A 255,753-nucleotide genomic window follows, 5' to 3' on the forward strand; every position below is an offset into this window, starting at 1 on the left:
AGTATCTTCCCTATCAGTGGATACTTGATATATGGGCACCTCAAGTTAATTAAGTCTACCAGTGTGGATATTATGACCCCAGTATTTTGGCATACTGGTTACCTTCAATATTATGATGAGGATCTGAATATCCACTCTAACACTCTTTTCTGTTGTTAGTCTGTCAACCATCATACACCCCATTAACCTTAGAGGAGCAGTGGGGTAGCTTAGTGGTTAAAGTGTCTGCTCATTGCGCTGAAGACCCAGGTTCAATTCCCCACATGGGTACAGGGTATGAAGCCTATTTCTGGTGTCCCCTGCTGGAATGTTGCTAAATGTGGTGTAAGACCATACTCGTTCGTTCACTCACTCACTCACTCACTCACTCACTCACTCACTCATTAACCTTGGTTTATCATCACTGAGGTCAGTGTATCAAATCAGGAGGTAAGAGGTGCATCTAAGACATGTTTGATCACATATACATCACATATTTGTAGAAGCATATTAAAATGAATAAGGCAAAGGTAAGAGATGAGTCTAAAGACTGTACCAGATGGAACACATCAAAAAATGGTGCAGTAATTCAATATTGAAGAAAAAGTGAAAATAGATGGATTGCTGTTACTTGTAGTAAACCCTTGTATTCTTATCTTTAGCATACTGTAATACTGGGTGTGCGAACAACTGGATAGCTGACAAGTACTGTGATACTGTGAGTATTGATACGTTTTATTCTTTGCCATTGACAACAAATATATCATAACTCAGTCAGCACTGAATGACCTTGAAGCTATGCTCAGCTATTATTATTGGATTGGTGACCTGTTGGTGTGTCTTGCTGTGACCATTCAGAACTTAGTCATTATTGAATGACCTTGAAGCTTTGCTTAGGAATATCTCAACTATTATTCAACTACATATATTTTTGGGTGTGTCTTGTACAATTTGCCTGTGTTGTTGATTGTAGGCCTGCAACATCAAGAAGTGCGGGTTTGATGCTGGGGACTGCGGAACCAAAAGTTACGATGAGCTGTACCAGATCCATATGTCGTTTGATAAGATCAGCTATCGATTTCCACCAGGTACAAGGATGATTTTGACATGCGTAATATAATTCCCCAAAAATTCCTTGGACCTTTTCTTCAGGGAATAGGTTTTGGAGAGAGGACAATAATGTACAGGACAATGTAAAAGACAAGCCTCTCTGTGAGTACATACCTTGAAGATCAAAATATGTTGTTAGTCTGTCAAACAGACCCGAATTAAATACATCCAATAGAAGTCTAGATTAGGCCAGATCAGTTTTATCTCTTGTTTTACAGATTTTCGTCCTGGGAAACCTAAAGACAGGAGGGGAAAAAAATAAAAACAAAATCACCAATCATGTAATATTCCTTCTAAATACTCAAAGTATTTTACTTTGGGCAATTTATGAAGTGTACATGGGGCCCAAAACAAGCAAAATAATAATTTTCTTGTAAGTTTACATTTTTGGCCAAAACACACATAAGGATTTTATTTTTTAATTAGGAAAAATTAAGTTATTTTTTTTCTTATTCTCGAAATAATATGGCAGGTGGATCTGTAAAACAAGAAATAATATTAATCTGAGAAGAGAGTCTCAGCCCCATCTTATTGTATTTTGTAATGAGAATGTAAGAAGTGAGTGTACTTTAATGCCACACTCCGCAGTATTCCAGCTAAATGGTGGTGGTCTGTAAATAATTGAATCTGGACCTGACGATCCAGCGATCAACAGCATGAGCACTGCTCTACTCAGCTTGGATGCGATGACATGTGTCAACCAAGGAAATGAGCCCAATCCTGTTAGTCACCTCTTTCAACAAGCATTGGTTACTGAAGACCAGTTATAACCCGCATCTTCAATGGGTGAGATCATGAAAGAACTTTTCATCTGTATGTTATGTATGTTTTAGTCTAAGCTTGTTGACCTACAGTACATACTCCAGCGTTGATCCCATGGGTCTTCTGAGTTTGAATTGGCCCCCAGCAACCTATGGATTGGGTGGCCAAAATGGTTGACAGCATGTCACTGTGCCCAGACAGGATGGATGGTTGTTCACAGTATCAGTGTCTAGATTGTCTGGTCCATAGTTAATGGTTGTTGTCATACAAGCGTGATTTTATTTTGGGGTTAAATTAGGTATTTCTGCTTATGTAAATCAGTAAGGAATTTTAATAGATTTTCTATTTGACTTTGACAGGTGAGTTTGTGGGCTTCTTCAACCTTACGGATGTTGTCCTGGCAGATGGGATGATAACAGAGGCGTCTTACAATGACAGCAGCGTCATCAGACAGGTTGCAGTGGGCAACAAGTACAAGGTCATGACCATTGTTCTGCAACATAACCACAATGAAACCACCTTGCAGTTCCAACTGAAGGGTCACCAAGGGTCGAATAAAGCTTTCAGAGTAAGCATGATTTCATTGTTACAGAGATAGTGACATGTATTTGACAGACATTACCGGTGGGTTTCAGGTCAAGATGCTCCCTAACAACATATGTGTACAACAGCATTGGTGGGATGGGTTGTCCGGCTCTGTGTCATTGTGTTTTCAGTCATAAGTTTGCCAGGTGTAGATTTGAATATTTAAAAGCAGATACAGTCATCCCTCACCATAACGCATAACACGGGTCTTGGAGTCTACTGATGACCCCCTGCGTTATAGTACATGATGTGGACCAAAGGCCAAGTAAAATTGTATTTTCCAAGGACATAACAAAACTGCTTTTTCATGTATTGTGCCTAGTCAAAACTGCATTGTGTCGTTGAAGGTGAAAATAAACAAACTTTGAAAATAAAAACTTAAATTTGTACAGGAAATTTGCAATAAAAAATCACTAGAATAATAATTTAATTGTTGTTCCTGTAATGCTACCTGTTATTCAACTAAACCGGAAATAGTGTTCAGCTGTGTTCAGAAGTTTTGGTCCAATGTACCAGTGATTCAGTTAAAAACAATCCATTAATATTACATCAAATAATTTCTATTCCATTGTCAGAATATTTTGTGTTTTAACAAGTTATTCTAACAGATATATATTGCTATTGGATTGGTATATAATGCATATTTCCTGCAAACATATTTAGCATTCAAATGAACGCTGGCCGTTACCTGTCCTATACATTTTACATAGGAGACAGTTTGACAAGTCACCGCTGACTTCTCACAGTACTTGCAACTTTGCTTATGAAAAACAAAATGTTGGCCATTTAATTGTTAAACTGACTTCAATGAGTCAATAACATGGGTCTTGGAGTCCATGGATTATGAGGCTGTAATCTGTTTGTGATTTGCTAAGAATGATGTGAAATTGGTGCTATCGCGGTAGGCGCAAAATCAGGACTCGTCTAAAATGAGGTAGTGCCATGGTGTCGCCGTTGTTTCTTCCAACAGTTTTAATGAATAAAAATGGGATTGAATTTAATGAAAAATATGTGTTTTCTGACACCATTCATTTTCGGATGACTGTTTACACTCGCTATAGCGCGGTGTGTTGCTTCACAGCAAACATTGTAAGTACTCGACTGATGGTATGTCTTGTCATTTGTAAGTTAGATATATACGATATTTCGCCGTTGGTATAATTATTATTGAGAAAAGCCTGCATGTTTTAAGCATCTGAGAAAAATGGATATGTACGATAAACACTGTCAGTTGCCATCTGCATTGAATTTCACTAGTTTATATTGTTTTCCTTTCCTAACAGCAGATTTGTTGATGAGCTATTTTTGATTTCATGGAGGGGTGTGATCGCAGTTCAGCTTTTCTATGGGAACCACAGATTACCCAAGGTTTAACCGCATCCGTGGTGTCGAGAAGCGTGTTATTGCGAGGGATGACTGCAATACATATACTCATGGAAATATGGAATATATAAGGGAACATGTGGAATTGCAAGCGTTCCTTATTTATTCCCAGTTTTCACCCACAGTACCTTTAGAAGAAACCAGGGTCTAGATTTTCGAAGCTGTCTTAGCACTAAGATTGTTGTAAATGCCATATGTTAACATTAACTTACGACAATCTTAGCACTAAGAGAGCTTCGTAAATATAGGACCAGGAAAGTAATGAACACTCATTCACTTATGTGTATCAATAAAAGCTGTCATAAAATTGCTATGTTAACGTATGTAAATTTCGACAGTCACCATGTGAATAGTCGTAAGTTTATGTGAGTTAGTGCTGAAATCATTCAGTAGAACACTGTCCGAACTGTGGCATGACATATCTGGATGCTCCTTTTCATGTAAGAATGTCCAGTGTTCAAATCGAATGCCAGTATAAAGAAACTTGACCTGTGAAGTTCCTGGTTGGATTCATGTTTAGCAACTTTTTTAAGGTGACTTACTGAATCAGATGATTAGACTCGCTGATTTAGCTGATGTATGTCAATCTAGCCTATTCTGGTTACACACTTATATCCAGAATATTGCTAAGAGTGGCTTTAGACAAGTGTGACAAGCTGAGTCTGTCTGATCACACACTTATATAGCTAGAATATTATAAGTTGTTCACTGGTCCTTCGGGGCCCATGGGTTGAGGTACCCTCAATGTTCGTTTATGTTCCCTGACCCCGAAACAAACATCAAGGGTACCTCAATCCATGGTCCCCGAGGGACCAGTGAACGACGTATTTTTCTTACCGAACACCTCAATGTTAATTTTGAACTGTTTTAAGCATGAGTATTGGATTGTACACTTCAGCAAACCTATGTGAATCAAAAGATTCGAATCCTAGTCGTGGCTAGATATGGCAGATGACACAAGAAATACAGATTTAGAGTTATCTCCCTTCCATCTATTTGCATTCGTTAAACATCTGGCAATGTTATTCGAGATAGCTACCACAAAGTAGCAAATGAGTTGTTGTCGGAAGCGGGGTGTATTGCAATACACCTCACTTGTACAGGGGTTACATGTAAAATAATAGAAGAGTGCTCAGCCAATGAGACAGTGACATTTATGTGTGAGGTAAGATAATGCTATGTGTGGCTTTAAACAAATGTGACAAGCTGATGTGACAAGTCTGTGTCTGGCTACAGTTCAACTTCACACTGACTGTGAACACCAACAAGACCCTGATGGAGGAGTATGAGAAGCAGGCAAGGAATAAGGTCATGAACCTCACTCACGCTGTTGATGGGGATGGAGGCGAGGAAGACGATGTTGTGCTCATACAAGACATTCCAGAGGAAGAGCAGTGAGTTGCATTTTGTCATTTTATAGGGATGATTGAATGTCCAAGGAACTTAAATATTTGAAAAAATTGAAACCCACAGAGATGATTAATAGGTGCTGATTTCAAGGTGGGGGCAGATGTCAGGTGGTCAGAGGCCAGTAAAATTTGTTTGAACTTAGCTCACATGGTCGAAAAACACGAAAAGAGCTACATAACGTGAGATAAGATAAGTATATGAATATACAATTCATGGTTAAAATTTCTAAGTTTGTCATTTCAAGAGGACGATTTAATTCCTAAGGAACTTTAATATTAGAAAAAATTGAAACCCACATTTGTATGTAAATTAAAATGTTATAATTCTTTGAACAGTTCACCTTATTTGATGAAGTGATTACCTGATGTCCTTGGAAATGGACTTTGATTGAGTAGTGAGTGAGGGGGGTGGCTTTTATGCTGCTTTCAGTTTCTGGCAATATTACAGTGGGAGACACCAGAAGTGGAATTCAGACATTTAACCCATTTGGGGAATTGAACCTGAATCTTTAGCATGATGAAAAGCGTGGACACAATGTATGAAGCCCATTTCCGGTGTCCCTCGCTGTGATATTACTGGATGATTTTGGGTTTATCCCACTTTTACAAGTATTCCAGCAATATCATGGTGGGGGACACCTGACATGAACTTTAGACTTGTACCCATGTGGGTAACCAAACCCGGGTCCTTGGTGTGATGAGCGAACCACAAGGCTACCCCACCATCCCAGTTATTGTTAATGATGCTGTACACAGATGATGTAAAACATGCCATCCATAACTTTAGACCATATTTCTATCTGGCTGTCAGTTATTGTCCTGACTGATCTCCTTCATCATTCTTTTCCTCCAGACACCCCAGACCCATGCAGGGTGAGTTTCCTGCTGGCGGGGCAGATAGACCTGCTGTCCCTGTTGGTATTGATCGGAACCTGACCAATGTGATTGTGCCTGCCATTATCAGGGAGGAGTTGGTGGCGTTGAACAAGGCCTTGCAAGAAGGTAGATGCAACCAAAAATCTCATCGGTTTGCAGATTTGTTAAACCTAAAATTCATGACTGTAGGTTGAAAACTACTTTTGATTTTCCAAGTCATAAATCTGACATTTTAGAAGTTGATGAATATATAAGAAAGGTACACTACTTTATTGATAGCAACGCCTTTAATACATTATAACATTTCAGTGTAGTCTCGCTTGACAATGGTATAGGAATCTATACCGATAGGTTCCGTCATAATATGACTAACCTTTAGCCTGCTGAATTAATTTCAGCATAAGATGTTGTTAAGAGGGTGGGTTATTTCAAATAGTCGGTGTTGTTAACCATAGAGTATCATGTCTTTCTCAAGGCATTAAGTCAAGAAAAAGTAAGATGCTAGTTATAGACAATCACAGACACATAGATGCACAGATGCAGTGTCTTTTTTGTAGTGGATTGTTGCTAATGATATCAATCATTGGTTGTAAATAATGCTGGATGCATAATGTATTAATGACTTGTGTGCTGATTCATTGATGTTTGAATACCAAATGATTTGTACTTTTTGAATGATTTTGAACAGATATTAGTACTGTTTCAAACTGTGTTGAAGCAAAAGATGTTGAATTATCTGTCTCCAGTATTTTATTCTGTTGAAAAATAATCTCTGTATTGTTTCAGGTGACCTCACACAAAAAGGATATGAAATTCATTGGAAGCTTCTGTATGCCAAGTACATGAAAATAAAGGACGATCCGAACTATCCTCTGGAAACAAAATCAACAAAGTCACTCAACGACACACAGGACATTGCAAATAATAGTCAGAGGTTAAATAACACAGGACAAGGTTCAGATGTGAAAGGTCAAGGGTTAAATAACACAGGACAAAGTTCAAATGTGAAAGGTCAAGGGTTGGATGGAGGGGCACACCACGCATCAAGGAAGCTTCTAGGGATTCCATCAGACTGGCGCCAGGAAGACTTGAGCATGACACAACCAGGGAAGATGGGCGTGAAGGTGGTAGCATATTCCCAGGATAAGGCTGCCATATTGGATGGGAGATATGGTGGAGATGACAGTGAGGTTAATGAGTTTCTGGACAAGGTCAAGGTCGGCAAGGAGACAGGTGCATTCCCATGGGAGAGAAAGAATCTATTCACTGACCTGCAAAAGGTAAATATGGTGGACCCACACTGATATATCCTTTAATCATTGCTATAACACTAGCCTGCTTTGTCCAGGTTGAGTTGGACCATTGTTGTACAAAATTGCATCATTGTGTTGGTAATCTGAAACCTGTTTAGCTTGTACGTGATCACCTTTCAGTGTTTCAGTGTATTTCATGTTTTAGAACACACAGGTGACAGATAACTCTAAACACTTTTTTGCTAATATGATGTACTATTATTTGCAGTCATGGATTCAGATGAGGATGATGAATTATTAAATAACTCGAAACAGGGATAAGTTCACATGGTCCTGAAACACCTGTACCCTACAGGATCTGAAATTGACACTTTATGATCAATCACAGAGAAAGTTGTTTAAGAAATGTCATGTAACATTGTTCTATTTTCATCCTTCTCATAAAGGGGCGACAAGGAAGGGGCCGCGCTGATTTGCAGCTGAAGTGTAGGGATGTGAGGGCAGACTAGTCCCTAGTACTGTATTGATATTGTATGAAGAACGTGTGATTATTGTGTATGTCATCACAACCTGGCAGCATGGATCATTCCTGATGCTGTCGGACACTGGGTTGTACTCAGATTCAGACTGTGTTCCTTTCATGTACTGACTGAGCATTAAACATCAAGGGTAATATGTTGTTGTTTCAGATGAAAGAGAATGTATTGAGAGCCAAAGCATTTGAGTCACCTCCTTATAATGGTCGACATCTTCTGGATACCTTTGGAGACTCTCTTCGACACGTTAACAAGATCTACAACAAGGCCTTTGGATTTGTGGCAAGGAAGGTGCCCGCTCACATGCCACACATGATTGACAAACACATCATGGCGGATCTACAGGCCCAGTAAGTACAAGGTCGCAGAACAATATGGCCAATTTACACGCACTTGATCAACAGGCACATAATTGCCTGTCCAGATATCACAGACAAACATACATGTAGTTTGAGTTTCATGTAGGAGACCATATTACAAAGTTCCAGTGGGTTCTTGTGTAAGACACGTAGTCATTATAGGTTTCCGAACGAGTGGGATGTGACATCCTCCCACAAGGTGCGACACTCCAAGGACATGCAGTACGCCTTCTCCTATTTCTACTACATGATGGGCGTCACTGAGGAAGTCTCAGCAGAGTCAGTTTTTGATGAGATGGACACAGACCATTCAAAGTAAGTGTTCTCACTCATATTGTTACTGACTTTTCGTTATTTGTGTCCTTGGACATCAGTTTCAAGTCATTGTCATCATCATTGTTGTTGTTGTTGTTGTTGTTGTTGTTGTTGTTGTTGTTGTCATTGTTGTCACCATTGTCATCATCGTCGTCATCATCATCGTCGTCATCATCATCATCATCATCGTCATCATCATCATCATCATCATCTTTTGGGTTCCGACCCATGAAGGTCAGGGGTCTTCAGCATGTAATAGTTACTATATTCCAGTAGTAGATATGTTTCAGTTTTATTTCAGGGTTTTATCTGATCGGGAGTTGAGGACATTTGCTGCCCGACTGTATGACTTGCCCCTGTATCTGGAGGTAGGAATTCTTATTGTTCATCTGGTGTACTGATACATGATACTAATATACTTGCTTATTTTCCAGTTACTTTAATTTAGGCAATTCTTGAGGTTATGCAACATTTTTTGAGCATTGTGTGAGATGATTCCAAATTAAAATAAGAGTCAGTCTGACTACCTCAAATTTCAAAACAGTAGGTTTATTCCCAAAATGGGTAGCCTTCATCATGCTAAAGGAATGGGTTCAAATTCCCACATGCTCACAAATTTCACACAGCTTATAGCAATATTCCAGCAATAACACAGTGAGGGACACCACACTTTGTACACATGAGGGGAATCGAACCTGGGTCTTCGATGTGACATGCGAACGCTTAACCACTTGGCCACCCCACCTCCTCCTTACAAGTTGTGATGTTTCTTTGCCATCCTTGTATTAATATTGTTATGAAAATTCTATTAATGCTAAAAGTGTCAAACTAACTCATTATCAATGTCACCATGTATCTTTGACAGACTCTGCAGGGCCTGGAGCAGATCTTCATCAACTGTTCCAACCACCTCCATGAAGAACAGAAATCTGCTTATGCACCCCCCACACAGGAAGTGTACTACGATAAAAGCATGGTAGGTCTGCACAAAGGTTTACTACAATGAAAATAGTAGCAGGTGAAACACTTTGTTGTTTATCGAAAAATGTTTCAAGTTAAACAGAAGTTTCCACAGTTGCCAGTATTTTTCAGTTGTGGGTGCACTATTTCTCTGTTGTCATGGTAACATTTCAATGTTTCTTGTTTAGCCACAAGTGTCAAGACGTCTGTTTCTGAACTGTAACGGTATTCTGAAGCTGATAAAGGACAAGTTCAAGCCGAAGCCAAAGCATAAGTAAGGATATCTGGGTTCACCCTGAGTGATGAAAATCTTGGTTTGTTTATGCCACACAGCATTATTCCACCAATATGGTAGTGGACTGTAAATAATCCAGTCTGGACAAGACAACCCAGTGATCAACAGCATGAGCAACAATCTATGTAATTGAGATACAATTACATGTGTCAACCAAGTCAGTGAGCCTGACCACCCAATCCTGTTGTCGCCTCATACTACAATCATGGATTACTGAAGACCAGTTCTAACAGGCCTTGAACCTAAGTCATAATACCATTAAGCTACAAAGGGGCATGTGGTCTAATTATGCAGGTGAAGAATAAGTGAGACAGAACTTTGAGATGTGTAGATATGTGAGAAGAATGTGTAAATAATCATTAATATCCTAAAAGAAATAAGTAGTAAATCTATTGTTCATTGTGTGCAGATATTTTTCTAAAAGATTGAAATATCAGATTGATCATGTGTTCCATCGGTTTCCAAAGAAATTTGTTAACAACAAATGTACCTCTAATTGGCAAATAATGCTACCTCTCCAGGTATACAACTGTTGATGATTCAGATGTCACATTCTACATGATCCGGACCAACGTCTCTAGCGTGGTCGGGCAACTTGACAATGTCCGTAAACACTCGAAGTAAGAAAAAATCTCAGGAATCGATGCATATGTACAGCTTGTCCAGCTTGACCTGACCTACTCTACATATGCATGACCCGGTTGGTCAGCTGGCACAAATGGCAGGTCGAGTTAAGTCAATTAAAAAGGGGAGCAAAGAATGTTAAAAGATGATCTTGTCTCAGCTGTTCGGACATTTTGATTGTCAACTGACAAAGATGCACCCCTTCACAATAATAGACCCAGTGCATTAGTATGGACACATGACCAGGTCACGCTGAACAAGCTGTAATTTCATATATCTTTTCTTACAAGAGAACGTTTTAGTTTAAAGTTGTTGTTTCAAGACATTTTGTAAGCAGAATAGGTACTAGTATAGTTTTATTTAGTGACAGACTAGTTTGAATGACTCACTGCAAGTTGATTTCCTTGCAAAATAGAAATCTGTGTTAGCGTATGTGTGCACTTTATTCTACTCTTGTGACTGTGGTCCTGGTGACTTTGCCCTCTCACAATTATGTTAAGTGGAAACCCATTGACTGATTTGTTACAGGAAGTTCATCTGCCTCAATGACAACATCGAGCACGGTTCTGAAGAAGCCAGAACTGTAAGTCTAGCGTGCCTGTTTCTGTTATGCAAAAGTATGGTACTATATCTAGTGTATTAAGCACTCTGTTCTAATAACCAGTTAGAGCATGTATTTGCAGCTAATATAAACTACTGTAAAAAGAATCCCACAGTGATGCTGGCTTCAGATGTTTTGTACCTAGTGGTTAAAGTGCTTACTCATCATGCCCAATACCAGGTTTGAATCCCCACATGGTTGCATGACTGTATACCCTGCCCAGATCTGAGTTTGACAATTTGAAACAGCTGAATTTATATCTCAACTGCATTTTGTAGACTAAAAAAGTCCAAACAACTGAAGAATTCCGTCCACTAAATTCATACTACATTTGAGCTGGATACCAATTTCCTTTCATTCTGGAAAATGCATGTTCCTGCATCTTCTCAAATTTGAGCAGAAACTTGAACTTAAATCAAAGCTCAGATTTAAGTTTGTTTCGAGAAATCTGGGCCTGATTTAGTGTAGTATAACTGGAGAGGGTTGTAAAACCATACTCTTTCATGCACTATCTGGCCAAAGTCTACAGTGCATATCTTAAGGTGTACTTTACAAAAAATCCCATATAGTCATATAGAAGGGGTATATGCAATGGAATGGTGGGTGTATGCAATATCACAATGTTCATTGTCAGTGTCTCTCATGAATCCATTGTATGTTATAGGTGAAAGCAGTGCTTCAGGACTTCTATGAATCACTCTTCCCAATACCATCACAGTTCGAGTTGCCACGTGAATACAGAAACCGATTCCTTCACACAAATGAACTGCGAGAGTGGTAAGCAGTGTTGAAAACATTTCAATATATAGGGCCATCTCCTATTCTCACAGTAAACATGTTTTCCGCAGAGATCACTAATGCTTGATACTTAGGGGTTGTTTACCATCACTGACCGGTAACTAAGAAGTGGCCCAAGTCTGCGAATGATCAAATTTTGCTATGTTGGCGAGTTTTTGCCGACTTGGACAAACTCTTTCCCACCCTCTCCGACAAGATTCTTCTTCCTTACATTTCATACGTTACTTCCTCGTCATGCAGTGACAGTGGGAGACGCCTCGATAAGTCAGTGGCAGACGACCTTGCTTGTGTTTCATTGAGGTCTAGAGTGCTTATTAATACACCTGATGCATCAAGCAGTTAAGCAGTTAATAGATGTAGATGTTAGAGGAGGAATCTCTTCATTTAAAAGCAACAAGCATTCAATCGATAAAAGAACTGTTTGTATTATTTTTTCAGCTGATATATGCAAGTACTGCGAGAACAGGAAATGCCAATATAATAATTGATTTCAACTGGATTATTTGGAACTGGAGGCTCAAATGTGCCACAGTGCAATTAATTCTGAACACAGCCTCACTTGGACACAGTCTGAGTGTCTGAGTGGGACTTTTAGTACTGATTCGACAATTGGAACACTCAGAATGGTAGAATCTGCTTGTGGACATCATATGATATCCCAGAGGTATAGGGGTGGTGTTGTAGCCTAGTAGTTAAAGCTTTCATTTGTTGCACCAAAGCCCTGGGTTTGATTCTTCACATGGGTACAAGCCCATTTCTTGTTTCTCCTGCCATGGTATTGCTGGAATATTGCTAAAAGCAGTGTAAAATCATACTCACCCACTTGTAGAGGTATATCAACAAACAGTCTAGCAAGTGACAAGTGATTGTGTTTTGTAGGCGGCGATATCGAGACTGGCTGAAGTTCTGGACCCATCTGGCACTCATTGTCCTGGTCATCTTCACCATTGTGTCCTTCTTTGGGGACAAGGTAGGACTTCTTCATCAGGTTGTCTACCCATGAAGAACCGGGTTAAAATGGGTTAACAATATCAGCTATTTTCATAGTATACGATACCGTTCGAGAAATTTGTGGAATCATAAGTGAAAAACAAGCAGTAGTATGTAAATAAACTGAAACTTATGGCAATTGTCACATCTGAAAATATTTATGCATGATATAATTGGCATGTGTTATATCCTGTTTGATATAAGCAGGATGAGTATGACAATGGTACAAGAATCTGTATATGCCGCGAAGTTAAAGAAGTTTTTTTTCATATCTGTAATGAAAGAAAAGATTAAGTGTGTTAACAAAAAAAACAAAGTGTAAGAATTCGGCTTTGATTTCATAATGACTTAAATTCTTTGTTTTGAAAGATCGAAGCTGCTCATCGCAGACTGGTCAGAGTAACATCCAACAAAGGGGAAGATGGAAGCCAATCAGAAAAGGGAGAGGGGTCACTTTCAACCAGTGGAAGTGGATCATCCAGTAGCCAATCAAAACAAAGCCCTGTCCTGCCTGTTTGACGGTTCCTGCTCTGGCTTATCTCCCCTGATGTTGTCTTGGTTCTGCTTATTATAATTCTTGTTATTGTCATTGCTTTGCTTGTGATCGAGGTTAGGAAGTTCTAGGTGGACTTCATACTCCGTAAAGTGAAGCATGGCAGAGAGTTGTGATAGGTGAAAACATACAACTACTTTTATATCTGGTGCCCTCTTATTGATGATCTCAACACAAACATATCACTAACATATTTTTTTACTTTCTGACTGATGTATATAATTAATAGCATATCTTGAGTCTGTCCATATTGGCAGGTTGAAAGATATGCAAATCATGATGGGCTTACATATAGAATATAGCAAGTCATACAGAGAATCTGCAGACGATAATAGTTTACATTTTACAGAAGGAATGTATTTTATTAGTCAAACATGCAACCGTTTTAAGTTTGTTACTTTCTGTGGGAAAATTACATATGTATCAAAATGCCAAACCAGGCTAATGTATTGTTTTACAAATTTCATGGTAAATAAGACAATAGGGTGGATTTTTTTCATGAATGCTTAAGTAAATGTACACAAAATGCATGAAAAGGAAGGGTTGACTTTACATCAGAATAATTTTATGACTATCCATAAGTATTATGATCTTGCTGGAGCATCTAGATTTAGACTGTGGAGTCTTTTCACTCATTTTTTATATGTACAGGAACTGCTCCATAAAGTCATTATACTTCTATGAATGACTGATACTGAAGAACACCAGAGTATTTTGCATTTACTGAGCACCAGATATATAAGCAGGCTGACATAGAATGCAAACTAACAAACTAATTTTCAAGCAAATTTTCACTTTCACTGACCTGTGAAGAATAATTTTTTATCAAATTCTGTGGTTTTGTTTCATTGTTATTCATTCATACAACTAGACTGTCAATCTAAAGGTCAGACGTAGTCACCGTTTAGGCCATAGCACCTTGATGCATAGGAAAATCTTGAAAATTAGTCTGTTTGAATTTGTGTGAATCCAAGATATCAGGGTAGATTTGACAGAGCGAGGAAGTTCTTTTCTCATATCATTTTTCATACCATAAATCTATCATCATATTTTTTTCATTTTCATTATTGGGAGACCAGAATGCTTGGTCTTCAAACATGGCATAATGTAAACTAAGTTGTGTGAAGTACTGTGCTGTTTTACCTTGGGTAGGTAGGCAACTCTAATAAGTTTATATTTACCCCCTGGGTGGGCAGTTTGTCTTGTATATAGCATTGCTTCTAATGAAGTTATATAGCCAGGGAGCAAGTGAACTAGTGGTCGATATAGTGATTAAAACTGATTATTACCCAGTGAAGACAGTCTCTCGGGGAATATCTGTCATCATTCATGACACCTGTGAAAGTAGCTTCAAGATGTTGAACCAGTTGTCAATAGACTGAGCAACCTACACAGAAAACCAAACTATTCACCAAGATACAATTACTTGATTTCCTAACATACCTGATATGTGACCATTATATTTTTCCACAAATATCTATGTTATTGTATAATGTAGCTATATTTTATATATTTTGTGAAGTTGTTGAAAAAACAAGGCAACAAGTGACTAGTGGGTAACCTAGTGGGTAAACATTTGCTCATCATACTGAAGACCAGGTTCAATTCCTAACATGGGTACAATGTGTGGAGCTCATTTCCTGAGTCATGATATTGCTAGAATATTGCTGAAAGGATTAAAAAAATCCCAGTATGCTTAATCTGTCCATATACATGAAGAAACACAAATACCTCTCAGCTTTGTTGGTTCTCCATAATGGCTGCACGCTGAGGTCTTTTCATGATGAGAAGCCAGTTGATCTTAATCACTCTCATGCCAAACATTTAATATTTTGTCTTAGCACAGTTTAAGCCAAAATCCATCTATATTTCATTTCTCTTTATTGCCTGAAAAGTGTCTGAATTGTAAAGCGAGTTATCTCCCTAGACATTAGACTGCTCTCAAGCTTGAATACTGGTGTAGCCTACAAACCACTAGAATTAATGGTTCATTTGCAGTTCCTTCATAGTTTTGATGATTTAGGTACCATTTTCACTTTTTTTTAAAAAAAAAAACAAACCCCGTCAATTTGTGATGTCTGTTAAGCCTAGTCTGTTTTTGTAAGTATTAAGGCATGTAGACTGAGGTATGTTTTGTGACAGTTATTTATTACTGAAATTGAATAATGGTAGTTCCTTGTATACTTAGTGCTGCTGTGTATATAAGGAATCAACCATTTGATATTCCGGCAAAGACCTTCCAATTATATTGAAAGGGATCAGTAGTTTAAGTAAATGTTTGAAAAACATTTTGGGCTCCAAACTCTAAGTTAAAAAGAAATTCTGATATAATTCAAATTGTTGCCAGATATGCTTTTGAAAAATAAATAGCCTTCAGTTGAAAGAATATCTTATTCGGCACCGTTAATGCAAAAATATCACTTTCAACGAGACCTTTTCCAGATATTAAATGGTTGTCCCCCAAGGTTGTATATATATCAAGACTTCTATTACTGTTTTTGTATATACACAGTTATTTAACACCGATCATCATGTCATAATATTGTACAAGTGTTGCAAACACATCTTAAATACTCAGGAGTATGTTTGGATTACACCATGAAGACAATTCCACATGTTATGTGATATAGGAATGCTGAAAGTCTCAGTAGGTGAGGCCATTGTATATTGATACATTTTCATCAGCCAAAATACCCATCTGACGTAATTCTGTCGTTTCCAGATAATATTCACTGTGGTTCCTCCCCCATGTTTGGCCGTAAAGAGTCGACATAATGAACTGGATGGTCAGTTTCTGTGACATTGTTGACTGCATGTCAATCTCTTGTCCCCGACTTATTTACAGTCAACTATGATATACAGTAGTTGGCCATAAGTGAATCTTCATTTGTGAAATTCCTGTAAGACTTTCATGTTAATTAACTCTTGCAAGGATAATTTTCATATATTGAGTTTGAATTGCTTTGAAAACTTATCTACCAGCTAGGATATCATCTGAGCTACTTACACATAATTTCTATTTAATTTTCCAATAATTTTTAAGAAAACTGAAACTGCTTAAAGTTTAAACAATGTATATTACACATACTAATCAGGTTTAACATGGCTGTCTATGGGCTGGATTCAAAGTTGTACATATATATAGTGCTTAATCAGGTGTCATTCAATAACTAATCGATAGAAAGATGAAAGACAATTATGTACATATAGCTGAAAATGATTTCCAAGATGTTTGCAAAAAAGGACTTCTACTTTGTTTATGGAAGTTATTTGAACAACAGTTAATAAACATGTAAGTCTATGGAAATTTGACTGTTGATGACTCACTTATGGTCAACTGTTGTAGCTTCAAATATTGTTGAGTGCATTATTAACAAACACAAACAGTATCCCCTTCTTATGACAGTGATGAAATTCCTCATGTCTATTCCAACTAAACATTTGTGCTTCCACACGAATCCCATCCATCTTTTTAAGCAAATATTGATTCAGTAACAGACGCCTGTCTTACATCCTTCAAACAAATTCATGAAAATCTAAGTCTTCTTTGTATAGCTTATATTTGATCTAACCAAGCCTCTGGGTGAGGTCATAAAGTATTTAATTTTTCACAATGTGAAAAAGTATCTTAGCTTTTGTTGTTTAAGCATCAGCACAAAATATCACTCTAGGGTATTTTAAGCATGCATCAGACACCCACAAGATCAAATCTGAAAAAGAAGAAATAGCAGTGTTTGTTTCTTCAGCTTATGAACCAGAAATCAGTAAAATGTCATAAAGACAGTAGTATACCGTCACTGTCATTATATATATATATTATTGTGTCTGTAATGTGTCCCAGTTTGAATGTGGGAATGTATCAGACAAGGCCTAGATTTTTGAAGCTCTCTTAGCGCTAAGATAGTCGTAAGTGCCATGCATTAACATTAACTTACGACTATCTTAGTGCTAAGAGAGCTTCGAAAATCTAGGCCCAGTATCATTATTCACTGTACCATTAGCAGCAATCATGCATGTGTGTTGTTCAAGTGATTGATTTATGTATATCCTTGGTTTTGAACCACTATTCTTTTGACCACTATTGCACAACCAAGTTCATTGCTTAATGGAGTAACTGAAGCATTCATGAAATAAATATGTGATATACTCCTTATCAAGCCCCAATTCACTATAACAACATACTTGATACCGTTTTTCAGTATTACAGAAATGTACATTATGTTGACAGTGGCTTCACAACGAAGCCAAGACAGCAATATATAACATGTAATAATAACATGACATATTTTTACTCCATTGATTTTAACCCAATCAGCATCGACAAAGTGCTACAAATCCCTACTTCCTTTAGGTTTTCAGAGGACAAAAATCTGTAAAACAAGAGATAAAATTGGTCTGGCGTTGTAGAACTGTGTTGTCACAACTTTCATCCCATGTGGCTCTCTGTGACAGCTTATGTCTGAAGCAAGGTAGCAATAACAATAGGCCGATGTATAACCAGTCTTAGGTTGTTGCTATGGTTACAGAACAGGTAATGTCTTGGCACCTTATTGCAGTTGCACATTATGCATATTTGTGGAACCATGAGTGTTTGTGTTAGCTACTGTTGTTCTATTTGTTTGAGAGAGTACCTTTAAACCATAGATGTTCTCACTCTATGATATAGACGTAGTTAAGGCAAGGCAGAACATTTGACCAGTTGTACATGGAAATGTATATGCTGGTATGTGGTTACCATGAAATTTTTCATTATTTCTTTTTATTTTGACAAGAATGTGAGAATAATATTTACATCATTATTCATAATTCCACATTCATAAGAATAAATATTGCAGATGAAAGTGCCTTCACCCACCCAACCCCACTTCCTATTCTGCATTTATGAAATATATATTGTACACTACTCAATGTTTCATAGGGAATATCATATGTCAGATATAGTTACATATACATTTGACTTAAAATGGTCAAACATGGAGTAGTAAAAATCATATACTTATTGCATGACTTGTGGAAATTAGAAATTAAATTGTAATGAGTGATCGCAAGCTTATCATCAAAATCATCAGAGGCTATGTGTGCTGCATGAAATCACGATTGCAGGTAACATATAGTTTAGTGTTCTAAATGCTTATTTTTACATATAAGCTGTACTTTAAACAATGTAATTAACTTGATATAGATTAGCTGATATTTGCAAATTTTTTCAAAAGAGATTTTCAGATTTACAGGATTCAGGCAAATACGTGTTAATTACATTTCTCCATTTTTGTTCTTGTTGATTTTGCTGAGAGGGCAAAATTAAAGTTTCTGCCAGTCCTCTCAGAATTGTATACAGAGTGAAAATCTTATGAAACATTCCAAACACCTCAAAACACAAAAGAGGTGAAAACTGAAGTCCCAGACCTTTGTTTATTTGTGTTGTCAAGTTTATCATTTTGTGTTTAGTCATAGCATTTTATACATATACCATTAAAAAAAGTAGGGTATATTGGATTTCCACAACTGATAAAATGCAAATGAAGAAAAATTAAGGGGAAATGTGACATTTTATTCCATTCCTTTGGAGATGTTTCAACCGTTTGGATATAAGTTACTTTTTCTCATATGCATTGGCACTGGCAAGTTGGATGCTCTCAAAATGGAATATCCCTTACTTTTTTTAAATGGTATTTACCTTGTTTGTGTGTGCCATTGCTAGAGAGTGGGTTATGTTATGTATGGTATGTCTGTCTGCAATGTTACTGCTAAACATCCTAAGAAACACTAGTTGACAAGTGAACCTGCTTATTTGCATAATCCACACAGTTTATATTACCAGCAGGGGGTGGGGAAGGTTTGCTCTTGGGCTAGCTAGTCATGATCCATTGCTGCTTAGTTTTGTTTTGGAGATTCGTATTGCATTTACTTCCAGAGAAATATTTCTGTGTGACTACCATATCTGAAAACGTTGTGATCCTATACGATCCTCTGATGACTTTTAGCAGCTGTGATATGTGTGATGAAGGTCAAAGGGCACAAAGGTCAAAGCTGTCCCCTGCAGTATGGACATGGATTCTTCCATTGTACATAGAATGACTACTATCCAATAAAAGTGCTCAAAGGTTCTTGGTTTGTTTAGCATTACATTTGGAATACACTTTTTTATGGGACTAAACGTGGCTTATTTTCACGGTTTTGTTCTCAAGGGACCATATATTACTGGCAAACAAAGATAAGTTGAGCAGCAAGCTGACAATTCACCTGTATTAGCGTGTATGAGTGCCACTTCCATTGAGAGTGAAGGTGACCCAGGTTGTCTACAAGAGTCTCATGACAGCGTTGCAAACTCCTGCAAGACTGTGCGGGACAGTCTATTTTGCAACCAGATGGGCAGTTTTAAAACATTGCATGCCAGATGGTCTTGAATGAATCTGATTTTGAGTATAAGGACTAAAGCCTTGATTTGAAAATATTAACCTCTGTTTCTGTCCTCCTATTTACCTTCTTATTATTTTTCTTAATATAGAAGGGGTGGTGGGGTAGCCTAGTGGTTAAAATGTTTGCTCGTCACGCGGAAGACTTGAGTTTGATTCCCCTCATGGGAACAATGTGTGAAGCCCATTTTTCCGGTGTCCCCACTGTGATACTGCTGGAATATTGCTAAAAGCAATGTAAAACTTCACTCACTCACTCACTCACTCACTCACTCACTCACTCACTCACAATATAGAAAATTCTGAACTGGCAACACTCCAACCGTTAACATACCAGTTGTCTGGCTGAAATTTTTGGTAGTTTATGCGTACACTGCTTATGAGCAAAACATGTGCAGCTACTTGCAGAATCAATTTCATTGCCACACACTGCAATTAGCACTAGCCTACACCTGCTGTATGTCACAAACCAAATGGGTTTGCTCATTGCCATGCACCCTGTACCTCTTGTCAACGCATTCTGTGCGATGATCCAACTTATCCTTGCTTGCCAGTAGTGGGATGTAATTAGTTGTGACAGTTCAGCATTCATGTATTATTGCAGTGAATTACAGAAAGTCAAGTCAAGTTGCATATTAGTTTTGCAAATAAAGGGAACATCCAGGTTACATTTTGTTATATTTACCACTTTTTGTCTGGTAGTCACGGGTTTGAACACTTCACAGATTGTGATAACAAAAACTTGTCCTTTATAGAACTTCAACTGGGGAGAAAAATAACCACATATTTTTTAATTTATACATTAAGGTGACATTTGTAAAACAGTTCTATGAACATGCATGAAATAACAGTTTGTCGTTTTTCAGCATTTCAATAAATATGCAACTTTCCTTACAACATGTGGGTTTTGTGGATGGGTTCCTTGTATACATATTGTATGTGTACCAAATGCTCTGCTGTTTCACTGTTGATGTGTACTGTGGGTTGAGAATGAAAGAAAGAATAAACTATTTAATATTTTCACAGTTTATATTGTCAGTTCATTTGTCAACTGAGGTTGAGCTGAAAATCTAGGACCCATGAGGATCTGGGTTAGAAATGATCTTCTGTAAGTGTAACCCATGCTTGTCATACGAGGCAACAAACAGGATCGGGTGCGCAGGCTCGTGGACTTGGCTGAAACATCATCGTATCTCAGTTGAGTAGATTTATTCTCATGCCATTGATCAATTGACTGTCTGGTCCAGTTTCAATTATTACAGACTGTTGCCCTATGCAGTGGACTCTGTACAATCTGATACTTACTGGGACCTGGAAAAACTGTTGGCTTCTACAAAATGTCAGATATTTCAATGTCTCCTTGCTTGAATACTTTTCGAACAGTACAAGACATTGTAACTGGCTTCAGGCTCTGTATGACAGACTACCCATTCATCCTATGCTTGACAATACATACCTAGGTTCTAACATTAGTGTAAATACAGGTGTAAAGGTACAGGCGTTCTCACGCTGCAAATTACCACCCAATTAGCAAGAGAATCCAAGGGATTATAAGTAACAGGATGTCCACCTGCAATTGACAGGTTGACTGGCTATTCTAGTCTAATGTGGGGAGAGGATGTTGAATTGCACAGGCTGATAGTGTCGTTGGGATGAGAAAATATCAGAATTTTGAATGTACAAACATTGGATAAATCAATGTTTTATTGGTGATAATATATATATATATATATAAGAACACTGGACCCCCAAAATATGTCAGAATTCACAGATTGTATAATTTGACATCTGATATATCTGACAGAGTCCACTGTAGCTGGAATATTCTGAGTGCGGCGGAAACTAAACTCATTAAAAATGAAGACTGAGGTATTTGACCAGGGATTACTGCCTTGTATGGACATTCATCTCCTGATAATAGTCATAAGATTCCATGACGATCAAGGTCAGAAATAAACATCACAACCCATGCTGAGCTTATTTCAGCAAGTTGATAATTGGAGTTATCAGACAGGACTATTTGGCTGATATGTGCCATCATACCTGAATCACCCGATAACTTACAGACTATCATAAAACTAAACTCCCTCACTCACTCCACACTATGTTCACGCACGACTCTCAACTAACTGAAGAAATGCACTTGAACTTTATCAAGGTTAATACTTATAATTAGGAAATTGCCACGGGACAACTTAATCAGTCATATTGAATCTTGAACAGAGGATCTCTGTACATGTCATTGAAGTTTGGGGAGGTCCTATAATTTGCTGAATCGCTGAAATGAGATGTGTATATTCCATGTTTCTTGAAAAGGTAACACCTTCTTTTCAAGATGGCAAACCATCCCACTTGTTATCTGACACAAACAACCATCAAGTCACTGCCGTGGAGACGTAGTATCATCTTGCATCTGGACGGACATGTTGCAGCAGGCTCCAGGACATGGCGTTGATAAGTCCAGGGTACCTCGTGTGGAGGTCCTGACCTCCACTCTCAAATCTCAGAGTCTTAGGGAAGCCCTGAACAGTAGCTGAAACAGAAACCACTTCATCATTGTTTAGAGAAATAAGTCAAAATAGCAATCAGACTTGATTATTTAACATTATATTTAATGAGAATTGTTTTTAGACTTTAATACAGGGGAAGGTTTAGTTGTACTGTTTTCAGACCAAATAGCACTGTGTCAAGCTGAGGCTAAATTGTAAGTACAGTGTCTAGATGACAAGAAATTTCCTGTGTCCCCCCATCATTATATTGCTGGAATATTGCTAAGAGTGGTGCAAAACCATACTCAGTCACTCAAAGTGAGACTAAATACTACTGTATCTCATTAAGGCTGCAGTGGACTGTGTCCATGTGAGTCTGTTTTTAGACTTCATTGCATCATATATTCAAGAAAGCAGTGCACTTCAACTTTAATCACATGGGCATGGAAGCCCAATCAGTACTGCTTAGTCTTATTACTTTATTTTGTTGAACTAGAAGCTGGCAGGGGTAATGGAGGTGAAGAACGATTTGACATGCTATGAGTGGCGCTTAAAATATTGATATAAATGTATTGTACGTGAGTAATTATTAAATATGACGTTAGAAATCTGAGAGCACAACCCTATGATGATATGGGTGTCTAACTTTGAAGGTGGCGATATCTTAGTTTGATATTACAAATATTTTTCAAACCCGGGAAGTAAGCGCTTTGCCAACCTTCTCTTGCTTTGCTCGATTATAGAAGGACTGGTAATTTTTCTCTCTGTTGCAGAGCCCTATTGCGCTACAGTTAGCCTGTGGTTTGTTCAAATCACAGATCTGCCCTAATCAAATTGGTGGGCTGCATATCCCTGCTTGTTAATATTGATCTTCAGTCCTTGTATAACTCAAACATATAATGCGTATCATTTTGACTTAAATATCACACCTCCAGCACAGATCTTGCCATCCTCCCCAACCAACAACTCTCGATCTTCACCGATTCCCATCAGTTGGATGAATTCTCGGTAAATGTGTTCTTCTATAAACTTGTCATGAGCCGAGTAGAACACAGCACATGGGAGCATCAACATGTCCGCAGCAATCAGCAGCCCAGCAATCTGATAGGGTGAATACAAGACACTGTTAGGAGCTACATCATCACTTATTCTGGAACAAATGTGACGTACATAAAAACACAAATAATAAATTTGGTTGTTAATGAACTATTAAATTTAACACACACAGAGAAATTCCCTCACAAATGATGTTTCCCTTTAAAATGTGTTGATGAAATAATAGGAATGCAGCAGTGATTTTTCTGTCAAGTTATCTCCCTTGTGTCCATGGCAACGTATGGCTACTGATCATAACTTTGACATTATGATATTAACATAATAGGAATCACATTTACAATCAGTGTAAATCACCATCAAACAAGTACACTCCTAAATATATCACAATACATATCACAGTACACCTACCAGTATTGCAAAACAAAACAAAGTCAGATAAATCTTAGTTGAACACAAGTCATTCAAATGCATAATGCAGTTGTCTGAATATTGAACAGATGTCATCAGTTCCAGTAGTTATATACAGTTCATCCTCATAATTATCAAGAAAAGTTCACCTGCCAAAAGTTTGTCTTGCAGTGGATATGACTGTTGGTAGTTGTGGTTCACTGCAATTCAGTTGATTTGCTAAACTCTGCACTAGTTGCTCGTCTTAGTGAAACCATTTACAGTGCACATGTCCAAACAACACACCACAATAATTCCTCACTGGCATTCCTTGCACCCATACATGCCCAACTTCATGCAAGATTCTCAGCACTGTCTCCATACCTCATTGAAGCCAATGTTTGCGACAGTCTGTGACGTTCTTATTACATCATTCAAGCTGTGTCCCTGAAGACCTAGTAGCTTAGCAGCTCGTCGGGCCAGTAGTCGACACATGAAGCGTAGAGCTGGCCTATCCCAAAGTGATGCTATTCGTTGGTGTAAGCTGTATGGATTTATTCCCCTGTACATGAGTAAATGTCAACCATGATGTCACAAATCCAAGTGAGAACTTGTCCAGAATATACCAAAATCATATCTATGGTAACAATCATGTTATTCTCATATCCTATTTATTCGCAGATCCTTGTTCTTTCACTTCTGGGCATTTAAGTTCTCATTTTATTGAAATTGTTATACTGATTTGCCTTAATGTAAATCTTTCAAAGCAAAGAGTGAAAGTTCTAGCTATGAGAAAACTACAAGGAAAAACAGGGAGTTACAGTGAGTCCTGTATTTGAAGGTCCTTGGGACTGGGGTCCAGGAATACAAAATGGGGGTCCCAAACACTTAGATATTATTATTGATACTATGTTGTAATATTGTTGTAATCCAGTCATGATCTTGACATTGTTACAGTAATTAAATTCCAAATGATACCATTACCCAGTTAGTAGCAGACTCAGTGATAACTTGTTCCTTGATAAAAGTTTTCGCAAAAAGTATCTGGATTTTTTCTGTGTTCCTATGGACACGTTAATAAATTTTGTAGTAAATTTTTGAGTATAGGCTACAGGAATTTGACCTACCATCACACCACTTTTGTTATACCAAAGAAAATTGTTTGATATTATTTATAGACACAATCTTTCAACTGCTGACATGAAGTAATAATTCAGCAAATCTCTGACTGATATACAGGGCTGGTTTCATGGAAAAGCATGATTCCTAAATGCTCTTCCTACACCTTGAGGTTATCATGGTGATAAACGCAAAAGACATTGTGTCTGACTTAACCGCACCAGTGGCATTGAATCGTCAATATGCTCCAATCAAATCAAATCATTTGACACTAGTGCATGTGTCTTCCCAAAAGCAACAATTATTTCATAAGAGGTAAAGTTTATCACAAGAAAGAACAATGTTGCACTCCAGTACCATGTCTATGTTTGCACTATTTCTCCAACCACTGCACCATTCTCAGTTAAGATGTCAACTTTTCCACATAACAACCTGATAGTTTCCTTACAACATTTTCCTCTACATGCATCACTTTGAGAGAGAGGGGGAAATGCATTTTGAAGCTCACAGAATCTAAGAAAACACTGCAGAAGAACCCACCGAAAACGGCGATGAGGCCAGGGGGAGATAAGCACTGCTGCCTTAAACAAGTGGGCTGTCTCTTTTGTAGTGGCAAGTCGTAAGAGTGGGTTGCATGCTGACCCTTGTCCAATCACCAGGTCCACGCTGAAGAATACCAACCATCATCATCATCATCATCATCATCATCATCATCATCATCATCATCATCATCATCATCGCAGTGAATTAAATGCATTTCATCCAAATGTAAAATATCAACATGACAAACATACAAGCATACAAACATACAATTTAACCAGACAGCTACCCTAACATCCTTTGCTTTCAATGAATAGCATGGGACATAGAAGTAGTGAAAGTCCTGTAACTCAACAAACAAATGCATGTATTAAAAAATGCGAATGCAAACCTCAAAATGAAAATGCTTTTGATATCTCAGTTCATGCTCGCTTGATGCAGAGTGCAAATGAAAAGGCAAGCAGAAATCGTGATGCAGTCCTACGTGGATGGCAGTTGGCAGGTCTGCTGGACATGTTCAAACAATGTAAACTAGTACTTCTGTTCAGTAATTCAAATTATCGTGATCCAAATACTAGTAATGACCCTATGAAGTGCAAAAGACAATATAATAATGTGTGGTTTACTAATGCGCTTCAGGCATAGCTGCATTTTTCACACTAAGAAGTACCTTATATTATTATTTTGTTTTACAGTAGATACCAACTACTCAAGATACAACTCACCTTTCAACACCCAGGTTGTCAAGAAAATCTCTCACGAATTCAGCCTTTTCATCAGTAGAGTGAGTGAAGACATCATTGTAAGGAGCAATTATACCTTCTGTGTAATCAAAACCTGGGAGATCATGAAGAAAATGAATTATACAAACATATGTAAGTCAAGTGCTCAATTACAGGGTCAAAACCATCTGTGAAACTGTCATGGTACCATCTTAAAGTTACAAAATGCCACTCAAAGAAGTTAAAGTTACAAGTCATCTTTGAATTCAACAGAAAACACACCAAAGGATTCGAGGATTTCAATAGGTTTTGTCTCATGTGACAGAGCCAAAGGTGGTGGGTTTGATGCCTGACCGTGTCCTATAAAAAATGTGTTAAAATATGGTACTTGTCCTTCCTTTCTAGCCCTTGACAATACTGGGTACAACAAGGACTGGTCAGCTAGGTCTCAATATATTGTGTTTGAGTGGAATATTCATTCATAACTCTAGCATGGGATCTCCTCAAGCTAACACTATAAAACCAGCTCACGTTTGGGTTGAGTACAACCAGCCACTATTCAAAACTACATTTCACCCTCACCAGTGTGATGAAGGAATTATCATCTCATCATATAAATCTTCACAACAGAAGATATGATGAAAGAAATTAGTAAATAAACAAGAAGTAATTGAGTAAAACAAATTTTAACCTTGAAATTTTACATTCAGGTTATAGTAAAATATCAAGCTAATGAGGCTGGCTATAAGTTTCTCTGTTAAGTTATTGCTTCAAATCACCAAATTACTGCACATTTGCAACGGTGAAAACATAAATAACAAGGCAAAAAGTAAGAAAAATATGCAACATAAAATGAGAGTGGTGAACGAATTCTTATCATGGATTTAGCAGTCCCATACCTGGAAAGTTTGGGGCAATGACTCTACATCCAAGTTTGACGAACGGTTCCAGTAATGGAGTCAGATCTTCATGTGAGCCCGGTGACGAGTGGAGCCCCAGGACAGTGGGCGTGGCACGGCTCCACTGCTTGTCCGGCATGGAGTCACCGTACCCGACATCAAACACCAGTCCATCTGGGATATCAGCCCATCGGCCTATTGACGTATGAACGTACAAATACCTGATCGGTAACTGTGACTCGGGCGTGTTAGAATGTCGACTGAATCCTGAATGTGAAGTTCTTACGAAGTGTCTAAACTGTAACCTTGACGAAAGATTCGCTGGTGTCGATGCAAACGTCTTGAATACACCACTAATCGACCCAGAAACCAGTCTTTTCAAGCATGACGTGCATATGATTTTCGTGATCATGGTTCTTAATACATCAACGAGTCAGAATCCTGTCATCAGTTGTCACACAACACATGCTGCATGGGCGCAGACATGTTGGATCTCGCATATTCTCGTGAGATGTTTTGGTCTTCATTAGTTATAGAGCGGGAAATTTGCATGTACTCAACGACTGACTTGATTTTCAGGGGAAAAAATAGAGACTTTCCTGGTTGTTTCTACATTTTTAAATGTCAGAATATACTAGTATATTAATGTCTAAGACTCACTGCACTGAATTTTCCAATGTCACTTGACCCAATGAATACCCAGGGTAGAATAGGTCGTCAGCAACCCATGCTTGCCACAAAAAGTAACTGTGTGTGGCATAAATCTAAACTCGCTCACCAAATGTCATTTCAGTGTAGTTAATTATCAGCTTCCTTAGTTTCAGCCCAATTCATCACAAAAATATAACTGATTCATCAAATTCAATATTCAGTTGTATTTTGTCACAATTAAATGTTATTAAGTAAAGAGAAACATTAAAATATATAAAATGGTAAATTTTGTATAACATCATGTTTTAACAATTGCACTTTTTAAGAACTGACCCTGTTCTGTAGTTCACTTATTTGGGTTCTCAAAATTCATACAAATTATATTTGTTGGCAAATAATAACAAAATGGCAGATGGAAGCACATTTTCTTCCCATAGAGTTACTCCTGTCATATCTTTCTACGTAACATATGTAGGAAGATATGACAGGAGTAACCTCTGTGGGAACAGAATGATGGAGGCATGGCCCTCTCTTAAACTCTCTGTAGTTAGCATCTTTGTTCTATCTATTCATGAAGTCAGTTTAATGTGGGGTGAGTGAGTTCAGTTTTACGCCACACTCAGCAATATTCCATCTATATGGCAACAGTCTGTATCTAATTAAGTCTGGACTGACAATCCAGCGATCGACAGCATGAGCATCGATCTGCCCAATTGGGAAATGATGACATGTCAACCAAATCTGCCAGCTTGACCACCCGATGTGGTTAGTTGCTAGTTGATGATATGGGGTGCAAGTCCATAGCAACTGGATGATGATATGTGCTATTCATATGAAACTAATGCAAGCAGGAAAATATGTTTGTAGTTTATCATGTATTATGGGCCTATGACCTATTTACAGAATAAATTTGTCTGCCTGTCATATGAAATCTATGAGCACTAATATGATCCTCACAGGTCATGGATCAAAATCAAGGCAGGTGCATTATTTCAACTCATGATGAACAGATCCTGTTCTGAACAAGGGATGTTTCAGGTCACAGAACATCAATGTCCATTTCATAGAAGAGACATAGTGGACCTCATTTACAGGTGACTGCCTTACAGCCAGTGTGCAAAATAGTTTTCAAATTTTGCCAGCCAGTCAGGCTGGCCATGCCTGAAAATTGCTAGACAACTAAATAATTCACTGATGTAAAATTTAAATGTGGACACAGGTTACATTCAGGTGCTAAACTGATGAACACTTATCAAGCCATAATTGTGCTGATATGAAAAGATATTATAGCTAAACAAGTTGGAGAGAGTTATATGTTTACAGAATGACCCCCATTTTTACTAGCCATGGGCTAGGAGGCCTGTGACTATTTTGCACCCTGCATACAGCTGGAATATTGCAAACAAAGAACAAACAAAACAGAAACGTTCAAGAGATGGTTTAATTGACCAAGCAGTTCTTTCATACAGTATGGACAACTGTGAACATGGAAATTCTCAAAAACAAGATTGCACTGTTCCGAGCAGTTTTACCACTCCCTACTCAAGCGTTAAACACTTACTAGAATGTCTACACTGAACACCTATATCTCATGTGATCATGAAATAAAGTCAGTGTAAGGAGCATAGGGAAATTTTCCAGTCATTGCCGAAGCTTTGAAATTTCTTTAGTGCTTTCAGTCAGCTTGATATGGTAAGCAAGTTTAAGTGACATACGTACATATGCACTCTCTAAAGCTGACCAGGACAGGTGGAGGCCAAGGTTCATAACCAGGGAAAACCTTGGATTCAAACCCAAGACCCTCAGATATTTGTTAGCAAGCCTTTGGCAGGAGATACAACTATTGCATAACAAACACAGCTGATAGTGTTTCACATAGTACACAAGGAATGAAAATAGTATTAAGCATGCCGTTGGTGAGCATAATACATATTTCATATTCCTAATACTAGTACATGATGTTTCTGACATGAAAGCATATGACAGTAATAAGCTTAGTCATGCAGAATGACAAAAACCATGGCTGTTTACATAGCCCCACACATCAGGAATCTTCTGTAATTGTAAAGGGGATGAAATGCAATCTTCAGGAAGTAAGGAAGTAAATATTATATCAATGTAAAGAGTTAACTGGCAAATAAAGATAAGTTGGACCAGCGCAGAGAACATGTTTACGAGCAGTAGTAAGTGCACAGCTATGAGCAAACACATTTGGTTTTGAAAAGTAGAGCAGACGTAGTCTAATGCACGTGCAGTGGATGATATTGAAACGGATTCTGTGCATTGCCTGATTGCGGACAACCTGGGGCACCCTTACTCAGAATGACAAGCGTCAGTGGGAAGCACTCATACATGTTAATACAGGTAATGGTCAGTTCAGTGCTCAAGTTATCCTTGTTTGCCAGTAATCAATCACATTTCTAACACTATTCATTATATGATAAACTTTCTTCACTTTGGATTCCCAAGGTGAGTATGGGCCAGTGGGTCCCCACTAAAGGAACTTGTCACATACTTGTTAATGACTCTCACCTAATGACAACATATTGCATCATTATTCTTTCCCCGAGTCTAAGACATTCCAATTTTCTCTTCAAGCAATAAAACACCAAAATAAGGATGGGTTTGGATAACATTTAACATTGTCCACTCTGAAAGTGTGATTCAGTATCAAAAACATCAAATCACCAAACAAAACAAATCTATCAGCTACTGGAATGGTATACATGTAACTACCTTTTTCGTAAAGACCTGCTGAATACCTTTTTGGACCATATACTAGCAAGGAATGCATTTTATTCTCTTTATTAATTCTGCACCACATGATTAGCCATAAAGATAAGTAATCATTTTCAGCCATGTTAATTAGCCAATAACAACATGTATTGTAACATCAATGAATGTGTCAAGTCATGGAAAGAAGATAGAGAGGTAGAGCCATTAGATACCACTTTCAAAGTGTTACATAACTTGTATAGGTTTCTCTGAATATTTACACTATAATAAGAATATACAAATTTAGAGTGAGTACCTTTGGTGTGAAAACTGGCTATACAATAACATACATGTCAGTAAGTTGTTGGTGAAAGTATAAATATGTGTATAAATACAATGTCTATGCACAGCAAGGAAAGCATGGAATGGGGTAGGAATGATTACCTTACTGAGAATGTCTGACTGTTCTTTCCATTACAATCAAAGATCACAGGGTACACATCTTCTATATACAACAGTCTGCTGGCAAAGCAACAAGGCCAGGTGTGGTTCTATCCTTATTCATAGCCTTTTGAAATCATGTCTCTTGTAATGCCACACAGATTTACACATAAAAATATTTATAGAAAGCAAGACCACTATTCGTTGTCAAGAGCTACAGCTGATTATGAGAAACATCTCTAATGATAGTAATACTGACTCTAACGATGAAAAAAGCTTCAAGGTGATCAACATTGGAAAGATATTTTAATGTTTAAAATATCTTTTTCATCTTATAAGACTTTGTCCAAAATTACAAGTTGGCTGCACTTAATCAAATGTTATTGTCAGTATCATCATTATCAATACACTTTAAAACTACAAAAAAAGTAACAGAAGACTGACAAAACCACAAGTCAAACCTTAACGCTCAGGTTACAGATCACCTTAAAATATACCATTTAAAAAAAGTTGGGGACATTCCATTTTGTGAGCTTACAACAAGCCAATGCCAGTGCCAATGCATATGAGAAAATAGTAATATACATACAGATGAAAAAATTCCGAAGGAATGGAATAAATAGTCACATTTTCCCTCAATTTCTCTTCATCATCTATTTCCTTCTTGGCTTTATCATTTGCATTGTATCAGTCTTGTAAACCCAATATACATGTACCCTACTTTATTTAAATGGTATACAAAAACGCTATCATTACCAGTTCATGGTAAAACACAAATATATCACAAGGTGTAGAAGAACAAGAAGCAAGATGAAGAAGCAACTCTTTTCGTAAGGTTACTTAAACCCTGGTGCCAGTCCGACAGCACGACCCCTAACAATGCCTGACTAACGACAGTTTGGGTTACTGCTTTGTGGGCGGGACACCATGGAACAGCTACTTGAGCTAGAACATCATTAACATTCATTAAACTATAAAATCTCTGTACAATATGTACCCATGAACATCCATGAATTGATCTTCAGTAGCCCATGCTTGTTGATAAAGGTGGCTAACGGCATCAGTTGGTCAGAATCACATGTCATCATATCCCCATGGTGTAGATAGATGCTCATGCTGTTGATCACTGGAGTGTCTGGTCCAGACTTCATTATTTACAAATCGCCATATAGCAAAAATATGCTGAGTGCAGTGTGTAGCTCACTCACTGTGTACAATATGAATCAAATACTAAAGTATTGAGCAAAAGAGTTGGTTATAGACAACAATATGCTGAGGTGAAGGAAGATAATCACTGTAGGTGACGTAATTGTGTAATATATACTTTGTGTATATAATGCATATGTATACTCAACACTGTTTTATACTCAGCAGAATCCAGTATATCCCAAGATTTAATACTCTTGCTAATGCACTCTTGAATAAAAAATGGGACTCTCACTTCTGTTCTTGTTTTTAAAATCTGAATTCACAAATGTGAAGTCTATATTTTTACCACATGAGCAAATTTCTTGTGTTATAACACACAATATACTGACAGTCTATCCTGACCAAAATCAACAATGTATAAATGGTCAGTTCATTTAGAGTACAGTCGACTGCTGCAGCCTGTAGAGGGAGCTGACGAGGTCCTGAAGGGACTGCAGGCTCCTCGTAAATTGTGTCGTACTCGCAGAAGTCTGTAAACAAATGGTCAGAAAAAACCCATTGAAATCAGTCATATGAATCTAGCAAATTCTATATTCATATTTAATACACAGGTTCATGAGTAATGTTAATAACTTTTGTCGCCTCACTCAGGCTTACAAATTTGAGGCCACTTTTGGTGAATCTGTCACATGAAGTGAAGAACAAGCACACAAAAACTTTGTCTTTTCACAATGTACCAAAAATCAATCCATCTTCAATATGATGAGATGACACATCCCTAACTGTTGTCAATGTCATGAATACCATTACATATTGTCACCTTCATCAGCAACATCTTCAACATTTAATGCAGTTTATCAAAGATGTTGATTCCTTTATGAATTCAGATGAAAGATGATCATATTAATGCATTTCAATGTCTGTCCACATCTCTGTTGTTGCCTGTGAAGATTCAGGTTAGAACTAATTTTAAGCAACACATTCTTGTAGAAAGAAGTGACTAATGAGAACGAGTGGTCAGGCTCGATGACTTGCTTGACACATGTCATCATATCCCAGTTGAAGAGTTCGACTCTCATGCCGTTGGTCACTGGATTGTCTGGTTCAGACTCATTTATTTACAGAGTACTGTGTACAGCATAAAAACTCACTAACCTCTGTAGCGGCTTCTGAATGTACGATCTCAGGCGACTGTTTAATCCCCTCCGTGGGGAGGATTGGTGAAGGGAGGGTTGCGACCCAGCATATCTGTCGAAGACTGTGGGTAATGTCACCCCAGGATCCGACATTGGTCGACATCTTTCGGTATCAGAGAGCTGTGAATCGGACCTGACACTTGGAACTGGGTCCTCGTAGTTAGACAGGGAGTCTTCTGGGAAACATGGCATGCTGAAAGCCTGTTCAACAAAGAAGGACTTACTGAGTTAGTTTGGCTTAACCCTGAGTTCATTTACATCAAATATTGACAGTATTAAATGTAATTTGTAGATGATAACCTCCAGGGAAAAAAAGTCTAAACTAACCAGACAAAAGGGTGTCCAGGGACACAGATGCACCCACTGCCCTACACTGGGTGTGCTCTGGTGATGGATTTCTACTAAACAAGTTCTATGCAGCTATGAGATGCACACCTTTTGAGTCCCAGTGAAACACATGTGTAAGCTTAATCAATTCTGTCGAGCAGAAGTGGATAGACTTAATCCCCTATTTAACAATCATTAGAGAGAAATTCCAATAAAGTTCAAATTCCCCTCTGCTCTAATGTCTCTAGCCATACAAAAAATACAAAAACAAAACATGAAATGCACACCTTTAGAGTCTCTATAAAAGACATATGTGAGCTAAATGAGTTTTGTGCAGTTGTTTGGATAATGTACAGCCCCTGTTGTATGGAACAAACAGGATGAACATGATGAATCGAACCAAATTCAACTAAGTTTAAACATCTGTAGAAGTGACAAAATCAAGAAACTGGATGAACAAAGTAGTAGATGCACACCTTTAGGGTCCAAATGAAACACATGTAGAAGCTCAATCAATTCTGTTGAGCAGCTTTTGGGGAGAAGTGGATAGACTTCATCCACTATATTGAGAGAGAACACTATAACACTATATTCAGAGAGAAATTCAACAAAATTTATGCAGTTCAAACGGCAATAAAATTGGGAAAAAAAGTGAAATACAAAACAAAAAAAATGAGATGCACACTTTCAGAGTCCCTCTAAAGTTGTTTTTGAGGAGAAGTGGATAACATACTCCTCCCCTATAATACTATATTCAGTGTGAAATTCAACACAATTTATACAAATTAAAATGACATTAAAATTGTAAAAATAAATAAAATGCAAAATCAAAATATGAGATGCATACCTTTAGAGTCCTTATAAAGCACATTTGTAATCTAAATGAATTCCATACAGTAGTTTTTGAGAAGAGGATAACATACACACCTTCATCCCCTATTAAACTATCATCATAGAGAAATTCAGCAAAATGTACCAAAGTTGAAATATCTCTAAACATACAAAAAAAACCCAATAAAATACAAGAACATAATATGAGATGCACACCATCAGAGTCCCAAGGAAGCACATGTATACGTTCACTTTACACTGCTTTTAGCAAAATTCAAGCAATATCACAGCGGGGAACACCCATGCATGTCGTACAATTTACTACTAAGTCAATGACTACCCTCCCCAGTGCATGTGTACAAAGTTGATGACCCCCCAGCGGGTCCAACCTCCACAGAACAAAATGGGTGGACACTCCCCACCCTTTCTCAAAATCAGACACCCAGACAGACACACACTGGTATTTAAGTAATTACCACTTACTCCATTGGAGAAGACATCATCCGAAATGTTCTGAATATCCTCCACGTTCTCTTGGTTTTTTCTTGGTGACCATGGTGATAGACAGGTGCCAACATCGTCATCATACCACGACTGAATACGGTCCTTCACTGGTGCCAGTTTCTCTCTCAGAGGTGAACAGTCCGTTTCCTCAACCAGTGCTTCGAATTTCTTTGCAGCTTTCTATATTTGATATATTTTAGGTGATTAAACAAACAAAAACTGGCTTCAAATAATGCTACAGAGTCAACACCATGCCAAACATTCCCTGTTATTATGACATCGTAATACATACACCTTTACAAATGAGTAAGCTTTTGTGCCACTATTAGTATTATTTCAGCAATATCACGGTGGGGGACACCAACGACAGGCTTCACATGTTGCATCCACAAATCTTTATGACAAATTCATCATCAGTGATGCATATTCAAGTTTCAGATTTATATTATATTTGCAGACTATAATGAATAATAATGAACACTTTTAATAAAAGCAGTTTGTTTATTCTACCATTAACCAAAATATTCTAGAATTAACAATGAAAGGAAAAATGTTATCTTTCGTCAAATTATACAGTCTCCATAATATGCAAAAACTACCAGAATGTGCAGTGCAGAGGTTTGAGTATGGAAAAGCATGCAGCTATAGAAAGAGTTGAAAGAATGTAATATTCAAAGACAAATAAAATGAAAAAAATAACGTGTCTTTAAGAATCAACAGCCAAATAAACATATCCAAAAACCCCATACATATACATTGGATAAATTATACTCTTGAATATAACTCGGGCCATAAGGCACAGTAAATATTCAATCCTGACTGTCACAAACATGGTGAATGATGGGTGAGTGAGTATGATGTTATGCCACTGTTAGCAATATTCCAGCAATATCAAGGTGGGGGACACCAGATGGGTTTCATGCATTGTACCCATAGGGATTCGAACCCGGACCTTCTGCCCCTATTGCTGACTGAAATACTCTAGTATACTAAGTACAAAGTCATCTATCAAATTGTGAACAGAAAAAAACACTAGTCTGGGATTCATCCAGGATTTTCCTGCAGTGTTTGTATATTTATTTTTGTTCAAAGGATTCCTCAAATCAAAAAGACTTTGCATTGACTACGTTCCAGTAGCCTAGTCACATCTAAAAGCTGTTAACTTGACAAAGCATGGGGTCATTTCCTTCACCAACAGTCACAGAAAGCATACATGGCTGCCAGAGGGGATAACACCCAATGACCCTGACCCCCAAACACATTTCCCAACACATCACTAAACACACCAACTCACCTACCCCTTCACACAAACACAATCCTACACATCAGACTTCTGCCTCAGACAGTCTGCACGTCATACTCTCATAGAGAAAACTATCCCAGCCAATCAGCTCATAACATACCTGAAGCCACTGAACATTCAGCCAGAGACAACATATATATGTGCAGCCAGTGAGCATTCAGCCAGTGACAAAATACATATTTACAGCCATTCAGCACACAGACAATGAGAAAATACATATCTGCAGCCAATCAGCTTCAGCTCAAGGCAATACACGTAACTGCAGCCAATCAGCTGTTAGCTGAAGACACAAATAAAGAACAAAGCTTTGTTAGTGCCATTCAAAGCTGTGAAAGGTTGTAAAGATCCCATACTTTTATCCCAGAATCTTGATGAATGAAAAGCTTTTTCACCAGTGGATCAGATTTCTTTTCTTTCTGTAGATGTTTTCTGATAGACCGTCCCCTCAGTGGCATCTTGTGGCTGCTGGGTTTCCGTAGAGTCTGCCGGTCAGTACACAGCTTCCTGGTTCAGAAACACAAACACCACAATACATAAAACAAAAGTGGTCCATGTCGCCTCAAGGCCTACTTCCCAAAAAAGCCAACGGGAGTTAGAAGGAGGCCTACTGAGTAGGTGTAATGATTCATCAATATGCATCGATTCATGGGCCACTGATACAGTGAATCAATACCAAGTTTTACATTATCGTATATCTTGATATGACACTTCACATGGTCTGTGATACTGTTTAGTTATTATATTTCACTTTTGAGGTAATGTCACTGCTCTGTAACATTTTAATTGAAGTTGACATTTATAGCTTTGATATTACAAGTCCTGTGGACTGATGTGTATGTGCAATACAAATATTAGAGGTGGGTATTGCAGAGATTTTTCACATTGCAAAGCAAAATCATATGCTGCAATATGTATTGCAAATGAGTGAGTTCAGTTTAACGCCACACTCAGTAATATTCCAAGTATATGACAGCGGTCTGTAAATAATCGTGCCTGGATCACACAATCCAGAGATCAACAGCATGAGCATCGATCTCTGCAATTGGGAACCGATGACATGTGTCAACCAAGCCAGCAAGTCTGACCACCCAATCCAGCAGAGTCAACCTGTGTGGCAATCATGAGTTACTGAGGGCCTATTCTACCCCGAACCTTCACAGTTCTACTCATAACAGAGTTAATGCTGGATTTATAAAGCAAAATCACAACAAAATCAATATGCCCTGAAATTTTACACAGCAACTTGACCTAGTCAGGACATATCACCTGTCATTAATGAATAAATATTTAAAACATTTAGAAAAAAAATATTGCATAACATATTTAATAAATTAATATTTTAATAACACAACTTCAACGAAACTTAAACTGACTTTCGGTGAGAAGAATGGAAATATCTGAAGATTTACAAGTGTTATGACGCTTTCTGAATGTATGTCAAAATACCGGTTTTCAATCCACGTATCGCAATACGTATCATTTTCAAGTTTGAACCGGTATATACTGGAAACCGGTTATATTGCACAGCCCTAATACATACGTTACCTAAAAATATAGCCATGCACTCATGGACCTTCAGTCTCTAGCTCCACAAATCTAATTACCATGTATATACGAGACGTTAATGACATGCATCTTAAAATCGAGAAATTAATCCATGAATCCAAATCATATTCCATTGTGTTCAGTCTAAGTAAACTTAGTCTCAGTACTTTTCGTTATACTCCACTACTGAGTCTAACAAAACCAAGGTTGCATCAGGTAACCTTTGAGTGACCGTCCATCCAATCAAACACGAGAAGGCCGAACAGATTTAACCAATCAGACAAAGGCTACTGGCTACTGCTACTGCATTGTGTTTAACTTCTTTTCAAAACTTACATCTGCATGAGATATACCACATGATATAGTCAAAATGTACTGGTACGTTCCATTACCATGTCTATTTCAAAGTTTGCAATATAATGAATGAGGCCCCAAAAAGTCAATCAAAATCGTAAAATGGCAGACAACAATCAAAAATTTTTGTGGTATTATCAAGATCAGCCATTTTATATGAATGAACCACTCCAATGTTTACCATAATGTGATTCTTCGGCTTTATTTCAATTTTTAGCAATCAAACTTAACAACTCACATGACTGCCTTCTCGAGAGCATCACTCCATGCTTTTGCATTGTGCTGGTCTTCAGAGTAGAGCAGTAGACTCTCGTCCTTACATGTTACCTGGGAAACATGGGACATGATATACATACCACAGACGACACAGGTTGAGTGACTGACTTGGGTTCAGTGTCAGTCTCCACAGTATAGTTATATCATGGCGTATCAGCTTAAAGTGAGAGCCCAAAGTGACCAAGGTAGTAGGCATTTCCTGAACACAGGATAGGTACTAAAAAACCAAGAAACAGTTTGGGCAGACAGGGATTTTAAACTATTGATCACAGGTTTCCAGAGTATTAAAAGGAACATGACTTGGAGACACAGTAACAACATTTTCGCTTGTTGTTTAATGCTACTCGCAGTAATATTCCAATTACGTGGAGGTAGTCTGTAAATAATCTACTCTAACAGATGATCCAGTGATTGACATTAAGAGCATCAATACAAGCAAGGTGGATTAAATGACATGCATAACCAACTTAATCCTGTTATTTGCCTCTTACCACAAGCACTGGTAGATACTCACTGTCTCTTGAGTACAGTCCAGGACTACTGCCTTGGTTGACATGTCATTGTATCCCAAATACATAGATTGATGCTCATGATGTTGATCACTAAAATATTCTTGTGCTGACTCGGTTATTTACAGACCTCTGGCATATAGCTGGAATACTGTGGCATTAAACAACCAGCCAGTAAGGGCTGCAACAGTGTTCAAAATACCTGCTTGCCCGACTGGTCATTTTCAAAACAGATTCTCAAATTCACCTGCCCGACATTCAGGTTAAAATTGAGACATGAATATGAAGATATTTTGTGGGCAGATAAGTTCTGGTCAGGGCTGGCAAATTTTACATCTAACCAGTCCTGTGGTTTGGCTGAATATTTGGTAGTTTCATATTCTTATATCCGGGGCAGAAGTTTTAAGTCAACATCATATGATATCATAAATACACCCCATTTGGTCTTGATCTCATGAGACACTGATCACTTATCCCGCCCTGTTACATGTGTTGTCTTGACTGACACACCTACTCTAGAATTCATTTCTTGTGCCAAAAGTCTCACCTGAAACATGCCCCCTCCATCTTTGTGAGCGGTGTTAGGGATGAAAACTGGGTGGACCTGACAATGTTTGAGTGGCAGGACACAGCAGCAGTTGTAGGTGCGACTACCACCGTCCAGAAGCTTGGGCTTGCCATATAGCAGGATGTCCGAGAACAGGAAGAACATACGCTCATGGGATCTGCCTCCTTTTCTCGCTACCTAATAAGACAAGTGTTTAAAGCAAAATGAAGCTTGATTTAAGTGCAATGAAAAGAACACTTTTGTCTGTTTGTTTATTGTTTAATGCTGCACTCAGAAATATTCCACTTTCATGGCAGCAGTCGAAGTTGCTACCATGGCAATGCAAAAACTATTTTATTCAGATATCCAAAACCTACCAAAAGGCACCACTATACCACCAGACATGAAAGTTGAAAAAATAGTGAACAATTTTAAACTTCTGCACTTAAAAAGAGCACATCTGCCAATTTCAGTCTGTCAAACTTGTAGTCAGGGAAACTACAAAAAATAAAATTCATCCCTGGTGTAACCCACAAAAGGCACATCTAAGGATCATGATGAACGTGTGTACCAAGTTTGATATAGCTAAAGTTTAGGAGATCTGCTCTGGACAAGATAACATCCTCAAAGCCACACCCTAAGTTTTTATGGAAACAGTGAAAATTATTATTCATATCTGGGTCTAATTCGCAAAAGGCACATCTATGGATCGAGTTTGATGAAGCTAGCATGTTTTGTTTGGAAGATCTGCTCCGGACAAGATGGTATCCTCATCATCAACCATAGTCACAACTTAAGTCAAGTTTCCATGGAAACTGCAAAAAATGAATTTCATATCTCGGTCAAATCCCCAAAAGGCACATCTTGGGATCATGCTTGGCCTGTGTTCCAATTTTGGTGAAGTTATCACAAATAGTTTAGGAGATATGCTCCAGACAAAGTATTGTGGACGAATGGATGGAACTTGGTTCTGTATGGAAATACGATACCTTGTTGAGAGGCCCCTCTTTGATGAAGATCCTGCCCGGAGCCAGTATCTTGGGAGCCGAGCTGTCAAAGCTGTTCTGTATAGTTAGCATCTTCTGGAAGTTCTCATGCTGCCGAATGTGTTCATTGATGTGAGACGCAATTTCAGCAATCTGTCTCGTGGCCTCTGAAAAACAATGCACATCATGATACATTACTCAGTTGTTTCAACTGTGTTCACAGCAATCATACATGTACTCTTTAATTGAAAATTTCATTCTTATGGCCTTAATTAACGTTCAAGCGCATGATCACAAACACCACTATGTTTAAACTTCTCTAAATGTAGTCAAAATATATCAGGAAAACCAGTCAAATCAACTGGTGTCTGTATTCCCCCAATATAAGCTTTCACCATATCTGAAGACATAGGGTACAAAAGTCCATGAGATATCGTGTTGTACTAACAAGAGTTTGAAAAGTGGTCAAAGCATTGTGGTGACCTTGAAAATAAGGTTAAGGACACCAAAACTGACTGGCGTCTGCGTAATCTCACCAAATTTGAACACACTGGGCACAACAGTTCATGTGATATTGCGTTAACATTTCATAAAAACAAGATTCAAGACATACATACAGATGCTGCTGAATACATGGCCCACAGTTGCAGTGTGGGACAATAACCAATTCTGGATCAGACGATCCAGTGATCAACTGCATGAGCATGGATCTGCACAATTTGGGAACCGATGAAGTGTCAATGAAGTCAGTGAGTCTGACCACCCGATACCATTATTCGCCTCTTATGACAAGCATAGTTGTCTTTTGTGGCAAGCATGGATTGCTGAAAACCTCTTAAATACACAAAGCCTTCATCTTACAACCAAACCAGGTCAGTGGATACCCATTCTAACTTGAAAATCCCCATGAGGCTAAAATTAGTTGAAAATCCAGCTACAGCAACAGTCATCCATCTGTACCTGCCAAGTGATGGTGATCATGGTGATCTTCTGGTGTATGCTGTAGCAGGTCCTCTAGGAGCATCTTGTACCTGTAACCATAGCAACTGTCAATACAGCAGGACACTGTACGAGACATCTACAAACATACTTCCAGCAGTCCTACTATGCCATGCCACATTGCTATTTGAAACTGGTAGACATTTGGAAAAGTATTTTCTAGGAAAATCAGGGGTGAAGCTATATTGCATGTATATATAATGTGCCTTTGCTACATTTATCATTGTAATAATTATGTGTATGTTTGTACATGGGTTAAAAGGCCTTCATACAAAATAAAAGACTCAACCTCCATGTATTATTTTCAACACTACTGCTATAAGTAAGGGTGTAACACAAACACTTCAACTTCAAGTTCAAATCAATGAAATGCAAGAGCTCGTTTTCTAGACAGAGTCCATGACTTATCACTTTGTATTGCCACTCACCTAGGTATTCTCTGGACAGGGGTTATCAACAAAGCATTCAACTTGAGACCTTTCAGCTCTGGCCTAAACTCTTGTCGCTGAATGTAATCGGCAAATTCTGGTTTCTTCTGAGTCCATTCCTTACAGGTTAAACCTCGTGGGTTAGTATAAGCATGATTGCATGGTTTTAAAAATAACTTTTAACATGTTAAATAGATCAAAATAATGAAGGCTTGCATTAATCAGTTCATTAATCATGATTTTACTGACTTCATTTTGACATGGATGGTGAGTTTGGTTTAAAACTGCCAATCAGTGGGTATCCATCTACACAAATGAGAATGAATGACACACGTGTCAGCTAGCCTAACCACCCAGTCTCGCCAGTCACCAGTGAACGACAAACACGGGTTGCTGAAGACCAGTTCTCACCCAGATCTTCAGATCAGTTATTAAGGTCAAGGTCACCTTTATCATGCTTGGTCCGCACACACCAGACACACCTTGGTAGCAAGTATAATTTTACTATAAAGGCAATCCATGTGCGGTTGTTGATATAATTTGATAACAACCACCATGGAATATATGAGCAAACATGCATACCAAACCCTCAAGTGTAGAACACACTGCCTGTTACATAAAGTTGGTCTAGAAAGTTCAGCTAGACAGTGTAAGAATAATTACATTAGATCTAATGCAAAGGATGAAAAATATGAATAAGTCGTTTTTTTAAGCTACTCTTAGCAATATTCCACCAATATCATGACGGGGGATGCCAGAAAAGGGCCCCACACATTGTACACATGTGGGGAATCAAACCCTGGTCTTTGGCATGACGAGTGAACACATTAATCATTATTCTAACCTACTGCCCCCCAAATGTTTAGTAGTAACCATGGGTACAAAACCCACTCACATACCTGCAGTGTGCTTATTGCCTGTTCGTGGTTGTTGGCATACGTGGAGTACAGTTTGAGGAAGGGGCCCAGGTGATGAAAGGCCTGACCGACAGTAGTCTGCTCCATCAGCTCAAACAGTCGCTGGTTGACGCCATAGATCTGTTCACTGTTGCTGAAGATGCGAGCATGAGCATCATCTGGGATGATACAGGCGAACTTGAGAGGAAAGTCAAAATACTGAAAGGAAAATGTAATTTTCTGAATAAAATTGAAATTTTAAACTTATCCTGACTTGTTCATAATATCACTCACCCAGGAGTAGCCTTCCCTTTCCCACCAAATCAGTCTCATATGACTTGAGCCTTGCTCTCATCACTCTCCTTCATCGCCCAAGCAGATAGTTGGGAGGTCATATGGGTCCCTTTTGTGGCATATATCTTCCCTATTTCGGTCCACTTTGCCGGAGTCTACTTGTTCTAGGAGTGTGTCAACATAGTTCGCGAAAGGGTTGGCAAACCAGTCTACCAGTAGTCATACTACTTTGTCTCTACCGACAGACAGAATTAGCATCCAGACAGTTTTATTATGAATGTATCAATAAATGGACAATAATCATTACTCCTGTTCATGTCACATCACTGGCTTGTATACGTATTGTTCCCACATCAATCGTGATCATAAAGGGCTGTAATGTGGAGTAGTAATGACATCTGTTTCAGTCAGATTTGAAAATGAGACTGGAAACCAGGGCCCGTTTCACACTGTACCCCTGACATGACAAGCCAATAGACAATGCTACGGTCTGAATCTGGTAATGAGTATAAGTAATGTAGAAAAGACAATGATGCATTCACCAGGTCTCTAATATATTCGGGGGCCGACAGTAAAACATACTAGACAACCTTACATGTTTACATGAATAGTAATCGTCACCTTCTGTATAAGTTCCAAATGTCCAAGATATGTCTTCTCTGTTTCAAACAGTTCCCTCTCTATCTTCCGTCTGCGCTTGTCCCTCCGAGCCTTCTCTTGGGTCATCTTCTCTTCGGGACTTGTTGAGAACAGAATCCCATGTTCTGTATCACTTTCAGATGGATTTTCTACAACAAGGACATTATTCCAGGAGTTACACGCTAGGCATGCATGGAAGTGATGGAAGAAATGCTTACATTTAAGTACTGAAACAAAACACTATGCAGAAGCAGAGATGCCAACCCTTAATCAATTGAAAGCGGAGTCATGCCTTGCCCAAAACAATTCTCGCACCCTGAAGGTGCGAGTTGGGGGATGAGCTATTTACTAAAATTCTTTCAAACATTCTAAATTTCTAAACATATTTGTATTTTCTAAATATTGGAGTTTTTAACAGACAAATCGGAGAGTAGATTTTGTGTTTGAAAATCAGAATAACTCCTCCAAAATCGGAGAGGTTGGCATATCTGCAGAAGCAAAGATACAGATTAGAAGTCAGCAGTGCTCCAGCTCACAGTGGCCTGTTAATAATCTTGCCTCAACCTAAACAAGTGATAAATAGTTTGAACAAAAAGCCACTGTACTGGATAGAATTATACTCAATGAATAAACAAGTGACTAAGGTCAGCATGGCCATTGACGCTATGTGCTACAGCAAATCCTGAGGGCATAAGCAAGAGCAAATAAACCTATGAGCACAGCATATGATTTGGACACATGTTTCGCAGATCTTGCCACAAAAAAACTAAAAATACAGCTCTGACCCAGGCAAATGAATCACAAAACAACCACAATATTGAACTTAAGTAATGTCACCTTCGGCTTCAACATGTTTCATCCACTTGTTTCTCTGCATTTCTATAGTTCTCCCCCAGCTCCACCTGTTTGTGTCCTGTTCCTGCATCAATATGGAAATAATGGTCGTTACATTTCACTCATTGTAAAACAGTTTTCTCATGTTGATGAAACACCGAAAATTCATGTCAAATACCATGTACCTTGAAAACAGAAAACAAGCATGATAACAAATACAAATTCCTTGATAATGTTCTTATTCTTACTTGTACTTCTCTAAATATGCTTAAACATTAGGAACCTGAAAAGCCACCTTCTACCATGTCTACTGTGGTGGACAGTAATCACAAAGTAGCTATTTTGTCAGATGCATATATTATTTAATGTTAATTTGTGCCTTGTAAACATTTCTTATGTAATGAGTGAGTGATTGAGTTTAGTTTTACGTCGCACTTAGCAATATTCCAGCTATATGGCGACGGTCTGTAAATAATCGAGTCTGGACCAGACAATCCAGTGATCAACAACATGAGCATCGATCTGCGCAATGGGGAACCGATGACATGTGTCAACCAAGTCAGCTAGTCTGACCACCCAATCCCGTTAGTCGCCTCTTACGACAAGCATAGTCACCTTTTATGGCAAGCATGGGTTGCTGAAGGCCTATTCTACCCTGGGACCTTCACGGGTCATTTCTTATGTAAATGAGATGGGTTAATCATTACATAGAAAATATGACTGAGTCTTGTTAAAATTTAAATACACAAGACAGCCTACCTTTATAATACAGCACAACAAACATTCAAGACGTCACAATACTATTAAACGTAACTGCAGGTGATTTTGTTCGCCGGCATAGCAACAAGGTCGTCAAGCTCAGCGAGGGCGTATAAGCTCCACTAACTGATGTTTCATCTCTACCAGCCATGTCAATACAGAAACCCAACGATGTTGCGAGTTTCCAGTAGAAGTTCACTGAGAGGTATTTTTCGCGAGCACCAGTTTTAAATATATTTTCTTTTTGGACTAATATGGTTCATTTCCGTGACATCACAAGAATGACTAGCTAAATTTGCACATTGTGCAACAATGTGGACGTAGCTCAGTTGGTTACCTGTCAGGCTAACAATCCGAAGGTCGCGGGTTCGCATCCAATGGGTTCTCACAAACTGGTTGCCCGTCTCACGGACATGTGACCTACGGCTGAGAATGTCCTCATGAGAAATTGTAGCACTGAATTCTAAAGGTACTCCAACAAGACACTTGCAAAGTTGCATAAGAAGATATAGAGGGGCCTCACCTACTTCACTTCATATAAAATATCTCCCTTTCATCCTGAAAATATGGTAAGCTATTTAACTATTTTTCAAACATGCAGAACCATAAGATATTGCAGTTTTTGCCCTGATGCAGAAAACCTGCGTATTTGATGCACAAATGATCTCAAATTTGCAGTGAATTAAGATCCTTACATCATTGGGCCCTAAGTTCAGATAATCTAAGCTTGTAACTGGCTGCTGCTTGAAACTAATTAGTTTAATGTTTTCCAGTTAACTGCTCAGTGATAATCAAATGCCTGACCTGCCCTACCTTGTTTTTTTGTTCTAATAAAACAATCACTGATGATGTCTTGTTGAAAGTTCCAAACTGAAGCTGACTCCCAAAAAACATGTCCATGTCTCCCTCTCATGATACCAGGGAATCATGATGACGCCTACATTTTTATGCCACAGGAAAACACTGATTCCACAGGAATTTTGTTTTAGTTGGTTTACCTTTCCTACACTGTTGTGATTCTGCTAGCAGATACAAACTGATAACAACTTTGTTATTCTTCACCAGAGCTGAAACAGGTGTGATAAGAACAACTAAATAGTGATGCTTTGATCATACCTGGCCCATGCAGTTTTGAGAATAATCATGATCCACTAAACACAAGATTACACTGACACAGGACCACAAGACACAAAATTAACTTGGCGGAGTAAACCAATCTAGATGAAACAACACTGGCAAGGATTGGTTGGTTGTTAGAACAGTGCCATCCAGTGTTGAAAAGACAGTGTCACTGTCAGAAATAAATATTCTTGCTCTAGAGCCTTCAGTAGATGTACCCAAACTATTTTGCAAAATACTTCAACATGATTTACACAAACTGTAACATTTCTTCTTGTCAAATAATCCGGTCATCATGCAAAACATTGGACGTGTCATCCACTTGATCAGCTGGTTGTCAACATTGGACAATGTGGAAATCAAACCACACGGGAAACCAATATGATGGAAGTTGCCAGTTTCCATCGACTTTCAAATGCATACAGATGAATACTTCTGATCACTCGTTGTAACAGATAATTCTAATCATGCTATATCGATTCGTGAAAATATAGTTCTAGCATTTTTAATGGTTTGACAGAAAACTTGTCACCTACCTTTTCAAATTTTGTGAACCATGGAACGCCCTCTATCGGATGACCTATTTGTTGTACCCTCTAAACATTCGAAAAGTGGCACTGATATAATTACATCACGGCCCATCTGACTAATATATGTAGTCTTTAATTTGTATGCATTTACTATGTATTTTGTATGAGTGGTATCATTATAAATTCATGTGGATCATTTGTTTCATTTTGTGTAGGCCTTCGCCTTTAGCAACTGTTTTGAGAGTAAAGCATGTTCGAACGGCAGGTGCTTGTTCACGTGCATGTCAGAGAAAGTGATATGTCAGAAAAATGCAAAGTGAATATTTCCAATGACAAGTATGTATACGTCGGTACATCCTGTGCCACAAATCACATTTGTACCACGAAAGCCCCCAAACTGCCGAAACATGAATATTTTTTAAAATTGGACAAGGGAGGCAACTCTTGAGCGCTGTGCTACAAGTGGTTCTCTTTCCAAATTCAGTTGGGATTATTTTGTGGTTCGACTCTAGCCCAGCATGTGAATGTGCGTGTTTGCGTGTTTCAGTCTCCCGTGTGTGTTGTCTTGTTAGTTGTTTCTTACTGAGCGCCACTCAGCACCTATTAGTTCTTGCTGCAGACTGATTATAAGTTCACAGTTGCATGTTCCTCTTCTATCCTTTGGGTGAAACATATTTTTGTAAGGATAGTTTTGTGCACAATCATTTTTTAACAGTTGTCTGTAAACAATCGAATCGATTGTGGGACACAGCCCACGTAGTATAGTTTTCGACACTGTGAGCAACAACTAATGTCATTGCATGATCGGGTACCAAGACTGCCATCAACCTTGCAAGACATACTCCTATTCAACATATGTCATATTTGGGATTTCACTTTCTTAGTAAAGTACAAATTCTAGTACTTTTTTCGGTTGAGTCCCATCCGGGATTCGAACCCGCACCCTCAGAGTCAGGCACCTAATCGCCAGCACACAAAGTCAGCCGCCTAGCCCGCTCAGCCACCGCGACTTCCACAAAAATGAAAGTCGGACAACTGGTAGTCTAGACTGCGTACTTTGTGTACCCCTCTGATGAGTGTAAATTGGCACGGCTCCCACGGCCGAAAGCTATGATTACACGATGCCATTTAGAAAGTGGTCAAATGCAACATATGTCATATTTGGGATTTCACTTTCTTAGTAGCTGAGCTGAGCGGGCTAGGCGGCTGACTTTGTGTGCTGGCGATTAGGTGCCTGACTCTGAGGGTGCGGGTTCGAATCCCGGATGGGACTCAACCGAAAAAAGTACTAGAATTTGTACTTTACTAAGAAAGTGAAATCCCAAATATGACATATGTTGCATTTGACCACTTTCTAAATGGCATCGTGTAATCATACTCCTATTCATTCAACATTGTAAACCACAAAACAAAATGGATTGGAGAACTTGCTTAAGACCTATTATACCCCGGACCTTCACGGGTATATTTTCATTTGAATTTTGTTTTGTCTGCCTTCCCAAATATAAGGAAGTAAAAGAGTTCAGTGTTAATAAAGAAGAGTTCGCCTGGGCTGGGTAGTGTTACGGAATGGTGAGTGAAAAGGTGGATAATGTGGGGTTTGTTAATTATAATTCTACATCTTCATGTAAGAGATCTATTGACCAGGAAAAAAATGTGTTTTGTTATTTGGTAAAGGTTATCTCAATGCTTAAAACTGTTGTTTCCTTTGATCATATTGGCAACATTATTTTCATAACTCTTTCAAATGATATTTACTAATTCTAAGAGTCCTCTTCAAAACCATACGAAGAGAAGTTTTTCTCATCTGTATAATAAATTATAATAATGTGGTCTTTTTCCTTTTTCCATTTATATGTTTATTAACTGATCTTACAGCAACTGTATCACTAGCAATTCTATATGTATAACAAACAGATATGGTACTATTTGCTCTCTTTGACAGCATCCACACTGTCAAAAATATATTGAAAAAATTAAAACATTTTAGTGGTTTTGGTGACACTATTCTCACAAATATTATATAGTTTCTTCACATCAATTATTATCCAGCTGGCATGTAATGTGGAGGGAATACAGTCATCGACTCATCTGTCTGTCTGTACGTCCCTCCATCTGTCTGTAATCATTTTATTTCCGGAGCATAACTCAGAAACCATTCAATATTTTTAGACCCAAATTAGCAGACATAACAAACTGAGTCTAAGGTTGTGTCTTTTGCATTTTACAGATTTTTCTCTTTTAATATTTTTCCTGTTTCCATGGAAATGATTCAGACCTTGTCTCAAAAGGGAGGGATGGGTTTCCGGAGCTTAACTCAAAAACTGTACAGTATTTTTCTGACAAAACTTGGTAGATATATCAATCAGATCCTAAACTGGTGCCTTTTGCTTTTTATACTTTTTATTGTGATTTATTATTTTCTCACTTTCCATGGAAATGGTTCAGACTTTATCTCAAAAGGGAGGGGTGTTTTTCGTTTTCAGAGCACAACTCGAAAATTTCTTGACATCCTTCAGCAAAACTTATCAACTATACTTGTCAGATGTGTGATGATATGGAAGAGTAGTAGGGCCATGGTGAAAAAGTTTTTGGGTGGCACTATCTCCTACATAGAACATACTATCTCCTATGTAGAACTTAGTATCTCCTACGTTGGACTTACGATCTCCTACAAAGTACATACTATCTGCCATGTAGTATTTAATATATCCTTTCAAAGGTTCGGATTATGAAGTGTAGTTATTAAATTGAGAAATGTTTGGTGACGCAGGATGTTAGATAGTAGAAATGTGCATCAATGCATATTTATGACACACAGTGTGTGGGGGTGACACGGACCATGATCTAACTGCAGTTATGGGTATTCTTTCTCTCACTCTCTCTCACACACAGATACACACATGCACTCACATACACACACACAGACAGAGAAGGGGTAAATGTTTCTGATATGAAATTCTAGTTATGACACGTCCTCCGAAAGTTTTGATTGTCTTCATATGAGGCTAGGTTGGATCAGATGTACTGCTCGTTTGATGTTTGTTTTTTCGTAATTGTTTACAAGTTGACTTGACTCAGGTGGAAAAGTGTTGAATGCAGTATAAAGCAATACAGAATTGAAAAAGCATAAAGATTGTCATTATAGTTGTTTGTATAAGTATAAGGATGTAAGTACGCATAGATTGACACTGATAGACACGTCTGTGCACTCAGATTATGACTAATGTGCTACGACCACTGAAATATCCAGCGCATAATAGAAAAATCTAACAAAGTGCAACAATAGTGAACTAACTGCAATGCATAACAGTGCGGCAAACTGAACACAAGGCAGTAAAGTACAACAGTCGGTCCAAGTCATGAAAGTAATATGCAACAATTACACTACTCAGAAAAGTCTAGACTCACTTCGTCTCAAAAACTCAAAAAGTATTTGATAGCTTTCAACAGAACTTGGCAGATATACGAGGCAGACTCCAAAGTGGTGCCTTTTGCTGTTTACAGATGTTTGCCCTTTATATTTTTCATTATTTCCATGGAAATGATCAGGTGTTTAAAATGGATTTAGGTTCCATCTAAAACTTACTTGCACGTAAGAGATTGCTTAGGCGAGTATATATTGCAGCAATGAAAATGTGCTCACGTGCTTAGCAAACCTCTGACAACATGGACCTATGACGATCCAGGGTAGAATAGGTCTTCATCAACCCATGCTTGCCATAAAAAGTGACTATGCTTGTCGTAAGAGGCGACTAATGGGTTTGGGTGATCAATCTCACTGACATGGTTGACTTGATTCCCAGTTGCCCAGATTGATGCTCACGCTGTTGATCACCAGACTGTCTGGTCCAGACTCAATTATTTACGGACCACGACCATATAGCTGGAATATTGATGAGTGTAGTGTAAAATTAAACTCATTCACTCACTCACTCTGACAATGTGGGACATTGGGGTAGTGTTTGTAAACTTATAGCATTTGATCAGTCTGCATGAAAAAAATTGAATGTTTCTTGGGCATATCTTTTTCAAATGTGATGAGGGTGTTAGGACTTTTTTTTTAATTTTGATAGAAATAAAATCATGAGGCAGGAACAAATATACATTATTTTGTCAAAGAAATACAGCTTGGAAAGTTCAGCATGTGTTAACGAGTTGTAGATTCAGTCACACTCGTTCTTACAGACACTCATTCGTATAGTGGACAAATGGATTATCAGAACATGGCCAAGTAAACCTTTTTTTCTTTAATGGCCATAAAAAATGTTATGCGCCCAAATAGAAGTGATGCACTGATGCCCAAGAAACATTTCACTTTTTAATTTAGCCTTACAAGATGAGGACAAGATTCTCTCTGTAGCATTTGATCTCACTGAATACTCATCAATGTATTTCTTTACTATTTCAGGTACAAAGATGAAAAAGTCCTCTTTCACTGCTGAATGTAGAGTATCCTCCATCAATGGCCTCTTGAGTAAGTGTTTCATTATTTACCTCCACTAACAGTCTGTATCTGCCAAATGTTATGGAATACTGTCAAGGGTGGCACAGCTGTCAGAAGTGCCGCAGTTCACTATGAAGAGTTGTGTCCCCTAGAAAACTTTTGATGGTCAGTTTGAGTGAGTGACTTTTGTTTTACGCCACACTCGTGAACATTACATCACCTGGATGTAAGTGACTCTGGGCCCGACAATCCAGTGATCAACTGCTTGAGCATCAATCTGCGCAATTGAGATACAATGGCATGTGTCAACCAAGTCAGCGAGCCAGACCACCTGGTGCTGTTGGTTGTCTCTTATTAATGACTCTTCGCAATGTGAGGCCCATTCCTGGTGTCCGTCTGCCGTGATATTGCCGGAATATTGCTAAAAGTGATTTCAGCCCAAACTCACTCATTCTCTCACTTTATATCATAAAATGAATCTGTTAATGAAAGAAGATTACAAAATCAGGGATATATTACAGATTCATTTTCTTGAAAGAATTAAAATATAGATTTTATTGTAATTATTCATTGAGAATGTACAGGTTCCTTAAAACGCTATAAATTTCAATGGAATTTGAAGGTGAGAAATCTTTTGACATTTTCAAGCATTTACAACTTTTTAATTATTCACACTTTGACGTGACAAAAACAAAAATATATCATATTCATTAAACACTGGCAACTGGAAACTGTTGCCATGGAAGCACTTTATTTATCAGTTCATGTTACATATCTGTCACAAAGATGTGACAAAATATAGCATGGAAATTTCCAAATACCAGCATTTCCAAACTGAAACCTTTAGACTGGCAATATGTGCAAATGTAGAAGGTCGGGCCCAAAAAGTGATTTCTTGAAGCACTTGTAAAATCCCTTTGACATGTGGCCTAAGATATAAAATTAAAACACAATGCCTTTTAGAAGGTGGTCGAATGTAAAGCATGGTATATTTGGGATTACACATTCTCAGTAACGTACAGATTCTAGTACTTTTATTGGCTTGAGTCCCATCCAGGACTCGAACCAAGTCGAACTCGCACTTACATTTTTATCAAATAGAAAACTCAGAATATACCGCATTGTACCTTTTTGGCCCAGGCATGTCTTCAATTTGTTGTTTGACTTACTGCAGAGAGCTGTTATTTATCTTTTAGTTTTTATTCACATGCTTTGCTGTACATAGTTACATCCCCTTCGAATATGAGGATCTTCTGATTGTGGACTCATATTCAACATTCAGTAGTTATGTATCTTGGTTTGAAAGGCAATACATGTACTAGTAGGAGAATGTCTGTGACTTGTACCACTTCGGGCATTCTTCATTAGGCAGATGTGATGATGTTGACAGAACATCTGCAAAGGGAAGGAAAAGGTTGATGAAGCAAAAGAAGTTAAAAGATGCACTAAATTTTATCCTGTCCCATTCGTCTCCAATCACTATAACCTCCAAGAAAGTTTGTCCCCCATCAATGGTTGTTACGTGCGAAAATACGACAAACCAATCAGAACGTGTGTAATAGCTGCCGTGCTTTGATGAAAAATCCTGACTACCTAAATCATTTATGTCGTTTAAAAAATCCTGAAAAATGGATATCATCATATTGAATGTACTAAGAACATAGCTTACAGAATTGTGCTGTGTAATCTGAAGTTTTGGATAAGAATCATGCGATTGAGGGAATGTGAGGGATTCAAATACAGGAACAACGATTCTAACTGGTCCACTGTGTGTATTTCCGATAATCTTGCAGTCTTGTTGTGGTGATTGTATGAGCACTTCAAACAGTTTTATGAGATGTAATTATAAATCACTAAGAGTTTTAAAACAATTTCATATCTGTATGCAACTAACCAACTTTAATCTTAAGGATTTGGCGTGTATTTCACATCTCTGGGAATGTTTTAGTGTGACCTTTAAGGGGCCATCCATATATTTTACAGTGAATTCATTCTCATTGGGGTATGACAGCAAGGTGACACGAATGTTCAGTTTGAGAAATATTTTAAAGTCATTTGAGATTCTGATTTGGGATTACACGTAGCTTGCTTTTGTTATACATTGCATATTCAGTAAAACTAACAGAACTGTGCTGTCTAATGTGAAGTTTTTTTATCTGTTTTTTTCCTTATAGTTGTATCAAATAAGCAAAAACAGCAATACAATGTATGAGTCAATGGTAAATATCATTAGAAAGACACAGGGATAGAGTTATTGTTCATGTTTGTATAGCTCTGATGTTCATATACCAATATGAAATCCTTCCAGAGGGGCATGAGTCACTATTTGGCTTGTTCTGGAATAACACAAGTTGGTCACGAATGATCCTGTCCGATTCTTGCACCATGGGGATATAACAAGGATTGTTTGGCATGAAGTTTATACACTATGTCCGTCTTGAGTATGCTTGTTAAACTGCAGTTAGTCTTCTGAAAGTGGCACACAGACATTCATGCACTTTATGTATGTGTGCAGTAATTGTGAATGCAGAGATAAGCCCCATTTCTCCTCACTCTGTCTCATGTTAAGTTGATATGCCATGATAAAAGTGAAACTCTGTTCAACATACTCTGAAGTTATGTTAATTCCAACTTTTTGTGATGTGTGATTACTTGTATCAGATTATAGATTATTCTTTATGTAGAAGGAGGCCACTGGTGGGCCTGGTAGACCAATGATTAGTCCCTGAATGTATATAATTTTTATAGCAACAAATAACTCCATGTAAACTGAAAAGGAAACCGAGGGAAACTCGGGGAAATTTAGACTTGCTTCAATTAGGGCTTTAGCATGGCAGAGAGGGCAAGGTAATAGGGAAAATGATGTGGTTTAGGGACTGTGAGACAGACTAGTGGGCAGTAGACTATAGTTTGACAATGTTTGGTGCAGAGTGGTGTCCCTTGTATACACTGGAAACCTTCTTGCAAACAAGGACAAGTTGGACCATGCAGTGCAGAGAACGCATTTGCAAGAAATATGTGATGCACAGGAATGAGCAAAGCCATTTGGTTTGTGAAAGGTAGAACAGATGTAGGCTAATGCATAAATAGTTAAGCATATCGGCAAATGAACCAATAGCCAGTGACAAGGCATCGTTACACATGAGTGCACATCCACCTGACTGGCCTCGGTATCACTACTGCTTCATTTCGAGGGAGGTCAACCCAAGTACAAAATGTTGCACTTTTTATTTGCGATTATTGGCTTATAATTTGGCATATTTGTTTTTTCACAATCACCAATGCATTTTATATATCCATTCTCTTCCCACAGAGCTTACTCGTGTCATATCTTCCTATGTAATCTCTGTTCTAATATGGTGATATTTCCCGGTCATCGAGAAATCCACTTGCGGCAAAAAATCGCAATAGGAATTATCTCCCTTGTTACTATCCAATCAGAACACATGTTAAATAGATTGAGCTCCAATATGGCGGCCCCCATGGAGTTGGTTCATCAACGTGAGAAGGAAAGATTCGGTATTTCATGTTTAACTGAAAATCAGAAACTGGCAATAGAGAGTGCAGGGATCAATCACCATGATGCGTTTGTAGAAACAAAAACTGGTAGTGGCAAGTTTTCCCAATGCATTCAGAAATTGCTGAGATCTTGCGAAGGATCACCCTTGAAACAACGTCTCTGATTGCACAACTAAATCTGAACGCCTCCAATCGTGAGTCTTGAACACTCGCATCATGAAATGGCCGTATTAGAACAGGTTATGTAGGAAGGAATGACAGGAGTAACCTCTGTGGGAAGAGAATGTTATATATCATGAACAAGTGACAACTGTGTTTTAATTATATTTGATTTTTGGGTTGCATGTGACCTTTAAATGAATATTGAAACTTGGGTGAAACTGAAGTGTGCACACCACGTTTCTCAATACTGTACACTTCCCTTTCTGAAAAAGCTGTATCCACCCCTGCTAACTTCACCTTTTCAAGAAGCACAGCCAGCAAAAAGTGTGTAGCCCAAACCTTCTTACAATCTAAGTAAACTTAGCCTCAGTACTTTTCGTTACACTCCACTGCTGAGCCTAACAAAACCTTATGGGAAGTTGCGTCTTGTAACCTTTGAAACTGACCAATCAGAACACAGCTTACCAAATTGCGAAAGTGCACACAGATATGCATTCACTTTAAATATTCGCACATACCTTTTGAACTTTTTATCTCGAAAATACTTTGGCAATATTCAAGGATATCATCTTGTGGAAATATTAGCTAATGGTGACCATGTCAACAGAAACCCCAAAGCGTATATACTATAAGTCAAGTAAATGTCTTATATCCGTTTTTTGCTTGTGGAGAGATCTGTGCCAGTGACCTGAATATTAGTAGTAGCCGTTGTCTGATTGGTTAAGTCTGTTTAACCGTCTCATGTTTGATTGGATGGTCACAAGTCACTCAAATGTTACCTGACGCGACCTTCTACTAGGGTTTGTTAGATTCAGTGGTGGAGTGTAACGAATAACACAGAGACTAAGTTTACTTAGACTGAACCTTCTTAAGGAGGCAAACCATCTAGACAGCCATGGACAGATCAGATGAACTGTTGATCATAGGAGATTCTACAGTCCCCATTTCCAAACCATTGCTGGTCATTGCGGAGAACCAGGGTCCTCTGCATGCAAATGCATGGACAGAAAGGTGTCTCAAAGCTTTGCTTTCAGTTGATGTATGAAGATTCTCTATTCTCTCTGCTCTAATCACCTTTACCATCTTCAACGACTCCAAGTCCAGTGAGAGGATCTATGAAGCAAATCACATCTGATCATGACCATTGCATGTTCAGCATCATGACAAGAATCATAAGCCATACTTCCACCACACTCCTAAACTATTGGGAATCCACTGAAAAGGTTGAAAGGATCGTCAAGAGCCAGACATCACCAAAAGATTTAACTCCCTAGTATGCTTTATTTTTAAAAATCACATCAGATGAAGATGATGATAGTACATCCCTACATCTGCAACAAGTCTAGCACCTGAAGCTACTGACTATCAATAGAGAGATTGTGTTCTTGCCCCAAAATGGCATTATGGCTCCTCATTTTTGTCTGTGGGAGTTTTATTTTGTCATTACCACACAGCACAAATTCCTTTCTTTTGAGGATATCAATAGCACCTTGGCCATGTCACTCATTCAATTATTAATTTGACCAGCAACTAGTCCATATGAACAACAGCCTGGACCATGTTCGGCATCTGGATGAAGCAAATTCCAGAACCTTCTTATGTCCTAAGTATATGTGCAGCCTCATGGTTCAAGGTCTTATGACCTCTTCTATGTCCCAGCAGACAACACCATTATGATAGAAGATTGAAATAAATCTAGCTCCTTATTGACGGAGTCTTCATGATTCTTCTACTTGGCAGACTTCATCAACTGCCTGATGGATTTGATTTTTGTTCCCAGGAGACAGATTAGAAAAAAGTTGTTCCTTTTTCTTGCCATGATCATGACAGCCAGACCGTCCGAAATCCACTCCCTACATTTTTACCGGTCATGCTTGCATTATCTTCAAGAACTATGAAGTCTTGGACTTGATGATTCCTGTATTAGCAATATCAATGGATAACCAAGACTGGTGAGATGTATGTAGAACATGTTTATCTCAAAAATGTTATTTTCATATAATCCCATCACTAAGGCATGGATATCGGGATGGAAACAGCTAAGAGCCATTGACAAGCCTGAAAGACACCACTGATGTTCCAGTATTCGTAGAACAACTTGTATCCGTCTGTAAAAGGAGCCTACTAATCAACTTTTCCAACTTGGCCAAAGGTACATTTGGACCTAGGTGCCAAAGTGGCAACACAGTCTCTCATGGTCCAGACTCGATTATTTACAGACTGTCACCATATAGCCGGAATATTGCTAAGTGCGGCGTAAAACCAAACTCGCTCACTTACTCATTCTTAGAGATAAAGGAAAACCTATTTGAGAGCACGATCCAGAATCCTCTGTTTGAAAGGAAACAGGCTACTTTGAAGGAGATTGATTGGAGCTGATGTCTCTTTAGACCAAGAGTTACGTCTGAATTGGAATGCCATGTCTCTAATTGACTGGAGACGGCATCATAGGGTGAAAAAACCCTGAACTGTTGTCACAAAATCATAAATGTCATTTGTCACATAGAAAGTTTTAAGGACATTATGATGTCACAAAACTGTAAATGATGACAAGAGTGATGGATTTATACATCTACAATGTCTTTTAATGCATTAATGTCTCTAAAGGTATTTTTAAAGATGGGTCTCTTGGGTTGACTACACTTGTGTCTTCACTTTCAAGGATGTTAACAACTTCTTATGAATTAAATCACCAGAATGTTCGACTACTGTCAACAACACTGGAAGTACACCAAAGCAATTGAACAATTATTCCTCCTGCATATATGATGTTAAGGTTTGGAAACTAAGAATCACCAGTACTAACTCTGAGAATACTACATTTGTAGCTCTTTTACAGTCAGATGTATTCCTACCCTTCACCACATTTTTCTCTCACCTTATGATAGATGTTTAGTAGGAAGTGAGGATTTTTTTGTGTCTTAGCTAGGAGGAAAGCTGGATGCTAAGTGTGGCACTATAGTCTTGACAACTGGTTGTGTATATTTGACAGCGAAGAGTAATTATGTTAAAAATTCAGAACATTCCTGTGTCACTTTAAGCTTTTCTCCCACCATAAGCTACAGTCTCCCACAATAGGCTACCTAGGCTGTGACATAGCTGGAATGCACTTCAAATCATCATAAAACAGAACTTTTTTAACATCCCACAATGAAATGGATCACTGTTATTCTGACATGTCTTAAAGATGTATCTATTTTCAGAAATGTAAAAGTGTAGGATATAATTTGTCATGTTTCTCTCCACTGGCTTGTCTGGTAGCAGGCCAGTGTGTAGTGGCTGACATGATGGTTATTATGTAACTGGGCATTATGTGCTCCATTTCTAATTTGTTCCCTGTGGTGCGACTATGCTTGTCGTAAGAGGCAACTAACGGGTCAGCCTCGCTGACTTGGTTGACACGTCATCAGTTCCCAATTGTGCAGTTCGATGCTCATGTTTTTGATCACTAGAGTGCCTGGTCCAGACTCCATTATTTATAGACCGCCGCCATATGGCTGGAATATCACTCACTCACTCACTCACTCACTCGCGCACGCACGCACTCACTCACTCACTCACTCACTCACTCACTCACTCACTCACTCACTCACTCACTCACTGGAGGAAGTCAGTGGTTAGTCCGGTCAAACTCACACAAACAGATGTTTATTCATTGAGAGTGGCACAGTGAATCTGACATGCTTTTTTTAAAACTGAAATATTGACAAGAGGTTTGACATCTACCATGCCTCAATTACCTTCTGGATATGCAGTGGAGCAGTTCATAACCTATCAGTTAAGGAATCTGCTTGTCATGCTGAAGACCCGTGTTCGATTCCCCACATGGGGACAATGTATGAAGCCCATTTCTGGTGTCCCCAGTTGTGATATTACCAGAATATTGCTAAAAGCAGTGTAAAACCATGCTTGCTCACTCGCTCACGCAGTGTTAGATCTGCATGCCTCCAATTTCTAACCTCAGCAGCAGCAATCCCATCTCACTTACAAAGTCAAGGTAGGAAATCCTTCCCTGTTGCACACCTGACTCCACTAGTAACCTCTTATGACATACAACTTTAAGACCAATATTAAACCAAATCTTCTCAGGTAGCAATATTGAGTAACATGAAAATATGTCCTTACTTGATTCAGCCAGGTAGCCATAAGGTTTCGATGTGTGCTTACAACCAGGACATATGAAGGATGAATGCGCAAGTGAAACCGTTTTTCATGATAGTTTCTACCTGACAGTTAACTTCTTACTCTCATTTCCTCATATAACTATCTGAATCTGACCAAAGCATGTCTATTTTGCTGTATAAGGTTTCTTATTTGTGACAGATCATCACATCTCCTTTGCATGTAGTATATTAGACTAATACTTTGTTTCTGAATGTATATTATTTTGATAGTAACAAACTAACCCATATAAATTGAAAAGGAGCCCCAGGGAGACCAGAGATTCAGAGCCCCATTCACATGGGACATCCTGAACCTGAGGATATCTGGACTTGCTTCATTTAAGGCTTCAGTATTGCAGGGAGGGTGAGTCAGTAAGGAAAATAATGTGGCAGATGAAAGGCTGAACATAAGGAACTCTTGAGAGGTAATCGACAAAGCCACATTTTCTAACTTCATTTTTGAAGATCACTTTGGGTGGGTTGAAATAAGAATTGAAAGAGGTGCTTGAATTTAAAATTTTTGTCTGAAAAAAACCCAATAATTCTTAGTCTAGTTTTAATCATAGTTTAAAGTGCAGGATGTTTGTTATTGATAAGGTAGCAAGTTTGTTCATTGTTTAACGCCAGCCTCAGTATCATTCCTGCTATTTAGTAGTCTGCAGATAGTCCAGAAAATGACTTCATGATCATTGATCTACACAACTGGGAAAGGATGACATGACACGTAGACTAAGGCTTAGTCTGTGAATATATATAATTTTGATAGTAACAAACAAACCCATTTTAATTCAAGAGGAGCCCACTGCAGACGCAGCTTGGAAGATGGGAGACAGACCACAACAAGCGATCCTGACCATCCAACCTAAGTGTCTTCTACAACAAACATTGCTTGTTGAAGATCAATTATAAGATGGATCTTCACTGGTAGTTAACAAATTAGTTATTCACAAAACCATGGTAACTATTTGGAGGAAGCACTTACTGGTTATAGTCTTCGCTCACTGATTGGATTCCCTCAAAAGTATGAAGCCAATTTCTGGTGTTCTTAACTCTTATGTTGGTGGAATATTGATGAAAGTGCCTAAATCTCAGCTGAAATATTCCTTAAAGGCACCAGTAGGGGGCGCTGAGGGCGAGCTGTTTATGGTCATGGGGTAGTAATCCGGCAAGATTTAAGTGTCAGGATCGGGTCCACCTGTGACCAGATATCAAAATTTTGTATGCAGACTCTTTCAGTGTTGACAAAATGCCTAGTGTACTTTACACATCGCTGTTCACTTGAAAGGACCCTTGAATCCTTTGGTATATGACCTGATGGTGGCTGTATGAATATGTGCAAACACCAAGTTGTGGGTACAGCAACGTGCAGTAAACTTAAAGTACTGTGGCTATGTGTCCCAGTCCACCCAGCTGTGAAAGGTACCCTCTAAGGATGGGAAAGCCACATTAACTCAGTATTGACTGCAAAAGTTATATGATCCCCGGGAATTGAGATTGAAAATTATATTGAAAATTGACATCCAGTGATAAAGGGAAAAAGTACCAAGAATTTTTTTTTTATCCTGACTCATGCTTAATTGCTTATATCCTCTTCCCTGGTGAAGGTAGTGGAATACCTGAAATCCATATAAGTTCTCGTTTGAAAAGCAGTGGACGTAAAATACACTCACCCACAATTAGTCCCAGCTGACCGACCATGCTTATCACTCTCTCCCTATCACCCAACGAGGGCGGCTGGATGCACCTGGGGTCCCGGATATGGCGATAAGTTCTTCAGTAATTTTGGTACTTTAACTGAATTTACATTGTATGCAGTATTTGGCTTAGTATATGCATCATGTTTTGTCAATTTTGTGATTATTGTGTCTTTTTTTGTAGCATGTATTTCATCAACTGAGACTTCGTCTTGAAGTTAGTTAGTCAACATCGGCTTGCATTAGCCATTGTCTAAATCGGGTGAATTAAATTCAGGTAACGTTTATCTGTTTCTGCAGAGATTCAACATAGTCAACGTGCGTCATCATCTAGATCAACCCTGATGGCTTCAATGCCTCAGAACCCTTACGAGGATCATCAGACAACACAGACTTCATCAGCAACCTCGGTCATCGCGGCAGACAACTTTACAACTCAGCCGTCACTACGCTCAACACAGCCATTCAACGCAGGTGCCTTCATGCAGCAGTTTACGACGCAGATGTTGAGCTTAATGGAGCAGCAGTTTGAGGAAGAAAGAAGACTGCAATCTTCAACAACGTCGCCTCTGGCTCAGCATGAGCACTCATCTAGATCTGAACTCACACCTGAAGATGAAGAGGAGGAACATGCACTCACCCGCTCAAGAAGATCGTCACTATCATGCCTGTCATCTCACCATACTCCAGATAGAGATCCACCCTTGCCGAGTGAGTGCACCTGCACGAGTGGTTACACACGCGTGAGGGAGGATGCTCGCTCGCATGAGTCCACTCTTTCCTCTTTTCAGACTCTGAAGTCACATCGGGGGTCAGGAATGGCTTGGACATAGTCTCCCCATCCAAGGATTCCAATGAAGTTAACACTTACAAGATGAATGACAATATCGATGCGCTAACATTCCCACCGATAGCTCTGATATCCACGATTCCTGAGACATTATCTATGGCATTCAAGTCAGCAACCAAGTTTCAACAAAAACATGTGCCGCCGTTCAATACTCGTTGTTTTCCTCTTCATCAAATGGAGCCCTTCATCAGAGCACCAGTTGTAGACGAAGCAAGGTCATCAGTACAGCCTGCAACAGATCCTACGAGGTAGATGAGAAGAGGCTTGCTCAACTCGACACCACCACGAGACACACCTTCTTCGGACTAGCTCGATCTAGAACCATGAACGAGACTCTCATCACAAAGTTCAGCAATCCTGCCGAGGAAGAGAGAATGATCCTGTTAGCAATTGTCACTCAGAAGAAGGATCCGCAGTTTATGTCCGAACACCTAGCCTCTACTACTGCGGGTCTGAATCTACTCATTATGGAGTGAGAACTTGACGAAGCCTTTATATCAAGCCCCGTGGTCAGCACATACTGTGTTTGATGGGATTGATTGAAGAGATAGCATGGACGGTTGCCCAAGAGTCCAGAGAAGTCATGATGATTAAATCCGTTGACATCTTGACATCACTGCTCAAGCAGACAAGTCAACTCTACACCAACAAGTCCAAGTTCTCCAGGGTGCAAAGATCAACTCAGACTACAGTTAGACTTCACCAACAGGCTACTAACACAACTGTGTTTGGTTAGTAAATCATCTGAAGTCGGAATTGGAACCTCAACAAGATCTCAAGTTCCTTTGGACTTTTCAATTTTATTCAAGCTCTTCACACCAACCATTTGGAGATGAAAGCGGTCATTCATGCCATCCATCACTGGTTGACAACTCTGAGAGACAAGCTACTGTTGATCCACACAGACACCACTACAGTGGCTTTCTACATAAACAAACAAGGGTCTAAGAGATCGCCATCTCTTCTACGCCTGATGCTTCAGCTCTTCAACATAGTTGACAGTCTGAATCTCCAAATAAAAGCATGTCACATACCAGGAGCCTGCAACATCATGGCAGATGCCCAACCTCATCCTCTTCACCCATCACCAACATTCAGATCGCCGCAAATAGACTTATTTGCAACAAGGTTCAACAAACAGACAACAACCCTCGTGTCACCGGTACCAGATCCCTTAGCCTGGGCAACAGACGCTCTCAGCATCCCGTGGTAAGGACTAAACGCGTTTGCTTTTCCCCCTACAGTGCTGCTATCACAGGTCATCAAGAAAATCAAACAGTCGAAGTGGTTACAACTGACTTTGGTCGCTCCTTACTGGCCAATGAGACATTGGTTCCCAACACTTATAGTAGAGTTAGGACAACCAGCGCTACAATTACCAGATTGGAAGAATCTTCTCATCCATCACCACTCAAAACACGCTCATGGCAAACCATCTGCATTCTGACTTCATGTATGGACCGTATCAGGGCCTGTTTAAAATGTAGAGGATACTCTGCGAGAGTAGCGAAAGCAGTTACTTTAGCCTTACAGAAATCCACTCTCACCCTTTCATGATGATGAAAGGACACAATTAGAGACACACGCCAGAAAGAAAGGATTAACGGTGATGAAGGCAATACATCCTGAGATAGCAGATTATCTATGTCATCTACGACATTCTAGAGGTCTGAAAGACTCTACATCATCTACACACAAGGCAGGTCTCAGTTCAGTCATCACAACATCACTAAAGAACCTGAGCTACTCGCCTTACTACACTCCTTCAAGTTGGAAGATCAACAACATAGGTTTAGAGCTCCAGCATTGGATCGAAACATCCTACTCCAACATCTCACAAGGGATGCGTACGAGCCGTTTGATTGGACCTTATTTGAACTGCTGACTCGGAAGACACTGTATTTACTCACCTTGGCTACACCTGCACGAATGTCAGAAATTCCTGCTCTAGACTTCAACCGCACGAGGTTTGATGCAAATCATCAAGAGACAGCTCATGTGGGTCTACGATGGAATTTTATTGGGAAAAATCAACTGCCAGGTTAACCGGATAGACAATTCCACATACTGGCGGTATCTTCAATCCTTGGATACTCAAGACGTATTATTATGTCCAGTCAGAACATTGAAAATATACCTCGCATGTACCAACCCTAGATGACAATGTTTCAAGCACCTGTTTATCCCTGTATCTACTGAGACACTTATGGAAGTATCCTGCAGCACTATCTCAGTGTGGATCAGAGCTGTTATATTGAGAGCCTACAAAGCAGCAGGATTGGAACCTCCACAAGTCTCCAACCCACATGAAGTCTGAGCTTTGGCCTCTACACTAGCGCTACATGGAAATTTTGGTCGTAATTCTGACTGCAATCAAAAACCAGCTTGGCCTGACCCACCACCATTTCCGTCGGATTCAGTAAGCAATTAAGTATGAGTCAGGATAAGGAAAAATGTGTAATTTTCTGAATCAAATTGATATTTTATACTTATCCTGACTCATGACGAAAGCCCTCCCAGCCGCCCCTCACAGGGCGATTTAAAAGGAGAGAGAGTGATAAGCATGGTCAGTCAGCTGACCATTTACGCAGGAAAAGGGAGGCTACTCGTGGATGAGTGTATTTTACGTCCACTTCTTTTTAGGAGGGAACTTCACAGGATTTCAGGTATTCCACTACCTTCGACGAGGAAGAGGAGATAAGCAATTAAGCATGAGTCAGGATAAGTATAAAATATCAATTTTATTCAGAAAATTACATTTTTTTTAAAAACTAAATAATATGACGGCACTGCATTATAACCTTTCTGCAATATACTTTGCAAATGCATATTGCAAAATCTTTGTCCCATGTTGCTGAATATTTGGTGGAAGTAATATGATAATTTGCAGGATTACTTGTATTGGTTAACCTGCATTGAAATTCATTCTCAAATGACATTTCCCATTGAAATTGATTGGCAAAACACTGGTAACACAATCATGATGTCTCTCCCACGTTGTTGAACCCCCCACCCCCTACAGTCACCTCTACCCCATCCAGTAATAGTTGTTTATTTCAAATTTCCAGTTCAGTTTGTGCATTTACCTGTTTGAGGTCAGTTTAGTCTCCTGTTTGATTTTTGTATAAACATAACAAAACAACCTTGACAGTCACAGATACAGGTGACAAAAATCGGAAGAGTGTAAGTGTTTTTTTGTTTGTTTGTTAACTCCCCCCTCACACACACACACAGCAGTATTCAAGCCATATGAATACCATTGATATCGAGAATTGTCAGGTAGAAACGTTTACTCGTTAAGCCAAGACTTGATTACAATGCCCCATGTGGGTGCAATGTGAAGCCCATTTCAGGTGTGTCATGCCATTATATTTCTGGAATATTGTTGAAAATGTTGTACAGCTAAATTCACTCACTCTATAGATAGTGATGACATCATCTTTAAGCCATCTGAGAGAGGGTTTTACTATAACTAAGCAAGGCTACTGACACTGATTGAAATAAACATGCAGGTGATATAACACTTGATGAATCGGAAGTAATTTTTGTAATAATGACTAGCCTGGTGAGTGGTTGTAGCAACATAAACGAAAATTACAATGACACGCCATGACAGTGTTGATCTTCCTCTGATTAGTGCCAGCGTTGATTCTGCTGATTGTATTTGACGCTGATTGAAGTTCATGATCTGTCCTTGTAAGTGTCTTCTTGTGAATGTGGGATTATTTTACATTGACTGTTTCTTTCACTGCTAATGGTAAATGACATGGAGTAATTTCACTATTTTGTGTCTCGTGTAAGAATAGATCGCATCTTTATGTGTTCTTTGGATGGAACATCAGTTCATGTTAGTTATTTCTTTCCAGACTTTGTTGCCGGCATGATGTGTAGTATAACATAATATACTACCAATCAAAAGTTTAAACTCACTAGTGTAAATGTTGCCACTTATTCAAGTCAACTGTCCTAAATGAGATTTTGCAAAATATTCCATACTGTTTGAAGGGACTGTTTACACATGAACTGATGTATTGTAAAACAAATACACAACTTTGAAAAGGCTATTGTCATGAATTCAACAAATGATGAAACAGTCAAAATTGGTGAATTCTTAACAAAACTTAACGCCCAAACGGAGTTGTTCACATGCACGATATTTGCACATGCTTATCAGCAATTTTATGCATGATCCTCCTGCAGTTCATTTGCATAAGGTTTGCAGTTGGTTCCCCCAAGTTAGAGGGGAAATTCATCTTCGATGTAGCCATATGTATGTACATAACATATTGTGAGTGCTTTAAGTGAATTTAAGCTTTGGATACTATCCCAATAAAGAAACCTGATTCTTTCATATTGCTATAATAAATATATCATGGGTATTTTAATTTTATTGTGGTTCCTCTGCCTTGCTGTAGTAAACCGTAGGAAAGAATCAGGGCTCTTTGATTTATTTAGTAGAATATAATAATATATTATTATGTTATATTATTATTCTTGTTATCACTTATTAACAGTATTCTACAATACACATTCAACAGTTGCCTTTTTATGACAGACAGGTTTTCTTGGCTTGTTCTGAAACTGTCACCTTGAATAGTAATGGCAGAGTAGGACTCTTGTTTGTTCAACCACTCAACCCATTAAGCTACTCTACGCCTCTCTCTCATTCACTTGTTCTCACTGCCTCTCTCACCCTTACTCAACCACACAACCCATTGAGCAATTCTACGTCTCTCTCTCATTCACTTGCTCTCACTGTGCCTATTTCAGTTTTAGTCAACCACACAACCATTAAGTCTTTCTACCTCTCTCTCTCTCTCTCATTCACTTGTTCTCACTGTGTGTCTCAGTTTTAGTCAACCATGCAACCCATTAAGTCTTTCTACCTCTCTCTCATTCACTTGTTCTCACTGTGTGTCTCAGTTATAGTCAACCATGCAACCCATTAAGTCTTTCTACCTCTCTCTCATTCACTTGTTCTCACTGTGCATCTCTCAGTTTTAGTCAACCATGCAACCCATTAAGTCTTTCTACCTCTCTCTCATTCACTTGTTCTCACTGTGCATCTCTCAGTTTTAGTCAACCATGCAACCCATTAAGTCTTTCTACCTCTCTCTCATTCACTTGTTCTCACTGTGCATCTCTCAGTTTTAGTCAACCATGCAACCCATTAAGTCTTTCTACCTCTCTCTCATTCACTTGTTCTCACTGTGTGTCTCAGTTTTAGTCAACCATGCAACCCATTAAGTCTTTCTACCTCTCTCTCATTCACTTGTTCTCACTGTGTGTCTCAGTTTTAGTCAACCATGCAACCCATTAAGTCTTTCTACCCCTCTCTCTCTCTCTCATTCACTTGTTCTCACTGTGTGTCTCAGTTTTAGTCAACCATGCAACCCATTAAGTCTTTCTACCTCTCTCTCATTCACTTGTTCTCACTGTGCATCTCTCAGTTTTAGTCAACCATGCAACCCATTAAGTCTTTCTACCTCTCTCTCATTCACTTGTTCTCACTGTGCATCTCTCAGTTTTAGTCAACCATGCAACCCATTAAGTCTTTCACTCTCTCTCTCATTCACTTGTTCTCACTGTGCATCTCTCAGTTTTAGTCAACCATGCAACCCATTAAGTCTTTCTACCTCTCTCATTCACTTGTTCTCACTGTGCCTCTCTCACTCATACTCAACCATTAAGACACTCTCTCTCATTTACTTGTTCTCACTGTCCCTCTTTCAGATTTAATCAACCATGCAGCCCATTAAGCCACTCTACCTCTCTGTCTCATTTACTTGTTCTCACTGTGCGTCTCTCAGTTTTAGTCAACCATGCAGCCCATTAAGCACATTCAACCTATTAAGCTACTCTCTCACTGTCTCTCTCTCTTTTTTCTCTCTCTCATTCACCTGCTATCACTGTGCCCCTCACACTTTTACTCAGTCACTCACCCATGAAGCTACTCCTTCTTCTTTCATTAAACTACTCTCTCTATCTCTCACCAGCCCTCACTGACTCTCTCACTCTCTCAACCCAGCAAAAGTACTTGAAATCTGCACTTTACTGAGAAAGTACTATCCCCAAAAATAACATTACGATTGACCACTTTCTAAATGTCATTGTGTATTCATATTCATTGTCAGCAGCGTACTGTGTTGTATGCCATTCTGATTGGACCTGGTTTTTGCTCATTAAACACAGACTCACATGGAAAATCAGACAAATTATACATTTTAACAAGAGCAATTAAAAGAAACAGGATTCAATTTATTTGCTTGATTATTTCATTTGCTGTCTTTTCATAAATGAATGAAATCATGACTGGTACAGAAACACGCAACAAAGTATTTATTCTTGGAAGTTAGCTACCAAGGTCACGTGGTGAAATGGCTTTTAGAGTCGTGCTCATCCATAGCTTCAATCCCATGTGCGAAACGAGTTAATTTTTTTCTTTCGTACATGGATTATTAAGAAAACATTCCCAGTTTAATGGTGATAACTATCAGTAATCAGTTTCATCAATTCTACTGATGTCGCTTTGATCCATGTCTCTCAAGCCTATAATGATACCGTCAAAGACAATGAGGCCTTTTGAGTACAAATTAACATGTTCCTAATTACGATAATTGGTGTGAATTTTCATATCCTCGTAGTGGAGATTGGCATGTAAGTACCCGTGTCAGCTTCACTAACAAGCTTGTTCTCATTTCAATCCCATTCACAGAGGCGCATCGTTTCTCAACATACGCAAAGATTTGTATAAAAACTAAGCGGATAACAAGGAAACTTCTCGTGCATTAACAGGCTACTAAATAGCCATTTTTGCCTGCGATTCCGCCACTCGGGTGATTTACTTGACGAGAGCAGCGCACCATATGTTGAGCTAACTAGAAGCATGAGAAAATTGGCTGTAATTAAAGAGGAGGCTATACATGGACGCCTTGTTAGCCGCACTATTGGGAAATTGATAGAAAGCCTTTTATTTAGACAGGGGTCTAATTAGTGTGAAAAGTTTCGAGGAATTCCTGCAAAGCTTCTGGCCAAAGTGGCAAATTAGCCATGGTTGTCAGCCGATCTGTAAAATTTTTAAGATTAGAATCAGAGGTTTGAGAGGTAAACTGGGAGAGGCGAGAGATATTTCGGATGAAATCTTGACTTCAAAAGATTCTTATTCCCCTTGGCAAGGATAGGCTGAACGGCAATTATGACGTGACTTTTTGGCCAAGCTAGAAAATAATTGGTGCTTATACTATTATATTCAGTGAAGACATCATTAAGAAAAGGCAGTTTAGGAGCTAGTTGGCTCTATGCGTCTTTAACAAGTGGCTTGTCATGTTAAGAAGGCTTGTGTGGCACTTGCCATTGATTCTGGTGACTGTGAACATAATGGGGGAAGTCTTGTGGTTAGAAATATGTCACTTCTGTCATTGTTAACATAATAAATTTTAGAACTTGTTGAAACCAATGACTCCAGCGGAAAGAGTATATGGGAGGTCTGGAGGTATCAGAGTATGCAGGTCACCTCAGCAGGATATGTTTTGTAACTGAACCTAAGAAACTTTGGGAAGTCTTCAAAATATAACTTGAAAACTTGTGTAACTGTATGATCCTTCTTCCCTTCTACTCTTTCTCACTCCCTCCTGCCCCTTTTCTCTCTCTCTCTTTCTCTCTCTCTCTCTCTCTCTCTCTAGTTCTACTCCTTGTTACCCTACCTTCCCCACTCTTACTTCCCTCAACACCACCCCATCTTCTTCATCATCATCTTCCCGTTGTCTATTCTGCCTCTTTACCTCATTCCTTCTCTCTCTCTCTCTCTCTCTCTCTCTCTCTCTCTCTTTATCCATCCTTCTCCTTCATCCTGTTCCTTCCATGTCAGTTCTGCCTCTTTACTTCTTCCCTTCTTTCTCATGGACTACTTGGTTTTTATTTTGTACAGAAGACAAGGGTAAGCTGGACTTCCAAACACATCATATTGTTGTGGAGAGTTGTGTTCCCTTACATGTATCCAGGGACAGTGGGGTAGCCTCATGGTTAAAGTGTTTGCTCATAATGCCAAGGATCCAGGTTCAATTGCTCACATAGGTACAATGTATGAAGCCCATTTTTGATGTCCCCTGCTATCATATTATTGGAATATTGCTAACATTGGTGTAAAATCATACACACTCATTCACTTTCTAAATGGCATTGTATATTCAGTGCTTTCAGTCTTCAGAGTTTCACCTCCACAGCATACCCTGATGAAGCAGTAAGAATGTACTCAAACATCCACAAGTAAAGAAGTTGATATCCACAAATTCTTGCCTTTAGGGACCATTCATAATTTATGGCTGGGGGATAATGATGATTTTTATGGAGTTGCATGTACAATGTAAATGACACCCAACAACCAACAGCATTAAAAAAAAAGAACAGTTAATGTACAAAGTAAGTGAACCCCCTGGTTATCATACGTGTACAAAATCAGTGACCCATCCTCCAGAGCATGTGTACAAAATCAGTGACCCATCCTCCAGAGCATGTGTACAAAACTGATGACACCCCTACCTCCACAGAAGAAAATGGGTGACTGCTCCTAAAAATCATCACCCCCACTAGCCATAAATTATGAACAGTCCCTTATATTTATCAGGTGTACACAGATCTATGGGATGCGAATTTCTATGCCCTTTGCATGTAAAAATTAACAATGGACGCAAAGAAATTTATTGGTGCATCTACAAGGACGCAGAAACAGTCCAAGTACTTTTCATACAAATTCCAATCAAGTAATGATAAGTTTGCCAATAGGTGAGTTATGGTATCATTTTAAATTGATTAGTAACAATTTAAGGGATGATCATTATACACAAAACAAAAACAGTGTTAATATGTGAGTGTCTGGGACATCATATTGTCATACGGAGCTGCTGAAAATTAAGAGCATGAGTCCAAGGGACTCTCTAACACAGGTCTCAAGGTATATGCCTGGGTATATCTGTATGTGTGAAAGAGACAATGGAAGGCATGGACATTTGGAATGACAGTTTGTTGCTCCTGCAGATTAGTGACTTGATTGTTGAGGGCCCTGTCTCTTCTCTCTGGTGGCCCAGTGGGGCTAGGCGGACAGTAATTGGCAGGGGGTGCTCTCCAATACTGACCTACAGTGGTCATAGACTGCCTGGAGACTTAATTAGCTAATTAAAGCCATTAATGGTATGTTTAATCAACTGTGGAGCTGGACAATCTAATTATGTCCACTGGTGTGCTTTCACCAAGGACATCACGCTGACTTGTAATTGTTGTCGTGTCAACCTATTGTCTTCCACCCACCCACATTGATGCACGGTGTATGATACATGACTGAACTTTCCCTGTTCCATCTTAGCTTCCTTTTATGATGCCGTTATTTTCAACAGTGGACAAAATGATAGCTGAATTTCCTTGAAAAATGCAAGATCCAATAACTAATTTGGAATGGAACATAGTCTTATGTAGTGGTTAAAATATTTGCTTGCCATTCCAAAGACCAGGGTTCAAGTTCCCACAGTATGTGAAGCCCATTTCTGGTGTCCAAGAATGTGATATTGCAGAACATTCTTAAAAGGGGTGAAAAACCACACTCACTCAGTACCCATTCCACATTGGATAATTTGGATAGCGTGTTAGTCCGGTTGTTGAAGTGTTTGCTCACTGAGAAGACCCAGGTGCCGACATGGGAGCAGTGTGTGAAGCCCATATCTGGTGTTCCAGCGTGATAGTACTGGAATATTGCTAAAAACGGTGTATAACTAAACTCGCTCACTCAATTCTAGTGTCTGCTTAAATGTTGCTGTTAAGGGCATTAAAAAACAATCTCTTGTCCACCTGATCACTAATACTATAGTTAATATGATAACGCAAGAGGTAGAGAAAGTATCTGAAATGTCAGCCAGAAGAAAAATTACAGATCAGTCAATAATCAGTATTTGTATTTCAGTATTTGTTTTGACATAAACAGCTATGGAAAATAGTTGTTCTACTGATAACATTAAATGCCCAATAACTATGCTTGCTCGTCCTTGTGTAGAAAACAATGAATAATGTTACAATTTGTTTTCTATTTAAATTTTAGCTTAAATCCTCTGTGCAAGATGTGACTTTTTTGCTTTTAAATTTCAATATTATGTTTTTCTTTCTGTATGTTTTAAAAAATCCATAACAAATCTGAAATGCAGCATGAATGGTTACACACACACACAAGAGCCACACATAAACACTCCTGTCTTGACCCTGTCACAACTCCACGACCTCTAGATGTATTCTCATAACACAATTAATACATTACTGAAAATGTGCAAATAATAACCACTAATATTAACCTTCCATATCAGTTTTACATCCCAAGAAACAGCAAGTTTGATAAATCACACAACTACTTTCACTGATGATAATTAATGACATAAATCTCCTCCAAAGCGAGCAGTGTTGAACATCCTGGGCCAATATTAATGTTGTTGCTCCACCAAAGCATTCCAATCCGTGCTGCCATTTTTCACCAGGGTAATGGTCCTTTACGCATGTAAATAGCCCCAGTTTAACTCACCAATCAAGCGAAAGTTAAATGTTGTTTCAGCAGAGAATATCTTCCACATGACTGCTTCCAGTTTATCTGTGTCATCAGGTGGTAAATGGAGCTTGCGATGTTAATCCAGCATGCCATACTTGTGTCACTTTGATGCAATTTACTGCTCAATATTGCCAAGAATTATTTCACAAGCAGATTTACACCCACCAGCCATTTCCTTTTGGTCGAAAAATATTTTTGTTTGAATAAGTTCACTAACTTTGTAACTTTAGTATACTATGGATTTTTGCAAATTGGGATATGATTTATGGTTTCATGCCTTCTGTATTTTGATGCTTAAAAAGTTCCTCTGATTTTGTGTTTTGATAAAACCCTACAAGAATTGTTTAATCGGTAAATACAGCATGGGTTTCCAATTACCGGACATACCCTATTTTAAGATGCCAAAGTTAACAGGTTTGTTTGTGTTTTATGAAATAAATGACAAGCAGTCCTCATAATACTTCTAAATCTTTTATCTTTTCACATGCAAATTCACAGTACAGCTACAGGGTCCTTAGCTCAAAGACCTGACTGGAAGTCAGTGAAATGGACCTATTTTTTTCATTGCTCAATTTTCCTGAAATAGGGTTTGAAGATCTTGTGCTGTAAAATGGCTGTCATAACAGTTTAGTTAAGTAGTATTTCGTGTTGTGTTTGGTTTTGTCTCGAGATTGGACAGGTTTACTGGGACTGTCAGCAAACACTTTAGCATTCTCAGCTCTTCCAGGATAACTTGATGTAACAGACTGGTTCCTGACTATTATGTTTGGTGAGAGCTGATATTTGTCATGACTGTTTTCAAATTGAAAAATATTGTTTGAAGAAAATGTCCAGACAAACATCTCACTTTCTGAAAAGAAAATAGTTTACAGAAAGCAGACAGATGCTAAATTATCCTCATAAAATATAATAAATGGAGGGTCGCATCTTTTTCAGAAAATGAACCCAAATTGCAGAAATGTCGATCCACCAGCTGTTACAGACATACTGTGTCTGTAATGCTGATAAATAAATCTCCAAATTAAATAATCAAAATGGTTACAACACTTCATCCATTATGAAATATTAGATATAAATATAAATTTTCTTTGTTAATTTCAGACCCTATTACTGATCTTTTCTTTCAGATATGGACTGGAACTTGACTGTATCTTAATAGTTCAGTGAGTTAATTGATTTGTGAGTCACAATGAAGACCCAAGTTTATTTCCACATATGGTGTGTAATTAGACTAAAATCTGGTCTGAGAAATTAACATACTTTATAGAAAAAATTATGATCATAAAATATATTAAAAAGGAGGCCACAGACTGTGGTAGTCAGGACTAACTTTATATTGTAGACCTTTCTGTCATACAGACCCTGATGCAAATATATCAAGAAACCCCACTCAAGTCTAGAAAATGTGGCAAGTCTAGAATTCCACAGCTTCAGGAATGGAGAAAGTCTCTTGGCTCCTTTAAATTGCATTTATAATTTTGATTTACAAACTTTCATTTCCTGTAAATTATGTTCATTTCAGAGATTAGCTGTTACTCTATTTCTAGACTTGTTTCCCCTGTTTGGATATATTTTTTCAGGGTTTGCATGACAGACAAAGTATACAATGTATGGAGGCTACCATTATTCCAGGTTTCTCATATTGTGATATTACTGGAATATTGTTTGAAGAGATGGAACACCATAATCACTCACTCAAAACTCTTAAACCAGAGTGGAAATTCTTGTTTTGCATGTGATGATGTCACTTCAGCATTTCTCAACAGAAGTGGAGAATTATTTCACTCTTAAACTATGACACTGCCACGAATAACAACTGGTTAGTCTTGAAGTCAAAGACATTATCGGAAGTAGAAGTCTTCAGCAAATGTCTGTATAAATCTGGAAGTAAATATGCCCCACTAGAATCATGAGTAGCCACATAGGCGGGTCCAGAAGGGTCTGGGTGGTGTGTGTGTGTGTGCATGCATGCTCGGGTACACATTCCCACTTTTCGTCCTGAAACTTTCTTAACTGACCATTGAAACTTGGATGAAAATGAAGTGTGCAACACTTCTTTTCTCAGTAATGTGCACCCCCTTTCTCAAAACGCTGTATCTGCCCCTGACTTTCAGAAACAATTCTTTTGCAAAATGTGACGCTTGGGCATTATAAAAAGATAAAATGCTTTATTTATATGCAAATATATAATTGATGTTTCACTCCAGTGACATAACCGTTTCTGCAGGAAATGCTTTCAGTGGGTCTGATTTGGCCAACATGTGAGGTAAAGGAGAAAATATGTAATGCATCAAACACTTTCAGATCTTCCCGAGCATAGGCTTAACAGCACTTTCTGCTCAAAAACATTTTGGGGGATCGTCAGAAAGAGGAACAACTTCAGTTACTTCTTTACATTTATAGTTATTGTTACTCTCTCAATCTAGGCCACTTTGTCTTACTGTCAGTTATGTTTGTGTTGAAGGGACATACAGAAATGGTTCATGCCATCCAAGGTTCAACATTGCTGGTAAGATATTTTGATGAAAAGAAGGATTATGCAGGGAGCAATCTTCACCATGGCACAACTGTAGGTCTGACACATCTAACTGGACAAAACTGTGTGTGACTGTATGTTGTTTTGATAGAGGGATGGGTTATAATTAGTCTTTAGTAACCCATGCTTGCCGTAAGAGGTGATCTGGTGGTCAGGCTTGCTGACTTGGTTGACACGTCCTCGGTTCCCAAGTGTGTATATCAATGCTCATGCTCTTGATCACTGGGTTGTGTAGTCCAGACTCAATTATTTGCTGACGGCTGCCATATAGCTGGAATGTTACTGAGTGCAGCATAAAACTAAACTCACTCAGTCACTTTGATACATAACTGCAGCACCACAATCTGATGCGTAGACATTCGTTCCATCTTGTATCCGTATTATTACTGGTTAAAACTAAAGATAACAACTTCTCATATTTCATGAGTGCCAAGTTGTTATCCAGAAAGGTTGTTATCTTTAAAGTTTATTGTCAATAAAGTGTGTTCAGTATTCCACCTCCCAACTTTAAAATGACACTTAAAGAATTTATCATCTACCTGCTACACTTTACATTTCCATTCTTGGATATACCTTCTTGATAAGTTAAAAAGAGAGTATAATGGTGAGTGATTGAGTTTTACACCACTTTTATCAATATTCCTGCACTATCACGGGGGAACACCAGAAATGGGCTTCATACATTGTGCCCATGTGGGGAATCAAACTCCAGCCAAAGATTATTAGGCATGCTTTGGTATAGGGCCGTCTGCTATTTTCAGGGTTTTCCTATTCTTGCGGTAAACACATTTTATGCCAAGATCGCCAATACGTGATACTTAGCGGTTATTTAGGTCATTGACTGGTAACTAGGAAGTGGCCCAAGTTTGAGAATTATCAAAATTTTGCAGTATAATGAATATTTGTGAATTTCAACCAACTTGGACAAATTGTAACTTTTTCCCGCCCTTTCTGACAGGATTCCTCTTCCTTACACTTCACAACGTTACTTCCTCTTTATGATACGAGAATGGTAGACGCCTTGAAAAGTCAGCAGTGGACAGCCATGGTTTTCATCGAGCTCAAGAGAGATAATACACCTGATGGATCAAGCAGTGGATAGATGCAGATGTTTCAAGGTGAATCTCTTCATTTAAAAACAAGCGCACATACGACAAGAACTGTTTGTAGTGTTTTTTTCAGTACCATGAGAATAGGAAATGCTAGTATATATTGCGTATACATTAGGAATAAAATTTCTATCATAAATATTTGCTTATCATCAGGCATGTTATTTATGATCTTTTATGATATTTACATGAAGTCTTTTTCACATAATTGTCATCATTAATGTAAACAGTTATGTTAAGATATTATTTCACCAGCAGTGCACATCTGCAAGATAAAAATATCTTCATTTAATATTAGTCCCTAAATCTTTTTCAGAAGAAGGCCTCCTTGGGGTACATATAAGAATTCAAATGTCAATTTTAAGACCAATGACAATTGTAACTAATATTTCCTAAAAGTATTTATAAAACAAAATAACATGTTTTTGTCATGTGAAACCAGTTTTGTTAAAACCAACTTATAAATGTTTTTGGTCAAAACCATTAGCAATCTTTGCTTGGGTTCAAGAAATCAGGATAATTACATCAAATGTCAGTTGAGTTTTGCTAGCTTTGTGTAATTTGGAACAATAGAAAATTGCTTTATGTTAATGAAGGAAATATTTTTCTGTTAGTATTTTTTTCTTGTGATATGAATGTCAGGAAGTAAACAAGCCTCAATCATCAATGGCATGTTATTGTCAGTTGTCACCTTCTTAAGTTTTGTGTCTTGGACTGTTTCGGTTGGAGGTATATAGTTCTAGAAATTCTATCTGTCCATCCATCTAAGGTGACTTTGAATATGATATTTGATATTGGAAGAATTAACCCAAATTTAAAAATTTAACTCTAAAAGTTTTTTTCAAGCACAGCATGTCACACACCATGTTTGTTCACCTAGGAACTCTATTTTCATTAGTTGTATTCTTTTTTTTTGGTCGATTTGGGTAATGACATATTTGTTCATAGGAGAGGTGTATTACCAAGTTTAATGCACACGTTTATTTACTATTTTCATTAATTGTTGTTCAGTTTAACTTGGGAACCGGTGTTGATGATTGGTGAGCCTTCACAATTTTGTCTTGTTATGTTAATGCAAATAAAACATGCTGTTTATAGCCTATCATGGAGTCCTATTGGAAATTTGTTACACTAATAGTGTTTGAATCCTGTCATGCGAACGCAATGCTGAAAAAAAAAAACATTGTGAGGGACTGAATCCCCTTGGTTATTATTTGTAAATATTTTGAAGTATCAGAGATTACCTTAGTTACAAGGAGTATTTTTGTTGAGACTTTTGTTGTAGGTTTTGTTGTTTAAGATGAATGTTGCTTTGGTTTGGAAGTGTTTTTTTTTCATCATTAATGTATTAGTGATTTCATTTCAGTGTCTATACTTTTATTAAAACATGGATCTAAGAGATTGTACTTTAATAGCATAATTTAATACCTTGCTTCACAATCTTTCTTAAATAATGTACAGAAGGTAAAAGTTTGGAGAGCAACTTTGTTGTCACTGTCTAATTAAAGTTAATTTGAAAAAGAAAATACAAACACAGATGTGCAGAATGTGGTTTTGTCCTGTTTACTGTCTTCTGAAAATCCTGCCTGATCATAACTGGTTACCCCAAACCCCACCCCATTCCCCCCTAAATAAAATCAAAGTGATAAATATAAAAGCCAGACTTGTCATGACTGGCAACGGTTTTCTGTCAAATGTTTAAAATCAGCTAACAATATAATTTATATTCGAGTAAGGAGACTTCTTGACACGGTAGCTGCCTCCATGGTGTCATGTTGTTTAAATCACATGATAAACTCATAAATTTTTGTACATGTTCTGCAAGGAAGAAAATTGACATATATATCACAAAGTCTGTTTTTCTAAAAGTGGAAACCTGCACGTGAGTGCATGCTTGGTTGATACAAATCGTACTCACCCCAGTGATGATGTCAGGGATACACGCATTATCTCCCAGCCACATAACTGTCACAGCTAGTCCCTCCAAAGTGAAATACAAACTCCAAACTTCCTGATACCAATCAATGAAATATTGAAAATATAATGTATCTAAGGGAGACATCATGCATCATCAAGTTTATTTTTGACTTCCAAGGGCAGATAGAATCAAATTAAAATGTGTTTGCCGCCATGGACTTTGCAGGATAGTGGCGTCAAGGGTAGGTTTTGATCTGGGAAGCAGACAGAGATAGTATCGTCTTATTTGATGCTTATTTAAGAGTGGATGAGGCTGACACATTCAATAAGGATACAGCAGTCAAATTTGTGTTGGTTTTGCATGTCATTTTTGTACAGGGATCAGGAAAATAGATCATGGCCGTATCTGAACAAGAGACAGTGGGTAAACTAAATGTTTGCTTAAGAAGGAAGCCATGGCAGACTGTGAGGAAATTATTTTATTTGTAGACGAAATTGCTTCATTAGGTTCCGGTCATCATTCATAAATCAGAGAGGCTCACATTATTAGGTGATTGCCAAGTTTTTATTGTTATTTCAATATTTGTGAAACTGAAGCTAGCTAGGTGTGTGACGAGACATCAGTAAAGGGCTAGAATATGGCGTGGGGGAAGATATAATTGGCGGAAGTGTTAGGGAACTGGTGTTGTTAGCGTTACGCACAGCTCTCCACGGAATTCAAAGAAGATGTTTGTGATTATTATAGACAGCAGATTTTGTTTGCTTTTGTGAGCACAGCCTTCAATGTGCTGTTAGTCTTCTTCAAGTTTCCGGTGGAGAAGGTTCGTATGTGCTTATTTTATTTTTAATGCTTATGTGACTTTTGTTGCCATAGGAACAGGTAGTTTTTGAAAGATGTTATTCTTTGCCCTTGTAAGTGTTAATAATATTAATGGTACACATTTAAGTCACATGACATCTGTTTTTGGAGAGTGAGTTTTACAATGCTTTTAGCAGTATTCCAGCAATATCACTGCAGGTGAGACAAAAAAATCCGCTTCATTGCACCCATGTGGAGAATCAAACCCAGACCTTCAGCATAATGAGCAAACATTTAACTGCATTCTGTCCCACCACCATGACAGCTGTTTTAAAACAATTGATGTCAATAATATGAGAATCACAATGAGATATAATGTCATGATTTCTTCACAATTTAGAGGAGAAGAAAAGGAAAGTTGTTTAAACATGAGGGTTAGTGAAGGTGACTTTGGTTACTGAACACAGGGGTTACTGTGGTCAGTAGGATAGTCAGTGTATTTGGGTTGCTTTGTTGATTAGGTCATTAGGGCTACTGAGGAGAAGTGGGGTATTTTGGGTTATTAGTGAAACATGGTTTACTGAGGGCACTTATGTTTTTTGTGACCCTTGAGTTCCTTTGTACATTAGGATTACTGCGGAGGCACTGGGGTTCCTCAGTAACTGCATTCTAGGGTTGTGCAGGTGACATGAGTCACTTTATTTACTGGGAGCACTTGGTTGTCTGGGTTAAAATACCCCCCAAAAAATAAAAGAAATAGAAAGATAATAGCAAAATACGATGTCAAAATATTGTGATAAAATAAAAGGTCAAGGTGGAAGTGTGACACAGATCTATTTTAACAGATACAACGTATAAAATGTGTTGATAAAATACTAGTTTACAATGCATTGTTAAAGTACTCTGTTTAAATCTTAGACTAAAATGCAATGTTAAAATATCAGTTTTAGATGCTGTGTCAAAAGAACAAAGTCAGTTTAGACAGTTAATACACTGTGTGAACAATCTAGCATGAATGAGTGGATAGTTTAAAATAATAATTAAGCTAAAATTTGAAAACTTTTTGAACAAATTTTATTTCTTCACACTTTGATAGCATCAATGATTTTTCAGAATTGTGAGCTGGGTGTAAAGAAGATAAACAGTTATGGCCATATTTCAATGTCAGCTGTCTACATTTTTAATTAATATTATTGTAGGGCTTAAAACTGATATTTGGCATTACTTCCCGTAAATCTGTTCCAACAGATGTCATTCCACACAGATTGAACCCATAACGATCAGGCATGTTTGACTGAAGTTTTAAGAAATAATTGTCCTTTGTAATCTGTTGTACAGAAAAAATCAATTATGCAGGTGGTCATCATATGTTATTCAGAATAGCGGTATTGTAAACTTTTTCTTACAAGAATAGCGATATCACTATGCATGATGGTAGACTTGGAAGGCCAACTCATATAAATTGAGGGTAGGCTTCGAAGGCCCATTCAGATGACAGGAAGGTAGACCTGGAAGTCCCACTCAAATGACAGGAGGGTAGGATTAGAAGTCCCACTCAAATGACAAGACGGTAGGCTTAGAAGGCCCACTCAAATGATAGGAGGGTGGATTTAGAAGGCCCACTGAGATAACAGGACGGTGGGTTTAGAATTCCCACTGAGATGACAGGAGGGTAAGCTTGGAAGGCCAACTCAGTTAACAGGAGGGTAGGCTTAGATGGCCCACTCAAATAACAAGGGATAGGCTTAGAGGGTAAGCTTGGAAGGCCCACTCAGATGACAGGAGGGTAGACTTAGAAGGCCAACTCAAATAACAGGGGATAGGCTTAGAATGCCCACTGAGATGACAGGAGGGTAGGCTTAGAAGGCCCACTGAAATAACAGGAGGGTGGGTTTAGAAGGCCCACTGAGATGACAGGAGGGAAGGCTTAGAAGGCCCACTCAGATGACAGGAGGGTGGGTTTAGAAGGCCCACTCAGATAACAGGGGATAGGTTTAGAAGGCCCACTGAGATGACAGGAGGGTATGCGTAGAAGGCCCACTGAGATGACAGGAGGGTAGGCTTAGAAGGCCCACTCAGATGACAGGAGGGTGGGTTTAGAAAGCCCACTGAGATGACAGGAGGGTAGGCTTAGAAGGCCCACTCAGATGACAGGAGGGTGGGTTTAGAAAGCCCACTCAGATGACAGGAGGGTAGGCTTAGAAGGCCAACTGAGATGACAGGAGGGTAGGCTTAGAAGGCCAGCCAACTCAGATAACAGGGGATATGTTTAGAAGGCCCACTCAGATGACAGGAGGGTAGGCTTAGAAGGCCAACTGAGATGACAGGAGGGTAGGCTTAGAAGGCCCACTGAGATGACAGGAGGGTAGGCTTAGAAGGCCAGCCAACTCAGATAACAGGGGATAGGTTTAGAAGGCCCACTCAGATGACAGGAGGGTTACAAAGGTTTTGTGGCGTAAGATGCTGATGCTTGTATTGCATAGATGGGTGATTACCTTCAGTCCACTGAACCTAGGGTTTGGTGGGGTGTTCTAGTGGTCAAAGTGTTTGTTCATTCATCCTGATTTTGATTCTTTCTAGAAACCAGATCTGCCCTTGATCAGTAGAAGGCTAGATGTATCCTGATTTTGACCTTGGGTTTGAAGCTAAGTTCATCCATGTCCATTATGATTTTGATCATTGATCTGAAATCAGGTTCACCCTGATTGTGATCCCTGGTCTATTTGTAAGCAGGTTCATACACACTGAAAACAACACGAGAGAAAATTCACTTCTGCTGTATTTTCTCTCTTCTGTCAATCAATTAGAAAGGGGAAATGTCATTTGTGAGTGAGTTTAGCTTTACATCACACTCAGCAATATTGCAGCTATATGGTGTCAGTAAATAATCAAGTCAGGACTGGATAATATAGAGATCAACAGCATGAGCATTGGTCCTGTTAGTTGCCTCTTATGACAAGCATGGGTTACTGAAGATCATTTTTAACCCAGTTCTTCACAAGTAAACATCATTTGTAAAGTGTAGAGTTAATCTTCTAAATACATATGGCAAACTTGTTATGTCTCAATTTTTCATACAACATACTTACACAAAGAACATATATTGTGTTTTGGTAAGCTGGTATTATCACTTCTAATGGTCGTCAAAGAATATGGACAGAATTTCATGGACTATATTATTACCAGAATCAATTTTTCCCCAAGAGAATCTCATCTTTAATAGTCTGTCTGCAGTGAAAACGTACTGATCTATTTAACGTTAAACTAACAAAGCAAACCAAACATAGTGAAACTAAGGTTGCGAATCGTCATAATTTGCCCATGCCAAATGAAAATCTAATTTTATTGAACTTAGGACAAAAGGTGTTTAACAAATGATCATGGATTCCAATTGTCATTACTGGTTTGTCATACAAGGGGGTAAGCGCAGTAGTTGGAACAGTGAAAGAAATGTATGTGCGGTTGCATGATGAACGGTAACTAAGACCGCTCCCATTTGTTGTCAGTGTTTCATTTGATTATTTCATGTGCTTACGACCTTGTCATACAAACAAAAAATGTGATTTGAAACTGTGATGGTTTGTTAAACAGCTTGTATCCTAAGTCGCATAAATATTGAGACTTCAGTTTTCAATTGGCATGGGAAAATGATAAGGATCAGCAATCTTAATTTCAGTTTATTTCATTTACTTTTTGGTTTAAAGTGAAATTCATCTGTACATTTTCACTGCAAAGTGACTATGACTCACAACACCAATGTCAATTATTTAAAGTGTTGTATATTTTCAGCAAAATGGTTGTGTTCACATTACAAATTAATACCAACAAAGATACGCTTAAACATCCTTATATCAAGCATGAAAACTTTATGTTAAATCGCCGTGATTGTGGCGTGATCTGATTACTGTGCATCCATTAGTATGTAGGGCATAAGGGTGCTGTTTCATCCCTTTGAATGTTAATGATTCAGACTGGGTTCTGTCTCCAGCGCTGAGACGAGTTCACTGAACCAAACACCATCACATTAAGTCATTCTCAGCCAGCTTCACAAAGAAGGTAAAACTCCATTAATCCGTCAGATATTGTGATGAATTCTGATGAAATTCCATTATATTGTTTTAAAATGTGTTGTTTTCTATAAACTGTTGGTTTTGGTCATGAGTAGAATAAATCAGATTATTGCGAGCTGTTTAGGAATGAGTAAGGCATGGGGATGAATATTTAATAAATGGCTTTGAAAAGGCAGCACAGTGTAGTCAGTGGTTAAATGTGTTGTGATATTCAGCAGGTGTGTATGTACAATACATTTGGGGAGAGGATTTAGTGGAATCTATGATATCTTTCAGTGAAACCATGGAGAACTATGCAGGTGGGTGACACGGATTGCTTTAGTGAGTGTTTGGAATTAAGGATGAATGTCAAGCATTCAAGGCATGCCCCAAAAGTTGAAAGTCATCAATTTTGGAAGTAGTACTATACCTGCCTCCTTTCTTTCATTCACCTGATGAAGAGGAAGTTTGTGAATCTGTAAATACCTTACTTGTCCAGACATACCAGCCTCTATTATTTTATTGTAGTTGCTACGGATTTTACTATTTTGGGCCTTAAACTATGTCAGTTTGAGAAACTAAGAAATTTGAATTTCATGAACAATCTAATATATAGACAGAGACGTGTTTTCATCAATTATATACCTTTTTGCCTAAAAGACACCAGAGAAAGATGATGCTGATAGTATGGAAATCTGGTGTTGGAGGTATGTGGAATTAAAACTTACTCATGGTTAGTGTCTTATTATCATTCTCAGAATCCATCATCATAGTATTTTGTTAATTACTTATTTTATGTTCAGCCTACTTACATATATAAAGTTTGGTCCTTGAAGCTACTCTTTGGGGTTGGCTCGAATCTCTGGTTGTCTCTTTTTCCACGTGGGTATGCTACCTCTTTAACCAGGGTAAGTGAGTGAGCGAGAGAAAAAGTGAGTGAATGAGGTTTTTACTCTGCATTTGGCAATATATAATATCATGGTGGGGGACACTGACGTGGGCTTCTCACATTGTACCCATGTTGGATATCAAACCTGGGTCTTTAGGGTGACGAGTGAATGCTTTTACCTCTAGGAACTTCACCGCCCGCACCTGATGAATAAGTAAGAATGTACTCTGAAACATTGTGTTTCTGATGTTACAGGAGTTGACATCAAATGGTTCCTTTATGTTTGTCACTCCTAAATATTACTGAAATACTTCAAACAGACGTAAAGATCCAGACAATTAGGACTTAATCGGATGCTTATTTTGTGACAGATGTTTCGCTTTGATGTAAAATATGCAATTTGATTAGGATTACAAGTTGATCAATAAAATTTAATTATTTTCCTAAACATAGAAACATTTGGATAAGAAATATTTTGATGTAAAAAGAAAAATAGTTGTGAAAATTCTATGAATGAATCACTGATAATCTGTGATGGCACCAGGTGTAAGGATGTTCAGCCCAGCAGCTTCAGATGTATCCTAGCCAATAACTGGATGAAAACATTTAATTTTCTATCCTTTTTGACACAAATATGATAGATGAGATTGAGGAAAAACTTGGCAAATATGCAGACTTTGTTTATGTAATGTCACACTTGCACCCCAAGTGTCCTCAGTGCACCAGGTGTGGTAACTCCATGTCCCTTGACATTCTCAATATCTGTGATAAATCACTATATACCCTGGATGCATCTACGGCTCTGCCTGATAATTCCAATACATGTACCTCCCTTGGCTGGCTTTTTGTACAATCAGGTGTCTACCCACTCTATTCATGCAGAGTGACTCTGAAAGAAGTTAGACCTCTTGCATGTATTGTTTGTCTGACCTGACAATTTGTATGTATGATTTCCCCAAAATGCGAGTCACACTGCAAACAAAACTTCGTAGATGCAACCACTATCTTTTTTGACACTGGCAAGCTCGACTGTAATGGCAGCTTAACTGACTGGCTACTGCAAGAATGCGGAGCCTGCAAAGGGAGGTAATAAAATTATTGGGCCGAGCCCTAGATGCATCCAAGATACAGTGGTGATTTATCAGAATGTATACCCTGGAGATATCGAGGATGGTCCTTTACCTGACACAGGAGAGAACTCTGGTTTGCAGCGTCACACAGCCCTTCTGACAGTGTGAGTAAAGCGGAATTCTGCTGAGTTCTGGAGTCTCTTCATTCTCCAAAAGGCACGCTGTGGGTTCGATTTGACGGCACATCCTTGGTGAAGTCCCATTCAGGACCATGCCAACCCTTTTACTATGTTTAGTTGTCTTAATCTGTGGTCTGGTGACACACAGGCCATGTAAATGCACCATGCTTCACTGAAAACCAAGGATCATGACTTTTCCCATGCAGTCAAACCATGTGCCATTGGCCATGTTGGAAAGTTCAGATTTAGCTGGGGTTCAGATATGGCTTGAGATTGGACTTCACTTGAGTTATGATGTAACTTAAGTTCAAATTTTGTTTAGTTAAGTGACAGCTCGTCATGATTCATACCATTGTGTTAGTTCATCCAAGTAGGACAAAGAAGGATTGTGAAATGGAATTTTAAAGTTCATTCAAGTTCCATGGGTGTCTGAAAAAGAGCTAGATACTATAGATAATAGAATTAAATGAATCACATTAAGTTACTTACACCATTTGTATTGAAAAGAGATTCATGTTTAGTTCCCCAAGTTTTTATTGCTTGAATTATTTCATTGGTTTTACAAAGAGAGTCAGGCAACAGTCCGTAAGTAATGATAATAATGGTAAGCACTACAACAGTGGCTACTGAAAACAGCTATTTACAATGTCAGCAAGTTTGTTTGTATTTTCTCTATCTGCAATATTCCAACTGTTTGAGATCCAAGGGTAGGAGATCCAGAAGGTCCAGGGTAGAATAGGCCTTCAGCAATCCATGCTTGCCATAAACGTTGACTATGCTTGTCATAAGAGGTGACTAATGGGATCGGGCAGTCAGACTCGCTGACATGGTTTGTCACATGCCATCGGTTCCTGTTTGTGCAGATTTATGCTCATGCTGTTGATCACTGGATTGTCGGTTCCAGACTTGATAATCTACAGACTGTCGCCGTATAGCTGGAATATTGCTGAATATTGCTAAACTCACTCACTCACTCACCCAACTTTTTGCCCGTTGTCCAGATCTGGCAACCCTGTCACTGATCTGTCATCATGATCACATGCCGTCAACTAAGTCACCAAGTTTGGCAATCCATCCACTGTAACTTCGTAACAACAAGCCTAGGTTGCAGCATTGTCATGGTCATGCTTTTTAATTGTAGTTGTCATGTGAATAACATTGGTTCAACCAGCCCTCAACACTACTCTCACTATTGGTGATGTATGGAATCTCAGGCCTGATTTTCCTGGTTTGTCTCTTCGCTGCTTTTTTCTCTGTCGACCGCCCAAAGTAGAGACGTAAATTAAACACGCTTATCCATCATCGTTGATGGTGAGGAACGGAGCGGTGGACATGGTACTCGATGCAGTTGTCTATCCATTTAGTTATGTTAATGTTTTTTGGGGGTAATCACCAGCCCTGGTACTTCAGGAGCAGTCCGAGTAGAGAAACAGCATGTAATGAACCCTCAGGGACGCTCACAAGACAATGGAAAAAGTTTGTAAATTAGCTCACATTATTGCCAAGATTGTGATGTCAAAAAGCATTAAGTAGGATATGCAGTTTTATTACTGTGTAGGTTATTTTGGGTTGTGTAATTCTGCTGCTCTTCCGAGCAGAACGTTGAGACCATTAGGTGGAAGGTTTTCTTAGGCATAGATAAGTAGAAGAATCTGCTTGACTTAAAAGAAATTGAAGAGATCTTTCAGAAATGTAGTCCTTTTAGCGTAGCTCTGCATCTCTTTTCAATTTTGTCGGAAACTGTTAAGAGGTGAAAGTAAAATATTTGCAAAATGTGCCAAAAAAGTAAAGTCTCTGATATTTTAATCATGAACAAGAAATCTACAGAGGGTCTGAGTCGCTCGTTCCATGTTTATTTAGAAGAGTAATCATGGACATTATGGAAACGTTAATAATTTTACGTCTTTCCAACCCCTGAGCATATATATATTTTTTATTTGTTTGTTTGTTTTGAAAGCCACATTCAGCAATATTCCAGCTATTTTGTGACAATCTGAAATATGTTGGTTGTTTTTGAACACCGAATTCAGCAGTATTCCAGCTATTTTGCAACAGTCTGAAATTTGTTTGCTTGTTGAAAGCCCCATTTTGCAATATTCCAGCCATTTTGTGACATTCTGATAACCAAGCCTCAATGAGACCATCCAGTGACTGACACCGTGAGCATAGATCTATGAGATTGAGATTGAATTACATGCATCAACCACATCAGCACATCTGACCATTTGATCCTATCACCTACCTCTCATAAGAAACATGGGTTTCTGGTATCTGCCCACATGTTCATGGATGCATATATTTAGTCATATTTTCTTTATGTAATTAGATATTTAGCAAAATAATCCCATCAATTCCATGCCCATCCACTTCTGAGTGAGTGAGTGAGTTAAAATTTATTGTCCCATCAGCAATGTTTCAGCCATATTGTGACGAGAACCATTAAGGTTATACATAATAGTGAATGGTAAGTGGTCAAAATCTGTCAGTGAAGGATAATAAAACAGCCATATTATCATAGATAGATATTTAAAACTAGTAATTAGATCTAAAACAGTTTCACTATAGAGGACGATACAATATATAAACGTGCTGTAAACCACCAACAACTGAAAGTAGATCACCATACCAGGGTTCATGGATACTTTGCTACCTGTATGGACCCTAGTTGGATTTACACCATCCCCTCAGTCGCTGGCAGTTGTGGAAAAGTGTACCTGAATTTTAGAAGAGCAAATATACTATGTTTAAAATCAGGTAAGCAAAAATGAAACTGTGAAAGTTTTGGGACTTATGTATCCCATCCACTACACTCAGCTGAAGACTGACTAAAATACGTTTGTCATCATCAGTACCCAGGTTGTACTCATTAGTCTAGTGGTTAAAGTGTTTGCTTGTCATGCCAAAGCCCCAATTTTCTCGTTTCCCCCGACCCTACCTCCCCCACCCCACTGTGGTATTGCTGGTCTGTTGGTAAAAGTGGAGTAAAAACTCACTCACTCACTCACTCACTCACTCACTCACTCACTCACTCACTCACTGAAACAAATATGCTCAATGTAGCCCAAAGTCCAGAATCTAGACTTGCCACAGTCTTAAGAAAATGAAGACTATGGGCTATATTTTATTTGCATAATATGAAAAAACATATTTTCCATTAATTTCATGGACTGGACTAGATGTTAGTCTAGAAAACTGTCCATAATATGAATTTTGTTTATGCCCAAAGATATTGCTGCCAGGCATTTGTCACTGGGTATGTTGACATATATACTGTATTAGCATTTTCTGGGTATTTTGTTTATCATTTTCAAATGCATTTAAACTGTAAGCTTTAATTAATGTACCAAAAATGTATGATAGAAATGTGTTTTTTAGAGGATAGAGTAGTAGCAGTTTTTGTAAAGTCTATAACTGGATTTTTAGAGCTGTTTGTATAATGGGAGCAAGGATGGGGAAGGGGCCTGTGGACATTTTCTTGTTGCTCATTTTAACAAACGTGAATATGAAAATCAACAGATTTTGAAATAGAGTTTTGGTTTGTTATTTTCCCTTATTAGGGTTCTCACCTGTAAAATAATTGTTCTTCATTGGATAGACTTTTTTGTGGGCCCCACAAATTATTTATACAAAGAAATATCTATCTTTTATCATTAACAAAAAGATATCACAGCACATGGCATTGTCTTTTCTTCCGTGTTTACACATATAACCATCATGTTTACATGCATGTTTACATACATGACCATTAGAAATATAGGGGATGAGTAGGGCAGCCTAGTGGTTAGAGCGTTCATTCATCATGCCACAGGTCTGGGATCGACTCCCCACCTGGGTACATAGGTGAAGCCCCTTGTTGGTTTCCTCAACCATGAATTTGCTGGAATATTGTTAAAAGCAGTGTTGAGCAGCAGTTGAAGACTTAAAAATAACAGAACTATTTTCAAAGTTCATGTAGTTTTACTGAGAGAAATATGAACCAACAAAATATTTCAACGATACGATATACAGCAATATGTCCTAATTAGACATTACACGTCATGGTCCTTATATGGCCACCCAACCACAATGTGCTTTAAATTGAAGCCCTTACTTGACTCCTTACAACTGTGCCCCGATTTGGCTCGATGAGAGACAGTCACTGACAGCGTGGTTGCTCTAACGAATCATACCGAAATTCTGCCTTGTTCAGTGACTGTGTACACTGATACAGGTGTTTGTGCATGATGCACATGTGTCACGAACAGCTATCCACCATTTTCATGTGGTGACTTTGTATAAATGTTTGGGTCAGTTCGGACCTTCTGACCAAGAAGTTTCAAACCATACTCACTCACCCATACATATAATTTACAGTCACATGACAAAGTTTAAAAATATGTCCGTATATAGTCAGACTCCAAATTAAAAACTTCATGAGTACTCATTCTGGAAATACTACTCGACAGTTTCAATTAAACCCAAGTAGACACATTTATTGTTTAATAGGCACAAGTTATTTCTATATATGTCAATATAAGTAAGTGCGACCTGACCTTCAGCTGGACGAGGAAGTGGCTCCATTCTATCCCGTGTAATGGCTACACTCAATGGATGTTGTAAGCTTTCACATTAGCGTAAGTACACAAGCGGTGTGACATCATCAACAGTGTAATACAAACAAGTACATGAGCTTATCACCTTCATCTGTTGTTGTAGCTATGTTGTAGTGTTAGTTTACGCCATAATTGTCGCCTGATGGAGAGCTGTTGGACTCGCCTGCACTGTTATCAATGCTATGGGCACTCTCCACGCTCATTAAGATATTTCTGCAATTGCTGGGCTGCATGATACCGTAGCAGTTCTTGAAGTAGTTCGGTTTTTTATTGAATTTAATCTGATTAATTTCAATTACGTGCTCAGTGTGTTTCAATTGTGTGTCTGTGTTTCGTCAAGATTGGTAAAAATGTTGAAAATTTCTGCAAGAATACAAAGGGGATCATTCTAATGCCAGCGTGTGTTATTTATCAGAATTAAACCCTTCTTCTCTTGTCAGGATCACATTGATGATAATCAGGACAGACCAATCCTCTTTAGTTGTAATACAGATTCTGTTTGTAAAAATTTAAAGATACAAGTAAAATGCAAAGATACAAGTAAAAATGTAAATAGGCAGCTCCTTCACAAATTATGGATCACAAATAGGAATTGCAACACTGCTGCTGCAGCTTCTACTACTACTAGTACTACTAAAACAAATACCACCACCACTATTACTGCTACTACCACTTCTGTTATAACTATGTATTATATTAGTTATGCTTTACAGATTAAGCTGAAAAAGTTTCAGGGATCCATTGCACAAAATTATTTTTACAGAATAAAGATAGTATGCAGCAAAGAGGGCTCGGGTGATCCTGACACAGTCAGGATGGTAAGTCTCATCATCAGCCCTTGCCCGAATGCAAAAAATTATTACTATTGTTGTTATTATTATTCTTATTGATGTCATTACTGTGATTACTTAAATATGATTATTTCATTCAGCGCAGGCATGTTTATAAGAAGTAAACTATCAATAACTGTGACATGTTGACCTTGGATACAGCAGGGTCACATAATTCATCTTGAATATCTCCACTACTTTGACGATGAACAGGCTAACTTTGGTATTTTCTGTATAATAGACAAGGGCTTAGCTTCCAATTCATATTTTTAATACCATGGATATAATTAATCAGTAGTCCTAAGGAAAGCGTGATTGGATAATCAAATAAAATATTCCAGGAAACTGAGATGTAAACTTCAATTTGCCGAAATAATGTTCTTTTCCCAAACAGGGAAGTTTTAACCAAGAGCATTATCATAAGCCTAACTTCTTCCTAGTTTGTGTTGATGCAAAATATGAGTTAAAGGGAATGTATCAAAAGTTCATTTGTTAATTTTGATTTCCAGTTTTGTAACATAAATTTACTATTCAAAAATTATTTGTATTAAGTAATTACAAAATCAACTTGTGATTTGGGCTGTTGGATGGCTTCATGGTTGAAGTATTGATTTGTCATGCCAAAGGTTCAGGCTAGATTCCATGGACCCAACCAAACAGATGAACTTGAATCTGTACTTTACTGAGAAAGTGTACTCCCAGCTATAACAGACATTACATTTTATCACTTTCTTAATAGCATTGTGTATTCAGCTGCATGTAGGTTTCAGCCATGTGATCTGTGCCAGTTTACACTTGTCAGAATGGTTCACAAAGTCCATAGATTAGACTACCAGTTGTCTGACTTCCATATTTGTAAAAGGAAGTGGCTCATTGGGTTAAATAACTGATTCTGAGTGCTGGAGATTAGGTGCCTGACTCTGAGAGCGTGGGTTTGAATCCTGGATGGGACTCAACCTAACAAAAAAACTTGAATCTGTACTTTATTGAAAAGTGTAATCCAAAATAAAATTCATGTTGCATTGTTAACAAACATCTAATTAAGTAGAAAGTTGGTTTATATGTTTCATGTTTCAATAAAGAAACATTGTCATCATTCTAATTACGCAAGAAATTTTACTATTAACAATGTCTAATTGTATGTACATATATTGATTGGTTATTGAAAGAAATTGTATGGAAAAATCTGTGAACCAACTAAGCAAATCACTTGGTTTGATTTAATTATTGGGTGAACGCTTTCTTACAGGCAAAAAATTTGCCTCTTACAATACAAATTTCGTTGGCATTCTTGAAGTTGAGCAGACCCATGAAGGTCCCAGGGTAGAATAGGCCTTCAGAAACCCATACTTGCCTAAAATGTGACTATGCTTGTCATAATTGCGTAGATGAATGCTCTTGTTTTTGATCACTGGATTGTCTGGTCGAGACTCAATTATTTACAGACCACCACCATATAGCTGGAATTTTGTTGAGTGTGGGGTAAAATTAAACTCTCTCACTCACTCATTGAAGTTGAGCACAAGAACATTGAGGATTATTTCTTACAGATATACAGCTTCTTTATTCACTATTGGTGACACTATGACATAGATTCTAATATGTCATGGAACCCATGAAGGTCTCGGGGTAGAATAGGCCTTCAGCAACCCATGCTTGCCATAAAAGGTGGCTATGCTTGTTGTAAGAGGCGACCAACAGGATCGGGTGGTCAGACTAGCTGACTTGGTTGACACATGTCATCGGTTCCCAATTGCGCAGATCGATGCTCATGTTGTTGATCACTGGATTGTCTGGTCCAGACTCGATTATTTACAGACCGTCGCCATATAGCTGGAATATTGCTGAGTGCGACGTAAAACTAAACTCACTCACTCGCTCACTAATGGTCGTCATGGTCATTTGCATGCTTTTTCTGTATGTGCGACATAGACTTAATGACATTGTCAAGCAAGTGGTGATGACATTAGATTTAGATGATGAAACATCGCCTATACGGAATAAAGAAGTTGTATATCTATACAAATAATTTCTTTAAGTGGCATTTAGAAGTTGTATATATGGCCAAGATCTTTTATGAATAAATCTTCTTTTTAATTCTTTGAGTGAGTGAGTAAGTGAGAGAGTTTAGTTTTATACTGCACTCAGCAATATTCCAGCTATATGGTGGCGGTCTGTAAATAATCGAGTTTGGACCAGACAAGCCAGTGATCAAAAGCATGAGCATCAATCTGCGCAGTTGGGAACCGATGACATGTGACAACCATGTCAGCGAACCTGACCACCCTATCCCGTTAGTCGCCTCTTACGACAAGCATAGTAGCCTTTTATGGCAAGCATGGGTTGCTGAATGCCTATTCTACCCTGGGACCTTCATGGGTCTGGTCATGTATGTAAACACAATGGTTATGATGGCATTCTGAAAATAATTGAGTCTGGACAGGCAATAAAGTGATTGATGTCATGTGCATCAATCTATGCTTTTGTGATAAGTTGACCTCATCAGTTAATGTTAATGATATTCTCCCAGTCTGCTTTCTGACAGCTGAAACATACCGCTCACAAGAAATTAAAGAATTTTTACAGTAAATCTATTATGTCATGGGTTGGTAGGGTAGCCTTGTGGTTTAAACATTCACTCATCAACCTGAAGACCCAGGTTCAATTCTCAACATATGTTAAGCCCATTTCTGGTGTCTCCCTCCACAAAAAGGGATGTAAAATCCAACTCACTCACTCGCTCACTGACCCATAAAGGTTCGAGTAGAACAGACGACTAATGGGATGAGGTAGTCAGGTTCGCTGACTTGACTAAGACATGTCATCGGTTCCCAGTTGCACAGATTGATGCTCATGCTGTTGATCACTGGATAGTCTGGTCCAGACTCGATTATTTACAGACTGTAACCATACTGTTCTGCCATTCTCTATCTAACACCTGTTAAAGTTCGTCCAGAGTCTGGGAGTGAACAAAGAGACATTAAACATGACTTCCAATAATGTCCCAAGCATGTGGGATTAATATCAAGTGACCATGCAGGCCAGTCCATATGTGTGATGTTGTTGATCTAAACAACATCATTAACAAATCTTTCTTCGGCATTATCCCCCATGTATCCACAAAAATGAAGGACCCACTTTTTGTACCAGAGGAATAATTACAGGCAGGTTTTAACCCACCAGACTGCATGTGTGAATTGTGGAGCCACATTCATGCTGCACAGTTTGCATGTTGTTTCTGAAGATGGTTGTATTCATGTGATGTTATCAATATTACAAGAAAAATCAATTTGACAATTGCTAAAGGTTATGTATTCTTTCAGTAACATGCCGTCAAAAATCGGTATCAAGATTGCTAAATATGTCATACTCTCCCAAAAAAGAAGGTGTGCATGCTAAAAAATAACACTTACAAAATATATGTATCATTTTATTTCATGGAAATTTCATTAAATCACAAATCAATCAATTTGTGATCAACACGAGAAATTTCATTACGCTACGAGGATACTCTTGGTGCCATGGAGAGTCAAAGACACTAGGGGTCAAACATAAAAGTCACACACTCAATATCTGGTATGACCTCCATCTGCATCAACTACTGCTGTGCATCTACGCCTCATGGAAGCGAACAGGTTAGCATGTAAGTGTTGTGGGATGTTGTTCCATATTCTGATAAGCTGTCTTTGGAGTTCCATAAGCGCTGACGGTGCATGGGGAAGCCGGAGTAGCTGACGTTTCATTGCATCCCATACGTGAGATATCGGGCGAATTTGTGGGCCAGGGAAGAACATCCACTTGTTGTTGCTGCAGATACTGTTGAACAACATTAGCTACATGGCGTTTGGCGTTGTCCTGAATGATGCCGGGGCCGTGAGGTTGCAGAAATGGGACATTGAGGTTGCCATCAATAATGACCAGCTCAGTTCTGTTACGGGCAGTGATGCCACCCCACACCATGAGAGATCCTACCCCATAACAGTTTCGCTCCTCAACACATGGATCTGCGTAGCATTCGTTTTGACGTCTGTACACTCTCTGGCGTCCATCTGATGATGAAAAATGGAAATGACATTCATCTGTGAATAAAACACGTCGCCACCAGTGTAGGGGATGCCTGAGATGTTGTCTACACCACTGCAGATGAGAACAACAATGACGTAACGTCAAAATCGGATGTATTGCAGGTCTCAATTGCAGGACGTAAGCCGTATTCTCTCAGCCAGTTGATTACTGTTTGAGGATGTGTCCGTCTCAGGTTAGGGATGTTCCTGGGTGTCGTCGTTGCTGTTTCTTGCCAGTTCCTCAGATTGGTGACACGGATACATCTGTCTTGTGCAGGGGTGGTAACTCTGGGTCTCCCGGAGAGGGGTCGGTCTCAAACGACAGCAAGTTGTGCTTGTCGATGGACTAGCCTGTCTACAGTGTTACGGTGGCAGTCAAAATGCTGGGCAACCTCTCTGTGTGTTCTGACAGCTCTAATCATACCCAGGGCAAGGAGACGTTTTATTGTCAATCTTGGCATGCTAAATTGAAGTCGTTTTAACAGCAGCGCAAGTTCAAATGTGGATGATAGGAAGACCTTACTTTTGTGTTTAAATACCCAAGGTTTCACATTGCTGCATGAATTTTCACACTCTCCACGTGCAAAACATGCCGTATCACAAATGTGCAGCATGTCATTTAACGTTACCGCAATTTTAAAGGGGAAAACTGTTTTTGTGTTCAATATAACTTATTCATGAACAGGTTAACATTTTTTACACATACGAAATGGGTTTTTTTGGAGTTTGATCAATTTCTTCAATGTACACTTTCTTTTTTGGGCGAGTATAGAATGAAAATACTTGTTGCTTAATATTTTTGTGAAGAGTACCATGTATTACTGTGTATAAGCCAACCCATAGATAAGCCTACCCCTAACTTGACCCCTAATATCATTGTTCATGCATGAGCCATGATGGACTGCGGTCTACTCACACCACAAGACATCTGGCAGTTACAGTTTTGGATTCACATGTGTGAAGAACATTTCTAGTATCTCCTGCTTAATTATTGCTGAAAGCGGCATAAAAGTAAACCTCACTGACTCCTTTATTTTACGTTTTCTATTTTCAGTGTGTTTCCTATTTCATTTGTTTGAAAGTTTGCTTGATTAGTACATATATACTCTTCGAAAAAAGTAGGGGAACCTGAACTTTGAAGTCTGGTAGAAAGAAAACCCTTTAACATTACATTGACATTCATCTTGTATATGCAGCATAAATTCATGTTGTCACCACACACAAACACAATGTATGGAAAGTACATGCACAACGTGAGAGCCTCCTACACGTGCATGGGGTGTCATTATGAATCTTGACATTTTTCAGGCAGGTCGATAAATCACTGTAGACCATTTTTTCCAATAATTTTGTGGCATCTGTGCATGGTCAGGGTTTTCAGGGTCAAATCACATACAACTGACTGAAAATTGTGAACTTGAAATTTTCATGTCATACTCCAGCTTTGCTTTGAATTAAATCCATGTGGTGATGCATTCTCAAACCATCCATTGTTATTGTATCAACATTGATTCAATCCCATATATCTCCCAATTTTGACAATCACATATTGAAAGTATAGTTCCAGTAATTTTTTTAAGAGTATGGATACTGCCAAAAGGAAGTTAAAGAATTGAATGTCACGGCAAGAAAATATTGCAACATGCATTGTAGTTGTTCCCTGAGTTGTTTTGGGTGGGATATGTCTGTTCTGATGCATTTTTGCCTTTGCTGGAATATATCTAAAACTGCTGGTATTCCTTAGCCTTAAATATTATTGTATACAGCTCTCTGGGGCTTGACTTATTAGCGTGACATACTACACTGTTGAGAATATTAAATTGATTTAATGTTTATGCATTCTCATAAGAGTGGATAATTGAAAGAAAGCAACCATCAAAATAAATTTGGATACAATACACTTCATGTGGGATATTGATAATGTCCTTAATCTGCAATAAACTACATAATTAATGTTGCCTATACCACACCCCAGATAATGTTTTTTATCAGTAATTTTCATTTAAATCAAGATAAAAAGATCAACTGATTTAAATATATTTTTTCATTAATTTATAATTCAATATTTTAAAAGTTCTCTTTAATTACATGACAATTGGGATGAAATCAGTTTCCAGAACCAATTACTTTATTTTTTATTTTTTTCAAATAAATTATTTAACAAAAAGAAAATTTAATTGATTTTGAGCACATTTCAAAATTAAGTTACAGCTAAATGGGGTTTTTTTTTAGATTTATTTCAATCATTTAAGTCGTAGTTACATATATTAGTGCTTTATAGCACTGAGCCACATTATTTAGGCCAGGTAGCAAAAGGTTCATGTGTTTTGAAGTCTCATGGCAATGATAAAGGGAGAGCTTATTACATTAGACGTGGTAACCGTTCACCAGGAAATTGTATGAGAGTTGTAGGAATCTCATTACGCTATTATAACAAACCTGGACATATAATGAAGCCAGCTCACTTAATACAATACACATGGTAGCTCTGGTCAGGAAGTGGTTGAAGGTGGAAGATTTGTTGTTACAAAGTAGGAGAAGGTCAGCTGTTTTATTGCCCTACCTACTGTGCCTGATCTGGCTGAGGCGGAGCGACACATGTTTTAGCTGGGATAAAGAATGTTAGAGCAAGATTGAATGCCAGTGGGAGGGATATACACTCTGACTGACACACAAACAAGAGATACTGCCTATTGTTCTTTGGGATCAATCTGGACACACAGCCTTTAACATGAGTGAGTTTGTTGGCAGATTTGTTATATTGTTTTACAGGTTTATACTGGGTGATGTTTTGTTTTGGTTTGGTTTGGTTTTTTTGTGTGTAATGATTATGGCATGTTTGCAATGCTTGGCTACTGTAGTAGCTACTTCCAACTTTCGAAGGTTTGTTCTTGTTAATGATTTTATTTACAGCTTGTTTCTGTTATTTTACATGCTTGTGTCATTTGTATATGCTTGTGTTATTTTATGGATAGATTGTATTATTTTATATATGACTTTATTATCTATGATATTTAGCTATTTATTTATCACTGAGCTTATTTACAAAGCTTATTATCTTGCTACTGGGCAGTGGTGTAGCCTCGTGAATAAAGCATTTGTTTGTCATGTCGAAGATCTGGGTTTGATTCCCATCATGGGTTCAGTGTTCTAAGCCTATTAATTAAAGAGTTTCAGAACAATGATACTTAAAACAAATTTACTACATCAAAAATCCATTTTATATGCAAGGAGCCAAATCACAGAAAATCTACTGTTTCCAAAGGGGTGGTGGGGTAGCCTTATGGTGAAAGTGTTTGCTCATCACACTGAAGGCCCAGGTTCAATTCCCAACATGGGTACAGTGTGTGAGGTCCATTTCTGTAGTCCCCTGCCTTGATATTGTTGGAATTTTGCTACAAGCAGTGGAAAACACAACTCAGTCATTTATTTACTTTGTATTGGTCGTGTTGGCCTTCTGCATGTAGGGGCTAAATGAGTTTGTATATGGTTTGTGTGGTCATTTAGCAAGGCAGTTTTTAAGTGTCTTTGTTACCCATGATGTTTAGAACATTAACTGTTTACAAGGCAGGACTGTTTGAGGAGGCTAGTGGTTAAGCATTCTCTCATCACATCACATCACATCACATCACATCACATCACATCACTCGCTCACTCACACTCACCCACACTCACCCACATTCACCCACCCTCACTCACTCACTCACTCACTCACCCACTCACCCACCCACTTACCCAACCACCCACCCACTTACCCAACCACTTACCCAACCACTCAACCACTCAACTCACTCACCCACTCACTCAAGGCTTCAGTGAGTATTGGAGCAAATCCACTGCAGTTTTCTTTAACTGATGTTTTAACATTGAAAGTGTTCACAATGCTTTGCTCATTGTTATTGCTGTTAGTCCTCTGCAGGTGTGTTGACACTTGTGTTTCATGACTTGTTCATCCCTTTCCTGTTTATTGACTTCCATATATAATTACTACCTATAGTTTGTTCACATTATTGGAACACTCATTCTTATAAATAAGCTGTAGTTCAACTGACAAATGTATGACTGATTTTCTGAAACTCATAAAAGTTGGTAACTGCCTTGTTCATCCCTTTCATTTGGACATTTGTTGTTGTTTTTTAACAGCATCATTTACAAGCATGTATACATCTGCATCTGTTTATTCATCATTCTTGCGAACTTTGTCGAACCGAAACCTTTAATCAGAAGAGGAAGGTCTTTGTCAGACAGGCAGGAAGACCATATTGAAATTTTTTAAGGCAGCTTCATTATTTGGACATTAATGCATACAAAGGGATGTTCTTACCAACTAAAACAACAATATTTAGTTGTTCATAAATACTAATTTATAAAATATAGAATATGATGTTAAGGTTATTTTTGTGCTGGCAGCCGCTCATTTATCTTAGAGACTCAGGTGGCACACTTGTCTATTGAACCCATAGTTATAGCATGTCCCCATCACCTTGTCCCAGTTACAGTAGGTCCCATCACTTTGCCCTAGTTTCAGTATGCCCCATCACCTTGCCCCAATTACAGTAGGTCCCCATCACCTTGTTCAAGTTACAGTATGCCCCATCACCTGGTCCCAATTACAGTATGTTCCCATCACCTTGTCCCAGTTACAATAGGTCCCCATCACCTGGGACCCGTGAAGGTCCCGTGGTAGAATAGGCCTTCAGCAACCCATGCTTGCCATAAAAGGCTACTTTGCTTGTCATAAGAGGCGACTAATGGGATCAGGTGGTCAGACTCGCTGACTTGGTTGACACATGTCATCGGTTCCCAAATGCGCAGATCGATGCTCATGTTGTTGATCACTAGATTGTCTGGTCCAGACTCAATTATTTACAGACCGCCGCCATATAGCTGGAATATTGCTGAGTGCGGCATAAAACTAAACTCACTCAGTCATTCACCCTATCACCTGGCCTTAGTTACAGTATGTCCCTATCACGTGGCCCTATAGTTACAGGAGCCGAGGGGTAGCCAGGTGGTTAAAGCGTTCACTCGTCACGCCGAAGACACGGGTTCGATTTCTCACATGGGTATAATGTGTGAAGTCCATTTTCTGGTGTTCCCCGCCGTGATATTGCTGGAATATTGCTGAAAAAACTATTGCGTAAAACTAAACTCACTCACTCACCCTATAGTTACAGTATGTCCCTATCACCTAGCCCTATTTTCAGTATTTCCCTATCACCTGGCCCTAGTTACAGTATAAGTGAATGTTAATCTATGGCACTTATGACTGTGTTTAATAAGAGAGCCTCAAAAGTCTAGGCCCTGTATTTCATGTCATCCATTTTTCATAACATCACAGACTGATGGAATGACCTCATCAGAACAATGGATTGTTTTCAGTGACGTTTCTGTATAAAGCTGACATTTCATCATTGTTTTCTCTTTAAATGTCAGGGAATATGGCATACAATACCTAGTAATGATCCGTGTGTCCATCATGTTAGAATGCTTCATCATGACCAAGCATTTAGTACTTACACCATTAGTTCAGTCTGGACAGGTGATCTTTAATTCCTGAATACTCGTTGATTATTTTCCAGGTATCATCACTCAGAGGAAACCTGTTTGTTTTACTAAGATAATTCTATGCTGCAAAGGCAGCTCTGTGACCTTGAGGATGAACTGATGTGATGCATCATCAGTGCCTGTGGTTTCAGTTCTGAGCCAGTTCATATTTGAAAACAGGTGTCATGATAACGAAAGACAAGGCGTCACAGAGTGCGTAATCTGTGTCCATAATCAGCAAGGAAATGCTGTGACCATGCAGTAATAGGGCTTGATCTTGTATGATTTCCCTCTGATCCATGGTCAAGATGGCAGTTCGGGAAGATAACTAATGGACTAGGTCCCCAGTGAGTCGTGCTTGTCTCTTTTGTATATCCTGGGCTAACTGGCTCCCGGTACAATATGTTTGTCTGTTCTTGTCATTCTGGGCAGAGTCTGTTCTCTGTACACCATGGTTTTCTGTTCTTGTTATTCTGGGCAGAGTGGGAGCCCAGTACACTGTGCTTGTCTCTTCTTGTTATTCAGGGCAGAGTCAGTCCCAAGTACACTGTGCTGGTCTCTTGTTATTCTGTACAGAGTAGCTCCCCCATACACCATGTTTGTCTCTTCTCATTATTCTGTACAGAGTACCATGCTTGTCTGTTCTTGTTATTCGGGGCAGAGTCAGAGCCCAGTACACTGTGCTTGTCTGTTCTTGTTATTCTGAGCAGAGTTGGAGCCCAGTACACTGTGTTTGTTTCTTCTTGTTATTCTGGGCAGTGTCGGAGCCCAGTACACTGTGCTTGTCTCTTCTTGTTATTCTGGGCAGAGTAGGTCATCTGAACATTGTGCTGTCTGTACTCCTGTTCAGCAACATTCATTCATTTTATCAGTTCCATTTCTGGTGTCCCCCTGCCATGATATTGCAGGAAGATTGCTTAAAGGGACATAAAACACAAATAACTCACTCACTCATTATCTCCCGCCACGCGTTGGCACGATGCAGGGGATACTGTGTTAGGCTCCGTCCGTACGGATTGGAATATCTAAAGAACTGTTGATTAGATTCTTTTCATGTTTGGTATCTAGGTTTATCATAGTAAAAGAAAGGTCTCAGTAAGGTTTGGTGACTTGACCTTCATCTCAAGGTCACAAGCATCCTCGATATCCTCAGGGTATACGTTCCGATAAGTCTCCACTTTACCCTGGACGCATCTACGGCTCTGCCAGATAAATTTATTACCTCCCTTGACTGTCTTTTGATCCAGTCAGGTGTCTACGCTGGGAAGTTGAGCAAACCAATCACAGCTCACTTTCGTTTTTTTAATTATCTAACCTATTATACTTGGCAACAGAAACCATGCAGAGGTTCTCTGGAAGAGGTAGAAGGAGTTCTTGCATATGTTGTTTTAAAGTTTCGGACCTGTCAATTTGTTTGTATGATTTCCCTAAAATGTGGGACGCACTGCGGGCAAACCTTCACAGTTGCGACCGCTACCTTTGTTGATACTGGCAAGCTCTGTTATAACGGCCACCTAGCTGATTGGCTACTGTGAGAAGGCGGAGCCAACAAAGGGAGGTAATAAATTTATCTGACAGAGCCGTAGATGCGTCCAGGGTATAGTGGAGACTTATCGGAACGTATACCCTGGAGATATCGAGGATGGGTCACAAGGGGATTTTAGTGTTTTACCTTGTCAGCAAGGTATCTCAAAAACTGTTTACTTGATTGTCTTCATATTCAACACCAAGCTTTATATAGGGAAGGTGCAGGGCCCAATCGATTTTGGTGACCTTCAGTTAATATTCAAGGTCATGGCAACACTTTGAAGATTTCAGCATGGTAAACTGCATGTTGGGCTTGTCAGCGAGATATCTCAAGAAGCATTAACTGGATTTTCTTCATATTCAACACCAAGCTTTATCTAGGACGGTGCAGGGCCCAGTCGATTTTGTTGACCATCAGTTAATTTTCAAGGTCATAGCGATTGTTTTTTTAGCAGTTTCATACACTGGTCAAGGTCTCTCTCAAGGTCTCTGGTCACTCTTCAGAATATTTTTGTGTTTGAACAACTACAGTGCAAGATATCAAGAGAGTATGAGAGTAACGTTTTTGACATTTTATTTCATCTTAAACTACAACCTTCATTTTCGTTACTTTTTAAGTTTGATTTGATAATATATAGCGGATGATTATGTCACCTTAGTGACAATGCTTGTTCTATCAGTGTTAGTTCACAGTTGTCATGGTCTGAAGATTATGCAATATCTTTGTGGTCTTGAATTATGGCAAAGGCATTGGGTTTGCTTAGTGGTTAAAGCATTTGCTCGTCATGCCAAGGACATGGGTTTGCTTCCTTATACGGGGCACAGTGGCACAATACATGTGGCCCGTATCTGGTGTCCTCCTCCATGATATTGCTGGAATATTGAACAAAAGCAGCTTAAAATCCAGTTCACTCATTCACTTACTGAATCAGACCCGTGAAGGTCTAGGATAGGATAGACCTTCAGCAACCCATGCTTGCCATAATAGGCAACTGTGCTTGTCGGAAGAGGATTGGATGGTCAGGCTTGCTGACTTGGTTGGTACATGCCATTGGTTCCCAATTGTCCAGATCGATGCTCATGCTGTTAATCACTGGATTGTCTTGTTCAGACTCAATTATTTACAGACCGCCGCCATAAAGCTGGAATATTGCTGAGTGTGGTGTAAAACTAAACTCACTCACTCACATTCACTTACTGAATCATGGCAAAGCCTTCTATCCAGTATTATATATTACTACTGAATTCAAACATACTCATCTGTGCAACGAATAAACAGTTTGAACAGCAGTGCCAAATGAGGAAAAGTGTTATTAAGAGTACCATCAGATCCTTACATCTATGAACATTTAGTGCAGACAATCAGTAGGTGGACAGGCAACCGAGTCAAGTGATTTCGTCATTAAATGTTTAAACCAATTATGATGAAAGAATTGTTTGTGCAGTAACATTTATCAAAAACCTAATAGAATTTGATTAATGTAATGCAATTATGGTGGGTGTGGACCTATGAAAGTAATTATCTAATTACTGGAAACAGCTGACATGTGTCAGGTCTGAACCCTGGGAGTTAGCTGATGTCAGTATGTTTGCTTATAATGCCGTTTTAAATCCTAATCAAAACTCCAGCATTATGTATGATTATATTGTGCTGCAGATGCTGGCTTAGACGAATATCGAGTCTCTGAAATAAATATGTTTTACTGAAAAAAAACAAAACAAAACAAAACAAAAAAATGGTCAATCATTACAATAATATGAGGACAAGGAGCTTAGACACTTAATTCATTTTCAGAACTTAAAACTCTGCAATCGAGACTAGCTACATATTCAAGACTTGCATGTGCTTTCTTAGATATATATGTTTAAGGGGGTTAGTGATTTATCATTTATTTCAGATTGTATACTGTATACAAATAAATGCTTTCCAGTCTCTAACTAAGAATGGGAAAGTGACTATACTTTTGAAGGTGCTGCAGAATGTAATTTAGACTAACAAATACGAAGTAAACATATTTTTCAGAACAAAACAGATCTTAAAGTACAATCATGAAATATAATGAAAAGAAGCCCAAGATTTCCTGAAACAGTTGAAATCTAGACTTGCCACATATTCAAGACATGCATAGTCTTGGGCATATTTGTTTCAGGGTCTGTGTGGCAAATGTTTTATCTGTTGCAAGAAATATATTAAGGCTGCATCTGGTGACGATAGGTTTCATTACCTTTCACTGAGTCCTGGTCATTTTTTTTTTAATTCAGATGCCTGTAATCCATTTGTTCTGAACAGCTTGCAGGCTATCAATGAATTAATTGAACATTGATCTAGTCCAAAATTGTGGATATATCTCAGACAATTAACTTCAGTCGTTTTGTGCTCTGGTAACAGATGTTGAAGTTATGTTTATTTTTAAAATGTCACCCTGTTCACGGGTGAACATTACTTGCGCTGTTTGAATTTTACGCACATCACCTCATGGGCACGGATTTTGCTGTCAAAATCTTTACTTCAGGTTTTTATTATTCATTAATTTTTATTTAATTAACCCGTTTAATAAAGAGCTTCAGAACAATGACACTTTAAACGTATTTCCAACACCTAAATTGAATTTTTGACAATCCTCTTCATCTTCAAAATGTGCCATGAAAACATTATCATGTGACTTGTCAGTGTCAGCAGTCAAGCATAAGAAAAAATCTTGTGTTTCCAATTACCTGACTGACTGTATAAAATGCTCCCAGCCTTTTTTCCACTATTAATGAATTCAGTTGACATTTGCTTTACCCTTTCCTTGATCACCAGTTTCCTTGATCGCAATGGAACTCGTACGACAGTACTTATGTGTGTCAGTGTGTCAATGACTATTATCTAATGAGGCTGTATAAATGATTTCACTGAGTGCAGTCATACCATAATATCCCTCTTCTAATGTAGGAACTACTGGGTGGTTTGTCTGGCCACCTTGTTATAACATAATTAAGATCAGTTGATCTGTATATTGTCGGGCGGTGAGGTAGCCCAGTGGTTAAATCCCTGGCTTGTCATACAGATAATCGGGGTTCAAAAGTTGGGGATGGTATGGACGTAATTATTTTATAAAAACTATCCCTGAAGTCTTAGAGACAGACAACCTACCTGGTGATTGACAATCATTATTTACTCACTCACTCAGAAATCTATCTGAATTTATCAGGCGGTGAGGTAGCCCAGTGGTTAAATCCCTGGCTTGTCGTACAGATGATCCGGGTTTAATTCCCATATGAGTACAATCTGTAAACCCCATTTCTGTGCCTAAAGGCCGCAGATGGGTGGCTGTAATGTTGTAACACTCACTCACTCACTTACTCAGTCTGCAGTGTGAAACTGTTTGAAGGTATATTAGAGAGTATATTTTTCTCATCATGAACTGGGCTCAAAGGATATGATGGGTTAAGGCATTGGCTCATCGCGCTGAAGTCCTGGGTTCAATTCTCCACATTGGTACACAGTGTGAAGCCCATTTCTGGTGTTCTGGTGTCCTCCACTGTGATACTGCTTTAGCACTGCTCAAAATCACTGAGACTCGGCACCAAATCAATTGTATTAATGCACTGTAAACAAAACAAGATGGATTTCAACACGCACCTGTGGAGGGATCAGACCTGTCATATGTTCTGTCTAGGTAACAGTGGGATCATGGATGACTTTAAAGGGATGTTGTAAGAATATTTAGCATGACTGAAGATTTGTTGTCTTTAATTTGATGTTCAAGCATTACTTTGATGTCCTCATCTGAATCACGAGGGGTTTAATATTTTTGTCAGATTTGCAGTACCTTTAATCTGTGCACCACGCTTGGTTTGTTGAGAGACCAAGGAACCTTACACACACAAACGATACTGTTTTCTTAACCACTGACAGTAACCTATTCCTTGAATATTTCACAATGGCAACCATGCTTAGAGAAAGGTCACCACAAGCTGGTGTTTGTCAGTTATCGCAGCTGGTGATTTCCTACCCATGTAGCTTGTTGTTCCATGTTGGTGGCAAGGCTGGTTGGTGTGGCTCATTGGCATCGCCATCATTGTCTTGCTGTTTGGATCCAGAATCTCCCATGTTGATAGACTAGCTTTGTTGTGCAGAAATATACTTAGACATGTTAAGTGTTATATTTCATTGTTGGTTACAGACCTATTTCTGACAAGTTGAAAACTTTAAACAATTTTGGTGTTTCTATTGCAGGGTTTCAGTTTCTGATATAGATTTCTGATCTCTTACCTGCTGAAAATAAATGAGATGTTTCTAGAGTGAAAGAGTACTGTTTTACGCCACTTTCAGAAATATTCCAGCAATATCATGGCAACAGAAGTGGGCTTCATACATCATATCCATGTTGGGAAGTGAACCTGGGTTTTCAACATGACAAGCGAGCACTTAACCGCATAGCTACCCTACCACTCCAGACCAACACAAAGTACTCAAAATGAAGTTATAACAAAACTAACTTCAAATATTATGTCACGTTTTTCAATTCAAGTTGAGCAGGTGATAAATATACTGGTAGGCTTGGACGTAATTATTTTATAAAAACTTTCCCTGAAGTCTTAGAGACAGACAACCAACCTGGTGATTGACAATCATTATTTACTCACTCACTCAGAAATCTATCTGAATTTTTCAGTTGAAAATATGCATCATGTTTTTTTCTCAACAAATTATGTTGAAATTATAAGCAGGTATTCTTTTAGTTTGACCTTTTGAAAAAAAAGTGTGAAAGCATTAGTTTAATGCTGATGAATAAAGGTTTAAATATACTCATTGATTTTAAGGTCAGTGGCACTACGGTATATTCAAGTCATATCAGAACAACACAAGAATGAAAATATTTTCGTTTATTAATGTCGCTTATCTAAACAAAAGTCTCAAGAGGATTGGCATACACCTTTCCTGTGATTTTTCTGGTATTTATATTGAAATAGATATCATCATATGAATTTCAGAATAAAAGCTAATAACGTCCTCTCAGCCAGTGGAAAACCTACTGCGTACCTTTATGGTGAAAAAAGACTATCATTTTATGATCAAATTTCGTAGCTTTATTGTTGGACCTGGGCCCTCTTCTGGAGTGTATGGGGGTGTTTATTGTCTCGATGTTCTGCACAAATAAATATTTTCGACAATAGTTATGATATTAGATTCCTAGGCGTCTGGGGATAAGCAAAGTTGTGGGGTTTCCCTGCTGCGTATTTTGGCACACGTTTGTTGTAATGATAGCAACAGGAAAGAAGAACATGTCCGTCTGTCTGGAGCTGGATTATTTTCACAGATATTATGGGTACAAATAGAAAGAGAATTATTACCCAGATATGAAGTAGAATCACCCTGTTAGCATCATAAGCAGTTTTTGAAGTTATTTTGACCATGTTTTTAGGCATTTTGCATTTAACAACTCCTGTACTATCAAAAGCTAAAAAGTTAACTCCAGATAATAACTAATTTAATGTGTTATTAGGGATATGGTATATTACATCATGTAGTTTGTAGATCTGACTTGTGTTTTGTGTTTTCACTTACTTGATTTACTGATTCCTGCATTTCTTCTATTTTTCATATGAACCCCACAGCCATGAAAATACTTTAGATTTAGGTTCACTGACCAAGCTGCTGTTTTATGGATTTGCAAAATATGAAGTAGTTTAACAAAAATTGTGAAAACATGGAAATGGCACCTGGTCACTTTTGGAGATATGCTCAACCTGCCTAAGCTAGAATTCAAACTAACGTCAATAAAACAGTACAAAATCTTATCATCGTGTGATTGCGAGCAAGATTTATGTTTAAATGAGTAGGTTGGTTGTGAAAATGCCAGTTTAGAGATGAAGATATAAATGATGGTCTGGGTTTCTTGTTAAAGGTCATACTGTAAATCATTAGAGATGGACTCAGATTCTTGTAAAACGTCTTACCGTAAATCATAACAGCTGGTTGGATTTCATGTAAAAGATCATGCCGAAACTCTTTACAGATGTACCCTGAATTCGGTTTCTTGTGAAAGTTCATACTGTAAATCATTAGAGATGGGCTCAGTTTCTTGTGAAAAGTCATACCATGAATCATTACAGATGTTTGGGTTTCATGTAAAAGATCATGCCGAAACTCTTTACAGATGGACCCTGAATTCGGTTTCTTGTGAAAGGTCATACTGTAAATCATTAGAGATGGGCTCATTTTTTTGTGAAAAGTCATACCATGAATCATTACAGATGTTTGGGTTTCATGTAAAAGATCATGCCGAAACTCTCTACAGATGGACCCTGAATTCGGTTTCTTGTGAAAGGTCATACTGTAAATCGTTAGAGATGGACTCTTCCACTGTCACTGTGTTGTTATGTCTGACATGACAGTCCCCGAAGCATATTATTTTCCCAACTGCCTAACCCATCCTGCAATGCTAAAGCTCTAAATGAAGCAAGTCTGTTTCCCTGGGGCCCCTTCAGTTTAAATGGGTTTGTTTGTTACGATCCAAATTAAGTATATTCAGGGACTAAGCATTAGCCTTATCACTGTGTCTCTGTAATGCAGTATTCGTGCACTCTTTACGTCATTTACTAATACAGAACACTATTATTAATTAGCCATTCTAGAAAATTCAGTTAGAATTAAAGTGTACATCAAGTACTGGGATACTCTCATGACTGTAATTGTAACCATGTCTCAATGAGGTCCACAGTGAGGTGTGGTAACCTAATGGTTAAAGCATCTCCTGCATCTTTGAAGTCCCAGGTACGATTCTTCCCCTGGATACAATGTGTGAAGCCCGTTTCTGGTGTTCCCATGATATTGCTTGAAGATTTGTTAAAGAGGTGTCAAGACTCACTCACTCACTCACTCACTCACTCACTCACTCACTCACTCACTCAGGTAAAAAATTGTCTCCTAACAACATAGCAAGATGCAGTGCATTGTCCTGTTTGTCTGTGTGGAGGATTTTTAACAATAAGACCTTGTCTCAGTGATGAGCGGCTCTTTACAACACAGCATTTCTTCAAAATCTATTCAGAGATTGGTCTTATGATTTAAGACAAATCTACTGTGAGCATCAGCTTGCTTCCTTGATTGGGCGGAAATCTCGGAATTACACACAGCCCTGCTTTTTGCTTTTGATAGTAATTGCTTCTCTCTCCTGAAGGATATTAATACGAGGACAAATCCAACATCCAAATTGACATTTTTCCGCCAGTTTCCATCAGCGAATCTCAACCAATTAACCAGTTGCAGTCAAGTGCGATAAGTTAAATGGACAAGAACAAAAGCAAGCAATTTGAGCAAAACCAGGCAATCAAACAGGAAAAGTATCTTCTCTCACCACTAGAGGGAGCTCTCAAAACCAGAAATGACAAACGGTATAATTAGGCAAACTTGTGGATAATTACAGGGATATTTACACACAGTTTCCCATCTTCATCATGATAACATTTGTTCATGGCCCTAAGAATCTCTGCTGAGCTTTCATTTCATGTGTAAGTCCTTGAAATATCTGTGTAATTGAACTCAAATAGAATTTTTTCAAGATGTTAAGTCCTCTGTGGAAAGGATCAAAATCAGCTGAATTGAAGCTGACTTTGATATTTGAAATTGTAAATGTTTAACTTGTCAATGCAGGAAAAGTATAATATTTGTATGTGTGATATTCAATCACCAGATTTTGTTGCTACGTTACTGATGTCATTTCATTTTTTTGCAAAGGCGTGAGTTAAGGACTGGCTTAGTCTGATTGTTTATCACACAGATTACCTTGGTCAGAAAGACAACATGGTTACAAAGTGTAATCATTTTTTGGCATTTCGGATTTTGTCCAACAGTGTTTTAAGGTAGCAGTTGAATGGAGAGTCATAATATGATCCATATCTCAATACAACTGTGATGATATGATAATATATCATCAATACAACTGTCATGATATGATACATATCCCAATAAAACTGACTTATGATACATATTTCAATACAACCATCATGATATGATATATATCTCAATACAACTGTCATGATATGATGCATGCTTCAATACAACTGTCATGATACAATACATAATTCAATACAACTGTTTTTATATGATACATACTTCAATACAACGGTCATTATGTGATACATACTTCAATACAACTGTCGTGATATGATACATACTTCAATACAACTGTCATGATATGATACATTTTTTAATACAACTGTCATGATATGATACATACTTCAATACTTCATCCTCATGATGTGAAGTACAGGCATGTGTTTAGTACTTATGATATGTCCAGGCTCAATTTAAGAGATATTAAGCTATTTGCAACAGGTGCATCCTAAGATAAAGACCTAGTTGCACCAGCCAAGTTCCAGTTATGAAACCATAGCAACAGGGACACAGCTGACCTGTGTTTACAAGAGCTGTCATTGCAGAGATGTGTCTATAAATAGCAATGTTTCGGTGTCATAACTGTACAAAGTTTAGCAGAAAAATGAACTGACATATTTATACTAAAAAGGTTAGATTTAGGGTTGATTTATTTGTCAAAAATTGACTTGCACCTTGTGCAAGTTAGATTGGTGACTAATTTGCAATATTGGGTTGCACCAATGCAAAGTAACATAGCACTCAATCGAGCACTGTATATGTTTGGTAGTGAATGATAGTGACACAAGACACCTGAATTACTTGTGAGAACTCACTTTACATACAGGTAGCTGAATACATGGAACAGAGGTACATCGCAACATTCATATCAATGGAAACTTCAGAACCCAGGAGGGTGGTTACTAAGGACGTAGTCTGGGGTATGATACCCTGCATGGGTACGATGTGTGAAGCCCATTTCTGGTGTTCCCTGACATAATATTGTTGGAATATTACTAAAAGCGGCACAAAACCTCACTCACTCATACAGAACCCAGCAGCTTCATAAGCAAGGGATGCCAGCATCTGCTTTATCTTATCATCATCACAGAGATTGCCTTCACTAAGTGATTAGGGAGACATGGAAATCCCCTTGCATGTCAAATAGTGATATAAGTTGGCAAATCTATTGTATTGCAATATATAGCCATTGTTACACATGTATTGCTGTATGTTTTGAAGTATATTGAAAACTAAACAGTTTGACAGTGAGTGGCACTGATTGTACCTGTAGATCCTACTTTCAACATAGAGAGGACCTAAAACAAAAATGTTACGCTTCAGATGACAGCAATTTTTTAAATTATATTGGATGGTTAGGGATTAAGTTTTCTCTTTTTTTTTGTACAGGTAAATGTATGTAAAGCCCGGCATTCTGTCAGTGAATTATGAAGAGAAACATCACTTGTGAATGACAAAACTTCATGTATTTGAGCTGCCATATATACTGGTTGTCTAAACTGGTAGTTCCATCTGTAAAATGGAGTAGGTGTGGAATAAGGGCTTTCCGATTTGCTGCTCCACACTTTTGAATCAACTTCTGTACCACATTAATGTGACCATACTGTGACAACTCAAAACTGATCTCTTCACTGATGCCTTCAGAGGCCCAAATCAACCTCAAACAATATTAAACTGATAATACTGTGCAGGTATAATACCAACACACCACGTACAGATAGTCAACCACTCACTCAACCACTTAACCTCTCACTCGCTTAACTATTCGCTCAACCACTCACTCAACCACTCACTCAACCACTCATCCACCCACTCAACCACTCACTCAACCACTCATCCACCCACTCAACCACTCACTCAACCACTCACTCACTTGACCACCCACTCAACTACCCACCTTCCCCCCACCTCTGTCTTTAATGAATGTCCATGGTTGTAAAGAACTATGGAAATGTTCAAGCAATAGTGAGTCATAGACCTGAAGATCCTTGATTAAACCACAAAGATCATTAGTCCTACACAAGAAAGGGCTTAAGCTGTGTGCACAATTAGACAACTCTTTAGCCTCATATCAGCAGTTCAGTTTCATCAACAGTGGCGATAACAAAATCTGTAGAGAAATCGTAACATGGCTTGCCTTCAAGACTGAAGCGACATGATGGAAGCTGGTAAATCAGGAAACAAAGTATAGTCATGCATCTTTTAGAAGTCGGTGCCATGATGGACGGACATGTTCTGAATTGTTGAACCTGTTACAAGCCGTGGCAGAGATACAACAATTCCCATTACATACATCGCCTCGTCTCGAAGGGCTACAAATGAAGATAAATCCACCGCAACCCGCAACCTGATTAAGATGTAATTCTTCCCCATCTGCATCCCCAAGTTTGAAAGGTATCTGTTGGAATGAAATGCGTTTACAAATAAAATCGCAAGTCTGCTAGTCGGTAACTAGGGTTGACAGGCAAGGGCACAGCAGTAATAGGGTGATTATTCCGTCTATTAAAGGCAAAGGTGCTATTGACCAGGCAGGGATTACCTCTTCAGATTTGTTATCAAGTTCCCCATTAGCTACGACTTCCTTCACTCTGGAACATGATGTAAAAATCTCAGTAATGAGCACGTCTTTAGTACAAGTCCTGATGCTCAGCTTCTAATGTAATCAATCTTGAGCTAGTTTCATTTGGGTGCTATAGAGGTTTGCAATTTGATAATTTCTCCTGGATTCACCCTGATTGTGGCATTCCGTCCATAGGAAGGAAGGACCTTAAATCGGAGACCAAAAAAGTTGGATCTGTCGTGAAGGGTGGTCTAATTCTAGCCATTATTTGTCCGTTTCAGCTGTATCTAAATGCTGCCTAATGAAGCTGTGTGCCGTAATGAGCGAGGGAAGGGAAAGAGGTGGGGCACTGATACACATAAGGCTTTCCCACAAGGCCGCAGAGAGACCCCACTAATGAGGGTCATTATAAATGTCTTCTGCTTGGGGCGCAGAAGGAATGGACGTCTTGTTGATCTTACATTTTCACCTGTTTGGGAGGACTAAAGCAAATATTGATGTCAAGGGTGTAAGAAATTAGAAAAATGTGTGAGCCAACTAATTAGAAACAATTGTTGGGATTCACCATGTGGTGGTCTGTGTTGGGCGTCTGGTCTGTATTTGGGTTGGAGTTTAAAGTGCTGCGAAGAAGACTTTTTGATTAGATTGTTTCAGTGATATTATAGTTATGCAATAATGTTCCCCGAACCACATGTTTCCTTTAGGAGTGCTGGTCGCTTGTGTTTTGTCTGTCTCACAGTCCCTGGACCACATTATTTTCCCCGTCTGCCGAGCCCCCTGTGTAGTGCTAAATCCCGAAATGAAGGTTAGATTTCCACAGTAGGTTCAGTTTAAATGGGTTTGCTTGTTACTATCAAATTATCTATATTCAGAGGCCATGCGTTCATAGGCAGATCCAGGAATTTTCAAAGGGGTTCAGGGGGTTCCTCCACCCCACCCCACTCCACCTCACCTCACCCAAAAAGCAATGTAAAACTAAACTCACTCACTCACTAATGCAAGTCTGCAGAGTTTCAGGTTTAATTTGTATCATGGGTCAATGAGTAGTTTCCTATTGGTGTGACATGTGACACATGTTCAAAGGAACACCCTAATTGAAACTGTCCCCAATCTACTGCAGGTACTACAATTATATTTTCAAAAACATTGATTTTCTTTTTTGAGATGATACATTTTTATGGATAATGGGACAAGGTTTCACCATTTTGAATGAATAAAAAATAATTATCAACAGAAATAAGGACTTAACCGTTCTTTTTTTCCGAATTACCAAATGAATTCCAGATTTTGTATAATTCTGTGTGGTATGTTAAAATTTTCAGTGATAATTTGGCTGTAATTTTGTAGAAGTAACTGAAGACGAGCAAGACATTATTTTTTTCAGTTTGAAACATGAATTATGTGATTGTGTTACAAAGTGACAAATAATATTTCACATCACTTATGAATGTTTCCATGGCGATGACCAGCAATAGTAAGAGTGCTGAAAACACATGCTATAATAATATAACAGGTGGGAAGTGAATTTGTGAAAGCTTTTTCAATTATTGTTCCCATGGAGATTGTAAATGTTGCAAAGTAGAAGTTATCAGAAGTTATAATTGTGAACCATTAGTTCTCTTGAAGAGTGAAAAAATATGTTTACAAAAATTAATTGAAGTAATCTGCCCTCAATTAAAAGTTATACATTTTCACTGAAGATGATTGGACTGCTCATGTCAGCGTTTCCTGCAACAGTTTCAAGGAGCTTATTGAGACTCCTGTTCAAAAGTGGTTTGATCATGGCAACAGCACTGAAGGATTTGTCAAATGTTATGAAACTTTATGCCGTACAATTGAGAACTTAACTGAATTTGGAACAGCAGTAATCAAAATTATGTCTGATGCAGTTTCCCAGACTCGTTGACATGGTTTACACATGGTATTGTATAGCAACTGTGTAGATCAGTGCTCATGCTGTTGATCACTGGTTTGTCAGGTCCAGACTTGATTATTTACAGATCACTGTCATATAGCTGTAATATTGCTGTGTAAAACAACAACCTGACCAAGCAACCATTAGGTAAGATACATTGTAAATCCTCAGATGGTCGGTCATCTGACCATCAAAATTGTTTCCCAATGGCAAGTGACAAGATAGTATAACAATTATTGCAGCTGACAGGATAACACCTGTTATAATGAGGTCATGGCCTTATGTGGTCAAGCTGAGTGACCTGCCCTGAGGCCTTGTGGTGATCACTTCATGTGTTATCCTCAGGTCATGATTAGACCAATCAGAAGGCTTCAGTAACCTCTCGTTGTATGAGTGTGGCATAAAACTACACACACTCGCCCTAGTTGACTTGGCTTCAGTAGCCTCTCACTGTCTGAGGCATAAAACTACACTCACTCGCTCACCACAGTTGACATGGCTTTGCGTGTTTCTAAAGAGGCCATGGTGAGCTGGATACGGTTACTTGTTAACATTGACATTTGTTTAATAAGGTTTTGAAGGATAGTGGAGTGGCTCAACACGCTGAAGACCCAAGTTCAATTGCCCATTTAGGTACTATGTGTGAAGCCCATTTCTGGTGTCCCCTACCATGATATTGCTAGAATATTGCTAAAAGCCATGTTAAACCATACTCACCCACTAATAAGATTCTGAATACATGATTGTTTTCTTGTATCAACATCTTACAGAAAACTGTTTACTTAGGATTAGTTATATGACATTCACCATGTATTATCAGAGCTGTCTGCAGTGAAACATGGGTAAATACTCTAAGACACTAAAAATTTCATTACAGTTCCACAAAACACTAGAGGGGCGGTGGGGTAGCGAAGTGATTAAGGCATTCCTTCATCACGCTGAAGACCCGGGTTCGATTCCCCACATGGGTACAATGTGTGAAGCCCATTTTCTGGTGTACCCCACTGTGATATTGTTGGAATATTGCTAAAAGTGGTGTAAAACATAACTCACTCACTCACACAAAACACTAGAACCATTAAGTATGTTCGTGAATGGGATTTACGGAAGGGGTACACAGTATCTGACATGATACATGAGAGCTTATCGTAATCTAAACACCGTCCATGGCCATCATCCATTTTGTCCAACAGAGCCACTCTTTTATCAGTTTTATCAAGAGCGAGAATACCCATTCTGCTCTGGAGGAAAAATCATAATAATTTTTCTCAAAGATTTGTAGCCAATAAAAGCTTATGTGTGCTGGCAGATTTTGAAAAATATTATTTTGAGTTCCCATTGTGTAGTTTACACAGTATATTCTAAGGAGTCTTGAAAGCCACCGAGAAGTTGGTTAGTTCTTGGAAAGAAATCAATATTGAGGGTTTTGTGTGTTGGGGCAGTGGTACAGAGCCCCATTAAACTGATGGAGTATCAAGAAGCAGTCGCATGTGTTTGTAAGAGCATCACCAATCCAGCCTGCCACACTTCAGCATAAGCCTGTAGGTGTTGTAGCCCTCTGAGACACATCCAGACACCTTCAGACACCTCCCACAATAATTACATCCACCCTGTCCTTCTAATTAAGAAAGGAGAGTCTCCAGCTGCTTCAGTGGGGACAGAAAGTCCCAGGTCAAAGGAGAAGGGACACCAGCATCTGTCAGTGAAGGCAGTGGTGTACGGTACAGTGCGGTCTTGGAAGGATTTGGCTTCAAGTGGAGAAGCTCCCAGTGCCAACCCAACACTTCACTTTCATGGATACTGCCACGATTGATTGACCCTATCTCTGCTGACCTTTTGTGGTTGCTGTTTGAGGTGTTGGGATTTATTGAACATGTGAATGTTTCAAAGGTAGTGTAGAGCCTATGCAGGAGACTTTGCACGTAAAGTGTCGTGCATCATAACTGGTTATTGTGATGGATTCGTCGTCTACTTAGTCTCACATCATTGCACCCTTAGTCCTGGATTGGATTGGAAGTTCGGGAATAAAGGTTTGTCAGTTGTTGTTTTTTTTTTGATTTGCTCCTTCTCCAAGGGGGCAGTGGGGTAGCTTAGTCGTTAAAGTATTCACTCGTCATACTGAAGATCTGGGTTTGATTCCCCTCATGGGTACAATGTGTGAAGCCCATTTCCGATGTCCTCTCAGTTGCTATTGCTGGGAATATTGCTAAAGGTGGCATAAAACTATACTCACTTACTCCTTCATCAAGCTTTTTGACATCTATGTTAATTGTTTTTACTATGCGTTCCACTGGTTGATATGATCAGTATCAAGTCATGCTGGTAGGAGATGTGAACATGCATTCTGGCCAACCATTGTGTCACATCTTCCAACAAGCACAAGTTGACTTGGACCTATATCCTTATCTAGAACCTCCACAGCTTCGTTGATGTAGGCAGCAGTGCAGGATATCCAGGACTTATGATAGTGTGGGGAAGGGAGCCCAGTGTTTGTTGTTGCTAGATGTTGTCATGAAGGAACAGAAGAGCCAAAGTGTAAATGCTGAAAATACTACACTTACAATTAGTTCCTTAGATGTTCTTATGTACAGCATTAAATGAAAAATGTTTTAAAACTTATCCCTTAGTTATTAAATAAGGTAAAACATTAAATGAAAGTGTTTCTAAAATTTATCCCTCAGTTATTAAATAAGATATAACATTAAATGAACATTTTTCTTAAAATCGTCCCTCAGTTATTATATTAGGCATAAGATTAAATGAGAAATGTTCAAAAAATGATCCCTCAGGAGTTAAAGAATCCTCAAATCTCTTAAAGTCATAAGTTTGTGATGATACAGGGTCTTCTCGTGTTCGGAACCGGGTGAGAATTGAATCGAGGTGAACATTAAGGTACTTAATAATCTGGTACTGAAAGAAACGATTGGTTTGAATTTAACATACAGACACTAGTAAACATAATGGGTGGCATAAATCCTGATGGGAAATCATGCAAGAAGCCAAAAGCATTGCAAGTACCCTTGTAACCTGGTCAAATTTTCATTGTTAGTGGTTTATAGCCCAGTTTTAAATGATAAGAATGAATCTGTTGACTGTTTATCTGTGTTAATTTTCATCAGGTTTGTTTTATTCCTTTGCTGTGCACTTCACTAGTTAGGATGCTCTCCTTGTCATATATTTTAGACTGAATATCTTGTTCTCATCACTATAGGACTGTAGTAATGCAAACAAGTTGTAACATTCTGTTTCACTCACTGAAAGAGAAGCCATGGATGTCGCACCATTTACAGCTCAATTGAAACTGAGTTTAGTTTTACGCTGCACTCAGCAATATGGTAGTGTACTAGTGTCTTCTGGTAATTTTGGATTTCGGAATAGAATATTTTTTTGTGTTTCCATGGCAAAAAGTTTGGTGGTAGTGATCCTTTCTGGAATAGAAAGTATGAAACTTTCAATACCCTCCTCTCCATTTTGTACCCATGAAGATCCAGGTTAGAATTGATCTTCGGCAACCCATGTTTGTTGTAGGAGGCGTCTAATGGGAATTTTGCGGCTAGATTCTCTGACTAGGTTGACATCTCATCGGATTCCTGTTGAATAGATCAATGCTCATGCCATTGATCCCTGGATTTTCTGGTCCAGATCTGATTATTTACAGACCGCTGCCATATCGCTGGAATAATCTGGAATAATCTCTGTTTACACTCTCCAACATCACTTGTCAGAGTGTTGTGTAAAATGTAACTCACTCACTCACTCACTCACTCACTTATTCTCTCACTCATTCTCTCACTCACTCCATACACTTGGCTATATACACATGAAAACATCTGATATATTCATGAAGGGTATTTTTGTCATTGCTGGGGATATTGATGACTTTGTCTTCTTGTTTGTAAATGTGATAATGCTGATTTTATTGGTTGTATCATACCACATCAATGCATCAAGTCATCATTAAATACTTATCCTGATTTTCCTAAACAATGAATGTTAAGAAATTAATAACAACATGGAATTGCATGTAAACATAAAAATATTTTATTATTTTTAAATGTAGCCTAATAATGATACATGCAAATTTATGTAACTCATGAAATTCTCATTTTAATCAGATAAGATCATCAAAGAGTAAACTAACAAAACAGGAAACAGATTATTTCGACAAGTCAGGAAAAATGCTTGCACATGATACATAATGTTGATGTATTTCCTCAAAATTGTCTTGATGGCTCAAGTGAAAACAAGCAAACTCTTCGAATATGTGCTGATATTAAAATAGACTGATTGTGTTTGTGTTCTGTAGCAGAAGAATTAATTGACACAAGGCACTTCACTGACATTACAAAGCACTTCACTGACATTACAAAGCACTTCACTGACACAACAAGACACTTCACTGACATTACAAAGCACTTCACTGACATTACAAAGCACTTCACTGACATTACTAGTGTCAGTTTTCTGACATTTCAAGGCACCTCCCTGACATTACAAGCCACTTTTCTGACAATCTTGCATGGCACTTCACTGACATTACAGGTCACTTTACTGACATAACAAGTCACTTTTTCAGACAATACAATGCAAGTCACTTTACTGACAATATATTGTCACTGACATCTCTGTTCTCATGCATTCAGCCACTGGTTCTCTCAGATATGGTCACTGGAGCAGGCAAGTTACAGCACAGTCTCATCTCTCAGACCAGGGTTCAGTTTCCAACATTGGCCCAATGTTATAAACTCAGTTTTGATGTCCCCCATCATAATATTGCTGTTATATTCCTAAACCTGTGTAAAATGATACCCAGTCACAGAGATGAATGTTTTCTTATAGTCTAAATATTTTGTGATGCTATCACCCAATAGAAATAACTCCTTGCGATTGCCTTCTTCCTTACAAATGGTCTAGTGTGTCTGAAGTCTAGTTGTCTCGCAGTCCCTGAACTATTTTCCCTACTGCCTAGTCCTCACTGCAGTGCTAAAGCCCTAAATGGTGTAAGTCTAGATTTCCCCAGGTTCATAGTCTGCCATACAGACCCCGAGACAAATATATCCAAGAAAGACCATACAAGTCCAGAAAATGTGGCAAGTCTTGATTTGCACAGTTTCTGAAATTGACGAAAGTCTCTGCACTCCTTTTCAATATATTTTTTGAAGTGTTGTTTTTTATACACTCTTTTTCTTTAAAATAACTTAATTTCAGTGACCAGTTGCTAGTCTTCCAGGTTCAGGAAATGCCCAAACCTACTGGGGCCCCTGTTCAGTTTAGATGGGTTTATTTGTTACTGTCAAAATAAATTCTATATATTCAGGGATTAAGCATTAGTCTGTGAGATAGACAGCTTTGGCTGTTGTGGTATTGCACAGGCAGCAACCATTAGGTAAGAAACATTGTAAATCCACAGATGACTGGTCATCTGACAATCTAAATTGTTTCCCATGGCAAGTGAGGAGATAGTATCACCATTATGACAGCTGACAGGATAACACCCGTGTTATAATGAGGACATGGCTTTGTGTGGTCAAGCTGAGTGACCTGCCCTAGGTCATGTGGTGACCACTTCATGCATTGTCCTCAGGTCATGATTAGACCAATCAGAGAGCTTAAGTAGGCTCTTGCTGTACGAATGTGGTATAAAACTAAACTCACTCACTCACCCTAGTTTGCCTTGGCCTTTGTAGCCCCTCAGTGTGTTTCTTATATACCATGTCATGATGAGATCCATCAATGATAAACCGACCCGTGAAGGTCGTGAAGGTCCCGGGGTAGAATAGGCCTTCAGCAACACATGCTTACCATAAAAGACGACTCAGCTTGTCATAAGAGGCGACTAACGGGATCGGGTGGTCAGGCACGCTGACTGTCATCGGTTCCCAATTGCGCAGATCGATGCTCATGTTGTTGATCACTGGATTGTCTGGTCCAGACTCGATTATTTACAGACCTCCGCCATATAGCTGGAATATTGCCGAGTGCGGCATAAAACTAAACTCACTCACTCACTCACTCACCAATGATAAACCAGCAATAGCATCTCTAGTGGGTGATACAATATCTTATGACCAAGATCACTGCATTGTTGTGATTAAGTGGCTACAAAATATGATGCAGTCAAAGTAAACTTAGTCTCAGTGTATTTCATTACAATCTACCACTGAGTCTAACAAAACCTAGTAGAAGGTCCAGTCAGGTAAACTTTGAGCAACCAGTGACCGTCCAATCAAACGTGAGACAGTTAAATAGATTTGACCAATCAGACAATGGCTACTATTTAGGGATCGGAGGGACTTTCATGGGTACAATATAAGTTGTTCACTGGTCACGAGGGGAGGGGAACGTAAACAAACCTCGAGGATACATGAGCCCATGGACCCCAAGGGACAAGTGAACAACGTATTTATCTTATCGAACAGCTGAGTTTTAATTTTGAACTGTTTGAAGCACTTCTGTTGAATGCAAGGCAAATCACCATTTTGCAGACGACACAAAAGTAAACAGATTTAGAGTTATCTACCTTCCATTGATTTTCAATCGCAAAACATCGTTAATTTCCGTGATTCAGTGTTATTCGAGACAAAGAAGTACTACCATGAAGCACCAGAAGAGTTCGGAATTCCCATTTCCATTCAAATAATACATCGCCTGTAAGTGGTGTACATTGAAAATAATAGAATAGCACTTAGCCAATCAGAAAGCTACATTCATGTGTGAGGTAAGATAATATGTATAATCCATTTCTGGTGTTCCATGCCACACACAAGGAAATATCAGTTTCCTGGACATGACTGATCATCTTAGACAAATCCCATGTTTGATTTCTAAGGTACACTGATAAAAAATATGAGAAAATGTGAAGAAAGTAAAACTGAACATTTTATGAGCAGTTGTATTAGACGATCTCATGACTGTAGGTAGTGGTACGATTCTTCCCGAATGTAAGTCAGTATGGTGATGGCTATTGTAAGGAAATTGCAGAATCTCCCCTGAAGATCTGTCTACACTCTCCAACATCACTAATCAGAGAACTCCTTCAGGCTCAACAATACCTTTTCTTGGAATTTTGGCTTAGGGGTACATCATTTCTAGGTCAGCAATGGTAGCACTCATCACATGAAAAAGTAATATATTTTCACCTTCTCACTGGATTTTTGTATAAATCAGAAAATTCCCTGCATGATTTTTTTGCATTAAAATGGACCTAAAATTAGTTATAGCCATTTTAATATTATCAATTTCTGATTTTAAATAGCACTCATCTCATTTATTTTCACCAACTTTCCAAATTTTGATAAAAATCTGAAAATTCACAAAATGATGTTTTTTTTGCAATCAAATGGCCTTAAAATGTGTAGAAACTATTTTAGTGTTGTCAATTTCTGGTTTAAATCAAACTGGACATAGACTTGGCAATACTAATGACAACAAACTACAGTAAATTAATCATCTTTCAGAACTGGGGTGAACAATTATGTCAGTTAGGTTATTTTTTGTATCAAATTCCTTATAACTTTTAAAAATTTGAATATTAATCATATGGATTGATGTATTTGTGTTTCTTTTCTCCAACTGTATCTAAAAATGCACATTAATGGAAAAGTGTTATTTTGTAAGGTAGGATTTGTTTACCTATTTCCCGAACACCTGGTGTCATCGCTGATTTTCAATAATCCAGTTATATAATTTTTACAATTTTATCTTTCAAACCAAATGGAATTTGTTTCTGATGAAAGTCAAGACTGGGTATACTTGCACTGATGTTCCACATTCAATATATTTGAACAAATCAAAACTGAAATCATATGCCACAAATGCACTGGGGACATACAGCCTCTTGACTTGGATCTTCACATGAGAGGGTGCGTCAGAGAGTGCTGGGTAACAGAGGTTGGGGGAAGAATCGTGCCTCAGCATCCCAATACTAGACCCTCCCCACCCCCTCAGGGATTCCTGACAGAAGTTATGCCACAATCTCCCCTTTGTCAACGGTACAGAAGTGGTTTTAGACTAATTTAAGTCTAACAACCAGTCTCTGAAATTTCACCAAGCCTTCTACAGTTCTTTACCTGTACAGGTATTTAGAATAAGCTGTTCTGAAATGAAACATGCTTCATTGTAGACATGCTGGCTAGACTAATAACTAGAACTTGAAATGAACATATTTGACTCAAAAAGGTTCATAGCAACAAAAAATGAAATATAATGAAAAAGATCCCTGAGACTTTCTTCATTTTTCAGAAGACGTGGAAATCTAGACTTGCGTTGGCTTTCTTGAATATATTTGCTTCAGGGTCTGTGTGACTGACTGATGACAGATACAGAGTACAAACCTTAGGCAATAATTTTAAAATATATCAGTTAACTGTTAGATAATGGTCAACTTATTTAGTTAATAATAATATCAAGAGTTAACTTGTATTGTGCCTTTCCTATGCTCAGTGTCATTCTCATAAAAACAGCTTTGATGGAGAAGTTCGCTTGAAAGCCTTATGGGCAAGATTGGTAACTGGTCATCTTCCAATGTGTCTTATGGTTGTGTTTGATTTCAGACATTATTTTCACTAAGTCATTGTTTGCACCAAGACATTGTTGAATGGATTCTTGATAATTAAAAAGATACAAGCAGATATATATTGTTTTTATATCTTGATCTTATTTTGCACCAATAAAAGTTTGGTTTGTGCTTTACACCTTTCAGACTGGCTAATTACTAATGATTGGGGTGACATCAGATTTTCATTAAGTAAGTCATTAATGACCTTTTGAATAGATTTAAAATTTAATATATTGGTATCATATAAAATACTTACACAACAGGTTACTTATATGGTGGCAATAGTTGAAATGTGGCATGTTACAATGAAAGATTGTACAATAGTATTTGAACAAAAAAAACATTTTTATGCACACATTTATATGAAAAAAAGTTCTTTCGTATTACATAGCTCTACGCAACATGTTCCTTCTTTACAGACAAAATTTCAAAAATGTTTTTTCTCATTTCTCATTTCTCATGTACATTGATTTAATGGAGCATGGGGTAGCCTAATGGGTGAAGCGTTTGCTTGTCATGCGGAAGATCTGTGGCCAATCTGAACCCACATGAGTACAATCTGTGAAAACCGTTTCTGGTGCCTCCTGATGTGATGTTGCTATAAAACGTAAATTTAACTCACTCACTTGAGAGTCCAGTTTGTTAGTTTATGAATGAACTAAATGTGTTGATCTGAATATGGTGTGTTTGAGATGATGGTGTGGGTCAGTTGGTGTAGATGGAAGTTAATGTCAACTCATAAAGGATGTTTATCACCTGAGTAATAACACGTAGTATCCTCTGGCAGATAGTTTGTTATCTTATACACATGTTTGCAATTGCCACAGACCCTACTCTGGTTTTGATTTCTTAATATTTAGAAATAACAGCTGTTTTCTTTTACAAACTGTAGATGTTGATCAGACTGGAGAAATATACGGAATGATATTTTAAACATTTCTATTGGAACATTGCTTGTAGTGACACTTGGTTGATCTGTAAAGCAATGAGTTTTATCTTTCAGTTCTGTAGTGTGCATGTTAATTTGAAAAAGTTGCTTCCCTTATCCATGTCAGGATATATTGATCTTTGTTTTTGATTCCATAAGTGTCTGGGTATACCATAAACTGAAATCACTCCTAAAATGAATTTATTTATAACAACATAGCTGTATACCTGAATCAGAATGGGAGCAGTACAGAGTGAAATCAGATACATTTTCCATGTAACTTCTGTTGGGCTTCTGCTACTGAATTTTGGTTGATCTGCAAACCACAGCAGCATGGTACACTTGTCCATTGTCATGCACATTTACCCTCTTATATCTGTGTAGTAAAAGAATTTACATTAACTGATTGCACAGATTTACCTGTTTCCTTATGATGGAAGGACAGTAGTTTACAGCCTGAGGGTTGCGAAGGAATCATTCATCTCACTAAGTCTACTACAGTTCATTACCTATACAGGTATTTAGGTTAAGCTGTTTTGAAATGAAACATGCTGGATTGTAGACTTGCTGGTGTTTGTCAATGACTAGACTAACAACTAGTCTCTGAAATGAACATATTTATCAAAAAAATAGAATAAAATACATGCAGAATGAAAAGGATCCCTGAGACTTTCTTCATTTTTCAGAAGATGTTTAAATCTCTGTCTAAGTAAACTTAGTCTCAGTGTATTTTGTTACACTCTACCACTGAGTCTAAAAAAACCTAGTAGAAGGTCACGTTAGGTAACCTGTGAGCAACTGATGACGGTCCAATCAAACCCAAGATGGTGACACAGATTTAACCAATCAGACAACGGCTACTATATAGGGATTGGAGGGACTTAGGAAATATTCAGGTCACTGACAGAGATCTCTCCACAAACAAAAATCTGAATATAACACAGTTATTTGACCTGCAGTATATATGCTTTCTGGTTTCTGTTGACATGGTTACCATTAGCTAATATTTCTGCAAGATGACATCCTTGAATATTGCCAAAAACACTATTTTCAGCGACTGTTTACTCACCATTGTCATGGTTGTAATGTGCACTGTGTGCTTCACCCGGAAGCGAGCATACACTAAAAAGCATACGGAATTGTTCAGATACGAACCTTTTCGAGATAAAAAGTTCAAAACGTATATGCGAATGTCTTTTTTCGTGATTTGGTAAGCTGTGTTCTGATTGGTCAATCACAAAGGTTACCTGATGCAACCTCTCATAAGGTTTTGTTAGGCTCAGTAGTGGAGTGTAATGAAAAGTACTGTGGCTAAGTTTACTTAGACTGTGGAAATCTATCTTGCTACAGTTTCTAGACCTGTGTTGGTTTTCTTGGATATATTTGCTTCAGGGTCTGTATGACAGGGACTTGGTGGATGTGTTTTTATCTTTTGTTCTTTTCTTTGCTACCTGATGCACGTGAACCCAAGTGATGGGCATACTGAAGTTTTTACTTTTGAAGTCTTAGGACTTGGGCCCAGTGATCTAAGGAAGGCAAAGTAATCTTGGGGCCTCAGATATTATGGATTCACCTGATAGAATGTATCTTCTACCTGCTTTCATTTGGGTTTCTTCATCAAACTCATATGTTTGGATTTATCAAATGTGCTTGTTCAGACTGGCAGTAAACAGAACTTACTTATCAACTGATTCACTTACTAGATCATTCACTCAGTGTCCATGCCGTGCCACACCACTCCTAGTCTGTTATACAGACCCTGAAACAAATACACCTAATGCTGTCTAAACTGTGTGGCAAGTATACATTACAACAGTTTGAAGAAATGCTCTGGGCTCTTTTTTGTATTTTATTCTATTTCGTAAAACTTATATTTTCTGTGAAATATGTTCTTTTCAGAGACTGACCCATGAAGATACAGGGTAAAATAGGTCTTCAATAACCCATGCTTATCACAGAAGGTGACTATGCTTGTTGTAAGAGGCGACATAGGATCAGGTTTTCAGGCTTGCTGACTTCATTGACAGATGTCATCGGTTCCCAATTTTGCAAGTCGATGCTCATGCTGTTGATCATTGGATTGTCTGGTCCAGACTCAATTATGTACGGACCACCGCCATTCGATTCAATTCTCTTTATTCAGTACAATGTGTGGGCCATTGGCCCTATGTACAACAACACAGTCCATGCCTTACATGCACGTACAACAGAGTTGTATAGGCATTGCAATCGATTTATTACAAAAGTTTTCGAAGAGTGTGCACGCATCACAAAATTTAGCATTCCACAATCCTAAATGCCTAGGTTTGTACTACATATGGCTGGAATAATGCCATGTGGTTGGAATATTGCTGAATACAGCATAAACCGAAACTCACTCACTTTCCACAGACTAGCTGTGAGTCTACAACACACGCCATGTCATGCCATGCCACTACACACAACTAATTACAGTTAAGAATGTTAATACAACTCCCTCACTCACTCACTTTCCATGCCACAGTTGGCTCGCTTGCTCGCCCATATAATAGATCTATTACATGGTCTCTGCTCGCTCAGTCTCCCTTTTCCTTTTTTTCTTTATTCCTGTATGTTCGTGAAGTGATAATGAAACACATGAGCTGGCTATTTGTCTGATATATAACATTGTTGTGTCAACTATGAGAGCACCGTTCATAGCACTCATTAATTGATGAAATAACATCAATACATTACAGGAAGAAACTAGCTTCCTGCTACCCAAGACCCCAATCAGGAGCCAGTTACAGCCCAAGTGATTATAGGTGTCCTCAGAACAGCTAATTGAATTATGGTGTCGTGAGTGGTTGCAGCTTGTTCCTTCTGAGTGGTCACTTGATGGCAGGGCAAGTGAAGGGCTGACTGTCTCCATGGCTTGGCTGCAGATACTAGACATTCACACAACCATTAGTGGTATATTTTACTCCATAAATAATACCTAATGGTTAGACAAGGAACAGGCCCTGACAGTCTGGAATGCATTTTGAGTTCTCCTACACATATAGCTGTAATATCCTAGGACACAGCACAGCAGATCCAAGCACAGCAGTTTTGATGCTTGGTTTGTGTCATGTGTCCGTGGTTGTCATGTTATTTTTGGTCTGTATGTTTATTGGACTGTGTGGTATGTCAGGCATGTTTGTAAGATGTAGTTTTAATGACTGTGTGATATGTTTGTGGGACAGGATGGTATGTTTGTGGAACTGTGTTTGTGTAATGTATGTTTGTGGGATTGGGTTGTATGTATGTGGAACTGTGTCTTGAACATGCTGGTTCTGTCACATGCAGACATGAGAATAAGGGCTGGACTGAGGTTCTGAAACATGCAGACATGAGAATAAGGGCTTGACTGAGGTTCTGGAATATGCAGACATAAGACGATAAGGACTTGACTGAGGTTCTGTCACATGCAGACATGAGAATAAGGGTTGGACTGAGGTTCTGGAATACGCAGACATGAGAATAGAAGGGCTTGACCAAGTTTCTGTCAAATGCAGACTTGATGACAAGCATGTGGAGGGCCCAACTGTTGATAAAAGATTAGTCAAGATTTTGGTTTGAAATGATCATCTGCAGCCCATGGTTGTCAGAAAAGGCAGAAAGTGATCAAGTGTTAAGGCTTGCTGAATGGGTAAATGCATGACATCAGCTCCCAGTTGTGTAGAGCAGTGCTCATGATGTCAGTCATCAGATATTGATTGCTATCATATGGTTAGAGTATTACTTAGTGCAGCATTAAACACAAAAAAAAACACAAAATAACATAAAACTAAAAAAAATTAAACAAAAAATACAACTGTCAAAAAACAAAAGGAGGGAGCAGGTAGAATGGTAGAACTGATAGAGCTTAGAGAGTAAGAAAGGAGGTAGTTCCATTCCTGGTTTCATCATAGTGAAAGGAATTAAAAGATGCTACCCTGATGGCACTTGTCATGAAGGGGACAAAGCAAGGACTGGGGTCTCTGAGTTGGTGATGGTTTGGGCACCCATGTTAAACTGTGACATGGTATCTATAAAGGCTAGCATTATGGACTGAATAATAGTCAACTATTCCAGAAACCACACTTACACAGATGAGTGAAATTATCTGAAACAATAAAATCTATTTCACCTGACTCGACCTATTCATAAGGAGTTAGATGAGATCTGTTTCATATTACTGTTGTTTATCAGTCGTGCCCTGGCAGACCGACCATAATGATACGGAAGAATAAGATTCATAACACCTGATTGTTTCATATGACTCTGTAATCTGTCATGGTTTGATTGACAACAATGATATGAAAGAATTGGATTCATAACACCTGATTGTTTCATATCACTCTGTAATATGTCATGGTTTGATTAACCACAATGATATGAAAAAATTGGATTCATAACACCTGATTGTTTCATATTACTGGTGTTAATCTATCATGGTTTGATTGACCACAATCGTATGAAAGAATTGGATTCATAACACCTGACTGATTCATATCAATCTGTCCTACCCTGACAGACTGACTTTAATAATATGAACGAAACTGTGTGTTCTTTCCCTTCTGTTGAGTAGTGTATTAATACCTTAGACAGTTTCTTTGTTTCTTCGACATATCAACCCCAGAGAAGAAAGGATTAATCATATTCTTAATCTATGTTTTTTAGTTGAAAGAGAAAGCGAATGACAGAGTGCTTTGAGCATGATCGTTCGTGATTTGACTTCATACTTCAGTGAAAATTTCAAATTCTATGTGAGTCAATCATAGCATTGAGCACAGTGTCACAGAGCTTTCACAGTGCGGTGATAAAATCAGATAAATCCTGTCATAAATCTTAAGACATCATTACCGTGATTGTCAAGAATGTGAGCAGGGCCTTAGGCTACAAGCTAATGCTCCATGCCCCAGGATAAACAGTTGTACTTCTTTCTGCAGTGAAACTAATGCCTGCTCTCCTCTCGTGGTCTCAGGGGAGATGTATCCAACACAAATATTGTTGCAGACGATGCGGATAGCATCTTCTTATTAGTGTCATTGTGTCTAAATGGGTGTGTCATATGGACCATCGCTTCGGCAGATGGAGCAACCAATTATCTAGTGATTTGACTTCCCCTGAAATTGTTTCACTTGTAAATCATTGTTAGAGAGGAAATTTGACAGAATATAAGCAGACGCGTTGTTGGTCTTGTTTGAAACAACATTTATTTTAAATCATTTCATTGTTTGAACTAGTGATTTGACTAAACTGAAATAGCATGTCAGTGTTTCAATATAGTCAGTGTTTCAGTTAAATTGTTAGAAAAATTTTTTAAAAAAATGTTTATTGATAGATGTGGTATGACTTCTTTTGCTCCAAGCTGTGAACATTTGAAATATTGTTTTGAAAATGTTTCATTGCTCAAGTTTCAATTCATCAAAAATGTTTTTAATGCTCTACATTTAATTGTCGTGATATCTATTTATGGAAATTTTTGTTGCCTAGATTTCATCGTTTGTCGCAGAAACAATGAGTCCTCTTCATCTTGAGAAATTATTGAAGTATATAATTATCACCATGGACAGGTTACTGGTAATCTTCTGTTGTCTGTTTCATGTTTTATACCACCGTCATTCAACGGATAAAGAAGACCTTGTAGGTATCATATAAAATTTCTTATCTATAATTATAGTCCGTTCCAATATTGACATGCCAACAAAAACTTATTTAGTATATGCAGTCAAGGACACAGTATAGCCTAGTGTTAAAATGTTTGCTTGTCATGCCAAAGGCAAGGGTTCCATTCCCCACATTATAACAACTTTTGAAGCCCATTTCTGGTGTCCCCCATTGTGATATTGCTAGAATATTGTGTGTGGTAGAAATCCAACTCGATCGCTCACTCACTCACTCACTCACTCACTCACTCACTCACTCATTTACTCAAGGACATTTAGCAGGAGAAACCAATGAATATCTATCATATGGAGTCAAATTCGTGCTGAAGTTTTGATTTTACATGTAAATCTGTGTATTGAAAACAACATAAATAAACAGTCAAATTGGCTTTCATGAGTCATCCAACATTCTGTCTTAAATCTTTGGGTTCAAAAAGATCTAATTTTGACACCTTTTTGGATGAGTCGCCTAAGGTCAAGAATCTGGTTGTGAGCTTGATCTTTGATCACTTGACCCAAGGGCAGGGCACTCCTTGCACTGACACCATATTGCAACCAATGACCCCTAAGGGCAACCACGGCAGCTAAAGAGGTGATAACATCAGGTGATATACCCTGCCGGTTTCTAACCTCTATAATTCCCCAGTAGTTTGAGGCAACAATTGCAGCGTAGTCTTCACTTAATTTTCTAATTTGTTATAATCACCCAATTCTACCCTGGGTTGGCAGGGTGGCAGGTTTGTTGGCCATCCGGACAGGTTTTATTACAGCCAATCAGGGAGAGAGAAAAAGTGATGATGAGGAGTATTAGCTGATGTGTGAATGACATAAATCACACTTTGCCGGGTTGTGTTTTCTCTGAATTTCATTGGAACACAGTTGACTCCTTGTTCAATCTGTGTGGCTCTTGCAGTTTGTAGTCTTGCCTGTGGAAAAATTAACAGTTACTTTTACATACCGGTACTGACTTTCAACACAATGGATTATATTTTTGATGGTAAGTTTAAAGTGGCTTTCTTTCATTAACTGTAGATACCCAATTTTTTTTTGTTTTTTTTGTATAATAGTTTTGTCTTTTTCAAAAAGGAATAATTAATAGTTTTTATTTTTTTTGTTGGATGGAGTTGGCTTTCAGTCAAAGTGCTATGCTCCTTTTATATAGATGAAAAAAAGTATTCTGTTACAGAAATGTATTTATGAACCTCACAATGTTTTGTTGTATTTTTTAAATAATTGTGTTGTTTTTTCTTTTATTTGTATGAAACATATTTGTCAGAATTCCACAACTGCATACACTGTTCTTTAAAGGAAAATCATAATATGCTTTTTTATGGAACAATGTTTCAAATGAAGAAATGTCTAAGAACCATACAATAAAAAATGGCAGTCAGTCAGTTTGAAGTCAAATTTTATGATTTTATTTCAGAACATCTATGATGTTCCTGAGTTTCTGTAGACTGAACTGCATGTTATTCATAATACAAACTGCTTTGTTACAAGTTTAGTCATTAATGGAAACTAGGCACATACAAGGGATTGCTTGTAAATAATATAGCTCAACTCAGATCAGTTTGACTAAAAGGGACCAAATGCATTTCAATGAGCGTTCATTCAGAAAATCCTATTTTCGATGTTTTTGTATTGTTGTTTCACTGATTTAATATTTTACTATCAGTAAACGTGGACTATACATTATTATCAGTTGTATGCTTTGTGCATCAGTACATCAGCAAAATATTATAAAGGCTTCGTTAGAATTTGAATAGGATATAATTTATCATTAAGTGAAAATATTGATTTCTATGATGCATTCAACAACCATTTTTGAGTCTTTTCAGAAAATTGTTCAATAGCATTGTGGAAAATACTACAATATTGATGCAACCTTTACACTTCTGTCAACACAAAATTTAAAAGTAATTCACAAAATAATCTGCTTTTCTTCACTCCAATCATTGTCAGCATTCTCATTTCCACATGATTAACGAGGTGGCTACAACCTAATTAGAAAAATAATGTAAATGCTATTGTCTAGTTTGGCTGAAGGTGATCGTCACGAATACATTTAAACAATTATAATTGCCTGCCATCCAGCGACCACGGGGAGAATGATCCCGTCAATATCACTATATTGTCAACGCGTGAATCGCCGAGACATCTTTATCGGCTGAAGAATCTAATGGTTTAAATGCAGAAGTCACAAACTCGTAAGAGTGTGCACTGCCGTTTGAATTGGTGATTGACTGTTCAAGAAGGGCAATGATAGCGATCTTCCTCGCTTCAGCAGTTTTCCTCTCAGTGTCCCAGTGTTAATGACAGGCCCTTTCAAGGCCTACTTCAACGATTTGACTTTCTTAAACATGAATGAAAAGATCGGCCATTAAATCTTTCAATTTTTTTCAGTTGTGAGATCAGAAAGCAAATGGCAGAGAAGAGCTGGGCAGTATTAGTGTGTTAATTGATCCCTCTATGCCAGTTTTATGACTCGACAACATGATTGCTGTTTCTGGGTGTTGGTGTTCCAACAAGGCCGAGAGACACATTAGCACTTTCTTCCCATCATGCACTGCTTTGTTCGCAGAATACAGAATGGACTGACAACTTTTGGACTCATCCATTAGACTCCTAGAATAGTCGTACTAAGAATGAACATGCACAATTACTGCTTTTGTTTTGAGGACTAAACGTGTTATGTAGAAATTATTCATGATCAACTTACAGCTAAAGAGGAAGAATTCAGCGTTGCATTTCAGTGACCTTTCGTGACTTTTGGTAGATACTTGCGTCCTAAAATCAGGCAATTCATCATACTTTGGTCATGTGACTGACGGATTATTATTCCTTCTGCAGATATTGAAGACACAGCCTCACTCACCTTTGATGCAGATCTTGTCAAAGCAGGTATGTCTCTTTCCTACTCAACAATGTTTAATGTTCGGAAAGTTCTGGTAAAAATTATCTAAGGAGGAATTTGAATAAGAAATCACTCTTGTCCTTTTAACATCATCTAAGATGGTAGCATTTGATAAGTGTATATAAATTGACTTGCAAAAATTTAAGCACTGAGAGGCTTTGGAAAAAAGATTTCCTCCTGTAGTCTTTGAATCTATTAACATCCTGAATATAGGACTTGAAACGCTGGATCCAAATCAGACACCCAAGGTTTTGATGCTGAATTTCAAACACTGGAAAAGTAAATATTATCTTCCATAATTGTGTTCAATGGTGGAAGCTCATGCTGCTTTTAACTTCATAACACATTGTCGCCTGATGTAATGTTGCTGAAATATTGCTAAAAGCGACCTAAAATTGAACTCACTCACTTACACGCTCACTCACTTATAACACTTCATTCAGTGTATGACAAATATGCAGGTGCATGTGGCTTTAAGCAATTACAAGTTATGTTAGAATGTAAGAATACCATATTTTCTCTAATAAGCATGATGCCTCTATTAAGTGTCTGGGTTTAACCAGCTCACCAACAATTATATTAATTAGACCCAGTAAGTGCACAAGTGCCCAACCTTAAATAAGCACTAGAGCACCCAGACACTTATTGGAGGAAATACGGTAACTTAAAGTATCACATACCAGTATCGTAATTTTGTGTAACATAGCAGAGCAAAATGACTGAGATTGTGGGAATAGCTTAGAGAAGTAAAGATATATGTTTTAAAATTTCTGTGCATACTTTATGATACTGATCGTACTTGCTACATGGAATTTCTTTGGTCAGAATTCAACAATAGCATTCAGAGATTGATTGTTCCAAAAAGTAAAATCATTATATGTCTGAGTTTAAGAATTATGGCAGTGGTGTGATGACAATATAATTCTTATGATGTCATTTTTAGAAATTAAACTACCTGACTTCCCCAGATATCAGGGGGCTGGAGGTTTGATCCCCATTGTATCATATCATAAGATGCTAAGACATGGTACTTGCAATTACCCTGCCTGGTGTTGGGTACTGAGGAGATAAAGCAAGGAATCATCAGCTGAAAGTCATATATTGTGTATCAGAACAAGGTAGCCATGTCTAAGCCAGTTCAATCTTATTTCGCCCATAAAAAGGGTATTAGGAATTAGAAAAAAAGCAATGGGTGACAAGCCATGAATAAATGATATAATTCCGATGAATACAAAACCTATTACATCACAACCATCAATGATTTAGGCTGTCATCACGCTTGTAAGATTTTCAGATTTGTTCATTTTCAGCATATATTCTTTTCACTGTCAGCTGAACATAATCTGTATGCAATTTTAGAATCTGGCTGTTGAAGCCTCTTGTACATTTGTAAGGTGGGAAGTGTCGCCCTATCCCTGCCTGTGCTCACATCAGTATCTGATGTACATGTTTCTATTTGTGATGAACAGAGCAGGTTGTATGGAAGCTCTCAGATCAAAGCATGCTGAAGTTAGCGAGGGTATCTGGTATCTGATACACCCTTTGGATTGACATGGCACTTGGGTCACAGGCTCCAGGCACAAAACTCACTGATTAAGATACTTTCAGTTAGCAAATTAAGTGAATAACATCTATTTTCTGTCAACCACTTTGCTAAGTGCAGGTTATATCAGTTTAGTGGTAGACATTCAGTAGAATGTACTTAATACTACACATAGGACATTGGGGAAGCCCAGTGGTTTAAGTGTTTGCTTATCACATGAAGACCCAGGTTCAATTCCTCAGCTGGCTACAATGTGTGAAGCTCATCACAAGCAATGATATTGCTTGAATGTTGTTAAAAGTGGATTAAAGCCGTGTTCTCACGAATAGAACACATCTCTTGTAAGAAATGATGAGTAGTATTATAATGCATAATTAAATAGGGTTTTCACATCACTGGAATTTTCTGTTGAAAGAAAAAATGATATGATTGGTCGTTGCTACCTGTAATGTTGGATACACTTTAAGTCATACAAGACATTGAAATGATGTTCAGTAAACCCATGCTCGTCATGGGAAGCAACAAATGGGATCAGATGATCAGACTTTGCTGACTTGGATCACACACATCATCATCTCCCAAATGCATAGATAGATACTCATGCTGTTGATCACTGGATTGTCTGGTCCAGACTTGATTATACAAACTACTGCCATATAGCTCGAATATTGCTGAGTGTGGTGTAAAAATAAACTCACTCACTTGTTCATGCAGGACACCACGGATGACCCATCTTCAGAAAAATTCTGGCCAACAAAACGTACACTAGGTAGGAAAGCATTAATCCCAACATTTGGTCAAACAGATTGATGGCCAGTGCAAAACCCTGTTGTCTCAAATGGCAGCTTGGGAAGCTGATACTGTAGGGAATATTTAATAGTGAATTAGTATTTTCTTGTGGTACAAAGCTTTTGTTTTTATGTAGAACTTATGTCAAGGAAAATAGCATCCATCTAGCAAAGACGTGCATAGGTTTTGACAAAATGATTTGATTTCCATACATTTTAGTAAAGGTTTTAAAAGATTAATAAAATGACAGAACAAAAACCAAAAATACCAGAGTTTCGAAGGGGTATAGCAAACCAAAGACAAGGTACCGAGGTTCTACTAACACCTCTAGAAAAGATGTACACTAATCTATTGATAAAGGATGCAATTATTCTATACTGAGTTGAGTTATTGTCATACTTAGATTTGATAAAAATATAATTTGTTGAAAACAACTAAATATTTCACCAGGTGCGTCATCTTTACTTTGTGAGTTAAGAAGCTAGGGAGTGCTCAATGAAATGCTCACTATTTTAGTCACTGGGATAGGTGATAGAATGCTGGTGATAATTGCCAAGGAATATTTAATATTTTATTTTTTGCAGTCCATGACAAGACTATTTGTGCTCATGGTTATTAATGTTAGACTTCTCAGTGAAGAAAGTGCTCACTGAGGTAGGTGTTACCATAGAAGTGTTAATAGCAGTCAGAAATATACTCATGGAAACGAATAAGGGAACATATGAAAGTATGAGTGTTCCTATTTTCTTTTCCAGATTTGTTCACAAGGTATGTTTTGCACTACTGGTGAAATTCTGGAAATAAATAAATTAATGCGTGTACTTTCATGTGTTCCCTTATTTGATTCCATGAGTGTATGTTTCATTTTACATTTTTAATCATGGCAAGCCTTTTTATGTGTTACTAGTTACGTCAGGTTTGATGTGTGACTTGTAATTTTAAATTTTGTAAAGACACACATCTGGCGTCATTACTTTTTCACAAGAAACAGTAATTTGGATAGAGTAAGTAACTGTTTCATCATGTTCTGGTAACCTGGAACAATTCAGTGCTGATTGGTGGTACTGTTATCTTGACAACTAGTTGTGTAGTGTACACTGGAGAGGACCTTTGTTGTAGATGAATTTTGGAGATATTATATTATGTGATTGCTGCCCAAATAATGTAATTTTGGCAAAGATGTAATAGAGCTAATATTCAAAGAATTGTTAATACCAGTACGTATCACTCTCATATTTTCCCCAAATCAGACTGACAGACTGTGATATAATTGAAATACAACATTAAGCAACACCTGTTCAATCGTACAATCTGTTCCCAACATGGAAATTTCTTTGCTTTAATGTACATCATCACATAATGACCTAAGTAGGAGGGGTCTCACACCTCTTCATTCAAAGCTGTGTAAAACTCACTCACACACATGTGTATGCACGCACGCACACACACATGCATGTACACCTTGTCTGAGTCATATACAATGTAGTGATCAGAACTACCAGTTGTCTGGTCTGTTCTGTGGATGGATGGTGGGGTAGCCTAGTGGTTAGAACATTCGCTCGTCATGCCAAAGAACTGTGTTTGATTTTCCACATGGATACAATGTGTGAAGCCTGTCCTGATATTGCTGGAATATTGCTAATAGCAACATAAAACCATACTCACTCACTCCATTGATAGGTCAGTTTGTACCCACTTTTTATCAACCTGGATCTTTTGTGAATAAGATCACAATCACTTTTACTGTTTCCTTTACACAATGTCACCAAGTTCAAAGTAAGTGAAGTTGAATACTTACTGTGAAAAAGATCATTCAATGTTCTGATAATGAAGTAGTACAGAAATAAACAAAAAAATTTCATTGAACTCTTTTATCGCATAGAATATAGAAATTTGTTCTCTACAGTTCTACCTGAAAAGAACTACTAAAAAATGTTCATTGCTTCCTTTTTTTGTTCAAAGAGAATAGAGATGAGACCCTGATCTGTGTAACAAAGTTGTTAATATTTCAATATTTCATTCAAAAGAAACTAAACACTGAATTTCTCAAAGCCATTTTCCAAGAAGATTTTCCTTCCTTCAAAGCTTTGAAGGTCATGATAGAACTCATACATTATTTCTGAATCTGTGCATAATGACATGAATTATATCCAGCCGTTTGAGTCGTGTAGAGGCGGTTTTGCTAATAGCAACAAACACTAAATCGTGTGAAGATGATTGCCACTTCTAAGCAGGAGCGTTTTGCAGGAAATGAAGTAATCCCGAGGCTAATACTAGCAGAGACTCCACGGCTTGTCCATAGCGTTCATTAGAGCTCGTCAACTCAAGTGAAGAATTTGATCGCAGATAATTTCACCATGCTTTCGGACAATGGATAATCATGGGGTGCTTGACCGAGCATTTTGGCCAATCTTAATAAATCTGTTGGGAGCAAGCAGGAGAAAGCATGGGTAGTGGGGGAGGGAATCAGCCCGGGTTGCCTACCTGCAACCCCTCTAATAGTTTTCCAAACTTGCTACAAATCTTTTATGCTTGGTTTGCCAGGAAATAGAAGGTCTCTGCCAGCTCTTGTTACCCCAAGAAGCAGACACGAGAAGTATTGCTCGTCTTTGTATAAGCTGCTATTTTTTCATTAAGCTGAAGAGAGGGTGAAGATATTGTTTTTTCATGAGACCCTGTTTAGTTTTCAAAGGCGGTTTCATTTTGGTTCAGTTTGTGCTGCGCGAGGTCACATCGCGGACAGTATTCATTCCGTCTGTAATCAAGATGCTGCAGATTTCAGGATGTTTGATTTCTGATGTTTCGGAGAAAAGTTATGATCATGAGTTTGAACTACAGTCAATTATGATTAAGACTGAAATCAATATTTTTGCACTAAACTCTTGTTTTTAAAATACCAGTTGAAAGGAGAAGGTTCTTTAAATCATTCTTCAGCGTTAAATTTAATTCTGTTCTTGGTGATAAGACGAAGAACAAGGATTAATCATTAGCCAATCATCTGTTTTCTTGATGGGGTAATTAATCTTTATGGTTTGAAGGGATTTGCAGCATTATTAGTATTGTGAATATCTTCAAATATAGATACACTCACCCATTTATACCAAATGATATTTGAAAGATGAGTTTATATGGTTTTGTCTATCCAATTAATGGTATTCATATTAGTGAATCAGGTATTCCCTAACTTCTTTTGTGTGGTATATGGTTTTGTTCTGGCTCTTTGTTGAAGTGATCTGATATAGTTAGATTGATATTTTCATCTTCCCAAATTTAGTGGTTTGGTAGCCGAGTGGTCAAAGTATTCACGCATAACACTGAAGACCTGGGTTCAATTTCCCATATGGGTACAATGTGTGAAGCCCATTTCTAGTGTACCCTGCAGTGATATTGTATGAATATTGCAAATGCGGCGTAAAATTGAAACTCGCTCGCTTATTCATCTTCTGATAGCACGATTAAAGGCATGATTTAGAAAGCACTAAAAAAATTGTTGGTCGTATCTTTTCTTATCAAACGCCAAGTTCCATCACCTAATTTTGAATTCAAACCCATGACCATGAGAGACAGGCACGTAATTGAGGGACTTTAGAATACTTGTCCCTGTCACAGAACTGGCAATCCTTTTTAGTTGTTTTTCTCATTGTCTGTCAATTACAACCTTCTGTCCCAGAATTTATTTTACTTTTATTGTGTTTGCTAAAGGATAAGTGCTAGCTGGGTAGCCTAGTGGTTTGGTGTTTGCTTGTCATTCTGAAGGTCCATTAATATAGTATGTGAGTTAATATTTAGCATTGCATAAGCAATATTGCAGCCGTATCATGATGAGAACAGGGTGTATCAATATTCAGATCAGTAAACTTAGAACGTAAAAACCTGTCATCGAAGGACGGGAAACATATAGAGGATACTAAACGACCTTCCGTGCAATACCATTTTTATTAAACGAGTTAATGATTTGGTATCAAACGAGTGAAAGTGAGTTTGATACTAAATCTTTAACGAGTTTAATGAAAATGATATTTCACGGAAGCGAGTTTAGAATTCTGTTTATTACAGAAACTGCCTTGAAATTCCCTACAGTGTGAGGACTCTCAGCTTTCCGCGAGTCAAGCAAGGTCTAGTAAAGTTGTGACATCAGCATTAGCATTGTGACGTCACAACTTTAAACCATTTTGATGTCATACGTCAAGCGGTATTACACTAGGGCAATATAGCCGTAAAAATATTACACTGCAGTATCTTCAACCGGCGAGTAATAAATTAGATTATCACAGCTCTTAACTAGCTATCAAAGAATATATATCACTATAGACAACAATACAGTACAAAACTGGGCTGTAGATCACCTGCACCTGAAGGCTGATGATCATGGGGACTTACAGTACTTTGGCTACCTATGTAGACACGATCTGGATTTACACCATCCCTTCAGGACCTGGTGATTATGGTCGAATTCAGCCAACACTAAAGTGACAAAAATATCACACTTTAAAAATCTGATTTCAAGTTTCTGTTGAATGTTTTGGGACTTGCATACAGTCTCGAGAGGACAATAATTTTCGGATACTTTAACCCTTTTTTAGAATAGTCACTAACAATCTAGGTTACTAAACTAACAGTCATTGAAATACATCGACCTACATAACATATTAATCAGAAGAATTTAGCAGTTAATTTAATTCCTTCAAAAAACTGTAGCAGTTTTTACATTGAAATGCATGGTAATACGTTATGTGAAGCCTGTTTCAGGACACCCAGTGATCTAACTATTGTCTTTTTACTAAAGCTGGTATATAAGTATCCTTACTGACCATCAAGAAATTACTTTTCTGTAAACATTTGTAACATATTTGCTTCATAATTATAATGCTTATGGCATTTTATATTCATCTAAGAGAACTATTTTTGTTTTGTTTTTTCTAAATTTCCTTCGTTAGTAATTTTCACACCTCAAATTACTTAATGATTGTGGCCTGCAGTGATCTGTTTTATTTTGGAGAAAACCAAATTATATTTCTATTTCATCCATGAAATATGTTTTTGTTGTGCCTCTTATCAAGATATGCCAGCAGTAGGGAACCCCTGACCTTGAGCTTGAGAGTGTTAGGGGAACGGAAATTCCACAGAATGTTTATATTGCAAAGGGAAATTAAAAGTTATCATTTAATTAATAAACATAAACAAATCTATGTTCAATTTCTCTTTGCACAGCTGGAACTGAAAACTCCTGGTCCTCCAAAGGAGTAAAATATGGCCAGTAAATTACTGCGTGTGTATTATGAAATTCGTCATAAACAGATGAAGCTTACTCAGGTGTTCAATTATTTTGACTTAAGTAAATAATGTAATTATGATTGACTGATATTTACATTATATGGTGATGATGAAATCTAATTATGGTGTTATAAACTGACAATGTCACTTCATTAAACTAACGTGTTAATGTCAACAAGAAATGTTTCTTTCATGAAGTCTTAGTTTCTCCTGATAAAGTGTTACAATTCATTTTGCGTACTAGTATAGCCATGATAGTCAGTGGATGGTTCAGTGGTTCATTTGTTTCAGAAGATCAAGGTTTGGATCCGCTGAGCTTATCATAGTGAAGTCCAGGGTTCGATTCCCCACATGGGTACAACATGTGAAGCCCATTTGTGGTGTCCCTCACTGTCATACTGCTGCATATATATTGTTGCGAAAAGCAACTAAAAATGGCATAAAACTATACTCACTCAATTTTTCATATCCAGCAGATCCACTGCGTCTGTATGTACTCATGACAACCAATGGAAAGCACCAGAAAAATTTCCTTCTTTCCTGTTCACTGTGCAAAAGAAAACCTTGAGTGCCTCAGATCAGCTTGATGCTTTATTGGCACAAAAGTGTTGAACATCGAAGGCGTTCATCTGTATGGATGTAACCTCATATATTCTTAATATAACTGGAATTTTGTTTGAAGTGGCATCACTCACTCCTTCCTTCACTTGCTCGCTTTCTCGCTCACTCGCTTATTCACTCACTCACTCACTCACTCACTCACTCACTCGGTGCTAAATTAATTCTCTTTCAATGAAAAGCCTGACCTTTGCTATCATGTATTAATTGTAAATTCTGCAATCAACTAACTGTCACAAGTTCTGGTGAGAAGCACAAGGCGACACTGAAATGTCCAGTTTGCTGGGAGTAAACACAACACAGATTTATAGTGAGAGAAAACACCTTGTGTGTGATTGAACCGATTTTCTCACATTAAATCTCGTCTAATGAGAAACGTCTCAGGAACAAAAAGGGCACTGTATCAGTTATGTGACAGTTACGAGCTTGTGAGGATGACGAATCGCTTAATCCACACTGAGTTATTTCCCTTGATCTTCATGATGGCTAGTTTGCATTCAGTTGGTTGAGGTTTTAAACAGAATGAATTTCAAACATTCAGAAATATTTGGATATTGGGAGCTATGAAGAACAGTGAATTTAAGTTGGTTATGTAAATTAAGCTCAGTAATCGTTGTTTTCCAAAGATGTAAATGTTTTTCATCCATGTTTATTCATGTATCTTATATTTTTCTAATTGATTATCTCCTTGAACATCTTTTAGAAACAATTATAGCTTTGAGATAAGTGCCTGATGGATTATTTATTTTCATGTGTTTTTCAGTCTAATTGAAGTTTTGGTGTTTTATTCATGAAATATATTGAGCTATTCTCATTTATAAGTGATACTGAGATATCATTTTATCAAGAGCTGTTTGGAAGACACAAGTAATGTAGAAATGTGCTACATTGTTTTCATCAGTAGCTGCTGTTGTGTCTGTGAAGATCCAGGTGTAGCTTCCCTAGGAAGATCTTAGAATTGGTCTTCAAGAGTGGGTATTACCCCTTAAGAGGCTACTGAGAGAAGATCCAGGTTAGAACTGGTCTTCTGCAACCCATGACAGGAGACAAAAGGGATCAGGTGTCAGGCTTGCTGACTTGCTTGGCATGTGTCATTTCATTCCAGTTGCTTAGATCAGTGCTAATGCTGTTGCTCACTGGATTGTCTGGTCCAGACTTGATTATTTACAGACCGCTGCATATAGCTGAAATATTGATAAGTGCAAGGTCAGACAACAATCAATCCCCGACTGAGAGAATGAGGTGTTGAACCTTACAGTCGTTGTAGCTTGTGTTTATAGATGCTCATGATGTCAATCACTAGATTGTTTGGTCCAAACTGGACTACTTACTGACCACCTTCATGTAACTGGAATAATGTTGCATTAAATCACAATAAAAACAAATGAGACAACCAAATTTAGATGACAGAACATCACGATATTTTGTACATAGAGATAAGATTTCTGTTGCATAACATTCCATGAAGAAACAGTGGCAATACTCTATAAACTACAAATATAAACACAATAGGTGCAAAGATATAGAAGTACACATAGATGATATATTTCATAGAAACTTCACAAATCATATGCAGTGTAATGACATGCAAACAATACAAGAATATACATAAAATATAAATGTTTTCTCCTCCATACAATGAATGAGGTGCTTCATATTATCAATTGCCCTGAAAACAGTTTCCACAATTATATTACAAAACCTTTCAAAGCCTCCGCAGTTAAAGAAATTAAATTACTACCTAAAACAGAGACTTGATTGTAAGCTGGTTACAACTATGCAAGTGTGACTGGCCATTATCATGCACGAAACCACAGACTGAGAACAAACTGTTACATGCCCTCTATCACATGATCTCACCAACAAATTCATATTATCTTATTTCATGTTGAATAAAAACACCCTTTCTGAAATCAAAATCGGAAAGTCTTAATGGCTTTTGTATTTTTTCATCCAAACAATAAATAATTTAGGCTGGAAAAACAAAGGCCCATTTATATTTCTCAACATGATAATTATTCAAAACTGCCTGCAACCACAACTTTTTCGGATTTCACAAATTGGACAGCTGTTATTGGAATTTCAAAACAGATATTTTTCATCACGGTAACAGCAGTGTATCTGGTACTGCTGAGGAACTACAAGTGATCAGCATGTAGGGTGTCCGTAAATACCGTGCAGCTAGCCAGAGGTTAACACAAGACCTGGATTCCTGCAAACCTCCCTTCAAACTTTATTGGTCTTGTAGAGCTTACAGCATTAAGTTATATGAGAATATCTTGAGGTATAACAACTAATATTCAGGTGTTTATGTTCTTTCAGTGGATCGTGAATTTGCAGACCCTAGTGAATCAGAAGACACAGACATTCTGATGGCAGGTTAGTTTGATTTACATATCTTATTTCATCCATTTTTTAGATTTTTCAGTGTTGATTTAATGTGCGGTGCTGGCTATTTTGTTTCAGTGGTGTTTGTGATCTGTTATCATTTTTCCAGCTTGTATATATTTTGAATGAGAATGTTTTTCAATCTCTAACTGAGAATGGGACTGGGAAGATGTTGCAGAGCATATTTTAGAAAAACATCGACTCTCTGAAATGAACATATTTTACAGAAAAAAAGTTCCATAGATATAATCATAAAATGTAAAGAAAAGGAGCCCAGAGACTTCTGGTAATCTAGACTTGCCACATATTCTAGACTAGACTTGCAAATGTCTCTAATGTGATAACTGATTGATTAAATATACACAGCATCATCCTTATAACTGTCACTGATGTAGAGCTGCTACTTTAAAGGGGACAATACACATCCATGGGATTAGCCTTCTGTAGATCCTCAGAGCAAGGCTAACTGGTGATCTGCATGAGTTTTCTTTGATGTATTTGTTTCAGTGAGTGAGTTTAGTTTTGCATCATACTCAGCAATATTCCACTCGTGATCAACATCATGAGCATTGATCTACACAATTGGGATACATTGACATGTTTTTACCCAGTCTGCAAGCCTAACCACCCAATCCCATTTGTTGCCTCTTGTGACAAGCATGCATTGCTGAAGATCAATTGCTGACGATCAGTTCTAACCCAAATCTTCATGGATATTTTGTAGTAAGGGTAATTAATCAAAGAAGAAAAGAAATAGAAGTTAATGATAATCAGTTATAACACCAAGAGACTAATCCATGTAGAGTTGTGTCCCTTGTTTGTGTGTTATGTTTTACTCATCCTCTGTATGTGAGTTGCCATGTCAGTTTAATGAGTGCTTAAGTTGAAAGTGACACAGGACAAAAATGTGCCCCACTTTGTCATATCTCTGTTGCCCATTCATGAAAGCGGGAAGCAATATTTTCCGGTGTCACTTTCAACTCATTAGGCTAACATCCCAGCTGTAAACCAAACTCACTTTTCCACCTCACACTACATCACTACCTCGTATGACATTACAGAGCATGACTTTAGTATGACTTTGAAACACAGTTCCTAATGAAGAAATCGTGTTCTTGGGTTTCTTTGTTAAATGCTGCACTCAGCAATATTCAAGCTTTTGACAGCAGACTGTAAATAATCAAGGCTGTATCAGCCGATCAAATGTTTCATGTCATGAGCATTGATCTATGCAGTTGGACACTCATCAACCATGTCAGAGAACCTGACAACCCAAACCCTTACTGGCCTATTATGACAACATGGGCTGCTGAGGATAGGAGACAATGGGGGAATTGGTTGATCCCTTTAGTTCACAGATTCAGGTCATGACGTAGTGTTTGGCCATGTAAATGTTTGGTCTGCACTTTTTCCACACTGTTTACAAATTTCGGGTGATTTCACTAATGTCAACTATGTAATATTTAGCCTTTAGTATTCCACATGTTCAGCAATGTTTGGGTGATTTCAGTGATGTTGGACATGTGATGTTTTGGGTCTATACTTTGTCTACACTTTCTACAAAATTCATGTGATTTCAATTATGTAGGTCTTACACCAGTAATGGTTGCTCAATACTTTATCTACACTTTCTGCAAAATTCGGATGACATCAATGCTGGCCGTGTAATTGTCTGTCTATATTTCTCCTCGATTATGCAACATGAATTTTGTCTATTTCTTACCAGTATCCAAGCAAACTGAAAATGGTCAAGTCGATATCAAACCAATAGCCATATCCAGTTTACTTTGCAGGTGAATTTCTGGCTCAGGAAAAATTGCAAAATTGTCATCCAAATGTCTTAGTTTCATGCTAGTTATGCATTAACTTTATTTATGTTAAACATTTTTGTGATTGATGACTATTTCACATTTTAAGACATGGGACTTTAATGTAAAAATGTTCAAAATTCATTTTTATAGTTTTTACAGATCAGCAGATGCTATAAGTCTGTCTGCAATTGTTTTCTTCCTAGGCGTGTATGTAATGTTAATGTTTCATGTCTTTTAAGCTATGTGGTTACCTTGAGACCTTGTACAAGAAAAGTGAATTTCACCCAGCATGACAAATGATGCAGCCCATGAACACTTTAGCATGTAGGGACATTGTCAAAAGCAGGTGGTCGCTTTTCATACCAAGCCAGAACAGTACAGCACAGAACATGGCATTTTTGCCTTCCAAAGTTTGAAAACATGAATCATAAAAAGTTCAAACATATGGCTATACAGTTTGAGTTTATTTATTACAAAACTTTTGACTCTGCCCTCTTACCCAGCTTTTTGTACGCTGTAAAGAGTTTAGTGTGAACTTTTCGGATTAGATACACTTATCTGCAGGTGTTGTTAAACTCATGACATCACTTGAGGAATGAAACAATGGAACAGTCTTGTCAAAGGGCTATAAAGAATCAAGATATAGTTGACTTTGTAGCTTGCATTTGTTCAGCGCATTACATGCTCTCAGGCTTGAGTAGGTCTGTATGCTTCTGTCCAGCTAACTGTGGATGTGAAAGTTATTGTAAGTGTGAGATAAGGACAGGGTTTGCTATTTCAGTAATCTGGAACTTCTAGGATTGTATTGTAGGTCATTGTGACCAAGCCTGGATTGTGCTGGGGATTTTTGAGTAGCAGACATGTTTTCTTGTGTTTTTCAGTTTTTAATTCAGACATACTTGATTAAGGCTTGAAATAGATGTTTCATTGTTAGGTAGGGTTCGGAGGTTACATTTTTGATTCTGATGGGGTTGAATTTTGTTCCAGTTGCAACTTTCAATGTTGTTTGTTCACAGTTAAGCATGACTCCCAACAGTATTCAGTGAATAATGAATCCAGTGATCAACAGCATGAGTATCAGTCTATGCAACTGGGATCTGATGATGTGTCAGCCAAGTCAGTGCACCTGACCACCTCATCCTCTTTGACTAAATTCTAACCCAGGTCTTCAGGGATAGCAACATTCAAATGATCAGAGGGTGATCCATTATTCATTATTGAACCCCAAGCATAGTGGCTGAAATACTCGTTCACCTCTCTGAAAGTCCATGTTTAATTCCACTCAATGGTCCAGTGAGTGAACTTTGAGACAAATCAAGATGGTGGATTAATTTACTGGGTTTGCCCACATGTGGCTTTGAGCTTGTCAGTACCCTAGTGGTAAAATGTCTGACACCTGGATCAGTTGGGGCTTTCCTTCCAACATCAAGCCTACAAGGAACGATGGGGTGGCCCACTGATTAAAACGTTCACTTGTCATGCTGAACACCTGGGTTCGATTCCTCCCATTGGTACCATGTGAGAAACCCATTTTTGGTGTTAGTGCCATGATGTAACTGGAATATTGATTAGAGGGTTGTAAAACTATAATCACTCACCCACTCAATCAAGCTGACATGCCATGATATAACTAGAATACTGAGGGTTTAACTCACTCACTGAGTCAAACACTATGATTCATGGGCTGAAATAACACCTACCACTTTATACGATTTCGCCAACTTTAATAAATGCAAATAATTCTCTTGTTGTTCAGTCCTTGAAGAATTTGAAATTTCAGATTTGAAACTTAAAAGTTCTTATTCAACTTTAACCTTCCAAACTATATATTAAAATCAAAGTTTAAAAAAGAAAACTTGTGATAATCATGTGTTTGCTCCAAGGGTAATTAATACCCAGAAAAAACACATGTTATAATGTCATGATCCAAGAATACACCTTATACCCTCAGCGCCAGTGATGGTGAGATACCATGAGGATGTCAGGATGTACAATGGGCACAATTGTTTTTATTCCTCACAAGCCATGATTTATGTATCTTGTAATTACAAGTTCCCTTTGGCTAAAGATTAAGATGACTCAGTTACCATGGCGATGGAAAAAAAGACTCAGAAACATAATTGGAGCTCTCCACATAACATATGATATGTAATTTGTGGAACAGGAAAACAGGAACAAATATCTTATGGGCAAGATTTGTAATTTATGAGTTTTTTCGATATTTTTCTTGTGTATGACTTGTCATATTCCCGGAAAGCAGTTTTTGTAATTTGATAGCAGGAAATTGGCAAAATTGGCAAAATTATTATCTTTGATATCTCCCTGAAAAAATTCTGCTCCAAGGTTGCTGCTGGTAATTCTTCGACCAGAAAAACATGCAGCTCTTCTGAACATGGTGTAATGAGAGGACTTAGGAAAATAATTACAAAATCATATTTCATTTCTTATTTGAATCCTGTTGTTAAAAGTCCCCATAAGTATCATATTCTCGCAAGAAGGATCTGGAGACAGAGATATTAGGTGGTTGCTGTACAGATTCAATTTTGTACTGGGTGATTCTGTATGTTGTCTCGGGATTATAAGCTGCAAATGTTGTAGACAGGTTTGTAAATTCACGGCATGAATTTCATTAAGTGTAATGTATAATAACTTACTTGAAAATTGCAAACTGTAAAATGAATACATGAATTAGTGGGTGAGTGAGGGAGAGTCAGTATGAGGTGTGAGTAGGTGTTTGAGCGAGTGTTTTGGTGTGTGAGTTGGTGTGTGAATGAATGGGTTAGTCAACATTGGAAGTGTTTTTAATATCAGTCCATGCTGGCTTGCAGTTTGGGGATTCTTTGAATTGATGCTCCAAACATGTAGAATGGTGGTGACAAAGCTACAGCTTTAAAAATGCCTCTATGAAGAAGGCATCCACACTGCAAGCATTTATCTGAAAAGTGCATATATTCATTTACCTTGTATGAACATTCAACCCCTTATGTGGTTGATTTCATGGTGACAATGGATGAAAGAATTCAGAATTACTTATTGATTAAAGCAACAAGCAGACAATTTAGACTGGAGGAGTTCCGTCCCTTTGACTGTTGTACAAGTGCAAGTGTGAGTTTTTCTCTTCATATTCTTGCATTATTAACCCATTAATTGAATGTTTCAATGGAATGGTGGGACAGCCTAGTGGTAAAACTGTTCATTCTGCATGATGAGGGCTGGGTTCGACTCCTTAAATGGGTACAGTGTGCAAAGTGCTTGTCTGATGTTGCCAACTGTGGCATCGCTGTGATCTTGCTTAAAGTTCACTCACTCACTCACTCACTCACTCACTCACTCACTCACTCACTCACTCACTCACTCACTCACTCACTCACTCACTCACTCACTCTCATATCACATCTAAACAATCATCACTTTATTTAATTTTTAATAGCTTTACAAAGTTAATATCAGTCATTCAAAAACATTTTGGTTAAAATGTGAAAATTGCACATTTGAAACCATCTGTATCAACTTTTTATCAAATTGAGTTCATCAAAGAAGCTTTATTTTAAAAGTAATAATATTCCCAGTATTTCATAAGATAATTCAGTTTTCGATTAATAAGTGTATTTTTTCTCAGAACAGCGAATTCATGGTCTTTACGAAGACTCAGTTTAGGAAAATGTAATAACATTGATTCAATTTTTTTATAGACAGATTTGACATTCTTCTGCTTCCCACATTGCGAAATTGATTCCTAATCCAGTGTATTAGCTTCTGTGAGGATTCCCGAATCCCTACATGTCCGCTGGTAGCACTACGTAATAAGCTTATGCCGTGTATCATAGCAAATTAGCTTGCCGGCCTGCCCAATACCTTATTAAATGAAATAACTATTAAGTCGACACGACATATCAGCTTACAATGTGGCTGATATTAATATCACTTGGATTTAATCAACAAGGTGATTTCAGACAGTAAGTAATACGGTCTTTAAGGAATGGTAGATTACTATTTTACACCCAATCACTCTCATACAGTAGAATTTACGACACTGCCTGCAAGCCGACTTGGAGCTAACAGAGCCTGCGTGTATCACTCTTCTTTCTCTGAAGTCTAGTAATTGCCTTTGCAGGGCTTAATCTGCGATGTTATTAACTGGTCAACTTCAGTGATTTCTGCCATAATAACCGCAGGTTTAGACCTGTGCGTACAATCCGCGTGACTATGTCGTATTCCATCACCCTGACTTGAGGTAATGGAAAATTCAAGCTTGTAGTTGCTGAAACAAGAGGACCTGTCACTTCCAAGTGTGTTTTTAATGAGTTTTTGTATCCTCCCCTCAACCATGTGACTTCACCCCAAGCTTAATCTATCATTGGATAATTGCAGGTGTCATATGACCTCGGGTCAGTCCCATTCTCTAACCTGTCCCCCCTGCTATGCATAATGAGCTCCTCCAAGGTTTCATTTTTTCCTACTATGCCTGTAATTGCATGTTGGGATGTGTAGACACCCATATGCTGAGATTACAACAATTAAGCTTTGATCAATCATTTATATTACTTTCATTTCTCGTATTTCATAAAATATGAGCTGGGCTCCCCTCATAAAGTTGTTAGCAGGCACTGATAGTGGTTAGCCTGTACAGCTCGTGTAATCTGGGCTTGTCATATAGCTGAAAACTGTTACTTCACAGTTAACACAATGTTAAATGCAGAGGAAGTGCTCGGTGGAGAACCAGACAGTAACGGTAGGCTGTTTCATGTCTTTCCTTCGTTCTTATTGAACTCGTATTGCTGTTGATGTGCTCACATTGCTGTAGATTTTTCCATGTTGCTGTTGATGAGTTTTGTTGCTGTAGCAAATTCTGTTTCTTGTTGGTAGTGATTCTAACTGTTTTGACTTGTGGCATCAGGTGCCTGATAATGAGTCTCAAAAGTAGTTGGTAAATATTGTAAACAAGTGGAGACAAATTGTGTTTCATTCAGTTTCCCAATTGTGATCTTCATATTTTTTTCTGATTCTGGACCCATTCTGTGATCTGGTTAATTGGGTGTCACCTAGGGAGCAAAAGGTAGGTGGTTTGATCTCAAGTCACCTAATTCAATCACATGTTACAAGTAGTGGAGTGGTGGGTACCCTTGTGGTTAAAGCGTTTGCTCGACGTCACACTGAAGACCTTGGTTTGATTTCCCACATGTGTACAATATGTAAAGCCATATTGCTGAAAATGGTGTAAAACTAAACTCACTCACTCACAACAGGGTAGTATTTGTTCTATCCTTGTCTTAAGACATAGTCACCATATTCTGTGAGAGCATTCATGTTAAAGCTGTGACATGATATCTCAGTGAGCTCATGCTACAAAACCAGGGTTAGGACAAGCACTAGGACTAGCAGCCTCCCTCTCTCTCTCTCCCTCACACACACACAACACACACACAACACACACTTGATTTTGATTCTGTACAGAGAATGTTATGTGCCATTAAAAAACTGTGAAAATAACTTTATTGCTGTATATTGCAAAGCACAGGAAATTATATTTCATCGTTGTATACGAGGAAATCCTTTTCATCAATTTTTGTAACCGAGTATGTTTCTAAATATCACATCCATGGAAATGTTTTTGTCAGTGGAGTATGTTGATCTCAAATTCAGTATATTCTTTCAATTTGTTTCTTGGAGGAAAGTGTTATCTTTTATTGGTATACCTTCCCATTAAGATCATGAGGTGGACTAGGTTTTCAGACATCAAGTATTCATTTGATGTTTGCACATTTCATATCTATGTTTAATCATGATATGAGTACGAGAATAAATTAAACTATTTGTGCTGATGCTGTGTTAGTACTGGTGTTCAAATAGTAATGCTAATAAGCAAAGTAAAGTAGCTCTTAGAAAAGGATTGTATATGGTTCAAGATGATCGCTTCCAGCTACTTGCCTACTGTCTAAAGTGCCATAATGGCTTACTTAAAAGCAAATTTGTCATCTTGCGATAAAGAAGCAAATTTAGCTTATTTTCAAAGTCTTGATTTCACTTAACAAAACAGTTTCAAGTTTAGAAATAATAGTTTTGATTAAAAATTAAACTGCCATTTGCATGTTTTGAAAGGGAAGACTACTGATAATGTGATGATACCATTAAAAATAGAGCATAAAGAGGGAGCCGGGCAACTCTTATGAATATTAGAATTCTTCGGCTCTTAAGCGAATTGAAACAGTGACTTGATTGCCATCAGAATAAATGTTTCTTAATACCTCTGATTTTATCAAGGTCTTGACAACTGACAGTAACCAGTCCCTGCTTATGAAGAGCCCCTGGGACAATGACCTGGCCTGTTTAAATTCTATTGTAATTAAAGTATTTAACGCAGAGCAGTGGGACTTGATTAGCCTGTTTAAGAATGACTGTAGAATATAGTTAGGAATAATTCCTAAGATGGGGTCGCTTGTGTCGTTTGTGGAAGGAGTCAGTTAAATCTTGTTATTTTGCAATGTTGTACTTTCTGGGTGCTCAGGAAATGCATTGCAGGTATGGAAAGTAAATTCGGTTGTGGTTTGTTTTTTCACCACCTCAGGTTGGTTTGAGGCTAAATGTTATTACTCTGAATGTGATGTTTATGAAATACAAATTTTGCAACCTGCTTGACTTGACAAGTATTCCACCCAAACATGACATGTTAGGACAGGTATTCCACCATGACATGACATGTAAGGACAGGTATTCCACCATTACATGACATGTAAGGATGGGTATTCCACCATGACATGACATGACATGTAAGGACAGGTATTCCACCATGACATGACATGTAAGGACAGGTATCCCACCATTACATGACATGTAAGGTTGGGTATTCCACCATGACATGACATAACATGTAAGGAGAGGTATTCCACCATGACATGACATGAAATGTAAGCACAGGTAATTCACCATGACATAACTTGAAAGGATGGGTATTCCACCATGACATGACATGTTAGAATGGGTATTCCCCCCAGACATGACATGTAAGGACAGATAATCTACCATGACATGTAAGGACAGATAATCTACCATGACATGTAAGGACAGATAATCTACCATGACATGTAAGGACAGGTATTCCACCCAGACATGACAAGACATGTACGAATAGGTATTCCACCATGACATGACATGTAAGTACAGGTATTCCAACCTGACATGACATGTGAGGATGGATATTTCACCATGAGATGACATGTAAAGATGGGTATTCCCCCCAGACGTAACATGTAAGGACAGGTATTCCACTCAGACATGACATGTAAAGATGGGTATTCCACCATGACATGACATGACATGAAATGTAAGGACAGGTAATCCACCATGACATGTAAGGACAGGTATTCCACCATGACATGACATGAAATGTAAGGACAGGTATTCCACCATGACATGACATGTACGGACAGATATTCCACCATGACATGTAGGGACAGGTATTCCACCATGATGTAGAAGGACAGGTATTCCACACAGACATTTCATGACATGTAAGGACAGATCTCATTTCAGGACTCCTTTCCATAACTTATACCTTCATGACAGGCAGGACTGGTCACAGCCTGGATGACATTTTAAAACAAGTGTCTCACCATTCATGACATGTAGAGACTACGCATCACATGGCAGGACATGTCACACCTTGCATGACATGTAAAGGCAATGCCAATACCTTCGTGACATGGAAGGACAAGAGTCTCACACCGCATGACATGTATGATAAAAAGTTGCCGGACCCTGTTAGGATTGTGTTTTACCTTGCAGTTTGACAAAACAGCTCAGTGGTTAAAGTCTTGGCTTGTCACACTGAAGGCCTGGGTTTGATTTTCCACTTATATTTTGTCATCATGTCAGATGACTGCAGTTGTAATGGAGGTGAGGTTTTATTTGCAGAATATGTGTAGAATATCTGTCACCATTGGACATCACTAGTAAAAAAAAACAAAGGTATGATAGTCTACATGTATGATCCCCAGGGAGTTGGGATTGAAAATACGAAAATTGAAAATACGATGTGCCATTGTGATGGACATCCAATGATCAAGGGAAAAAGGCGCCATTGACCAGTTGAACTAACTGGATATTGGCGCTGTACAAATATCTAGTTGTATTATTGTATTGTACATGTGTAAAAGACAACATCTCCTTCAAACATCTCTGATTCCAGAAAACCTCTCTTAATATCAGGAAATATAGTTATTCAATTTCCAAGGTACAATATGTGAAGCCTATTTCTGGTGATGTCGCTGCCATATTGCTAAACATTGTGAATACAATGTACTCACTAACTTACATGTATGCTTGTAGTGTAATGGAATGCAGTAATTGTACAACACAGTTTCATAACTATTTTTTGTTATCAAGATGGACGATCAGGTCCTGTTAAAATATTATTTGATACATTTGACATGTTTGATATTAAAATAAAACAAAACCCAATTTGAATTCCCTTGTTATGCCACTGAATAGAAATATATTTCATAAACATCCAAATACTGTGGTGAATGTAATAACCGTCCCTACTATCCAGGGGATGTAATGAGATCCAAAATGATAGGAAGAACAAAATAAACCAATTTTAGTCTGGAAGGTTTAATCAGGATATCCTATACTGCCTATATTAATGTTTGATATTACATACTACAAGATTTATCATTGTACCAATTTCTATGGCGGTATTACATTTGGAATTATATTTGGCATGTATTATTAAAAAGAGCAGCACAATCACAGGAATAGAAATAAATACATGTGACTACATCGAGATATGAATGATTTTCAAGATGTGCCAATATAATTTCCTAATTGAAATGTGATGTGTTGTTAGTGAAAAATGCAATGTCACACTTCTATGTTGGTTTTATCTTGATAGGTATTGGTGTCTATGAATGTTTGTTATTTGCTTTAAAAGTTAAAAAGAAGCATGTTGTTTGGATATCAGTCTTTTTTTACGTAACATAATTGATATTGGTTGGATTGGTTGATATGAAGTCTGATATGTATTTTTATTGGTTGATATTTGTTGCGATATGTTCATTCCCTCTGCAATAAATATGAAACAGGTTTATGGTAATATCATATAGAGGATATGTGGCACATCAACAGTGACAGGAATGTCCAATATACGATCACTGTTATTTTATTGGATTTACATTCCCTCTGTGATGTACGTGCGAAAAATTAATTTTACACAATATTATTTGATAAAGTCAAAGCTGTGCAATTTGTGTTTGGTATATTACATCTGCTGGTTCATTTTGTTTATTATTAATATTTCGTATTGTTTATCAAAGTAATAATGACAGTTATGCATCTTAACATTGCTGTGTAAAACATGTCATGCAAATTGATATTTAGTTGCAGGAATTTTCCAGGGCAGCAATAACATCACTGTTCTTAATGTCCACCTATGTTCTGGTGTCCACTGTGTTCTGGTGTCCACTGTGATGCTGGTAGGCACTGAGGGTCATCATACTGAAGACGGGGGTTCAATTCCCCAAATGGGCTCAGTGTGTGAAGCCCATTTCCAGTTTCCCTCTCAGTTATATTGCTGAAAGCAGTGTAACACCTCGCTCGCTTGCTCACTGGCTCACTGGCTCACTCGCTTACTACCTCACTCACTCACTCACTCACTCACTGTGATTATTCTGTCATACAGGCCCTGAAGCAAATATATCCATGAAAGCAAGTCTAGAAAATGTAGCAAGTCTAGATTCCCCTAGCTTCTGAAAATGAAGGAAATCTCAGGGTTCCATGTTATTATGTTATATTTTTTTTACCATGAACTTTTTTCAGTAAAATATGTTCATTTCAAAGACTAGTTGTTAGCCTATCACTGTGATGATTTGGCTGGAATAGTGTTGAAAGAGGCCTAAAACTATGCTCACTCTCTCATTCCAAGTATGTTTGTGATCAGACCAGGATGTCACTCATTCACTTGCATCCTTGTAAACGGTTGTTTTTTTCACGTTGACAGCTTAAATAATTTTAGTTATCAGAGGTTTGACTCAGCTGAAAAATGCATAGCTAAAGAAGGAATATGAAGTAACCAAGATTTTTGTTCACACCAACCACAGGTTCAACTCAGTGGTGTTTGACGGCATGTAGAAGCTCAAATCATGCCGATCATCGCAGCCTTGTTGACACTACAGCTACCAAATGACACTTTGTTACGTTAATCATAACTTCATGTTTGGTTTGACATGAGAACTACTGTGTGTTACCATACATACAGTGATCTCATACGTAATTCGACCCCTTAACTTGACCCTTAAAATCAGTAACAAAATGGAATGTTTCATACATAAGCTGCCCCACCCTGCAATGGAGTCCTAATCACTACCAACTCAGGCCACAGACAACTAGCAGTAACCGATAATTATAACTTTGCTGGATAATTATAACTTGTTGCACGTGTCGAAGGCTCCCACTTTGTGCACGTGCTTCCCATGCAATGTGTTTGCATGTGGTGATAACGTGAAATGATGCTGCTTACACAAGACGAATGTCATTGTAACATTCCTCATTGGGTTTTCTTTCTACCAGACTTCAAAGTTCAGGTTCCCCTACTTATTTTGAAGAGTATATATTTTGAATTGTAGCCATATGGTGAAGCACATTCTTGCAGATATTGAGTTCAAAGAGAAAGGGCTGGTAGGGTAGCCAAGTGATTCAAGTGTTTGTACATCATCCCGAATGCCAAGGTTCAATTCCCCACATTGGTAGAATGTGTGAAGTCCATCACTGCTGTTCCCCACTATCATATTGCTGGAATATTGCTAATAGCAGCATAAACCCTCACTCACTTAAACACAGAAGTTACAGACAGTTCTCATCTCAGAATTACATAATGGTTAAATCATAAAAAAAGCATTTTTGATATTCATGTTTTGTCTTTGTTTATAGTACCAGTGCACAATTTTCTGCAGAATTATGTAAATATTGAATACAAAAGTGGTGAAACTGTTTGAAATCGTTGGATTTATATTGCAGATTGAGATAACTTTACAGAGTCAGTTTACGACCGAGTAGATTTCTCAATGATAAATTACCTGTCTCCTTTCTTCATGTAATGAATAACTAGCTGTCTCCGTGTCTGTAATAACGAATAATGTGCATGAAGTTGCCAGCATTTTCCATAATGGTTGTTAATCTTATTCAATATTGCATATTTAGAACACTGTGGCCTTTAATTTAATATTGGCTTCAAATTAAATCAGTTTGCCACTCTGTAGAGAGTGAGATGCTATGGGGTGAAGACCTACTCGAAAAATAATTTTAGCTCAGCTGATAAATTTTAGTTTGGATTTGTGTTTGGGTTAAGGGTTAGTCTCTTGAATTCCGTTTTTGTCTTAATATTGCCAAAGTGAGTGCAGTGCATGACAGACATAATTTAGATTATTAAAAGCATGGTTTTGTGTAGTTTGTGATATTTTTAAACCTTTATGTTGTAAGTAACCTCAGTCACCACTTCATAACATTTCATTCTATTGGTGGGAATGTAAGAACCATGCCATTAACTGTAAAAATATTTGTTTTCCAGTGTTTTGGTTCTTCATCCCTGCAATAATAAAACAGTCTGTAAATCAATGACAATCCAGTGATCATTAGGGGCATTAGGGTAGCCTAATGGTTAAAGCATCCACTTGTCAGACCTGGGTTCGATTCTCCACGTGGGTACAACATGTGAAGCCCATTGTTGGTGTCTCCCACTTTGATATTGCTGGAATATTGCAAAAAGTGGCGTAAAACTATACTCACTCATGAACATCAATCTACCAATTAGGATATGATGACATGCTTCAAAAAGATATCACAGATAACAATAGGAACATCAGAAAGAATAGTTAGTTGTAAACTTTAAAAAGGTATGCCTTTATTGTTAAAACATGACTAAATTGTAGGACGCCTGATCTGAGAGGCAGAGAGTTCGATAGTGAAGCAGCAGTCAGGGGCAGATACATTTTTTTCAGAAAGGAAGGGTGCACACTATTGAGAAAATGGGAGTGGTTCACATTTCATTTTCAATTGTCATTTAAGCAAATTTCAGCACAAAAGAGGGAGTGCTCACCCCTGCTACCCCTGTTCTCAGTTCACCTATGGCAGTCTACTGAAAGCATGAAGGCGTGAGTCTGGCCACTCATGGATGTTGTGGATGTTTTTGCCGGTGATAGCAATTAACCATCATGGCCTAACCTATGAGTTGTTTAGCTGTGATTGCTCATCAATGCTCTATTTCCTGAACAAGACTGACATGCTGATGAATGGCTCTGCCAAGGGTCATCAAACACTTGTTATTTTTATGATAGGATCGGATCAACGGAAACTGTATCTATCATTAATGGACAGAGAGGGGTGAGAAAGTCATTTGTAATAAACTTCAAACAGGAAATGGATAGGTAGTATTTCGCTGCCTCCCTATATAGATGAATGGTGGTCTGTGGTCTCATATGGTGTTCGCTTGTCAAGCCAAATGCCTGGGTTCGATTCCCTAATGGTTACAATGTTATGAAACCCATTTCTTGTGTGCCCCACCGTGATATTACTGGAGTGTTACAAACAGTGGCATGAAACCAAACTCACTCGAAATGGTCTCATATGATCTTCTAATGTCTTTTGGTCTCATGTGGTCTACTTTGATCATATGGTATTCTGTGGTATTATGGTCTGAGTTGGTTTTATGGTCTAATATGGTCTCTTGGTTTTTTTTGACTTAATGGTCCAATGTGCTCACTTGGTTTCCTTAGACCAAATTGCCAAATGTCATATCATGTGTTTCTTTCACCTCATGGTCTAATGGGGTGGTGGTTGGGGGGTGTCTTGTGATTGAATTTGGCCCCATAGTTTTCTATGACCTTCTGTGGCTTCATTAGATCTAATATTATCTCATATCAATTTCAAATAATATTTCAGATAGTTTTATGTGTGTTAACAGTTATATGAGCCCAGTACTAATTCTGAAGACAGTTAAGAAGTCATTCTTGATATCTCAAGCTAAGATGACCAAAAAAAAGTCATCACTTCTCAATAAGAAATCATAAGAGAAAGTTTTTGTACTTGAATAATTGAATTAGTACATGAATTTACTTGTAATCTTAGATGGAAAAAAGTAAATCATTATTCAAAGAGCAGTTTCTTCTCAACTTCCAAATAAATCACAATCTTCAGAAGTGTTGCAGGAATGTTTCTTTTACCATTCTTTGAATTCCATGGTACAGATTAAGCATTCACTCTTAAGGCGTTTGCTGCCTTGTTACTAGTCTGTCTATTGCAGACTTCTCATTCTACGCAGGAATATTGTCTCGTAAAGTTAAATTTGAAATAATGGACAAACACAATTAGACCTAAAATCTCCTTTTGAGTTTTTACTAGTGTCTTTTAATTTTCTCCATCGTGTTTGCTATGCCATAGCCTTATGAAGTGGTCTGTCATTGCAAAAGGAAAAAACTCGATCTTGTGGACATGGAGGGGGTTTAAGATGAAAAGCAACTACTCCATCGAGAGGGCGCTACTTGTGCTGGGTCTCCAAATGCTTGGTTCCCAGGGAAAAGTCTTCAAACGCGAGGCCTGATCTGCCATTAGAATGCCTAGTCATACTCCCCCCAAATTGACTTGGAGCATTTGTTCAGAAAGGATTTGGTAAAGTCAAAACCCATTACGGCACCGTGACACAATCATGAAAACCCAATTTTCTCTGATCCGCTGGTTTATTCAATATTGAAAACCAATTTTGAAGGATGGGATTTCGCTTTTTCAGGAAAGATCTCCTGCTTTGCACGCGGCCCCAAATAGCCCGTTGTTCACAATTGACGCGGGTCTTTTATTTTTTCGGCATAATTCCTTAGCAGACGTAAATGTTCCTCGATACATTCTGATGGGCACATAAGCCATTGGACCTTGTGTTGCCATATCTTGCATAAAAATCCCATATGCGCACTATAACCCATTGTTAAGCTAACAAAAACAGACAGCGGTCTTGGCATAATATCCATTATTGGTTGGAATTGTCTCATCTCAACGGCTGACTTTCACAATAATTGAACACACTTGCTAGTTCCATGTCACAGAAGGGGTCTATTATTTGAAAATGAGCTCTCTTTTGCTGTATTTGTAGCAAATTGCCTGTGCTGTGCTTTTTCACACACGACAGCGAGGCCATTATCTGTGGGCCACACTCATCCGTTTGTCCAGCCAGCCTATAATTTCCAACAGATTCCTTTGTAGGTCAGTTCATTTGGATTAATGGACCTTGCTTACGCCAATTAAGCAGAGGGGTGGGGTTGAAATACTTGAGCTGTTAATTTTTCAAGTTGGAGGACAAAGGTTGTTAGTGTTTTGGGGGTGGATTAGGTCACCTGGACTGTGTCAACTGTAGAGATAACAGAGGAAACATCTCATAGCTTCCCAGGATTCAACTCATTAAAAAGTTTGTAGTTTACCCCTGTTCAATTAGAGCAGCATCTGCCGTGGGAGGCAATCTGGTCTATGTAGTGAGCTGTTGGCGGACAGTTCTCCAGGCTGCATACCAGCAAGATGGAGAATCACAGGGAATGGTGGGATTTAGAAATGTCTGTGATGATGATGATGATGATGATGATGATGATGATGATGATGATGATGATAATTTGGTCAGTTGCAACAATGTGTTAATGATATAGTTTCAAATGCTCATTATGATGTAATAAACCTGCCTTTCAAGGCTTTGATGATGATGATGATGATGATGATGATGATGATGATGATGATGATGATGGTGGTGGTGGTGGTCAGGGTACACAGTTATTAAGAATATTAATTAGCAGTTATGTTCGTGATTGTTATAATGACTTTTTGTGGTGAAAATGACCCGGGGACAGATGATTTCAATGATATGCAGATTACCATCCTTTTACCTCAGAAATATTCATAGATAAGATAATTAGCAATTATAATATCGATGCAAACGTTGCAGTAATTACATTTAAAACTGTACTGATTCTGTGAGTCTTTGAATCTTCACATCACATCAAAGTTTTTAAGGCAAGAAGAGGCATGGCCTTTGACAGCCATGATTAAAATGTAATCTATCCCCCAATCCGTCAGAAAGAACGTGTACATCAAGATGGGAAAATGAGAATCTGTGAATTTCTGTATTATTTATGTAAATATTATAAAAGTGTGTGTAAAAATGTAGCATGTGCCATGGAGTGGCATTGAGTTTCATTATAATGGACGTGACAGCATGCAGACTTGACATTAACATACATATTTGACAAGCTCTCTGTCAGCTGAAGATGTTTTACTGCCAAAGATTGCTCCAGCATCGTATTAGGGCAATTATGTATTTATACCATGAGCTAAGATTTGAAACTTATTCTCTTAATCCATAGTTCAAGTTACACGCGCTGATATGGAGAGACAATCCCTCTAAAGTCTAAATAAGGGGAGCCAGATGTAAATCATAGCATGAGGATCAATAACATTTTTGTCAGTTCCGTCTCAAATGTCGCTTCTCACATTTATCGTGTATTCTTAAGGTTTTGACAATTTTGCAAATTCTCAGGAGTGTTCATTCCTGGACATGACACTGATGTGTTCTGTTTCCATTTCTCTTGTTGTCATGGAAACGGGTATATACAGACTGATGTCATGGCCGATTAATTTGAGTGTAATACAAGAGTTATGTTGTCAGTATTGTTGTCTCAAGTTGAAAGTCTGAAAGACATGTTTTAATCTTCTGAAGAAGCTCATATCTGAAGTATACTTTATATGAACTTTCAAATATTCAAGCACCCGTTCTAATGCTATTATTTGTTTGTGGTTTAATATTGCACTGCAGCTATTGAACAACCTTCTTTGGGTTCTTGGGAAGTGGGGTAGCATAGTGGTTAAGGCGTTTGCTCATCACCTGAAGGACCAGGTTCGATTCCCCACATAGGCACATTGCATGAAGCCCATTTCTGGTGTTTCCCTGCTGTGATATTGTGGAATATTGCTAAAAGCAGCATAAGACTCACTCACTCACTCCATTGGATTTGAGTCTGCACCACACAATCCAGTGACTGACAAAGGGATTAGTGATTGATACTATCAGATGTAATGACACAATATAAACCAGTCCTTATCTGTATGTATCTGCATGGTCTCTTCTCTCAGCCAGCTTCAGTTGCAAGAAAGCTATTCTAACACAAAACCATCAGATACAGTAAAAGAATGTTTAGCGGGTTTGTGTCATTTCGTGCAGACTATCACTCTTCTTATGTATTAGGAAGAATATCATCATTACAGTCATCCAGATTGATGAGGGGGTGGTGGGGTAGCCTAGTGCTTAAAGCATTCAATCGTCTCACCACAGACCTTGGTTGGATTCCCCAGATGGGCGCAATGTGTGAAGTCCATTTCAGGTCTCCCCACTATGATACAGTTGGAATGTTGCTAAAAGTGGTGCAAAACCGAACTTACTCACTCACTCAGATTGATGAAAAGCTGTGTAAAGTTGTACAAGAGACTGTGCCATGTTTACAAGAAGTACCTCGGCTGTGTATGAGAAGTGACATATTTCCACCTTGCACTTTCATGGCAGATCATTTTTGATACTGCTTCCCCTGCACCTACTCATTAGGTAACTGACAGTGAAAGGGATGTTGCTTAAAAAAATTAAAAAGACTTTTTGTGAGAGCTTACAAAAGATACTGTAGAAAAAGATGTAATTGACAAAGTATTCTTACAGTCACAGATGATGATAATTTAACCAATGCCAGGTGATATGTCAAAAACTTCAATGTGGATTTTCCTACCATGTGTTGATGTTCACTGTCTCTGTCTGTCTGTCTGTCTGTCGCTCTCTCTCTGCTTCGCTATCTCTCTCTCTTTTTCTTTCTCTCTCTCTCCACCCTGCCATTTACTTTCTATGAGAAATAGGCATTGTAGATCTAGCCACACCTGTCACTAACACTCCTATATTAATCTGATCATTCATCACTTCAGCCATGCCATGGCCTTTTTAGCACTCTTTGCTTTGTCTAAATAACACGTTGATGGAACGCAAATATATATGTTTATCTTCCTTTTTAAATGTTAAACAATTATATGTTGCATCACTTTCAAAATAAGGGGCTGTAAGGTAGCCTAGTGGTTAAAGTGTTTGCGGAAAAGACTTGGGTTTGGTTCCATGAATGGGAACATTGTGTGAAGCCCATTCCTGGTGTGCCCCACTATAATATTGCTGGAACAGCGGCATATAACAAACCTCACACGTTGTTAAAATTTTATTTTTTTTCAAAATAACATTTCAAAGTTAGATTCCTGAAAGCGGTTATTTTATAAGATTGTTTGTTGCAGCTGTGTCCAAGAGTGATTGTGCCAAAAATAATATATATTTGTGTGTTATGATTGAGTTTTATTACACCTTCTCCACGATCAGCTGTCCAACTACCATACTATGGAAGTCACCAACAGCAAGACAGGAATGCACTTTGTCATCATGTTCTTACGTTCCCCGTCCTCGGGTCGAAAATGGACATGATTTGTCGGCAATTTGAAGCACTTCCCTGAATTAATATAATAAGCTACAGGTGACGGGAACACAAGGCACTTTCCCATAATTTGCCAGTCATTTTGGAATTACTAAACACAAATAATAAGCCACAGGAACAGGAAATAAATCGGATATTATGGTTGATTCTGATTGTAAGTGAAAATTTGTTTTAACAGTGGCTGAGAAAGGGAAGCCGAAGCCATCGATTGTATTGATGTTATTTTTTTAAATAGTTTGTTTTTGTTTCATTTCATATTGTACTATAATTTTCGCTCTGTGCATATTCATTTACTTTATTAACTAAGGACAGAGGGCATTCATTATATTTGCCTTAAAAAAAGATCATTAAAGATGAAAAAAATGTCATCCAAAATGGGCCCTCAGGAGATATAGATCAGATCAAGGGATATTTCATTTAGAAAATACTGATAATCAAAAAATACATCATTGACTGTCATCATTGTTCTGTCTTCCACTGAGAGGTAGCCTAGAGGTTAAGCATTTGCTCATCACACTGAAGGCCCAGGTTTGATTCCCCGACATGGCCCTTGATATTTCTGGATTTTTGCTAAAAGTGTCATAAAACCATCCTCACTCACTCACACTTCCACTGAGCCTTGTTAGCTGTATGTTAACGCTCAGGACACTGGTTATTATTGTTTACAAACTGATAAGACTTTGCCGAATGATATCAAATGACGTGAAACATATTCAGGAAAGTTGATAAGAGTTGATTTCCATGGATATTTTTGCTTTTATCAACTGGTCTTGACATATTATATCTTGAATGACACTTGTGTGAGATTGAGTTGCCTCCCTTTGCCACAAACCAATCTCCGTGGTTTAGAAAATTGGTTGATGAATATTTTTGAGAGTTTGTCACCACCATGCCCATCTTCATGTGTTTCATCAAGTGGTAAAATACTAGCATCACCTCAGGCTTTTCTCCCAAGCCAAGCTAACATGCATATTCGATGTCTCCAGGGTATACGTTCCAATCTCCTCTATACCCTGGATGCATCTACAGCTGTGACCGATGAATTTATTACCTCCCTTGGCTGGCTTTTTATCCAATCAGGGGTCTACGCTAGAAAGTTGAGTGTGCCAATCAGAACTCACTTTTGCTTCTTATATTATCTAAATGATTAAACTTGGCAACACAAATGATGCAGAGGTACTCTGAAAGAGATAGAAGGAGTGCATGCATATATTCTTTTTTTAAGTTTCAAGCCTGTCAATTTGTCTGTATGATTTCGCAAAATCTCAGTCACACGGTGACTGCTGTCTGTTGACACTGGCAAGTTCGATTGCAATGGCGGCTTAGCTGATTGGCTACTATGAGAATCCAGAGCCAGCAAAGGAAGGTAATAAAATCATCGAGCAGTAGCTGCATCTAGGATGTAGTGAAGATTTATCAATACGTATACCCTGGTGATATCGAGGATGAGCTGACATTGTGGTAGTCCTGAACTGCAGAACAGACTGGCATTAAAACCAATGCACTCACTCACTCTCTTCCATGCTGACTTGATTGTCGACCCACACACCCATCCACCCACTCAGTTGAGTCCATTCAAATTAGAACTTTAATGAACCATCTTTAGCGGAAAAGTTCAAAGAAACACTACAGAGTGACCTATGCATTAATAGCCATGCAGTATCTTGATCTGTCCACAGTAGCATTGCCAGGTCCATATTTCCTCCATTTTAGTTTAGCAAGACAAACGAGGGACAGGTCTGATCGCGTCACAGCCGTTATTAGACCCCATGATTGGCTCTCTAAGGATCCCCAAATTGCTGAAAAATAATGCCTCGTAATTGCCTCCCTTTGATGATTTGCTGAGATTTTTGTGGGAGCTTTTGCACGTAATTTTGTGATGATCATTATCAGCTGATCGGGTCTTTACCAGCCCAATAAGACTGGCCACTGATTGGGAGACTAATTGTATCAGAAGAGCTTTTTGATCATTTTCATCATTCTAATTGATTTTAGCTTTCCTCCCTTCTTATGTAAATCCGAATGCTAAATGAGACGATTCATAAATGTTCATTTACCACTGCATGTTCCCTGGGCTAGCTGCAATCTCAGAAAGCACACAGTCCATGTGTACTCAGGGTCCATTTTTGGCCGTAAACAAAACATTGAATTAATCATCCCAACTTTCATTTGTTTGCTGAGAAATTTATGTACATCCGTCAAAAATCATAGAGACAATGGCGATGGGAGGTCATTAATTTGACTGGGGATAATTGAGGATTTAGTTTACTGGGCATGCCAACAAGTTGCACCTAATTGGAAGAATAAGCAGGCCGGATTAGAACTGGCAATTTCCCACATAATTGGTGTCATCAGTTCAATGGTCGAGCCTTATTCGAAAACAATAAATCAGCACTTAGTATCTCTTTGCGTTGACGTTCCTATTCCAAAAGCAAATGTTATGTATGAACTTAATCTGGCAAATATCCTTCAAGTTAACAAGAATTTTCGCAAGAAAGTAATGCCCTAGTCTCGTTTCTTTTCTCAGCAAATAAATGCTGACAGGAGCAGAATTAAAGCAAATACCGTTCATGCTTCTATCTGCTATAAGCTAGCAATGATGCCACCATCACAATTTGGGAGGAAATTTGCTCTAATAATTCACAGAAACTCTAGAGTGCATCCAGTTAGCTGGGAATTGTTTCAGGGATATGAGGCTGATATCCACTCGTATCCAATAGCAACTTATCAGCGTGCTGATTATTATTCCTGGAGAAGTCCACTGAACTACACAGTAATACCATGGACTTGTAACAATATTTAATATCTCCCTAGTTTGTTATTACTATGGTGCACAGGAATCTTGTGTATTTTGAATCTTGTTTGAAGTATTTGTTAATCATTTTCTTAAATTTGAATTCTCAACTACAAACATATCTGATTTTGTTCTTTCTTTATGAATTTTCACATTTTCAGGTTAAACTTAAATCTGGTAATTCATATTTTATATTGTGTTGCCACCTAGATCTTTAGAAAGTGAACAAGATTGATGAATTATTCATGAATAGTTCATGAACAAAGATTTCATTGGTGTTATTTCCTTACTGAATTATGTACTGTGTGGATAGACTGTATGGTTATAAAAATGGCTGCAGATGGCTTGCAGTTTATGAATTCATTTATTTTACCGTTGAGGGTGAGATTACATGTATGAATGACTTGTTGGCTTAGATTAGTGGTAAAGGTGGTTCATCATGCCGAAGACCCAGGTTCGATTTCCCACATGGGCACAACATGTGAAGCCCATTTCTGGTGTCAACTGTGATATTGCTGGAATATTGCTGAAAGTGGGGTAAAACTGAACTTTCTTAATACTTCCATGAATGGGCAGCCTCATACACAGCCAACTCCTGATGAGATAACCCTATTTTTGTATGAGACACCACCTGATTGTTTATCATGATAAAGTGGTTAAACTGTTCCCTGGTTAAGTTGAAGTGGTTAAACTGTTCCCTGGTTAAGTTGGAGTGGTTAAACTGTTGCTTGGTTAAGATCAAATGGTTAAATTGTTCCCTGGTTAAAGTCAAGTGGTTAAACTGTTCCCTGGTTAGGGTGGGCTGGTTAAACTGTTCCTGGTTAAGGTGGAGTGGTTAAACTGTTCCTGGTTAAGGTCAAGTGGTTAAACTGTTCCCACATTAAGTTGAAGGCCCAGGTTAGATTCTTCACATGACATTTGTGTTTGATCTCCTTACCACGATACTACAGAGTTGTTGCTAGACATTTCTTAACACCTTATTCACTTACAAATTTGTAACATGTTTTCAGTAAAAACGGAAATGACAGTGAAAATTTCATATTGAATGAATATTACAGGAAATTAATTCAAAAGAGTGTTAGTTGTTTTTATCATAAATTGTATATTGATTCTACCAGCTTGGTCCTTGGATACATTTTAGGTTTTTGTTAGTTTAGTATGAGTTGATGGTGATTTCAAACTTTGATATATACAGCTCAACTTTCCATAAGCATTCATGCACTTGACTCATTCAGTTCTATAGAAAGAGGAACTCCCTGATTCTTCTACTTCACTATGGTAATGTACAAGTTTCAAGTGTTCTTTAACTCCTTTTCATTAATATGCAATGGAACTGGTCTAAACCGGCATCTGTCCAATCCGGCAAGTTGTCAACACTGGCACAAAATCCCATCCCATCGATGGCTTGTACATTTATCATCAGCTCTACAATCCAGCACATTGTCTAATGCGGATATATCTTCAGTCCTAGTGAGTGCTGGTGTAGACAGCTTCCACTGTAAACAGTCCCTGAACCATATTATTTTCCATTTTGACAGACCCTTTCTGTAATACAAAAACTCTAAATGAAGCAAGTCTTTATTCACACAGGTTCTGAATCGATGAGCTCTGTAAATTTCTTTTTCAGTAAAAATGAAGTTATTTGCTCTATCAGACTTGTATTTTCAGAAACTAAGCATTAGCTGCGGAAATAGCCGTCAAAGTGGAGATATACATGAATGTCATCGTAGAAACATTCAAGTCCACAGTTTGGGCCAGCAAATAAATCATTTCCTGATCATCTAGTCCTTGATATTAATTCCTCATTTTTGTATAATCCCCCCACAAGAAAGTGCTTGACGTTTGAAGGCAATGCTTCTGGATAGTCCATCATTTTCATGGTAGAAGAGGTTCTTTTATTTCCATATCCAGTGCTACAATTACTATGAAAAGATTATTGTTCACATCTGAATAGTCTTTCCATGGGAGAAAGGACAATAATTTCATGAATAGCCAATGAATAACAATAAGTGTCTTTGACAGATGTCACCACATCCCGAACGCATGACAATCCAAAACAATTGACGGCCATATTTTTTCCGTCGCGGATGTGACTATCAGATTGATCTCCAGAGCAGCGAGAATACATTAATGCAATTAATACTGATTCTTTCAGATTTAGGATATATCTGATGAACAATCGCTTTACAAAGGTTTATCCATTAGCATATTGTGAATGATTCTGCGATTATGACGTGGATGGGTGCCTTGTGATGTGCATGCCAGTCATGTGACCAGCTGTGACAAAGTTCAACCATGTGACCATTAGGAATTTCAGGAGGGATTATATTATGCAAACATGGTAATGGCAGATTTTTGACAGATGCGTGAATCATGTGACAACAGGTTGTCATGACATTATATGACAGGGGTGACAGTCAGTATATGAAGATCAATATATATTGGGAGGTTTAATTATTTGAATAATGGGAGCCATGTTTATTTTTACAAACAGTAATTAGTTTTCTTTTGAAAAGGACATTTTCACTTTCTTAAACAAGTTATTGCTGAGGTATGAAAAATAATACATAATATATCTGTAACACATTTTTTGCTTTAGACTAAATGATTGCAAACATTGATAACAGTTATAATATGTGTCTTTTTGTAATGTTTTATTTTTCGTGTAGAATGATTTGGTGATATAAAACAAAACGCAAAAGCTTTTAGAGAACTACAAATGAATTAAAAGTACAGTCTACAGGAATACCTTTCTATTAATCTTTAAAAAATTATGTAAGCAAAGTAAAATAGATGAAAAATTATATTGTGTAATAATACATTTTAATATCAACAATGATGTGTTAAATTTCTTGAAATTAAATATAAAGCTTAAAAGAAAAATCAAATTACATACAATTTTAAGCATTTATGTATTATCTCAAACCAGTCTGTCAATACATAAAAGACACACCCATATTTTGTTGATGGGCAGTTAAATTCAAATGAGGTTTTTCTGAAAATGTTTAGTTTTAAATAAATAGGTTTCCTTGAACTGAAGTCAACATTTGTACAAGAAGCTATGAGTGGAATAAACAAAAAGAGGTGATGGAGTCTAAAACAGTTTCAACATGGCATACATGTTAATGAGATCTGTGCTAGTACCAGCCATGTAACATAATGCAGATCACGATTTTGAGATAAAATGTAAACAATTTTTTTAACTACTTCTATATTGGAATGATTTAATTAACCTTGCACAACTTGAGGTATATGACAAGATTTGTTTGGCTAAAACATCCACAGGTCCCATCAGGGCAAAGCCAAAGGGTATTGTAAGAAAATGTTGTGTTTTTAAAATATTTTCTTTTCCAAAATTGCTTGAGTACCTCCTTTGCCTAATCCATCTTGTTTTTCGGCCCCTTCTTCAGGCATTGTGTCAAAACATGAAAGCATTGAAAATTAAGGGACATCTTTATTGCCTTTAAAAATTGTATTTTTTTAATTTCCAAGTATCTTGACAACAAGTTTATGGAAAAGTTTCATATCATGAACTAGATTTAAACTCTCTTGGCTTGCAGATGATAAAATGTTTCAATAATTATTCACTGGTCGTTAATTTTGATAGGATGACGGTTGGTTGGAATATGATTATTTTCCAACGCCCAATACTTTTCCACCATTCGCCCAGGTCAGTACAAGGATTAGACCCGGTCGAAACCTTCGTAATGAAAACAAGGGCCTTTATCCCATTTGCTGATGGGAATCACATCTTTCTTATTGACTGTTGAAATAAAAGGAACATATTCACATCAGCCCTTTTAATGATGAGGCTGTCGTGGCCCCGTTCTGTTTCAGCCAAGGGTTAAAAAATCCAATAAACGGAGTTTCTTGTTAGGCGAGTTCTGTCATTTCAATTTCGTTTATTGAAGATCAATGAAAACAGATAAAGTAAAGACTGGCAAACGTATTAATTCCCAGACAGATTTTCTTTTAATAAGCCTCTATAATGAAGTCATCAGTGACCTAATCCTACAAAAATAAGTAAAGTATTATGATTCCCATTGCAATGGACTACACGATATCACTTTGCAGATTGAAACACCATTTTTCATTAGAGTCCGAAATAGCCCAGCGAACGCTTAGAGGACTGTGCACGCTTGATAAAAAGACAGACACAGTGCAATTTGGGAGAATGAGGAAATAGCCACATAGATTTAATTTCCTCTAATTTTTTTCAGCATTTCATGTCTTGATTACTCAGGCCCATGGCGAGAGCCAACGATTAATGTAATTTCATTACTTTTCGCTAGATTGATTATTATAATTAAACTCCCTCGTTTGACAAGGAGTAATGTGGAATCACTTTGAAAATGAAGGGAGATTAAAGTCGTCGGCCTTATGGATTCTTGCCGCGGAATCACTTGTAGACGAGACCATCAAATTATGGACTGTCAACAAAATGTCCATGTCTCGGGTAATGGACCTCGATGAAATAAATTAAAACATGTCGCCGCGTAAAGCCTTGTGTTTTCACATAAAGCACAAACTCGATTCTCGAGTAAATTGCACTGATTTCATCTATAGAATGCGGAGGGGGTTTGTACATGTAATTACAAAGGCAGAGAAGAAGAAAGGTTCATTTGGATGGGTGGGCATGATCAACATAGAGAGAGCCAAATGGTTCCTGTCGGCAAGCGAGAATTAGAGGCTTGAGATAGACAGGAAGAGGCAGTTACACGGAGCTACGTAAGATTCAGTTAGTCCAAGCGGCAAACTACGACACATTGAAATCCACACAAATAGAGGTTCTGATCTGTGCGAAATAAGGGATCGAGATCTTGACAGACCTTGGCCTCATGGCTGCGGACATCGGCACTTGGATGTGGTAGTTGTGCAGGTAGGTGGAGGGAGGGACGTGTTGTGTGGGGAAACAGCTGGCTTGGGGAGGGCAGTAGGGAATAGTAGTGAGGGGCTTGTCACAGGCAGGAGATGGGATGAATAGAGGGTGAGTGATTGTAATGCCTGGTGTTAGTGATACTCAGGGACAGCAGGAGTTAGTGATAGAAGTGGGAGAGGGGTTAGTGATTGAAATGGAAAGAGGGGTTAGTGGCAGAAGTAAGCAAAGGGTTTAGTGATAGAAGGGGACACTTGGGGTACATCATAGCTGGGAGAGGGGTTACATTTTGTGGGCTGGGGTACAGGGGCTTTGCGATAGGAAGGGGTGAGTGGGAGATAGTGATGTAGAGAGCAGGGGTAAATGTGAATAGTTATGGTGGAGGGGTAGGTGTAAATTAGGGCTGGTGATTGAGTGAACTTGGGATACTGTGCATTGAGTGAGCTTGGGATACAGGGCATTGTGATAGAAAGGAGGTGATGGCAAGGTGGGCTTGTGATGTAGTGATGGCAGGGTATAAGACCAGGGACAGAGAGTAGAGGAATGATGGTAGGGTCCAGTTGGGAACTGAACTCAGATACAAGGGAACAATAAAGCAAATCATGAAGGGGATAGGAGCTGGGAGAGTGACTCAATGTTGACAGTGGGGAATGTGATGAAAGAGCACAGATAGTGTGGTTACTTGATAGAGAAAGGACATTATAGGGGATTAAAAGCATACGTCATGTTGTTAAGCAGACCATCAGATCTTCTGCTTTATAAAATTTTGTTGTGATGTGTAAAGGTTTCTATAGCTGAGGTGATGCCTGATCAAGTTTATAGTCCTTCCATGCTCTGTTTAATGCTATGTTGATGAGGCTAACTACTGATCCAAACATTACTGGATTCCTAGATTTTTTTATGGAACAGGCTGGTGTTTAATTGGTTCGTGGGACACACACGGGACACACACGGCCAGGTTTGATGACCCACAGCAGAGTCCCTTTGTACTGCTCCACTAAACTAAAAGCTGCAAATAGTTCTACACTCTAACCTTATTTTAGAGTCTTGCAAGTCTTCACCTAATTTCCCTATTAATACTTTAAATTGAGGAAAGGTAAGTGTAATAACATGTTTTCTATGTTTTCAAAGAAAAGTCATCTTGATAACGAAAGCCTTGGAGACTGTTCCACTTCTATGACTATTCTTCATTTTAAGAAGTCTGCACTTTGACCTGTGAAGTCAGTTTATATGCACTTGTCTTGACCTGTGAAATTGGTTGCTATGCCATTACATGACCTGTTAAATGTGTTGTAATAGAACCTTAAGTCGTAAATGTCATGGTCCTAAGCGTCATTGTCCATGTGATAAATCTTGAGAACATTTATGATTACTGAAATTGGAGTAAAATCATTTTGACATAAAATCCTGGCCTGAATGGTTGTATAATACTCTGATCAGATACTTCTGATGCACAGTGTCTGTGTTTGGACATTCAGACTGAGATATGTATGATCCAAAGTAGAGTAACTCTTTGTCTTGGAATACATATACTTCTGATACAAACAAATACTTCATTTTAAGTTTGAAAGAGGTCCCAGTGTAATGGGAGGTATCAGTAGACAGGGTGAGATTCTGTTTATCATCCAAAATCATTTTTCATTAGTTTCCAATGAAAAATGGACATCTCTGAACACAGTCCCGCCATTAGATTTTCAGTGCAGCAATGTCATTTCATTGTGATGTCATCAACTTCATGACATTATAGCATTGTCAGGGCATTGTGCAAAATCTACTGTCAATGATATCTCCTAGGAGATATGGAAGGAACTCTCATTTTTATTGTTTACTTACAATATATTACCGAATATCACTGTGACTACTTGTTAGAATGGGGTGCTTATTATGTCAGCTATGGTACGTGTGGCTTGAGAAAATACTATATGAGACAAGAGAATAATGTGTAGTCAGACAAAGTAATTGAAATAAACCTGCTGTCAGTTGTAGCTGTCAGGATTTCTTTTGCTTTTTTATATACCGATGCAGTTATTTAAGTCTGTTTGCCAACATGGCACAAAAATGTTATTCACCTGATGATAGTATTTAGAGATAAGGTCTTTCTTGTGAATGTCTTATGTTTATATTGCATCACATTTTGCAAGGATTTGCCATCACTCTTATTATGTCCTGGTTGCCTGGAGTGGACCCAAGCTGATATTTAGGGCTCCTTGCTGCTAAGCAGGAGGCCTATTGTAATCGTTCGTGTTTTTATTATTATTATTATTATTATTATTATTATTATTATTATTTGTTATTCCGCCGGATTTTGTACCAGAGCTACAAAGAGCACCAGTGGACAGAATCGCTTATTTATTAATTTGTTTCATTAGAATAACAGTCCCTTACTATACACAAAGGTCTTGTGACAGAATAGCTGCTGATGTTTGATCGATTTACATCCATGCATATGGAAACTGATGCACCATGATGTAGACTGACGACGCTAAGTCACTGAGACTATGTTATTTGGATGGAAACATGTAAGGCTATTTCAATGGAATATGGGGGTGGTGGGTGGCCTAGTGCTTAAGACATTCCCATGCTGAAGTCCTGGGTTTGATTCCCAACATGGGTATGTGTGAAGCCATTTCTGATGTTCCCTGCAGTGATATTTCTGGAATATCACTAAAAGTGGCATAAACCATACTTACTCACTCGCTCACTCTTCAGGTATGGTAGGTTAGCTTAGAAGATAAAGTACTTACTCGTCGTTCCATCTCTTTGGGTTTGATTCCACACAGGATTTCAGTTTGTTGAGCCGAGATGTTTCTGAATATTGTTCAAAGCCATGTAAAACCATACTCATTATTTAATAGTATATTAAAAACTGAAGCTAAGAAAAGGATAGTTCTGAAACTATGCATGTCTTGAACTGTTCAGGCCTATGTAAGATATGTTAAATGACATCAGGTCATGTATACACTAGATGACTGCTTGTATGCATCAACATTCAAGATAGATCAAGAGACTCACTCAAGATGGTCATGTCCTGCTCTGAGGCTTGTTGATGGAGCTTACATGTGAGCGTGGAAATACCCAGCTTTTAGAAGATTTGCATACAGCAGTGCTCCATTTTGGTCCTTAGCATTAGACAGTATCCAGCAATGCTCAGAACATGACAAAGTGTTCGCATGCTTTCATTTTAAAAGCTTTGTCTGCCCTGAGACTTTATATCAATCGAGCTAAAAGCTTTTCTGTCTCTATTATCATGCAGGGAGGCCAGGGAACCAAACACATTTCAAAATTAGTTTGGGATTTATGCCTTCTTTAAAAAGTCCAGTTTGAAACCTCAATAATCAAAGCTTTGGAGTTTAGTCTCAAGTTAATGGACAGAGTCAAAAAATTGACATGGGAAATGGACTAAGAAAGACAAACGGTAGAGAGTGGTTTTAACAGTTTCAGTGCATTCTTTGTAACAAAACACACATTTCTCCTTCTTAATTCCCTCAAAAGAATATTTGCAAATTTGCTCCTAAAAAGGTGGATAGCAGTGGAACAGAGTGCAGGTTATTCATTCATCTGTCGGTCATTGCTGACGGTCATTGCTGTATCAAATGAGAGGTGACAAATAGAAAAATGTGTCGCTTTTATGTAAGAAGTGTTTTGTTGCTGTTGTTAACAAGAAGTCGTGACTGTTTATTGACAGTGGGTTTAAGAGGTCATTGAGTATACTTAGTTTGTTTCTTTGAAATTTGGATGACATGTTGACTGCTGACGTTTCTAGGGTGTAGGTTCCAGTTTTCAGCGTGTCTGGATGTGTATACATGTTGTACATGAAGCTGTTAGCGTGAAGGGTTTTGTGTCACACGTGTGAAAGATACGTCAGAAAAACTTAGAACTGTTGAAACTCTGACACTAAAGTTAACAAGGGTTGTGAGTATGTACAAGAGATGTCACTTAGAGTCAAAGTGTATGGCTTCCTGAAATGACCTTAATCTTCCTAAGTGTATTGTATGTTTTCAGAGGTGTTTGTGTCGTGATCATGGGATTTTTTTATAAATTATCAATCGTCATCATCATCATCATCATCATCATCATCATCATCAGCAGCAGCAGCAGCAGTAACAGCAACATCTCCTGCTTGTCAATTCTCCACATGGGTGTGAAACCCATTTCTGGTGTCCTCCTACTATGATGTTGCTGGAACAATATTATCACCAACAGTTTTAACCTGTTAAACTTTTTTAACTTCTTCCATTGATAATTGTGAGGAGGTGATGATAATCAGACACTAGTGGGGTGGGGTAGCCCAGTGGTTTTGATGTTTGCTCATCATGATGAAGATCCAGGTTCGATTCCCTACATGGGTACAATGTGTCAAGTCCATTTCTGATGTTCCACGCCTTGATATTGCTGTAATATTGCTACAAGCAGCTTCAAACCCCAATCACTCACTCACAAACAGACTAGGGTTTGTTTGCAAATGGAATGTCTGGAAACTGGTCAGCATTGCACATCCTGTCCGAATGTGTATCTTTGCTCATGCGCTCAACCATGAGTGTCTGATTATACCAATAGCTGACAGACTGAGCATAAAGTCATGATCAAACAGCAGCATCGTGTCCTAATAAAGTACAAAATGGCTCATATTGATAGGTGTTAAAGGGAAGTATGAAATATGTACAGTTCTGACGAACATAGAAACTCATGATTAATGTGTAGAAAATGTCAGTATTCTCTAGTGTCTAACAGCAATATTGGCATGAAGGTTTCCATATAAATCATAGTTGAAATGGGCCGATAGTTCCCATGAGTGCTAACTTCAAAGTTTATGGTTAAAGTTTAATGATTATCATAAATTGTGCAGTCATCCATTTGTAAAGAGACAAATGATCTGCAGCACTAACACCAAGTACCGGTATTTGAAAGCAGGTTATGGTTGTATCTATTAAAACAGATGGAAACGTGACCCGCTATCAGGGCTGGTTGAACCTGGAGTAGGAAAACAGTACACCTGGCCAACCATTAAACTTTAATCATTCCATTTTCAGAGATTTACTTTCAAGTGGATGGTGCTTTTGAAGGATTAAAATTTAATATGAACAGAAATATGAAAGGAAGGATCATAGTAGTGGAGTCATGGTACAGGCTTTGGTTGAAATACATCTGCTCTTTGAAATATTCATGAGGTAAAGTAGCTTCAGAGTAGCTGCATTTAACGATGTTAATGAGGTAGGTTATTTTCAAACAAGGCTACTCGTTATGTGTCTGTAGGGTTTACTGTGTACAGATCAACTGATGGTGTCTTCAAATCTGAAAATTTGGGGTTTTTCTATAGATTATCTACTATAAAATGTGTGGTAATATTTGTCAGAAGACATTTGTATTTTGCTGATTGGAAGTCATTTTCTCAGTCTTTCTCTTTATATGTGGTTGTCCATTTGAAGCATTAAGTGGCTTGAGTTCCTTTTGAAACGGTTGGTTTATCTGAAAGCTGAAGAAATGGAAATAACACTAAAGATAAGAGATGGTAGGTAGTCACATTTGCTATAAATCAAATAATGTACATTTATACTTTGTCTTAGTGAATAATGACTTAAATGAAATAAGATAATGTTTGCTGATGTTTAAAAGCAATAAAGGAGTTTTGAAATAATGATCATAAACTATACTTGTCACAGTAACAAATATGGTAAACGCCATGATGCCAAGGATAAACCTAATCTAAGTGATATGGCCTGACATCAAATTCAAACACTTTACTGAGAATAATGATAAAAATATTTGTATGCGCCAGCGTTTGGAGTCTTTTTAAATTTCATGGGTAGAGAAGTGTTATATTGTATGCATAAGAAAACCTCATTGTGTTATACATTGTAATTTAAAAAAACTTTTCAATTGAAAGAAAACTTTTCATGTGTTATAATAGTTTCATGAGTGACAGATTTGTTAAAAAAGACTAGACATGTATGCTGTTCACAATCTATTGATTTGTTATAATATTTTTTAAGATGACTGGTTACAAAAATGCAGATGTTGAAATGTCTTAAAGCTGGAGCCAGGCTCTAAATACAACCATAGGATATCATCCTGGTTGTCGTTGAGGTCAGGGTAGGTGCTGATGCTGCTGTTGCTGTTGATGATTGGAAGATGAACAGAATAAAGCAAATATCAAACTGAGCAGGTTGAGCAAATATAATTGTAGGTTTTCAGTAGGGCACACATGTTGCAAATTATTCATTAAAGCACATCCTCAAAGAACAGAAAATAGTAATTTGAAAAAAAAAAAATTCAATTAGTGTTTTTCTTCTGAAACAGAGTGTCTAGTACAGCAGTTTCCCCCTCTGTTATCAGGATTATATCAATAAGCCTCTAATGAAAGCTATCAGCTGACAAATTGTGTTATGATATTTTGTAAATGGATCTCAGAATCAATTAACCCTATTGTAAAACAGAGTCAATTTGCTAGATTGCACTGTTTAATAACACACGCAGGGAAGCTATGCTGTATGCTTATAATGGCTTTTGTCATGGTGTGTGATTTAATTTGCGGACAGCGTGTTGGTAGAATGGAAGCAGAGTTTATTTGGGAGAGACACCAAAGATCTTTTGTTGGGAGATAATCTCCTAAGTTCATCCAATCATCAGACTGACATCTGTAGTCAGCCAAGTCAAGGTACATTGTGTGAATTGCTTAGCACTATCTCAGCATATGGCATCACATAAACTGTCCTTGGTCACATGACTGTCATGTGATATATCCCAATCACAGGGGCGGTGGGGTGGCCTTGTGGTAAATGCATTCATTGGTCATGCCAAGGACCTGGGTTTGATTCCCCACATAGGAGACATGAGAAGTGTGTATACAACATTGTACCTATTGTGATATTGCTTGAGTATTGCTGAAAGTGGCGTAAAACCCAACTCACTCAATCCCAGTCATATTTATTTTTTATTTATTATTTTTGATATTTATATAGCACACATATGCATGCAACTTGTGCTTGTTCAAGGTGCTGGTATTGTTTCCCTCAATCGTGTCAATCTCAACATCACACCATATTATCAATCTCAACTCCCTGTGGAGTATACAACACTTGCTGCCACTAGGCGCACCAAGTTTATTGTGGCTCTCTCATCCTAACGACATAACCAGTTCACAGCTGCGTGGACTAGGGCACATAGTGACAGTACTTTGTCCAAATTTACAGCATGTTGCTGTTCCCACAAATAGTTGTTTGCATGTATTCATGTGGCCACCATCTGGTCATATACCAATGGATTCGTGGGTTCTTTGAGTGCACAGGGTTGTGTACTGTATACTAGCTCGATCCCGACACCTCAACCTCACTAGATCACTAGCCTGACGCTTTAGCCAGCTCACCCACAGCACCCCTTTAATTGACATAAAAAGTGAGTGAGTGAGTATGGTTTTGCACTGCGTTAAGTAATACTCCACCAATATCAAGGCTGGCACACCAGACATGTGCTTCACACCTTGTACCCATGTAGGGAATCAAACCCAGGCCTTGAGAGATGACGCTTCAACCACAAGGCTAACGCACACACATGACACAACAAGCAGCAACATTCACTCTCTCACACTCTTTGCTGCACAAAGTGTGCTGTTATTCTACAGTGATTAAATAAATCTGGATTTTATAAACTATCATGTTGTGTTCAAGTGATATTTGCTTAACCTCTATGCAATCAGCATGCTGGGAACACGATTCTCTTTACCATCCTGCCTTAAGCAAAATATCTTCACAAATCAAGGAAAGATAACTCCACAATTTCAGTCACAGGGGAATATGAAATTGTTTAGAGAATGTTAGGCTTTCATCCCAGATTAGGCTGCCATGCTGTGATACAAATGAAGTTCTGTTCAAAGGAGCTCAAATCACAGCTCACTCAAGGAAACCTTAATTTGTATTCATTGTACCATACAAATTTAAACCTTCACATCGTATCAATTTTGCTCCGACCATAATAAAAGTGAAATAACACTACTTTTTACTGTAAGCTGATGTGACGGAAACACATGGTGTATGATATAATCATTGATTTATGTTGCAAACATGACAGGATAATTTATCTTGTTGCAGTGATGTACAGTGAGTTTGGAATATCTTTAAATCTCTGCCTGTGCCTCATTCTTGTATTAACAACCCTGAAACTATGGAACTTGAGGCACATAATGATGACACCCTCTTGCATGTCCCAATGTTGAATTCCTTGGTTTGACTCTTGGATCAATGAAACCCTTTCTTCTTGGTGTCGCCAACTATGTTGAAATGTTGCTGAGGAGGAATGAAATCATCTCTGTCTCCTTCTCCTTTTTTTCTCTCTTTCTTTCATCTCTTTCCTCCTCTCTCTCTCTTCCCTCCCCTTCTCTCTTCCCTATGGGGCAGTGGGGTAGCCTGGTGGTTAAAGCATTCGCTTGTCTCACTGAAGACCCGGGATCAATTCCTCACATGGGTACATTGTGTGAAGCCCATTTGTGTCCCCAGCCTTGATATTGCTGGAATATTGCTAAAAGAGGTGTAAAACTAAACTTACTCACTCACTCTCTGCCCTCACTCTCTTTTTCTGTTTCCTCTCTCTTTCCTGTTTCTTCCCTCTGTTCTTTCTCATCTCTCTTTTCCATCTATCCCTCTCTTCCTTCCCTTTCGCTCTTCTCTTTCTTTCTCTCTCCTGAGGTGTCATGCTTTAGGTTTACGATGCAGGTGACTAGGCAGTTACCTCCCTTAGATGTAGCAGAATATGCAGATTAATTGTTCAGATTCTATCAATATACCATGCATTTACTAACAGTGGCACTGTGCAGAAATCCTTTCACAAAGCACTAAGGTGATGATAGTAAGTCACTAAGGTAACCTTAGTGCTGTGTTCAAGAATGGGAGTTCAGATTAGCTTTAGTAAAGGTTGCTTCATGAAAGGAGCCCCAGGGTCTACTTTTGAAAACAACATTAGACACAACCAACTCAATTTTATCATAGAAAAACAGCACATATCAGAACAGACCTTTCCTGGATTCACAAAGATGGGAACAGTCAGTTTGAAATTATAATTTGACTAGTGCTAAAGAAAAAGAAAGAAAATTAGCATATAAACAATTTACACCCCTAAATTCATTAGTCAGGATGAAATCCGTGATAAATCACCATGGAAACTCATTTAAAGATTTCAATCTAGGTGACCTACCCTACAGATTGTAGAACTAATTGAGCTCTCCAACAGCCCCCTTGAAGAAGTTCTTAATTGGAGAGGTACCCCAATCAGCAAAGGGGATGATTACTGTTTAAATAATTAAGTGAATCCAGAAATTAGCATTGTTGCAATCAGAAGATACAACCAAAGTTAGACTTTTTGCAGCCAGTCAATCACTCTAAGGGATGGTGCCCTATTAGCAATTTTGTAGCAATATTGTATTGAATTGTGATTCAGGCTGCCACCTCAGGGCACGTGGGTAATTTATTGTTTCAATTTGTTCCTACCAATGGGCCAGAGGTAAATGGTAGGATTCTGTGATAAACTATATTTCCATACAGTTCCCCTGATTTTAATTTCCTCCTAATTAGTTGCAAACGACTTGGCAAATATTGACCTCGGTCCATGTTCCATTACAAGGAAAATGGCAATTTCATTATCTCGGCTTTGGTAAAGGACAAATTGAAAATTTGGATGTCGTATTGGCCGTCTCTCAATAGGAATCATGGGGAGATTGTTGGGGAATCGGTACAGAAGTGGTCTGGTGCTCTTGCTGCTTTTGGAGACAGAGTTACGTTGTTGGATGCCATTCTCTTTGTTGTGAATCGTTTGTGTTCATTGCGGTCAGGTAAGAGGGAATTACATGATGTCGAGAGCCCAGCCTTTAATCTAATCCTATTAATAATGACTGTGTTGAGAGCTTGTAGAATATCGCCTCGTATTGCGTGGTGAAATATATATGTGGAGCCAATCATTGCTGATCTAGCTGTGAGAGAGGTGAGATAATATCGTTGAACGTGCTTGTTATATTAACAATAGCCTTTATTGTAATGTTTCTTGTTGCCTATATTGTTTCCATAATCACTGTGCAAAATAGTTCCATTTCTTCGATTGTGGATTGGGACACTTTGCTCTTTTTTTTATGATAATTTATATTTAAGGTTGTACTTTTAAATATGTTTGTAACCGGGCTCACTGTGGTTATAATATGCCTTGATCCTAAGATATTTATTGAAATAATAATATTAAGCACTGTCTACTTTATACATGTTTACTCTTAAAAGCTTTAGCATTTCAATGCATTGTCCATGGAAACAGATATGCTTGATGATATCCTGCGAGATCAATATCAGTGTTATCTGTTCCAATGGTCCTGCTGTTATGTCTTTGTACATCAGCTATAGGCAATATGATCATGTATATCCCCACCTACATGTGCAGCTATTGTATACTTACATACAGGTATCATTTAGAATTGTTGCTCAGATCATGACTGTTTCCATAAAAACATGCAAGTATTCTTGATGTTGGATATATTCATGTATCCTAAAACAAGTTGGTATGTTATTGTACAGCTCCTGTTAACCTTTATCACCATGGATGCAGTGATACTGCGAGTCATGATATGATGTGTATCAGTGTATTAGGAATGATATGATATGTAATGATATAACATGATTTATTCACTTGTGAATTGAGACACAACAAGCCATTTCCAGTGTTCGGTTTAGTCTTTATCATGTCCTCTTGAGTGAAGATTAAATGGGGCCGATTAAATATATCAAGAGATCAGCAGGTCACAAGTTGCAGACTGTTTGGGAGATGTAGTTGTTGTCCAGTCAGTGAAAAGTTTTGTTTCATAAAAACAAAAACAAATGTGTTCAAGATAGCCACTGGCCTGCTTGCCCATGACTTCATGTTAGGCAAGCAGGAAATCTCCAGTTGCCTGCTCGAGTGGCTAGTAAATTTTCAAGGGGTCATTTTGTAAATATGTCACTCTCTCGGACTTAAGTTTTAATAAACTTATAAATCATGCAAACTTATGGTTTGATGAAAATGTTCTTCATATCAGCAGCTTAGTGATCAAACCCATGTCATGCCAGCAATACCTTAATCTCGTCTTTTTTTGTAATCTTTTGTTGAGTTTCTGTATTCAAATTTCGGGCTGGTGAATTTTTTTGTGGGACCTCTTTCTGGCATAGGTATCCCGAGTGGGTAACAAAATTGGAAACTATTTCGCATACTGAACACAAAAAAAACAGAATTGATGCAAACCTATGAACATTTGGACATATACACTTTGTACCATGAAACATAAAAAAAAACAACTGTTTTTTAAATTTACTCACACGAACCCTCCATGTGTGATTCAGGTGTTTCTATCATAGCCCTGACAGCGTTGATAGTATATGTGGCATGACAGGATTTCGATGGCCAAAATGGCTGCCAAGCATTGGTTGAATGTCATAGACAATCAGGGTCAACTGTATCCTGATGTACCAGCTGAACTGATGTATTTCCAATACACCGATCAATCACAAGTTTGTCTGCTCTAGATCACCCTGACAGGCTTCTGTCATGGCAGAAATAACACCCAGTTCCCCATTCCCCTCTCATAATTCTATGATGATTGATTAATAGAATTACAACGCACTCTCAATAAGAGAATTAAACAGGTCAACAGATACAATTTTGAGGTTAAATATTTCCAGTATTATTAGTTCTCGTATGCTGTCATTCACAACTACCCAAATGTATCGCCGATGCATCATGATGGAACACAAGACTCCCATATCCCAGAGTTCTATTAGATGATGTGGAACAAAAACTCAACCTAGGGTATTTTCTCTGCACAATACCAGAACAGCTTAAAGATAATGAAATGTGAAATCTTTGGATGTTGCCTGTAGCTCAAAAAAAGTGACTTTGATGCAATCTACTTAATATTTTCCCTTAACGCTAGCTTAGGCCATGATGGAGTGAAGACCAAATTCAAAGTGTCATTCGTAGGCCTAATTTGTATTAAGCCAGGAGCCAGGATAAGGGTAGGATTAAGCCAGACATGGATAAGTGACGTTAGCATTCTCGCTTAATAAGATTGCCGTTTCCCCATTGTTCTTGGTGCCAGTTTCGTAAATTTTGTAGAATTGTTGTGGGACTGACAAGTACCCTTCATGCTTGGCAAGTCAGAAGGTGGTCATTATGTCAAACTTTGATAATTAATGATGTCTAGAGGAGGATTCAATATAGGAACCTTCAGGATGCATCAAATCAGCCACAAGATACACATTCTATTAAATGAGGATCCATTTTGTTTCAAAAGGGTCCTGTATTTAACAGGGGTGGGCATGTTTAGAACTTAAATTTTTAAAACATGTGATTTGGTTTGATAAATGGTTCACAGACTTATTCATTAGCACTATGAAAATCTGTGAGTACTTGTAGTATATCGAGGGTTGAAAGTATAAAGTGAAAAATCTTGGGGATCCTTAAATTTAAATGAGACCTGAGAATCCCATTGCTATGAAAGAAGATAAATGCATGTATGAATAAATGTGTTATGCTCTGTGGAAATACAGAATCAGAATGTCGTGTATAAAAATTTGCTGTATTCTGTACATTGAAATCAGGAGTGATATATTTGCACATCAGTTTGTGTTGGGTCATGTACGGCATGAGGTATTCCATTTATTCTGAGAAGACAAAACAGTTAAATGTGACAGTTTCCATGCTGCTAATATTAAGTAAATATCTAAACAAACAAGGTGTCATCATCAGGGCGATAGTGTGCCTCTAAAGGAGACTGGTAGACATGTGACGTACTTGCCAAAGCTAATGGAAATAGAGTCATCGAACCCTTGCGAGTCTTGTTTAGCCAAATGGGTAAAAACTCAGGGCAGGCAAGCCGTAGATGGGTTTCTGAGCTAATACTAGCTGACAGAGACTCAAGCCTTGATTAACTTCTGCCTCATCAAATGAAAAATCCTGATTAGAAGCACTCAGCTTCAACAGAGAACTCCATTTTCGGCTTCTAGTTGGATGTTCGTGGAATGGAGATCGGGAATCGTCACTGTCACAATCGCATGCAGGTTTTTGTCAAGTTGTGTCAGATACCGTTACGATATTCCCTGCCTCACAATCGGTCCATGCAAGATGGATCCCACAATGCCTTGCTACCTAAATATTGCCGCATGTGGACACCCAAGGGAGATAATTACTGTGTATCTCCCTGCATTTTGGTAATCTAACTTGTCACATGGTCAATATGTATAATTAGTGATTAAATTAGCACAAACGAGGGCTATTGAGGCATTGTGATAATAATTCTGGAAGATGTCTCTTGGACAGACACAACTGCAGGGTAAAAGTTGAACTTTGTAAGCTATGCATTTGTTAAGATGTTATTGCTTGTTTTTCAATGATAATAGTGTATTCATTTATATAGCGTCAAACTCCACATTAGGTATGATCATAGTGCTAGCAATCAATAGCACAGCAAATTATTACCCCACATAACCCATGCTGCCTCATAGGTGTGATAGTCACATAACCTCTCCCACTGGGTACCCATTTCCTGCTGGGTGAACGTAGGCAATTGTGAAAAAACTAATTGTGATACCATATGTTTCACCTGATACCTGATTAATTCTTTGGGTTATCATGATATAGTTCCCTTATATTTCTGTATCATGATCTCAAGAAGATGCCTTTTCCTTTTCTACATCTTTCTTACTGTTTGTAAAGGCAGTGGTTTAGCCTAGTGGTTAAAGTGATAGCTTGTCACACCAAAGACCTGGGTTCGATTCCCCACATGGGTATATTGTGTGAAGCCCATATCTGGTGTCCCCCGCTGTGCTATTGCAGCAATATTGCTGTAAGTGGCATAAAACTATACTCACTCCTCTTTGTGATTTAGTTATCCTGGTCATTTCTATGTCTTTAACTTTCTTATTTAGTTGTCTTTCTTCCTGTGGCTTTCTCATTCTAAGTTTTTGTCTTTTTCTCCAATATCTTTCTCTTTTCATTCATTATCTAATTCACCCTATTTGTTTTACTCACTGCCTCCTTCTTTCTTCTCGGTAGCTCAACAAACACAATGATTAATATACCTGATCTGTAATTGTATACACGTTACATATGCTGCCTGCACGTTTCACAGATCACATGTAGCATCAGAAGTGTCACATCCCATTACCACATCACATGCAGACACGCATTCACATATGTATCTACATGCGATGTTTTACTTGTGCCCAAAGCCAAATCCATTACCGACTGTCAAGCCTTTGTTAACTCGCTAGCCACAGCCATCAGGCTGGTGAATATCCCACACTTATACACCAGACACACCCATTTCATCCTATGTCATAATACCTTTATAATACCTAATGTACAGGTGCTCTCAGTATCATAAATCACAGTCCTGGATCCCATTGAGTCATTTCTTCCAACCAATTCACAATGTGACATTAAAGGGGCAGTTGGGTAGCCTAATGTTTAAAGTGTTTGCTAGTCATGCCAAAGTCCTGGATTCGATTCCTCACTTGGGTACAATGTGTGAAGCCCATTTCTGGTGTCCCTCGCCATAATATCGCTGGAATATTACTAAAAGTGGTGTGAAACCAAACTCACTCACACTCTGACATAAAAAGGATCTTTGTCCAAGAGCCTGTTGACCGATTCCAGTTTCCACAGTTTTGATGAAGGGTGGTATACATGTTTATTACAGCTGCGATTTGGTGGAGTATTATATAGAATTGGACATTTAATAAAAAAAAAAGGGTTTGAATTACTTAATTTGCAAGGACTTCCCGTTGAGTAAAACACAGTTCCCCTTTAAATTACATCACCATATCTTGTACTTGTTTGTATGGAAGTTTGAATGACAATTGATGAGTGTAATAAGTAACTCTAGAAGAGATATGTTCACTCCAATACCATGTTGGAGTAACACGTGTTGCAGGTTTGGACTTATCAATGAATTGTTGTCACAGAGAAATATCAAATATATGGTATTCAGATTTCCAGCCATGGAGTGTTACTGTAGCAGCAAACTAATAGTAAAACTGGAAAAACTACAAGTCTGTGATGAAATTCATGATTTGCTGAACACTTTGTTAAAAAAGAAATACAGTTAATATAGATTTTAACATGGATAATGAGAATTGTTTTGTTGTAAATGATCAAAGCTTTATTGTGTTGGCTGGTACAATTTCAACATCAGGACATCATGGATAAGTCTGAACCCAACTCAGAAATGCTCTTTAGTTCTGAAACTTCAGGGGCTGGCTGGGTAGTCGAATGGTTTAGCGTTTGATTGTCATGCTGAAGACCCAGGTTCAGATCCCACATTTGTCCTATTTGTGCAGTACTTCTGATGTCCTGTGCCATAATATTGTTGGATTATTGTCAAAAACAGTGTAAAACCCTACTCAGTCACTATGCAAGTTCAGTAGAGTGTTTTCACAATAGTTTGACTGTTTCAGCTAAAAGGCATCTTCATGTGACAGTAGTATTAGCTTTCGGTTCCATTTTGTTTCAATTATTCCCAAGCTCACTCAGCAGTTTATTTAGGGAGGAGTACAAATAAAAGTGCCTATATATGGTAATTTTGGCGTTTTGTCAAGATAAATAGAATAATTTTACATCAAATTTGAGAAGTTCAAAGTTGGTAAGTTGATTTGTGACATGCATTAGTGGGATGAATATGCATGAAGGGGTTTGGGAAGATATTCCAACGAGCAACTTCAAAGTAAGAATTTGCATATTTTGAACTTCCCTGTTTACCGTATACAGTGTAGCGTGACACATAATCATTGATATCTCAGGATGATCTTCTAGTTTCACTCACAAGATCTGACAGTAGAGTCACCTGACCTAATCTTGCTGTGTCAAAGGATGTGTTCGCTTCTTATTATTTTGCACATGGAATGTGATTTTTTCCTCTTTTTTCAATCAAATGCATTTACTGGAGCGTTAATTGTCTTTTCAAGGAATCTACAGAGACTACTTGACTGTCAGTTTTGATGGTAAAACCGGTTATTTGATTTTCTGCTTTAACTCAATAATTCACTTCTATTGCTTCGAACACAAATAGCTGTTCCAGAAAGACAACACAAAAAAGTGTAAGTGTCACAACATTGAACAATAGTTTATCCCCAAAAGGGCCCCGTCAGTAGACTAGGCATTGTAATTAGAAAATTACCTTTTCCCATGAAACTTGTCACTCGTGTGTCATTCCACCGAGAATTACAAGGGACTGTTTTGTAAAAAATGAGAACTTAATTTTTCCATTGCGACAGCCTTGTGGGTAAGTCGTTATTGAATCATTTGAACTTTTTGTCACTAGGATCTCAAGGTGTTGTTTTGTTCTCTTTGTCAACAGAAAAAAAGCCTCCTGTAATGAAATGTGTATCATAGCTTAAGAATTAGTCAGTAATTGGATAAAGTGTAACCTTTGTGAAAAAACACATCACATGACTTACTGTTCACTTGTTTAGTTTCATAAATGTTCATAATCGAATACTTGTCGTTTTTCTCAGACAGTCTGCTAAAACTGTGATATTAATTTCTTGTTGAGCCTTCCCTGACTCTTGGTATAATGAATATTGTTTTTCATTATCTTGACTCTAAATGTGAAGTTTGTCAGTGACTAGTTTGCTTGGAAACTTGCAAAACAGAGAGTTGTATGTAAAGAAGCTTACAAATTTATGCCAAAAGCATTTTCTTCTAAAATCATTATATTACCTCATGATGACAAACTACTTAACCTTTGATCTCATGGGAAACATCATTAGTTTTATTTGAGACTTTTGAAAAAAAACAACAAACAGATGCAAGAGTAATTTTTTTATCATGATATGAACCCTAAGGTGAGTTAGTTTCTGTGTAATATGTATCGTCATATAGTAATGTTACCTCCCATGAGATACATAGCCTAGAGTTTCCCACAGGAAAAATTCTGATAATTGATGATCATGTCTTATTTCAATTAAGTGTCCCTCAAAATGAGTTTCTCTTAGGTTTCTTTTCAAATTTCTGATGCTCCATGTTACTTGATCATCTGTACTAACCCCAGGTTGAAGAATTAATTTCATTTGCTGAAATACATAAGTTGAAATCTGAGTTCAGTCCTATCTATATCTCTTGAAGGTTTGAAATGTGAAAGCCAGTAGTTGTGTTTATTAGAAACTGAAACAATAAATTTCCCTAAATCCCTGAGGACTGAGGTAATGGTTAAAGCAATGTAAACTAAAATTCTGCTGGAGTGACCTTCACTATTTATACTAGCAGTTTGAAAACTACTTCAACATGCTTTAAGCAAATTTACAATGGTCGTTTTATTGGCAAAAATTTGTCAATGTAATTGACTTGTTATTGAATAATGAAACTATGCAATAAATTTGCAATTATGAAGACTAAACGTGAGCTGTACCTAACAAAGTTTAACAGTTAATATCAAAAGATTAAAAGTCTATCTTCTGACATGTATCTTTGTCTGGTGTCTCGAGCCTACATTCGCTTGAGTGAAGTTGTTAATTGGATCTGTGTGGACCATCAGATCAGGGCTTTTAGTTGTGAAACCTAAAACTGCATCAATGTTGTTTTGTAATTGAGGTACATTTAGCCAGCAATTCTATTGTCACTATTTGCTGATTCTTTGACTGCTGGGTCCTTGAGTTGGAGGCCTCTAATGGCATCTCAGCAGTCCCTCACACGTTGATGGGGCCTTGTTTAATGGAAAGAGCATATCTTTGCCCAGAACACTTAATGCTGGTAATGAGAAACCAGCAGTAAGACTTAGTTAATTGACAAACCACTGTATAATGTCCGCATATAATTAATATTTAATTTCTAGGCAATCTAATTCTCTAGTTTGATGTTCCCTCAGTTGAGAGCTATAAACATCTCAGAGAAATGAAAGTAGTTCAGTTCTTGTGTTTCACTGGTGAATATACTTGTGCTTGCTCAAGTTGAATGAATTTGACTTCGAAGACAAAAGCTTTTATCTTGGCAGGAAACTACTTGTGAAAGGTAATATTTATGTTCGGTTACCATGGAGTTATCATTGTTAGTTGTTTGATCGGCATTCTAGAAGTTGGTGACTCAAAAATGAGACATACAACTTTGTGGATGACAGCTTCTTGTTTATTCCAGTGTGACGTTTCAATGAGATTTTTACATTATTATCAAGCTAAAAGTGATGATGTAAGAATAAATAAATAAGAAGTTGTTATCAATAAAGCTGTTTGTTTCATTTTTTTATCATCGTTAACTTGCTATCCTGACTGAATGAGAACAAATTGAGGCAGCAGTTTAGCTTTACATCAGTTTCAGCAATATTCCAGCTATATTGTGGCAGTCTGTAAATAATCGAGTCTGGACCAGACTATCCAGTGATTCACATGGCCAGGAATTGAGTATCTGAATGGGTAAAACCATGTTACATAGAACGTACCCTGAGCTAGAACAGCCAGACATTGAGAGGTGTGGCAATGACAATAATATTAATGATAATAAGTACATTGATATAGCGCCCTATGTCTAAGCATCAAGTAGTTGCTCATGGTGCTTATACATGCATGCACGCACGCACGCGCACACACACACACACACACACACACACACACACACACACACGCACAAAAAAAATAGTTCATTTAGATAACTGCATCTTGAACAGGAAAGGTTTTGAGGTTATGAATGATCTTTAATTCCACCAATGCATTAACATGAATACCATTCCACATAAATCAACAAAGAGAAAATTACTACAATCTTAAGTTGTGGATGTGATTTTGTCTGTCATTCAGACCCTGCCACAAATATAGCTCGTGCAAATCAACATTACTGCTCTTACAGGTATTTTGTTAGGATGATGTAAGGAAGTTTCTTTCTGTAAAATATGTTAATTTCATAGACTAGATATGTGTCACAATATAGCTGTACACCTATCAAATGATTCAGTTTGGTTTAGATCTATTTCAGCATATTCGGGTTCCACTAAGCTTAATTTGAACTAGTTTTAATTGTAATGTATCTTTGTTCATCTTGTTGATATGTCATAGCAAGGAAACGTCTACTTACCACATTTGTTTCAACTGTTTCTGAACCTAAATATGTTTATAAGATACTTCTGTCAATCTATAGAGAGTTTACTTTAGGATTTCAGCTTAGTAATTATTTTAGTAAGAAGTGTCTGTACAGGTGCTGTTATCAATATCAAACAAGCGTACATGGGTTATTTCGTACATGTATGCAATTGTCAAATTGAAAAGTTGAAATCTATAAGTCAGCTCCTCATTCTTTGTTATTTCAAAAAGTGCCAGTTGTTATACCCTATATTCAGAAAAAACAGGCTCAGTTTTGAATGTTTTAGATAGCAATTATCCTGCGATGATCAGTTTTCCTAATTATAAAAGTAGTGAGACTTATTCCGCAAAAGTTTGCTCACAAAATCACCGATATTCATTAATTGATGATGACCCTATTAGGACATCACATATTGACAGAGGAGAACTCATTCACAGCATCTATTGTCTTTCAATCTCTAATGTTTTAAAGTGGTACCAGTATTGAATATCCTTCTTATGCCTGTTCAGGGCCCACTTATCAAAAAGCTTTGCCCTGAACATGAATAGATGGCATCAAGTGCCTGTTACACTGTAGTGAAGTGAACCACTCTCTTTCTCTCTAGTGGGTGCAGGATTTATTGGCTAAAAGGCCTGAGAGCGCCCATGACTTGAGATTGGCGAAACCCAATCCTGTATTATATGTCTGTAGGCCACATTGCTAATAGAGGTGCATTTAGCTGTATGGCTACAATGTAATTGAAGTACATTTAGTGGTTTGCTATGATTACAGTGGCATATCTACACCCTTGCCAGCTTTAAGTGGCGATATGTTTATGCAAGGTCCCAGGTCCTTCTTGAGATGAAACAGTCATGGTTTCACTCTTGCTTGCCAGTTTGTCAAATAATGATGCTGACAAGATTCTTAAAAATTGAAATGGCTTGTAATGTATGGTGGTTGTGTTTCCCCGTGTTACAGATCCCATTTGCAATATGAACGGAAAACTGTCTCCGCAAAACAAGCTGACTGGTGAGGAGGTACTGAGACTAGACAACAGTGGAGTGACAGGTAGGTGCCCCTTGTGTTACTTGTGTTGTGTTTGTGTTATATTATGCCACGCTGTGTCAAGAGTGACTTTCAAGCACTTGTTTTGTGACTTGGGCAGCTCTTCCGTGAAGTTAATTGTATCGATAGATTTTCCTGGAAATAACGGAGAGTGGGAAGCAGGCAGCGTAGAATGAAAAGGATGGTGGGATGAGGTTGAATAACAGGGTGGGGGTTGTGGTTATGTTGTGGGGGAGAGGAGAATGTGTTGGTCAGGAGATGACAGAGGGGTAAGGATAATCTGGGGAAAAGAAAAGACGATCTGTGTGTGGGGATGGAATGAGTAGGTGTGGAGAGGGAGGGGGATTGTGCCTATGGGTGCAAATGGAAGTACATCGGTTGGTGGAGAGGTGAGAATTTGGGAAAGGACAGAGGTGGAGTGGGGAGAGGTAAACATGGTCTGTGGGAGAGGAGGGGGGTGGTGTGTGAACTTGGAGGGAGTAGGCAGGGGATGATGGAAAGAGGAGATGGGTGGAGATGGGAGGTAATCAGTCGAGAGGGAGAGGTGAGAATTTGGGTGAGGACAACAAGGGAGAGAGGTAAACATGGTCTGTGGGTGGGGAGAGGAGTGGTGTGTGAGCTTGGAGGGGTTGTATAGCTTGAGATGATGAAGGCAGGAGTGTGTCAGTGGGTGGAGATGGAAGGGAATCACATGGTGGATAGGTGAGAATTTGGGTAAGGACAGACTGTTGGAGAGAAGGATAATCTGTGAGTGGGGAGAGGTTGGTGTGTGGGTTTTCGTGGACAGCCGGGATAGAGAGAGGACAAAGTGTGGATGATGGGAGGTTTGCCGCTAGGGAAGAGAACCTAGGTCTGGAGAATGTGCTTCAGAATCTGAATGGAAAGAGGAATTGGTTCAAACAGCTGTATTAATTCAATGGATAATAAAAACCCCATTACATCATGTAAGAATTGAGTGTTTATGTTAGGTTTTAATGTACAGAAACATAACTGTAGAGTATGCATTAGCTTGGCAAAGTATAATACATCTAACACAGGCAATTGTGGTAGGGGAATGTTGTTTTAATTGTTCTTTATGTACACAGAAACTGCCATTTGCCTTAACCTGCCATTACTGCATCACAAATGACAAGTATTATCTTCATTTAATATGTTCACAGAAGAATTGCTTGTCAAGCATCTCAGATGAAGTTTGTTGTTTACACAAACTTTCTTAGGGGTTGTTTTACTCGTGATTTGACAAGAACGCTTGTTAGATGACTCCTGCAGATAGACAAGTCAACATAATTTTCACCATCTCATCATGTGTTTTTCACATTGAATTCAACAATAATTTAGCAAGCAGTTTTTGCTTTAATCTTGTAGTATATGTTATTTATCAGCAGTGGAAAGGCAACACCATCAGGGACTCAAATATACCATTTTATCATCATTTCTTAACTATCTAATACCCTTGAAGTTTTAAACATTTTCTTTCAGTAATTATATCAAGCAAACTTTCAAGTTTAATTTATTGTGTTTTTACATATCCTTTATCGGTCTTCCACTACTAAGGTGCAGCTGAGCTTTTCCTTCTGTGTGTAAACAAGCCAAAGGGCATCCCAGCTAATTCAACTCGCTACACGCTAACATACTCACGTTTTCTTTTACGGCTTGAAATTGTGTATTCATCAATCAGTTTGAAGTAGTTGATGGACATGTACGTTGTTTTTCTGAAGCTCATGCTGAAGCTGTGGGTGATATATGCTGTTATATGGGCCTGCTAATGCAGTGTAACACAAGGCTAATGGAACAATAGGGATTCCAGCTATAGACTTGCTACAGATCCTCTCAAGAATAAAGGTCAATTGATTTGGAAAGTTTTATCGTACAGATTTTGAATTGGCTGGTTGTTTTATTAGCTTCTGTAGATTGCTTGTGATCTATTGTAAAAGCTGGGACTGGCATTTATTTGATTGATCGGCTGAACAGGGTTTTGGTGAGTGTGGTTGATAGCTGAAGGTGCTGCACTATAGCACAGAAGGGTTGCTTCCCTTGGATGCCAGGATCTGCTGATTGTTGGTTTGATTCGCAGCTTGGTCCTTGGTTAGACATTGGATTGGCTGAACAGGAGTATGGTTGATAGCTGAAGGTGATGCACTGAAGAGCTGCTTCTTTCGACATCAGTATCTGCTGACTGAGTTTGGTTCACAGCCTTGTCCTTGATCTGAGGCATGAGCTACACATCATGAATGTGTATAGTCTCAGGTGACAGGTGATACAATGTATCTTATTGCTGAATATAATGCACTTTGAAACAGGCCACTCTGCATACCATGCATACTGTCTCACTAAGCCTAGTGATGTTCATCACTGAGATCTCATTAATATTTTCCTCTCAAGTTAATTGACCACATGAATAAAAAAAAAATGCACAAATGTGGTGTCATGAATGGTAATACTTCATGATTGTGACCTAATGAATGAAATGACATCACAAACATGACATCATGAACAGTGTCACTTCATGGTTAATATGAGCTGACAAACAAAATTATTTCACAGTGGTCTTCATGAAGGACATTATTCATGATGCCCCATTGTGACCTTACAATGACATTATGAAAATCTTTTTTATGAACACTGTGACCTCACAAACAATTGCATCATGAAACATATTACTTCACGAACATTGTGACCTCACAAACAATGGGGCATTATGAAAGATGTCATTTCATCAGCATTGTGACCTCACAAACAATGGGGCATTATGAAAGATATTATTTCATCAGTATTGTGACCTCTCAAACAGTTGGGTATTATGAAAGATATTATTTCATGAGCATTGTGGCCTCATGAACAATATGAAAGATGTTATTTCATGAGCATTGTGACCTCACAAACAATGGGGCATTATGAAAGATGTTATTTTATGAACATATTTGACTTTAACAACCACAAGCAGCACTCAGACATATAGTACCTGATTAATCCACCATCCAAACCTACCATATTACAAGCAGAAAGGTTTACTGCATGAACTTTGGAACTGAATGTTTCAAAATCCCTATTTAATTACAATGTACTTTAGGAATCTTGCGATGGAATCTATGCTATGGATTTTAAAAATATCAGCATCCACTCAAATTAATTGGCATAGAATTCTGTTGCGTACATTACTTTAGCCCTAATCACAGATAGTGCCGTCTTTAAGATTTTAAATTGTTCACTAAGTATGTTGAATGACTATTGACCTATGTATATCAAGTATGCATGAAGCCGCTAGTTTTAGTGTTAGATGGGGCATTGCTCTTGCGCAGTGTAATTACAATTATCAATTATTAATTATTAAGTTCTCATTCATTCTAATTACAGTCTCATCAGACTAATCACAACGAAATGAGCATTCATTAATTTAACAAAGCCTTGCCTAATTATACACTGACATAATGCAAGGGAGGTAATTAAAATCAAACGAGACCCCTGATAGAGTTGGTCCAATGAGAGGATAATCTTCTCCTAAGTTAGTCACTGAGTCAACTCAGAGCAAAGTAGCAAATTATCGTACTCGGATTTACTCTTTATACAACCTCCTCTAATCAGACGGGGCTGTCACGGCTTTGTGGGCCCATCGGCAACAACATGATGTACTCCCATCCATGGGTGCTGCAATGATACAACGACATGTCTCCTGTTTGAAGGGAACTGGTGTGTCTTAAGTTTACAGATTATCACACAGCAAAAGTGAGTATGAAGTCTCGTGAGAGTTTTGGACATGTGAACTACATCCAGTATGTTTCACTTGTTTGGGATGTACTGTCATCCCAAACAATATAATATTTACTTGTTGTAATAGACTGAGTCAGTTCTTCAGTAAAGGGCTAGTGTGGATTCTTTGGAGCCATGCACATGTTACTGTAAAGGACTGTGTATTTGCTTGCTGTAATTTGTTGTTATTTGTAAGGTATTGTACTCATGCCTTTGTAGGGACTGTACACATGGTTTTGTAAGAGATTCTACACATGCTTTTGTAAGGGACTGGTGTTAGTTGTAAGAGACTGTACACATGCTTTTGTAAGGGCAAGTGTCAATTGTAAGGACTGTACACATGCTTTTGTAAGGGGCAGTCTCACTTTTAAGGGACTGTACACATGCTAGTGTAAGAGACACTACACACCTTTATGTAAGGGACTAGTGTCATTTGTAAGGACTGTGCACATGCTGTTGTAAGGGATTAGTGTCTAGTGTACATGGATGAATGGATAGATGGTTGAATTGATTGATATGGGTTGATAGTAAGGAAGATTGATGCTAAGATTGACGGGCTGGTCGTTAGAATAGTGGTTGAACAGATGTATAGCAAATAGAATTAGGCAGGTGGATGGAAGTCTCTGTATACACCTATAGGCAGGAATTTGTGAGACTACAAAAACATAGAATCAATGAAGTATCGAACCTTGGTGACGGGCAAAGATTGTATCGACATGACAACTGGTCAATATATACTTTGTTTCCATTATGTACACACAATTATGATTGTATCAATAGAATTTCGTTTGATTTGAATATAAATTAAAAAGATTGACTTGAGTCTCCCCTAAGCAATAAATCAGCTGGTTTGGGCAGGCCATCATTAAGCAACTGTTTACACTGAAGTAAAGCCTTTTATATTGTTAATGGTAGAAAGAACTATTGATTTGAGACTTAAAAGCAGCAAATTTGCTTCATTATAGGGCCTTGAGTTTCCCTTTTCTGATACAAGAACAAATTTACCTAATTTCATAATTATTTTCTGTTAAAGAGGACTTCCTGAAAAGCAAGTTTCAGTTTTGTCTTTGAAGTTGGTTTTCTTTATTATTAAAGAGTGGTGGTATAAAACCTACAGTCAAAGAAAATCAATGCATAGAAAATAATTTGGCAAATTTTAACGATACTGCTCATAGAAAATTCTGAAATGCCAGCTCTAATTCTTTTTTTTTTTCCCACATTGGAAATATTCAGATATCTGCAGGGGTCTCTTTGCAGCGAATTGTTCTTCTCATCTCATTTCCTATATCACTGGAAACAAACATATCTAAAATATTTTCTTAACTATCTCCTGTGGTTATTTAAATTGATAATGTCATAAACTGCTAAATCGTAAAAGATGTCTTTTAATCGGCAAAGTTTTATTGAAAAAAACAACCATAATTGGCTTTCCAAATTAGATGGTTTCATGCTCTTGAATCTGGCTGTTTCTAGTTTCATGGTACAAATATTAGGCACTGTAGAAAGACTCCAATTATCGCTTAGAGAGAAGCAGACTTTTCTGCTACAAACAAGAGCCTTGTATTGATATAAATGACAGTGTTGCTTTAATGAATGCATCGTCTCTGTTATGTATAGATTTTTTGACATTGTCACTTACGAGCTAATTAGTGGAGAAGCTGATATTTCATCGAGACATGCTTGCTGGTTTAGAGCCTCTCTTTGGATAATACATGTTCTGCATAGGTTATCATTGTTAAGTGGTCTTGTATGCTGCTCCTCTCGCGATAGTGCCAGCTGTCTGTTTTTATAAAATGGACGAAAATGAAGTTATGGTTTACAGGAAATTGAAAAATGGTGGATATAGTCGAAATGGAGTGTGAGGGGTCTCAACCCCTTGATCAAAGCCATTCTTTTTCGTTTGGAAATTGCAAAATCCTGTCACGTCAGATTCCTTAATTTGGAGAGGAAAGAAGGAATTAGAGTCCCTCTATGGATATGTGTCCACTGGAGCCAGCAATTAAAAGCGGTTCTGTGTTTCAGCTTGACTGTCCTCTATGTCGAGACGTGTCTTTAATTAGCCTGCACTGTAGTGCTGTAATTTCCTATGTACAATCTTGCCATGTTTAGGGACACACAAGTTTGTATCGCCACTTACAGCGAGGAAGCAGAAACGGTGGGACAGGCTTTTACTCTTAACACGCATTATATCTCTCCTCTTGAACAGAGAAAACCAGTTAGGGTCTATTGACACTCTAAGTCATTAAAGGCTTTTAAGCCCGAAAATTTCACCCTACTGTTTTGCACCCTGGTATGGAGAAAGATATTGATTCGACTGGAACAAAAACACGATTCTCGTTAATTGATGCACGTCACTATAGGACATTGAGAGCAGTGTGTATGTTAGCGAGAGAGGCTCATATTGTTTATACTGCACCGATATACAGGCGAAATGGGTAAGTGTCTAACTATTATATCCTGCATTATTTTGTCAGACTTTCTTACACAGCTCTTGAAGCCATTTTGGCAACGACTCTGTCTACGTCATCACGCCCTGCATTACAACATAGCTGTTGGTGAATTCATGCTTGTAATAGACTTGTCAGTTTGAAATCATCGAAGTAATAAGTGAAGTTTCAATGGAGCATATTCTGACTTTGTGAGCGAGGTAATCATGTGGTCTGGTGTATCTATGAAGGTTACAGGTTTGACTTTGTGAAATGGCAAAAACTTTGCGAAATGAGAAAAACTTTCAGGGATGAGTGTCAAATTGATATTAGTGCAAATTTTGTATTGAATTTGCTGCACATTAAAATGGTATTAATATTGCATCTTTGACATTGCAAGTAAATACAATGATTGATTAGGTCTTGATTAAATTAATTTGATATAATTGGCAAGCCAGATTTTCCTAATATTCCATTAACATGAACCCATCCATTGCTGATTTGACATGTTCATATTTTGATTACTTATGACAAATCAATGCTGAAGCCTTACCCTGTCTGAAACAGCTAACTCTGGAATTATCAAACAAGTATGTTCTCATTAATAAATGATCTATCACAATGAAGAATGTACATACTGTAAATTAATGAATTCTTTGATCCTGAAATATTGGAACTGAGAACAAGTGTAGCATGTTTCATAGCAAGTGTTCATAATGTGACTTTAATCAAATTTGTCTTGAGAGTGTCAAGGAATTACTGTATTCAGGCTGATTTCTGAAGGGTGAATGTGAGAGTGATATATTTGAAAGTTGCAATTTTCCTTCTATTGTTTGAAATCTAATGTATATGTATGATCGTAAATATTATTACATTAATCATAGATTGTTCTTTGGCTACTTTTATCAAATGTCAATGTGCTGAGGGATGGATTACTGGAAGGACACCCACTAAGAATGAGATAAAAACTGTTCAGACAATAAACTTTGTTTATGTGTGATGTCTGAACATGTTTTACCACATCCTAAAAGGAGGTGAAAACAATTCAGATGTTATATCTAAATGCAGGCTTGTGAAAAACAGTTCAGACATGATACATGTACTTAGCGTTTGATAAAACCTGTTCAGACATTGCATAAAAAATACAGGTCAGACAATAATTCAGTCATTACTTCTGAAATAAGGGAAGATAAAACCAGTTCAGACATTATTTCTGAACTAAGGGGGAGTTAAAACCTGTTCAGACATTCATATAAATTTGGGGTCAAGCAAAAACACTTCAGGCACTTTACATGAAGAAAACCAATTATTACTTTATAAATGGAGCAACACTGTAATAGCATCTAGCATCCTTTAGAATTTCACACAAAGTAACTGAAACTCTCCAAACCATGACCCATTCAAAGTCATCTTTAGGTCACACTGATTCAATTTCAATTTCATAAAGATTCAACCATTTTGAACTACAAGATGCTTTCAGAAAATGAACTACATGTTCAAATTATTTTCATTTGCCTGACTCTAGGATGGATTGAAAGAGTAAACACATAACTGTAGTCAGATGTTTGTATGTGTGACTAAATGACAGGCAATCATGTACTTCAATTGCACTGTATAGTCTCTTGCCCCTGCTACCTGTGAAGATCCGGGTTGGAATTGATAGTCAGCACAGGAACCCATATTTCTCATTGGGTAGTCAGGTTGGCACATGTCATTGTATCCCAAATGTGTAGATCGATGCTCATGCTGTTGATCACTGGATTGTCTGGTCCAGAGTTAATTATCTACACACTGCCGCCAGGCAGATGGAATATTGTAGAGTGCAACGTAAAGCTAAACTCACTCACTTGCCACCACTGAAACCTCATTGTGAGTCTTCTCTAACAATTGCTGTGAAAATAGTACATGTAAATGAATATTGCTGTTCAAGGTGTGTGTGACAGTAGGTGTTACAATACAGAGTTAATATGATATACATGCTACAATTCAAGACTGATTACTATACTTGCATTTATGCTTTGTAGAGGTCTACATCTGCACAAACGTATTGTTGAGTTGTGCCCCTTACTCACATCAAGAGTATAAATAACTGGTTTGAATCCCAGGGTTGCCTCATCAGCATCAGCAACCTATTGCAGGTGCCCCCTAACTTGATATTGCTGGAATATTGCTGTTCTAAATAACATAAAACAAACTTACTCACATTTATTTCCCTTATCAAACACTGGATATCAAATCTGAAGATTCCATTTGGTTCCTTTCTGTTTCCAGATAACAAGGACCCATCAAATATGTGGTTGTTAATGTAAAACTTCACCCTGATGAATAAGAAATTTCTTCCTTCCTTTTTGCCTGTGATTAGAACTACTTTATTAGCAGTGCTAGTAATGCAGTTATGTCCATGAGGAAATTTCATGAGCACACATGCACTTGTTGGAAAAAGTTACGTGATTGCTAGCTGAAAAAAAAAAAAAATTAAATCATGAAAAAATGACCTTTCCAATCTGTTCTGCCTTGGAGTCTAATTGCCCTAATGTATGATGACGGAGGTTAGCTCACTGGTTATCTATAGATGCAAGCTTGTCAATTAAAGGGTTAATGTCTGTTTAGGAGTAGAGATAGCCCCCCAAGCAGACTATAGATGGCTCCACAGCAGACCACCATTCACAAGTCAAACTTAGGCAGTACATTTCAAGTCCAAACACTATCAGACCGGTATGTTAGTGGACTGTGTGGTGATATACATGTAAACTGTGGATATACTGTGTATTAGTGTATCTGGCTTTAGCAAACAGAGAACCATCCGCCACTTAATTTGCCTCCTGATTGCTTAATTGGTTGGTAATTGGGTAGACACTGTGGCATGTTGATGTATTGGAAAGATGATTAGACGGGTAAACACACGACTTGAGTTGTAACTTGTGGCGAACAGATGGAGATGTTTGAGAGGACGGCATGGGGAGTCTTGTTGTCATCCTGGGGGTAAGGGTTCACTGATGCTCAGAATGTATTGTCATCTTCTGGGACAGGCTTGAGGGAACAGACTAGGCTTTTATTGAAGGCAGAACTTTATTGCTGATTGGACAGTCTTGTCTTCTGAAGGGAACAAGCTTGGAGATCCATTCAAGGATAGGCTTCATTGATGCTTGGTCTGCTTGTTTTCTGGAGGGACCAGGTTTGGGATTCACTGAAGAAAGGGATCCATTGATGATGGCATTTTGTCTTGTCATCGGAAGGTGCTGGATGTAGCCCATGCTTTTATTCATGATTGGACAGTTTTGTGTTCTGGAGAGAAGAAGCCTGGGGATTCATTGAAGGAGGGGCTTCATTTGACAGTTGGGTTGTCTTGTTATCTGGAGGGAACAGACTTTGGTTTAACTAACAAATGGACAGTCTTGTCATCTGGAGGGCCCAAGCTTGAGAATCCATTGAAGGAAGGGTTCGTTGAAGATTGGACATTGCTGTCAAGAGTGGAGAGGATTTACCTTGGTGCCTCTCCTCAAGGAACTTGTTACACTCTACTTTGAGTACTTGTTCTGTTGTTGTGAGGAAGCAGTGAAATGACCTGTGAAGGTTACGTGAGATAGAACATCCTCTGGAAAATGTGACATTACTTAGATCCATCTTTTGAATTGTTGAAACAAGCATGTTCTTCTGTATTTCGAGTAAAATCTAACAACCAAGCAACTATTTAGAAGAGGTAACACCATTAAAATCTGATTGGAGTAAGAGAAGTTTTGACCTGAAGGAAAGAAGTGACACTATGGACCCTTCATCAACAGGTAAGACACTATCAGGTGTGTAAACTAGGGGAGGGGCAGGGTGAGGGGAGAAGACACCCATCTGCACAAGCTGCTCTTCATTTTCAGAAGCTGTGGACATGCCACATTATCTACACTTTCATGGGTTTTCTTGGATATGTTGGTTTCATAGTCTGTATGGCAGACTGAGAATGTTAGAATAAACATACATTAACAACTGTCATGAGAGCCCAGTTGTAAGACCCGTGAAGGTATGCAGTAGAATTCAGCAGAACATGCTTGCCATAAAAGCCGACTAACGGGATCGAGTGGTCAGGCTCGCTCACTTTGTTGACAGGTTACCGGTTCACAATTGCATAGATTGATGCTCATGCTATTGATCACTGGATTGTCTGGCCCAGACTTGATTATTTAGCTGGAATATTGCTGAGAGCGGCGTAAAACTAAACTCACCCACTCGCACAGTAATGAATTGATCTGAATTTTATGAAGAAATACCATGTAGTTTCTATTAACACAAGATCCTATTCTTTTCTTAAAGGTTTAGATATTTTCAAAACAATATAGAAACTAAAATTATGTCAATGAAAGTAGGATGCATAAGTATTAATAAAGAAGAAAAAGTACTTTAATCCATAAATTAGAGGATTTCTCAGTTAAAATTTGAACTATTCCGTTTCTAATTTAACAGTGGTGTCTTTGAAATAGAAGAAATGTGATGTAGATTAACCAGTTCCAATACTGTCTTTGTTGCAGGGTTAGAAGTTTCATTTGAATAAACAACAACATTATGCCCTTCATCATCTGAAACCATAATATTTCAGGATGGATTTAATGTGTGCTGGAAGATATTAAAACTATTAAAATCAAACCTATTAATAATATGTGAATATCAATTGTTAAATTATTTGTTACATAGAAACATTGTTTGAATTATTTTTATTAAAAAATATTAACAGCATTGAAATTCACAATCCTTGAATTTGTATATATATGTTTTTAAATGTGTCTGAAGTATATCAACATTTTGATAATATTCAGCACCATTAGTAACAATTATAACATTGTTTTCCATTCCAACCACTATGTAAATGAACATTCTTCAAGAGCTAAACATATTTCTTATTAACCCAAGCATGCTAACAATATATCGTCGCTGTCTTTACCATATGACAAGTGAAGTAGACATGAGATTTTCAGCTAGTTGTAAGGAAAGTAGTTTCAGCGCCTCCTAGTCCCATCTTGTGTTCCATGTCTGGGACGCAAGGTGTTGATTGTTTTAAAGTAGCATGATACCTCTTCTCCAAATCCCTATGTGCTAAAAGCTCTCAAAATAAAATGTTTGTTTTATGTCCTGATTTTATAATGGGGCTCTTATTTGATGGTGGTCAAGGAATACGCTGGTGAGTTAGAGATCTGAATATTGTTTCTGAAATGTCCGGTGTCACTTTACTTGGTGTATCAAGGACTGTATCAGGTGTTTTTCTTGTGTATCGAGCTAAATCTGTGAGAAGTCAATGAATAATTTCTTCCATTTTGAAGACAAAATAAGCATATTATTGGATGTTTCTCCTGCATGATGAAACTGTTAAGAAACAAAAAGTTATTGACAGGAAAGTCAACAATAAATGTCGAGTGAAAACTGAGACCCATTTAATCTAGAATTGTTTTTATTTTGTTTTTTAAAGCAATAACCTTTAACAGTCCAGGTGTGCCCTGTTAAGAAACAACAAGAACAAAAGTGTTCAGGAGTTTTATTTCTTCAATTACAGTGTAATACTAAACCTTTTCAAAAGATGTTGTTATCATTCACAACAAAGTGTGTTCATTGTGGGAAGAACTACGTGTTGTGTGTCCATCTGACGCAAGGAGGCAGTCCTGATTTTGCAATGTATCTAGTATACGAAATAAACCCAGACATGATTGGCACGGCAAGCACACTGATCAGAGCAAAGTTATGTTCATGAATCAGTGCGGAAATCTGTGATACTCTCAAAGAATGAAAACAAAGATGGTGCTGTCGACCTCCTCTGTGATTTCTCCGGCTGTGGTCCGGGTATAAAGTCGCAGAGACTGAGAATTAAGCTTTCATCAATATGGTAACGAGAGAGGCATGCACAGGCTATAAAAACATCCTACAGCTCACTCGCACCAATGCAAAAAATTGAATTTTCAGGAATTGGGAAAATGTGTCTCGAATGACATCGAGGCTGTGAGGTGTCAACCGCTAATGGCTCCATCTAAACATTTACAGTATTTGGATGCAATGTTTATGGTAGCATAAAGTGCCTCTTTGAGAGAGGGCCTCAAGTGATGCTTTGTACCCTGCAAGGAGCTGAGCACGGGGCAAGACGTTTGTTTTCGTGCTTATTCTATCACCACATACCATCTTCACAACAGTGCAGAGTGGTGGTCTGTTGAGGAGGGTGTTAATGCATTTCGTGTGTTAAATTTGATGGATATTTTCGGGTTTCTTGCCTTGATGTGAGGTACTTGCACTGTAGCCGGAGACATGGACTGGTGACCAGCGCTGCAAAGAGTTTCCACAGCCTGTGAAGGTACCTTGAGTTTTGAGACTGGCTTGATTGATAGGATTCAGGTTCTGTTTGAGAGAGTGAATGTCATTATTCATAAGTTGAGTCAAATGTATTGTAGGGGGATAAAAATCGACCTTATTTTAAGTAAGTGGCATGTTTTATTTTGCAATACTTCGAAGCATGATGGATGAAAAAATCTTGATGGTGGTGTACATATTGCATACATTCTTATAAATTTATTTAATATGTCATTTGGTCATGTGTTAAATTGGATGTGGCAAAAGTAAACAGAGCTAACATTAGTTCATGAAAATATTTACGCCTAATGTAAGCCATTCCATCAGTCATTTCTCAAACATGGATGCAAGGTCAGGCCATTAAATCACAGGGAGGTTACTCAAGACTGTTGAACCTTCTTCACTATCTAATTAATATCTCAAGAAGGTGAGTGGAAAGTAAGTTAATGTTTGTTGAAACTATGCATTTTATCTGGTTAATCAAGATAATCTCAGATTCGGACTACTTATTAAATCCACGATAATGCCTCCAGTGCTTCTGCCAGGCCTAATTTGCGCTAATTGCCCCTTACTTGTGTGGTCTGATGTCAAAGGTTGCCATACCTTGCCTCAACCAATCATAATTGGTTAACCTGGGAGTTGACCTTGGGTAAACATGATGTCATTGGCTGGTGATTTACAAGGGCTGGTGGAGGCAGGACGGATAGGCTTCTACTGACTTAGTGTATGCAACCCACCTGCATTATTGGCAGCTAGTCTTGCATGATGGTTATCTGCTGTAGGTGTGGTTACATTTGGTAATTAAAACTTCAGTTTAGGTGTAATTTTGTTACATCTGGAGGCAATGTAGTGTGAGAATTGTTAAATTAAGTTAATAGTTATTTGCTTTAACTTATTTTTCTTGTGTAGAATCATGTTTCTTGTCTCTTTTTTTGTAGAGAGAAGCATTTATTAATAAGTCAGAGAAAAATGTAAATTTTGTTGTCTTGTCTAAAAAAAATTAAATTTGTCAATGATAAATAAGTTACATGTGTTTATTAAGTTTAGAATATTGCCTGAAATCTGATAATGCTGTGAAGTATCTTTTTAAAATATACATACTTTTTATTTTTGAAGTTGTAATAGGCCATTGTTGGATTTGAGGTTTTCCCATGTAGTGAAAATTGTTTTCTCCCGACTATCAGCTGAGACAGGTCTAGCCTCTAATTGTCCAAGTTTGTTCGAGAACTCCCCTTCATGATTGATGCCAATAAGATTACGACATTTTGAAACCAAATAACTCTTATTTGACATTCTCCACGGCCTGTTTCCATTGCTATTTACATAGAAAATTGGTTAATAATTTGCTTACAAGCGAGTCATTGTCGGTGTGTTGTCCAAATGATGCAAGCCAGCTGCGGGAGATGCTGTGGACTCGGCCAAACTCTGCTTCCAAACAACTTCAAAGCAAAATTGAGTCACCAGTTTAAAAATTGATGCCTTCCTATCTGACATGTTCCATTTGTCCAGACAACCAGTTAGACATTTAGACGATTAATAGATAAGTTAATGATATAAAGAAGCTCTCTGGTGTGTAAGTACGCAACTTGCAAGAAGGAGCTCTCAGTATAGGAAGCCTACCATCTGTCTGAATTGAAACTCTTTCTGGACTGGAGCAACATGCTGTCTACCCATGGAGATAGCATGGCTGGCCCAAGTTCCGTTGAGCATAAATCATCGCTCCATAGCGTATCATAAAAGATATGTAAATTTATGATAAACTGTTAAATTCTTATTTAGGATGACTCACAGCTAATAAATTTCAAAATTCCCACTGCTTTTTTTGTTTCATTTAATTTTAGATTAAGACAGTTTTGCCTGGAACCACTACTTAATCTACTCCAAGATGGATCTCAAGCAGTAATAAAAATGTAGATAAAGTTAATTTGATAAAATGAAATTTGTGTTACTTTGCTCGTTTTGATATTTTACAGTGTAAGGCAAGACCAATATGTTTAATAATACATTATTTAGTATAAGGTTTCTTTGTTTGACAAAGGCTCTACATTGTTTTATTTTGTGAAATCATAATGAATAGATCTTGTACACTGGTTGGTGGTTTTATTAATTTTGCATCTGTGTCTTCATCGTTTTCTATCCAATGTAACTAGCATCACCACATTTCGTACATTGATTATTTGTTGGGTTGAAAAGGTACTCCAATTAATCAATGATGTTATTTTTTCAACTTGAAGGCTGGGTTCATGTTTATATACTTCAATAGCAACAGTGGACCTCCCAGGAAATGAGGTAATGAAGCTAACAAACAAAGGGAGAGAAATGGCATAATTAGAATAAACAAGGGGATTGGGAAATGGGGGATTAGAGATCAGGTCCAATCTTATCTCCTCCAGCAGCTGCTAGTGAGGGGTCCCCTTCTCTTGACCTGGAATTCCACTACACTGAACAAGTTCCGGGAGGGAAGGAGCCTGGAGGGCATTCAGATGAGAGGACATTGTTGGACAGGGAGGGGATCACTGAGGTGGGGGGTGGAGGACATAAGAGGGTGAGAGCACAGGAGGGTCAAGTTAGCAGAGGGAGGGTGTCAGAGGGTGGAGGATATCTGAGGGTGAGGGATCACAGGGTGGAGGATATCTGAGGGTGAGGGATCAGAGGGAATAGGTGCCTATAAGTTATTTTAATTAGTCTGTCTCAGAGTCCCTGAACTAACAACCTGTCTCTGAAAATGAACATATTTTACAGAAAAAAAAGAAAATTATGAAAAGGAGCCCAGAGACTTTCTTCATTTTCAGAAGCTGTGGAAATCTAGACTTGCCACATTTTATAGACTTGTGTAGGATTTCTTGGATATATTTGCTTCAGGGTCTGTATGACAGACAATCCATGAACCACAATACTTTGCCTACTGCTTTGCCTTCCTGGCAGCGCTCAAACCATGAATGAAGCTTCTGAAAATTTCAAGGAAGAGTAGGGGTATATGAAGTGGTAGGGTCGAAATTTGAAATGTGGATCTGAGGAAGGTGATAATCAGAGGCTGGGTCATGTTCATTAAATATGAAAAATATGTTCTCAGTTGGGGAGAAGTCTGAGGGTATGTGTGCAAAAGCAGTTACTTGGTTTTAAAGATCAATCATATTTAACATGTTATGAGGAAAATCACACATGGCATTATCTTGAAGTGCAAAATTTTACACTGTTTAAACCAGCTGGATCTGGATCTGTGAGTGTAACCCAGTAGAAAATCAACAAATGTTGCAGATTACATATCCACTTGAAGGAAAGCCCTAATCTGGGAGTTATGCCTGGATGTGCTACTGTGCCCAGATACTGAAGAGCCTATAATCTCCCTTGGTTAGGGGTGGCCCAAGTCCTTCAAGAGATTGTCTGAGCGAACTACAGTAATTTATTAAATAAACTGTCTCTGTAACACACAAATTCTGTACATCCTTGGTTGTTTCCGATTTGAAAACTGTCTGATGAACTGATGACAGATGGCAAGAGTATTTTTTTAATTTATATGTGCAATGATAGTGTTTTACAAAGCGAGTGGACTTGATTTTTATACCAGCAATATCACCACACACTGTGCCCGTGTGGGGAATTTAACCCATTGCTTGGGTGTGACAAGTGAACACTTTAGCAACTAGGCTGCCACATCTCCCCTGGTTTTACAAAGTTACAATTCTTGTGAAAAATTTGGGAGTTATTCCATTGACAGTGTGCTACAATTGCTTTGTGAAACTTGTGAAAAACTGTGACTTTCTGTGGTTCAAGGTCCACATCATTCTAGATAAAGACTGCCTGATATAGAATTGAAATGATCATGATGGGTGACCATATGTTTCATTCTGTGAGATAGGTTACAAAGAAAACTGGCTGAAGATTATCGTAAGATATGGCTCATAGCAGCAGGAGTCCTTTTTGAATAGAGCACTAGTTTGTGTTGATCTTATGCTGTGGATGGTTTTGTGGCCAATTGGTCAAGGTGTTCAGTCATTGTGCTGAATACCTGTGTTTGATTCTCATGTGGATACAGGTTTAGAAACAAATTAGGCATTCAGCACATATTTAAATGTTGCCAAAAGCAACAAAGAATTCCTCACTGTCTATCAGTCGGTGGCTAATGTCCTCCATATTCTAAGCATACCCTTAATGTCTCTGTAATATTGTTGTGATGTAACTGTATAAATTACTGTCATATTACCATTATATTATTCACTAAGGACACATTTTATTGTCCCCCCAAGTTATGATATGAGATCCCTACACTATTCCATGACAAGATTCAGCCACATGAAGTTAATTTTAATCCCCATGTCATAAATATTCTGACTGGTCATGTAAAACCAAAAGTCAGCTATTACAGACTATTTTTTATGTCTTATTTTTGTGTAGATCAAAGGTCACTGTATGACATAAAATATTGGTTACATGATTTACTAATACAGAACCACAAAGAACTGTCTCAACGAAATAACAGACAAAAGATGAGGATGCAATCTTTATGCATTCACACCTGTTTATTTCTTTGCTTTTGGCAACATCTACCAACAAATCTGAAGTAAAACTTAAGCTTTAATGTACCAGTTATCCAAGTTGTGATATTATGCAAATATGTTTCCTGCTAAGAAGATTATATAAGATTTTACTACGCACTACGGTAGTACTTACATACGAGCAGGTTGTTTACACAATTGTGGGATGCCACTTGAGTTGACGCTTATCCTGATGAGCTGTGAGGGAAACGGTAGTCCCAGCGTTAGTGTTGAGAGAATAGCCAGTTGGGATAGTGGGAGGCAAACACATGGTCACTCGACGGTAATTTCTTGGCCACTAGTTTTAGTTTATACAAGTTACAATGGAGGACAGTATAAAGAAGGAAACCTACTCTGACTCCGATCCCTGCTTGATCGACGATTCAGACAGCCAAGGTGATTACTGATTGATTGTTAATCGGATTTAAAAAATGCAGAATTGTTGCAGTTCAGTAAATCTTATTGTCCAGGCACGACATCAGTCAAAACTACAACATGAGTAATTCAGACTTGATTCTTTCTGACTAGATTTGGGGAGAAAACATCTATTTCTGCCTTATTTTGTGGAATATTTTCACTAGTTTTGTTACTAGCACTTCACAAAGGCTAACAGAAGACCAGTGAACAGCTTTGGTTTTTATGCCAGTGATCTAGACTTGTATGAATCTGTATTAATATGCAAGATCATATTTCTTATACTGTACAATATTTATTTTTCCTTCCTGTCAGGTTAGGTATTAGATTTATCAAATATTCTGTGTCACCAATCCTCAAGCACTGTAACATATACTATATTTCATATTACACTTACCCAGTGAAGAACAGATTTGAGATTTGAACCCATACACTAACAATGAGCAAACATATGCATCACTATATTGTAAACAAAGGATTTGATAAATAAGCATTCCTCAATTTTGTGTTTGATGTCTACTTGTGACCGAGTCCAAAATGTATGGATAGTCTGTGTTTAGTTGTGAGATTATGAGATAACACTAAGCTTAAGTCCCCATCATGTGACATGATGTAATCTGATAATCCTGTTGACCAGTATCCTCTAACTGACCCATGCACTTGAAACAATGGTGGTCGTTGGACTCTCGTGTCATTGTAATGTAAATACCCACTCAAAAATGTTGTAAATCTTTCAACAAGGGTGGTGTTGTGGAACAACAATAAGCAGTTTGCATGTCATAGGAATATTTTCATGTATATGTATAAGCTATAATAATTTTCATGGAAACGTTCATTGTAAGCAAATAGTGTAAGATTCTAACATTAATGCATATGATTGTGTCTGTCAATTCATAATCTGTTGATTTAGTACATATAATATATACCATTCAAGAAGGAAGGGATATTCCATTTTGCGCGCGCACACCACCAACCAATGTCAATGCATATGAAAAGAACTAAAATATATCCAAACAGGTGAAACTTTCCAAAGGAGCACTTTCATGTGTCTTCATCAGTTGTATCCTTGGGTTCATAAATTGCATTTTATCAATCTTGTAAATCCAATATCCCCTTACTTTTTTGAACGGTTGATGTATCAAGGGAATTATAACTAAGAACGTTTGTAAATATGTTATGATGCTACTTGATACTGTGGGGACAAATGCTAAAGGCAGCATAGCATCTCACTAACTCACTGAGCTTTGAACGGAAGTAAGTTCATATTAAAATGATGATAATCAACATTCAGTGTGCTCCAGATAAACAGATCTTATTTATTTGGGATTGCTGTGCATGTTAAATATACAGAGTTCTTGGGGTTTCTTTCACAGCAATAGACCACCCCACATTCCCACCTCTCTTTCCATGGTAGGATGACCCCCCCATCTGATCAAAACAATGATGCCCCACCAAACCCCACCACTTCATCCTTCTGAATTGTATCTGCATGGTTTTCTGTGTCATCCTTCCAAATCCTTGAACCCAAGTGTTCTCTGAAGTGAAATGTTTCAGGAATATATTTGCATGATCCTTAGTCAGCCCGGATGAGTCTTGAATCCCAAACTGATGCAGTGTTCAACAAAGGCAGCCATTATGAGAACGGTTGCCTTGAAAAGATTTCCAATATTGCTAGATAATTAGAGTTTATTTACTTAAGTAACAGCTCTGTTTATATACCATCAACATTAGATTAGATTTTAAGAGTGACAATTATTTTGCTTTGATGCAGTGTAATGTTTGAAGTATGCAATCAAACCTGTCGCATGGCTGCCTCAGCTATAGACTGCGATACATACCATGTTGTTTAGTTGTAGCTGATAGTAGAGTAAATATTTATCATCTGTTTCTCTTCTCGTGTCAAACATCCATCTTTAAACTTCAAGTTGGATGCTTATTCCAGTTACTTTCTCAAACACTTGTCATTTTTGTCTCCCTCGAACACTTTCTTTTCTTTGTCTTCAAATGGCTCCATCTGAATAATTGTTCAAGGAGCATTCTCACGGTCTGGGCCACATATCCAGTCTTCATAGTAATTACAAAAATATTTATAAGACTCACCGTGTCTTGTGCAATAATTTAACATGACAGTGGGGTAGCTCATTAGTTAAAGCATTTGCTTATCCTGCCAAGGTCATGTGTTTTGTTCCCCAAATGGTGATGCCTATGAGTGGTCTTCCAGCAGTGATAGGTTTTATGCTGCATCCAGTAATAATTCAGGTTCAGTTCAAACTAAATTGTTTAAAGACCAACTACAGATTCATATTTATTTAATGCCTGCAAGGTAAAGTGCAGTATGGACAAACACAGAATACTAAACAAGATATACTAACATAGATGCTTTCTTTCCAAATGTTTATTGGTGAAATAAAAATGTGGACGTTAAGAAATCTTCATGTAATAAAAATAGATTTTCATGAAAAAGAATTGGTTTCATACCGTGATGCCATGGTGGAGTATTGTGTCAAGTTTATATGGTCAAGTCTTCCAGATTTTCCTTATTCATTTGAAACTAACTCACAGTGAAGTTGACATTTGCTTATCAAGGAACTGAGTTGCTCGTCTGTTGCAAACATGAGGAAGGATTTAATTGTATCATTGCAAATATTTTTTTAAAATGAAATAAATGAATGAATATTTTATTGTAACTGAACCAACAGTGTTTAATCTGTTCAAATTTTACAGTCTACTGTAGTAATTTTGATTCAAACTGACTTTACTGAACAAAAAATGTTGCATTGTTAAATCTTTTTAGGTAATTTTCGAACTATTCTATTTCTACTCTTCAGAACTTGAAAAACTTACTTCACACAACATCCAAAACAGAATTTGTACCAATGTGTTTTATGAAGATCAAACTAATTTCCAAAAACAACATAGACACCATAAATGCCATATAATGTCACTGAAAGCTCTAATCAATTGAAATGTTTTGCCAAGAGCTGTGCTTGTTCAGAAAACATCAGCACGTCATAGTTTCATCTTCCCATATAGTTGAGCCCTCCATTCAAGCAGCATGACTTTTGTTTTGTATCAGGGTTTTATTGCTAGCATGCCAATTTTATTATGTAAATATTGGCAGTTAATGTTTGGTCCCCAGTGATTGGCAAGCTCGGCCTGAGGGGACATGGCAATAATGACTTTTAATTGCTAATAAATGTAAGTGTTTCAGTATAATGGGTGGTAATTGATAATAGACTTCAGTGCATTAGCTTGAGCTCAGGTCAGTTAGCCCCATGAGTGGCCCAGTGTCCGGTTAATGAGGCAGTGTTTGGTGTACGCACACAGCCAGGGAAGCTTTGTAACACATGATCGCAGACCATTGTCTCCAGATTAAAACTGGTGGCAGTGCAGACGACAGACAGGTGAGCCAAACAGACTGCTCACTTCAGACCAGTAGTATATTGATTGGAGGGTATATAGTGTGGACTGTGACAAGATACCTGTACAGTCACTTATAGTCGGAATAGCTGGCTGCACTAAACTGTGGATGATTGTGTTGCCTTGCAAAGCAGACAGCGACATTGTTTCATAACAAGCAATCAGAAGTTCATCAGTATTGGTAGAAGAGTGTTTTGCCACCTTGAAATTGGACTTGAACATGAATGAGGAGCTTCTATTGGCCACCTGTAGTGTTATGCCAAGATTTGTGTAGGATCTGTCTCTGGAGTATTGTGGACTGGGTATTAGTGATCCTGCTTTGACCGAGGCATGCTTTTCTCTGTAGAGAGGATGTTAACACAGGAGGCTGACAGCCAGGGTCAGTACATTGGATGATGACACCATACCAGCAAACTGCTGTTACTATAGATACTAGTCTTTCTATAATTTTCATCATGCGAACGTTCATTCACCAGTGCCTCATTCTGTCAAATGAATATCTTGTTTCACTGAAGTGTCTGTAACACCAGTTTACTTTTTCAACATTTGAAACAATGGCTGTTTGGTGAAGGACAGTATCAATCACAGTGTAGTAGATGTTGTTGTAAGCCCATGAAAAGAAAAACATGTGCTTTTGACATCAAGGGCATGATAAGTATCCTCGCTAGGGGCTGTACTATGTTGTTTTAAGCCCAGATGAAGCACTTTAACATGTATATACGGTGGGTCATGCACCTAGTATTGTGTAATGCAAATGTATTTTTTATCACAACAAGAGAACTGCTCAGCCAGGTTGATAATCAACATTTATATGCTCATGGCTGTATCTTTATCAACAAGACTGGCCTCGCTCATATAAGAGGCATGGCTGTCAGGGGCAAATTCATGTATGTATCTAGAGCTCTGGTGCAGAGAGTTTACACAGCTGTAAAATCCTGTTTGTTGAAACAGGATTTGAGTACTGTCAAAACTTGTATCAGATAATGCTACCATGTAGGCTTTTGTTCCTCTTATTTTTAAGTGAGGGTCAGTTAGCCCAGTGGTTCAAAGTTTGAAGTAGTTATTGGTAGGAAAAGCCAATGATGTTGCCAACATAATGCAAAACCATTTGAAATGCCCACTAACCACTATTTGAAGTTGACAAAGGTTTCTAGATAGATTATGTGGTTTCTTAGAAGTAATGTAACAGACCAACAAGGTAGGTAGCCATGTGGTTGAAGGACTTGCCCATTTGTTCTGAAGATATGAGTTTTATTTCATTTTTCGCAAAGTAAAGGGTAAGACATGTCTAGATTTGTTTGACAAAGAAAAACTTCAAGTAAGCATTTACCAGGTATGTACAACCAACTGCTTGAACCTAGTATGGTCCTGTTCCTCAAACAAGAACTGTGAACCTTCAAGTGCCTCACAGACCACTTGGTTTGCACACTCATTCAGGAGATTAGGATTTAAAAAAAATGAGTGCCACCCGAAAAAATAATTTAGAGCATTCATTCTGTATTTGAAGCCGAGTTAATAGTTCCCAATCTCTTCCAGGTCCAATGCAGATCTCACAGGAAGCTACGTCTGGGATGGGGAAACGGCAAGAGTGTGCAGGATGCAAGAAGAATATCAGTGATCGCTACCTGCTAAAAGCGCTGGAGCAGTACTGGCATGAAGACTGTCTCAAGTGCTCATGCTGCGATTGCCGTCTCGGGGAAGTCGGGTCTACACTCTTCACAAAAGCTAACCTGCTCCTCTGCAGAAGAGACTATTTGAGGTGAGATGTGTAGTCAGTTCATGAAAGCTGTTGTGACCTATATATTCTACTCAAAAGAAGTTAAGAATTCCAGATACTTTCTTGTTCCTGTAGTTATAGTGACAGGATTACTCAGGTACTATAGAAGAAGCAGACTACAGGTGAGGTAAAATGGGGTTTAACATCTTGTATTTAATGTCTAATATTTCGATGACATGTATATGTGTGGCTGCTTGCACTACCCCAGACTTAAGTTGGTCGTATAGTGTGTACACCTACAGAATATTGGATACCAGCCATATTGTTTAGTGTCTCGTCACCTTAATCCTCACCCTAACCAAAGGCAAACTCATTGTCTTTCAAAGATGACAGTGTGTATCCAATATTCTATAATCTTACCATATAGTGCAAGCTCTCAGAGATACCATGCCACAGTTAAGCATGAATATCCAGTCACACATAATATACCGATTCCAAGCCTACCAGTCCTTGTTGTACCCATTAAAGCTGAGTGCCAAGCAGGGATGAACAAGTACCATACTTAACACCTTTTGGCATGACATCAGGGATAGAACCCATGACCTTTCGTTCCCACCTTACAGACTAGACAGAATTGGAGGGCAAAACAGTGAAAACTTTAATTTAGAGCAATGTTTAAATGTTAAAGTTGCATAGTTTTCTGCTCTAACATTTGATACAGAGAATTCAAGTCTCTTAGGTTAAAACAGTTCTCCTGCAAGCCAGCCTGGCTGACAATACCTTCCATGTTTCAGAAACTGAGAAACCTGAGGAGATCCCCATTATTCAGAGAATTCAGAGAATCATGTACTTTGTACACAGCTCCCCATGCACAAATGATTTCTGTTAAAAAATGTCTTTGTCTGAAATCATTAAGAGCTGGAAAGCAAGATATTGTCTCGTAACTGTTGTACAGTTGGTAAATAACAATTTGCTGACCTACGTCTGTTTCATTTACTTTCTTATAGCTTTATCTGTTTGCTCAAGCTGTACTGATGGTATCTTGGTAGCATATCTGCTCGGCAGGTGCCCTTTCCATCCAAGGACTGAAATTGATTCTGTGATGCTAAACTGTTTTTAAAATTTAATTTCAGATTATTTGGTACCACTGGTTACTGTTCAGCCTGCTCGAAGATGATCCCAGCATTTGAGATGGTTATGAGGGCAAAAACAAATGTATATCACCTGGAATGTTTTGCTTGTCAACAGTGCAATCACAGGTAAACAAAGGGAAATGCTTTAGTTTTTAGCAATATTCCAGCAATATCACTGTGGGAGACACCAGAAAAGGGCAAAAGTAGACAAAAAATGTGTATGGTTCAACTAGGCCATATCATTCACCACGAGAAAAAAAAAAAAAAAAAAAAAAATCAATCCTGGCCCTGCTGTTAAATGAATGTCTGTACAAGCGTACATGACCTTTGGAAAAATATCCTCCCATTAAATTGTCACTTTCCTGAAAGAGCACTTGAGTCATATCCATTACGTTTTAACACCACATTAGGAAATTCTCAAAGCAATATAAACTTAAAACAAGGGCAAACACAGTCTAGGTGACAGGTTTATGGGACTTGGAGACGTGACATCCTGATCTAAAGTTTCCCCAGAAGACCCCATGTCAGCACCCAACACAGTACATCCAGAGTTTGTTTTGGTTCATCTTGGGGATAATTATCCTAGATTAGGCTACCTGTTGTACCTGTCTGCTCACCTGATGTGTTTATTACCTAGCTTAATGAGACGACCAGGTAGATGTGGCCTGGGGTTACATGTGCTGAGGAGGTGGCAGGAGAGGTTAGAGAGATTTATTGTGTCATCTTATCTAGTGTCAAGATCTAGTGACGATGACATTGTGGTAAAACAAAGCAGGATTTGCATGTCAAGAATGTTACTGATATTAAATTGACATGGGATATTTCCTTTTTCTGAAATTTATCAAATTCATACATGAGAAACAACTGTTAAATTAACTGATTTTTTAAAATAAAATAGGAAAATAACCTTTGAATATGTTTTTTTGGTGTAAATTTGTGTTTGGCAAATCAGAAATTTAATCTATTCTTCATATCAAATGAAAACAGCATGTTAATATTGACAAGTTTTTATTCATTTTAGAATTAATTTTGGTTTACAAAATTTGTAAAACGTGTTCCTAAAACTTCATGGATAATGACTTTTTTTTCAGTGATATTGTCGATACAATAAAGATTTCAGTCCTTCTTTAACCATATCTGTTATCTTTATGAACAAGGAAAATGTCAGTATGGATTACATGTATGTTTAACCTGTTGCAGATTCTGTGTGGGAGATCGGTTCTACTTGTGTGATAACAAGATACTGTGTGAATACGACTACGAGGAGCGCATGGTGTTTGCCAACATGACCAACCTTCCAAACTACGGCTACAATGCCCTGTCCCAGATGAAAAGACAGACCCAGAGCCTGAGTGATGATGTATCTAGTGGATACGGTAGTCCGAGTCCTAGCTCGTTATAGTTATCAATCCCTTGGGACATGTGACAAACTTGTTGCAGTGCAAAACTGATGTACAGTTTCTTCATCATTGTTATTTCTCTGTTCTCAATCTTACAACCTGAACTTTGAAGTATGACAGGTCATGCTACGAGTGTGGTGGTGTGACAAAGGGAGATAACTCTCAATGATTGATACAGAGTTATCTGCCCATGGTGTATATTACACATGTACTGTTGTGTATTCACATTTTGGTGTGCTTTGCTCACGTGCTGGATTTGACAGAAGACATCTTGAATCATCACAGAAAATGCAGTGTTATGACTTAAGACCATTGATCAACAATCCATAAAGGGACAGCCAAGTAAGCTTGGCTCTCTCAAGAGAACCAGTTGTGGATGCTGTTTGAAAGAGCACCTTTGTGTGCTTCATCAACTTGTGATCACATTTTATGGATATTTCTTTGTAAATTGCTATTGACTGTGCCATAACATAACAACAAAGCATATTTATAGTGTTTCATGTTTGAAAGCAAAAGGTAATTCCAGATGTGCATTGCTCTAAATTATGGATACAGCACTTGATTCTAGGGTGCCATTGAGGATTCTTATATAAAGGTTTAAGATCACATTTCATTATGCAACCAGAGACAATGCATATGCTTTAAAAAAAAATTGACAAAAGTGTAAACAAAATTTAAAATCTAATCGATTGCAGTGTCAGTAAAAGAGCAAGCTTTAATATATATATCTACATGTTATAACTGTCTAACTGATCATGGTTCTGTTTATGGATACACGTGTTTCTTGTGCTTGTGTATTCTAGTCAACTCATACAGTTTCCCTCCAACTGTAAATATTGCAATCCAAAGATGTACATATAATAATGAGGGTTTAGAGTTGACATTAGATTCCACAAGGAAAACACTATTTTATTTATTAAATTTTCATGGTTTGTTTCGAATTAAATATCATACTTGTTAATTTGTTTGTTCTTGAACCAGTCTTGAAAAACTGGTATTTACGAAAAGACTAGATATTGCACCTGCCAGATTTTCATTTGGTTAATTTGCCTTTTAAAGGAAGTTTGATGTGAATGTTTTGACATGCCAAACAGAAGTATTTATGTTCTGAAAACTATTGTTTTAATAATGTAATTAATAACTGTTGAAAGGTTTTATAACTTGATGAAAAAAAAATATTTGTGTGATGTTCATTTTATTTATAGTTTCTCATAACTGTATGTTATTAAAGTAAAATGACCTGGTTGTTTCATTTTCTGTACTGCTCGTTTGTGTCACAGAGCATTTCCACTTCAGAAGTGTAATGCTAGTTTTTGTCTATTAGACATATTTCAGGATGAGATAAATAGTTTGTTCAATGGCTTGCATCAACAGGTTACAAGTGCGTGTGTTTAATCTCTCCCCAGTCAACTGGTACATAATGTAAAGACACTTCTACATCTACATAAAGGGGCAGGTTTATGCTTGTCAGTCTTGCCAGAGTTGCTCCCCTTTGTTACCAGGATATGCTGGTTATTCGTTTAATCCAAGATATGGTTGATTATTAATTATTTTTTTTGTTTTGACAGAACTGAACTTATCAATAACTGGAAAATCTTAAGAACTCCAACTACATTTAGCTGAAAAGCTGAAACAGCCTTCAGATGTTTGTGAATGAGTCAATCAATATTATCCAGTAAGGTGGCATTTCAAAGTACAGTTGGCGCAGTGGGGTAGCCTAGTGGTGAAAACATCAGCTCATCACATTGAAGACCTGGGTTTGATTCCCTACATGTGTATAATGTGTGAAGCCCGTTTCTGGTGACACCTGCCGTGATATTGTTGGAATATTGCTAAGAGTGGTATAAAACCAGACTCAAAGTACGGTTATGATCTGTCTAGGAAAATATTATTCTACCATGTTTATATAGTTATACAGCATGTACTTATTCAGATACATATTTTCAGTGTCCCATATGATCCAAGTTGACATGTACTAGTAACCCGCTGATGTTTAAGCTGACAACAGACACTTTAAGTAGAGGGCAAAAATGTTATCCAAAAACTCTGCAAAAGATCTTCATGTAGTAGATTCTGTTTCTTGTGTACATCAAGTGTCATTCTACTTGCGACAGTCCAGTTATTGTGACAAGTGCTTTGTTGTGCGATAATATAACAATGATCTCTTCAGTCAATATCAACAGTCTTTCTTCTCTCCCACTTTCTGACACTTGAAATAAAATATACTGAACAGCAAGAGAAAAACAGGTTTAGAAAAAAATGAAATCTCATAAATGTAAGCATTCATGTTTTAAAACTTGACCCCCCAAAAAATGAGTTGCGTTTCATTTGCTGATCAATAAAGAATGTGCGTTTCCTATTTCTCAATCTTTTTTCTGGAACCATCTTTTCTCTGTAATACCATACATTTTATTGTCATCCTGGGCACTGTTTCACAAAGCTCTTGTAAGCCTAAGATCTCGTAACTTTTCTTTTAGCGGTGTACCTCCTATACTGTAACATAGGAAGTACAAATGTTACGAGATTTTAGACTTATTATGACAGGATCCTGGTGTAGAACCGATTTGAGTCATATGAAACGGTCGTCTTTGTTTGCAGTTTGATCTTAAAGTGACATTAAAATTATGAACCTATCTACCCTGTTTTTAAAGTTAGAAATGAGAAACCCACATAGGTTGGAAGGGGAATATAATCTAGGATAAATTTAGAGGATGATTGAAGGTATGTTTGTGGTCACATATTGCAGAGTAAATATCATTATTTCATAACATACAGTAATGTCACATTGTTCAAATCTTTAAACATGTCTAGTCATATTCTGTAATTTGTTTGAACAAGAGTTGTGTAGCACCTGCAAACTGGCCAACAGGTTATGAACCTGGATTGAGAATTTTCTTTTCACTTTTGACCGATGCAACTTGCAAAATTCGGACCTGTGCCAAAAACACATAAATGAAAAATACTCTCATACTTATTTTGGCTGTTAGCAAACACTAAAAAGTATTATCATAAAAAATGATAGCAATCAGAATAATATCTGTATTTATTGAAAGGTAATTTTGCAAAAGAAAATTTACATGAATTTGATGATGCAAAACATTTGTTTTTCAGTTGATATGTTTGAGAGAGTAAGAAAGACTGTATTATCAAAATGTGAGTTTCTGTAACCCCCATATTGTATTACTTGCCATGAACACCTTACACCCATTTTAGGCAAGCAGAAAATTTTTGCAGGTTTCTATGATCCTATCTCATTTCATTATGAATTCTGCATTCCATGGCTACCGTCAAATTTCCTAGAAGTGTACAGTTATGTAAAAATGTGTTTCTAGAACATGTTTCTACATGCATTTCTTCTGAAAACACTTTATGTAGTACTAAGACTCAAACGCTGAGTTTTTAAGTTTGTACAGTTACCTCACCATCATATCTAAAAAGAACAAAATTTCCTAGTTTAATTAATGGATTAGTACACATCTCTAATATGCAGTAATCTCAGAAAGCAAAGTGGAGTAAAATGATGCAGGAAATTATTACAAACACCATAACTCTTAACAAAATAATTTTCATAATGATCTTTCTTGAAAGCATAGTTCTGAAAATGGCATAATGACTCTAGATATTTATTTCTGAAGAGTATTTTTATTTGCTCAGGATTTCACCCAAACAGTATTTGTGGTTTGAATTGTTTTGTTTGTGTCTGATACCATTCTAGTCAGTGAGGGTGTAAGGTTGATCCTAGTCTTCATGCATGTATATATGGTTCATTGACTGGAGGTCATCTGATGGTCATGTGACAGTCATGTGACCTTCAGTCCTCATGTATCATAATTTCATTATCATTTCTGTTGGAGAGATGACGTGTAATTTAAATGATGGATAGAGAATAAAACGATAAAATTGCCAGTCTGTGGTTTGTTTTCATACATCAAACAGAGCACCATCATCAACTGGGCAAATCTTTGGTGTTTTGAACCCCTTATCTGCCTTTTGCAGATGACTTTGTGACTTGCCACTGAACAGGAGGTTACTCACAGCAGATTTCATACATTATCTGGGTGAATAATTCATTTTCACCTGTTTTGAGTCTTTGAATGGCATTTAGAAGTGATACACATAAAGGCACGAGTTTTTTATGGATGATAACTTCTGTATTGTGAAGAGTCCCGAAGTATATTCTCACTTCTTCATCAGGTGAATGAAGCAGTGGAGTACAACAAGCTGTTTATGTACATGTAGAAACAACAACAGTATGACGAAGGAAACCAGTAGTTAATTTGTGGATGGCCAGGAGGTTGTTAACCCAGGCATTATTGGTAAGATAAACAATAGGAAGCCAGATGGGGTGGGGCATAATGGACTGGCGGCAAAGGAAATTGCAAGAGGCCATAGACATCAGAAGAAGCCGTCCAGCTATCAACCGTGACCAAGGAACACATCTCCCTAGTGCTTGGGACTTATTAATACTGAAAGAAGTCATTATCATTGCTGCTCACTTCATAATTGTACATACTACCAACAAGGCCCACTCCCACTTGTTACATAACAACACACCCTGGCTTCCCTTGTCCATTATGCCCCACCCCATCTGGCTTCCTATTATTTATCTTACCAATCATGCCAACTTTACATATTCTATTGTTTAACATTGCAGACCGGAATACAATGATAATCATACAATATACTCTTCAAACACAACTGAATTGATTGTTAGCAACATACTATCATGGAAGTCTTGAAAATTATTATTTAACTCGATTTTAATAATCAAAATGTTAACTTATATTCTCAGTCACCAACCAAGCTGCATTGATATCATTGTAATAATGTTCAAAGCGACATTAACTTGTTCACAAAGGGTTTCAAGTCCTATATAATAATTTTTGTGCACCTATCAGACTTCTGCACTAATTCCAAGCCATTCTGCATTATGGGTGCAAAATTATTTGTGATGGGCTGCAAGTGTGCCCTGCTCATTAGACTGCATCAGGTCAACTCTGAGTAATCCAGCATGAGATTGCGCGCTGATTTCACTTGAAGACAAGGAGCATCCAAGAAACACAACTGCAAAGTAATTACCACCATTGGAACATTGGAACTTCATCATCTGGACATCATGTTAGCCTGACATAGTGCATTGAATTGGGAAAGATTGAAAACAGGGAATTTGTCTGAGGACTGAACATGGGGAATTTTAGTCCAGGGACTGGGAGGACTAAACTGAGGAATTTTAGGATTGGGAGGTTTGAAAATGGGGAACTTTTGTCTGAGGATTTGAGAACAAAAACTGGGAAGCTTTGGGTGCATTGAAAATGAGAAATTTGTGTAAAGTGAGAAAAAATGAAAATGTGGAATTTATGTGAGGTTTGGAAGGACTGACATTGGAGTGTTTGATTGTGTATTAGCAGTGTTGAGAATAAAGTATTTTACCTCATGGATTGAGAGGGTTAGAAATGAAGTGTTTCACTACTGCTTGAGTGCATGAGTTTGGTTTTGCATCACTTTTTGCTATATTCCAGCAATATCACAGCAGTAGACAGGAATGGGTTTCACACATTGTACCCTTGTGGGGAATCAAACCCAGGTCTTTGACATGACAAGCAAACACTTTAACCTCTAGGCTACTCCACCGCTTTCTACTTCCTGATAAGGTTGAAAATGGTTAAATAAAGTTGAAAACTAGATACTATCTTTGTGGATTGGGGAGTTGAGAAAGAGGTACTGCACAGCTGCTGGAGGGTATTGAACCATGGTTGGTGTCACTGAAGAGGCTACAGCTCAATGCTGGAATATCAGCACTCCATTTGGTCCTCACTGAGTTAAGTGTATGCAGCAATGTCCAATAATCTTCACTATTAATACATGGAATTCTACCCTCAACATTTACAGGGGTTTGCATGCACATGTCATGTTACCCTGCCTCAGGATATGTAAGGACACCATGTTAACCCATCTCAGCCTATGTCAGGACACCATGTTAACCCATTTCAGCCTATGTCAGGACACCATGTTAACCCATCTCAGTCTATGTAAGGACACCATGTTAACCCATCTCAGCCTATGTCAGGACACCATGTTAACCCATCTCAGCCTATGTCAGAACACCATGTTAACCCATCTCAGTCAATGTCAGGACACTATGTTAATCTGTCTAGTGTATGTCAGGACACCATGTTAACCCATCTCAGCCAATGGCAGGACACCATGTTAATCCATCTCAGCCAATGTCAGGATACCATGTTAACCTGTCTCAGACTATGTCAGAACACCAAGTTACCCCATATCAACCAATGCCAGGACACCATGTTAATGTGCCTCAGACAGTATAAGGAGACCATGTTCACCTATCTCAGCCTAGTTAAGGACACCATCTTCAATGCCAGGACACCATGTTAACCTTCCTCAGTCTATGTCAAGACACCATGTAAACATGCTTCAATGCCAGGACACCATGTTAACCTGCCACAACTAATATCAGGACACAATGTTAACCTATCTCATCCAATGTCAGGACACCATGTCAGTGTGCTTCAGATTATGCCAGAACCCCTTGTTTACCTGTCTCAGTGATGTAAAGACACCATGTTAACTTTCCTCATCAATATCAGGACACCATGTTAACCTTCCTCAGCAAGTTCGGGACATCATTGTTTTAACAAACCATGCAAGCCCTGCCAAGAAGTTCTTCGAATTTTGCATGTATAATCCCTGCAATGATGGTATTAACTCTTCAACATAAAGTTCATGATCAGATTTTACAGATGGTCGCCACTACAGCCATATTGGAAATCGTTTATTTCTCATTACCCATGGTTTGGCCGTCTAGCTCTGCATGATTTAATATGTGGAGAACACAGGCATCTTTCAGACCTACAAAATGTTAAACCTTATTTCTATCATGACCTTCAAACTTTACAGTGCCATACCACAGTGATATAATGAGAATTTAATGCTTTTAATGCTGTCTTTGGACCAGACAATCCAGTGATCAACAGCATGTGATCTGTGCAACTTGGAATTGATGACATCGAGTCTGACCACCAGTTACCCGTCTCTTACAACAAGCATGGCTTACTGAAGGGCAAAATTATAACAGGTACCAACTTTCTTGGGACAAATGGTTCTGAATAAGGTTTTACATGGCGTTTAACAATATTCCAGCAACATCACAGCGGGGACACCACAAATTGTCTTCACATCTTGTGTGGAATGGAGCCATAGTTCTGAAATGTTAATAAGGACGTATCATTGCACAACCGTGAGTTAAGTGGTATATGCATGGGAACCCCTGAAGATTCCATTTAGAACTGATCTTCAGCATTCCATGATGAAAGACTTGGTTCATTCATGTCATCATATCCTAATTGCTGGGAGCATGTTTAGGCCGTTGATCCTACTTTTCAGTAAAACAACATTGTGTGTCTTCAAGAAATTACAAGAACAGTCTCTCACTTACCAAATCCTAGATCCTCTTCCAGAATATCTAATGTTTGGTCACCAAGGGACACTGCCCAGAGAAATATTCAATCTGTCTGGATCAGAAAATCTAATTATGAGCATCCATCTACGCAATCTCTATAAATATTGTCTCTTGTATTCCATATTGCATCACTGTGCTGGCAAATGCCACCTGTTTGGTTTCGGTGACAGTTTTTATAATACAACAATAATATGTGCATTTATATTGCGCCAAACTCATTAACTGGGTGAATGCTCATAGCACTAACAGCCAAAGCGGGCATTACCTATTACCCTGGTTAACCCAAGCTGCCTGTTAGGCACTAGAAGGTTATAGTCACATGACTTATTCCACCGGGTACCCATTTGCTGCTGGGTGGACAGAGACAATTTTGAACAAACTTACTTGCCCAAGGTGAGACCACATGTGTCATGTGCTTCATTGTGGTTCAGGACTGAAGTCCTAGAAACTCTCAGGAGTCAAGCTGATGGTCACCCATTGGAGCACTGTCCGCGCCTTTGCTTAACTTCACCTAATTGTGACCTGAGCTTTATGCACAGGGCATGTGGTGATGGTGATGGTGATGGTGATGGTGATGGTGATGGTGATGGTGATGGTGATGGTGATGGCGATGGCGATGAAATAGGAATTCGTCTGTTAAGTTATTAACTGATGTGTTATTTATTCATAAGAATTCACTTTATCGTGTTTGTGTATTTGTAATCTAATTTGTAACTGTATAACAACCATCACATAAGTGCATAAGTCCGCTAAATGGGAACATGGTATTTTAGGTTAAAACCCCGAGGATCATAGCATCGATGATACACATAATCTAATCTCAGAAAAATTCTGATCCACACAAGCCATATCGAAAACCATTTTTTAACAATTGGATTTTTTTCTTTGTGTCCTTATGAAATGTTTTATAGTATTTCAGGCCCTGTACATTCACACACAGTAAGTTTATAGTTTTATATTTAATTTTCTGTTTTTGACTTGCTTTCGAGATTGAAATGCCATTTTTCATGGGGGTTATCTGAAATTACTCAACATGAAAGGGACGCAACTCCGCACAACAGTCTGCAAGACTACCTGACCAATCTGTAATCAAGAACCCTTCCTAAAGTGGGGTGATCCAGATTTTTAACAGTGTAACACAATCTAACTCTGAATCTGAATCATATCCTCATTTGCAAGACCCCTTTGTTGAGTGAGTGAGCCGGTTTAGTTTTACACTGCTTTTAGTAAAACTCCAGCAATAGCAATCGAACCCGGGTCTTGGCGTGACAGACGAACAGTTTAACCACATGGCCATCCCACATTCGGGCCAACTGTGGGCCACAGGCTGATAGATTAGCAGCGAATTCGATAAGTAAATCCGGTTTACCGAATTATCGCACGGTGCTGATATTACACCGCCAACCCATGCCTCACTCGCCAAGTACCTTCGTGCGTAATTCCAATTGACTGTTTGTGTTATAATTAAATGAATTATTGATCCTTCTGTAGGAACCAACTCAACAATTTAGCTACCCAGGATAAAACTTAACATTCTTCAAATATTTCCTCGAGAGAAAAAAAAGATAGCTAGAAAACTAGAAGGAATTTCCAGATCTGAAATATTAATGAAGATAATTTCAGAATATTAAAAAATAACCCGTCTAGAATCAGCTTATGGAAATATCTACATTCTCATCATGTCTGGTTATACTGCAAATCTGTCAACTGTCACAAAATATTTCAAGCCTGAGCAACCACGGAGAACGAGGTCTTCCTATCAAACAAGTTCTAAACCTGTCTTTTTAAATCATTGTTTTAATCATTTATTAATTTTGATATCACATTTTCAGATCCGTCGCCTCTGATTGTATGAATAAAACAAGTAGGAATTCAAGGAATGTTTACATTTTACTTGAAATAAATCGGGTTATCCTTTTCTCTTGAATCGTGATAGAAAGTGACACCTTCAAGACATTGTCCATTGAAGGATCCCCGTATATGAATGATGCATACGGGGAATGAAACAGGCTGATAACAGTGCTAGTATGGAGATGTTGATCTGAAGGTACGGTAGGTCGAGAGGAGCATAGGCTGAATATCTCAAGTCTAATAGCAGAAAATTAAAATTTGTCACTAAGATACATGCTGAAAACCTGCACACTATAACATGTTTTTATCGATTTTCAAAACATACCGTCGTTCAATTTATTCATCGTATCAGCTGTAGGTCAAGAGCACTGAAATTCACAACAGTAAATCGTGAAATGGTGAGTCCTTCAAATCTTTTGTAACTAACACTTTGTTCCATAAAATACCTCGAAATCTGCTCATTTGCAATGACCTGACTTCGTGAATAGCATTGTGAAAAACACGGGAATCCACACATTACAGATAATTTGTGCTCTTTAAAACACATTCTGAGGTTTGCTTTTGATAATAGTGTAGGCCTATACAAACGGTAAAGCAGGCCAACAGTAATTTACGCCAATGTTATAACCGCTTCCACGAACATCCACTGTTTCTACTCTTTATTCGTATAACACATTCCGGTCTTCTTTAATTTCTTTTGAGTGGTATAAATGTGCTACAAATTTTCTTCTCAAAACATATCATCGTACATTCATACAATACATTGTTTATATCTAGGGATTTCATCGCGAATTTCTTAACGAAAAGAAAATTATCCTCGGGAAAAGATTTCATATCCAACCGTCTTTAGTTCACACATCCTGAGTCCCTGTGTAAACGAAGAATAATCAGCTATAATCTCCGGTAGAGATTAGCCCCATGTGAGCTAGTGTTTTAAAATTTACCGTCACATACGCAATATTTCAGCAATATCACGAAGAGAACATTTGACATTAAAATGGAATATGTGTACAAGATAAATAAAAATAAAAAAAATCTATCGCCAAAGGACAATGAAACAAGTAGAATACCACAATGACAACTAGAACTAGCCGGGAAAGTTACAAGTAATAGCACTATTTGGACAGTACAAAATAAAAAGTGCCAATAGATCGCCAACAACTGAAGGCTGATCACAATACAAGGGACCATGAGAACTTTACGGTAGTTTTGGTACCTGCATGGACCCTACCTGGATCAACTTTTCAGCTGATGGCGACTATGGTCAAATGCAGCCAAAATTAAAATCACAAAAAAAACGTCATTTAAAACAGTTGGTAAATGTAAATTTCCTTTGAATGTTTCAGGACTTACGTACACTCTCGGGAGGACAATACATCGACAATGCTTTAACCCACTTTGAGTGTACAGCCACAAACAATCACAGTTACTAATCTAAACTACCAGTAATAAAATCGTTATCTATGTATAAATCATTTAGCAAATCTAATTCAAATGCATTAATTAAATGAGAACAGGCATTACTTGAAAGATGCCTCTAAGTTCGTGATTTTTAATAGTTATCCCTTGTGACGGAATACTCAACACGATTATACCTGCGTAGACGTTGGATAACGAATTATAATGTCTTGTAGAGATTATACCTGTGTAGACGTACAATAACATGCTATAATGTCTTGTAGCGATAATGCCTGTGTAGACGTGCAATAACCAGCTATAATCTGTTGTAGAGATTCTACCTGTGTAGACGTACAATAACCTGCTATAATGTCTTGTTGTGATTCTACCTGTGTAGACGCGCAATAACCAGCTATATTCTCTTGTAGTGATCATACCTGTGTAGACGTTGAATAACCAACTATACTGTCTTGTAGAGATTATACCTGTGTAGACTTACAATAACCAGCTATACTGTTTTGTAGAGATTATCCACCACAAATAAATGTAACGTCAGGTTACTCCCTGTCAGGTTAAGTAATGAAGTCACTGATGAATGAGAGGGTATAGGTTTACGCCGCTTCAAGCAACATTCAAGCAACATTCAAGCAACATCACGGCGGGGAACACCAGAAATGGGCTTCACATTGTATCTGTGAGGGGAATCGACCCTGGTCTTCGGAGCGAGGAGCGGACGCTTGAACTACTAGGCTACCCAACTGAACCCGACGCTCGGGTTGAAACAATACATGTAGGCACATTGTTAACATAAAACAACAAAAAATATGTAAAAGCAACGTAATTGAAATCAAGAGCTATGCAAAAGCCATATGAATAATTAATAAGCTCCCCGAGCGTGACTATATGCGTGTGACGAATCTGCATGACGGCTTTTATGCATGCGAGTCTGTCTAAATGTTAAAATATAATAAAGTGACTTAATGGCTGCAAATATTTGTACAACAAATCCAACACCGTGTTTATACAAACTATCACCTTATAAATATTAAAATTAACTATGCCTACGACACCATCATGGACGGTTGTTTCTGAACTAAATGAAACTAATATTGAATTTCTGAGGGTATTGGGCGAGAATCGGAGGTTGAAGTATAGCATGGCATGTATAACCTTTTGATGAAATCCAGACCGTATTCTCGGATTCTGTACTCTGCGTCCTAATTCTTAGATATATAGGAAAGGCAACAGCAGTCGTGTTTTAAAAATTTAAACGTAAGCTATCTGCAAGTGCTTGAATGACATACTTAGCAGGCAACCCTAATATTATGTATGTTAATATATATTCCATTAAAAAAACCGGGATATTCCATTTTGCCAGCATACCGCCAGTCAGTGTGTATGAGAAAAAGTAATTGAATGGAATGAATTTGGAAATTTTCCTTCAATTTCTCTTCCTCTGTTTCCTCCTTGGCTCCATCATTTGCATTTTATCAGTCTTGTAAACCCAATACCCCCCCCCCCCTTTTTTTTTGAATGATACATTATGTATGTGTATACAGATAAGTTAGGAATTAATAAATGACGTTGTAAGCAAGGATTGGGTCTGGTTACTGGTGTTAAGACATTTCAACCAATCACTTATGTAGTATTGCTTTCTCTTCAAATTTTAATGTTTTGTAAGTATTCTCTGTCGTACATTACACCTTCGTGACATTGTCGATGTAAACGATCTTCTTAAACGAAGATCAGACATCGTCTTCACACGTCGACGTGCGACGGAATCATTCGGTGAACACCATCGTGTACTTACATATCTCGGATTAAACCAACATCTATCATTCATGCTCTTGTCAGTGATAACTATGGTGCAGGTTGGTGCTGTTTCCTGATAATCCAAGAAATTAGTTCCACAAACCTGGCTTTTGAATTTTTAATAGACAGGGAACAAGTTGCTGAGATAACACCACCGTGTTTTATTTTTACACTCTTTCAATTAAGTTTATTAGCGGCAGCATATGATAAGACGTGGGCTAAATGTTGCAGAAAACTATTGCTGTCAAGTTTATTGTTTTCAGCGCAAAGTTTATGTTTTTTCCACCCGTTAGTATTGCTATCTATTTAAAGGTGACATTGTTATCGAGAAACGAATTAATTTGACCTTGTGATTCGCGAAGTTTGGGCCATGAGTTATGAATTTGTAATGAAATATCTTGTCTGAATTCACGTGTGTTATGATAATGGAACGAAAAATATAAAATAATTCAGATATCATTTTATATCTTTCAGAAATGAGAAATCAGAATGTGTTTTATATTTTGTTAATGTTATCATTAAAGACATACTGTATCGCTCAGGTGAGCAGATATTGAATTAATATTGTATGATATTTTTGAATTTCTCGAATTAACTGCTCACTGCCAGTATTGCTCTGAGAACGAAAAAATACGAGGATAATTAACAACGTAAAGCTAAATATATCTTTTCTATATTTGCTGGCCTTTTTTTGGACAACTACGAACGCACGCAAACACTAAGTTGAAAAAAAAATAGATTAGAACAGCGCTTACGTTTTCATGAGTTATAATTATTTATGTTACATCGTACTAGAAGTTTATGACATATAAACATTGATATTTATTGGCAAAGTGAGTGAGTATGGTTTTACGCCGCACTCAGCAACATTCCAGCTATATGGCGGCGGTCGAAATAATCGATTCCGGAGCAGGCAATCCAGTGATCAACATCGTGAGCATCGATCTGCGCAATGGGGAACCGATGACACGTGTCAACCAAATCAGCGAGCCTGACCACCCGATCCCGTTAGTCGCCTCTTGCGAAAAGCATGGCTTGCCTTTTATGGCAAGCAGGAGTTGTTGAAGGCCTGTTGCACCCCGGCCATGGACAGATGTAGGTGAGTGACATTTTCATTTTAAGCCGCTTTTAGCAATATTACATCCCTATTACGGAGAGGGATACCAGAAATGAGTTTTACATTTTGTATCCATGTGGGGAATCGAACCCGGGTCTACGGCATCACAAGCGAACGCATTAACCACTAGGCTACCCCACCATCCCGACAGACACATAATATCCCTGATCAGTGGGGTAGAAGAACGCCTTGCCTTCTCCAAGTCGCGTACAAGTGTTCCTGTTGGCTGTTAAAGACCGCACCCAGCAATATTCCAGGTATAGACCATCGTTCTATAAGTAATGGAGTCTGGATCGGACAATCCAGTGATTGAAATTATCTGTATCGATCTATGAAAATGAGCCCTGATAAAATGCATCAACGCCACACGGCCCCGTTGCGACGCCTACCAGAAGCAACCCAGATCTTCAGGGGTCACCTAAGAGAGTGTTAAACAGTTGTTCACGCCAGGACTTTGTTGAATGCATGTCGTCCCACATCGCCGTTATACCTAACAAAAGCACAGTGGTATACAAGAATACAGTAGACGAGTCTGGATGGGACAATCCAGTGATTGCCATTATCAGCACATCTACGCAAATGAACTACTTGCATTATCAAAGGCAGCGTGTCGCCAGCCAACAGGTCTCGCTAGTAGTGACCGTTTGAAGATCAATATTCTAACCCGGGTCTTCATGAGGGCGTATCCCTTGGTAAAACAGCGGTTAACGGAGTTTTATCAACATTATTTCGAATGTTTCCATGGAAAAGTATTGAAAGAAACGGCGATATCTGACAGCCTTATTACTGAATAAAATTTAGCTATTAGTTGGAATGGTTAACACATGCCATGCATCCATTTAGCCACCGCGGTGGGGGTTAACGGTTGTATAAGGCGCCATTATTTCCTATATGTGTAAAGTTATGTCCCCTAGTTACGCCCGGATCTCAGCTGTTCTTGGCCTAGATATTGAATCTTTGATAATTCTTTGCTTCTTGCATTTAGTGACGTTTCGATGTTGGTCCGGACACGTTATCAAACAGCTTACTATAATACTGCTGAATTTCTTCTTTTTCTTTCTTTCTTTTTTTGGTTTGCAAGACCCAAGTCACCCATGCCCAGTTAGGCAGTGATGTCCTATTAATCAACTTCGGGAATCGAGTCTTCTTTTAGATTACTGCGATGGTTTGAGCTGCTCCTTAATGAGAATACCATTTGTATCCATATATATACAAACTGATTGGGTTATGCATGGGAACGAGTATTTTATGTTCTTTGGGAAATATGTTATAAAGAAAGCATTGTCTTGAAAACTTATTATCATGTTACACTGGCATAACTAGATACTCGATGACTAGTAACATGTACAAACTCGTAGTACAGTAAATACACACAACTGTTACAAAAACTGTATTCCCACAAAGTCACCTCGGCCACGTACAATTGACATAGATACAACTCGGGTTATAGCCTAATTGAAGCTAAAACGCTCAATAAACTAAACCCCGAAAAAGCCATCTATTGTCGGTCGATTTGTCCAGCGATAATTTCCGTTCTGTTGCATTATGGGAACCCATTACCAATTTCATTAACCTGTATGCCTGATCATAGCGTTAGCTCTACAAGAACGATTACAACGGCAATTTCCTCCATACGGTATGCCAATGCTTCTCCAGATCAACGTCTTACCAATTTCGCCCGCCTGCTTCAAGCGATTAGACGAGCGGCATTATTGAGGCACTCTGTTAGTAATTGAATTGTTTTCGTATAATCCAAGCTACATGCAAATTCTTCATATTAGTCTTGGCGAATTCCAGTCGTGTGTTAATGGCTTATTTCCTGCAGTCGGATCAGAACCGTCATATGTTTTAACATGATCAATGTTTGTTTTGTTGTTGTTGCTGCTGCTGTTGATGTTGCTATAGTTGCGGTCGTTTTACAGGTAGCAGAATGTTGTTTTTGGCAGCAATCGCCACTATACCAGCTTCGTGACGCCACATGTATACTGTTACATTAAAGTTAGGGACTGACCGATTCCATTGTGATGAAGTGAGTGAGCTTAGTTTTACACCGCCTTTTGCACTATTCCAGCAATATAACGGCTGGGGACGCCAGATATGGACCTTACACACTGCACCCATGTGGGGAAATTAACCTGGGTCTTTGGCGTGACTAGTGAACACTTTAACCATTAGGCTACCCCACTGACACCCTCTCCCATGGGAAGTGACACTTAACAAGATTCATTAATTCATAAACGAGGGACGTAACCTATATATGGTTGAATGTCAGCAAATTTTCTGTTAATAGATGCTGATAAGAAATAAATATGTAATCAAGACTAGTGTGGTGCCTAAACTCTACAGAGTGGTACTCTGGACCACACAAAGAAGTGATTAATAGAATGAACACCCTCCAACACCACCAGGGCACATGCCATACAAGTCAACTACATGTGGTTTTCTGTTATAATAGCCTTTTTCTCTGAGCTTAGGGGCCGTTTTCTCGATTTCTGTTTTCGCCGTTTTTGCTGGGGTCAGTTTTCACTATAAACCATACATGACCACAGGGTCACGATTTTGTCCTTTCGACAAACAAGTGTTTGGATCTATTCTGGTGAGTGATCGAGTTTGGTTTTACGTCGATTTTAGCAATATTCCAGCAATATCACGGCGGCGGACACCATAAATGGGCTTCACACATTGTACCCATGTCGGGAATCGAACCCGGGTCTTCGGCGCGACGAGCTTGAATCTCTAGGCTACCCTATCGCCCCTGGATATATTCTAACCGACACTCTCGTTGTGGTCCAGTGAGGACTCGTGCCTGGTACAGTCACAAGTGTGGAATTAATAGATCTGTATCATTCCAAGACAATACATTGATTTATCTTTGGCCGGATGTGTTCTTTTCCTCCTATATTGGTAGTAATTTAAGGATTGCAGTGTTACACTTGACAAGGTCTGAGTCTGCTTAAAATAGCTGGAGAACGAAATCAGGCTTCACACATTGCATTCATCTGGGGAATCGAACGTGGGTCTTCCATGTGACGAGCAAACGTTTTAACTACAAAGCAGCTTGCTGCCGCTTTGAACAGTGCTTCAGTGCCAGTGTCAACTGGATGAGATGTAAGTTCGACTTAAGTGAGTTTACGCACTCATGGATATTTCAGCTTCATGGGGACGGTCTTCAAATAATTGAAACAACCCAAACAACCCCGTGATCAAAAGTATGAGCATCGATCTGCGCAACTGGGAACCCGATGGCAATTGTCAACCAAACTACAGAATCAGACCATCCAATTCCAACAAGCATGGGTTACTGAACATCAGTTCTAACCTGGATCTTCAGGGGTACGTTCGGACATCCGAAGGCAAAATCATGGGCGATGTGTTTACAAACCTAGAAATATTCCGGCACGACAAACTTGGGTTTAAAGCCACGAGTATTGACTTCTTGTACGGTAGAGGGTCACGAAACTACAGCATATTACCAGCCGTCGATGATTAGGCACACATACACATGAAAGCTCCCCAACAAATTAAGTGAGTTTAGTTGAAAGCCACACCCAGCAATATTCCAGCAGCATGGCTGTAAATAATCCAGTCTAGAACAGACAATCCAGTGATCAACAACATGAGCATCGGTCTGCGCAATTGGGAACCGATGACACGCGTTTACCAAGTCAGCGAGCTTGACCACCCGATCTCGTTAGTCGCCTCTTGCGACAAGCATAGTCGCCTTTTCTGGCAAGCACGGGCTGCTGAAGGCCTACTCTACCCCGGACCTTCACCGGTTCCCAACACATTAAAATAAACGGATTTTTGTCCGTTTGTCAATGTTCCCACTGTGTGGCGACGGTTTGTAAACTACCAAGCTTTAACGAACAAAGGGCATGAGGTAAGAGAATAAAACAAGATTACATAAACCCGACCAGGCTGGCGATTCTCGAAACGTTCGCGCGAAGTCTGACGAACTTCTTAAGTCCATTCTTAACACATTGGCTACGATCAAAGTTAGGAATTGTTAAGGTTACGAACTTATAGAGAATAAGGTCATATAATATTAACAGTTTAATGATCATTTCCACAGTATTCGATTGACACAATCCTTCAGCTAAAGCCAATATATCACATGGTACGATTGTAAACCAATATGTCAATGGATAAAACCCCAACTTAACCAAAAATATCATCTCGTGTGATAAATACATCGGGAGGATACTTGTATGTTCTGGTTCAATAATAGTTGGGAGTTTTATGTTTTATGTAGACTCTAAAGTGACACTGTTGGCGAGGTTAGATTTACGCCGCTCTTAGCAATATTGCAACATCACGGACACCAGAAATGGGCTTCACACATTGTACCCATGTGGAGAATCGAACCCGGGTCATCAGAGACGAGCGAAGGTCTTAAGCACTAAGCTACCCCGCTGCCACTCTCTCCCATGGGAAGTGACACTTTATGGGATTCATTAATTCATAAACGAGGGATATAACCTATATATGGTTGAATGTCAGGGAATTTCCTGTTAATAGTTGCTGATAACAAATAAATATATTAAAAATTCAGGGTGTTTAAGCAAATGAGCATAGATTTGATATTTGTAATGAAGTGTAAATGCAGTTTACTGACGTTCACAGTACATTTACCAAATGACTACAGTCGGTATTTCTACCCGTGTTTGAGAATTATCATCAAATGATCTGTTAAATACAGTAACACAGGAAAACCCGCAGTGAGCTTATCTCTCTTCTTAGGAAAAGTAAACTGCATATAAGGTCATATTGGATGCAAGGTAAAATTGGTTTTAAGGTAAAAAATTTATACAAGGTAAGACGGAATACAAGGTAAGACGTAGCATCAGAAAAGATGGGATATTACAACGATTTTAGCAATATTTCAGCTAGGAACACCAGAAATGGCGTGACAAGCGAACGCTTTACCCACAAGGCTACCCCACCGGTTCAGATGAGGCATTAGATAAGATGTTGCAATGTAAGGTGGAACAAAAGGTAAGATGTCAATTGTCAGTATTACGTTATATGACCTTGTTTTTGTCACCGTTCACAAATACCTGTAATTGTTCACAGTAAGGTTTCCGACAGAGGTAGGTCCAGAGATAAGAAAAAGGTTGTCGTATGATGTTATGTCATGTTTTCTGCAGAGGTACGTGCATTAGAGCCTTGAACATGCTATATATAGGTAGTTATTATGCTTACATGTCATATGCATGGGCACTGACAGGTGTGTAGTGTCAACCGTCACGATGCAGTTCAGTCCAGTGAACCGATAACTGACACAGACGAAGACCAGCAATATTCTATTGAAATCACAGTGGGGACACCAGAAATGGGCTTTACATATTGCACCCATGTATGCAGTCTGTCTGACAGTACCTGAACTTCATTATTTTCCCTTCTGCCAAGCCCTTTCTGCAATGCTAAAGCCCTAAATGAAACATGTCTATATTTCATCAAGTGCAGAATCTCTGGCCACACTGGGGCTCCTTTTCAATACATAGGGGGTTACCTATCAGGAAGGTTTGTCATGTTGAGGGAGTTATCTAATAAAGCATTGATGTGTTTCACTATTTATTGTTAGCAGCTGCTGACCCACTTACAAGACCTTCGCCACTATCGGAGTCCTCCACTTTGATGGATGGAATGTTGTCAATATATGTATGTTGTGGGTAGTGCACGAAGGGTTGGATGTTCGAACCCCTGGCCGCAACAAACCGAAAGAAGTTAAAAGATGGTACCAATTTCCCTTACTTATACTGGACTAGTCTAACAGTCTCTGAATGTATGTATAACGTTCATAGTGAAGGAACGAGGACAGACTGTAACCATTTGGCTGCCCAGTCGCTCCCTGTGAGAAGAACAGCACCACATTTTTCTTACTGAAGGGTCTATCATCAAAGAATAACGGCAGACAGTTGTATGCTGCTGTTCGAGGGCAGTTGCTCATCACAACGTGTGAGTGAGTTGCGTTTTACGCCGCACTCAGCAATATTCCAGCTATATGGCGGCGGTCTGTAAATAATCGAGTCTGGACCAGACAATCCAGTGATCAACAACATGAGCATCGATCTGCGCAATTGGGAACCGATGACATCTGTCAACCAAGTCAGTGAGCCTGACCACCCGATCCCGCTGGTCGCCTCTTACGACAAGCTGAGTCGCCTTTTATGGCAAAAGCATGGGTTGCTGAAGGCCTATTCTACCCCGGGACCTTCACGGGTCTCACAACGTGTGTGTTTCTGGATGGTGAATCACCAGTTAAAAACCCACATTGGTTCCGCCGCCAGTCTTGAACTGGATAATGGTCTCATTGCACAACAGAATAGACGACCATATGATCCTGGCATTGCTCAATAAACTGATCCTTCGAAACATCTTCATGCCAAGAATATTTTCATTTTAGTTTAGTGTAGACGCGGGTGATAAAACCTGGATCCATCACTATGATCAGTGAACGAACAAACATCAAAGGAGAAAGTTCCTGACTCTTAAATTTGAAAAAAAACAACGTTTCAAGCAACCACCCCAGTGCATTTCCACTAGGAAAAAATATGACTACCTTCTTCAATGACAGCACCAGAGAAGATCCGGGTTAGAACGGATCTTCAGTAAATCATGCTTGTTGTAAAAGGCGACTAACGAGATCGGATGGTCAGGCTCGCTGACTGGGTTGACTGATGTTCGTGGATCCCTGGATTGTCTGGTCCACATCTAATTATTTCCTGTTTTCTAGGTTCCGTCCATCTGTGCAAGCTAGTGCGACTACCAGTCCACTATTGTTAGACTGATTACATATATATACATACATATGTGCACAATACATAAATATTAATCATTATGACTGGTAAGTTTAAGCACTTGTATATTGTAACCCTACGCTCCTTTTTTTTCCTTGCAAACACGTCGTACCGCCTGCTCTGTGGTACAGCGAGCTCTGACAAATTGAAACATGGAAATGGTGGAAATCTCAAAACGAGGCTCTGCCGCTTGAAAAGGTTTGGCGGTCTGGTACGGAAATGACTTGATATCAATCTCATTGTGCGTTACAGAACTACACATAACAGTGTAACCAATGAGCGAGATGCATTGTGAATCATTTTAGGACCCCAAAAAGGGTCAATCTGTGATTTCTTCGTTAAGGTGTGCTGCCTAAACATCGACAGACATATAAATACGGTGTTGTTCAAGCTTAAAATTAAAATTCAGTTGTAAATACCATTTTTTACGAAACAGAGAACTGGAATTCAGTGTAACCAGACTGGTATGTGGTGTTTATTCTCTTTCACACGAGAAAATTCGGATCGGCTGAAAGTTGGTCACTCTCTAAATAGGTTAACGAGACTCATGTTTCTGTATGAAACTTTGTTGGAGAATACTACAGTTCACACAGGTCGTGACTGCTGCAGGGGAACGTCAATGCCATTTGTTTCCCTCTCCAACTTCACCAGATCTGGTGACCCAATGGTTCGTCTGCCTCGAGTCTCTGTTGTGGTGAGTCACCTTAGAACGACTGAAACGCCGGTCCGAACTGATCTCCGGGTACTCATCTTGCAAGTGTCGACAATGTGGATTAGATGGCCAAGTTCGGTAACTTGGGTGTCAGCGATCTCAGCTCCAAAGCTGATACTTATGACAATCCAGCTATATGGCGGCGGGCTGTAATAATGTAGCTTGGACCGGACAGTCAAGTGATTGGCGTCATGAGCATCGATATTCGTGAAATCAATGACGTGGAAGTCTACTGTGTGGAGATATTTCCAAAATCCGAGTCGTTTTTACGATTACGGAAATGGACTACGTTTGCAGACAGGCAAATTAGATGACGTAAGAGCCAGTTTCCCTAGCAGGTTTAGTTTATCATAAGTAATCAGGCCATGGCACACAGTTAAATAAATGTTTGAACTACCTTTCACTTGGGTCATTTCTCCGATAAGATCGAAGCAAGCCGACGGACGCTATATTACTGTACGTGAATTCTATAAACAATTCAAAGCAACGACTACAAAGAATCCCCTTGCCTCCCAAACCTACCTTGTCCCCAAGACCAAAGTTGACCTGTGATAACGATCTCACATCTTACAATTATACTTTCAACCTCATCAAATTTGGTGTAGCGTGACCAGAAGGTTTAATCTCTTGCAGGACGCTCCGAAGGGGTTGATTGCTATATCGAATCAGCCCACACTCTTAATGAATAGGAAAATGGTTAAAGATTTACTGTCAGGAACAATTATACACGTCTAGACCGCTTCTTTTATGGTAATCGCAAACAACAATGTTCGCGAAGCTACAAACTAACTTTAGTGAAAAAGGGATTACGCTTTACATTGAAAGAGACTTGTTAATCGATTGAAGTATCGAGGAGGTAGTCTGTGTGTGGATAGGAGGCGGCCGCTTCTCAATACGTATTTGGTCCTCCACTGTCGGGATCCCATAAACTTCAGTCCAACTATTCATGTAGCTGGATTCCGAATGAGCAAATTTTCATGTAGGGGATAAGGTTACTGAGAATCTGGCGATCTTCAACAGACTGGTTGTCATATGTACCTGAAATTTTGCACTGGATTCGTATCGGAGTGAGTGTGGTGTTACGCCGCTTTTAGCCACATTCTATTTATATAACTGAATTCAACCTAGAAAAACCGTTAACCACTGGGCCCCGCCCGCAGTTTGCATCGTAGCGAACTGTAAAGCAGGGGCGGTATTCATAAAGGAACTTAAGTCAGAAAAAAACTTAAATTTCTGACTCGGCTAAGTCAATTTTTAAAAACTTAAGACATAACTTAAGAAAAATCTTACACTTTTTTAAGAATACCGCCCCAGCGCTTTATGTCGTAAACACAATTAGCTTAATTTCAGCGAGGACAAAACATGACGTTATATGAAATGAAATTGTTTCGAGGAAAATGGGGAGATAATCTGAATCAATTCTTTCTGTGTAATGCTGCAATGGTGCTAGATAAAGATTCCAGTAGAAGTTTTCGTATTTGTTTAATTTTTTTGGGTGTATGTGTTTAAAAAAAGGGAATATTCTCTTGTCATTGCTTGAAGACATTTTTTTCATCTGCAACTCAGACGTTTTCATAACACTGAGCATGCTCGGTTACTTTAATCTTTTGCTCATGAAAAACCCAAGACAAATTACATTTTCCAGTTTTTTCTGAAATAAAAAGGATTGTAACCTTAAGCAAATGGGTTGGACTCATTTGTGATGGAAATGTCTTTGTGTAAAATCGAATCAGTTTAAGGTAACAGGAGCACCAGTGTGTCAAGTGTTTCACATTAGTAGTCTCATATCATGACAATGGAAACATGAATTTACCCACCCTCTAGTATACGCTTCAGGCTTAATCTCGCAGAGAGAAATAATTAGGTGAGCACCGTGAGCTAGTGAGTGAGCGAGTTTAGTTTTACGCCGCACTCAGCAATACTCCAACTAAATGAAGTATATGGACCAGACAATCCAGTGATCAAGAGCATGAGCATCGATCTGCACTACTGGGAACCGATGACCTATGTCAGTCATGTCAATTATCAACCACCCGACCCCGTTAGTCGCCTCTTAGAACAAGCATAGTCGCTGAGGACAATGTTAACATTAATTAAACTAATATTCTGAGTGGACAAAACACGAGCTGCTTGTGCAAGCTCAGTGAAAGACAATGCGAATTTTGACATGAGGTAATACATTAGGCATAGTATAATCCCCTTCATACCGTATTAGTCCGTCTCAAATGCAGTCCCTGAACATTGTTTTCCCAACTGCCCAAACTGAAGCAAGGTTATATTCACTTCCCTGGATGACGTATTGTCATCGTATCCCTACTGTAGATCGTAGATCGATGCTTATGAGGTGAAGTGACACGGAATGGGTTTAACGTCGTACTTAAGGTTATTTCGCTCTTATGACGACGTGCATGCTTATGTATGGCTGGTTAAGCTGGTTTTATAGTGCCAGCTCACTGAGATACCATTCCGCATGAACACCCCTCTCAGACACATTAGACTGACTCCGAGGGAACCGGTCCTTGTTGTACCTATTAATGTCGAGCGCCCAGGGGCCAATACGTATCATACTGTAACGTCTTAAGGTACTGCGCGTCTGGGGATCGAACCCGCGATATTCCTTCCCGGGCGGTTCGATACTCATGATGTCAATCACCAGACTGAAAAGTAATCATGTCTGGATCACTTGTTATCGTATAGCTGGAATACTGTCGAGTGCGGTGCGTGTGCGTGTGCGTGTGCGTGTGCGTGTGCGTGTGCTCTCGTGCTCTCGTGCTCTCGTGCTCTCGCGCGTCTGCAATGAATTCTGATTCACTGAATTAATGTAACTGCGTATTCTACATGACGTGTTGACGTGTTTCTATGTGTTTTGGTAGATGGACACAAATCATTGGTGTCACACTGTGGGAATCAAACACGAGTATTCTGCGTGGCAGTCCGTCACGTACGTACCTGACCACCAAACCAGATCCTTAAGCATTGGGGATATCAATAGCTTTGAAATAACGTTTTATCAAATGAGACTATACATAGGTTAAAAAATAATTAAAAAGAGAAACTTTGTATGCGAGATGGTTATCGGAAAAGAGATAAGGACACCTAATATAAATTTAGAAATCATTAATTAATGATGTCTTAAAAAGATTGTATTTCATATATTTATACGATTAGATGATAAAATGGTATACGAGATGGTTTTTAAGTTGTTGCCAACACTGTCATAGTTATTATGGCAAGTCAGCTTACTTCTGTCTGAGCCAAGTTATTTTTCTTCCATCCAAACTTGCCACTACATGAACTAAAGGTTTTACACCGCCTTTAGCAATATTCCAGCAATATTCCAGCAATATCAAGGAGGGAGACACGGGAAATTGTCAAAACACACTGTACCCTAGTCTGTCTCCCAGCAGCCCTGTTGCTTTCCCTACTGCCTTGCCGTCCTTGCACTGCTAACGTTCTGAATGAATCAAGTCTGATATCCCAGGTACTGGATAATCTACGTGGGTTACCCTTTCAGATTAAATGGGATCATTTTTTGCTATCAAGATCTTATATATTCAGAGACTAAGCGTTGGTCTAATGGTATCCAGGTGGGGATTCGAACCCAGGTCTTGGGCTTTACAAGAGAACGCTTTGACTATGTGGCTACCCCCGTCCCAAAATAAAGCTAGTTTCACACCAGGTCACTGCAACCGTTTGAAACAGATTACAAATAGATATGAAAAGCACAATTAGATTGTAATACATAACATTATTTTCTCATCAATGTGTAACGGCTTTATTGTAACGGTGAAAGCTACCGCTCGAAGAATCGGGTTCAATTCCCCACAAGAGTTCAATGTGTGAACTCCATTTTCTGGTGCCTGCCGCCATGATATTGCTGGAATATTGCTAAAAGCGGCGTGAAACCTAGACTTTCATTTGGGAATTCAACTAATCTCGGTTAGAACATACATGTTTTTTTGTTTGGGGAGATTTTTTATTCCACTTATTTATTTATATTAGGGGAGGGGGTGGGGGTGTCCTGCGTGACGTGCGAACGCTTTAACCACTAGGCTACCCTACCTCCTCATTATAATATGGACACGTTTGCAGCAGGTGAATTTAAAGGACCGATGCGGCAATTATCTACTGCTGTTTTCAATGCAAGTTTACCACCATTTGTACCCCTTTCAAAATACCCCCCTAGGCCTCACGGCCAGTGAGTGGACAATAATTAGTGGACCGGTCTGTACTGCCCCTGTCCAAAATGGGATTCGAAGATTTACTTAACTGAAAATACTAAATTCACTGGCCACTAGGACCACTGCAAAGTTATTATTTAGTGGTCTGGATGAATCTGTACTAGTCAGGGACATGTACAGGACCAGCGTAAATTTAGCACACTGCTGTGACTAAGACGACGTTCCGGCCCGTGGAGATCAGGGTTAGAACTGGTATTTAGCAGAGATCATATGGCCCCCCACCGTCAGTAACCCATGCTTGTTGTAAGAGGCAACTATCGAGATTTTGTTATCAGGTTCGCTGAAGTGGTTAACACATGTCATCGTATCCCAGTTGGTGTTGATTGTTTGGTCTGGACTCGATTATTTAGAGATCGCTGCCATGTGTGAGTTTAGTTTTACGCCGCTTTAGCAATTTTCCCCACAATATCATGACAAAGAACACCAGAAAATGGGCTTCACTCATTGTAGCCATGTGGGGAATCGAACCCGGGTCTTCGGCGTGACGAGCGAACGCTTTAACCACTAGGCTACCCCACCGCCCCTCGCCGCCATGAAGCTGGGATATTGCCGAGTGTGGTGTACAACAAACCAAACCAACCAACCAGCTAATCGAAGAAGTTATATGCTTTATTAATATTAGCTGTAGTGCGAGTTAGCAACTTAACAGTTACTAACGGAGAAAACAGCTTACTTCTGAACTACCCAACTCTTCATACAGCGGAAGCTGTCTAAACCGGCACTCATCGGGACTGAAGAAACAATCCAGTTTAGATAACGTGCCAGATTGCAGAGCTGATGATAAATGTACAAACCATTGAAATTTATTTATAAAAGTAAACTATGAACAGGTCCACGAGGCCGTTTTTCGTACCGTGAAGATCCGGGTTGGAGGTGATCTTCAGTAACCCTGATTGTTGTAAGAGGCGACTGACGGGATCGGGGGTCAGGCTCACTGACTTGGTGGACATGTCTCGTACCCCCATTGCGTGAGATTGTGCTTATGCTGTTGATCACTGGATTGTCTGGTGAGGACTTATTTACAACCCGCTGCCACAGAGCTGGAATATGGCTGAGTGCGGCATAAAACTAAAGTCACTACATTTTTATCTGCAATCTAAATGCTTCCATAACCTCATGGTAACCATGCCTGTTTATTTATTTATTTATTTATTTATTCATTCATTTCAGTACCAGTGGCATCGTTTTAACGTACATACTGTTCATATATCAGTATTACATTTGTCTTTGAAGGAATACATAAACATGTATACCACATTCAAGTGACAAGTTTATTCTGTGATAAGGTCTCATGGCCAAGAGCACATAACAGTACATTTCAGTAGTACGCATGCCATCTCAGGTTAGCAAACTTCTCTTCAAGTATATAGAGTTTTTTTATTTGTTCTGAATTGTTAGATGTCAACAGTTGATACAACTTTACACCCTTGTTGAATGTGTAAAATAATATGGAGATATAAGCTATATCTTAGACGCTCTTCTACAACACCCATTGTACAATTAGAACATAACAGTTGGCCGGTATCAATACCGTTATCATACCTTGTACAAAGCAGCTTACACCAAATCCCTACAACGCGACCGAAGTAACTTACGCAAACTGAATACCTCCCAACATCGCCTAAAAGAACACGAGAGGGAGTAACTTTGGAAACATTCACGCGCCTTTTAAAAAATAAACTTTGAACTTTCTCAATGGCCCCTCTATAAGTGAAACCTCATATTCCCAAGCTATCTAATATTGGCATTATTTTGGCATCAAATATTTTCTGAACTACACTAAATGGGAGTGAAGGGTAAAGTATGAGTAAGTTATAAATCGGGAACAAGGCCTTCATTCATTCCGTGTGGAACAATGCATCCATCCTACAGTTTTAACATGATTAAGAATGGCAGCCTAATTTATTATATATTTTTAACTATTTCACAACAAAACGACCATCACCGGGAATAACCACTTTCCGTCTGAACCCTTCTTGTAATATGAATAATATTTAAACCCAATTTAGGAAGCGGTTATTATTTTGGCCAAATATTGAAACCCTTTTGAAGTTTGTTGCCATCAATATTTAATAAGAAGCATCAATAGGAGGGTTTCCCCTATGTGGAAGAGCTCAATGGGAGGTGTTTACTTTTCCAAAGAGTGTGTTTGCATTCGGAAAACACAAAGTACCCCCGACCTGGCTATCTATAATTCACATTATCTTGCATGAGTGAGGCAACGTGGCGAAAGTCATCTCAAAACTATAAAACAGATATTGGCGCAAGTCACCATTACATTACAATACCCCTGGGTAGGGAGAAATCCCGGAGGTGGGGGTTGATCCCGGGGGTGAGATGTCAGGCCAGCAGTGCAGAACGCTGTTATAACTTGGATGGGGCAATTGGAGCGCTCCCCTGTACAGTCCTTCCCTAATTGTCCCTGGGAATGCTTCACCATCAGTTTGATGGAATGACGCGCCCATTCTAATCTTCATCTCACGTTTCGGGAAAAAAATCAGCTGAAATCAACTTTCTAATGAAATGTGTTTGGTGGAAACTATTCTGATTCATAAGGGAGTAACCTTATACAATTCAATCTAGTTGAAAGTTCGAGAACTCCTGGCCTCAATTTATATTAATCGGGAACATAAAGTGTAGCGGAGGTGCGCTGGTGTCCCCGACGTTGCTGTCAAAACACAGGGTGCAATTTGTTAATATCACATAAGGTCACGCAGTTGTATCAGTCGAGAACACAGACGCAACAAAGATGTGTGAAGTGGGTCAGCGATGCGTACAAGGGATAAATCACGTGTGTGAAGGATGTGTCTCAGAGTGACGTGTGTGTGTGTGTGAAGGATGTGTCACTGTGGGAGATGTATGTGTGAAGAATGTGTCACTGTGAAAGATAGGCGTGTGACGGGTGTATCAATGTGGGAGATGTACGTGGGAAGGATGTGTCACTGTGGGAGATGTATGAGTAAAGATTGTGTCACTAAGGGAGATGTATATATGTAAATGTATCGCTGTGGGAGATGTATGTGTGAAGGGTGTGTCACTGTACATGTAGGTGTGAAGGATGCGTCACTGTGAGAGATGTATGTGTGAAGGATGCGTCACTGTGGGAGATGTATGTGGGAAGGACGCATCACTGTGGGAGATGTATGTGTGAAGGATGCGTCACTGTGGGAGATGTATGTGTGAAGGATGCGTTACTGTGGGAGATGTATGTGGGAAGGATGCGTCACTGTACATGTATGTGTGAAGGATGCGTCACTGTGGGAGATGTATGTGAGAAGGACGCGTCACTGTGGGAGATGTATGTGGGAAGGATGCGTCACTGTGGGAGATGTATGTGTGAAGGACGCGTCACTGTGGGAGATGTATGTGTGAAGGACACGTCACTGTGGGAGATGTATGTGTGAAGGACACGTCACTGTGGGAGATGTATGAGTGAAGGACGCGTCACTGTGGGAGATGTATGTGTGAAGGATGCGTCACTGTGGGAGATGTATGTGTGAAAGTTGTGTCACTGTGGGAGATGTATGTGTGAAGGATGCGTCACTGTGGGAGATGTATGTGTGAAGGATGCGTCACTGTGGGAGATGTATGTGGGAAGGATGCGTCACTGTGGGAGATGTATGTGTGAAGGACGCGTCACTGTGGGAGATGTATGAGTGAAAGTTGTGTCACTGTGGGAGATGTGTGAAAGTTGTGTCACTGTGGGAGATGTACGTGGGAAGGAGGTGTCACTGTATGGGAGATGTATGTGGGAAGGATGCGTCACTGTGGGAGATGTATGTGGGAAGGACGCGTCACTGTGGGAGATGTATGTGTGAAAGTTGTGTCACTGTGGGAGATGTACGTGGGAAGGAGGTGTCACTGTATGGGAGATGTATGTGACAGTAAAACACATTTTCAAGAATGTCTAAAACAATGTAGGCTTGACCTGAATTAGAGTAGAGGCATGTAACTTCGGCCATATTGGACAAGGCAAACCTGGATGGGGAAGTCCCTCGAGTACTGCATGTTTGAGTGTGGTGGTTACGTTTCTATGAGCGGCCTCAGTATTGTAATTCAAAGTAGCCTGTCTAAAACAAAAACAAACATCTACAGTTAAACCGACTGACGGGAGGGGCTGACGGGAAGTTGAGTTTTACTTTAAACCGCTTTTATCAACAGTCCTCAATGTCACGGCGGGGGACGCCAGAAATGGGAATCAAAACCGGATCTTTGGCATGACGGGCAAATCTTTAACCACTTGGCTATAACACATGGCCCGAATACGCTATGGAATGTTCCCTGGGAAACCGTGCGAACTTTAAACAATCCTGATCCCCTGTCCTACTTCCAACAGAAAGTTAAAACACAAAACATATTAAAAAGACATTCAATTTTTTGCATTAAACTTTAGATAGCTATATGCAGCTACCGAGTATGTCACTTGATCTCAAGTTCAGTCGTGCAGCAAATATTTCTGTTGAAAGTATCGCATGACTGTATAAACGAGAGTTTGTCTCTTCGGCTTAACTGCAAAGCTATTATGATCGTCTGCTCAAACTTGCCACTGATTACATCAGCAAACTACAGTACCTGTTTAAAACGCTGTCCACTTACTATGATTACAAATACAGCTCCATAATATCGATAATTCTCACATAAAACTTCCCACTTGACAGCCCTGGGGTCTATTTCTCTAACAATAAAGGTGTGTTGAGCGAACATCTAAAAAGCGCATAGTGGAAGTCTATGGCCGACTTCCAAATGCCAAAATAATGGTGTTCACTACGATGCAATTTTCAAAGCGATTGACTTTAGATTTGCGGTATTTGCTCACCTGATGGGATGTTTGTGGGTGCATCTGTGCATAGCATATCTGACAACATTCACTAACAAAGTAAACATGTTTCAAAAAGTATTTTTAATTGCTTGTTTAATGGGAAATATTGGCGGTTTTGATGCGTGCTGTTCGGTGCATCGGTGTGTCTGCGTACACACGGCAGGGAAAACGTATTCACATAAAAAGGGGCAAAAACAAGACAAATAGACATGTGATCATTAAGCTTGATTTGATGCGTCTAAAAGAGAAAAAGAACGTCTCGAATGCACAATGTCTGAAGCCTATTTCCGGAGCCCGTCGTGGTGTTGCTGCAGTGTATAGCGGCGTAAAACAACTCACTCATGAGTTGAAATGAGTGACTATAGGTTTACGTAGCGTTTAGTAATAATCACGCATTACCAGGGCTGGGGGCAGCAAATGGGCACCACGCCAAATGGGCGTCACCCGGGACTTCAGCGTGACCAGCTAAAGCTTTGACCACATGGTTTTCCAACCACCCGATGATGTTAAACGGGACCCCGTCTGCCTCAGTGGGTGCTTGTATCAGTGAAGAGGAAGGCCTGATATATACTTCGAGTTCAATGATGCCGTATGTTTTCATATGAGAACGCGACTTTAGATTTACGCTGTCTTTAGCAATATTTCAGTAATATCATGGTGAGACTTCAGCACGTAATCCCCCTTAAATTTCATTCTATTCAAATCATATCACCTGAATATATTCCTCATTCGATATTAATGAGTTGTTAACATGTTTCATTAATTTTATGTTAACATACTGAAACACATCTCCAACTTATAAAAACGACACTCTAAGGACGTCGACGTATTCCTCGTTGTTATAACTCAGAGCGGATCCGGGCGGAAGTCTTTCCACGCTTAACCACTAGACCACGTCCCCGAGGCAGAATACGAACAAGTACCTTCTAATATATGTGGTATGACGCTGCTCGGGATCGAACCACCGACCTTCTACTCATTGTGCCGACGCTTCACCCACTTGCCCTCCGTCTTAGATGGCAGATTCTAGTATTGAACATACTGTACGATGTACAGTGGGTTTCTTCGTTCTTTGACAATCTTTTCTATCTTATATTCAAAGCTTCACAAAGTTTTACAATTACCTTTTAAATCTTTCATCTGCATTCATTTAGCTGGTGTACCTTCTGATACAACTGCCATTCCCTCAATGTTCGCGACATACAGAAAACAACGAATGATTTTCACGTGCTTCGCGCAGCCGCTCGTCACACCGGACACGCTTTTCACGAGTCATTGTTGCGTTCGCTCGCTTTATTAATGATATTTGTCGCACTGATTTTAAATGGTTTTCACTAATATATTTTGGTAACATATTTTGAAATAGTGATCTAGTCATGTTAATGTAATAATTTTTAAAAAAAATTCAACCCAACGGTGCGTTTGGGACAAAATATATACGCGTTTTTATCAATATTATTCGAGATTGATATCATAATTATTATTATTTAGAGAGTGGCTTTTTGGTTTGCTACTTATCGTAAATGTATTGACAGGTGCACGTGAAACAGCTGTATGAAAGAAAATCTGTTGTGGCTTTGAGAGCCGGTTGTGTTAATGTATTTTACTACCAAGCCGGTTGATGTTTCAGGCGCCATCACCAAACAACAGGCAATGCATTAAATCAAAATAACCCGCCCAGAACGTATAACCTGTTCCAGTGTTGAAGCCTTTTTGCGGTTATGCCAGACAATTTATAAGCTGTAAGGTTGGCTATCCTGAACATCATTTTCCCATCACACACTTTCTCATTGTCACACTCACTCACTCATTCACTCAACAGATTATGCTTGTTCATTCTCTCATTTATTCATCAGTCCACACACTCTTTCACTCATCATTCTGATTCACCTACCCATCCAATCTTTTTAACTATAGGGTAGCCACGTGGTTAAGGCGCACTCTCGCCATGCCGAAAGCCTTCCCCACATGGGCACAGTGAGTGAAGATGTTTCTAGTTTTCTCCGCCACGTTTTTCCTGGAATATCGCTAAAACGGCGTAAAACTGAACTCCCTCACTCACTAGAGCAACGCATTCTCTTTCTTTCACTCATCAGTCAACCCATGCTTGTTGTAAGAGGCGACTAACGGGATCGGGTGGTCAGGTCCGCTGACTTGGTTGACACATGTCATCGGTTCCCAATTGCGCAGATCGATGCTCATGTTGTTAATTACAGACCGCCGCCATATAGCTGGAATATTGCTAAGTGCGGCGGAAACTTAAACTCACTCACAACTCCACACACTGTCTCTCCAGCTGACCACCCACACGAACGAACGCTTCAACCACCAGACTACCCGCCGTCCATTTGTTGTTGTGAGTTGATTTAGCATATTGAGAGTAACATTCCATCTATGCGATGTCTGGAAATATCAGACTCTGGAACAATCAAACTGGTCACGGCATGAACAGCGACCCACGCCATCGGTGTGCAACAGACAGCCTGAACCGCACCCCGGCCGATCCTCACCTCTAACGACCAGTAACGTTACTTGTTGTCACCCTGACTGAAACTCACCAGTCATTCATACAGACCCTATCTTTCAGCAACCCATACTTGTCATAAGAGACCACTAACGGCTTTGGGAGGTCAGGCTCGCCGACTTGGTTAACACGTGTCATCGTATGCAGATTGCGTAGATCGAGGCTCATGCTGTTGATCACTGGACTGGATGGTCTAGGTTCGATTATTTACAGATCGCCACCTTATAGCTGCAATGTTGCCGAGTGCGGCTTAAAACTAAATTCACTCATTTAATCCAGCTCATGCCTGTCTGTAATATGTAACAAGTCCAGATTGACAACGTATCTGAAAAAGATCTTTCCGCTGATGTCTTCATTCTATGAAGCAAATTTAAGAACAGTAACTTTGCGGGAAAAGATGTTCACTTCACAGAGTAGGAGTTAGTCTAGGCGCTCAGCAACAAGGGATAACACATGGACTGGTCAACTCGAAGTTTCTGTACTGTATCAAGTTTTCTCCGTGGGCCAACACTATAAACTTATTTAATCAGAAAATTTAGTTTTGACACGCCTTTACCAATATTCCTGCAACACCACTTCGGGGATAACCAGAAATAGTGTAAGGAATCGAACCCGGATCTTCGGCGTGACGAGCAATTGCTTTACCCCAACAACCCCCACCCCCACCACACACACAAACCTTAGGATCATCATTTCCCCTGAACACTAACCCCCACACCCGTCCCCCACACCCACACGCAAAGGATGCACACGCACGCACGCACGCACGCACGCACGCACACACACACGCGCACGCTCATACCTTCTCCAAGGCATAAATTATCAACGGTTCCAACGGACCGTTTCTCTCCGCCATAGAAACAGTTGTCGGTGCATTCTGACAAGACCACAATACCTAAAACTAGCAAAACTCTTTTCTGATCGTTCTTGTTGAAGATGGAAAAGGACAAACTTGCAAAACAAAAACATACAAGAAACTTCCGCGTTCTTTCAAACCAGAGAATATCAAAATTTCGGTTCGATCAAGAATGACAAAATCATGCCACACAGACGAAGAATTAGCCTTGCAAACACGTGTAATACAGCCTTCAGTCCTAAATTCAGAAATTAAGCAAATTTATGACATATTTCTTGTGTCTTGAGCGTCGCAATCTTTCCCCTATAGCTCGTGCCTGTTTAGAAACACGTGCAGCACGAGTCAAAGGTGCGTCTCCATTCCCGAGAGACGACGTATGATTTATAATTGTATAAATCATATCTGATATTCAATCCAGGGTGTCTATTATGGGTGGCAAGGGACTAACGCTAAAGCTATCAAGGACCACATCCTTCAGAGGGACCTCTATATTCATTTCTCAAGTTATGTTATTAGCCGTACAATTAAATAATCGTTGCCTCAAGGTTTTACACGCGGGAGCCTTAGGGATCAATCTACATATAATTCACAAATGAATAATGTTACATTCCCATTTCAGAAGTATCTTCCACATCTGAATTTATAATTTAAAATCATGTAGAGGTTAATTTGATAATAATGTAAAACAGTGTTAACTACCAAGAATATTATTTCATTACCGCGCCATCTGAGAGGCAATTGTTGAGCTGTTCTGACGGAGCATGCGCTACTGAAAAGCCATCTCTTATCGTTTCCATCATTTTCACCCGAGACTATAAGTTACATTATTTAGACCACACAAAGATCAATGAAATTTCAACCAGTTCCATAAATTTGGTGTACATTAACAGTTAAGGAAAGAGTTCCTTCCGTTCCCCCATATTCTTTCCTCTGCAGATTACCAGAGGTAACAATAAGTGGTTCAACCCTATATAATGTACTTAATTTGGAGACTTTTCGTTATATTTCTGAGTCCTCTAGCAATTTTGGGGTTTTGTTAATAATTCTAGAATATATCAATTTATAAGCATTATTCGGGATGGGGAAACGGGAGGAACTCTTACCTAACTAAGATCAACTTGGTTGTATCCCAATACATGCACAGACTTGCACGTTGCAATAACGACGCGAAGCAACGTTGACCCGGCTTTACGGCCATTTCGCTTCTACCTCATAGGGGCGGTGGGGCAGCGTAGTGGTTAAGGCGTTTGCTCGTCACGCAGAAGACCCGGGTTCGATCCCCAACATGGGTACAGTGTATGAAGCCCATTCCTGATGTACCCCGCCGTGATAGTGCTGGAACATAGCTAAAAGAGGCGTGAAACCATACTCCCCCTTTAATCACCGCATTCTCAAGAATGGGATGTTTAGTTAGTGAGTATATTGCTTGATACAGCAAGTGGAGAGTTGCGTTCCTGCGGACCCTAGGGGTTCCGGGATAGAACTGGTCTTCAAAAACCCGTGTTTGTAAGAGCCGACTAACAAGATTGGGCGGTCGGACTCATTGACTTGGCCTCCTTTCACAAGGCACTTAGGTGATCGTAAGTCGCTAAGGTAACCTTAGTGCAATGTTAAAGAATGGGAGTTAAGGTTAACCTTAGTAAAGGTTGCTCCGTGAAAGGAGCCCTTGGTCGATAGCTGTCATCGTATCTTGCTTTTTAATCACTGGATCGTCTGATTCAAACTTACAGTTAGTTACGGAACGGGGTGATGTTGTACATAACAACCTTAGCGCTAACACTACGTTTAGTCTGTGTTGAGCTGTGGGAATTATGAATTATGATCACCTTATATTCCTGATTGAGGCGTTAACAACAAACGAAGCAAGCATGCATCCATCCGTCCGCCCGCCCGTATGTACATACATGCATGCATGCATGCACGCACGCACGCACGCCGGGCCGCGCCATGCCAAAAGACGTTAAAAAATGGCACTTGTTGGTCCGTGCCTGGCGCTCGTCATTAATGGATACTAGCTAGCTCTATAAAACCAGTTTAAGTCTGGCCTACTACACGCAGCCACGCAGTCACACGCACGTCGTCATATGAACTAAATAATCTTAAGTGCTATGCGTTAAACCCCATTTCACCTCACCTCAACAAAAGCATGCTAGCCCTACGACAGCTACGGAGCTACGACACCCCAGAGCCACTATCACTTTGTGGAAAGACATATTGTCTCATTTTGCACTATTTCCGTTCTAACTTCATTTTTCTCTCACTTAAACTGTATTGAGGTAGCCTGATGGTTAAAGCGTTCGTCGTCACGCCAAAGGCCCAGGTTTGATTCCTCACATGGGTACAACGTGCGATGCCCATTTCTGCTGTCCGGCCGTTATATTTCTGGTGTGTTCTAAAAAGGTGTAAACTCCGAGTCACTCCGTACATTATATAAGTGCTTAACTCCGCGTATACAAACATACCTTCCAAAAGAAGTTTAGGACAGGCAGGCTTTGGGTAGCAATGTGGACTAACTTTAGTCGTGCAAAATGTTCTTTAACGTTTTTCGTGTAGTATATAACTTGAGCAGTATACATCGTCGACGTCAACCAATGGCATGAACTTCAACTATGTAAATATCATCAAGAAGGCTGACGAAGGTGCATTTAGTACTGACGATTAGTTGATCGTCATTGGATGTCCCTAGTTATGGTCTAAGCTTTACACTGGGAACCTGTCTCAAATTCAGTTAGTTAATCAAGCGGAATCGACTGTTTCCTTCACGTCAAATCTTAATTTCAACAAAATCTGCAATGTAATTGTCATGCGATGGATAAAACTTGTTCAATTAAAACTTCTGAAAGTTGTTATGGGTTGGGATTTGATTGAAGTAGGGCTGGGTTCGATTTCTTGGCGACAAATCGCGGATCTTTCATCCTGATACCTCTTATAACGCTGTACAATGCATGTGTGCAGGGCTGGATCTCGCTTTCCAATTAGGCTTTTTCTTTTATTAGGTCACCTTATGAAAAATACAGGAAGCAATTTGGCTTGATCGCGAGCGTTCCCCTTCGACCAACTTAGTCACCAGTTAACCCCAGCACAGACTGAGTTCTCTCCCCTTGCTGACTGTGTAGATTTTAAAGTTCATTTATCAAAGAGATCCCGTTCGGGAGAAGGTACGATTGAATGTGGCGATACGAAGCTGAATACTATCCATAGAGATTCAATGACTGAGATCAAACTAGACTGTTAGTGTGGAATGGGAGACGGATCGGCATTGTAGAACGCATTTCACAAAAGTATTATGAAAATATATTGGATTTAGCGGCGGGAATACAATTAACAGCCCTATCAATGGTTTCAAATTTCAGCAATTGTATGTCAAGCGTGGGTCAAGTTAGGCTACCTAATTCAATTACAACGTGCCTCTACGAATATTATCCGCAAAATCTTCCACGCCTGTCGGGCCTGGCTTTTGCTGCAAATTAAATTCAAATCATTAGGGTAACAGACTCGACTTAGTAGAGGTGATTCCATCAAATTCACCGTAATAAAGATAATAAAAAATAATCAGTTTGAAAACTCGGGTCAATTTGAAATGTCAGTGTCTAGTATAGGCACCCATTTGGGGATAGGGAAATATAATTTCACAAACACCATGGGAGCAGCGCAACACTTTTGTTAATAGCGTCATGTCCGAATACGCGTGGAGCAAGAAGTGTGCCCCAGAGAACATCCAATAGGCCGTACGGAGTGTGGATGATGGTTGATGTGATTTGATTTATAAATCTTGATGATGGCGATTCGTCAATGTGTCTAGCGTTGCAACACTAGGGAATAAATAAAAAAAGAACAATTTAGAAAAAGGAAACTTCACACCTATGTCTGCTTGGTTTAATGCCATCAAATGACGTTAGAATAACATGTTTCCAGGAAGTAGATTTTATAAATTTAAAAAAAATGTATTACACCATGAGAATAAATGAGTTTCACATTCCAGAACTGATTAAATTTAAACACTTTTAAAAAACGTTGAAACGATTTTTAAAGGCGTCTGAACTTGGGGAGTTTTGAATATAAAGATTCGTGTGGATTTGATAAACGAGATAGAAAAGTTTTATTCAATATTATTTAGTTCCATGTACATGTCGTTTGAAATAAACCAACTTAAAACGTGAAGGACTGGTCTATTTGTTTGATAATTACCTAAAAAACCATCAGGTTTACTTATTCATGTCCCCTTTTTCAATCTATTTAAACAAATAACTGTCAATGTATAAATAAGATCATGTCAGTTTCTGTGTGCACATGGTAACACTTTACCGACTGCAGGCCAGTGTGATCGACGAAGTGTACTCTAAGCTAACAAAAGGAAACCTTGAAAAAATCTAATATGATGACTGTTATGTATAGCGGCTTGTAATTCATTTACCAGTATGCATCCGCAACAATATAAGATATGTTTGTTTTAAAGGACTCAATTATTGTCACGAACACGTATAGGTTGAAAAAGAGTCTTTTCTCCACACATTTCACAAGGAAAAAACAAAACATGAAATCCATCGGGTTTTAGAAGCTTACAGCAGTTATTTACGTACTAAGAATATCATTGGACTTGACGCTGCTATGTCGTTGTCGAACTCAGATCGACGGTTTAACATGCAAACGCTTTAACCAACCGGCTACTCTGGGTAGTCGGGTTGCTTGCATGTAATTGTATTCCAATCTCGTGGAACGCGTTCGTAACAACTCGTCCCACTCCGTAGCGTGAAATTAACCTTCTTTCAGGTTACGCAAAGGGACGACTGCATGGAACGCTGTTCATGATATCAACCACTGGTTTATCGAGTCAGATTTGTCCGCCACATTACTGGAACGTTGCCCACCGTGGCATTAACCAATTTAACTTAATTTGATGGAATGAACATGGAATTGCTAGACATGTGGCATTGCTGTCCTTTCATTACAACTTACTGAACCTGTAAACATCAAGGCTTAGATATTCGAAGCTCTCTTAGGACTAAGATAGTCGTAAGTTAATGTTAGTGTATGGTACTTACGACTAACATAGCTCTAAGAGAGCTTCGAAAATCTGGGCCCTGGGCTAGAACTGGTCTCCAGTAACCCATGGTTCTTGCAGGAGGCGAGTGATGGGAACAGGTGGTCAGGCACGTTGACTTGGTTGACACATGTCATCTTATCCGGGTTGTGTAGTACAATGCACATGCTGTTGATCACTGGATTGTGTGGTCCAGAGTCAATTATTTACAGACCAGGGTCGGTGGGGTAGCCCGGTGGTTAAACCACTGATCGTCACGCCGAAGACCCGGGTTCTATTCCCCATTTGGGTACAATGTGTGAAGACCATTCTCCCCCGCCCTGATATTGTTAAAGCTCACTCACTCACTCACACACTACAGACCGGAATTATGCTGAGAGCGGCGTTAAGCAACTAGTCAGCCAACCAAAACAGTTGACTGACCATTTCAACCACAGTCATTGTATTTTAGGAACTGATGCTCCAGAATTCTAATCCCACGACAGAGGTCTTGAGTTCAAATCCCGGTTCAATTATGCTTCTAGGTCTGTAGGCACCACACATGTTATTCTTCACCAATGTGTTAAACCTGTGAGATCTGCAGCACTTGGGGTAGTCGGTCTCCCAGACAATAGAAGTAAATTCCAGTGTTCAACTCAAGTCAGAATGATTGGGCAGGTCTAGCCTGAAAAGAACAATCTCTGTGGCTTATTTTGGATTTGGGATGTATTTTGTGTTGGTTTTAGATGTACATTCTCGGATACGATAATTTCAGTGACTAAATGCTAGTCTTGACTTCGGGAGTTCCTCTCATTAAACTGAAACCCATTCACACGCACTCGTGTAGTCCCGGCGCATCAAGGCGACTACATTATCAAACCGACATTTATCAAAAACTATTACCGCACAGCGTCCATGTTCACGTTGGTTTTCACATCATATCATAAAACAAATCCATCCCCAAGTACCTTCCTCTTCTTCCTCCTCTCTGGAAAGTCTGTCCAACAGTCCCTAAACCACAAGTCCCTGACTTCCAAGTCCTCCACGCAGTGCTAAAGCCTTAATTTAAGCAAGTCTAGATTTCCTGAGGTTCAGAATCTCCGGTCTCCCTGGTGCTTCTTTTTACTTTATATGTGTCAGTTTGTTACTATCAAAATTATATATATTCAGAGACTAAGCATTAGTCTATGGAAAGCACAATGAGTCATGTTTACGGGAAGACTCCCTGTGACATACCATGGCTAACACTTAACTTTAATTCACATTTAAAAGTGTTGATACACTCGAAGAGACAAATCGCACAACTGTTTGTTAAATCAAAATTACACTTCATGTGGTTTGATCTTTGGATTCTTTCTTTCATATAGACAACATGATGATGTTCATTTTATTATATTCATGACAGATACAGCTGCTTTCAACCTACACTGACACCTCGTCCCTCGAAATTATATTTCACCGTGAGTAAAAGATTAAAACTTACAACCCTAAACAAAAGGATGTTTTCCCCAACAGTAGTTAAATCTGTTCCTAGCTTCTCGGTGTGAAATAAGCGGTCATCACATATGTGAACTGTTCCCAAAATACATGATATGAAATAAGCGGTCATTACATATGTGAACTGTTCCCAAAATACGCGATATGAAATAAGCGGTCATCACATATGTGAACTGTTCAAAAAATACATGATATGAAATAAGCGGTCTTTACATATGTGAACTGTTCCCAAAATACGCGATATGAAATAAGCGGCCATTACATCTGTGAACTATTCCCAAAATACATGATATGAAATAAGCGGTCTTTACATCTGTGAACTGTTCCCAAAATACATGATATGAAATAAGCGGTCATCACATCTGTGAACTGTTCCCAAAATAGATGATATGAAATAAGCGGTCTTTACATCTGTGAACTGTTTCCAAAATACATGATATGAAATAAGCGGTCATTACGTCTGTGAACTGTTCCCAAAATACATGACATGAAATAAGCGGTCATTACATCTGTGAACTGTTCCCAAAATACATGACATGAAATAAGCGGTCATTACATCTGTGAACTGTTCCCAAAATACATGATATGAAATAAGCGGTCATCACATCTATGAACTGTTCCCAAAATAGATGATATGAAATAAGCGGTCACCACATATGTGAACTGTTCCCAAAATACATGATATGAAATAAGCGGTCTTTACATCTGTGCACTGTTCCCAAAGTACGCATTACCATGATAACGATGAATGAAGTCATCACACCTCCAAACTGCTCACACAACACGGAAACGTTGAAAGCCCTAAATGCAGCAAGTCTAGAGTTCATCAGGTTCAGGAATTTCCCATATGGGCATTATGGCTGATCAGGCTCCTTTGGGTTTATTTGATGGTATCAAAATTATATATACTGAGGGGAGAAAATAAGGGATCAGATGAAAGCACGAGTGTTTCCTTTTCCCAATTTTCTTCACAAGATATGCGATACAAAGCTTTGAAGAAATCCTGGAA

General features: G+C 38.4%; 4 protein-coding genes across 12 annotated transcripts in view; 2 read left to right on the forward strand and 2 right to left on the reverse strand.

The window, feature by feature from the left end:
• The window catches only part of LOC137261135 (N-acetylglucosamine-1-phosphotransferase subunits alpha/beta-like), a 54,254-nt gene extending 33,427 nt beyond the window's left edge, over positions 1-20,827 (forward strand). The window contains exons 14-30 of one of the 2 annotated variants that reach the window (XM_067798829.1): positions 642-697; positions 953-1,067; positions 2,211-2,419; positions 5,056-5,213; positions 6,082-6,230; positions 6,891-7,073; positions 7,116-7,384; positions 8,047-8,243; positions 8,415-8,567; positions 8,869-8,935; positions 9,433-9,543; positions 9,716-9,801; positions 10,344-10,442; positions 10,975-11,029; positions 11,712-11,824; positions 12,725-12,815; positions 13,205-20,827. In XM_067798829.1, coding sequence (XP_067654930.1) covers positions 642-697; positions 953-1,067; positions 2,211-2,419; positions 5,056-5,213; positions 6,082-6,230; positions 6,891-7,073; positions 7,116-7,384; positions 8,047-8,243; positions 8,415-8,567; positions 8,869-8,935; positions 9,433-9,543; positions 9,716-9,801; positions 10,344-10,442; positions 10,975-11,029; positions 11,712-11,824; positions 12,725-12,815; positions 13,205-13,354 — 2,261 coding nt within the window. In that variant the 3' untranslated portion in view covers positions 13,355-20,827. Of the gene's footprint in view, positions 1-641; positions 698-952; positions 1,068-2,210; positions 2,420-5,055; positions 5,214-6,081; positions 6,231-6,890; positions 7,385-8,046; positions 8,244-8,414; positions 8,568-8,868; positions 8,936-9,432; positions 9,544-9,715; positions 9,802-10,343; positions 10,443-10,974; positions 11,030-11,711; positions 11,825-12,724; positions 12,816-13,204 lie in introns of both variants that reach the window. The other variant, XM_067798828.1, reaches the window with a different exon arrangement.
• On the reverse strand, positions 20,815-27,534 carry LOC137261143 (uncharacterized). Its single transcript, XM_067798841.1, has 6 exons — positions 27,017-27,534; positions 26,121-26,232; positions 25,396-25,521; positions 24,121-24,298; positions 23,223-23,394; positions 20,815-22,337 (listed from the first exon to the last, which is right to left on the reverse strand). Exons 1-6 carry the CDS (start codon positions 27,426-27,428, stop codon positions 22,207-22,209), a joined length of 1,131 nt encoding a protein of 376 aa, XP_067654942.1. The 5' UTR covers positions 27,429-27,534; the 3' UTR covers positions 20,815-22,206.
• A 1,556-nt stretch (positions 27,535-29,090) lies between these two features.
• LOC137261337 (rho guanine nucleotide exchange factor 39-like) lies at positions 29,091-46,892 on the reverse strand. 2 transcript variants are annotated; one of them, XM_067799079.1, is made up of 13 exons: positions 46,855-46,892; positions 44,444-44,525; positions 43,589-43,755; positions 42,677-42,892; positions 41,778-41,896; positions 41,311-41,381; positions 40,354-40,517; positions 39,365-39,562; positions 38,271-38,359; positions 36,526-36,637; positions 34,810-35,010; positions 33,128-33,369; positions 29,091-32,502 (listed from the first exon to the last, which is right to left on the reverse strand). In XM_067799079.1, exons 2-13 carry the CDS (start codon positions 44,481-44,483, stop codon positions 32,403-32,405), a joined length of 1,719 nt encoding a protein of 572 aa, XP_067655180.1. In that variant the 5' UTR covers positions 44,484-44,525; positions 46,855-46,892; the 3' UTR covers positions 29,091-32,402. The 2 variants fall into 2 exon arrangements, with proteins under 2 accessions (XP_067655180.1, XP_067655179.1); XM_067799078.1 differs by having other exon boundaries at positions 36,487-36,637.
• Positions 46,893-93,915: 47,023 nt separating this feature from the next.
• On the forward strand, positions 93,916-218,523 carry LOC137261144 (LIM domain only protein 3-like). Of its 7 annotated transcripts, none has more exons than XM_067798842.1 (7): positions 93,916-97,031; positions 131,717-131,767; positions 142,327-142,383; positions 189,424-189,513; positions 211,904-212,126; positions 213,218-213,343; positions 214,418-218,523. In XM_067798842.1, the coding sequence occupies exons 1-7, from the start codon at positions 97,028-97,030 to the stop codon at positions 214,617-214,619; spliced, it is 753 nt and encodes a 250-aa protein (XP_067654943.1). In that variant the 5' UTR covers positions 93,916-97,027; the 3' UTR covers positions 214,620-218,523. The 7 variants fall into 7 exon arrangements, with proteins under 7 accessions (XP_067654943.1, XP_067654945.1, XP_067654944.1 ...); XM_067798844.1 differs by lacking the exon at positions 93,916-97,031 and adding an exon at positions 115,198-115,760; XM_067798843.1 differs by lacking the exons at positions 93,916-97,031; positions 131,717-131,767; positions 142,327-142,383 and adding an exon at positions 148,676-148,935.
• The last annotated feature ends 37,230 nt before the right edge of the window (positions 218,524-255,753 follow it).

The sequence above is a fragment of the Haliotis asinina genome, chromosome 14, assembly GCF_037392515.1.
Source record: "Haliotis asinina isolate JCU_RB_2024 chromosome 14, JCU_Hal_asi_v2, whole genome shotgun sequence".
In the NCBI taxonomy this organism is placed as follows: domain Eukaryota; kingdom Metazoa; phylum Mollusca; class Gastropoda; order Lepetellida; family Haliotidae; genus Haliotis; species Haliotis asinina.

Excerpts from the sequence above, each read along its gene's own strand:
- LOC137261337 (XM_067799078.1), bottom strand. The coding sequence starts at position 44,483 with ATGCAGAGAAACAAGTGGATGAAACATGTTGAAGCCGAAG. Across the intron at positions 41,897-42,676 it reads AGGCAATAAGCACACTGCAG|GAATGGACTCAGAAGAAACC; the intron begins GTATGTGAGTGG and ends TTAACCTGTAAG. Across the intron at positions 35,011-36,486 it reads ATCAAGATTCTGGGATAAAA|AAAGCTGCAAAGAAATTCGA; the intron begins GTATGGGATCTT and ends TATCAAATATAG.
- LOC137261144 (XM_067798842.1), top strand. Across the intron at positions 142,384-189,423 it reads CACAGACATTCTGATGGCAG|ATCCCATTTGCAATATGAAC; the intron begins GTTAGTTTGATT and ends CCCGTGTTACAG. Across the intron at positions 213,344-214,417 it reads TGTCAACAGTGCAATCACAG|ATTCTGTGTGGGAGATCGGT; the intron begins GTAAACAAAGGG and ends AACCTGTTGCAG.
- LOC137261143 (XM_067798841.1), bottom strand. The coding sequence starts at position 27,428 with ATGATCACGAAAATCATATGCACGTCATGCTTGAAAAGACTGGTTTCT. Across the intron at positions 26,233-27,016 it reads CATTGCCCCAAACTTTCCAG|GTTTTGATTACACAGAAGGT; the intron begins GTATGGGACTGC and ends ATGATCTCCCAG. Across the intron at positions 24,299-25,395 it reads TGGCCTCATCGCCGTTTTCG|GGGAATAAATCCATACAGCT; the intron begins GTGGGTTCTTCT and ends ACTCATGTACAG.